Genomic DNA, 265351 nt, shown 5'->3' on the forward strand with positions numbered 1-265351 from the left:
TTTCTCAAAAGAGCAATCTGCTTATGCTTATTAAAAGAATAATTTTGTGTAGAATGAAGACAAAATGATGTGGAAGGCAATGACAGAATGACTCTTCTCTTTAGTTGAAGTTTGATCTGAGAAGAATGATAGTTCCATGAACAGAATTTTCTTTACCACTGTGACCTCATTAAAGATTTGGATTTCCTTGTCTGTGTGATGACTGACTGTTGGAAGAAGCAACAGTCATCAAACATTTTGGGAGACATTCAGATGCCCCAGTCTTAATGTTGGCATAATGCTCCTAATGGGCTATTCCTCCTAATGCTGAAAACTTACTTCTTCCTGTACCTTAATTTCTTCATCCATAAAGACCACCACTAAGGTACAGGCCAAATAACTAACAAAAATGTTACGATGACCTTTGCAGACATTAAGCACTGAGTCAAGGAAACAGAACACTCTTGTGGTAGCTGTCTTTGCTGTTTATTTATTTATCTTTGTGACAGAAACAGAGAGACACAAAGAGAGGGACATATAGGGACAAACAGACAGGAAGGGACAGGGATGAGAAGCATCAATTCTTCATTGCGGCTCCTTAGTTGTTCACTGACTTACTGCTTTCTCATATGTGCCTTGGTGTAGGGGTGAGGAGGGACTACAGCAGAGCTAGTAACCGCTTGCTCAGGCCAGCGATCTTGGACTCAAGCCAGTGACCATGGAATCTTGTCTATGATCCCACACTCAAGCCAGTGACTCGATGCTCAAGCTGGATGAGCCCATGCTCAAGCCCGCGCCCTGGGGGGGGGGGGGGGGGGGCCTTGAATCTGAGTCCTCTGCGTCCCAGTTGGAGGCTCTATCCGCTGCACACCACCTGCTCAGGCAGTCTTTGCTATTGAGGGGCAGTTTTTCATAGCTAGCGACCTAGATATTGCACAATGGTGTGTCACCTCTGACCTGGCACCCACTTATGTATCTACAGATATTCAATTTACTGACCCTAAAACTTTTTTCGCAGCCCGAGAGTCCTTTGGAAAAAAAGATAATGACTAGAAACCCCTTCCTTTCCCAATGTTCTGCCTCGACCTAAAAAAAAAAAAAAAAAAGTTGGAAGAGAGCAGGAGGGTTAAGGGGAGGCAAGGGGTCGAGGGGGGCGGAGTCCAGCTCCAATTTGGGGAAATCCAGCTCGCGTTTTGCTTCTCACTCAGCGGTGCGGGGTCCAGCGGAGGCAGAGCCCCAGCTTCACTCCCTGAGGTCTGTCCTGGGGCGACACTGTAGCTCCGGGGGGCTGACCTGGCGGGGAAGAGCCGCGCAGACCGCTCAGGCGCCGCTTTGTGCGCGTTGCCGCCGGCGTCTCTGCTCCCGGGTCTGCCCCCCGGGACGCTCCCCTGCCCCGCCTCAATCATGCAACTCTACCTGCCTCTCCGCTGTGGACCTTCTTTGGGAAGCAGCCGTCCACCTCGGAGGCTCAAGCCCTAACCGTGCCGGTAGGTGTCCGTCCCGGTCCTGCCCGCGCCCCTCACTCTCTCCGGGGCCCCGGGCACCAAACTTGTGGGGATGAGAACGAGTTGGAAAGTTTGCCCAAGAGCTGGTGCAGGCTTGGAGCTGGGGGCGCGCGCGCTGCCCTGGAGCCTGAGCCGGCCCGCGGTGATTGGGGTCCCGGCCGAGGGCAGGGGCGCGGGGACCCGCACGCAGGGGCCGGAGGGGGTGCAGAGGTGGCGCTCTACTCCTCGGGGCTGGCGCTGGGGCTCCACGTCTGCGGGTCCTCTGGGGCCGCCAGGGTAGCCCGGCTCCCCGCGGCGACCCCTCACCCCGGGCCGCTTGGAGAGCTTTTGTTGAGGGTGGGAAACAATGCCCCCAGCGGGAGGGCGCGACCGTCTGCCCCCGAGCCCCCGCTGCGGGGCGAGCTGGGGGAGGTGGGGACGCCTCGGGCTCTGCTCCGGGGGCAGCTGGAAACCCGGCTGGCGGAGGGAGGGCAGTGTGGCCCCGAGGGGTCCCTGGACTTGCTGACGGTGGAAGAGCCTCTCAGGGCGGTCGCACGTCGGGGCGCCTCCGGGTAAGGAGAGGGAAGAGTTAGGGTAGGTCCTGGGTGGGCAACCCGGGGTGTCTCGCGCTCAAGCATAACCCTGAATAATCCCCCCCTTCTCGTGCTGACACGGGACAGGCTCCTCGGGAAAACGTTTTGGCTCTTGCCTCCCTCGGCGTTTCGGGGATAGGACTTCTGGAACGAAACTTTGTCCAGGGGTTGACCTGGAGTGCTGCGGGTCGGGGAAGAAAGGAATAGGGGATAACATTAGTGTTTTGTTAAAATGGCTTTTTAAAAAAACTCTTTAAGTTCCACCCGGTTGCCCAACGCACTGGCGTTACCTTCGCTTCAGTCCACCCAGGCGTTGTCCCCGAGCGGGCCCCGAGGGTGGGAGGTGCGCGGACTCGGGTGCCGGGGCCAGCCGGGCGGCTCGGGAAGGCCGGTCCCGGTCCCTGTCCCGGTCCGCGAGGGCGGTGCCGCTTCACATCGGGTGGTGTCTTGGATGAGACAGGGCTAGATCCCTTTCTCCCCTTTCCCTTCCTCCCCTCTCCTCCTCACCCCTCTCCTCACCTTCCCTTCGTCTCTCACCCGCCCTCCCACATCGGGTTAGCTTCTGGAGAGGCTGTGTGCGGTCCGTATATATATTTCTACACGAAAAGTGTTCAGGAAGTTGGTGACCGGTCCCTGTAAGCTTTCCACGTGAATGGGTAACCCAAATTGGGCATTAAAAAAAAAAAATGATCGGAGAGGGAGAGGAGGAGAGAGATCGATTTTTTGTTGCACTTACTTATCCATTCATTCGTTAATTCTTGTGTATATCCTGACCGGGTATCAAACCGCAACCTTGGCCTACGGAGACAACGCTCTAACCAACTGTGCTACCCAGCCCGGCCAAATTGGGCCTTTCTGACCCAGTAAAAACGAATGCATCACCAAGGGAACAGATATTGCTTGATCTAGGAATTTCTTTCCTCCTCCCCCTAACTGGTCCTCCCCACGAATTAACAATCTTGTATAGGTCGCAACTGTGCCTCTACCCACTTTCTCCGGTTCTGCTTTGGGAGACAAAATAAGCTGCATAATACATCAGACTATTGATCAGTTAGTGAAGAAATGTTTGAAAAGTGTTTCAAAGATGTTGAGCGAGGAAAAGATGAGGTGCACAAGCCAGTGTCAGCGGGGTTCGCAGCGCGCCGTTCCGGGATTGGCTGAAGGGCGGTGCTCCGGGGCTGCAACCTCAGGCCCGCCCGGAGCCCAAGTGTGCTCGTCCTTTACCCTTCCCCCTCCCAACAATTAAACCGTAGGCCTCAGGATGTTAAAAAGAATATGGAAAAGGTGCTAGTTAAGCAGTTTGGGCAAGTGTTATTTAGGGCATATTAGAAATTTATGACTACAGTTAAATAAGGTGGGGGTACATGCAAATGGATGACTTAATAAAGACATATTGGGAGATTAGTCCTATTATTTCCAAGAACTAAATATTTAGGTAACGTAATTTTGGGTGCTTTTTCTGATTTTATTGGTATTGGCTACACAAGTGAAAAAAATCAAGTCCCATCCCTCCCCAATTAAGGTCGGTCGTCAACCTCTGACAGTGTTTAATTCCATGTGATGATTTCAGTCAAATTTCAGAATCAAGCTATATGGGAGTTACGTACAGGGTACCTTTGTCTTTGAGAGGATGAGTAGCTTGGACTTAAAATTCTGGGTCCACCACTTGAACATTTTAATGTAAGTTAACTATTGCTCTCAGCTCCTGTCTACCAGAATTGATAGGTCGGAGGTTTGGATCACCGTGGTCTCTGCCCTTTGTTCCTTTTCTCTTCCTCCTCCAATCTTCTTTATCTGGTTTGCCTCTCCCCTCCCCCACCCTCTTCTTTGAATCTTTATCTTTCTCTCCCAGCATACTTAAATTTCTCTTTTTCCTCCCTCTGTTTTTCTACCTTTAGTCTTTAGTGATTTAATCCCAGTTGTCTTTATAATATTCTAGCTTCATTACTGTAAATTTATTCCCCTTCTTCTGCCTTTTGCCCCTCCTTTTTAGACACATTTTCTTATGGCTTTTCTCTCTTCTTCCCAGTGTGTTTTATGCTATTCTTGTTTTAAGAAGGCTCATTCTATCACCTTTTTAACTTCTCGCTTCCCTTTTCTGTAGCCCTTGTAGGCCTTTTTTTCTTGCTCTCTGCAGGGCAGCAAGGTTGTTTTACATATGGAAGGAGCCTTTGACTAAATCTGCTGGCATTTTAGTGAGTTTCCTTGAACACCTTTTCCATGTGCAGAAGTCTCTCACACTTCCTGTGGTAGAAAACTATCTAGGAACAGCAAGCAACCCGCCCACCTCCTCTTGCTTTAAGTGTAGGACTTACAGAAGTTACTAGAGGAAACTAAGCCAGGTGGGGTCTTTAAAAAAGGTATGTTTTAAGTCCTGTATTTGTCAGTCAAGTGCAGTAGCCTTTAAATTCCCAAGAGCTGAATGCAGTGACTAAAAACAGTGTTACTTTGCAACTAGCTCTCTGTATGCAAATACCACTCTTTTTTGGCAACTGCTGGTAGTGAGAAGGATTGCAGTATAGTTTTAAATTGACATGTGGGCTGTATGATTACATCAGGTCAGCCACTTCCTGCCTAGGGAACTTTGGGAGATCCCATGGAGAAAGAAATATAGGTGGGAAAGGACTTATTGACATGGTACTGTCAATATTGTCCTTTACAGACAATTGATAAAATTGAGGAAGTCAGCTTTTCATTTTCTAGGCAAGGTGATAACTTCAATAACTGTGAAAAAAGGCTCTGTTTAGTGAAAGACTCTAATTACTTAGTAAGCTCAAATAACATTCAGGCAAAAATCTAATCCTATTTGTTGACCAATTTGGTTAAGGAAATTTAAAGAATGTGTGGCCTGCCTTGGCCAGATTGCTTGGCTCTTAGAGCCTCTGCCCAAAGCACCGGGATTGCAGATTCGATCCCTGGTCAGGGTTCATTACGGAACAGATGGTTCCTGTCTCCCTCTCTCCCTCCGCCTCCCTCCTTCCCTTCATCTCTGGGTAAAATCAATAAATTAAAAAAAAAAAGTTAAAAAGAAAAAAAGGATGTGTGGCCTGACCTGTGGTGGTGCAGTGGATAAAGCACTGACCTAGAACGCTGCGGTATCCAGTTTGAAACCCCAAGGTACAAATGGGAGTTGATGCTTCCTGATCCTCTTCCCTTCTCTTTCTCTCTCTCTCCTAAAAAAATAAATAAATAAAAATCTAAAATAAGGCCTGACCTGTGGTGGCGCAGTGGATAAAGCATCGACCTGGAACACTTGATATCGCTGGTTCAAAACCCTGGGCTTGCCCGGTCAAGGCACATGTGGGAGTTGATGCTTCCTGCTCCTCCCCTTTTCTCTCTCTCTCTCTCTCTCTCTCTCTCTCTCTCTCTCTCCTTTCTAAAATGAATAAATTTTTAAAAATCTAAAATAAAAATTTAAAAAAAATGTGCAGTCTGACCAGGCTGTGGCACAGTGGTAGAACATCGGACTGGGATGCGGAGGACCCAGGTTTGAGACCCTGAGGTCGCCATCTGGTTTGAGAGAGAGAGAAAGGGAGAGTGAGAAAGAAGGTGGAGAAGTGCGAAGCATCTACTTGTAGTATATAGTTGTTTTCTGTCTCTGCCTTGAACCCCGCGGGCTCATCTGATTTGAGCAGAGCTCACCAGCTTGGACCCAAGGTCGCTGGCTTAAACAAGGGGTTACTCGGTCTGCTGTAGCCCCACGATCCAGGCACATATGAAAAAGCAATCAATGAACAACTAAGGTGTCGCAACACGCAACAAAAAACTAATGATTGATGCTTTTCATCTCTCTCCGTTCCTGTCTGTCTGTCCCTATCTATCCCTCTCTCTGACTCTCTGTCTCTGTAAAACAAACAAACAAACAAACAAACAAAAAGTGAATACTGAGTAGATCCTTTCACAAGCCATCTTTACCATGCTCACCCTAGGACAGGGGCCGGAAACCTATGGCTCGCGAGCCAGATGTGGCTCTTTTGATGGCTGCATCTGGCTCGCAGACAAAACTTTATTTAAAAAAAATTTTTTCCCCCCCTCTGAAGCTGGAAACGGGGAGAGACAGTCAGACAGACTCCCGCATGCGCCCGACCGGGATCCACCCGGCACGCCCACCAGGGGCAAGGCTCTGCCCACCAGGGGGCGATGCTCTGCCCCTCCGGGGTGTCGCTCTGCCACGACCAGAGCCACTCTAGCGCCTGGGGCAGAGGCCAAGGAGCCATCCCCAGCGCCCGGGCCATCTCTGCTCCAATGGAGCCTTGGCTGCCGGAGGGGAAGAGAGAGACAGAGAGGAAGGGGGGGGGGTGGAGAAGCAAATGGGCGCTTCTCCTATGTGCCCTGGCCGGGAATCGAACCCGGGTCCCCTGCACGCCAGGCCGACGCTCTACCGCTGAGCCAACCGGCCAGGGCCTACAGACAAAACTTTAATAATAATAAAAAATAACGTTAAAAATATAAAACATTCTCATGTTTCCTACTGCTTATGTTCATGGTTGCGGGTGTCTGGAGCCAATCACAGCTGTCCTCCGGGACAACACCAAGTTTTTATTGGATAAAGTGTAATGTACACAGGTTGTTGTATGGCTCTTACAGAATTACATTATTTTTTTAATTATTTTATTTTATTTTACTTATTCATTTTTAGACAGGAGAGAGAGAGAGACAGAGAGAGGAGAGAGAGAGAGAGAGAGAGAAAGAAGGGGGAAGGAGCTGGAAGCATCAACTCCCATATGTGCCTTGACGAGGCAAGCCCAGGGTTTAGAACCGGCGACCTCAACATTTCCAGGTTGATGCTTTATCCACTGCGCCACCACAGGTCAGGCCAGAATTACATTTTAAAATATGTGGCGTTCATAGCTCTCTCAGCCAAAAAGGTTCCCGACCCCTGCCCTAGGACCTATTCTTGCCACTTCTACAGTCCATCCTTAACATTACGTTCTCTACTTTGGGCTGGCATTGTATCCTTTCATGTTTCAAATAATGAGTTGGCTTCTTACCTCTTGGCATATAATGCTGAGGTTTCATACATTCCAGTCCTGTATCTCAAAAGGACATTTTAAGAAAATAATTTTGCATTATGGGTTAGGGGTCTTGGTGCCTTCTGGTGAAAAGAGTAGTTAAATAATGCATATTTTACACCCCACAGTTTTTATTCTTTCATTTTGTTTTATATTCCAGAAAAAGAACTCTAAGGATGGTGTCAGTTGCATATGATTTCCCCTTGTGGGCCTATTATACATCTTTAATAACAGGGATACCATTCTTTTATTTTCTGCTTTGATCATGTTATCCTGTAGTTATCAGTAGCACTCAGATTCTTGAATATATTCTAGAGTAGAATAAAACAGATTAAGAGAAATAATTGAAGTGTCAGTTTTCATTAGAAGTGAAAAAGGGGCCCTAGTCGGATAGCTCAGTTAGAATGTCATTGGGAAGCACAGAGATTGCTGGGTTTGATCCCTGGTCTGGGCACATACAGGAGCAGATCTATGTTCCTACCTCTCTCTCTGTCTCCCTTCCTCTCATTAAAATCAATCAATAAAAAAATTCTAAAACAATGAAAAATGGAATTAGTATTCAATTGTGAATGTACTTTTTTGTATGACTTAAGTATTCTATAATAAAAGCACCAAAAAAAGGGGTATGAACAATTAATAATGTTTACAAACTATTAAGGAAAATAAATTTAAGGAGATCTGTGGGGATAATTCCATATTTAAATAAGGACCTATTTAATCTAATGGACTACATCTTCCCCCCCAAAAAGAATATTTTTAAAAAAGGCTTACTGCCTCTTTTTTTAGAGTTCAGCTTTGGGGATAACTTGGTTTATCACTAAAGAAGATTGTGTTTCATTAGTGGAGCCAAGAATGATAAAATTAGAATCTTGTGGGAGGCCTTATTTTGTGTCTGATTGTTTCTTTGGCTGGGTGGTACCCAGTGGTTTCTTCCCTGCAGTTGGGTTTTCAGGGGTCATTGGCCTCTTTCAGGATCTCATAAAAAGGCTGTTACCATTTAAAGAGGCCACATTTTCCCAATCCATGTCGCTCAGACCTTTTCCATTTCCTTGTCAGGCTCTTTTTCAGGAGATAAGATTTAAATGGCAAACATCATCTTAATTACAAGTCTGAATTTCTAAGCACTTCAATTTAAAAATATAAAAGAATATATAAGAGACAGGGATTGATTTATAAACTACTTCCAAAAGCTGATCCCATGACACCTTCTGGCATATCCAGATTACTTGCCTTCACAGATGAATTTTTTATTTTTATAGCTAATTATAATACCTAGATTATAGGTTCCTAGTAATTTTTCATCATTGTAATCTTTTTATTTTAGATTTTTTTATTTATTCATTTTTATAGAGAGAGGGCAGAGGGAGAGAGAAAGAGAAAGAGAAAAGAGGGGAGGAGCAGGAAGCATCAACTCTCATATGTGCCTTGACCAGGCAAGCCCAGGGTTTCGAACTGGCAACCTCAGCTTTCCAGGTCGACGCTTTATCCACTGCACCACCACAGGTCAGGCAGGACATCATTGTAATCTTGATACAAAAGATAAAGAAAACTAACGATGATATTGTTTAATTTTTAGGAAATAGAATGGGTTGCTTTTTGTTACCAGAAAAAAAATAAAGGAAAGATTGCTGACATTGCAATTGGAATGGCCTTTGTTTTCTAAAAATGTTAGTATAAAAATCAGTGTTCTTTGGAGGAAATGTCTGAAAAATTTTCACAGCCAAAGAGTTAGCATAAGTGAACACTTTTTTTTTTAAAGGGGAAAACAATAAGTTTAGATGCCAAGAACCCAAGTGAAGTATTCTCTGGCTTAGTGTTTGTATTTGGCACAGATATTTCAGGATGCTTTTCTTTTGTGGTTAATATTATCATTACTGTCTATTTAAAAAGTCTTTCTTACAGGCAAAATGCTTTGACTCTAATGCTGTGCTCTGTGATTTTATACTCTGTGCTCTACAGTGTGTTAGGTGAGAACAGAGAGAAAAGAACCAGATTTTGCTTTGCAGAATATGGCAGACTGTTGTTTAAACTGGGTCTATAATAATAACTATTATTTTCTCTCTCTCTCTTTTTTTTGAGATAGAGAGAGGAAGACAGACAGGAAGGGAGAGAGATGAGAAGCATCAACTCTTATTTGCGGTATCTTAATTGTTCATTGATTGCTTTCTTATATGTGCCTTGATGAGGGTGGGGTGGTTGGGGGTGGGTGGGGCTTTAGCATTTGCTCTATCCATTGCAACACCAGCTGGTCAGGCTAGTCTATTTTCTCTTATTAGTTTTGTTTGTTTGTTTGTTTGTTTTTACAGAGACAGAGAGAGTCAGAGAGGGATAGATAGGGACAGACAGACTGGAATGGAGAAAGATGAGAAGCATCAATCATCAGTTTTTCGTTGTGGCACTTTAATTGTTCATTGATTGCTTCTCATATGTGCCTTGACGGGGGTGGGGGGGCTACAACAGACCAAGTAACCCCTTGCTGGAGCCAGTGATTCTGGGCTCAAGCTGGTGAGCCTTGCTCAAACCAGATGAGCCTGCACTGAAGTGGCGACCTCAGGTCTCAAACATGAGTCCTCTGCATCCCAGTCCGATGCTCTATTCACTGTGCCACCTCCTGGTCAGGTAACTTCCACTTATTAAACACCTATTATATGCCAGCCCTGTGCTAAACCTTAATGCATAACATCTTATTATATTTTCATAGGAGCCCACTGAGGCTGTGGCACTATCTTGCTTCATATCCTATTATACATAAGAAAACTGAGGGTACAGAGAGACAGATGAGTTTCTCAGAATCACGTGGCTAGTAATGTTTCTTAGCTGGAAACTGAAGCCAGGTATGCATACTTCCAAAGGCCTTCTTATACCCTATCATCGCCCCCTTCAACCTCAGACATCAAAAAGATGAAACTAGTACCACTAGGCTTTCCCTGTAGGAGCTCATTGATATCTCGAAACAGCTGCATTTCAGATGCAGAAATCTTGACTCAGTTAAGTGGTTTGCTGAAGGACATAGCTGCTGATCACACGTTAAAAATCAGGCTTTTGTGACACTGGCTTGAACCACTAAATGAAACTGCATCCAAGATTACACTGCATCCCAAGATTACCTGGATCGGGTCAGTACAGCAAAAATAAAAGCAAAATTTGAGAATGATAAAGGGCTGTCAAATTTTTACTTTGTCAAGTTATAACAATTGAAAAAGAAAAAGCCTTCCCTGGCTGGTTTTCTCAGTGGTAGAACATTGGCCTGGTGTGTGGATATACTAGGTTTGATTCCGATCAGGGTACACAGGAGAAGCATCCATCTGCTTCTCCACCCTTCCTATTCCCCCCTATATTTTATATAATATATATATTATAATATATATTTATTATATATATCTCCCTCTCCTGCAGCCATGGCTCGATTGGTTGGCGTTCATCCGGCCCCAGTACTGAGGATGGCTCCGAGGATGGCTTCATATAGCCTCCACCTCAAGCACTAAAAATACTAGGTTGTTTGCAAGCATAATCCTAGATGGGCAGATTATCAGCCCCAGACAGGGGTTGCCAGGTGTATCCCAGTAGGGGCGCATGCAGGAGTCTCTCTGTCTCCCCTTCTCTCACTTGGAAAAAGAAAAAAAAATAATTAAAAATAAAAATACAAGCTTCTCCTCTTTAAAAAAATAAGGCTTATCTCACACGTTTTCACAAAAGAAAGGATTTTTATTACATTTTCTAAGAGATTGTATTATTGCCTGACCAGGTGGTGGCATAAGGGATAAAGCCTGGGGCTGAGACTTTGAGGACTCAGGTTTGAAAACTCCGAAGTTGCCAGCTTGAGTGCAGGCTTGCCAGCTTGAGCATGGGATCATAGATATAGCCCCATGGTCGCTTGCTGAGTCCAAGGTCGCTGGCTTGAGCCTGGGGTCACTTGCTCTTCTGTAGTTCCCCCCACATGTCAAGGCACATATGAGAAAGCAGTAAAATGAACAAGTAGGTGTCGCAACGAAGAATTGATGCTTTTCATCTCTCTCCCTTTCTGTCTGTCTGTCTTGCTAAAAAAAGAGAAAAAAGATAAACAATGTTTTAATTTATTAATTTTCAAAAGAGAGAAGAGGGTGAGGAAGGAGCAGAAAGCATCAATTTTCCAAGTTGATGTTTTATCCACTGCTCCACCACAGTTCCTGCTTTATTACATTTTCTATTTTTTATTTTTGAGAGAGAGAGGAAGGGAGAAGATAGGGTAGAGAGATATGAGAGGCGTCAACTTGTAGTTGTATCTCTTTAGTTTTTAGTTGTTCATTGATTGCTTCTCATGTGTCTTAATGGGGGAGGACTTTCAAGCTGACCCATTGACCCTTTGCTCAAGCTAGCGACCTTGGGATCATGTTGATGATCCCTCACTCAAGCTGGTGAACCTGCTTTCAAGCCAGATAAGCCCACACTCAAGCTGGCGACCTCGGGGTTTAGAACCTTGGACCTCAGCGTCCCAGGTTATGCTGGTCAGGCTATTATTATTATTATTATTTAAAGATTTTATTTATTCATTATAGAGAGGGAAGAGAGAGAGAGAGAGAGAGAGAGAAGGGGGGAAGAGCAGGAAGCATCAACTCCCATATGTGCCTTGACCAGGCAAGCCCAGGGTTTTGAACCTGCAATCTCAGCCTTTCCAGGTTGACGCTTTATCTACTGCGCCACCACAGGTCAGGCTATTATTTTTTTATTTATTTTTTTAATTATTATTTTTTTTTTCTGAATATGGAAACGGGGAGAGACAGTCAGACAGACTCCCGCATGCGCCCGACCGGGATCCACCCGGCACGCCCACCAGGGGGCGACGCTCTGCCCACCAGGGGCGATGCTCTGCCCCTCCGGGGCATTGCTCTGTTGCGACCAGAGCCACTCTAGCGCCTGGGGCAGAGGCCAAGGAGCCATCCCCAGCGTCCAGGCCATCTTTGCTCCAATGGAGCCTTGGCTGCCTTAGGGGAAGAGAGAGACAGAGAGGAAGGAGAGGGGGAGGGGTGGAGAAGCAGATGGGCACTTCTCCTGTGTGCCCTGGCCAGGAATCAAACCCGGGACTTCTGCATGCCAGGCCGACGCTCTACCACTGAGCCAACCGGCCAGGGCTTTTTTTTTTTTTGTATAAAAGACATTTCAGTAACAAAACAGAAAGACATAGTTAAGAATAAAGGAGAGTTTACAGAAATGAAACAATTCAGCTTTTTTTTTTTTTTTTAACAGGCAGAGATAGACAGGGACAGACAGACAGGAACGGAGAGAGATGAGAAGCATCAATCATTAGTTTTTCGTTGTGCGTTGCTACTTCTTTTTTTTTTTTTTTCATTTTTCTGAAGCTGGAAACAGGGAAAGACAGTCAGACAGACTCCCGCATGCGCCCGACCGGGATCCACCCGGCACGCCCACCAGGGGCGAAGCTCTGCCCACCAGGGGGCGATGCTCTGCCCATCCTGGGCATCGCCATGTTGCGACCAGAGCCACTCTAGCGCCTGAGGCAGAGGCCACAGAGCCATCCCCAGCGCCCGGGCCATCTTTGCTTCAATGGAGCCCCGGCTGTGGGAGGGGAAGAGAGAGACAGAGAGGAAAGCGTGGCGGAGGAGTGGAGAAGTTTATGGGCGCTTCTCCTGTGTGCCCTGGCCGGGAATCGAACCGGGTCCTCCGCACGCTAGGCTGACGCTCTACCACTGAGCCAACCGGCCAGGGCTTACTTCTTAGTTGTTCATTGATTGCTTTCTCATATGTGCCTTGACCGTGGGCCTTCAGCAGACTGAGTAACCCCTTGCTGGAGCCAGCGACCTTGGGTCCAAGCTGGTGAGCTTTTTGCTCAAGCCAGATGAGCCCGCGCTCAAGCTGTTGACTTCAGGGTCTTGAACCTGGGTCCTTTCGCATCCCAGTCCGACGCTCTATCCACTGCGCCACCACCTGGTCAGGCGAAACAATTCAGCTTTATAAAAAATTTTATAATTCCTCATTTTTCTACAGACTGTTATCACAGGGTTGCAGGCCAGTTTTTTGTAACTGTAAGAATGAGACAGCACTCGAACTCCAAGTGTGCAGGCTTTATTAGAGGAAAAAGACCTGCCGGGGCACTTTTCAGGGAAGAAGGGCCCCAAAAACAGACTGAGGTAAAACTTTATAGGGTTGGGGATAGCCTTGAGCAAGGGTGTGCTGGTATGTTCGGTTTCTGGAATATTCCTCTTTGGGGTGATTGACCAGCTTCCTGGAATTCCTTTGTCCCAGGGGCGATTGTCAGGTAATTAAGGGTGGGGTCAGGCAGCCAAGCAGAACAGCAAAAGGGCAGTTGTAATTCACGTATCTATCATTTCTCAACTCTGTGGTTACATATAAAAGAAAGGCAGTTATTAATTTTATAATATACGGTGAGGAGTGACGAGGAGAAAAAATTGGGAAATTATTGCTTTTTCTGGAGAGAACTCAAGAAAAGAACCTAGCCAAGCCAAGTCCCCCATCCAGTTCAGGAGGTTGTCAATTTCCGTGCTGTGAGGTCTGAACTAGGCAATGTCTCCGAAAACCTGAGTGAGGAAGTAAAATAATTTTGCAAGGTAATAATTGTTAGTTGCTTGCTGAGAGTGCTGATTGAACAGGGTGACCTGGTGATACATGGTCTCCTGGATGAGCCTCGTGAGACCTGCTGATCTGGTTCCTCTTGAATGGGCGGATATGTGGAGATTTCTAGAGACTGGGAACATATTGGTGTAAGTTTTAGAAGGACGAATATGTGTGGTTTAAAAGGAAGGGGGTTTGGAGAACATTCAGGAGGGAACTTCTCAGGCTTAGGGGTGGCTTCTTCCTGCTGTAATCCCTATCTATTTGATATTTCCCTCGTGAAGTTCTCCTTGGGGTATTGGAGAATAGGAGTGTAAGAGCATTTGATTGTAGGTAATCCTAGCGATTTCTCTCATCCGGGCCTGTAGGAACTTGATAAAGAAGGGGGCAAGTATTTGGATAAGGAGGGTTGTATAGCAGGGGTAAAATTCCTTCCATGGTAAAGTTAGAGAGATATTTTTTCCTGTCAGCTCTGGAGAGAGCAGTTAGCTTGAGCTAAAAGAAATGTTTCATGTCTTTGTAGGCTCTTCTTCAGCCAAGAAGACCCAGCGATCTTGTCCCCTTACTATGTGAGGGGTAAAAAGACTGAGAAGCGTTAAGAGGTGAATGCTATTCATTCTTCTAGTTCCTCAGGGATATGAGAGAGCTTTAGGGTTAGGGGACCTGTAGAGGTTGAAAGATAGGATTTAGGAGGTTTGCTGATATAGGGTTTCAGATTTTTCTGTTTCACAAGAGCAGGTTTCAGGGTTGATGTGTAGGGTTAGTGTAAAGCCAGTAGCCAGGGCCACCATCACAGCCGCCTGGCCCATGCAGGTTCGCATTGGATTCAGACAGTCAGTAAAGAAACAACGAAGCCAAAAACTGGTGGGCCATCATCTTTAATCCTAGCTTGCACCTGGCGGGCAAGGCAAAATCACACACTGGGCTCCAAAACCCACTCACATTCAGTGCTCACAAAGCTACTGATTTATCCGAGTTTCCTAGAATCAAAGGTTTCTAGCTCACCAGACTTATTCACCTCTGTTCCCCATCTCCTTCCTTCTCCCTGCACAAACTCTGCCCAAACTGGCTTCTCGCTCAGCACTCTGCCATCTTGGCTGTTTCTCCTGGCCACATGGCCTCTTTCTGCTCTCTCCTCTAATGATAATCTCAGGAACCAAGAGAGAACAAGCTCCTATTCTGCCCCTATTTTATAGTGTAGAAATCCAAACCTTTAATCCAATATACAAAATAGGAAAGTCTCTAATACAAAGTCACTTATCTGGGGCATGATGGGATTGTACCACCCCACATCAAAAAGGGTGGGACAGGTTTAATCCCAAAACCAAGCCCCAGGCTACAAAGATCTTGCCTGCCCACAGAGACACACATTAATATCACCTGGACAACGGCCTCCACGTGGGCAGCGCCATCTTTAACAAAGTGAGCATAATATATTTTATCTGCCTAACAATCCACCCATAGCTATGCTCACTTTACTATCCACAATTTACATTACCGGCATCCCCATGCAAGGAAATTAGGCACATTACACAAATTACAACATGGCAAATCATATAATTTCAACAACTACAAGGTACATTTCACCAATATCTGAGCACTGTGCAAAATGTCCTCGGCCTTCTTTCTAGCCATAGGAAAAGCTTCCCGGGGCAGGGGAGTGCTTCCAGCAAAGCCACCCCCCACCCCCATCAGGGTATTTCACATTGTCCAAAATCCGTAATCCGTAAGTCCATCCAACAAAGGAGCCAATGCCCACTCCAGTCGTAGTCCAGGAAATCAGTCCACACACATGGGGCCTCAGCCACCCCCCCCCCATCCCTCCCATCCTGGCAGGTCTTACACTGTCCCAAAGAAGAGGACATGGCGTCCAGCCCTATGTCCCCAAATTGCAGACCTACCAGGGCCATAGTAGGTGCTCCTTCCAGCTGCGCTCATTTTATGGAGACTGCGGATTGCAACTCCAGCCCAATTCTCCTCATCCTCCAAAGAGGAACTGAAAACACCAGCTCCCACTGCCGGGCTTGCAGCCCCGGGCCAGGCCTCAGCCCCGGCCTCAGCCCCGGCCTCCTGCCGCTGCTGGCTCTCCACAACATCCAGGGCAATCTGCAACTCACAGACATGTGAATCTTCCTCCAGCAGCTGCTCCATTTCCAGGTGAATCTTGCAAACCTGGTCGGCCTCCTCCTCCAGCGCTTCCCCCAGCTCCAGGGTCAGCATCTGTTTCTCCCACGTTTGCTCCAGCTCCTTCCACTGCTCGGTTGGCAGGTCCCGGGCAGCCTCTTCCACAGAGCTCTCAGTTTCCTCACTGAGAAGGAGGCATTGGCCTGGCGTGCGGGGGACCCGGGTTCGATTCCCAGCAGGGCACATAGAACAAGCTCCTATTCTGCCCCTATTTTATAGTGTAGCCAACCACGCATGGCTATAAAAGTCGGCCAGCCTATGGTCCCCAAAAGGACAGCCATGGGGAACCATAACAGCAGCCAGTCCTCTACTCCACCGCTCAAAGGTGGTGGTTGCTCCATACCGAACTGTATCGAATCCTGCCACAGACTACGCCAAATGTAAAGCCAGTATGCAAGGCTGCCACTATCACAGCCGCCCGGCGGGCAAGTAAAAACACTATGCCCTGGCCGGTTGGCTCAGCGGTAGAGCGTCAGCCTGATGTACGGGGTACCCGGGTTCGATTTCCAGCCAGGGCACATAGGAGAAGCGCCCATTTGCTTCTCCTTCCCCACCTCTTCCTTCCTCTCTGTCTCTCTCTTCCCCTCCCGCAGCCAAGGCTCCATTGGAGCAAAGATGGCCCGGGCACTGGGGATGGCTCCTTGGCCTCTGCCCCAGGTGCTAGAGTAGCTCTGGTCGCGGCAGAGCGATGCCCCGGAGGGGCAGAGCGTCGCCCCTGGTGGGCGTGCCGGGTGGATCCCGGTCGGGCGCATGCGGGAGTCTGTCTGACTGTCTCTCCCCGTTTCCAGCTTCAGGAAAAAAAATAAAAAATAAAAAAAATAAAATAAAAATAAAAACACACACTGGGCTCCAAAGCCCACTCACATTCAGTGCTCACAAAGCTACTGATTTATCCGAGTTTCCTAGAATCAAAGGTTTTAGCTCACCAGACTTATTCACCTCTGTTCCCCATCTCCCTCCTTCTCCCTGCACAAACTCTGTCCAAACTGGCTTCTCACTCAGCACTCTGCCATCTTGGCTGCTTCTCCTGACCACATGGCCTCTTTCTGCTCTCTCCTCTAATGATAATCTCAGGAACCAAGAGAGAACAAGCTCCTATTCTGCCCCTATTTTATAGTGTAGAAATCCAAACCTTTAATCCAATATACAAAATAGGAAAGTCTCTAATACAAAGTCACTTATCTGGGGCATGATGGGATTGTACCACCCCACATCAAAAAGGGTGGGACAGGCTTAATCCTAAAACCAAGCCCCAGGCTACAAAGATCTTGCCTGCCCACAGAGACACACATTAATATCACCTGGACAACGGCCTCCACGTGGGCAGCGCCATCTTTAACAAAGTGAGCATAATATATTTTATCTTCCCAACAGTTAGGTAGATTTTTCCAAATTTCCGATTGGCAAAGGTCTGCATGTGGTTCTGTACGAAACTAGTGAACAAACATAAGAGGCAGGGTCCAAAATTTAGAAAAATAAATAGGAGAGCAAGTGGACTAATGAAAAGAAATAGTCAAGACACCCAGTTTGTGCAAAACTGCTGATTCCATGTATACAAATTTGCTAGGCTTCAGAGAGAGAGAGTAGGAATAAGACAGGGAAGTGGCCAGTCCCCCTGCCCCTAGACCTACTTTTGTAAATATTCCTAAAGCAACAAGAAGAGGAATTACCTCTACAGCTCGTTTGGTCCTTAGATTGATGGGTAGTGTACTAGGAACTGGAAGGGGTTCAGGGGTGGGATCAGATTGATATTTGGGGTGAGATATATTAGGATACAGGTTTCTGTCCAATTAGTAAAGAGACACATATAAGTATTGGTCCCACACAAGTAGAAAGCCCCTGATTGGGTGAGGCAGGCTGAGTGGTGAATAGAGAATAGAAGGACAAGGAGTCGGTTTTGTTTCTGTGTTTCTGAGCTCCAGATGGTCAGGGTGGAGGAAAGAGTCATCCCAATAAGTGGGGAGAGTAAAGGATTGTTAGTTAGGGTGACTAATTAAACATTCTTTGAAAACCCGTTTTCTGATTGTTCAAATTCTTTTTTCTTGGTACAAACCTCCTACAACCTACACAAACTTTGTAAACATTCAACTTTCATAAACTTTCTTATCCAGAAATAACTGACCTTCATAACAACTTGCTTTTCCTTTTTCTTTCAAAAGTATTTCCATACTGTATACATTCTATTATCAAAACCATATAATTCGCCTGACCTGTGGTGGCGCAGTGGATAAAGCGTCGACCTGGAAATGCTGAGGTCGCCGGTTCGAAACCCTGGGCTTGCCTGGTCAAGGCACATATGGGAGTTGATGCTTCCTGCTCCTCCCCCCCTTCTCTCTCCTCTCTCTCTCTCCCCCCCCTCTCCTTTCTAAAAACGAATAAATAAATAAAAATTAAAAAACAAACAAACATATAATTCGCCTGACCAGGCGGTGGCGCAGTGGATAGAGTGTCGGATTGGGATGCGAAGGACCCAGGTTTGAGACCCCAAGGTCGCCAGCTTGAGCGTGCGCTCATCTGATTTGAGCAAAAATTCACCAGCTTGGACCCAAGGTCACAGGCTCGAGCAAGGGGTTGCTCAGTCTGCTGAAGGCCCATGGTCAAGGCACATATGAAAGCAATCAATGAACAACTAAGGTGTCACAATGCGCAACGAAAAACTAAATGATTGATGCTTCTCATGTCTTTGTTCCTGTCTGTCCCTGTCTATCCCTCACTCTGACTCTCTCTGTCTCTGTAAAAAAAAATATATATATATAAAAGAAATAAAAAAAAAACCCATATAATTCTTTTCTAGTCAGAACTCTTGATTTAAAAATCTTTAACCTTTAGTGATAATTAAGTTGACTTTCTTTTTAACCTAGTTTCCCTTTTCCCAAAGCTTGATTAAGAGTCCTTAGTTTTTCATATATTCGCCATATGTAGACCACCCAGCTTTGTGGTTGGAGTAAGCCATGCTGTTTTTCTATTTTAGGAGCAGTGGGAGTTGTCAGGATCACGGTGTGTGGACCTGTCCACGTTAAAGTCCGTTTTTGGGTGTAATGCTGAAAGCGCCTCTTGGACAGTTTTTGAACAGTTTGCTGCATAACCTGTAAATCCTGCAAGTACTTAGGGAAAGGGTGGTTACATTTCTTTTTTTTTTTTTTAAATATTTTTTATTTATTCATTTTAGAGAGGAGAGAGAGACAGACAGACAGACAGACAGAAAGGAGGAGCAGGAAGCATCAACTCCCATATGTGTCTTGAGCAGGCAAGCCCACGGTTTTGAACCGGCGACCTCAGTGTTTCCAGGTTGACACTTTATCCACTGCGCCACCACAGGTCAGGCAGGGTGGTTACATTTCTGCACTTTGCAGTTAGAGTTTAAGTCCTAGTGACCACTGCTTCTAGCTGGAATTAGCAGCAGGTCCCAGCCTAAAATAGGCATGGGACATTGAAACAAGAGGGATAAAGGAGATACTATACATTAAATAAAGCAACAAAATCAAACTGTCAATACCCACAGTAGAGATCTTTGAGGGATAAATAAAACTTAAATAAATTCAGGCAAGGCATAGTAGATGGCCCTTGTGTTTACAAGAAATGAGATCAGATTATCTGCTACTTGGAAGAAATACTTTAGGCTTATGAACAATGTCCTTGGGTCTTCAGTGGCAATTCCTAGCATGCTGGGCAAGGTCAGGTCACAGGTAGCTGGAGCAGTCCTAGAAGAGACTGAGCCCTACTCCATGGAGCAAGTGGGCAGCCCACCTTCTCTTTCCATAGCACAGGTGTGTCCCTTGATGGGGCTGGGAAGCCTGGCAGGCTTCAGTTCAATGACCTTTTTTCCACTCTTTAAGTAGGGCCCTGATAGAATCCTATGAAGCCCTTTAGGGTGCTAGAGCCTTTACATTTTTTTCTTTTTATTCATTTTAGAGAGGGGAGAGAGAGAAGGGGGGGAGGAGCAGGAAGCATCAACTCCCATATGTGCCTTGACCAGAGAAGTGCAGGGTTTTGAACTGGTGACCTCAGCATTCTAGGTCGAAGCTTTATCCACTGCGCCATCACAGGTCAGGCTGGGCGCTAGAACCTTTAAAAGCGTATGCCAAAAGCTGGTATTTCCTGACCTCATGGGCCTTATTTGCCTTTTCTGTTCCTTTCTTGGTCGTTATAGACCTTAAAAGCTATGCTCAGAAGATCTCACTGAGGAGCTTGATTACGAGAGCAAAATTGGGAATTCAGTGTTTAAAGAAGCCTATTAGATTGAGGAGAGAAAGGATTTGATATGTGGTGGTAGGTGGTTGGAAACTGCTGAGGGTCTGAGTTTGATCTAGGGTGAGACTTCAGGTGGTGGGGTTTAAGGCGATGCCCAGATAGACTACGGACTGAGAATGAAGTTGAGCCTTAGCAGAGAAGACACGATATCCCTTTACAGTGAGGAAGTTAAGAAGGGTGGTGGTGTGTCTCCTTGAGGCAGGCAGGGAGGGGCTGCAGAGGAGTAGGTCATCTACATATTGTAAGAGAGTACTAGTTTTGAGATTGCATGCTGCTAAATCCTGAGCTAGTGCCTGCCCAAACAGGTGTGGGCTGTTTTTGATCCCCTTGGGTAAGACAGTCCACGTAAAGATAAACAGAAAGTAAGAGTCAGGGTGTAGAGGAATGGTAAAGAAAGTATTCTTGAGGTCTAGGACTTGTAGAGATTAGGGACTACTGGATGGAGGGGAATGCAGCCTCATTGATTAGATGTAAGGTTTGTACGAGGCAATAAGTCCCTGAAGGTTTTTGAACAGGAAGTATGGAGGTGTTGCAGGGAGAGTCTGTGGGGATGAGTAAGCCTTGATTTAAGAGGTGGGTAATTATTGGTTTAAGGCCTTAGAAACAGACACAGTTACACATTAAACAAAGACTTCACATATTATGAATTAAGAAATTTAAATGAGCGCGCTTTACTTGTTTCAATTAAAATTAATTTTATTTATTTATTTATTTATTTATTTATTTATTTACAGAGACAGAGAGTGAGTCAGAGAGAGGGATATACAGGGACAGGCAGACAGGAACGAAGAGAGGTGAGAAGCATCAATCATTAGTTTTTCATTGCGCGTTGCAACACTTTAGTTGTTCATTGATTGCTTTCTCATATATGCCTTGACTGCGGGCCCTCAGCAGACCGAGTAACCCCTTGCTGGAGCCAGTGACCTTAGGTTGAAGCTGGTGGGCTTTTGCTCAAACCAGATGAGCCTGCACTCAAGCTGGCGACCTCGGGGTCTCAAACCTGGGTCCTCTGCATCCCAGTCCGACGCTCTATCCACTGCGTCACTGCCTGGTCAGGCATTTCAATTAAAATTATACTAGAGATATTTTCTGACAAACAAAGAGACAAGATGGATTACTTACTCACATAGCTTAATATACAATTCTGTTTTTTTAAGTTTTTCGAGATGGCAGGGAGTTGCCAGCATAGAGGGGAGGAAGAAAGAAGGCAGACAGATGGACAGCGTGAATAGCTGTATGGAAAGAAGGAGGGTAAGAATCTGCAGGAGGATGGGGAGGAAGGCATAGCTGTAGTGGAAGCTGGTGGGGAGAGGGAAATGGGTAAAACCCAGCCGAAGCCAGTGGGGAGGGGTTGAAGAAGAGAGACAGGCACAGCAGCCAGAGTCACAGCTTCTAAGGAGGGAGGAGGGATTTAAGAACACAGTGGAGAAGGGAGGGAGTTTTCTGGAGAGAAGAGACTCGAGTGGAAAAGATTTGCAGAGGGACCAGAGAGGGGTCCCGAGAGAAGGGTGCCCTTGGGGGTCAGGCAGGAGGGAGAGAGTTGGGAGTCCTCAGAGAAGGAAAGATTAGGAGCGGAGGTTTTATTTATTTTATTTTATTTTATTTATTTATTTACTTTTTTTGTATGTTTCTGAAGTTGGAAGTGAAGAAGCAGTCAGACAGACTCCTGCATGCGCCCGGCCGGGATCCACCCAGCACGCCCACCAGGGGGCGATGCTCTGCCCATCTGGGGCGTTGCTCTGCTGCAACCAGAGCCATTCTAGCACCTGAGGCAGAGTCCATAGAGCCATCCCCAGCGCCCAGGCCAACTTTGCTCCAATGCAGCCTTGGCTGCGGTAGGGGAAGAGAGAGACAGAGAGGAAGGAGAGGGGGAGGGGTAGAGAAGCAGATGGGCGCTTCTCCTGTGTGCCCTGGCCGGGAATCAAACCCGAGACTCCTGCATGCCAGGCCGATGCTCTACCACTGAGCCTACCGGCCAGGGCCTAGGAGCGGAGGTTTTTGGGTGAGGTTTCTTTGGCCAAAAACTGCCTGTGTGTAGAACAGATGGCACAGAAATTAAAGACAGGAGAGAAGGGAGAAGAAAGGCCTGTGCATAGTGAATCTCTGATGCCCTCCCTGTCCGGTGGCAAAAGTTGTAAGATCTCTTAGGATATTGTAATGGTAGTAGAAAGCAACCTGGCTAGGTGCCTAGACTTTCGAGGAAGTCCATAGAAGCAGGCTGCTCAGAGTAGAAACCTCCCAAACTGTGAACCTCAGAGAGTAGGGTGATTCCTGAAGGAGTAGAGGAGAAGTCTCTGAGGCCTGAGATTGGAGGAGCCCATGTTCAGAGGGGAGTCCGGCTGGACAGTTTGGACTGAGGAGCCCTGTTGGGCAGATAAAATGTATTATGCTCACTTTGTTAAAGAGGCCGTTGCCCAGGTGATATTAATGTGTGTTGGGGTGGGCTAAAGGCAGGCAGAATCCTTGTAGCCTGGGACTTGGTTTTGGGATTAAGCCTTTCCTACCCTTTTTGGTGTAAGGTGGTACAATCCTATCATGCCTCAGAGAAGTGACTTTGTATTAAGAGACTTCCCTATTATGTATATTGGATTAAGGGTTTGGATTTCTATACTATAAAATGGGAACGGAGCGGGAGTTTGGTTCTTGGTTCCTGAGGTTAGCATGAGAGAGCAGAGAGAGTAGAGCCAGCAGCTAAAGGAGGCCACGTGGAGGAGGCCAGGAGAAGCAGCCAAGATGGCAGAGTGCTGAGTGAGATGGGGAACTGAGGAGAAGAAGGCTGGTGAGCTAGAAACCTTTGATTCTAGGAAACTCGGATAAGTCAGTGGCTTTGTGAGCACTGAGTGTGACTGGGTTTTGGAGCCCAGTGTGTATTTTTACTTGCCCGCCGGGTGCAAGCTAGATTAAAGGCTATGGCCCATCAGTTTTTGGCTCCATGGTTTCTTTACCGACTGTCCGAATCCAATGCGAACCTGCATGGGCTGGGCTGCTGTGATAGTGGCCCTGGCCCTGCCTGCTGGCTTTACAAGCCCACAGTAGAGGAGACTGGTGAGAGAAGGGGGCGTCTCCGCCTTCAGTCACAGTTCCAAGAGGAGAAAATCTCCATAGAAAGAGAGTCGCAGACAGGAGGTCGTCACCCCAAGGCTGAGATCTTGGGACGTAGGAGAGGGGCCTGGCTAGATGCACCTAGACTTTCGTAGAAGTTTGTAAAGGAGTAGAGGCAGACCACTTGTAGGTATGGGATTCGAAGTCAAAACCATCCTACCAGGAAGGGGTGTTTTTAGAGAGAAATTTGGAGGCCAACTGGGAAAGGGGAGAAAGAAACTGCTTACCATCCTGGTCTGGCAGGGGTTCAGGACAGGGTTAGACTGCCGGTCACTCAACTGCGCTCACACAGCGTAACAGAAGTTCGGCCGGCAAGGGGATCGTTCAGGCCGCAGGTGCCCTATCCCGGGTTTTGGCACCAGATGTAAGAATGAGATGGTACTCAAACTCCAGGTATGCAGGCTTTATTAGAGGAGAAAGACCTGCAGGGGCACTTCTCAAGGAAGAAGGGCCCCAAAATAGACTGAGGTAAAACTTTATATATAGGGTTGGGGATAGCCTTGAGCAAGGGTATGCTGGTATGTTCAGCTTTCTGGAATACTCCTCTTTGGAGTGATTGACCAGCTTCCTGGAATTCCTTTGTCCCAGGGGCGATTGTCCAGTAATTAAGGGTGGGGTCAGGCAGCCAAGCAGAACAGCAAAAGGGCAGTTTTAATTCATGTATCTATCAGTAACCATTGGCCTATACCAGGGGTCCCCAAACTTTTTACACAGGGGGCCACTTCACTGTCCCTCAGATCATTGGAAGGCCGGACTATAAAAAAAACTATGAGGCCCTGGTCAGTTGGCTCAGTGGTAGAGCGTCGGCCTGGCGTGCAGAAGTCCCGGGTTCGATTCCTGGTCAGGGCACACAGGAGAAGCGCCTATCTGCTTCTCCACCCCCCCCCCCTCCTTCCTCTCTGTCTCTTTCTTCCCCTCCTGCAGCCAAGGCTCCATTGGAGCAAAGATGGCCCGGGCGCTGGGGATGGCTCCTTGGCCTCTGCCCCAGGCACTAGAGTGGCTCTGGTTGCAACAGAGTGACGCCCCGGAGGGGCAGAGCGTTGCCCCCTGGTGGGCGTACCTGGTGGATCCTGGTCGGGTGCATGCGGGAGTCTGTCTGACTGTCTCTCCCCGTTTCCAGCTTCAGAAAAATACAAAAAACAAAAAAAACAACAAAAAAAAAAACAAAAAAAAAACTATGAACAAATCCCTATGCACACTGCATATATCTTATTTTATTTATTTATTTTTTAAAGATTTTTTATTTATTCCTTTTCGAGAGTGGGGACAGAGAGAGAGAAGGGGGAGGAGCAGGAAGAATCAACTTCCACATGTGCCTTGACCAGGCAAACCCAGGGTTTCAAACCGGCAACCTCAGCATTCCAGGTCGACACTTTACCCACTGCACCACTACAGGTCAGGCTGCATATATCTTATTTTAAAGTAAGAAAACAAAACGGGAACAAATACAATATTTAAAATAAAGAACAAGTAAATTTAAATCAACAAACTGACCAGTATTTCAATGGGAACTATGCTCCTCCCACTGACCACCAATGAAAGAGGTGCCCCTTCCAGAAGTGTGGCGGGGGCCGGATAAATGGCCTCAGGGGGCTGCATGCGGCCCGTGGGCTGTAGTTTGGGGACCCCTGGCCTATACCATGCTTTCTCACAAGTCTAACAACCTGTCAACTATGAAAGAATTATTGCCCAGTCTGTTGTCAGAGTATTGATTCTGTGATCTTTGAATAGTCTATTGATATATTTTGTATGGTAACCTTCATTCATGTTCCTAGCTTGGTCTTATTTTGGGTCAGGGTAGGCAATCCAAAGAGATGAAAAGGCAATTGAGCCTGACCAGGCAGTGGCGCAGTGGATAGAGCATCGGACTGGGATGTGGAGGACCCAAGTTCAAGACCCCGAGGTCGCCAGCTTGAGTGCAGGCTCATCTGGTTTGAGCAGGGCTCACCAGCTTGAGCCCAAGGTCACTGGCTCCAGCAAGGGATCACTCAGTCTGCTGTAGCCCCTACTTCAAGGCACATGTGAGAAATCAATCAATGAACAACTAAGGAGCCGCAACGAAAAATCAATGTTTCTCATCTCTCTCCCTTTCTGTCTGTCTGTACCTCTCTGTCCCTCTCTCTGACTCTCTCTTTCTCTGCCACAAAATAAATAAATAAATAAAAATTAAAAGAAAAAAAAAAAGGCAATTGGTGTCTGAGTAGGTGATGGTACACTGACTACAGTGTCAATCTGGACATTGAGGACCCAGGTTTGAAATCAGATTACTAGCTTGAGTGTGGGCTCATCTGTCTTGAGCGCAGGCTCACCAGCTTCAGTGCAGTTTTGCTGGTTTGAGCATAGGATCATTGGCATGATCCTATGGTTGCTGGCTTGAGCCCAAGGTCACTGTCTTGAGCAAGGGATCGCTGGCTCGGCTGGGGTCCCCCACCCTTCCTCAAGGCTTGTATGAAAAGCAATCAATGAGCCATTAAAGTGGTGCAACTATGAATTTTATTTTATTTTTTGCAACTATAAATTGATGTTGTGTTCCCGCCCCTCGCTAAGACAAGAAAAGGTAGTTGGTGATGGCTCTTGGTCAGCCCCTTTCATTTTCTCTTTTTTCCTTGCTTATCTTGCTTGCCTAATATCCTTTGGTGTTTTAATTATTTAATTTTCTCTTTGTTTCCAATTTCCTTGCCTAGGCATTCATCATAAGACTTTTGGTTTCTTGGTAGAAGGGATTTTAGAACCAGCAGTCTTTGGATAAGTCAGGTGAAAGAGAAAAGAGGCACATCATTTCTGGTTGTAGGCAGTGCCCATCACAGTGCCTTCCTCATACATAGTAGGTACTCAACAGATACTTGTTGGATCAGTGAATCTTATTTGTAACTTAATCTGTTAATACTAACTTCTAAGATTTTATGCTATTTTTATGTGCATGTGAAAAGCTCAAAATTTGTTAGTTGGAATGTGGTATGAATAATCTTGGATCTCCAAGAAGTAAAGTTTCTTGGATTGCATAAACTTCTTCCTCTGGCTTTAGAACAGATTTGCTGTCAAATGATACCTCTTCCTGTGGGGTGATATACTGAAAAAAAAAGATTAAGAAACAGTTTTTATGATTTCTTTTCTTTTTATTTGAAAGAGAAAAGACAGAAACAAGGAGGAGATCAATGAGAAGCATTAATTTGTATTTGCTTTACTTTAGCTGTTCATTGATTGCTTCTCATATATGCCTTGACATTACTGCGGAGGTGGGGCTCATGCTGAGCCAGTGACCCCTTGCTCAAACCAGTGAACTTGGGCTTCAAGCCAGGGATCTTGGGATCATTTGTGAAGGTTGGGATTAGACCTTTAAAGTCTATGTAACAACAATAGTGTGATTTCTAATATTAAAAAAACCCTCAGGCTTACCTTATTCAAAGAACTTCATCAGCTAAATCAGTTGTCAACAGATACTTGTTGGACCTAACTAAAGGAGTTTTATTGTGAATCTAGAGTTTAAAGAATACTTTAGAAGTTTTTCTGTCTATTATACTTTTACAGTAAAAGTTGTCAGTTCTTTAATTTTAATTGTTAATTGATAGTAAGTACTCTGTTTCATATGGGAGAATGCATTGGAAAAAGACTCACTTCCAATGTTTTTTTTGTTATTTCAGACCAAAATAAGCTCAACCATGGTGTATCCAGATTCTCCTCAAAAGTGAGACTTTCCAAAGGACCAATGACTCTGTTCCCTGTGCCCTTTTATTTTCTCCTACTCCGTAGCTATGTCTCGATCCCGCCACGCAAGGCCTTCCAAATTAGTCAGGAGGGAAGATCTAAACAAAAAGAAAAACAGTCAACTGAAGAAGACATCCAAAGCAGCCAAGAAAACTGTGGCATCAGTCAAGACAGTGAGCCCTGGGAAACTAAAGCAATTAATTCAAGAAAGAGATGTGAAGAAAAAAACGGAACCCAAACCACCTATGCCAGTCAGAAGCCTTCTGACAAGAGCTGGAGCTGCACGAATGAAACTGGAGAGGACGGAGGTTCTTCTTCAGAACCCGGAGTCCTTAACTTGCAATGGGTTCACAATGGCTCTCCGAAGCACCTCCCTGAGCAGACGACTCTCCCGACCCCCAGTGGTCGTAGCCAAACCCAAGAAAGTTTCACCTCCTAAGAATTTAGAAAAGCAACATGAGTGTGATTATAAGGGACTTAGTCATATGGAAGTAAAACACTCAGAGAATGATTCTGGCCCAACACAAGACCCCCTAACCCCTCCTGATATAGAGAATCTAATTGGCATACAAAATGCATCTTTAATTAAAGGTGAGAGTCAAGGGACAACCCAATCTTTGTCCCAAAGAGTCGAAGATTCCAAAAAAAATTTTTCTAGTCACAGTGGCCCTGCAGCAGAAATCCTTCCTGGGCCATTGGAAGGGACCCATAGTGGTGAAGGACTGTTCCCTAAAGAGACGTTGAATGATGTCATTGATCCCCCCAGATTGTTTGCTCAGGACACTCTGTGTGCTCCTTTGCTCCAAAGAGCATCCCTCGAGGTTATCTCTGAAGGAAACACCAGCATTCAGTTAGAAGATTTGGGTTCACGAGTAGAATCTCTTAAATTATCTGATTCTAACCTGGATCCCTTCAAAAGTGAACATGATTCCTGCGTCACCTCCAGCTTTAATAAGGCTATACCTGATTTGGACCTTAGAAACTATTTGTCTACTGGTGAGTCAATGTATCCTACCACGTTACTAAAATTCCTCTTGGCAGGCTCAGAACAAGGAACCCTTGGTGCTAAACCAGATCATGTAGAGATACTCAAAGCTACCCCAGATCAGCAGGAAGTTCCTGAAAACAACCCTTTGTTAGGACAGGCCTTTAATGCTGTTCCACATCAATGGGAAGTTCCTGGTGCTAATCCAGTTCATGGAGAAGTTCTGGGTAAGACCCCAGGCCCACCAGAGATACCTGGTACTATTTCAGTTCAAGGAGAGCTCTTCGGTGCTGTCCTAAATCAACATATCCTTGGTATGGGTGGTGGTAATGCCTCAGCCCCACCTATATATCTTTCTGCGTCTCTAAACCCAATGGCTACTTGTAATGCTTTTCCAGAATGGTCTCATCCCCAGAGCACTGTTCCATGTGGGCTTGAGGTCCAGGGCACTATGCAGATTTTGTCTTTGGGCTCAGGTCACACTGCTCAACCGTCATCAAACTCAGAGATCAATTCTATACCTCCAGCAATGGTTGTAAACAATATAGAAAACGAGAAGCAAGTTCATATAAGTTTTCCACCAGCTAACACTCAGGGGTTCTCGTTCTCAGCCCTGGAGAAAGGACTCGACAACGCTTCACAAGGCATTGCCCAATACTCCCAGGCTATTCCCAGCACAGCCGAAGGAGGGAGCCCCCAGATCAACACCATAATGGTGTCTAGGCCAGTGTCACTTGCCAGTACCTCCTCTTCTTCCTACACAACTACGCTACCTCCTCAGGAAAAAAAGAAACGAAAGCGATGTGGGGTCTGTGAGCCCTGCCAACAGAAGGACAACTGTGGGGAGTGTACTTACTGCAAGAACAGAAAGCACAGCCACCAGGTCTGTAAGAAGAGGAAATGTGAGGAACTGAAAAAGAAACCACCTGTCTCTGTGCCTTCGAAGGTGAGTAACTACCCAGGAACCTGGGAGGCACCTGGGAGACTGGATAGAATAATCTGTACAGAGACAGTTTGCTTCAGTGTCATAGCCCTATTCTGTGGTGGAAAGTGTTGCTTTAAACTATCCATGAGAATTTGTAGACAGACCTGCAGTATGTCTCTTTTTTTTTAAGATTAAAAAAAATTACTCATTTTAGAGGGGGCGGCGGCAGAAAGCATCAACCCCCCCCTATTGGACTTGACTAGGCAAGCCCAGGGTTTCAAACGGGCGACCTCAGCATTCCAGGTCGACGCTTTATCCACGGAGCCAGCACAAGTCAGGGCAGTGACACAGGAGCTTGTTTTTAGAATCTGTCTCAGAAAACTAGACTACAGTCTTTTTCATTATGGAGTTTGATGGAGACATAAGGGAAATGTATAAAATGTAGTTTTGCAAATATTTCTACTATACCTCATTTTGACTAGGTATGTGTCCTTTTTGGAAGTGATTGATTCAAATAAATCTTAAGAGTAGAACAAATTGATTAACTTCCTTGCAGCCTGAGAAACCAGAGGAATTAAACTTCTTTTGAAACACTAAACTGCATGCTTAATCTTGAAACTTTGTCTTGGAGGTATAACAGTAACACAGCTTTCCTCTCAGTTTTTGGCAGGAGAATTTTTACCTATTCTACATCTCTTACAGGATTGTTGGGATTAAAATGGTAATTAGAAGCTGAGCCTGGCATGGTTGGTGCGCCTGTCGTTTCAGCTTCTCTGGAGGCTGAGGCATGAGGATCTCTTGAGACCAGGAGTATTGGATTATAGTGCCCACACTAAGTTCAGGATCAATATGGTGACTCCCAAGAGTGAGGGACCGCCAGGTTGCCCAAGGAGAGGTGAACCAGCCCAGGGCAGAAATGAGCAGATCAAACCTCTAGTGCTGATCAGTAGTGGGATAGTGACTATGAATAGCCACTGCATGCTAGCTTGGGCAACATGGAGAGATCGTGTCTGCTTTGCCCTTCCCTGGTTTAGGGCATCCTGTATCTCCTATAATAGCCCCTGTGATAGATAAATACAAATTCTCATAATTACATTCCATGAACCTAAAGTAGCAAAAGTATTGGTTGACTGAGACTTTATTTAAAGGATTTTATGGTCCTAGCCAAAGAGCTCACTTGGTTAGGGCATCATCCCGATACCCAAAGGTTGCCGGTTCAATCCCTGGTCAGGGCACATAAAGGAACAGATCAATGTTTCTATCTCTTCCACCCTTTCTCTAAAATCAATCAATAAATAAAAAGTTAAAAAGAAAAGGATTTTATGAAGCTAGGTTAATGCTCAAATGTGCTTTTCAGACCTTGAAAACACCAGTCAATTGTGGTGTTTTATGATTTTCAGCTCACTCACTTTTAGTTAATACTTATTTTGTGTCTGTTATCAATATAGGTATGGTAGAATAGTTGAAAAGTTGAACTTAAATTCAGTCAACCTTTCCTATTTCATTTTAATTTTTTTTTAGAGGGCGGGAAGGGAGAGAGATGGGAAGCATCAACTCGTGGTTGCTACACTTTAGCTGTTCATTGATTGCTTCTCATATGTGCCATGGCGGAGTGGCTCCAGGCGGGCCAGTGACCCTTTGTTCAAGCCAGTGACTTTGGGCTTCAAGCCAGTGACCTTTAGGCTCAAGCCAGCAACCTCTGGGGTTTGAACCTGGAACCCAGCGTCCCAGGTTGATGCTATATCCACTGCACCACTACTGGTCAGGCCCTATCTTATTCATGACTTAAATTATCTGTCCAAAAATACTGACTTCCTATTTGAGCCATTGCAAACAAAAGATCAGACATTTAACCAAACATATTGATCGATGGACATTTAAGGTATTTTGAAAATATTTTGTTATTTCAAACCATCTGCAATGAATAATCTTCCTTTACTCAAGTAACTTTACAATATGAGAATTGATTATAATGTTGCCAGTGCTTAAGAGTTCAGACATACATCTGAAACACTTAGTAGCAATGTTTTTTACCAGCAAGACCTCTCTCTTTTTTTTTTTTTTTTAAATTTTATTTATTTATTTATTTATGTATTTTTTTACAGAGACAGAGAGTGAGTCAGAGAGAGGGATAGACAGGGACAGACAGACAGGAACGGAGAGAGATGAGAAGCATCAATCATTAATTTTTCATTGTGCATTGCAACACCTTAGTTGTTCATTGATTGCTTTCTCATATGTGCCTTGACCATGGGCCTTCAGCAGACTGAGTAACCCCTTGTTGGACCCAGAGACCTTGGGGTCAAGCTGGTGGGCTTTTGCTCAAACCAAATGAGCCTGCGCTGGCGACCTCGGGGTCTCGAACCTGGGTCCTCTGCATCCCAGTCCGATGCTCTATCCACTGCGCCACCGCCTGGTCAGGCAGCAAGACCTCTCTTGTAAGCTCCTGTTTTGTAATAATGCAGAGTGGCATCAATACCAAAGATACTCTATCTCTTCTAACAGGTGTGAATGGATTTGTTCTCTTTTTTCCTAAACTTGCTACTTGCCTTGCATTACATATTTGTTGGTTCAATGGCTTACATATGTAATCTACATGGTCACCCAAAATGAAAAATTTAGCTATCTTTGATGCTAGATTTTCTTATTCTACAAGATCTGAGCACTTTTACCTCTCCAGTGTGAAGTCTTTTTTTTCTTTTCTTTTCTTTCTTTCTTTTTTTTTTAGATTCTATTTATTGAGTTTTGGAAAGAGGAAAGAGAGAAAGAGCGGGAGAGAGAGAAAGAGGGGGAAGAAGTGGGAAGCATCTACTCATAGTAGTTGTTTCCTGTATGTGCCTTGACTGGGCAAGCCCAGGGATTCGAACTGGCGACCTCAGCGTTTCAGGTGGACGCTTTATCCACTGTGCCATCACAGGTCAGGTTACAGTTGAAGTCTTTATTTCTTACTGGAACAATTTTAGTATTCTCTTTATTATCTGTAACTATTGCACTTCTACTCTGGGTTGCCCACTGGGGGTATAGCTATGAGCCAACCAGTTTGCAGGAAGTCAGAATGTTCTTCAGCAAGCTCTCCTTAGTGCAGTTCAAATTTTCTTTCTGAAACCCCGATTTTCCTACTTGAACACATTTAGTTGTCTTTTGCATGTGTGATATCTCTCACAAAACAAAAGAAAATAGAGCAAAACTTTCAGTGCCTTCCAGTTGTAGATGAAGCCTAGATATGTTAAGCATGGAACACAAGACCTTTAAAATCTTGGCACAACTGACCTCCTCTCTCTTGTTTGCGCTCAACTTCTCCTCACATTGTACTTGAAATTTCAGCAGTACCTCCAGGGTCACTCTGTATCTTACTGCCTCAGTGTTGATGCTCATGGCAAGTGGGCTGATGCACTCCAGCCTATCAAGCCTCAGCTGCAGGAGAGGAAATAGAGAAGGGGGAGGAGGGAGGGGTGGAGAAACAGATGGTTGCTTCTCCTGACCAGGAATCTAACCCAGGATATCCACACACTGGGTTGACGCTCTACCACTGAGCTAACCGGTCAGGGTAGCACTACATATATTATTTATGCATGTTTATTTTTAAAATCTATTTTTTATAATTTTTTTTTATTCATTTTTATTTTTTGCGAGAGACAGAGACAGACAGAAACAGACAAGATGGGAAGGGAGAGGGGTGAGAAGCATCAACTCATAGTTGTGGCACCTTAGTTGTACCTTGATTGGGGGGCACTCCAGCTGAGCTAGCAACCTTGAGATAAAGCCAGCAGCCTTGGCTTCAAGCCAGTGACCATGAGGTTATGTCTATGATCCCATACTTAAGCCAGAGACCTCTGGGTTTTAAACCTGGTTTCTCAGTGTTCCAGACGATGCTCTATCCACTGCGCCAGCACCTGGTCAGGCCATTTTATTTTTTTAAAAGACTTTATTGTCTGACCTGTGGTGGTGCAGTGGATAAAGTGTTGACCTGGAATGTTAAGGTGTCCCTAGTTTGAAACCCTGGACTTGCCTGGTCAAGGCACATATGGGAGTTGATGCTTCCTGCTCCTCCCCCTTCTCTCTCTCTCTCTCTGTCTCCTCTTTCTAAAATCAATAAATAGTCTTTTTTTTTTTTTTTTAAAGGACTTGGAACAGGAAGCATCAACTCATAGTAGTTGCTTTTTGTATGTAACTTGATTGGGCAAGCCTGGGGTTTCAAATTGGCAAACTCAGCATTCCAGGTCTATGCTTTATCCACTGCGCCACCACAGGTCAGGCATATATTTTCTTTTTTTTTTTTTAATTTTATTTATTTATTTATTTTTACAGAGACAGAGAGAGGGATAGATAGGGACAGAGAGAGATGAGAAGCATCAATCATTAGTTTTTCATTAGTGTTGTGCGTTGCAACACCTTAGTTGTTCATTGATTGCTTTCTCATATGTGGCTTGACTGCGGGTCTTCAGCAGACCGAGTAACCCCTTGCTGGAGCCAGCAACCTTGGGTTCAAGTTGGTGGGCTTTTTTTTGCTCAAACCAGATGAGCCCGCGCTCAAGCTGGTGACCTCGGGGTCTCGAACCTGGGTCTTCCGCATCCCAGTTTGTCGCTCTATCCACTGTGCCACCGCCTGGTCAGGCTTATTGATTTTAGAGAGAGAGAGAGAGAGAGAGAGAGAGAGAAGGGGGAGGAGCAGGAAGCATCAACTCCCATATGTGCCTTGACCAGGCAAGCCCAAGGTTTCGAACCGGCAACCTCAGTGTTCCAGGTCGAGGCTTTATCCCACTGCTCCACCACAGGTCAGGCCTATATTTTATCTTTTGAAAAATATTTCATTTTGACATTATTCAGATTTGTAGAAAAGTTACATAGAGAAATACAAAGAATTTGGTATGTTTTTCAGGAAAATGTGGTAACTTTTTAATTTAATACTTTATCTCTTTTTTTTATAGAGACAGAGAGAGTCAGAGAGGGATAGATAGGGACAGATAGGGACAGACAGGAATGGAGAGAGATGAGAAGCATCAATCATTAGTTTTTCGTTGCAAAACCTTACTCGGCTACAGCAGACTGAGTAACCCCTTGCTCGAGCCAGCGACCTTGGGTCCTAGCTGGTAAGCTTTGCTCAAACCAGATGAGCCCGCACTCAAGCTGGCGACCTCAAGGTCTTGAACCTGGGTCCTCCGCATCCCAGTCCGATGCTCTGTCCAGTGCGCTACCTCCTGGTCAGGCTTTTTTTTTTTAAGTGTGAAGTGGGGTATAGACAGACTCCACATGTGCTCTGACAGGGATCCACCCATCAACCCCTGTTTGGGGCTGATGATTGAATCAACCAAGCTATATTCAGTACCCGGGCTGACGCTTGAACCAGTTGAGCCACTGGCTGCAGGAGGGAAAGAGAGAGATGAAGGAGAGGGAGGAGAAGAGAAGCAGATGGTCACTTTTCATGTGTGACCTGAATGAGGATTGAACCTGGGACATCTGCACAATGGGCCTATGCTCCATCCACTGAGCCCATTGGCCAGGGCCATTTCATTGGTTTATTTCTACGTACTTGATGTACATTTGATGCTTTTATTAATAATTTTAGGCCCTTTGTTTGGATGCCCTAAGAATATTGGTAAGCCAATATATTTTATACATTTGTTTGTTCTTTACATTAGAATTATTTTACTTATAGAGAGTTGGAATGAGAAAAAAATACATTTATAGTTTTAAACAAAACTGTTTCAATTTTGGGGGGGGTAAAGTATACTTAGACTCTAAAGGCATATGCTATTTTAAAAAATATTAACTACTAATCTCTGGGAGAAGTAAAAATAATTTTTGGGGTTATGGATTCCATTTTTGTCTCTCATAGTAAGGTTGAATATTTCTCTAATTATACAACAAGATGGTTAGGTAGTCTTCCCAGAGATATCATTTGGCCAAGAGATTAAATGTTATTTTTCTGCCAAGCTTATATCAGCATTCTCCACATTCAGAAATACAGATAATTAAAACCACAATGTTTATAACTCATAGTCATCCAGGAATTTGTTCTTGGCTACGGATTCCTTATGTGTGTTTGTCATTTAGCATTTGAGACATATGCATTGCTGTATTTTTTTAACTTAAAAAAAATTTTTTTTTTAGATTTTATTTATTCATTTTTTGAGAGAGACAGTAGAAAGAAAGAGGGGGAGGGAGGAGCAGGAAGCGTCAACTCCCATATGTGCCTTGACCAGGCAAGCCCAGGGTTTTGAACCAGCAACCTCAGCATTCCAGGTCGATGCTTTAGCCACTGCACCACCACAGGTCAGGCCTGCATTACTGTATTTTTTCAATAAAGATAGAAGTAATGCTGGGGTTTGGAGGCTTTAAAAAATTATATTGATTGAATTTAGAGAGAGAGAAAGACAAAAACAGAAACTTCAGTCTGTTCTTGTATGTGCCCCGACTGAGGATTGAATCGACAACCCCTGCTCTTCTGGGAGAGTTACCAAGCTAGGGGGGTGGGAGGGTTTATTTATTTATTTATTTATTTATTTATTTATTTATTTATTTATAAAGGGGACAGGGGAAAAACAGACAGGAAGGGAGAGAGATGAGAAGCATCAACTCATAGTTGCAGCACCTGTGTTATTCATTGGTTATATTCTCATATGTGCCTTGACTGAGGAGCTCCAGCAGAGCCAGTGACCCCTTGCTCAAGACAGTGACTTTGAGTTCAGGCCAGCGACCTCTGGGCTCAGGCCACAGCAACCATGGGGTCATGTCTATGATCTCATGCTCAAGCTGAAGCCAAGGACTTGGTGCTCAAGGTGGTGAGCCCTTGGTAAAGTCGGATGAGCCCATGCTCAAGCAGGTGACCTCAGAGTTTCATACCTGGGTCTTCAGGGTCTTAAGCTCATGATCCATGACTGCACCACCTCCTGATCAGGCAGGGGCCTTTTAAAAGACATAGAGAGTAGGTACTTTGGACAGGGTACACTTTCAAAAATAATTTTCAATATGTAATAATAAGAGCAAATAAAACATAGTTGTTTGTCCTGACTAGGCGGTGGTGCAGTGGATAGAGCATTGAACTGGGATGTGGGGACCTAGGTTCAAGACCTTGAGGTCGCCAGCTTGAGCGTGGGCTCATCTAGTTTGAGCAAAAAGCTCACCAGCCAAGGTTGCTGGCTCGAGCAAGGGGTTACTCGGTCTGCTGTAGTCCCATGGTCAAGGCATATATGAGAAAGCAATCAATGAACAACTAAAGTGTCTAAACGAAAACTGATGATTGATGCTTCTCATCTCTTCGTTCCTGTCTGTCTATCCCTCTCTCTGACTCTCTCTCTGTCTTTGTAAAAAAACAAACAAACAAGAAAAACCCTAAAAACATAGTTGTTTGTATGTATGCTTGTAAGAGTGGAATATTGCATTATATATGTCTTTAGGTAGATGTTTTGGTATAGTATAATTTATGTAGTTAACATTAATTGAATGATTAAATGAGCAGTTTTTTGCTATAGTGAAACAATTTTTCATATACGTATCTCCCCATGTATAAGATGCACCCTGTTTGGAAAAATTTTGGTCTAAAAACTGGGTGCATCTTATACTGTGATTGTGACATTTCAAATGCCATTGATGGAACTGAGGATGAGATAGTATAAGACACAGATGAGGACAAGCTAATCAATGGGAGTTTTGACAGTGATGAGAAGTTGTATGAATTTTATGATGAATAAAACTTGAGTTCAATAACTTTATGTAATACATTTTTTTTCAGATTTCAAGCCCCCAAATTAAGGTTTGTTTTATACATGAGAGCATCTTATACATGAGGGAAATACAGTATTTATTCTAGCTAATTTGGATTTTTTCTCTAGAATATTAAAGGATTATTATATTTTTGGTTAATTTAAATAGCAGTGTATTAGATAACATTGTAAATATGCTATCTTCTTAGCCAGGCGTCCCCAAACTACGGCCCGCGGGCCGCATGCGGCCCCCTGAGGCCATTTATCCGGCCACCCACCGCACTTCCGGAAGGGGCACCTCTTTTATTGGTGGTCAGTGAGAGGAGCACTGTATGTGGTGGCCCTCCAATGGTCTGAGGGACAGTGAACTGGCCCCCTGTGTAAAAAGTTTGGGGACCCCTGTTTAGCTAATGCAAATTCCACCTGGAAAAATATTAATACCTGCTTATGTTGAGCTAAAAGTAATATTTTATATATGACACAGATTGAGCCACTGACTAGCCACTATCTTATGGATAATAACAGTCTAGTTTCAGATGTCATTTAAAAATTGGTTGCCATAGTTTTATTTTATCCATTTAAAGTGAGTGAGGTAATACAAGTCTTTTCTGGCAAATGCTTTTCTTGGTGTTTCAAACAGCTGGCTCTCATTTTGGCATATGTTGTATGTGGCATATGGAACAAATTTTTGCTACCAATTCCTTCAATTGAGGGTAGACATTATATGTCCTTAAATACACCTTTAAGGAATATTTAAGGACATCTTTTTGGATCACTACTGAGACTTCAGTAGCATACCTAACTGCAGAGCTGACCATAAGGGAAAAAGAAGCCTTTGAAGTCTAGGATCCTTGCATGTGTAAATCCCAATTATGTCAACAAAACCATGCTGATCTTGATTTATTGATTTATTGTATTTTTCTGAAGTGAGAAGCGAGGAGGCAGAGAGACAGTCTCCCGCATGCCCACCAGGAAGGCAATGCTCTGCCCATCTGGGGCGTTGCTCCCTAGCAACCGGAGCCATTCTAGCGCCTGAGGTGAAGGCCATGGAGCCATCCTGAGCACTGGGGCCGACTTTGCTCCAGTGGAGTCTTGGCTGCAGGAGGGGAAGAGAGAGATAGAGAGAAGGGAGAGGGGGAAGGGTGGAGAAGCAGATGGGCGCTTCTTTTGTGTGCCCCAATTGGGAATCGAACCTGGGACTTCCACATGCCAGGCCGACGCTCTCCCACTGGCTGAGCCAACCAGCCAGGGTGATTTTTTTTTTTTTTTTTTTTTTTGTGACAGAGACAGAGAGACAGATAGGGGATAGACCAGGGGTAGTCAACCTTTTTATACCTACCGCCCACTATTGTATCTCTGTTAGTAGTAAAATCTTCTAACCGCCCTCCGATTCCACAGTAATGGTGATTTATAAAGTAGGGAGGTAACTTTACTTTATAAAATTTATAAAGCAGCCTGACCAGGCGGTGGCGCAGTGGATAGAGCATTGGACTGGGATGCAGAGGACCCAGGTTTGAGACCCCGAGGTCGCCAGCTTGAGCGTGGGTCATCTGGTTTGAGCAAAAAGCCCACCAGCTTAAACCCAAGGTCGCTGGCTCCCAAGGGGTTACTCGGTCTGCTGAAGGGCCGTGGTCAAGGCACATATGAGAAAGCAATCAATGAACAACTAAGGTGTTGCAATGCGCAATGAAAAACTAATGATTGATGCTTCTCATCTCTCATCGTTCCTGTCTGTCTGTCCCTGTCTATCCCTCTCTCTGACTCACTTTCTGTCTCTGTAAAAAATAAATAAATAAAAATTAAAAAAATAAATAAAATTTATAAAGCAGAGTTACAGCAAGTTAAAGCATATAATAATAATTGCTTACCAAGTACTTTATGTCAGATTTTTGCTAAGTTTGGCAGAATAAATCTTTATAAAACAACTTACTATAGTTAAATCTATGTTTGTATTTATACTTTGGTTGCTTCACTACCGCCCACCATGAAAGCTGGAATGCCCACTAGTGGGTGGTAGAGACCAGGTTGACTACCACTGGGATAGACAGACATGATGGGAGAGAGATGAGAAACATCAATTCTTTGTTGTGGCACTTTTAGTTTCTTAGTGATTGCTTTCTCATATGTGCCTTGACTGGAGGGCTACAACAGACCAAGGGACCCCTTGCTCGAGCCAGTGACTTTGGTTTCAAGCTGGTGAGCCTGTGCTCAAACCAGATGAGCCTGTGTTCAAGCTGGCGACTTAGGGGTTTCAAACCTGGGTTTTCTGCGTCCCAGTCCGACGCTCTATCCACCGCACCACTGCCTGGTCAGGCTGGTCAGGCCTTTTATTTTATTTTTTAAAAGTTTTTATTGGATTCAGAGAGAGAATAGAGAAAGAAATGCAGGGGCAGGAGTGGGATGTATCAACTTGTTGGTTGCTTCTTGTTTATGCCTTGACTAGGCAAGCCCAGGTTTTCTAATTAGTGAACTCAGTATTCCAGGTTGACGCATCCTCCAGTGCACTATCATAGATTGGGCAGATTCAGTCCATTCTCATATACTGATGTCTCTTTTAAAAATTGTATCTCATAGCCTGAGCAGTGCTGGCACAGTCAATAGAGCATTGACTTGGGACACTGAAGTCCCAAGTTCAAAACCCTGAGGTCGCTGTCTTCAGCATGGGCTCACCAGCTTGAGTATGGGACCATTGACATGATCCCATGATTGCTGCCTTGAGTCTAAGGTCACTGGCTCAGCTGGATCACCCACCTCATCAAGGCACATATGAGAATGCAAACAATGAACAACTAAGGTGACACAATGAAGAATTGATGCTTCTCTTCTCTCTACCTTCCTGTCTGTCGCTCTCACTAAAATAAATAAATAAAAATATTTAAAAGCTGCTGCTTATGTTGTTTAAAATTACTGCCATAAAAAAATTACTGCCATATATATTTGTGATTGAGATATTATAAGATGTAAGGTTTGGACAAGTCTGAATTCTAAAGGAAAAGAAGCATGAAAGCTCAAAAGCATGTGTTTTTCTAATTGTAAATGGGATTTAGAAAAACAATTCTAGAAAGATACCTACCAAACCAAAGTATTACAGTGTTTACCTCTGAGGAGTAGATTTTTTTGATGAAGGAGGTGTACCATATTTTCCCATATATAATACTCTCACATGTATAAAACACACCTTAATTTTGGGGTCCAAAATTTGAAAAAAAATATTATATAGTTATTGAACTCCAGTTTTATTCATCATAAAATTCATACAACTTCTGATCACTGTCAAAACTCCCATCCATTAGCTGATCCTCATCTGTGTGTGATGACAAATCACTGTCTTCATATATTGCCTCATCCTCAGTTCCATCTATGACATTGGAAATGCCACAATCACAGTTTAAGACACACCCAGTTTTTGGACCCCAAAGTTTTTGAAAAGGGTACATCTTATACATAGGGAGATATGAGTATATTAGAAATATATGACTGTTTTTTTTCTTAAATTTTTTTCTATAGGGTTTGCAGTTTTATATAATATGCTGGGTTACTTTAAAAAGTAATAAAATATACTGAATCAAAGTAATGTAATTTGCATTTAGAAAGTTTAAAAACAAAAACAAAAAAACTATAATTTTACTACCATGAGGCAGCTGCTATGAATATATGGTATATTTGCTTCTGGTGTTTTTTCTGTACTGAAATAATAAAATAAACCTTGGCTGGTTGGCTGAATGGTAAAGGGTCGAGCTGGTGTGTGGAAGTTCCAGGTTTGATTCCCTGTCAGGGCACACAGGAGAAGCACCATCTGCTTCTCCGCTCCTCCCCCTTCCCCTTCTCTCTTTTTCTCTCTCACTCCTGCAGCCATGCCTCAATTGATTCAGGCATGTTGGCCCTGGGTGCTTAGGATGGCTCAATGGATTTTCTGCCTCAGGTGCTAAGAATAGTTCAGTTGCCAGCATGGTCCCAGATGGGCAGGGCATTGGCTCCGGACAGGGAATGTGGGGTGGATTCCTGTTGGGAAGCATGCAGGGTTCTGTCTCTCTTCTTCCCTCCTCTCACTTAAGTTAAAAAATATATAGAAAAAATAATGACTTTTTCTGGGTAGATAATTTGTTAGAGTATCGTCCCAATATGTGAAAGTTGTGGGTTCGATCCCTGGTCAGGGTGCATACAAGAATCACCCAATGGCCTGACCTGTGGTGGCGCAGTGGATAAAGCGTCGACCTGGAAATGCTGAGGTTGCTGGTTCAAAACCCTGGCTTGCCTGGTCAAGGCACATATGGGAGTTGATGCTTCCAGCTCCTCCCCCCTTCTCTCTCTCTCTGTCTCTCCTTTCTCTCTCTCTCTCTGTCTCTCCCTCTCCTCTCTAAAATGAATAAATAAATTTAAAAAAATTAAAAAAAAAAAAGAATCACCCAATGAATGTATAAGTGGGACAAAGCGATGTTTCTTTCTCTCCCTCCCTCCATTCCTCCTTCCTTTTCTTTTCCTCTTCCAATCCCCTTTCCTTTCTCTATCTCTAATGTCAATAAATATTTAAAAATTTAAAAATAAAGTAGTTGCGCTCTGGGTGGATAGCTTGGTTGGGTAGAGGTTTGTCCAGAAGCACCTAGGTTGCCAGTTTGAGCCCCGTTTGGGGCACATACAGGAACAGGTCTATGTCCTTGTCTCTCCTCTATCGATCAATCTACCTACCTATCAGTTCTTCGTTGCAGCTCCTCAGTTGTTCATTGATTGTTTTTTCAGATGTGCCTTGACCAGGGGGGTTACAGCAGAGCAACTGACCCCTTGCTTAAGCAAGCGACCATGGGGTCATGTCTATGATCTTGTTCTTAAGCCAAATGAACCTGTGCTCAAGCCAGGGACCTCAGAGTTTCAAACCTGCGTCCTCCGTGTCTCAGTCCGATGCTCTATCCATTGTGCCACCGCCTGGTCAGGCTGAACTTTTTTCTGTATATATCTTGGTTCCCATTTCCAATTGTTTGCTGTCACTTGAATCATTAGTCACTTATTTCAAATTTAAAACATTAGCATAACCAAAATTGTTAACATTTTATTTATGTTTTATTTATTTGATTTTTAAGGGAGAGGAGGGGGAGACAGATAGACAGACTCCTGCATCTGCCCCAACTAAGATCCACCTAACAATTCCTGTCTTGGACAGATGCTTGAGTCATCTGAGTTGTGCTCAGTGCCTGTGGCTGACTTGCAGACCAACTGAGCCACTGTGCAAGAGTGGAAGAGGGAGAGAAAGGGGAGAGGGAAGAGGACAGAAGCAGATTGTCACTTCTCATGTGTGTTCTGATTCGGGTGGAACCTAGGATGTCCGCACTGCACGCCAACACTCTATTCACTGAGTGAATCAACCTGGGCAAAACTGTTAGCATTTTAATAATGTGATTGCCTAATGATTGCTAAACTTGTACCACTTTTGGGAACCTGAAGTTTGTGGTACAGGTTTTTTTGTTTGTTTGTTTGTTTTTTAAGTCAGGTCCATTTTCTTCTTCCCAAATTGGAAATTAAAGTTCAACCTGACTGATGGTGGCACAGTGGATAGAGCATCTTCCTGGAAAGCTGAGGTCCCAGGTTTAAAACCCCAAAGTCACTGGATTGAGTGCTACCTTAGTAGCTTGAGGGCAGGTTCATCCACATGATCCCCATGTCGCTGGCTTGAGCACGGGTTTCCTGGGTTGACTTGAGACCCCCAGGTCAAGGCACATATGAGAAGCAATGAATGAACGACTAAGGAGCTGCTATGAAGAACTGATGCCTCTCATCTCTCTCCCTCCCTCTCGCTTTCTGTTTCTCTCTCCCTCTCTCGGTCTCTATCACAAAAAAAAATTTTTAATTCACCATAGCCAATAAGTAATAGATACACTCTTTCCACTATGGGAAAGGAGAATTAAACATTAAAGTTTTTCTTTTAAAAAAGTAATTGAGGCCCTGGCCAGTTTGCTCAGTGGTAGAACGTTGGCCCAACATATGGATGTCCCAGGTTCAATTCCCGGTCAGTGCACACAGGGAAGCTATCGTCTGCTTTTCCATCTCCCCCAGTCCCCTTCTTTCTCTTTCTCTCTCTCTCCCTCCCACTCTTGCAGCCATGGCTGGATTGGTACGAGCTGGGTGCTGAGGATTTCTCTATGGATCCTCTGCCTCAGTCACTGAAAATTGCTTGGTTGTGAGTATAGTTCCAGATGGACAGGATTGCCAGGTGGATCCTGGTTGGGGCACATGCGGGATTCTGTCTCTCTAGCTCCCCTCCTCTCACTTGTAAAAGGGGGTGAAACAATTAAAAAATAAAAAATTGAAATTTAATTCACAAATTATATTTGCTTTTTAAAAATATATAGTTCAGTGTTCTTTAGTATATTCACAATGTTTTACAACTGTTATCACTAATTCTAGAATATTTTCATCACTCCATAAAGAAACTCAGTACATTATGCAGTCTCTCTTTATTGTTCCTCCTACAACTCTTAGCAGCCACTAACCTGCTTTCTGTCTTAGTGGATTTGCATCTTCTAGACATTTCATACAAATGGAATCATTCAATAGTTGGTCTCTTATGCCTGGTTCACGTAGCATAATGTTTTCAAGGTTCATCCATGTCGTAGAATGTATCAGTTCTTCGTTCAAAGATCTGGAGACTGCAACGTCTAAGATGAAGGTTCCAGCAGGGTCAAATTCTAGTGAAGACCCTCTCCCTGATTCATTCCTTGCTCCTTCTCACTGTGTCCTCACTTGATGAAAAAGAGGGTAGTGATCTCTCCGGAGCTTGATTTTCAGGGACCTAATCCCATTCATGTGGGTTCCACTCTCATGACTTGGTAGCACCATGCAAGTACCTTCTAAGAATACCACATTGCATGTTAGGATTTTAACATGAATTTGGGAGGCAGGGTAGAAACACTCAAATCTTAGCAAAGTCTTTTGCTCATTTTTAAAATGGGTTTTTTGTTTTTGTTTTCCAAGTGCTGTTTATATGTTTTGAATATTAGATTTCTATGAGAATATGATTTACAAACATTTTCTCTCTGAGACTTGTCTTTTCACTCTTTTATGTCCTTTGAAACAAAAGTTTTCAGTTTTGATGAGTTCTATTTTATCTATTCTTTCTTTAGTTGCTGTGCTTACTGTTTTTATTTTGTTTTTCTTTTCTTAGGGAGAGAGAGAGGAATAGACAGGAAGGGAGATGAGAAGCATCAACGCATAGTTGCAACACCTTAGTTGTTCATTGATTGCTTCCTCATTTGTGCCTTGACCTGGGGGCTGCAGTCGAGCCAGTGACCCCTTGCTCGTGCCAGTGACCTTGGGCTTTGAGCCAGTGATGTTTCGGCTGAAGCCAGCAACCATTGGATCTTGTCTGTCATCCCACCCTCAAGGCAGCAACCCTGTGCTCATGCTTGTGAGCCAGCGACAATGGGATTTCCAACTTGGGTCCTCAGCATCCCAGGCCGATGCTCTATCCACTGCGCCACCACATGGTTAGAGTATTTTGTTTTTCAAAATTACAAGTGAACTTTACTTTTTACTATGTAGAAAGTTCTCTGGTAGGATTTTTTTCTTGCCCTTCATTTCTCTCCCTAATAGTACCTGGTGTTTGGGACACACCAAACAAATATTGGTTGAATTGAATTATGCTTATCATCGTAGATATGGAACTGGTACTTAGTAAACATTGATAACTGAAAGAATTAATAACAACTATCTTATATTTAATACTTATTATTTACCCAGTACCGTCTTAAGCAATGACATGTTGATTATCTCACTTAGTCTTTTTTTAAACGTGTTATCGTATTGATTTTATTTTTTATTTATTTATTTTTTTGTATTTTTCTGAAGCTGGAAACAGGGAGAGACAGTCAGACTCCTGCATGCGCCCGACCGGGATCCACCCGGCACACCCACTAGGGGCGATGCTCTGCCCACCAGGGGGCGATGCCCACCAGGGGGCGATGCTCTGCTCCGCCACGACCAGAGCCACTCTAGCGCCTGGGGCAGAGGCCAAGGAGCCATCCCCAGAGCCCAGGCCATCTTTGCTCCAATGGAGCCTTGGCTGCGGGAGGGGAGGAGAAAGACAGAGAGGAAGGAGGGGGGGGGGTGGAGAAGCAAATGGGCGCTTCTCCTGTGTGCCCTGGCCGGGAATCGAACCCAGGTCCCCCGCACGCCAGGCCGACGCTCTACCGCTGAGCCAACTGGCCAGGGCCTATTGATTTTAAGGAGAGAGAAAAGAAGGGAGAGAGCAGGGAGAGAGAGACGGGAACATTGATGTACTCCTGTATGTGCCCTGACCAGGACTTGAACCAGCAACCTCTGCACTTTCTCATGACTCTCTACCAATTCAGTTATCTGGCCAAGGCTCACTTGAATCTTTTCAACAATCCTATGACATGTATATTCTTTCCCCTATGTGTAAAGTAAAACACTAAGGCTTAGAGATGCTAAGTAACCAACTAAGATCACACAACTGATCTGAGATTAGAACCCTTAGCTTGGATATGTGCTCATTTTTTTTTTTTTAATTTATTTATTCATTTTTAGAGAGGAGAGAGAGAGAGACAGAGAGAAAGAAGGGGGGAGGAGCTGGAAGCATCAACTCTCATATGTGCCTTGACCAGGCAAGCCCAGGGTTTCGAACCGGCAACCTCAGCATTTCCAGGTCAACGCTTTATCCACTGCGCCACCACAGGTCAGGCGATATGTGCTCATTTTAACCACCATGTCTCTCAAGTGGGGCAGCAGCAAAATATGTGGAACCTGGAGAATGGAGAGGTGTGGGACCAGGAGGGAGACTGGCTGAGGATGGTCATGCTAAGGTTATTGTTGCTATCTTTCAGACATGGAGAACTTGGAAAGAGATGTCTAAGAATTTTATAGGTTCATTTAAAAAATGAATTAAATATTTAAACACTTTTGAGTATGCCAATCTCATTGCTTCTATATTATAATTTCAAGTTTACATTCCTCTTTATCTTTTTAACTTTTCCCCTCCATTTAAAACTTTTACTTAAAACATCTTTACCTCTCTTGAATCCTGGTCTGGTAATTTTTCACTCTCCTAAACCTACCTCCAAGATGTTTTTATATTTTGTGTAGCGTTTCTAATTGTCTTTAGCAGGAGGGTTGTTGCAAATTATTACTTTTATCACTGGAAGTAAAAGTTTTATATTCTTTTTTTTTAAATGAGAGAGTGGGAGAGAGAGGGATAGACAAACAGGAAGGGAAAGAGATGAGAAGCATCAACTTGTAGCACTTTTGTTTTTCACTGATTGCTTTCTTATATTTTCTTGACAGGGGAGGAGGGGGCAGGGGCGGGGTTCTGTTGGAACCCGTGACCCTTTTTGCTAACCAGCAACCTTGGGCTTCAAGCCAGTGACCATGGTGTCATGTCTATGAGCCCGTGCTTGCTCAAGCAAATGAGCCCGCACTCAAGTTGGCGACTTCTGGGTTTCAAACCTGGGTCCTCTGCATCTCAGGTCAATGCTCTATCCACCGCGCCACCGCTTGGTCAGGCCCCCTCCCTTTTTTAAAGTATTAATTTTTAGAGAGAGGAGAGAGAAGACAGAGAAAGAGGAGGGAGAAGCAGGAAGTGTCAACTCAAAGTAATTTCTTCCTGTATGTGCCTTGACCAGGTAAGCCCTGGGTTTCAAACTGGCAACCTCAGCTGTCCAGGTCAATGCTTTATCCACTGTGCCACCACAGGTCAGGCTCTTTTTTTTTTTTTTTTTTTTGCAGAGACAGAGAGAGGGACAAACAGACAGAAACGGAGAGATGAGAAGCATCAATCATTAGTTTTTCATTGCACCTTAGTTGTTCATTGATTGCTTTCTCATATGTGCCTTGACCGTGGGCCTTCAGCAGACCAAGTAACCCCTTGCTCGAGCCAGCAACCTTGGGTCCAAGCTGGTGATCTTTTGGTTAAACCAGATGAGCCCACGCTCAAGCTGGCAACCTCGGGGTCTCGAACCTGGGTCCTCGGCATCCCAGTCCGTCGCTCTATCCACTGCGCCACCGCCTGGTCAGGCAGATCAGGCTCTTTTTAACTAATAAATGTATAATTGTGTTGTGGTATGGTGAAATTATCATGCCCCAACTCAAGCAGAAATCTTGTTAATACTATATTTATCTGGGAGAGGTTTCAGTGTCCTAAAATATTATGTGCTTGAATACCTCCAATTTTTATATTAAATGAGTTTTAATTGCTTACATTGTGTATTTGTACAAAGTTTTCTCAGTTAGTGACAGTGATGATTCTCTGTTGCTGCAATAACTACCCGGAAGTCAGGTGCCATACCACATACTTTTTGAAGTTCTTAGAGAGCATTACGCCCTAATGGCAGCATTGTTCCTCACCAAGTCTGCAGGTGGTTGACTTGCTCAAAGTTCCATAGTTAATAGCATTATTGGCATTTGGATATCACCAGGAACATACTGATCTTGCAGAGATATTTTTATATTATATAATATGTAATGGTGAATAGGCCAGAAGGAAATAATACTTTTTCAAGCATCTAAAGTAATTCATTTTATTTTATCACATGCATAGTTAGTGATTAAGAGAATTGTTGGATATGGTGATGCTTCATCCTCCCAAAACCCACTAATACTTTATGATGATGATTAGCAAAAGTAGCCCTGTAAAATTATGGATATATGTTCATAAAGTTAAAAACTTCATTACAGCCCTGGCCGGTTGGCTCAGTGGTAGAGCGTCGGCCTGGTGTGCAGAAGTCCCGGGTTCGATTCCCGGCCAGGGCACACAGGAGAAGCGCCCATCTGCTTCTCCACCCCTCCCCCTCTCCTTCCTCTCTGTCTCTCTCTTCCCCTCCCGCAGCGAAGCTCCATTGGAGCAAAGATGGCCTGGGCGCTGGGGCTGGCTCCTTGGCCTCTGCCCCAGGCGCTGGAGTGGCTCTGGTCACGACAGAGCGACGCCCCGGAGGGGCAGAGCATCGCCCCCTGGTGGGCGTGCCGGGTGGATCCCGGTCAGACGCACGCGGGAGTCTGTCTGACTGTCTCTCCCCGTTTCCAGCTTCAGAAAAATACAAAAAACAAACAAACAAACAAAAACCAAACCTTAATTACATTGTTAGTGAATGCAGTTTGACTTATTCTAATATGATGTGCTTGAAGGAGCTGATGTGATAGGCAAGGAAAAGGTCAATTCACAATTTATAAATATCTAGTAAAAACAGCAACAACCATTCATTTATTTAATTTTAAACATTGAGCTAATACTCCAGATTTAATAAGTATTTGGAAGTCAAGTAAATCAAACTGATTTGGGGGTTTTCTTTCTTTTTAAGTGAGAGAGAGAGAGAGAAAGACAGACAGACAATAAGGGAGAGAGATGAGAAACATCAGCTCATACTTGAGGCATCTTAGTTGTTCGTTGATTGCTTTCTCATATGTGCCTTGACCTGTGGGCTCCAGCAGAGCCAGTGACCCCTTGCTCAAGCTAGTGACCCCTTGCTCAAGTCAGCAACTTTGGGCTCAAGCCAATGACCTTTGGGTTTAAGCCATCGACCATGGGGTCATGTCTATGATCCCTCACTCAAGTTGGTAACTCTATGCTCAAGCTGGCAACCTCTGGGTTTCAAACCTGGGTCTTCCATGTACCAGGCTAATGCTCTATCCACACTGTGCCACCTCCTGGTCAGGCTTAATGTCATTTTTTTTAAATTGATTTTTAGAGAGGAGAGAGAGAGAGAGAGAGAAAGAGTGAGGGAAGCATCAACTCGTAGTAGTTGCTTACTGTATGTGGCTTGACTGAGCAAGCCGAGGGCTTTGAACTGGGGACCTCAATGTTCCAGATCGACATTTTATCCACTGTGCCACCACACACAGGTCAGGCCATCTTAACAAAAACATCTAATAACATTCGTTCTCAAAATAAGGCTGTCCTCTGAATAGGATATTTAGTTATACAAGAGTGTTTTCTAGCTTGAAAGCAAGAGTTTGAGCCCTACGACAATCTTATCACCTCTCCTTAGTTTTTCTCTTGAAAAGATAGCTGATATTTGTGATGACCAGCTTAGCAGGTGCATCATTGTTGGTTTTGAAGGGATCAATCATGAAAATGAAAGGATGGAAGTAAAGGCTGATTATATGTCTTCATATGCATTCTCAATGAACCAGCCTCATTATCTAGTGGTAACATATCCATTTATATATTTTTCTCCCAGTTGCCTCCTGCACAGCCACACTGGAGTGTGATTTTCAGTAGCCATATGCTCCTAGTGTCCTTGTACATGTTAATTCAGTCTTGGACACATACCTTTCTCTGTCTCTCCAAATATATATATATATATATGTATTATACCAACTCTTTACTTACCCATCTTCAGGTTTCAGTGGAAATAATCACTTTCTCTTGGAAACCACCTCTGTCCAGTGTAGCTTTCTGAGCTCATCTTTGTTCTGTACCACATCATGATTGCTTGTTTCTGTCTATCCTGAGATGGTGGGTTCCAAGGACAGGCCCAGCATTATGTTGGTATGTAGGAGGTGCTCAACATTTATTAAGTTGTTGTAAGGGTTTTGATTATTAAGTGGGGGAAGTTCATTGTAAAGAAATGTATTAACATTTTAAGGGAAACATTTTTGGATGTGGAGTCTTTTAAGGTTTGTCCAATAAGTTTAATTTTGTTAAACTTAGGAGATATCTAGATCTAACTTTCTTAGAAAGAAGTTGTATGGGTCAAATACAGTGCTCACAAAAATTAGGGGATCAGGGAACCTGCAGATACTCCAGGTCTTTCAGCCTTTTGTATAGTGTGTTTTCACCAATGAAATAAAAGTTGGTTTTGCATCTCATTTGCATAATCCAACAACTTCCTTTGACTTGTCATTTGCTTTTCTGGTGTTTTTGTTTAACAAAAAGAAAAATCAAATGTTTCTTTTTTTATTGCTTCACATTCATTTTGAAATATCTCCTAATTTTTCTTTTTCCTTTTTTTTTTTTTTTTTTACAGAGACAGTGAGAGTCAGAGAGAGAGAGATAGATAGGGACAGACAGACAGGATTGGAGAGAAATGAGAAGCATCAATCATCAGTTTTTTGTTGTGACACCTTAGTCAGGGGTCAGGAACCTCTGGCTTGCAAGCCAAATGTGGCTCTTTTGATGGCTGCATCTGGCTCACAGACAAATCTTTGATAAAAAAAATAATAATGTTAAAAATATAAAACGTTCTCATGTATTACAATCCATTCATTTCCTACTGCTCATGTTCATGGTTGCGGGTGGCTGGAGCCAATCACAGCTGTCCTCCAGAACAACACCAAATTTTTATTGGATAATGCCTAACGTACACGGTTGTATGGCTTTCACGGAATTACATTTTAAAATATGCGGCGTTCATGGCTCTCTCAGCCAAAAAGTTTCCTGATCCCTGTTAGTTGTTTGTTGATTGCTTTCTCATATGTGCCTTGACTGTGGGGCTATAGCAGACCGAGTAACTCCTTGCTCGAGCCAGCGACCTTGGGCTCAAGCTGGTGAGCTTTTGCTCAAACCAGATGAGCCCGCGCACAAGCTGGCGACCTCCGGGTCTCAAACCTGGGTCCTCCGCATCCCAGTCCGACACTCTATCCACTGTGCCACTGCCTGGTCAGGCTTGTGAGCAGTATGTTTTGAGCTTCTCAGTTAAACAATACATTTTTATGATGAAATAATTAGATTATCCAAGAGCTGAGGGTACAATCATTATAAAATCTCCTAAGTTTATCTAGCAATATTATAGCATAAATAACAGAGAGAAGTAACTTGAAAATACAGAACTCACTGTAAAAAGAAATATTGATTATAAAATACCAGGACACTCGCCCTGGCCGGTTGGCTCAGTGGTAGAGCATCGGCCTGGCGTGCAGGAGTCCCAGGTTCGATTCCCGGCCAGGGCACACAAGGAGAAGCGCCCATCTGCTTCTCCACCCTTTCCCTCTCCTTCTTCTCTGTCTCTCTCTTCTCCTCCCACAGCCGAGGCTCCATTGGAGCAAAGTTGGTCCCGACGCTGAGGCCTCTGCCTCAGGTGCTAGAATGGCTCTGGTTGCAGCAGAGCAACACCCCAGATGGGCAGAGCATCGCCCCCTGGTGGGCATGCCAGGTGGATCCCGGTCGGGCGCATGCGGGAGTCTGTCTGACTGCCTCCCCATTTCCAACTTCAGAAAAATACCAAAAAAAAAAAAAAATACCAGGACAGACTAGCAATAATAAGAAGCAAACTTCTAATACATCATTCAGAAAAGGGGGGAGGTTCTATATAGCAGCATCCTTTGTAATTTGTTTCTACACAAACCCATAGATGCTGTTACTGGATATCTCAGTCCAAATTAATGGCTCTCTACTCGAATAGAGAGAGTAGGCCTGTCCCTTCAGAGATAAATTTATGAATAATTTCAAAATTCTACTCTTGCTAAGCATAAGCAATTCTCTTTTTTTTAAATGTGTAAGTGTATTTTTATTGATTTATTTATTTTTAACAGAGACAGAGAGAGAGTCAGAGAGAGGGATACATAGAAACAGACAGACAGGAACAGTGAGAGATGAGAAGCATCAGTCATCAGTTTTTCCTGGCCACACTTTAGTTGTTCATTGATTGCTTTCTCATATGTTCCTTGGCCGTGGGCCATCAGCAGACCAAGTAACCCCTTGCTCGAGCCAGCAACCTTGGGTCCAAGCTGGTGAGCTTTTGCTCAAACCAGATGAGCCCGCGCTCAAGCTGGCAACCTCGGGGTCTCCAACCTGGGTCCTTCCGCATCCCAGTCTGACACTCTATCCCAGGGGTCCCCAAACTTTTTACACAGGGGGCCAGTTCACTGTCCCTCAGACTGTTGGAGGGCCGGACTATAAAAAAAACTATGAACAAATCCCTATGCACACTGCACATATCTTATTTTAAAGTAAAAAAACAAAATGGGAACAAATACAATATTTAAAATAAAGAACAAGTAAATTTAAATCAACAAACTGACCAGTATTTCAATGGGAACTATGCTCCTCTCACTGACCACCAAGGAAAGAGGTGCCCCTTCTGGAAGTGCGGCGGGGCCGGATAAATAGCCTCAGGGGGCCGCATGTGGCCCGCGGCCGGTAGTTTGGGGACCCCTGCTCTATCCACTGCTCCACCGTCTAGTCAGGCAAGCATAAGCAATTCTGTACCCACTAGAAACTAGCAATACAAACACTATCGAGAGAGAGTCTTCTAAATTCCATCAGGGAAAAGTGATATTTCAGCCCCAGTAGTCTCTGGCATTGTTTGTGTTTCACCTCATTGTCAGTGATTCTCACTTGGCAAGTGTTGAAGATCATCTTTCAGTTGTTCCTTAATTCTTGCTACTGAAGAGCAGTTATTTTTTTTTACCAGCAGTAAGCGGGACTGCTAGAAGGAATAGGGTGGATATTAATAGTAGACCTGGCCCCTTAGAAGGAAGAAAGGGCTACTGTAGATAAGCCTCAGGGAAGGAAATGGGGGTGGGAAGCCAGAGAAAGGCTGTGAATGGGATCAGCAACATATACCCGGACTATTATTGCTTGACCCAATCACCTAGGAATATCTCCAGTGTTAGTCTTCCAGGTCCCTCTGTCACATAAGAAATAACCCAAATTACCTTTAAGATCTGCATTGGAGTGGTAAAAAGTGTGAGCCATCTTTTCCTTAATTTTATTGATCAGAAATTTATAAAAGATGATACTTTGAATATCTTTATGCATTTATCACTGTAAAACCTATGATCCTTCCCCCAACATTACACTCGAAGAGAAACATAGAAGGATTTCATGGGAAAGTGTGGCTAATATTGAAAGGATTTTGTGCTGTAGAGTTGTCAATTTTGAGGAACTTGAGATGAATTTAGAAGACTCCTCCTAGGTAGTGTTTGTATGGCTAGTTTTTTTGTGGATACGGAATTGCTTGTGCTTAGAAAAAGAAGTCAAATTTAAAAATTATTTATAAATTTATCTCTGAAGGCACAAAGTATATTTTTCAGAAAGCATACCTAATGTAATGTTAATGTTGATTTAAAATGCCTCTCTTAAAAAAAAAAATAAAATAAAATGCCTCTCTTCTAGAAATCTGAACTATTTCAATCCTAGAAATGAAGACATTTCAATTTTTAAAATTAAATTGTGTGTGTGTGTGTGTGTGTGTGTTTGTGTGTATTTTTCTGAAATGAGAAGCGGGGTGGCAGAGAGACAGACTCCCACATGTGCCCACCAGGGGGTGATGCTCTGCCATTTATGGTGTTACTCCACTGCAACCGGAGCCATTCTAGCACCTGAGGCAGAGGCCATGGAGCCATCCTCAACACCCAGGCCAACTTTGCTCCAATGGAGCCTTGGCTGTGGGAGGGGAAAAGAGAAACAGAGAGAAAGAAGAGGGGGAAGAGTGGAGAAGCAGAAGGGCTCTTTTTCTGTGTGCCCTGGCCGGGAGTTGACCCAGGACTTCTACATGCCTGGCCGATGCTCTATCGCTGAGTCAACAGGCCAGGGCCTAAAGTTTTTTTCTTTTTCTCTTTTATTCAGTGAGAGGAGGTGAGACAGAGACAGACTCTCACTTGCGCCACAACTGGGATCCACCCCACAAGCCCACAAGGGAGCAATGCTCTGCTCATCTGGGGCATTGCTCTATTACTCAGCAATTAAGCTCTTCTTAGCACCTAACGCAGAGGCCCTGGAGCCATCCTCAGTGCCTGGGGCCAACTTGTCCAATCTAACCATGGCTGCAAGAGTAGGAGAGAGGAAGAGGGACAGAGAGAGAAGTGAGGTAGGGAGGGGTAGAGAAGCAGATGATTGCTTCTCCTGTATGCCCAGACTGGGAATTGAACCCAGGACATCCACATGCCAGGTGGACACTGTACCACTGTGCAAACCAGCCAGGGCAAAAATTTGTTTGAGTTACAGTTTACATTTAATTTTATTTGTATTAATTTCAGGTCTACAGCATAGTAATTAGACAATCATATACTTTGCAAAGTGTCCCCCTTGAAGACATTTCTTTTAAAATTATTTTGGGATATTTATTTATTTATTTATTTATTTATTTATTTATTTATTTATTTAGTATTTTTCTGAAGCTATTTTGGGATATTTACAAATGTCTACTGTTGGGTATTGAAAATGAAGAGTTGCAGAGAGAGCAGCCTAGATGGTTAGTATTAGGTTCAGGTGAACTTCTAACTTTCTGTGTAGCTCCAGCTACACAAAAATTATCAGTAATTTTACCTCTTTGAACTTAGTTTATCTGTGAAGTAAAGTAGAAGTTAGACTAAATTTTTTTTTTTTCTTTTTTTTTCCCCCTGTATTTTTCTGAAGCTGGAAACCGGGAGAGACAGCCAGACTCCCGCATGCGCCCGACCGGGATCCACCCGGCACGCCCACCAGGGGCGAAGCTGTGCCCAGCAGGGGGCGATGCTCTGCCCCTCCGGGGTGTTGCTCTGCCGCTACCAGAGCCACTCTAGCGCCTGGGGCAGAGGCCAAGGAGCCATCCCCAGTGCCCGGGCCATCTTTGCTCCAATGGAGCCTTGGCTGCGGCAGGGGAAGAGAGAGACAGAGAGGAAGGAGAGGGTGGGGTGGAGAAGCAAATGGGCGTTTCTCCTATGTGCCCTGGCCGGAAATCGAACCCGGGTCCCTCGCACGCCAGGCCGACGCTCTACCGCTGAGCCAACCGGCCAGGGCCTTAGACTAAATTTTTTCTGATTTTTTTTTTTAGTTCTGTTATCGTGTAATTTTTAAGATAAAAGATATAGTTTTATAATACTTTTTTTTTGACAGAGAGAAAGACAGATAGGGATAGAAAGACAGGAAGGGAAAGAGATGGGAAGCAGCAATTCTTTGTTGTGGCACCTTAGTTGTTCATTGACTGCTTTCTCATATGTGTCCAGGGGGTTTCAGCAGAAAGAGTGAGTCCTTGCTCAAACCAACGACCTTGGGCTCAAGCCAGTGACCATGGGGTTATGTGTATGATCCCATACTCAAGCCAGCGACTCATTGCTCAAGTTGGTGAGCCTACACTCAACATGGAGGAGACTGTGCTTAAGCCAGCGACCTCAGGGTTTTGCTCCCGAGTCTTCTGTGTTCCAGTCTGATGCTCTATCTACTGCGCTACCTCCTGGGCAGGCTAATTTTGTAATAATTTAAGAAAACTAATACACTTGTGTTATTGCAAAATTGAATATAAACTCATGCAGTTTAATAACCATCAACATTTATGAAGAAAATAAATAGATTTATGTATGTATGTATGTATGTATTTTTGTGACAGAGACAGAGAGACAGAGAGAGGGCAGACAGACTGTAAGGGAGAGAAATGAGAAGCATAAATTCTTCATTGCAGTACCTTAGTTGTTCATTGATTGCTTTCTCATATGTGCCTTGACCTGGGGGACTACAGCAGACTGAGTAACCCCTTACTGAAGCCAGTGACCTTCAGTTCAAGCTGGTGAGCTATGCTCAAAGCAGATGACCTTGTGCTCAAGTCAGTAACCTTGAGGTTTCGATCCTGGGTCCTCTGCATCCCAGTTCGACGCTCTATTCAATGTAGTACCACCTGGTCAGGCAAAACAAATAGATTTAAAGGAAGAAAATAAGTTCTGAATAAGTAGGAGTATAACACAAGGTTTCTAAGTTTCTCTAATTTGTCTTCCTTGGAAGAGCATCTAGTTGTATGCACTTTACTCAAATAATATGAGAGTGGCTCTCATGACCTTCTGTTTCTCTGCTACTATAATTCTCTCCATCAAAGTACACTGTCATGTAAACCTTGAGCTGAGACTGTCAGATCTTTTTCTTCAATTCCTTTATTTTATTTATTTTATTTTATTTTTTTAATTTAAAAAATATAAATGTGTGTGTGTGTGTGTGTGTGTTTTGGGGGGAGATGATCTGACTTGGGGAATTGAACTTGCAACCTTGGTGTGTCAAGCCTTTAAGTATAAGATTCAGAGTAGATGGTCACAACCAATAGAGGTTACCAATCTGTTCTATGTTCAAACAAGTGCAGCTCTTCTGGTGTATCAGTTGGATATTTGGAGTTAATCTTAACTCTGGTCACTTTCATTAGCCTCATATTTAACTAGGATGAATTTTGGGTTTATTTATTAATTCTTTTTATGGTACACTTCACACAGACCTTCGATGTTTGCTTAGGTTGCTAAGGCCAATGTTGTATGGCTTTATGAGTATTCCATGCAGTGAAAATGATTGTCCAATGGGGTTTTAAAACATGAACTTCTCACCAATGTGAATATCCTTACATCTAACACTCTAAGCCTCGTTTTATTTTATTCTATTGAGGCAAATATATGGGTCATGTAGGCAATAGATTGATTTTAAATTTGTAAGTATATCTTTTTATTTTATTTTTAGCAAAAGTCAGGGACAGAGAGAGAGACAGGCAGAAAGGGAGAGAGATGAGAAGCATCAATTCTTTGTTGCAACACCTTAGTTTTTCATTGATTGCTTTCTCATTGTGTCTTGACCTGGGGGCTCCAGCAGAGCGTCTGACCCCTTGCTCAAGCCAGCAACATTGGGCTCAAGCCAGTGACCTTCGGGGTTATGTCTGATCCCCTGATCAAGCCAGCAACTCTGCACTCAAGCTGGATGAGGCTGCACTAAGCTGTTGGTCTTGGGATTCAAACCTGGGTCCTCTATTTGATGCTCTATCCACTGTACCACTGTTTGGTCAGGTAAATATGTAACTATATCTTAATATATCATGGCCTCTACTAAATGTTGAGCAATGAACCTGTAAAAATGTTGATTCTTCTAAAATGCTATAATATATATATATATTTAAATATTGGAGGGGTAAGCATAATCTGTAATTGAAATGCAAAGCACTTCAAGAAATGCAGGGCTAAACTTTTGTGCATTAGTGATGGGCATGTACAATGATGTAGCTGTTATAGAAAATGGTTTGGCTGTTTCTCAAAAAATTTAAGAAAATTATGATCCAGCAATTCAATTCCCAGAGATATGTCAACTCAAAAGAATTAAAATCATGGACTCAAATAAATACTTGTACACCCATTTTCATAGTAATATTTTACAATAGCTAAAAAGTGTGAACATCTCAAATGTACAACAAAAGAATGGATAAATTCTTTTGACTGACTGGTGGTGGTGCAGTGAATAGAGCATCCACCTGGAATGCAGGAGGTCCCAGGTTCCAAACCACGAGGTCGCTGTCTTGAGTGCAGACTAATCTGGCTTGCGCATGGGTCATTTTCATGATCCCAAGGTCAATGGCTTGAGCCCAAAGTCACTGGCTTGAGCAAGGGGTCACTGTTCTAGCTTGAGCATTCAGTGAATATGCAACGTGAAGCAACTACGAATTATTGCTTCTTACTCTGTCTTCTCTCTTTCTCTCAAAATCAATAAAAAAACCTGACAGGCAGTGGCACAGTGAATAGGACCTTGGCCCGGGATGCTGAGGACCCGGGTCTGAATCCCCATGGTTGCCAGCTTGAGTTGCGCGGTTGTGGGCTTGAGTGTGGGATCATAGACATGACAACATGGTCGCTGGCTTGATCCCAAGGTCTCTTGCTTGAACAAAGGGTCAGTGGCTTGGCTGGGTCCCCCTGGTTAAGGCACATATGAGAAAGCAATCAGTAAACAACTAAGGTGCTGCAAATCGGAGTTGATGCTTCTCATCTCTCTCCTTTCCTGTCTGTCTGTCCCTCTCTCTCTCTCACTAAATAAATAAATAAATAAAAATAAACTAATAAAGATAATTTAGAAAATCAATAATAATAATAATAAAAGAATGATGCACCTGGCCTTCGATGGTGCAATGGATAAAGTGCTGACCTGGAAAGCTGAAGTCACCCATTTGAAACTCTGGCTTGCCCAATCAAGGCACATATGAGAAGCAACTAGAGTTGATGCTTCCCACTCCACACCCCCTCACTCTTCCTTCTCTCTCCTCATTCTAAAATCAATAAATAAAATCTTTAAAGAAAAAGTTCAGACTTTGAAGTGCAGGAGCATGACCAGGCATTGGCATAGTGTATGGAGCGTTTGCCCAGGTGCTGAGAACCCAGGTTCGAAGTAACGAGGTCAACAGCTTGAGTGTGGGCTCACCTGACTTGAGCACAGAACCATAGACATAACTCTATGGTCTCTCTCTGTCTTGAGCCCAAAGGTCACTAGCTAGCTAGAGCAAGAGGTCACTCGCTCTGCTGGAGCCCCTTGGTCAAGGCACATATGAAAAAGTAATCAATGAATAACAAGGTGCCACAATGAAAAATTTATGCTTCTTATCTCTCTCTCTTCCTGTCTGTCTATCCCTCCAACCCCCTCTCTCTCTTTCACTTGCTAAAAAGAGAAAAGAAAAGAGAAAAAGAATGGATAAGTAAAATATTGTATATATACACACAATGTAATTTCATTCAGCCTTGAAAAGGATTTAAATTCTTTTTTTTTGTTTGTTTGTTTGTTTTTGTTTTTGTTTTTTTTTTCATTTTTCTGAAGCTGGAAACAGGGAGAGACAGTCAGACAGACTCCCGCATGCGCCCGACCTGGATCCACCCGGCACGCCCACCATGGGGCGACGCTCTGCCCACCAGGGGGCGATGCTCTGCCCATCCTGGGCGTCACCATGTTGCGACCAGAGCCACTCTAGCGCCTGAGGCAGAGGCCAAGGAGCCATCCCCAGCGCCCGGGCCATCTTTGCTCCAATGGAGCCTTGGCTGCAGGAGGGGAAGAGAGAGACAGAGAGGAAAGCGCGGCGGAGGGGTGGAGAAGCAAATGGGCACTTCTCCTGTGTGCCCTGGCCAGGAATCGAACCCGGGTCCTCCGCATGCTAGGCCGACGCTCTACCGCTGAGCCAACTGGCCAGGGCGAAAAGGATTTAAATTCTGATACATCTTACAGTATGGATGAAACTGCAAAACATTATGCTAAACGAAATAAGCTAGACATAAAAGGATAAATATTGTGTGGTACCCCTTATTTGAGGTACCTAGAACAGGCAGATATTTAGAGATGAAAAGTAGAATATTAGTTATCAATGACTAGGAGAAGAGAAATTAAGAGTTATTGTTTAACAGGCCAGTGTCTGGGATGATGAAAAGGTTCTGTTAATGGAGAGTGGTGGTAGTTGTACAACATTGTGCATGCACTTATGGTACTAAATTGTACACTTAAATATGGTTAAAATGGCAAATTTATGATATTTTGCCACAGATTTTCAAAGAAATATAAGGTGTGCACCTATTTTTAAGAAAATATCTTGCACTCACTGTCTTTTAATCTTTTTTTTTTTTTAGAGAAAGAGTGAAAAAGACAGGAAGGAAGAGGGTGAGAAGCACCAACTGAAGTTGCTTTCACTTTAGTTGTGCATTAGTTGTTTCTCGTAAGTGCCTTGACCGGGGCTGAGCTAGTGTCCCAAGAATGTTCAAGCCGGAGTGTTTTGGAATCCTGTAGACAATCCCCCACTCAGTCCAGCGACCCGGATTGTACCCATTTTCAAAACTTGTGTTGGATCCTGTTTTTCTACCTAGGTCATTGTTGTCTCATTCGCCGCAGAGAACTTCTAAGTGTGGGCTCTGTGTGCTTGAAGTTATTCTGGTAAATGTGGTTAGATCAAAATCCACTGGTTTTGCTTCAAATAAGCTAGCTTCTTTCTTAACATTTTTTAAATGTTTGAATTTTTTCATTAAGTTGAAAGAGAAAGAAGAAGGGAGGGAAAGGAGAGAAGCATCAACTTGCTGTTCTAATTAGTTGATCCATTTAGTTGTGTACTCATTGATTCTCATGTGTGCCCTGACTGGGTGTAGAACCTTCAGCCTCGGTTTGTCAGGATGATGCTTTCTCCTGAGGCATCTTAGCTAGGCCTTCCTCCTTCCATTTGTTGACAATTTTGAGGGTGGGTGTGTGAGAGAAAGATAGTTTAAAATGGAAAAACGGTGCATGTTGGCGTTCTTATTCCAATATGGAAAGCATGATTTTGTGGTAAACCGAAAGGCTAGGAATCAAAGGTGATGAAATACAGGCCTTCTGGCCCTCCAAATTTCTGGTCATAAGAATCTGTTCTGCCTGACCTGTGGTGGCGCAGTGGATGGGGCATCGACCTGGAACGCTGAGGTTGCCGGTTCGGAACCCTGGGCTTGCCTGGTCAAGGCACGTATGGGAGTTGATGCTTCCTGCTCCTCCCCCTTCTCTCTCTCTCTCTGTCTTCCTTCTAAAATGAATAAATAAAATCTTAAAAAAAAAAAAAAGAATCTGTTCTGAATCCAGCTGCAAGTGGAAAACCCATCTTTGGCTGAGCAGCGAAGGAGGCCTTCAGATGCACTGCTGAAAGTCTGGTCCTGTGGGGATGCAGCTGAGGCTGTCTTCCTAAGATCTGTGCAGCTGTCAAGGTGGCTGCTTTGGGACTGTGACTGGCTTCTGCACTCAAGTTTGGCAGTGACCTTGGGACTTCCCGGCTCATAGCAGCTTGACTGATTCTTACTCTACTGCCACTATTGAATGGCCAGATTGCTATGGGGAGAGAGGGGGCTAAACTCCACTGGCTCTGCCATTCTCAGGATGTGCCTAATTCCAACTATGGTGCCCAGTTCTCCCGGCACCTACCACGCACTGGGAATGGGGGCAGTCCAGGTGTGTGAGTGTAGGTTACTGCTTGTTCCACCTCTGGCTCAGGTCTCCGTCCCTGGGAAGTGGGTAGTTCTCTGACCATCAGCCTTTTGTGCAGACAGGCTTCATGTGGGGCTAACCCACTTAGCATCTTTACAGAGGGATGCTCAGTGATAGCTGATGATCATGGGAGGCAGAGGAGCCAAAGGTGTTTCTTTGTCCCAAAGGAATGAGGGAGAATTTTATTTTTCTGGGAAATGAAGGTCACCAGAAATGTCCAGAGCAAGAGAGAGAAAGCTTTTCTCTCCAGCCACACAGAGTGGCAAATGTATTTTGAAAACTCCTCTCCCCTCTCCTTGTCCTCATCCTGTCTTTTTCCTTTTAAGTGGTTTTATTTATTTTTTTAATCTGCCTTTGTCATTGGACATTTATTGACAGAAATCAAATTGCTGTGTTTCTGGGCAAAGCGCCTGCTGCAAAGAGGTGTGGTTCCGGAGGAATGAGACACTCAGCCCAACAGCTGAGCTTACACTGTCCTCACATAACCTCCCTGCCTTCAATATCGCCAATATTTAGCCTTGCCTTATAAAGTAAAAATGCACAATACCTTCCAGAGTTTCAGGAAGCCCCAATGCCCCCGCTCAGCTCAGTTATATCTTCTGTATATTGGAGGCAGGGCCGTGCAGTAACCCCCCCTCCACCACCACTGCAGACCTGCCCTCGGAGCCACCAAGAGGTTACTAATCAGGGAGACTCTGCCACCGATCCAGTGGTGGAGACCTGGGGGATTTGTGTGCATTGTTTTTGCTGAAGCCTCCTGTGAATTCTTCACGACCAGATCCTCTGCCGCGAACTCCATGTCGCAGCTTGTGGCTGCCTGTGTCCTGTGGTGAGAGCAGAGCTGCACAGGAGATCCTTTGTCTAGGAAGGCTAGGCAGAGAAGATCACTTTGGAGTTGCTAAGCTCTGCATTGCCATTGGCTGCACTCTTTGTGGGGCTGTTTTTGCAAAAGGCATGCCCAGCACGTCTACAGTGCTGGCAGGCCAGGGCTGCCTTTAAACACCATGATAATAATACCAAAAAGCAGTTTGCAGAACTGTTCCACTGTAGAGGCTTCCTCTGCAGAAGCAAGCAAGATGGCTACCTCGTGGGCTTCGCTGTGAAGAATGCAGAGGCTAATTAAGACAGACTTTAAGGGGAAAAAAGGGTATTTCCCTACTTCATCTTTATGCAAGGCTTTTTTTTCAGTGACTTTTAAAGTATACATTTTACATAACCTCTTTAGGTTCTGCTTAGCAAACATATGGATGATTTTAAGTGGTATAAGTAGTTTTATAGAAAAATAGCCAAAAAATTTTTGGGGGTGGGAGTTAATTTTTTTTCTTAAACAGGCTCATTTTGCAATTTGATTTTTTTTAGGTTATAAAGGAAAACAAGAGGCCCCCGAGGGAAAAGAAGCCCAAAGTTGTAAAGGTAATCAGCTATTGATTAAATCATATTTAATTTTATCCATTTCATATAGTATTTTTCTGTCACTTAGGGGTAAATTTGGAGTTCAGTGGATGTGAATTTTCCCAGATTTTCAGTGAATGAATTTTCACTTAAATAAAGTATTTTTTTATTATTGATGTGCTGCATAATGTGCATATTAGCATCCTTTATTTTCAAATGCACACAAATCTGTAGAAGGAAAAGTTCATATGGAAAGTGTTGTGAATAAAATTTTTCTTTGTAGCATCTGCATTTGTGGTGTTGCACCAATGTGTAAACTTAAGCTCTTGAGAAAAAAGACACTATTTGAAGTTGACAGCTATGATCCTTTATGATTTTAATAGACTTTCCATTACATACCATTTCAAAATGTGTGGTTTCTCTTTCTGAAGAAAAGATCCTTAGAGATTTTAGTTCAACTTAAAATGTGTAAGCCATTGAGATCTTACAGTCAAATTATTACTGCTTAATCCCAAATTCTCATTATACCATCTTTAATTTTGACATTCATAGAGTTGTAGGAATATGTATATTCTTAATTTTCTGTAGTTTGCTTAATGAATATTTAGTAGTAACCTGATTTGGGTATAAGCTAATAATTTGTGTTATGAGTTTTGTACAGTATTTAAAAGGGTTAATTTAAAAACATATATAGTATTGCTAAAAGTTAGAGACTAGCTTCAGCCTAGCAAATAAATGTTTATGTGTTAAAGGTTTCAAGTGGTATATTGCTATTATAAATGCAAGCAACCTGAGCAAGCAACCTTTTTAATTCAAGAAGACATATTAAGCAATAAAACTGCTGGTCTTTAAAATTACATTGTGTACCTATAATTCAAATTATTTTAACCTAATCATAGCTTTTCTTTTGCAAATAAAGTTTTAACATTAAAAGAGGAACAACATGTTGGACTATGAATGTGGCAAATTTTTATTTCACTTGTTTCCCAGTGTGTATCTTCAAAATGTTATTGACATGGAGAACCAAACCTTGCATTGCTTTCTAATCTGTCTAATTACCTCGAGTTTCTGTTTCCTGTGTGTACACAGCATTGCCATGTACATTTTTCACCAACCAGCAAGTATTTATTTAGTATTTACCACAGTCAACAGTGTGCTAGGCATTATAAATGAATAAAATTGCTTGGCATTAATTTCATTTTGTCTGGACAAATAGAATACTAGTTATTTTTAAAGATAAATTAAAATTTTATTTTTCCCTGCATATTGGTCTACCTAACCCATGTTACCTTTCCCTCCCCTCACAACTATAGAAATATATCATCAAAAACCCTACTTAGGTGTTTTGTCTAAAAAAATCTTTAAGGAGAAGTAGTTTCAGTCTTGCTATTATAAATGACTCAAATTTGTGGGAAGCAGAGATGAGGGCATAAGATGCAGGGATAGACAACATGGACACACTAATAGAGACTAAGCTTGGTAGCTTAAATTATCCGCGTTTGCTAGGAAATAGAATTGGGCTTTGAGGGTACTATTTAATTTTGTGTTTATTTTGTTAGTTTGTGGGTGTCTTGTCACCTGAAATAAATTTCAGAAATAAATATGCTGTGTGTTGCTTTTTTGAATTATGGGAGTGGACTCTGACTTTTTTTAAAAAATAAGTCCCTGTGGGTGGTTGGATTTCACGTGTCACTGAATTCTTGATCACTTTCTTCTATATATATTTATCAGTTGTTGTACAACACAAGAGTGGAGGAATACTATAAAAGGGAAAACATTTTTTCCCCAGATGTTGGCATTTAAAAAGATTTTATGTTTATTTATTTATTTACTTACTTACTTATTTATTTTAGGGAGAAAGACAAACAGAAAGGGAGAAGGATGCGAAGCATCAACTCATAGTTGCGGCACTTTAGTTGTTCATTGATTGCTTTTTCGTACTAGCCTTGACCAAGGGACTCCAGCAGAGCCAGTGAACCCTTACTCAAGCCAGTGACCTTGGACTTCAAGCCTGTAACCTTTTGGCTCAAGCCAGAGACCATGGGGTCATGTCTCTGATCCCACACTCAAGCCAGTGACCTTAGAATTTTGAACCTGGGTCCTCAGCGTCCCAGGCTGATGCTCTATTCACTGCGCCACTGTCTGGTTAGGCTAAAAATATTTTATTTAATATTCTGTTGGGCTTCATATTTTTTATTTTTCTAAGAAAGCTTTGTTTCACCTGACCAGGCGGTGGCACAGTGGATAGAGTGTTGAACTGGGATGTAGAGGACCCAGGTTCGAAACCCCGAGGTTGCTGGCTTGAGCATGGGGTCACTGTGGTAGCCCCGTGGTCAAGGCACATATGAGAAAGCAATCAATGAGCAACTAAGGTGCCGCAACAAAGAACTGATGCTTTTCATCTCTCTCCCTTCCTGTCTGTCTGTCCCTATCTGTCCCTTTTTCTGTCTCTCTCTCTGTGTCTATCACAGAAAAAAGAAAGAAAGAAAGCTTTGTTTCTCTGCTTTATAGAGAAAATACCAAAATACTTTGAGATTTTAACTTGATTGTGTAAAATACAGTTAGAGCAAATATAGAATATTATGTAATCCTGAAGGAGTATGTTGAGCAAACTAATTACACAGTTTGGAAAGGAGAGGGAGAAATGGAACAGTTTTTAGTTTAAAGTTTTGTGGGTAAGGACTTAATAAGCAGCTGGCTGCTGCCCTGGGGGTCAGTGACAGGATCGACAGGTTATGGCTTGGTCTCCTTTTAAAATTTTCTCTTTGCCTTTGGCATTGTACTGGAAAACTAGTCTGCTTCCTTTGACTCTAGCCTCTTAGATTTTCAAATATACTGGGTCCTTTACTCTTTTCAGGGTAGATGCTATAGGTATCTTGACTAACTTTCATCCTAATCATCTATTAGGAAGTAGTTGGATCGATTAGTTATAGAATTGAAGCTTGTCCCATCCAACTCTGAACTTGCTAACTAATAAATATCAAGTCCAGTTGTGGGCTGAACTTGCCTGGTGTGTCTCACACCTTTCATCTTTGAACAATTTATTATCTATATTGATAAGCTCTATTCATTTTACTATAATTCAAAATGTAAAACTATAAATAGTGATTTCAAATTTCTGACTAGAAAGACTGTTTTCCTCTACTAGAAATGACAGTTTCTGGGAATCCAGTGATTAAGGGGTTGAGGTGGCAGGTCAGCATAAACTTCTGTCTCCACTGGTGCTATAGGACCAGGTTCCCACTCCATCCTTATTAATGATCACTAAAGTTATTTTCAGATAAAGATGGCAGCTTGGTAGCTGTGCTATAATTCTTTCCACAACCCTTGAATGAAGTAAAGGTGTGATATAATTTCAGGCCTTGATTCTTGAAATTGGACTTGTGAGTTTGGAACTTCACTTGGTTACTTTATTTGTTGAGGCAGAAGGAAATATTCCTTTAGAGAAAGTCAATTAGAGATAATATCACTGTGGTTAGGTTGTCAGTCTTTGTCCCTAGAGAAAACAAGATTGAACAGTCAATTGGGGGTATTGAGGAAAATAATTTTTTTTCTTATTAAGTGAGAGAAGGGGAGGCAGAGACAGACTCCTGCTGGTGCCCTGACCAGAATCCACCCGGCAAGCCCCCTATGAAGCCATGCTCTGCCTATCTGGGGCTTGCTCCTTTGGTCAGCAATCAAGCTTTTCCTAGTGCCTGAGGCGGAAGCCCTGGAACCTTTCTCAGCACCCGGTGGCCAACTCGCTCCAATCCAGCCATGGTTGCAGCAGGGGAAGAGAGAGAGAGAGAGAGAGAGAGAGAGAGAGAAAGAGAGAGAGAGAGAGAGAGAGAGAGAGAGAGAAAGAGAAATGAGAGAGGGAAGGGGTGGAGAAGTAGTTGGTCCCTTTTCCTGTGTACTCTGATTGGGAATTGAACCCGGGACAGGCACATGGTGGGCCAACGCTGTACCACTGAGACAACCGGCCAGGACCTAGAAGAAAATTTAATAACAGGATTGTTTGAATGATGTGGGCTGACATGGAAAAATGATGGGTCTAATGCTATCAGAGATAAGCACCACTCCTAGGCATGAAGGGTCAAGGGATTGGGAAAGTGAAGCCAAGTAGAAGAGTTGTAGCTGAATAGAGGGAGTAGAGGCTTTTGTTGTGGTCCATTGTTAGATGGATTTTCCTGCAAACTAAAAGTCATAGAGTGGCAGGTATGGAAATCAATACCCTGCCCTCTAGTTTCCTGCTGTTTTCATTGGTTGATCCCAATATGAAATGAAAAGGAAAGGTAGCTCACTGGTGAAATAAACCTTGGTCAGCCTTCTCTGGCGTGTAGAAGGTATAGAAGGTGTAGTGTAGATCCAGGAGGACAAACAACATATTCAGCATCACTTCCTGACCATAGGAGCAGTATGGTAGGGTCAGAAATAGTGCTAGAACCATGCTTATATGAGAAGGTAACATCAGATGAGGCTGGATGAAGTATATGGTACTCTATAGTATTTTTGCAACTAATCTGTAAATCTAAAATCATTTCAAAATAAAAAGTGTGGGCATCCCGGAGAGGAGACCTCTTTCATATATTTTGTAATTAGATCCTCTTCCTAGGCTGGTAAGGGACATTTTCTAGCTTTTTGGTTATATATTACCTTTAAAGTAGTATTTGGAAGACTTACTGAACAAATATAAAGAAATATCAGTAGGTATGAAACCAGGAAACTGTCTACAGATGATTTAGAAAAGAAAAAAAAAAGAAACAAAGTGGTCATCGTGCTGGCTTGTGCACTGGCAGCCCGGCCGCGGGCTCCCTTCCTTCCTGGTGGTGGTGAGACAGGAGAGCAAGGGGTGTTGCAGTGATGGGCGGCGGGAAACGTAAGGTGTACGTTTCACCTAACGAGAACAGACACGGCATACTTATGTGCACTGGTGAGATTCAACAACTTAACTGGTTCTCTGCCCTAATGACCCTTTTAAGTATAAAAAACCCCAATATACTGAAAGGTAGTTTATTGTTTCATGCATTTAATACTTAAATAAGAACAATAAAAGAATTATATAAAACTAGATTACGTGATAAGGCACAATTTAAAAATATTAATGAAAAAATATTAAATAATACCTGACAAAAACCAATAAAATTGTTATTTGAGATAGTTCCATATTGCTTCTTGATTGGTGTTCTCACTTGCAATTTTCTTTGCTTTTAACCAAGTATCATTGGCTGTCTGATTTCCACATTGGGCAGCTGCCCCGGTGCCCACCTTAGAGAGAACCTTGATTACAAGGGCCATTTTTAACAACCAGTTTGCCTAACTCAACCAAAAATTAGGTATCAGTTCTACTGAACCCATGTGAACTGGCTGAATCCCACCACTGCTTATATGTCTTTTTGAAATACATTTTAAAAGGAGAATTGAATCATACAGTGATCATATTCTTACATGGTTCTGGATTTGTATGACATAGTGACTTTCAAAATATTTAGTGCTACCATCATGCCTGGCACATAGTATATGCTTAATAAATGTCATTTCTGTTCATTATTATTTACATTCATTAAATGTATTCTTAGCACATACTAAATACTGGGGCTACAGCCATTTCTGCCTTCAGGGAAACTTAATGATGCTGAAAAAAAAAAAAGGCAAAAAAAATTAAAGACAAGTGGATAAGTTCTTGTTGTTGTCCTGATATGCCAAGGTTACTGTTCGATCCTTGGTCAGGGCACATACAAGGGGCAACCAATGAATGCATAAATAACTGGAACAACAAATTGATCTTTCTCTCTTTCTCCCTTTCCTCTTCCCCTCCTCTCTCTTTAATTTACATCAATTTAAAAAATGGAAAAATTACAAATAGTGGTATGTCTATGCATTGAAAAAAAATAGTGCTAAGAAAGGGAAAACACCATTTAGGGAAATTTACTTGGTATCTTTGAGAATCAGTGCTGATTTAAAAGTACCAAATTAATTACCACTGAGTTACCTTGTATATTTTTAAAACCCATAAAACTAAAAAAAATGGAAAATAACAGTTACTAAAGATTTTTATCTGTACATTTTTTTTGGTGACAGCAACAGAGAGAGAGGGACAGACAGATAGGAAGGGAGGGAGATGAGAAGCATCAGTTCTTTGTTTTGGCACCTCAGCTGTTCATTGATTGCTTTATTATATGTGTCTAGATTGGGAGGGGGCTACAGTAGATCAAGTGAAGCCAGCGACCTTGGGCTCAAGCTGGTGATCTTTGCTCAAACCAGATAAGCCCATGCTCAAGCCGGAAACCTCGGGGTTTCTAACCTGGGTCCTCTGCGGCCCCAGTTTGACACTCTATCCACTGCACCACAGCCTGGTCAGGCTCTCTGCACATTTATCTACAACTTTGTCTGAAGTAGTATAAGAAATCATTGGTAAAATTTCTGAATCCTGGTTATAATGGAACATTCCATGATTTACAACAGGGGTCCCCAAACTACGGCCTGCGGGCTGCCGCCCCCTGAGGCCATTTATCTGGCCCCTGCCGCACTTCCGGAAGGGGCACCTCTTTCTTTCTTTTTTTTTAAATTTTCTTTTTTTTTTAACTTTTTTTTTAAATTTTATTTATTTATTCATTTTAGAGAGGAGAGGGAGAGACAGAGAGAGAGAGAGAGAGAGAGAGGAGAGACAGAGAGAGAGAAGGGGGGAGGAGCTGGAAGCATCAACTCCCATATGTGCCTTGACCAGGCAAGCCCAGGGTTTCGAACTGGCGACCTCAGCATTTCCAGGTCGTCACTTTATCCACTGCGCCACCACAGGTCAGGCGGGGGCACCTCTTTCATTGGTGGTCAGTGAGAGGAACACAGGATGCATCTGGTGATGCGGGATGCACACGTCATGGCTCCAGAAGCGCGTCATATCACTTGTTATGGCTAGCAGTGACAAATATGGAACTGGACATTGACCATCTCATTAGCCAAAAGCAGGCCCATAGTTCCCATTGAAATACTGGTCAGTTTGATGATTTCAATTTACTTGTTCTTTATTTTAAATATTGTATTTGTTCCCATTTTGTTTTTTTACTTTAAAATAAGATATGTGCAGTGTGCATAGGAATTTGTTCATAGTTTTATTTATAGTCCGGCCCTCCAATGGTCTGAGGGACAGTGAACTGGCCCCCTGTGTAAAAAGTTTGGGGACCCCTGATTTACAACAACATGTTGCATGTTTAAGTGATAGGTCAAATACCGAGCTTGATCATTATTCAGGAAATAAAACTTGCCATTTTGATAGAGTCTTTCACAGTCCTATGCAACAAATTTTATACTTCTGAATATAACAGATTAGTGGGCGAAGAAAATTCAGAATAGGTGGTGACAGTATCTACAACCAGATATCAGCTTATTATATATAAATTGGAAGAAGATAATCTCTATAGAAGATTCTCATATAAATTTAATAATTTAGAGTTATGATTCAACACATGGTCCTTATTTTCCTCATTATGTCACAAGCTGGCAAAAACTGTCAAAGCTGTGTGTTCATCCATCAGTGTTTATTCACATGATCAAAGACACACATGGGCCTTCTGGTTTGCATATTCAGAAACTATAACATAGCATTTTTCCCAGAGATGATCAGACTGATTCCAAGGCTGGGTTGTCACTAATCCAGCTCACACACAGGAAAATCCTTTATTTATCTTTGGAGTATGTACATTTCCAGTGACTCAAGACTCCTTTCTCTAATTTCTAGGAATGATCCCAAACACAGAATCAGAGTGAATGAAGCCAAGTGCGGTGAATGGGCTTGAGGAAAATTTCATTTAGGCCATAAAAAAGTCTGTTGAATTCTTTCTAGCACAGAAAAGAACATATATCTTGAATCTTGACTACTGCTCATCTGATACTGTGTTTGTGTTTTGATAGTACTGGATTCATATTGCTTTCTAAGGTCTACGTTTTCTTTTTTCTTTCTTTTTTTTTTTTTAGCCAGAGAGAGACAGACAGAAAGGGAGAATGATAAGAAGCATCAACTCATAGTTGCAGCACTTTAGTTATTTATTGATTGCTGTTGTAGGCTCCAGCTGAGCAGTGACCTTTGGGCTCAAGCCCGCCACCATGAAGTCCTGTCTATCATTCCACCCATGAGCAAGCCAGCGACCTAGGGTTTCAAACCTGGGTCCTCAGCGTCCCAGGCGACTCTATTCACCGTGCAACCTCTTGTTCAGGCCGAACTTAGTTTTAAATATTTTAAGTATTATGTTGTGTGTGTGATTTTTTGTTTAAAAAAATTTTTTTTTGTGTGTTAAATTTTAAATATACTGTATGCATACACACACCCACATAAGATAATAAGTCTGTTGGGGAGTTATATGCATTTAATATTATATGTAAAATGCTAGAGACAGTAATATCTCTTTTTTCTTTTAGGCTTTTAAAATTTATTTATTTTAGAGAGGAGAGAGATAGAGAGAGAGAAGAGAGAAAGAGAAGGGAGGGAAGTGCAGGAAGCATCAACTTCGAATAGTGCCTTGATCAGACAAGCCCAAGGTTTCAAACCAGCAAACTCAACATTCCAGATCGAGGCTTTATCCACTGAGCCACCACAGGTCAGGCCAGTAATATCTCAATTAGTGATATTGTTATGATAATTAAAGGTGAAATATGTTACTAAAAATATTAAGGGAACATTTCTGAAAACGTTTATTTTCTTAGCCGTATGTTTAAAAAGGACTGGAATATTATCAGTGTGAAAAAGAATTCCCAGTTGATGGTTTGTTTGAATTATTATTATTATTATTATTTTTTGTATTTTTCTGAAGCTGGAAACTGGGGAGAGACAGTCAGACAGACTTCCGCATGCGCCCGTCCGGGATCCACCCGGCACGCCCACCAAGGGGCGATGCTCTGCCCATCCGGGGCATCGCTCTGCCCCTCCAGGGCGTCGCTCTGCCGCGACCAGAGCCATTCTAGCGCCTGGGGCAGAGGCCAAGGAGCCATCCCCAGCGCCTGGGCCATCTTTGCTCCAATGGAGCCTTGGCTGCTGGAGGGGAAGAGAGAGACAGAGGGGAAGGAGAGGGGGAGGGGTGGAGAAGCAGATGGGCGCTTCTCCTGTGTGCCCTGGCCGGGAATCAAACCCGGACTTCTGCACGTCAGGCCGACGCTCTACCACTGAGCCAACCGGCCAGGGCCAGTTTGTTTGAATTATAAAACTCAGTTATAAAGATAAAGGTAGATTGGGATGAACACATTTGAAATAGGACACAAGTTACAGCAGTATTTATATACCTTAAGCATGATTTCTTCCAGAAAAAAAATCACGTAAGAAAACTCGCTAAATTATCAAAAAAGATTGTTAAGTATCTGACAGTGTCTTTTTCTATCTTAGAAATGTTTTCACTAAATATCCTTAATATTTTGTGTATTCATTCTACTTTAGAAAAGGAAAATAGCCTGATTAGGCGGTGATGCAGTGGATAGAGCGTCGGACTGGGATGCAGAGGACCGAAGTTCGAGACCCTGAGGTCGCCAGCTTGAGCGTGGGCTCATCTGGTTTGAGCAAAAGCTCACCAGTTTGGACCCAAAGTCGCTGGCTCGAGCAAGGGGTTACTCAGTCTGCTGAAGGCCCACGGTCAAGGCACATATGAGAAAGCAATCAATGAACAACTAAGGCGTCACAACGAAAAACTAATGATTGATGCTTCTCATCTCTCCGTTCCTCTCTGTCTGTCCCTGTCTATCCCTCTCTCTGACTCTCTCTCTGTCTCTGTAAAAAAAAGAAAAGAAAAAAAGAAGGAAAATAATTTAACAACGGAGTATTCCAGTTCTTTTTAAAAATACATTGATTTTAGAGAATCTGCCATTTGCTATTCCACTTATTCATGTATTTATTGGTTGATTCTTTTTTTGTGACAGAGACAGAGAGAGGGACAGATAGGGGCAGACAAACAGGAATGATAAAGGTTACAAGCATCCATTCTTCATTGTGGCACCATCGTTATTGATTGACTGCTTTCTCATATGTGCCTTGACCAGGGGTCTAAAGCAGAGCAAATGACCCCTTACTCAACCCAGGGACCATGTAATCATGTCTATTATCCTACACTCAATCCAGTAACCCTGTGCTCAAGCTGGTGAGCCTGCCCTCAAGCCGGATGAGCCCGCCCTCAAATTGGCCAGCTTAGGGTTTCGAACCTGGGTCCTCTGCATCCCATTCCAATGCTCTACACACTGTGCAACTGCTTGGTCAGACTCATTGGTTGATTCTTGTATGTGCCCTGACCAGGGATCAAACCTGCAACCTTTGTGTATTTGCACAATGGTCTATTCTATTAAATTAGCTACCTTGCCTGGGTCCTTCAATTTTTAAAAAACAATTTTTTTTAAGATTTTATTTATTCGTTTTTTAGAGAGAGGAGAGAGAGGGTGGGGGAGGAGTAGGAAGCATCAACTACCATATGTGCCTTGATCAGGCAAGCCCAGGATTTTGAACCAGCAACCTGAGGATTCCAGGTTGATACTTTATCCACTGCACCACCATAGGTCAGGCAGCCCTTCAATTCTTGAAATAAGTTTAAAGTAATTTTATATACAATTTCCCTCTGAAAAAATATATCTGTAAATTTCTGAACATTTAAATTTTTATATCACAGTGCTTTTCATTATTTTCATTTAAAAACTTGACTGAGAGTGTACTTATGATATCAGCAGTACCCAGATGAAAGTGTATGACCTTTAATGTCACACAGTTCTGGATTTAAGCCTATCTTCTTCTTTTGACTGTGACCTAGGAAATTTAAACTTTCTGTAACATATTTTTATTATCTGTATTAGAGAAACAATAATTAATCCACAAGGTGTTTGGTAGATTACATAATTTATAAGTTACTGAATTTGTTTATTTATACTAGATGTTCAATAAATGATAGCTATCATCATTATTTTTATTCTATTATTAATATAAAATTCTTTATAGAATAGCAATGTGTTTATAGATATTAAGTTGTTTTTATTATTATTATTATTATTATTAGAGAAAGAGAGGGAGGGAGGGACAGAGAGACAGGAAGGGAGAGATGAAAGCATCAACTCATAGTTGGCGGTACCTTAGTTGTACATTAATTGCTTTCTCATATGAGCCTTTACAGTGGGGGGCTCCTGCCGAGCCGTTGACTTTTTCCTCAAGCCAGTGATCATGGGATCACATCAGTGATCCCACTCTCAAGCCAGATGAGCATGCAGTCAAGCTGGCGACCTAGGGGTTTCGAACCTGTGTCCTCAGCATCCCAAGCCAATGCTCTATCCACTGTGCCATGCCTAATCAGGCTAATTATTCTTTAAACTATATTTTAAACCTTTTTAGTTTGTTAACAGCATTTAACTTTGTGATCTACACAGTGTCTTTAATGTAATGTTTCTTGCCTATAACTCAATAATTGTCAGCTTAATGACTAGTTAAATTAATAGATGTCATTGCTTAAGTTTAGTCAGTTAGGTCTGAATTGTAGAAGTTAATATGGTGATATTTGGGTGTATAAGGGAAACTACACTTTCTCAAATCATCAGGCAATCCTTGAATTGTCTCTATAATAAACTGTTATGGAAATTAGGACACATTTAATTTGATTAATTTTTCTTTTTCTCTTTTTAAAAAATTTATTGATTCATTTAAGAAAGGGGAAATGGGGCCTGACCAGGCAGTGGCGCAGTGGATAGAACGCGGGCTCATCTGGTTTGAGCAAAAGCTCACCAGCTTGGACCCAACGTCACTGGCTTGAGCAAGGGGTTACTTGGTCAGCTGAAGGCCCGTGGTCAAGGCCCATAAGAGAAAGCAATCAATAAACAACTAAAGTGTTGCAATGCACAACAAAAAAAGAAAGGGGGGGAGAATGGGGATGAGAAAAGCAGGAAGCATCAACTAACATATATGCCTTCACCAGGCAAGCCCGGGGTTTTGAACTGGCAACCTCAGCGTTCCAAGTTGATGCTTTATCCACTGTACAATCATAGGTCAGGCTTTTTTCTTTCTTTAATTGGAAAATAAGACCCATAGAAAAGTTGAAAGAATGAAACAGTAAACATTTATACTCTTTTTATATATATACATATTTTCTATTTTGCTGGACCATGTGACATTTTAACTTATAAATACTTCAACCTACCCTTCCTGAGAAAACAATACAATAAGCACAATACAATTATCACACTGAAGGAATCTTATAGTGATTCAGTCTAATCTAATCTAAGATATTATTCTTTAAAAATCTTTTTAATTGCTTAACCCCTCCCCCCAAAAGAAAACCTTTCTAACTCGTTTCTGTTTTTCTTGTTTGTTTGTTTTTTTAAAGATTTTATTTATTCATTTGAAAGAGGAGAGAGAGAAAGAGATATAGGGAGAGAATAGGGAGACCCAAGGGGGAGGAGCAGGAAGCATCAACTCCCATATGCGCCTTGACCAGGTAAGCCCAGGGTTTTGAACCGGAGACCTCAGCATTCCAGGTTGACACTTTATCCACTGCGCCACCACAGGTCCGCTAACTCTTTTCTTCTTGATCTAGCATCTAGTCCAATCTTAGATCATGGCTTGCATTTGGTCATGTGTATTTGGTCTCCTTTCCCCTGGTCTTTTCTTTTTTTTTTTTTTTTTTTTTTTTTTATTTTATTTATTCATTTTTAGAGAGGAGAGAGACAGAGGAGAGAGAGACAGAGAAAGAGAAGGGGGGAGGAGCTGGAAGCATCAACTCCCATATGTGCCTTGACCAGGCAAGCCCAGGGTTTTGAACCGGCGACCTCAGCATTTCCAGGTCGACGCTTTATTCACTGCGCCACCACAGGTCAGGCTCCCCTGGTCTTTTCACATGCGTGTGAGTGTGTTTTGACTGATAATTTTAAACACAACTTGTCTTTTATTATTACATTTTTATAAAAACCTTTTGATTTGAAGGTCAAGAAATCTAGGTAACAGTAAAATTTTAGTTTTTAGGTAGATTGTCCAATCCACATTTAGCAGTTGTGGTCTTTTTAGAGACTGTCCAGGGCTTCATGGATTGGATCCTAAATCAGAATTGGAGATTAGTAGATTAAAAAAACAGCCTGACCAGTCGATGGCGTTGTGGATAGAGCATAGGACTGGGACGTGGAGGGCCCAGATTCAAAACCCTGAGGTCGCTGGTTTGAGTGCGTGCTTATCCGGCTTCAGCATGGGCTCACTGGCTTGAGCACGGGGTTGCTGGCTTGATCGTGGGATGACATGGTCACTGGCTTGAGCCCAAAGGTTGCTGAAGCCCAAGGTCACTGACTTGAGCCCAAAGTCACTGGCTTGAGCAAGGGGTCACTTGCTCTGCTATAGTCCACCGGTCAAGGCACGTATGAGAAAGCAATCAGTGAACAACTAAGGAGCCACAACAAAGAATTTGTGCTTCTCATTTCTCTCCCTTTCTGTCTGTCTGTCCTTATCTGTTCCTCTCTGTGACTCTCTCTTTGTCTCTGTCAAAAAAAATAAAATAAATGTAGTAATATAGACTTTGAAATGAAACTAATCTGATATATGTACCCCATTTGGTACCAGGGAATGGAAGAAAATGAGATGTCTTTCTTAATTATTGGCTTGCTGAAATAAGAAAATGAAAAAAATGTTGTAGTGCTATTTACAGAGTCATGGGGAAACACAAAAGTATTATTAGCTTGATGTAAGGATTTGATGATCCTTATAAAAATCTGAAGGTTATTTTCTAATTAAAATGATTAGAACCTGTTTCAGATATAATTTTGTCATTCCACCCATGAAATACAGTTTATGCCCTCACTTAATGGATGGTGTAAAATACCTTGCTGTACTGCAGGTTCGAACAGTTCATTGGAAATTTAATCCAGCTCTCCAGGGTTTATTTAAAGCCTCTGATATTTGAGCACTTTGCTAAAACAAGTTTTAGACCATTACCTGGGCTATATTTCCTAAGATGCTTTGCATTATGACACGTGATACAGCTGTGTAAGGCCTGACAGGCTGGCTTCTGCTTCATATAATATCTACCGAAAGTTTTAATTTAAAAATTAAGTATTTTATATATGTGAAGATTAATTTATGTGCTGTCCATGGTCAGAATGAAAAAGAAAAATATAAACTGTGTTTTTCTATTTTGAGTTTTTAGTAAGAAATCTTAACCCAATTTATTGGCCAAGCAGTGTCATGTACTGAACTCTGAAATAGAAAAATATCTTATATTTATACTTATTTCTTAGGGACTTCATTAAAATAATAATTGAAAAAAACACCATAATTTTAATGAGAAAAGCTCAGTAAAGGTAGTACAAAGTAGCCTGACCAGGCAGTGGCGTAGTGGATATAGAGTGTTGCCCTGGAACACTGAGGACCCAGTTTCAAAACTCTGAGGTCACCGTCCTGATCGCAGCCTCACTAGCCTGAGCATGAGATCATAAACATGACTCCATGTGCACAGGCTTGAGCCCAAAGGTCACTGCTTGAAGCCCAAGGTCACTGCCTTTTGCAAGGGATCCCTGGCTCAGCTGGAGCCCCCTCTCCATTCCCCTTGCAAGGCACATATGAGAAAATCATTGGACAACTAAGGTGCTGCAATGAATTGATGCTTCTCATTCTCTCTCTCTATTCCTGCCTTTCTGTCACTCCCTTCTTCTCTCCCTCCTTCTCCCTTACTCTCTTGCTAAAAAAAAAAGAGTGGCCCTGCCCGGTTAGCTTAGTGGTAGAGCGTCGGCCTGGCGTGCAGGCGTCCCGGGTTCGATTTTCGGCCAGGGCACACAGGAGAGGCACCCCTCTGCTTCTTCACCCCTCCCCCCTCCTTCCTCTCTCTCTCTCTCTCTCTCTCTCTCTCTCTCTCTTCTCCTCCCGCAGCCAAGGCTCCACTGGAGCAAAGTTTGCCAGGGCGCTGAGGATGGCTCTGTGGCCTCTGCCCCAGGCACTAGAGTGGCTCTGGCCGCAACAGAGCAACGCCCCCTGGTGGGCAGAGCATCGCCCCCTGGTGGGCGTGCCGGGTGGATCCCGGTTGGGCGCATGGGGGAGTCTGTCTGATTGCCTCCCCGTTTCCGGCTTCAGAAAAATACAAAAAAAAAAAAAAAAGAGTAGTACTAAATATTTTCATATATCACTCTTAGTTTACCCAAATGTTAACATTTTTTAATTGATAGAGACAGGAAGGAAGAGAAATGAGATGCATCAACTCGTTGTGTCACTTTAGTTGTTCATTTGTTCTGATACATGCATTGACTCTTATCCCTAAATATTAAAGTGTATATTTTTTAGTAACAAGGACTTTCTCTTACATAACTATAGTGCAATGATTAAATAAGGAAATTAACATTGACCCCATGCTATTGTTATCTAGTGTAGTGATCAGATTTTACCAATTGTTCTTAATAATGTAGTTTATAGCAAAAAATAATCTTAGATTATGCATGCCATTGTCATGTCTTTAAGTCTTGTCAATCTGATGTTTTCCAAGAAAAAGATTAGCTGTTTTTTGTATACTGTTCCTTTGTTTGGGTTTTTTCAGTGATTGCCTATTTATTTTTTCCCTTTTTCTTTTTCTTTTTCTTCTCTGTCTAAGTGAGAGTAGGGAAGACAGAGAGACAGACTTCCACATGAGCCCAGACCACGATCCACCCGGAAACCCCCATCTGGGACCAATGCTCAAATCAACTGAGCTCTGCTCAGTGCCTGGGACTTACTCTCGAACCAATAAAGCCACTGGCTGTGAGACAGAAAGAGAGAGAAAAGGGGGAGAGGGATGAGAAGAGAAGCAGATGGTCACTTCTTTTGAATGCCCTGACCAGGGATTGAACCCTTGATGTCTGCATGCCAGATTGGTACTCTGTCCTTTAAGCTAACCACCCAAGACCAACGGACTCCCTTTTTTTTTTTAAATACTTATTGGGTTTTTAGTTTTTTTTTGTTTTTTTTTGTGACAGTGAGAGAGAGACAGAGAGAGATAGGTACAGACAGGAGAGAGATGAGAAGCATCAATTTTTTTTGTTGCGGTTCCTTAGTCTCCTTAGTTGTTCATTAATTGCTTTCTCACATGTGCCTTGACCAGGGTACTGCAGCAAATCGAGTGACCTCTTGCTCAAGCCAGTGACCTTGGGCTCAAACCAGCAATCTTGGGCTTCAAGCAGCGACCTTTTGGTCTCAAGATAGTGACCCCGCACTCAAGCTATATATTGATTTTTACAGAGAGAGAATTGAATGACAAGGTGGGAAGATAGAGGTGAAGTATCAACTCATAGTTGCTTCACTCTAGATGTTCATTGATTGATTGTCATATGTGTATTGACTGAGCAAGCCCAGGGTTTCAAACCAGCAATCTCGGTGTTTCAGGTTGGTGCTCTATCCACTGCACTGCCACAGGCCAGGCTATGATAGACTCCATTTTATTTATTTATTTGTATTTTCATATTTTTAGGGGGAGAGAAAGAGAGAGAAGATCACACAGGGACAGATAAACATGAATGGAGAGAAATGAGAAGCATTACCTCATAATTCAAGCACCTTAGTTGTTCATTGATTGCTTCTCATATGTGCCTTGACTGGAGGGCTCAAGAAGAGTGAGTGACCCCTTGCTTAAGCCAGCAACTTTGTGCTTCAGGCCAGTGATCTTGGGCCTCAAGCCAATGACCTTTGGACTCAGGCCAGCAATCATGGGTAATATCTATGATCCCATGCTTAAGTAGGCAAACCCGTGCTTAAGATTGTGAGGCCATGCTCAAGCTGATTGAGCCCATTATGAAACCAGCAACCTCGAGGTTTCTAACCAGGGTCCTCAGCATCACAGGCCAATGCTCTATCCAGTGTGCCCCCACTTTATCAGGCAAGATTCCTGTTTTTTCCACATGAATTTGGAAAGGGAAAAGAATAAGGTTAGTAAATATGGAAAATTTGAGTTAAAACGAGATAGTCTTAGGTACTTTGAAAAAATAAGTTGGTACTCTATTTTTGGAGAACAGTTTGGATAGAGTCTTGAAAGTGTGTATGCCTTCTACAGTCTATAAAAAGGAAGAGAACCCTGGTCAGATAGCTCGGTTGATTAGAATATGATCCCAAGCTTGGAGTTTGCCAGTTCTGTCCCCAATCATGGCACTATGGGAACGGGTATATGTTGCTGACTCTCTCTCTCTCTCTCTCTCTCTCTCTCAAGTCAATTAAAAAAGTAATGAAAGGCCCTGGCCGGTTGGCTCAGTGGTAGAGCGTCGGCCTGGCGTGCAGGAGTTCCGGGTTCGATTCCCGGCCAGGGCACACAGGAGAAGCGCCCATCTGCTTCTCCACCCCTCCCCCTCTCCTTCCTCTCTGTCTCTCTCTTCCCCTCCCGCAGCCGAGGCTCCACTGGAGCAAGGATGGCCCGGGCACTGGGGATGGCTCCTTGGCCTCTGCCCCAGGCGCTAGAGTGGCTCTGGTCGCAACAGAGTGATGCCCCGGAGGGGCAGAGCGTCGCCCCCTGGTGGGCGTGTGGGGTGGATCCCAGTCTGGTGCATGCGGGAGTCTGTCTCTCCCCGTTTCCGGCTTTAGAAAAATACAGAAAAAAAAAAAAAAAGTAATGAAAGCAAGAGAGATTTGACAATGTATTTTTAAAGTGATTAAAATGGATTACAACATGACATATGGCATAGATCTCATTTTGTTTTAAAATTAAAATGTACCAGTCTGACCTGTGGTGGCACAGTGGATAAAGCATTGATTTGGAATGCTGAGGGCACCAATTCAAAACCCTAGACTTGCCTGGTCAAGGCACATATGGGAGGTGATGTTTCTTTTTTTTTTTTATTTTTTATTTTTTTATTTTTCCATTTTTTCTGAAGCTGGAAACAGGGCAAGACAGTCAGACAGACTCCCGCATGCGCCCGACCGGGATCCACCCGGCACGCCCACCAAGGGGCGACGCTCTGCCCACCAGGGGGCGATGCTCTGCCCATCCTGGGCGTCGCCATGTTGCGACCAGAGCCACTCTAGCGCCTGAGGCAGAGGCCACAGAGCCATCCCCAGCGCCCGGGCCATCTTTGCTCCAATGGAGCCTCGGCTGCGGGAGGGGAAGAGAGAGACAGAGAGGAAAGTGCGGCAGAGGGGTGGAGAAGCAAATGGGCGCCTCTCCTGTGTGCCCTGGCCGGGAATCGAACCCGGGTCCTCCGCACGCCAGGCCGACGCTCTACCGCTGAGCCAACCGGCCAGGGCCAGGAGGTGATGTTTCTTATTCCTCCCCCCTTCTCTCTCTCTTTCCTCCCTCTAAAAATGAATAAATAAAATCTCTCAAAAATAAAATAAAATGTACCCAAAAATTATAGTGCAGCCCTGGCCGGTTGGCTCAGCGGTAGAGCGTCGGCCTGGCATGCGGGGGACCCGGGTTCGATTCCTGGCCAGGGCACATAGGAGAAGCGCCCATTTGCTTCTCCACTCCCACCCCTTCCTTCCTCTCTGTCTCTCTCTTCCCCTCCCGCAGCCGAGGCTCCATTGGAGCAAAGATGGCCCGGGCGCTGGGGATGGCTCCTTGGCCTCTGCCCCAGGCACTAGAGTGGCTCTGGTCGCGGCAGAGCATCGCCCCCTGGTGGGCAGACCGTCGCCCTGGTGGGCGTACCGGGTGGATCCCGGTCGGGCGCATGCGGGAGTCTGTCTGACTGTCTCTCCCCGTTTCCAGCTTCAGGAAAAAATAAAAATAAAAAAACAATTACAGTGTACCTGCTTTACCAGTGGTGACGTCATGGGTAGAGTGTTGGTCTGGGACCCTGTTGTCCCAGGTTAAAACCCTGTGGTCACTGGCTATATAGCACAGGGTCGCTGTCTTGAGTGCGGGATCATCTATATGATTCCAAGGTCACTGGTTGAACTTAAGGTCTCTGTCTTGAGCAAGGGGTCACTGGCTCTGCTCGTACCTTCCTTCCCTTCCCAGTCAAGAGATGTATGAGAAGCAATCAGTGAACAACTATAGTGAGGCAACTAGGAGTTGATGTTTCTCATATCTCTCCCACCCCTTCCTGTCTCTCTATATCTAATGAAATGTGTGTGTGTGTGTGTGTGTGTGTGTGTATCAAATCTACAGCGCTGGCATGTCAGGAAATTGCTCTAATCAGCTCATCTACTGGGCAAGGGCTTGGTCAGATATTTGTAGAAGTTCTCTCAAGTTGAGATTGTTTGATCATTATTGAATTTAAAATGTGCATATTGGGCAAGAATCTACAGAAGCAAGCATGCCTTCTCAGTGTGTCTTATCAGGTCTCATGTTTGAGTTACCTTTGAACACTTGTCTTTAAGTGTCTGCTGGAATTCTTCTCTATAAAATTACTGTTCTCTTTTGTGATATACTAGTACCTTGTAGAGAGAGATTTGGACACTGCAAATGTCCTGTTTTCCATATTTTTACCTACCAATTTTAGCATACATAGATAAATTTTACTTTTAATGATTTTTAAAAAGATTTTATTTATTGATTTAAAGAAAGGAAAGAGGCCCTTCCTGGTTGGTTGGCTCAGTAGTAGAGCATTGGCCCAGCGTGTGGAAGTCCTGGGTTCGATTGCCAGACAGGGCACACAGGAGATGCAACCATCTGCTTCTCCACCCTTCTCCCTCAAACCCCGTCCCAGAGCCATGGCTCAATTGGAGCAAGTTGACCCTGGGCACTGAGGATGGCTCCATGACCTCCTCCTCAGGTCATAAAAATAGCTCGGTTGCTGAGCTACAGAACAATGCCCCAGATGGGGAGAGTCTCCCTGTGGGGGACTTGCTGGGTGGATCCCAGATGGGGCATATGCAAGAATCTATCTCTGCTTCTCCTCCTCTCACTTAATAAATTAAAGAAGAGAGAGAGAGGAGAGAGAGAAAGGTAGGGGGGAGCGAGATGCTGGAAGCATCAACTTGCAGTGGCTTCTCAACTGTTGTTTTAACTGGGAAAGCCTGGGGTCTTGAACCAGGGACCTCAGCATTCCAGGTTGACAGCTTATCCTCTGCACCAAGATAGGTCAGGCTCAAATAAATTTTTTTTTCCTTCTCGTAATTATGAATGTGGTGGTGCTTACTAAAGGATCATTTTCTACTTCTACCATTTCCATCTATTTATGGAAATTCTATGTAAGGAGGCACTGCCCTTCTCCTCTCACTCTTAATTATTTATTATAACAATGGACTTAAAACTGTTTATATTATTTTGCGAGCTATAATCCATCACTGGTAGATAATTGTAGGGTTGAGGAAGATTTGTCATGTCCATTTCCAAAGATAAAAGTATGAGCGACGGATGAAGGGTAGGAAGAAACAGCATACTAGAATGTTAGATTTGTGTTATTTTGGCAACTCAGCAAATGTTGATGAATCACTTTTTTTAAAATTTAATTTGAGAAAAAGAGAGGGAAGCATCCATTTGTTGTTCCAACTTAGTTGTCCATTTAGTGGTTGCTTTACACTCGTGCCCTCACTGGTGATGGAACACACAACTTTGTTGTTTGGGACTGCACAATGCCCTAATCAGCTGGGCCAATCGACCAGGTGCAATGAATCACTTTTAATAAATGCAGAAACGGTAGTACATGACGTGCCGCGGTAGGTGGACTCCATGTTGTTGAAGGTCTCTTTAAACTTGAGATCCTCTCAGCGGCTTAAGCAGAAAACACAGATGGCCACTTCATAACTTACTTAACTGCTAAGCTTGGGTAGTAAGGGTTTTATATCAGAGCATGTGTAGCTTCTAGTGTATCTGTCATAGTAGTAAAACCCAGCCTGTTACCCCAGGCAAAATGTAAAATGTATGAAATTGAAATGCAAATAATCTAAAAATGTTAGACAGATTTCATCACTGCCTTGTAGCTGGATTCTCACTTCTTAGAACTAAATATAACAATGTGTAAGTGTCGCTCTAGGTGACTTTCTTGAGATGTACAAAGGACATCATTGCATTTTCTGACATAGTAATTGTGTTGCATTCTAGTACCAAGTACATTGCATTACGATGTTTTGAGTATTGCCACTTCAATTCCTTTTTACTTATTTTTCCTTAGAATTTTAACCTTGGTTTATTCTCCCCTAGACATTTCCTATTTAAAAAATTTTATTTTATACTTGGATTTACTCCATAGTTTTTTGAAATTTTTCCAATGAAGCAATATAATAGTTTTAATAAATTTATTTTGTTTTATTTTATGTTCTTTTATTATTTTAGTATACCCAAAATATTAAACTTTATGTTTATTGAAACATTTTGAAAACTTACTTTTCACTAGCTTTATTGAGATATTATTGATATACACCATCCCATTGTGGAAGTTTAGGGTGTACAATATTGACAGTTTGAAATATATACATATTGTGAAATACTACATATTTATATTTTATAATGTCACTGAGATTTTTTTCCCTTTTAGTATCTTGTAGTGTTATTCTCATTTATTACTGGTCAAAATCTTTCTCATTTCTGTGTTTTTCAATTAATTGCTAGAGTTGGTAGGTCTGTGATATTATTTGAATCTTTGCTACCGAGATAATACTCACCTCTGCATTTGTTTACTGTATTTAATCCAGCTTTTAGTCCCTCTGATTAAATCAGTTTTGCAAGTATGTCAGGAGGCTTCATTATTAATGTCCAAATCTATAACACCTATTGAGCCTTCTTTTTTTTTTTTTAAGATTTTATTTATTGCCCTGGCCGGTTGGCTCAGTGGTAGAGCGTCGGCCTGGCGTACAGAAGTCCTGGGTTCGATTCCCGGCCAGGGCACACAGGAGAAGCGCCCATCTGCTTCTCCACCCTTCCCCCTCTTCTTCCTCTCTGTCTCTCTCTTCCCCTCCAGCAGCCAAGGTTCCATTGGAGCAAAGATGGCCCGGGTGCTGGGGATGGCTCCTTGGCCTCTGCCCCAGGCGCTAGAGTGGCTCTGGTCACGACAGAGCATTGCCCCCTGGTGGGCAGAGCGTCGCCCCCTGGTGGGCAGAGCGTGGCCCCCTGGTGGGCGTGCCGGGTGGATCCCGGTTGGACGAATGCGGGAGACTGTCTGACTGTCTCTCCCTGTTTCCAGCTTCAGAAAAAAAAAAAAAAAAAAAATTTATTTCTTGATTATGGAGAGAGAGAGAGAGAGAGAGAAGGGGGGAGGAGCAGTAAGCATCAACTTCCATATGTGCCTTGACCAGGAAAGCCCAGGGTTTTGAACTGGCAACCTCAGTGTTCCCAGGTTGATGCTTTATTCACTGTGCCACCACAGGTCAGGCTGATGAGCCTTCTTTATGCCTGGAGCCTTGTGTTCTCAAAACTCCAATTTCACGGCAGTCATCTCATTTGTTAGCAACCCTCAAAATGGCAGGCCACAGGAATCCTGGGGGTTTTCCAGAGAGGTGTAGAATAGAGGTGTTTCAGAGTCAGGTTGTAACATTGTAATTCATTAAAAAGAGGTGATATTCAGCCATAGCAGAAAACCATCAGTGTTAACAGACTGGGAAACCATTTTTTAGGTGTTATTTTTGTTGATTTTGATTAAAAACCTAACAACTACGTCAGTCTTTTCCATCCAGTTTTATAATAATAAAATTTGGTAATTTTTTTTGTTTTATTGTGTGACAACAATCTTTTGGGAACTGGAATTCAGAATCTTTTTCCTTCTTTCTGATTTGTTTTTATTCCTGTCTACCTTTGCCTTCATTTGATTTATATCCCATAATATTTAAGATGTTTATGAGGAATTAAAAATATAGTCCCAGATTTGAATTTGTCTTTTTATATTAGTCAGAGACATCCATAAGAGAAAGGGTGAAAGTGCAGTGCCCTCTTCTGTACTTTGTAATGACTTATAACTTTAATAGATTTTTAAAAAATAATGCTTTTATTGCCTGACCAAGGGTGGCACTGTGGATAGAGTGTTGGACTGGGATGCAGAAGACCCAGGTTCGAAACCCCGAGGTCGCCAGCTTGAGTCCGGGCTCACTAGCTAGAGTACAGGCTCCCCAGCTTGAGCTTGGGATTATAGACATGACCCAATGGTCACTGGCTTCAGCAAGAGGTCACTCGGTCTGTGGTAGCTCCCTGGGTCAAGGCACATAGGAGAAAGCAGTCAATGAAAAACTTAAGGCGCCACAACGAAGAATTGATGCTTCTCATCTCTTTTCCTTCCTGTCTGTCCCTATCTGTCCCTCTCTGTTTCTATCTCTGTCACTGTCACAAAATTTTTTTAAAAAATAAATAAATTACTATCAGGCAATCACCAGAGTAATTTGATTCAGGCAAGAGCTATCATTGTACTGTAAGAAATAGGATATTCATTTTTCCCTCGCCCCAAATTATTGAATGTTTCTTTTTGGCAATAAGTAAATAAGATATTCACAAAACTTCAAATAATCTCCCCACAGGTTAGTTCTTTATTACAAAGGGGAAAATAGTAACTTTAAAGCCTGACACGGTGATGGCACAGTGGATAGAGCAGGGGTTGGAAACCTATTCTCGTGAGCCAGATGTGGCTCTTTTGATGGCTGCATCTGGCTCGCAGACAAATCTTTAATTAAAAAAAATAATAACATTAAAAATATAAAACATTCTCACGTATTACAATCATTCATTTCCTACCGCTCATGTTCATGGTATCAGGTGTCTGGTGCCAATCACAGCTGTCCTCCCACACAACCACAAAATTTTTATTGGATATTGCATTACGTACACCGGACTTTGTATGGCTCTCACGGAATTACATTTTAAAATATGTGGCATTCATGGCTCTCTCAGCCAAAAAAAGTTCCCGACCCCTAGGATAGAGCATCGACCTGGGGAAACTTCAAAACCCCAAGTTCACTGGCTTGAATGTGGGATTCATTGGCTTGAGACCAAAGGTCGCTGGCCTGAGGAAGAAGTTACTGGTTCAGTTGAAGTCCCCTCCCCCCATCAAGGCATGTGTGAGAAGCAATCGATGAACAACCTAAGTGCTGCAACTACGAGTTGATGCTTCTCATCTCTCTCTGTCTCTTTCCACTTAAAAAAAAAGTAACTTTATAGAAGGGAAACTTGAAGGACTTCTCCCAAGAGTATGTGATCCAAGTTAACATCACCAATATGATGTTATGAGTCACAATCACCTGCAACCTGACAGAATCACCTGAAGAACACAGTGTCACTTCTGGGGTGTTCCTACCACTTATGCATAACCTGAATCTAATAAAGTATCACAGAAACCCAAATAGAGTGGCGTTCTACAAATAATTGGACCCATCTCTTCAAAATATCAAATTTGAGATGAAAAGAAAGATAGACTGACCGAAATGAAGGCTAAAGAGACCTGACAACTGAAATGCAACACCTGATCTTGAACTGAAGGCTGTGCCCGAAACATTCTTACTACACAGGACAAGTAGGACAATGGGTGAATAAAGTGTGTGGGTTGAGGTTAAGAAATTAAATTATTAAGTATGTCTATGGAAGTAGTAAAACTTTATATAGAAGAACAAGGAAATAATTATCATAACTTGAGGAAAGAAATTTCCTCCTGGGGGTTGGGAGGACGATGAGGTGGTACAGGGACATACACAGGTGGTTACATATTGGCAATGTGCTATTTTCTAACCTTTTTGTAACTAAGAGTGTTCTTCTTGCACTAATTCTGAACTACACAAATGACTTGTAAAAAACTTTTATTATTTTTAAAATTTACTTATTATAGAGAATGAGTAAGGGAAGGAAAGAGAAAGAAACATTGATCTGTTCTGTTATGTGCCCTGACAGGGATCGAACTTGCAACCTTTGCACTTTAGGACGAAGATCTAACCAACTGAGCTATCTGGCCAGTGCTAAAAACTTTTGTATTTATATTTTAGAATTTTAAATAAATTTAAAGTATATAACAAAACAGTATATAGTATACCATTTTGCATATATACTTATATTATCCAAGTAAAAAAGTCTGAAAGAATATAAAACAACTGGCCTGACCTGTGGTGGCGCAGTGGATAAAGAGTCGACCTGGAAATGCTGAGGTTGCCCGTTCGAAACCCTGGGCTTGCCTGGTCAAGGCACATATGGGAGTTGATGCTTCCAGCTCCTCCCCCCTTCTCTCTCTCTGTCTCTCCTCTCTGTCTGTCTGTCTCTCCCTCTCCTCTCTAAAAATAATAATAAAAATAAAATAACCTTTAAAAATTTTTTTATAAAAATTAAAAAAAAATAATATAAAACAACTATATATTAATACTAAGTCCATCTGGGTGAGTGAGGGGAGGTAAAATATTCACTACAAATAAAATTTACAGTTAAAGAAAGAGGTGATAACAAGTGTCTAAAGCCCTGGTCAAGTAACTCAGCTGGTTAGAGCATTGTCCGGATACGCCCAGGTTGCAGGTGCAAAGCAATCCCCAGTCAGGGCACATACAAGAAGCAACCCATGAATGCATAAATAAGTGCAACAACAAATTGATTTTCTTTTCCCCTCTCTCTTTGTAAAATAAATTTTTATAAATAATTTTAAATAATAACGGTCTAGAATGTCATCTGGTGTACTCACACATCATTTGAAATAAAACACCAACCCATGTTTTGCTATTATCGTTTCATGCACTTCCTAGAGCAAATAAAATGCTAGGTAAAAATAAAAGCATTGTTTTATTTTATTTTATTTTTGTGGGGTTTCGAACCTGGGTCCTCTGCGTCCCAGTCCGATGCTCTATACTTCAGTCGATATAGATCCATAGATTATGATTTTATTCAGGGGATTATTATCCATTACTATTACTACTTACTTTGCTGCTCAGATTGTTACAGATTTGGCCAGTGCGACCTCCTGCAAGCTGGCTTCCATGCCCGTCATTCTTTGGGCAGGAGATGATCCCGGCTCACTATCCCAGCCCCAGCTCTGGACTTAGCCATTTTGCTAAGGACCCTGGTTCTTTTTTTTTTTTTTTTATTTTTTATTTATTTATTTATTTTTAGAGAGGACAGAAAGACAGAGAGGGAGAGAGAGGAGGGAGAGAAGGGGGAGGAGCTGGAAGCATCAACTCCCATATGTGCCTTGACCAGGCAAGCCCAGGGTTTCGAACTGGTGACCTCAGCATTTCCAGGTCGATGCTTTATCCACTGCGCCACCACAGGTCAGGCCAGGACCTTGGTTCTTTCTTGTAGAGAATGATACAGAACGCAACATCTGGAAGCTATGTATGCTTACTTTTACAGAGGTATCAGAGTTCCTTTCTTCTCATCAGCGGACAGACCGGGGAAAACGGCCATTCCACATCGTTCTGGCCTTTCATCATTTTGTATTTGTAACTCCTTTCTTTCTCCTCAAGAAGGCTGGTTCCCAAGAAAATCAGTACCCATTAGTTTGTCTCAGAATTGTTATACCCACACTATTATTAACAATAAACCTACTAACCTCTTAAACCAAATTTAAGGTTTGTTTTTTTTAATAGTTCTTTTTGTCCTCTTATCCTCAGACTGAGAAGAGTGAAAGTACTATAGCTAAAAGTTACTGGGCTTCTTTATTTTCCACTTTTCCTTAATAAAGTTGTTACCCATTTGATGTCTAGTTAAGTTGATTTGTTTCTGTTTGTTTCCAACCTAGAAGTTAAAAAAAAATTTTTCTTGTTGATTGAACCTTTGGCATTTTAATTATGACGTGTCTTGGTGCGGGCCTGTTTGGGTTCATTGTGTTTGGGGCTGTCTGCACTTTCTATACCTGGATGTTTGTTCCTTCACTAGTGTGGAACTTTTGAACTATTTCTTCTTTTTTTAAAAAAAAATATTTGTTTATTTATTTATTCAATTTTAGACAAAGGAGAGAAAGAGAGAGAGAGAGAAGGGGGGAGGAGTAGGAAGTCTCAACTCCCATATGTGCCTTGACCAGGCAAGCCCAGGGTTTCGAACCAGCGACCTCAGAGTTCCAGGTCGACGCTTTATCCACTGTGCCACCACAGGTCACACACTTTATTTTATTATTATTTTTTTAATAAAAAAGAAATGTTGCGACTTCCTAATTGTTCATTGATTGCCCTCTCACACGTGCCTTGACCGCGGGCCTTCAGCAGACTGAGTAACCCCCCCCGCTGGAGCCAGCTACCCTGGGTCCAAGCCGGTGAGCTCTTCGCTCAAGCCAGATGGCGACCTCGGGGTCTAGAACCTGGGTCCTTCCGCATCCCAGTCCGACGCTCCATCCACTGCGCCACCACCTGGCCAGGCGACACACTTAATTTTAAAAAATTTATTGGGGCCTGACCTGTGGTGGCGTAGTGGATAAAGAGTCGACCTGGAAATGCTGAGGTCGCCGGTTCAAAACCCTGGGCTTGCCTGGTCAAGGCACATATGGGAGTTGATGCTTCCAGCTCCTCCCCCTCTTCTATCTCTCTTATCTCTCCTCTCTCTCTCTCTGTCTCTCCCTCTCCTCTCTAAAATGAATAAATAAATAAATAAAATAAAATAAAATTTATTGGGCAGAGGTAGTGAAAACAGAATCCAGTATCCAGATGATGTATTCTAGAATTGTAAACCTGAAACTTACATCAATAAATATTTTTTAAGTTTATTGGGGTGACACTGGTTAACAAAATTACACAGGTTTCAAGTGCACAGTTCTATAACACATCATCTGTACAATGTATTGTGTGTTCAGCACCCAAATCAAGTCTCCATCTATCAGCATTTAGCTCTCTGTACCCTCCTCAACTTAACGAAACCCAAGCCGTTATTTCTTTAAATAGGTTTTTTTGTCCCTTTCTCTCTCTCTCTCTCTCTCTCTCTCTCTCTCTCTTCCTCTCTCCCTATCTCCCTATCTCCCTATCTCCCTCTCTCCCTATCTCCCTCTCTCTCTCCCTCTCCTCCTTTCGGGGCCCCTAGTATTCAAATGTTTGTATTCTTGTCATTGTTCTAGAGGTCCTTAAATTATCCTTATTTTAAGTAATTCCTTTTTCTGCCTGATTACTTGTGGTACACTGAATTGAGCATTGGCCCAGGACACCAAATGCCAAGTTCGAAACCCCAAGGAAATCGGCTAGAGTGTGGAGTTTCCTGCTTGAGCTCAGGATCATCGACATGATCACAAAGTCTCTGACTTGAGCAACAGAGTCATTGGTTGGCTTGAACCAAACTGGTGTTCAATCACTGAACAACTAAAGTGAAGCAATTACAAGTTGATGTTTCTCATCTCTCTCCCCCTCCCTTTCCTGTCTCTTCTTTCTCTAAAAAATATTTCTTTTATTTTTGCTGTTTCATTTGGGTGTTTCTGCTACCTTATCTTTCAAATCACTAATTGGATTCTTTTGTTTCATCTAATATGATGTTTATTCTTTCTTCTTCATGTATTGTATTCATCATATCTGACTTGTTCTTTATGTTTCTGTGTCCTTTGTTTCCTATGTTTTTGTTGAAGTTCTCATTGAGATCAATGAGCATCCTTATAACCAGTGTTTTGAACTCTCTATCTGATAGATGTCTGTTTCATTTAGTTCTTTTGCTGGGTCCTGGTCTTTTGTTTGGAACTTATTTCTCTATGTCCTCATTTTGGTTGTCTCTCTGTGTTTGTTTTATGAATTAGGTGAAACAGCAACCTCTCCTGGTCTTGAAGGAGTGACTGTGTAGTAGCTTCCCCTTTGTGGACTGTGTGTTCTGGATGTCTTTGGTAGGTCAGTAGTAGCTCCATTGTGTGTGTGGGCACAGGGAGTGGGAAGGGGCAAGTCTTTCTGGGCCTACTAGCTGGCATGGGGATTGGGCACACTGGTATCTGGAGCTGAAGTTGCAGTGGGTTTGAGGTAAGCCATGGGACTGCAGCTGAAGTAGGTGTGGTCTTCAGGAAGTCCTGGGGACAATCCACACCTGTGTAGGAGCTGTAGCTAGGTCTTTGCAAGTAGAGGGGTGTCCTGAGGGGAATCCAGGAGCAGGCTGCAGGGAAACCTGTTTCTGTGGATGCTCTCTTCCTTTCTGAGTTTGGTTGGATAGGAGCTTATTAGTCAGCTGTCAGTTCTTGTTAAGGAGAAATGGCAGTCTGTAGGTGTAAATTTGATGCATTCCTGGGAGGAAGTGAGTTCAGGGTCTTACTATGCTCCATCTTGGACCAGAGCCATAATATACCATAGTTCCCAAGGATAAATTTCTACAGAATAAATTCCTAAGAGAAAGATTCCAGTGAATGGCATGTAGTTAAAACATTTTATTCATTTGCATAAAAACAGTTTTTCTGATTACAAAAATAATCATGTTTATTATAAAACTATTTGTGCTCATCTAAATTAAACATTACAAAAATATATGATGCTAAAAGTAAAAGTAACTAGTGCAATACCAAGCAACATATGTTGGTTTATGTTCATATGACTATACTAACATTTATTATTATTTTATAAAAATTAGTTTCTGCTAGATTACTTTTTTGCTTCTTTTCATATTAATTTATTATGTATTTCTTGTTGCATCAGTATATGTGATTCTTTGTTTTAACTGAGAAAAACGGATTTAAGTATACTATTTAAAGACATAAAGGAAATCAATAGTAAATGAATACTACTTAAACCCATAGAGGAACTCAGTAGTAAATTCAAAATAGTAGACCTGATTGGGCAGTGGCATAGTGGATGGAGCATCGGACTGGGACGTGGAGGGACCCAGGTTCAAGGCCCTGGAGTCGCTTGAGTGCGGGCTCATCTGGTTTGAACAAGGCTCACCAGCTTGTGCCCAAGGTTGCTGGCTTGAGCAAGGGGTTATTCAGTCTGCTATGCCCCCCCCCCCCCGAATCAGGGCACATATGAAAAGGCAATCAGTGAACAGCTAGGGTGCTGCAAGGAAGAATTGATGCTTCTCATCTCTCTCCCTTCCTGTCTGTCTGTTCCTGTCTCTGTCACAAAAAAAAAAAAAAAAAAAAAATAGCACATGTTTTTCAAATTAATTGAATAAGAGAATGAAAAAGAGAAAACCCATTTTAGCAGAAAACCCACCAGCACCAAACATTTATTGTTATAAATGTCTATGTAGTATAATCACCATCTAGCCTGACCAGGCGGTGGCGCAGTGGATAGAGTGTTGGACTGGGAAGCGGAGGACCCAGGTTCGAGACCCCGAGGTTGCCAGCTTGAGCGCAGGCTCATCTGGTTTGAGCAAAAGTTCACCAGCTTGGACCCAAGGTCGCTGGCTCGCGCAATGGGTTACTCGGTCTGCTGAAGGCCCTTGGTCAAGGCACATATGAGAAAGCAATCAATGAACAACTAAGATCTCGCAACGAAAAACTGATTGATGCTTCCATCTCTCTCCGTTCCTGTCTGTCTGTCCCTAATTATCCCTCTCTCTGACTCTCTCTGTCCCTGTTAAAAATATATATATAATCACCATCTAAAAGAAATACTTCAGATTGTATAAATAAAATCTAAATTAAGTGATACATTGTGCAGAAGGGACACTCCTAAAGCAAAGGAAATTGAAATGCAAAGAGTGGACAGGCCCTGGCCAGTTGATTTAGCGGTAGAACACTGGCCCAGTGTATAGAAGTCCCGGGTTTGATTTCCTGACCAGGGCACACAGGAGAAGCAACCATCTGCTTCTCCACCCCTCCCCTTCTCCCTTTTCTCTCTGTCTCTCTGTCTCTCTCTTCTCCTCCTGTAGCCATGGCTCAAATGGATCAAGTGAATTGACCCCAGGTGCTGAGGATGGCTCTATGGCCTCGCATCAGGTGCTAAAATAGCTCAGTTGCTTAGTAACGGAGCAGCAGCCCCAGATGGGCAGAGTATTGACTGGTAGGAGCTTGCTGGTGGATCCCTGTTAGGGTGCGTGTGAGAGTCTGTCTTTCTGTCTCCCTGTCTCTCACTGAATAAGAACAAAAAGTGGGAAAAAATATTCCAGAGATAAATAAACAACAATAGAATTTAGTTATAGGTATATCATGTTAAATTTTGATAATTATTGCCTTCTGTAAATTTAAACTTGAACCAGTCATTGCTTTTTTTGTGTTTTTAGCAAGTAAGAGCGAGATAGACGGGCAGAGAAGAAGGGAGAAAGATAAGAAGCACCAACTTGTGGCATTTTAGGTGTTCATTGATTGCTTTCCTGTATGTACCTTGACCAGGAACTCTAGCTGAGCCAGTAACACCTTGCTCAATGAAGCAACCTTTGGGCTCAAGCTAGCTGCTATGAGGTCATGTCTTTGAGCCCACGCTCGAGCCAGCACCCTTGGATTTTGTACCTGGGTCCTCAGTGTCCCAGATTGACAGTCTATCCACTGTGCCACTGCCTGGTCAGGCCATTGTGATGATTTTATTTATTTATTTATTTTACAGAGAGAAAGAGTGAGAGAGAGGGACAGATATGGAGAGACAGACAGGAAGGGAGAGAGATGAGAAACATCAATTCTTTGTTGCGGCTCCTCAGTTGTTTATTGATTGCTTTCTCATATGTGTCTTGCTGGGGGGTGGGAGGGAGCTCCAATAGAGCGACTGACCCCGTGCTCAAACCAAGCAACCTTGGGCTTTAAGCCAGTGACCTTTGGGCTCAAGCCAGCGACCATAGGGTAACGTCTACGATCCCATGCTCAAACCAGTTACCCTGCCCTCAAGCTGGCAACCGCAGGTTTTGAACTTCGGTCCTCTGCTTTCCAGATGGACACGCTATCCACTGCACCACTCCCTGGTCAGGCAGGCCATTGTGGTTTTAATTTGCATATACTTAATGATTAATTAGCACCTTTTCATGTACCTGTTGGTCATTTGTTTTGTTCGGAATATATTTTTCCAAATATTCCTAAATGTAAATACAAGTCTGTATTGTTTGTTCTTCTTCAGGTGTTTTTTCATGTTTTAGACTCTGCCATTTCAGTGCATAATATTTTAATGGCTACTTAGAATTTCATTGTACAGACACAACATACTTTAGTCACATATTTCTGTATAATTTTGAAATATTTTCTGTTACAACTCAACTCAAACTTTTCATAAACATTTTTGTATATGTATTTTATTCCATTTTTATTTATAAATTATAAATTGCCTGATCTGTGGTGGCATAGTAGATAAAGCGTCAACCTGAAATACAGAGGTTACTGGTTCAAAACCCTGGGCTTGCCTGGTCACTTCACAGATGGAGTTGACACTTCCTCCTCCCCCTTCTTCTTTCTCTCTCTCCTCACTAAAAAAAAACAAACAAAAAAAAACAAAAAAAACTTTAAATCTAGAAATATTTTGAAGTTATTTTATTAAATAGAGAAAAATGAGGAAAAATTTCCATCATTGCAGTTATCTCTGGAAATAATGGAGTTACAAAGAATCAAATCCATCACAGTTTTGAATTGGTATATAGTATGTAATAACTTCATGACTCTGCCTGTCAATTGCTTATCTCGGTTTCTCTTCCTGAATTGCCAAGATTGAGTCATGTGTAAAAGGAGTTAGATTAAAAAAATAAATTAATAAACAAAGAAACCAAAGCTGTTTTTAAGGATGTTGTGGTGGGTGACACAGAGCCAGTAATACACGAGATCCTGCAGACTGTTTTGTATGAGATAAGAAAGTATAAGTACAGCCTGAGCACGCGGTGGCGCAGTGGATAGAGCATCAGCCTGGGATGCAGGGACCCAGGTTCGAAACCCCAAGGCCTCCAGCTTGAATGCGGGTTCACCAATTTGAGTACGGGATCATGGGCTTAAGTGTAGGATCATAGGCATGACCCCATGGTTGCTAGCTTGAACCCAAAAGTCACTCACTTGATGCCCAAGGTCGCTGGCCTGAGCAAGGGGTCACTGTCTTGGTTGTGGCTCTCTCCCACCCCACTGTCAGGTAACATGAGAAAGCAATCAATGAACAACTAAGGAGCCACAACTGAGAATTGATGCTTCTCATCTCTCCCTTCCTGTCTGTCTGTCCCTGTTTCTCTTGCTAAAAAAAAAAAAAATTAAAAAAATAATATATATGAAGTATCTGGTTCCTCTTGGGCCATCTTCTGAAAACAAGGATTGGAAAAATTGACATTTAGACAGGAGAAACTTTATTTTATCCTTTTATTTTAAAATAATATTTACAAATTGGTACAACAGAGTTGGAAAATCTCTCCAGGTCAATTTACCATATAAGGCCTGTGTTTCTTTTTAAAAAATGCATTCATTTTTTATTCTTTTTTTTAATTTTTATTTTTTTGAAGTTGGAAACTGACTCCCGCATGTGCCCTACCGGGATCCACCCGGCATGCCCACCAGGAGGCGATGCTCTGCCCATCTGGGGCGTTGCTCTGTTGCAACCAGAGCCGTTCTAGCGCCTCAGGCAGAGGCCACAGAGCCATCCTCAGCGCCCGGGCCAACTTTGCTCCAATCCTTGGCTGCAGGAGGTGAAGAGAGAGACAGAGAGGAAGGAGGGGGGAAGGGTGGATAAGCAGATGGGCACCCCTCCTGCATGCCCTGGCCGGGAATCGAACCTGGGACTCCTGCACGCCAGGCCGACGCTCTACGTCTGAGTCAAAGTCAACGGGCCAGGGCCTCATTTTTTATTCTTTTTTTTTTTTCTCTTTTTTTTTACAGAGGCAGAGATAGACAGGGACAGACAGACAGGAATGGAGAGAGATGAGAAGCATCAATCATCAGTTTCTCGTTGCACATTGCGACTTCTTAGTTGTTCATTGATTGCTTTCTCACATGTGCCTTGACCGTGGGCCTTCAGCAGACCGAGTAACCCCCTGCTGGAGCCAGTGACCTTGGGTCCAAGCTGGTGAGCTCTTTGCTCAAACCAGATGAGCCCGCGCTCAAGCTGGCGACCTCGGGGTCTCGAACCTGGGTCCTTCCACATCCCAGTCCGGCACTCTATCCACTGCGCCACCACCTGGTCAGGCTCATTTTTTATTCTTAAGGTAAACATTCAGCCTTTTTTATTTTAGATTTTATTTATTCATTTTCGAGAGAGCAGAGAAAGCGAAAGCAGGGCAATGGTGTAGGAAGCAGAAAGCATCAACTCATAGTTGCTTCTCATACGTACCTTGACTAGGCAAGTCTGCAAGGCTGGGTTTTCTAAACGGTGACCTCCGCATCTCAGGTCGGTGCTCTATCTATCCACTGCTCCACCATGAGTCATGCTATTTCCAACTTTTTAAGAAAAATTTCTATCATAAAACAAGGTGAAAATAATGCAATGAGTATCACTTTACCTATAATATTAATTCAATAGTTGTCTTTTTGAAAACTGTATGAAGTCTTGGAAAGTTGTAGGTATCATAATTACAGTTAAGTTTCTTCGGACTAATTTTCAAAGTCATGATACTATTATTAGAATTTACTAATATTATCTAATATCTAGTCTATACTAGATTTATTTGCTCATTTTTCCTCAAAGTAAAAGACACACTTCAAGCCTAGAGGACAACCACCAATATGAAAGTCCAGGATGAGGAGACAGCATTGCGAACAAAATGCAGTTAGTTGATATGATAACTATCTCTGCAGAGGTAGTAAAGGAAGGAATGTTCACTTTTCTCTGACTCAGGCTGGGGGGTACAGTACTTATTTCAACCACCTGGGTAATTGTTATGAAATATTTGATTTCAGAGATCACCTTTCTTCTAGTTTTGGGGGCTAATTGGAGAAGGACAGTTAATTGACTAAAGGCCATGCTATATTGAAGTTGCTACTTGAGACAAGACAGGCAGGCTGCCTAAGGCAGCCTAGGGTGAGCCAGGCTGAGGGCTGGGGCTGGTGGGAATACTATTGGTGGGTGCAAGAGACCTTCTGTAGAAATGGGCAAAGGTTAGGAACTGGAGGTCCTGCTTGGTAGACTGGAAAGGATGAATTTTGCTCTGGAGATTAGTGCTTCCCAGGTATATTCACCAGCTGCTTTTTGTTTTTGTTTGTTGGTTTTTCCAAGCTGCTCTTTAAATCTTCATAGAATTTTTACCTTCAGACCTAAAGAAATCTTGTAGGGATTAGTATAGAATCTTTATTTCCCAAAACCCTTTAGGGTGATGTTGATCTTCAGCCAGGTGCAATATGGAATACATCCTAAAGCAATGAGATCTGCGTTTGAGAAAGCGCCCCTTAAATAACCACATTGCCTTATACTTGAAATTTTGAAATTGCAACCAGGAAACTGACTCTATGATTTCATTTAAATTAATTTAAAATTTAAAACTGAAGTGAAGAAAAATATTTTTCTATTAAATTTAACTTTGTTTTGGTATCACTCACTCCCTTTTATATTGTAACTGTTGAAAATTTAACTTGAGGCCCTGGCCGGTTGGCTGGTTTGCTCAGTGGTGGAGCGTCGGCCTGACGTGCTGGAGTCCTGGGTTTGATTCCTGGCCAGGGCATGCAGGAGGGGCGCCCATCTGCTTCTCCACCCCTGCTCCTCTCCTTCCTCTCTCTTTCTCTCTTCCCTTTCCGCAGCCAAGGCTCCATTGGAGCAAAATTGGCCCAGGCTCTGAGGATGGCTCCATGGCCTCTGCCTCAGACGCTAGAATGGCTCTGGTTTCAGTAGAGCAGCGCCTCCTGGTGGGCATGCCAGGTGAATCCCGGTCAGGCGCATGCGGGAGTCTGTTTGCCTGCCTCCTGTTTTCAGCTTCGGAAAAATACAAAAAAAAAAAAAAGAATAGAAAATTTAACTTGAACTGAGATTTATTACATTTTTATAGATTTCAAATCAAAAAGTAAAATATCTCAGATACTTTTTTTTATTAGTTACTTGTCGGTCAAATAAGTTTGTAAATATGATATATATGTTTGCTTGCTTATAGATTTTTATTGGGTGTGGGAGACAGGCTGTAAGCCCAGAAAGTCATTATAGCCTAAGGCTTAGTTTTAAGACTAAGCCTTTCCCTCCCTTTTAATACTAAGATCTCTTTAAAACTATGCTTTTCCCCACACCCTTGACTGTTACGTGATGTGGGGTGGTGCACTCTTATGAGGAATTCCATTTATGCCTCAGATAAGCGACTTTGTATCAGATACTTCCTTATTTGTATATTGGCTTAAAGGTTTTGATTTCTGCACTATAAAATGGGGCAGATGGGGGGGGGGCTCTCTCTCTCTCTTGGGTCCTACTATTAGCAGAGGAGAAGCAGCCAAGATGGCGGAGTCCTGAAGGAGAAGCCAGTTTGTGCAGAGAGAAGGAGATGGAGAACAGAGGTGAATAAGGCTGGTAAAGTGGAAACCTTTGATTCTAGGAATACTTGGGTAAGTCAATGGCTTTGGGAGCCGTGAATGGAAAGGGAAGTGTCTTCCCACTGTATGTATTACTTGCCCACCGGGTACAAGCTAGGATTAAAGGTAATGGCCCACCAGTTCTTGGCTCTGTTGTTTAATTACCGTCTGTCCGAATCAAATGCGAATCTGTATGAGCCAGATGGCTGTGATGGTGGCTGCGGCTACTGGCCTTACACTTGTTATAATATTTTTGTCATGGTGGCTTAAATATAAATATATTAAAATTTATTTCACCTGTTTTATTGTTAGTTTTGTTTTAACAACTATTTGAAAGTGGTTTCCACCCTGGACAGATAGCTCCCAATATGCAAAGATTGTTGGTTTAATTCCTGGTCAAAGCATATAAAAGGGACAAATTGGTTTCTCTCTCTCCCTCCCTCTGTCCTTTCCTCTCCCTCTAAAATAAATACATTTTCAAAAAGAACCAAGATACTTTCAAAAATAATAATAATAAATTAAAATGCAATAATCTCCATAAGAGCTGGTACCTTTTCTGTCCTGTTTACCATGCCTAACTCATGTTATGATGCTCTATAAATATTTGTTGAATGAAAGCACTGTGGAGGAATCCATAGGAATGGAGAATGCAGGATGAATGGAAGAGGTTTTAAGGACGACTCTGCTGAAGTCAGATGCTGAATTCAGTTCTTGACTATAGAAGGCTCCTCAGAAGACTTAGGGATTATTAGGTGGGCTTGAGGGTTAAAGCAAGTTTTGTAAAGTAGTAACTATTTAATTTATAGACCTTGGTGAATTTTAATTTCCTACTGAAGATGTCTAGTTGGTGAATGACTGAGTTTGAAATTTAGGAGAAAGATCTTGACTTGTAAGAGTCATCAGCAAATATGTATAGGCTGAAGTAAAGTATGTAGCCTGTGGGGAAGGAGATGGAAGGGAAAGATGGCCAGATCTTGAAACTTTATCTTTAGAACGGTCTGTTTATATTAGGAATGAGTAAATATTCCTGTGTATGTCACCGCCAGCTAAGTGTTGAATAAATACTCAGTATACTTGGAGCTTATGTGTTAAGAAAGCCTCATCAGAAATAGATATTATTTTTTTTCTTCAAGTGGGGTGATTGGAAGAATAGGCTAGAGACCTAAGGCCATGTGTGCAATATGAAAAGAACTGAGCCAAAACTTTTATTAGTGTCATGGAGGAGTTATCTATTGCCTACTACATGGAGCTAGGTGAGGCAAATTCCTTGAATATTATCTTTCATCTTGATGCGGGAGCATTCTAGGCATGTTGACTTATGGGGATTTGTTATGGGACAAATCTTCTGAAATCTTGAGCATTTAAATGTCATTAAGAAAAAAACCAAACAAACAGGTATTTGGAGCCTGTCCTCTCTCCTGAGCCTTGATGTATAAGTGCGTATAAACCACATATGTAAAACTAGTATAATGGAATCTTGTCTGATTGAATTAGATAATCTACAATTTGTTTTTTCCTCTAATTGTTTTGAAATTAGTGTGGCAATTGATACCGGGATATTATTTAATGCTAATAAGTATTCACTAAGTGTTAATCTCTTAATTATATGAAACTGAATGTTTTGAAGTAAAAGGTTAGAAAAAAGGTAAAACATATCAGGGCTATCCAGAAATAAAGATTGAATAGTCCAAGGAATATTTATAAGAAAAATGGACACTGACCTTTGACCACATCTTCAAGAAGTAGACTTTTTGCCTAACCTATGGAGGCACAGTGGATAGAACATCAACCTGAAATGATGTGGTCGCCTGTTTGAAACCCTGGCTTGCCTAGTCAAGGCACATATGAGAGCCAACTACTATGAGTTGATGCTTCCCACTCTTCCCCCCTTCCCTCTATCTTTCTCCCTCTCTGTCATTCTCTCTCTCCTGTCTTTCTCTCTCTGTCTCTTTTCTGAAAAAAAAAAAAGTTAAAAAATTTAGATTAGCCTGACCAGGTGGTGGCGCAATGGATAGAGTGTCGGACTGGGATGCAGAGGACCCAGGTTTGAAACCCTGAGGTTGCCAGCTTGAGCACGGGCTCTTCTGGTTTGAGCAGGCTCAGCAGCTTGAGCAAGCGGTCACTTCGTTTGCTGTAGCCTCCTGGTCAAGGAACATATGAGAAAGGAATCAATTAGCAACTAAGGTGCCCCAACAAAGAATTGATGCTTCTCATCTCTCTCCCTTCCTCTCCTGCTGTCCCTATCTGTCCCTCTCTGTCTCTGTCACACACACAAAAACTAGGTTACTAATTGGATTTTAATTTTTACCCACTTTCCTTGATAACTTTGTGTGAATCTAGTGTGCATATACTGAGTTTGGACAAAAGTTTCCTATCCTGTGGTAGCACAATGGATAAAGCATCAACCTGAAATGCTGTGGTTGCCTGTTCAAAAATCTAGGCTAGCCTGGTAAAGGCACATAAAATAATGAATTAATGAACAATTAAAGTGAAACAACTATAAGTTGATACATCTTACTCCACCAACCCTTCTCTTCTCTCTTTGTAAAATCAATAAATAAAATATAAAACAAAAAAAAAGGAAAGAAAAAAAAATTGGACATAAAAGGAAAATATTTTTTTTTGTTTTGTTTTGTTTGTATTTTTTCTGAAGCTGGAAACGGGGAGAGACAGTCAGACAGACTCCCTTATGCGCCCGACCGGGATCCACCCGGCTCGCCCACCAGGGGACGATGCTCTGTGGCGACGAGAGCCACTCTAGCACCTGGGGCAGAGGCCAAGGATCCATCCCCAGCACCCGGGCCATCTTTGCTCCAATGGAGCCTCAGCTGTGGGAGGGGAAGAGAGAGACAGAGAGGAAGGAAAGGGGGAGGGGTGGAGAAGCAGATGGGCGCCTCTCCTGTGTGCCCTGGTTGGGAATTGAACCCAGGACCTCTGCACGCCAGGCCGACGCTCTACCACTGAGCCAACTGGCCAGGGCCAAAGGAAAATATTTTTCCTTTTTTCCTTTTTTTCTTAAGCAAGAGAGACAGAGAGAGACAAAATGAAAATATTTTGAATAGCAATTCTATGCTGCTACAACTCATAAACATGTAATTAAATGTACACCACTGGGTTTACAAAGACAATAATTCCCACAGTCAGAAAAAAGAAAAAACTACCGTAGAATTTGTGTTGTTCTATTTTTTTATCGTTTTCTTTCTTTTTTTCTTTTTTTCTTGTATTGATTTTATAGAGAGAGGGAGAAAGAGAGAGAGAGAGACAGGAACACCTATCTGCTTCTGTATGTGACTTGATAGTATGGTGACCAATCGACCTCCTTTAGGAAAGAGAGTCCTTCATTTGTAAGTCCTCCCTCGAAAAGTGTCCTTCTACATGTCCTCCTTTTTTATATTGGGAGAGTAATGTGTAAATGTCCGTATTTGATTGATGCAGAGTTGATCCTTTGCGTATGATGTGACATATTTGTATCTAAATGAGTCCTTTTTTCTTACAATTATTATTAAAAATTAATAGGCATGTAAGCATAATTACAATATAAAATGTTACAAATGTTTTTATTATGCTCTAAAGCCGGTATCCACTTCCACCATCACAGCCGCCTGGCCCACACAGGTTCTAGATTCGGACAGACGATAATGAAACAACAGAGCCACGAACTGGTGGGCCATTAGCTTTAATCCTAGCTTGCACCCGGCGGGCAAGTAAAAACACACACTGGGCTCCAAAACCCACTCACATTCAGTGCTCACAAAGCTACTGACTTATCCGAGTTTCCTAGAATCAAAGGTTTCTAGCTCACTAGCCTCATTCTCCTTTGCTCTCCATCTCTTTCTCTCCACACAAACTGCACTAACTGGCTTCTCTTTCAGCACTCCGCCATCTTGGCTGCCTCTGCTCTCCTCCATGTGGCCTTACTGTGCTCTCCAACTGGCTCTTTGCTCTAATGCTAATCTCAGGAACTGACAGAGAGCACGCTCCTGGTCTGTCCCCATTTTATAGTGTAGAAATCAAAACCCCTAATCCAATATACAAATAAGGAAGTCTCTGATACAAAGTCACTTATCTGAGGCATATTCGAATTCCTCATGAGAGTGCACCACCCCACATCAAAAAGGGTGGGAAAGAGTCCTAAAACCAAGCCCCAGGCTACAAGGATCCTGCCTGCGCACAGCCCCGCTCCAACACACATTAATATAATCAAACCCATTCCAAGCAAGAAGGGGAACTAATATCACCTGGGCAACGGGCTTCCATGTGAGCAGTACCATCTTTAACAAAGTGAGCATAATATATTTTATCTGCCCAACATATGCATTTATCATTATAGTGTATTACTGTTGCAATGAATAAAATGTTTCTTTTATTTACAAAACTGTTTTCTTCAATTTATTTTTGTCCTCCTTTTCATTGTAAAAATTTTGGTCAGCAGCCCTGGCTGGTTTGCTCAGTAGTAGAGCGTCGGCCTGGCGTGCAGGAGTCCCGGGTTCGATTCCCGGCCAGGGCACACAGGAGAAGCGCCCATCTGCTTCTCCACCCCTACCCCTCTCCTTCCTCTCTATCTCTCTCTTCCCCTCCCACAGCCAAGGCTCCATTGGAGCAAAATTTGGCCCGGGCGCTGACGATGGCTCTGTGGCCTCTGCCTCAGGGGCTAGAATGGCTCTGGTTGCAACAGAGCAATGCCCCAGATGAGCAGAGCATCGCCCCCTGGTTGGCATGCAGGGTAGATCCCAGTCGGGTGCATGCGGGAGTCTGTCTGACTGCCTCCCCGTTTCCAACTTCAGAAAAATACAAAAAAATTTTTTTTATTTTGGTCAGCTTATTGATGTTGAATTGAGCCAGCATCCTCTGTGCTTCAGGACTATGCTTTTACCAACTGAACTATCTATATCAACTCATTGTTGCTTCACTTTGGTTGTTCATTGATTGCTTCTCGAATGTGTCTCAACGGGGAAAGCCCAGGGTTTTGAAACGGCAACCTTAGCATTCAAGTTCAATGCTTCTTATCCTCTGTGCCACCAGAGGCCTGACTACCTTATGGTTCTTTTCTACGTATAATAAGTTCTAATAATATATTTAAATACGTGGTTTCATTTAATCATCACAGTAATCCTGTTCAGTAAGTACTCTTACTAAATCCTGATTTATTTAAGGGAAACTGGCTCCAGAAGACTTCACAGAGTAAGGACTTGCCCTAGGCCACATGGTTGGTAAGATAAAAAACTGGGAGAGTAGCCAATTTTGTCTGCTTCCAGTAAATCCCACATTTTAAAAAATAACACGAAACAATTAAGGTGTACTAAAAGTTGAAGAAATTATACACTGAATACCAGAGTTGGTTATTAATTTAAAGCATGGATGGGATAGTTCTTGAAAAGGCAGTGGGTTTTAATTTAGAATCAGTAAAGGAATAGGCTCCTGGCAAAACGACGGTCAAGGGAGAGGGATGAGGACCTGTGAAATTGATGCTCCAAGGCTCACTTAGATCACAGAGATGCAGTTGAAAATCTCCTTAATGTTTTATAAAAGAGCAGGTTAAATCTATGGTATTTAAGGAATGATTGGATTTGGCAACTGAGAGCTCTGAACCTTGGAGGTAACCATTTAAAATAGCTGAATGAGGCGGCAATTTCATAGGATGATAGTTTGAGCAGAGGGGTCTGAATGAGGTTTGTCTTTTTCGCTGAGCATACTATGTACTGTTTCATAACTGCAGAGACAGGACGCCTGTGACTAGAGGGGTTTTGCTGTGAGGTCAGTCATGTTTTGGGCACAGTTGGACCAATCTGTAATTTATCTGTTTGATTAATTAGAAGTAGTTTCTCTCTTTGTTACCTTGTGTCCCCTCCTCTTTTGCCCCACCCCCAAGTTAAAAGATTTACATTGGATTACAAAACCCTGTGGCCAAATGAGGGTGGAGTTTTTGTTCAGGATAAGAGTTTAAAAATTAGAATGGAAAGGTTTGAATCTGGCGTGGAGAAATGAGGAACTTCTGAAATCTCTGTCATGGCTTCTATTCCTCCCAGGTGGGACAAAGAATACCAGGTAGGCAAGTGGGAACCTGTTGACCCAGTCTATTAAGATACCCCCCCACCCCCCACCCCCATTCCCAATTCAGGCCAAACTGGTCCTGCCTTTCTGTGGCCTCTGAACCTCTCCTTAGGTGGCCGTAGGCAAATTGAAGAAACAGAAATCTAGGTAAAACTCAAAAAAATATCATGGCTACAAAACTTGGTAGACTGGGTACCTTCTTTTTACGTCTAAGAAAGGAGAAAGAACTTAGTGACTAATATTCTGGTGTAGACACTTGGTCGGAAAACAAGGTCGCTGTTCTGCAGGTCCCTTTGGAAGGAGGAATTTTTGTGTGTTAAAACTTATTTTAGGACCTCTCTGGGTGGGTCTTTGGTGAGTAAGTAGCTGGTTTATCTTTCCTTCTGATTTAAATTTGCTTTTGTTAGCAAGCGGCTGTGGTGAGCAGTGCACAGTGGTTGTTTGCAAAAGGGCTTTCCTCCATGCTTTTTACTATGGAATGTGGGGTGGAGTATACTACTGGGCATGGCTATGTCATCTCAAAGCCAGCGTTAATGGAGGCACCAGGGGTTCTACCTTAGTTTTTCTCAAAACACTCAATTTTCAGGTTGAGAAGATAGATCCAGTGGGTGTCACTTCTGAGTAGGCATAAATACTTCTGGGTTTCTCCTTGTACATCAGTGTTTTTTAACCTACTGCCAGTTGCCAGAAATTTCATGCGAATCAGCAATAAAATTAACCACCCTGATATTGTATGAAGATTATAGACCCAATGATCTTAGTCAAATTTGCTTATGCTCAGGGTAATTTTTGCCTTTGCCTCCCTGAAATAATTCTCCTATTTTTACCAGTCTCCAAGTGTAAAAAGGTTGAAAACCAGTGTTCTTTCTACATGTTACTTTTTAAAATGACTTTTTCTTTAACTACGTAAAAATTGGTTCTTGGTGGAGTGTGTAAAACAAAACTCATTTATTACAAAGGGGCCCTAGTACTTAAGCAGATATTATATCTGTGCAATTAAAGTTTCATGGAAAGAACTACTAGAGGGGGACTTTTTTAGGAGGTGAGGAGAGAGGAAATAGTGAGACCTACTCCCCATGGGCCCTGACCTAGATCCACCAGGCAGCTCCTCTGGGGCCTTGCTGGAGTACCAAGCTATTTTTAGTACCTGTGGCAGGCTCTTTGACCAACTAAGTTATCCTCAGTGCCTGGGGCCATGATCAGACCAAACCAATCAATTCACTGCCTTCGGGAGGGGAAGGGGGAGGGTAAGGGGAGAGAAGCAAATGGTTCCTTCTCCTGTGTGCCCTGACTGGAAATTGAACCTGGGATGCCCATATGACAGGCCACTGAGCCACCAGCCAGGGCCCAAAAAAGTTTTAAAGGACTTCTGGGGTGGTGGTTACACAAGCAGGTTGAGAGACACTGAGTACCTATAGTAAAGGTCACAGTCTTGGATCATGTCTGTGAACGTGGTTTGAAAGGCTTTATTTTTCCCTGTGATCTGAGCACCAATTGCTTGAGACAGGAAATACAGCATATGTGGAGCGTGCATGTGTGTTGTGAGGGGCTACAATCAATTCTGTCCAAAGGACAAAATCATTTCAGAGGAAAATTCCTGTTTGATGCCATTTGAGCTCTGTCAAGAGTAATATAAGACAGAGGGAGAAGGTCTGAGAGGATGGGATTAGAGAAGGGAAGGAGATTGGTGAAATGATATACACGTAACACAGCATTATAGAGATCAGAAAAGCAAATCCTGGAGGGGAGTGGGGAGGGCATTGGGGCGAGGGGTGCAAGGGGGATGTTGAGGGGAACACGGAGGAGGGGTGAAATTTGGGGGGGAGTTGGGCAGATAAAATATATTAATTACGCTCACTTTGTTAAAGATGGCGCTGCCCACAAGGAGGCCGTTGCCCAGGTGATATTAATGTGTGTAGGGGACTGGGTGTGGGCAAGCAGAATCCTTGTAGCCTGGGGCTTGGTTTTGGAATTAAGCCTTTCCCACCCTTTTTGATGTGGGGTGGTACAATCCTATTATGCCTCAGAGAAGTGACTTTGTATTAGAGACTTCCCTATTTTGTATATTGGATTAAAAGTTTGGATTTCTACACTATAAAATAGGGGCAGAACGGGAGCTTGCTCTCTTGGTTCCTAAGATTAATATTAGAGGAGAGAGCTGAGAGCAGAGAGGCCACGTGGAGGAGGCCAGGAGAGAGGCAGTCACTCTTCGAATAGTCTGAAAACACTTTACTTCCTTCAGAGAAATAGCTTCTCTCTCTCTCTCTCTCTTTTTTTGACAGTCAAAAAAGAGGGACAGATAGGGACAGACAGACAAAGGGAGAGAGATGAGAAACATCAATTCTTTGTTGTGGCTTCTTAGTTCTTCAATGATTGCTTTCTCATGTGTGCCTTGTGGGCGGGAGCTACAGCAGAGCGAGAGACCTCTTGCTGAAGCCAGTGACCATTGGGTCATGTCTATGATTCCAATCTCAAGCTGGTTAGCCTGTGTTCAAGCTGGTGAGCCTGTGTTCAAGCTGAATGAGCCTGTGCTCATGCTGGGTTGCGAAACTGGTTCCTCCTCCATGTCCTAGTCTGACACTGTATCCACTGTGGCACCACCTGTAGCTTCTCTTTAGAGATACTAGATGCTAAATATTTTGAGGCTCAGGATGGATGTAAAAAAAAAATCATAATGTGGAGCTTTATCAAGTAGTAATTTGAATTCCGGGTCACTGATTATGCACATTTCTTCCCAACTCTTGCTCAGGTAGCCACATTGATAGTTTACAGCTTACCTTGGTGGATATATTTATACCACAAAAATTGAGCAACACTACAAAACAGTGCTTATGTTCTCCCTACCATCCACCAACACAGTTCCCATGCTGATTGTCAAACATTGACCAGCATACCACTGGGTACCTTATCTTTAAGACAAATGTTGACAGTTGTGCATAGCCTTCCTGAAAGATTTTAAACAAATGCTAGCAAATGGAAATATATACATATTTATACACACACACGCACTGGACCTTTCTCCTTATGCTCTACTTTGTTTGTAATTAGATACTACATAAACTATTCCACATTTAGGTTTTGTGGGGGGGGGGGGGTTAAGTTATTTTTTTTTTGATATTTGGAGAGAGAAGGGAGGGAGAGTAGGAAGCATTAACAAATAGTAGTTGCTTCCTGTATGTTCCTTGAGCCTCCAGTAGGGTTTCTTACCAGAAACTCAGTGTTCCAGGTAAACGCTTTATCTACTGTGCCACCACAGGTCAAGCTAGTTTTTCTTCACTTAATAATACCCTAGAAATCCCCCAGAGAGAGCTTAATCAATTTTGGTTTAATGTTAAAGGAAATATATTAAAATATCAAAACTATTTAATCAGATTTAAGTCTAATGGTCTCCAGGCTCTTTCTGTTTTCTCATTGTTAAGTATTGCTTTTAACTACTTCCTACTCACCATTTGTATTACTTTCTTTTGTATACTGTCTGAGTTGCTTTGTTACAGATATGAATATATATAATTTTCCTATACTTTTTTTCTGTGTGTGACGGAGACAGAGGGACAGGCAGACAGGAAAGGAGAGCATTGAGAAGAATCAACTCTGTTGCACCTCCCCAGCTGCTCCTATCCTTTTTATACAAAAACAAGCATTCCATATGCAGGTTCTACATCCTTTTTAAAAAATTCTTTTTACAATATATCCTGAATATTTTGCCTATTAGCAATGGAACTTTATTTGTTTGTTTGTTTATTTGACACAGAGAGAGAAATAGATAGGGACAGACAGACAGGAAGGGAGAGAGATGAGAAGCATCAATTCTTTGTTGCAGCACCTTAGTTGTTCATTGATTGCTTTCTCGTATGTGCCTTGCCAGGGGTGGTGGAGCAACAGCAGAGCGAGTGACCCCTTGCTCAAGCCAGTGACCTTGGGCTCAAGCCAGCAACTATAGGGTCATGTCTATGATCCCATGCTCAAGCAGGCGACCCCGCACTCAAGCCAATGAGCCCGCGCTCAAGCCAAGCCTGAGACTAATGCAGGGGTCTCAAACTCAACTCAGCATGTGGGCCGCAGAGCAAGATCACAGCCTTCGGCGGGCCGCACTAGGTCTACAAAAGGCAACTGTTACGCAACACTTTTCTCACTGCAGTTGAAAACAAAAAAAAATCAGTACAACAAGCACAATCGTACATGCAGTTTACTCAGTGTCACAAAACGACCAGAAACTGTAGTTCGCATCACAACTGCTGTTAACTAAGCTAATATCTAGCTAGGATGCTAGAGAAATGAAAAATACAAGTAGGCCCCTAGGCTTACTTAATTTTATCCAAAATATTTTGAACTCTGTGGATTAGTCTGCGGGCCGCACAAAATTGTTCGGCGGGCCGTGAGTTTGAGACCCCTGGATTAATGGATTTAGAACCCGGGTCTTCTGCATCCCCGTTTTAGGCTCTGTCCGCTGTTCCACCATCTGATCACGCTTTTTTTTTTTTTTTTTCATTCTTATAGCTGCAAGGTATTAAGCAGCTGTTATCACAACTGAATTAGTCTAATACAGATGGGCATTTGAATGTCTTCAGTTATCTATTAAAGCATACAAAGCTGCCTGGCCTGTGTTGGTGCAGTGGATAGACCTTCGGCCTGGAATGCCGAGGTTGCCAGTTCGAGGCCCTGGGCTTCCCTGGTCAAGGCACATACAGCAAGCAAGCAATGAACAACTAACATGAAGCAACTATGTTGTTACTTCCCATTCCATGCTCCCCTCTCTCTCCTTTCTCTTTAAAATCAATAAAGTATTAAAAAAAAAACATACAAAGTTGTCAAAACATATGTAATTATGGACAGGTATAACTAGAATACATTCCCAAAAGTAAAATTGCTGTATGAAAGGATTGGTTGTATTTAAGATTTTATTTATTGTTTGATTTTATAGAGTGGAGAGAGAGAGAAAGGCAAGAGCAGGGAGGAACAAGGAGGAGTGGGAAACATCAACTCTCAGTTGCTTCTTGGATGTGCCTTGACCAGGCAAGCACAGGGTTTCCAGTGGCGACATCAGCATTTCAGGTTAATGCTTATCCACTGAGCCACCATAGATCAAGCAAGGATGAATTGCATTGGTAATTTTGGTAATTATTACCATATTGCCCTCCTTAGAGGTTGTACTATTTTTCATTCCATCCATTGTTACATGAGACTATAATACCCAGAGACTCCTCAGGTGGTCATACTTTTGATGTTTGCTAATTCTGGTAAGTGTAAAATATTATCTTAGTTTCATTTTAATTTGCATTTTTCTTAAAGCCCTCAGGGTTGTAGTGAGGAGTAAATATGGGTGTAGTATAATCAGCTAACATTCTTTGTATTGTTAAGTTGCCAGATGCCTGTGCAGGCAGTGGCACAGTGGATGGAGCGTCAGACTGGGATGTGAAGTACCCAGGTTCGAGACCCCAAGGTCGCTGGCTTGAGCAAGGGGTTACTTGGTCTGCTGTAGCCCCACGGTCAAGGCACATATGAGAAAGCAATCAATGAACAACTAAGGTGTCGCAACGAAAAACTAATGATTGATGCTTCTCATCTCTCTCCGTTCCAGTCTGTCCCTATCTGTCCCTCTCTCTATCTGTCTCTGTAAGGAAAAAAAAAAAAGTTGCCAGACCTCATTTTAGTCCTGTTATCTCATCTAATTCACATCACAATCTTTATGATCCTTTATAAAAAGGAGTATCTCTTGCATGACATAATTCCTCAGTGACTTAATGTCTCAGAATTGTTCTTTCTCTTCCTCATCTTAGTATTCAAGATTTTTCTCTTTTTTTTTTTTATATTTTATTTATTTATTTTAGAGAGGAGAGGGAGACAGAGAGAGAGAGAGAGAGAGAGAGAAGGGGGGAGGAGCTGGAAGCATCAACTCCCATATGTGCCTTGACCAGGCAAGCCCAGGGTTTTGAACCGGCGACCTCAGCTCAAGATTTTTCTGTGTGTGTGACAAAGACAGACTGGAAGGGAGAGAGATGAGAAGCATCAATTCTTCATTGAGTTACCTTTCATTGTTCATTGAATGCTTTCTCATATGTGCCTTGGTGGGAAGAGGAGAGGGGGGCTATAGCCGAGCAAGTGACCCCAGCATCCCCCAAACTCAAGCTGGATGAGCCCATGTTCAATGGCGACCTCAGTTTCGAACCTGGATTCTCCACATTCCAGTCTGTCGCTCTATCCATTGAACCACCACCTGGTCAGGCTTAGTGTTCAAGGTTAATCCTTAATATCATTTATGTACTTGGTTTCTTTTCAACACTTTTACTGGAAAATAAATATGTTCATACATTATATAGATGTTTTCGGGGTTTTTTTTTTTTGTAATTTTCTGAAGTTGGAAACGGGGAGGCAGTCAAACAGACTCCCGCATGCACCCGACCGGGATCCACCCAGCATGCCCACCAGGGGGCGATGCTCTGCCCATCTGGGGCGTTGCTCTGTCGCAACCAGAGCCACTCTAGCGCCTAGGGCCAACTTTGCTCCAATGGAGCCTTGGCTTTTGGAGGGTACGAGAGAGACAGAGAGGAAGGAGAGGGGGAGGGGTGGAGAAGCAGATGGGTGCTACTCCTGTGTGCCCTGGCCGGGAATCGAACCCGGGATTCCTGTACGCCAGGCTCATGCTCTACCAATGAGCCAGCAGGCCAGGGCCACATTATTTAGATGTATTTTAAAATAAGATTATGTTATATATATATTTTTTACAAATACAATCAAAAGTATTTAAAACGTCAGAGGGTTAGAAGAGTAATCTATGGAGAAAGTGAGCCATAGGCTGGGTAGGCTCAAGAAACAAGTTATACAAAGGCAAAGGAAGGGCCTTTGGAGCTTATGAGAAAGAAAGCAGAGAGACCCGCCTAGAGGAGGAGGTTGTGGGGTGGATGGGGAGAGAGCAGAGTTGGGTCCTCTGTCCTAAAGGCTTGTTACATACAGTGTGTCCATAAATTCATGGTGCACTTTTGACCGGTTACAGGAAAGCAACAAAAGGCGATAGAAATGTGAAATCTGCACCAAATAAAAGGAAAACCCTCCCTTCTTTAGGATGATGTGACAGTATATGCGCATGCGCAGATGATGATGTAACACCATGTATACAGTGGAGCAGCCCACGGCCATGCCAGTTGAGATGTGGATGGAACAGAGGAAAGTTCAGTGTGTTCTGTGGCTTGCTAAATTCAAATCTGTTACCAAAGTGCAACGTGAGTATCGGCACGTTTATAACGAAGCGCCACCACATAGGAATAACATTACTTGGAGGGATAAGCAGTTGAAGGAAACCGGCACTTTGGTGGAGAAACCCTGTTCTGGTAGGCCATCAGTCAGTGACGAGTCTGTAGAGGCTATACAGGATAGCTACCTAAGGAGCCCTAAAAAATCTGTGCATGAGCCCACATCGAACTACACTGAATGGGTATGAAACTGGGAGAGTTTTCCTTTTATTTGGTGCAGATTTCACATTTCTATCGTCTTTTGTTGCTTTCCTGTGACCGTCCAAAAGTGCACCATGACTTTATGGACACACTGTGTTTTAACAATTGCTTTTTCACTCATTGGGGTTGATTCACTTTTTTCTTCTTGGTAACAACTTTATTAAGATATATTTTACATACCATACAATTTATGTTATACCAATTCATTTTTGACAGAATCAGAACTTGGATTTTTTGCCTCCAGTAGTGGTAAATCTGTTTACTCTGGCCACTTGGTTTCACTCTGAATGGCAAGTTTCACTATGAACACTTGAACACTCAGTCTCACTGTGAGCAGCAGGAATAAGAGGAACCATTTTCATAGTGTGTACACACAATCACTTTAATTAATGTGACTGACTTTTTTTTTTTGATGAAAAAAGGACAAATAAATTGAAGAAACAATATTATAAATAAAAGAAACATTTTATTCAGTGCAACAATAATACACTATAATATGATAAGTGCATAATGAAAACATTTGTAATATTTTATATTGTAATTATGCTTACATGCCTATTAATTTTTAATAATTTTAAGAAAAAAGCACTCATTTCAATACTGATTCTTGACGAATCATCATGTCAGATACAAATACATCACATCACACGCAGTGGATCAACTCTGCATAGATCGGACGATGAAACTTAAAAAAGAAGGACTGTCCTCCCTAAAGGAGGACGAGTGGTCACCTTATTTTAATAGAAAGTGTTTGAAAGAGTTCTTGGGTGATTTCTAATGGAACAGAATATAGAAAAACTTATTATCCCCTACTAAAATGTAATCTGTTAAATTGCATTCCAGGTTTAGTAGTTGGCAGTGTCTAGAGCAGGCATGGCCAACATACGGCCCACGTAATGAGTTTATGCAGCCTGCGATGACATCTTTATTATATGTGGCTTAAGTGTCTGTCGCCGATAGCTTATTGGTTGCTTGCGTAACTGTATTAGCCAATGGGGTGAAGTTGCCACGGGCTGAACACAAATTGAGCGGGACAGGTGGAAGGTGAACATTTGTTTGCATTGGCAATCATCTGTTTTACATAAAAACTACGTCTTAACGTAATTTCTTTTAAGAATGCCTCATAGAAAATACAGCACTGAAGAGGAGAAAAAAGAAGCTAAAGCTGCACAAAAACGGCTTTCTCGACAAGAGAAACCACTGAGCAAAGACAAGGCTTGCTTCAGTAGCAGAGCAAATGCGTCTTTCTCGGCAAAATGAGACTGATGAGCATAGAGAAACAAGGCTTGCCTCAGATGCAAGACAAAAAAGCCTGTCTCGACAAAATGAGTCCCTTGAACAAAGGCAGGAGAGAAATGTCCTTGCTGCCTGCCCTGGGTAATTCAGTTTGAATTACCAGACACCTTTGCACAAATCATTTTAATTACAATTTATAATATCTAGAATAGCGGTCATTTCGTATGACCGCCGGGCTTTCTAGTTTTTAATATTCCCCGCTACTTTAAAATCTCAGCTACTCAGAAGCGGAAGCATCTTTTATTATTGGAAATCGAGACATTGAAGAAGATAGTGATACGCAGAAAAGAATTCCACGTGTGACTAATCTAGGGCTGACTTTCAATAATTGGTCGAATGGAATTGCGATACTTCTTTATATTTAAGAAAATTCCATTATAAAGATTTACAACTTTTTTTTTTTTGCATTTTTCTGAAGCTGGAAACAGGGAGAGACAGTCAGACAGAATCTCGCATGCGCCCGACCGGGATCCACCCGGCACGCCCACCATGGGGCGATGCTCTGCCCACCAGGGGGCGATGCTCTGCCCATCCTGGGCGTCACCATGTTGGGACCAGAGCCACTCTAGAGCCTGAGGCAGAGGCCACAGAGCCATCCCCAGCGCCCGGGCCATCTTTGCTCCAATGGAGCCTTGGCTGCGGGAGGGGAAGAGAGAAACAGAGGGGAAGGCGCAGCGGAGGGGTGGAGAAGCAAATGGGCGCTTCTCCTGTGTGCCCTGGCCGGGAATCGAACCTGGGTCCTCCGCACGCTAGGCCGACCCTCTACCGCTGAGCCAACCGGCCAGGGCAAGATTTACAACTTTTGTACTCGTCTGTACTCGATATGAACTGTTTGATGATTAGCAGTGATGTGAAACCCACATTCTTTTAGGCGGAGTTTGCCAGTGCACACCCAAGGTCAAACAATTCATTATTTTGTGGTCAACTGTGCTGAATCAAGTGGCATTGTAGCTTAGACAATATCTGCAGTTGATAACTGAAAATGTGTCCAGGCTGTTTGTAAATGGAAATAATTGTTTTACTTGCAATATAACCCCTTCAAGCTCATTCTATTAATAACTATTGTTTCGATTGTTTGCGATAGTTTGTATATTTATACGGTATGTAATTATATTTTCATTAAAATACTATATATTAAATTTTTTTCACTCACATTTATTCATAAACAAATTACATAATAAAATTTTGTTTACTTAAACGAATCGTTTTTGTATTTAACATTTTTTAATTTTAATATTTTGTCCATCCCATGAAAAAAGTTTTCTTTCTAATCTGGCCCAGGGGCAAAAACTGTTGGCTACGCCTGATCTAAAGGACTTTTTCATGTAATTGCAAACTTGTAACATCTAGTGTTTTTATATTTATTTATTTTTATTGATTTTTAGATTAAGAAAAATAAATAAAAAGGTGACCCTGGCCGGTTGGCTCAGCGGTAGAGCGTCGGCCTAGCGTGCGGAGGACCCGGGTTCGATTCCCGGCCAGGGCACACAGGAGAAGCGCCCATTTGCTTCTCCACCCCTCCGCCGCGCTCCTCTCTGTCTCTCTCTTCCCCTCCCGCAGCCGAGGCTCCATTGGAGCAAAGATGGCCCGGGCGCTGGGGATGGCTCTGTGGCCTCTGCCTCAGGCGCTAGAGTGGCTCTGGTCGCAACATGGTGACGCCCAGGATGGGCAGAGCATCGCCCCCTGGTGGGCAGAGTGTCGCCCCATGGTGGGCGTGCCGGGTGGATCCCGGTCGGGCGCATGCGGGAGTCTGTCTGACTGTCTCTCCCTGTTTCCAGCTTCAGAAAAATGAAAAAAAAAGAAGAAGAAAAAAAATAAAAAGAGACACGGGGTTCAAACCACACAACCTTGGGGATATTGGGACAAGGCTTTAATCAGCTGAGCTAACCAGCCAGGGCTGAAGCAACTCAGTTTTCTAAAAAAGCCATATGAAATATAATTAAATAATAAAGATTAGTTATCTTTAGTTAAGCTTATTAATTAATAAGAATGTCTTGTGCTTTGACCCATAAATCTTAAAAGTATCAAAAGATTTTTTTCTGTAGAGGAATGTATACATTGAAGTTCCATTGTACCTGGATATTCATATATATAAAGTTTAAGCATCAAAAAATAAGACCTTGCCTGGCCAGTTGTGGCGCAGAGGATAAAGTATGGATCTGGAATACTGAGGTTGCTGTTTCAAGGCACATATGGGAGTTGATGGTTTCTGCTTCTCCCTCTTTTCTCTCTCTCTCTCTCTCTCTCTCCTCTAAAATGAATAAATAAAATCTTTAAAACCCTCTCGTTTTCCTCGCGTCTATTTTGTATTGGTAAGTGCTATTAACACTGTAGATTTATCCTAACAGCTTTTTGTAATGCTGCCAAAATTTGTGTGTTTAAATGAAAAGGAATGATAATACCATCACAACTGTGGTTTATTTATTTGGGTTGAGGTATTATGGACATTTTGCCATGAAATCACTAGATTGATAAATAGAGTAATGGCTGCACATTATTTCACAATGTGAATATACAAAGAATTTGTTCATACTTTATGTAAATGTCATGTTGCATTATAATTTGCTTACATATATTTTTGGTTCTTGTCCTTTTTTTTCCTTTTGGATGAATGGATGAAAAAGTTGTTTATTTTTATTTGCTTGTGTTCTAGTTAAGTCAGATATGTTTTGATCCTTTCAGTTTCCACTTAAGTGAGTTGTATTTTCTCATTCATTATTCACTATTTTATTGATTAATTTTTCTTTTTAATTTGTTGGAGCTCTTGTACATTAAAAATAGAACCTTTTTTTTTTAGGTTTTACTTATTGATTTTTGGAAAAAGTGGAGAGATAGGAAGAGAGGGAGAGGGAGAAATAGGGTGAAGAAACAAGATGCATATACTCATAGTAGTTGCTTCCTATACTGCCTTGACCGAGCAAGCCCAGGGATTCAAACCGGCAATCTCAGCATTCCAGGTCGACATTATCCACTGCGCCACACAGGTCGGCAAGAATAGAAACTCTAAAATTGACTAGAAAGAGCATGAGGTAAACTTTTGGGTAATGCGAAGGTTTGTTATTTTGATTGTGCTAGTGGTTACAGAAATGTGTGCATTTGTTAAAAATTATAAAACCACACCTGACTAGTGGTAGCACAGTGGATAGTGTCAACCTGAGATGCTGGGGACCCAGGTTTGAAACCTCGAAGTCATTAGCTTGAGTGTAGGATCATAGACATGATCCCATGGTCACTGACTTGAGCCCAAAGGTCACTGACTCGAGCAAGGAGTCACTGGCTTATTTAGCTTTTCCCAGCCAAGGCACTTATGAGAAAGCCATCAGTGAACAATTAAAAATGACATAACTGAATTGATGCTTCTCGTCTCCTTCCCTTTCTGTCTGCCTTTGTCTCTCAGTTAAAAAAAATCATAGAACTGTGCTCAGATACAATGATTTTGTTGTATATAAATTACAATCTAATAAACCTGACTAAAATTTTTTATACATGTAAATAATAGCGCTACTATGTATTGTGAATATTTTCAATCTCATTTGACTTGAATTTTTATTTTTTAGAGAGAGTGAGAAAAATGAGAAACATCAATTCCTAGTTCCATCACTTTAATTGTTCACTGATTGCTTTTCATAGTGCCTTGACAGGGGGTGGGGGGACCCAGTAAAAGCTGATGCCTTGGGATTTTTAACCTGGGACCTCAGCATCTCCGTTCAATGCTTTATCCGTTGCATCACAACCAGTCAGGCAAAATGCCATCATATTAATAATAAGTCATTTAAAATAGTTCTGGGATTAGTCGGTTAATTTATCTATCCTCTACGTTAAAAAAATTATTGTTTTTTTTAATATTAAAAATTCTTGTATATGATTGCTGTATGTTTTTTAAACTAGGCCATTTGCAATTTATTTTTTTAAAGTTATTGAAATGTAATATACATAGATAAAAAGTGTAGATGATAACTGTTTTGGGGGTTTTTTTTTGACAGTGAGGGACAGATAGAGACAGACAGACAGGAAGGGAGAGAGATGAGAAGCATCAATTCTTTGTTGCGGCTCCTTTGTTGCTCATTGACTGCTTTCTCATATGTGCCTTGATGGAGGCGGTGATACAGTAAACCCAGTGATCCCTTGCTCAAGCCAGTGACCTTGGGCTCAAGCTGGTGAGCCTTGCTCAAACCAGATGAGGCCGCGCTCAAGCTGGCTACCTCAGCGTTTTGAACCTGGGTCCTCTGCATCCCAGATCAACACTCTATCCACTGTGCCACTGCCTGGTCAGGCGATAGCTGTATATTTTGACAAACTAAATATAACTGTGTAACTTGTACCCTATATCAAGAATCTAGATTAGTTTATTTTTATTAAGATTGTTACATACTTACATATTTTATATTCTGAATGTAACTATGGCCCTTGTAAATTTTGATATGTTCTTTTCATCAATATTCTTGGGGTTTTGGGGGTTTTTTTTGTTGGTGTGTGTTTTTTTTTTTTTTTTTTTTTTACAGAGACAGAGAGAGAGTCAGAGAGATTAGTTTTTCATTGTGCGTGGCAACACCTTAGTTGTTCATTGATTGCTTTCTCATATGTGCCTTGACCGCGGGCCTTCAGCAGACCGAGTAACCCCTTGCTGGAGCCAGCGACCTTGCGTTCAAGTTGGTGGGCTTTTTCCTCAATCCAGATGAGCCCACACTCAAGCTGGTGACCTCGGGGTCCCGAACCCGGGTCCTCTGCATCCCAGTCCGATGCTCTATCTATCCACTGCGCCACCGCCTGGTCAGGCAATATTCTTGGTTTTTCTATGGAGTCAGTTATATCATCTTGATTCAAAAAGAAGTCTTCTGATTTCTGATATTTATAATTTTTTCTCTGGCATCGGCCAGAACATACAGTGCCATGTTTAAATGTTAGTAGTATAAAAGTTATTTTTATATTTGCTCCTGATATCAGTGAAAATACCTTATTGTTTTAATTCTTGTATAATTTTGGCTGAGCTATTTTAAGGTTTCAAAAAATAAGGATGACTGTTTGAAGTAGAGAGTGGTTAGTTAATGGGTACAAGGTTTCTCTTAGGATGATGAAAATGTTCTTGAATTAGAGTCAGTTTTTGCACAACATGTGAGTATGTAAAGAAACCACTGAAATGTACAATTTTAAATGATAACATTAAATTTTACTTTATGGGAATTTGATTTCTAACAAATTTTTTCATGGCATTATATTGCTATCCACTTGCCAGAATGACCAAAGTTGAAAATACTAACTTTAATAAAAATGTAGAACAATTAGAGATCTCATAATTATCACTGGAAGTGTATATTAATAACCACTTTAGAAAATTTTTGCCCTATGTATTGAAGTTGAAAATATACAGACCTTCACACCCATATTTTTACTCCACTCAAAGAATATGTGTCTATGTGCACCAAAAATAACAGTAATAAAAGTATGCTTGTAATAACCAGAAACTAGAAATCATGTAAATGTCCATCTACAGTGGAATAATTAAATACAGCAAAGTATATTCGGTGGATTACTATTAATGAATTATAGATATACTTAACAACATGGATGAATCTCAGGAAATCAGGTATATCAAATTTGAAAATAAGCAAAAGAAATCTATGATGGATGTCAAAGCACTGGTTGCTCTTGGGTGATCCAGTAAAAACTGAATGGAAGTTTCTTGGTTGGAATCTGGGCACATGGACGTTCATTTTGTGAAAATTTCTCAAGCTATATATACACTGATGATTTGTACATTTTCTTTACTATATCTGTATACTTTGGATTAAAATAATTGATATTGCTCGTTGAATGATACCAATTTAAAATTACTTTTGAAACTTATTTGGAAAAACATAAATATACCAAATTATTAGCTAACATGCATGAGATTATGATAGTTTCTATTTTTTTTCTTTCTCTCTACACAAATCTTACTGGTGTTTTATGACTTTGGAACATTTGAAAGGAAGAAATATTTTCTCTAGGACTTCACATTTAGTGTGTCTTAAATTTGAAATTTCTATTTAGATATTTAAATGAATAATATATATATTTGCTTTGTTTGTTTAACAGGCAAATTTGAACAACAAATCAGTAAATGGCCTCAAGTCAGAATCCATGGAATACAGTAGATGTGGTCATGGGGAAGAAAAAAGATTGGAATTGAACCCCCACCCCCTTGAAAATGTAACTAAAAATGAAGAAAGTATGACTGGTATTGAATTGGAGAAGTGGACGCCAAATAAGAAATCTCATTTAACTGATCAAGTCAAAGGAGAGGTTAAGGCAATTGTGACAGAAGGTGGAAAGTTGAAAAACTCTGAAGATGACAGGAGAAAGGTTCTGCTTACTGAACTCCTTGAACCTCAAAAATTGTTTGCACAAACTGTAAGAAACGGCATTAAAAATGTACACTATTTACCATCTGAAACAAATGTGTCTTTTAAAAAAGTCAATACTGAAGAATTTGGAAAGACATTTGAAAACAATTCCTATAACCTCCTGAAAAACACTTCAAACAATAACAATGCCATGAGCTCCACCACTACTAATGCAAGCTGTGAGCATCTTAAGGGGAGAAGTAATGTTTCAGTCTTCCAGCAGCCTGGTTCTAACTGCAAGTCTTTCCCAGATCCTGCAAATTTTAACATAAATAGTCATACTAACACACCCAATGGAAGTGATCAACCAAAATCTCTCGAAAAGATAACAAATAAAGAACCAAAACATGGATCTCCAGTTCAACCAAGTCTTCTAACCCTTATGAAAGACAGGAGATTAACGCTGGAGCAAGTAGTTGCTATAGAAGCTTTGACTCAGCTTTCAGAAGCCCCTTCAGAAAATTCCTCACCATCAAAATCAGAGAAGGATGAAGAAACAGAGCAGAGGACAGCTAGTTTGCTTAATAACTGTAAAGCTATCCTCTATTCTGTAAGAAAAGACCTCCAAGAACCACATTTACAAGGGGAGCCTCAAAGCCTTCATCACTGTCCATCTTCAGAAAAGCAAAGTTCAGGCAACACAGTAGTGTTCAATGGCCAAAATACCATTTCCAAGTCACACAACTGCTCAGCTACTAACCAAGCATCCACAAAGTCACAGGAATATTCCAAAGTCAAAAATTCAGTATCTCCTTTTACACCACATTCAAGTTCATCTAAAATTGACACCAATAAAAGTGTTGTTCAAAGTATAGTTAATCTTGATAGTTGTTCCAAAAATTTGCATCAGTTGCCATCAATTAGTCATGAATCAGGGTATTGCAACCAGTCACTGGACAACGGTAAAAAGTTAGATTCAAAGGATGATCCATCTTGTCAAGATACAGTTCACAGTCAAATAGAAGAAGATGTTGCAACACAGTTAACACAACTTGCATCTATAATTAAATTCAATAATATAAAACCAAGTAAAACAAATAATGAAAGTACACCAACCAACCATGTATCGAATAATGTACAACAAAAATACAGTCAGGAGAAGGGCACAATACAGCAGAAACCACCTTCCAGTATACAAAATAATCATAGCTCATCATTAACAAAGCAAAAGAACAGAACTCAGAAAAAGACAAAATCTACTCCATCAAGAGATCGGCGGAAAAAGAAGCCTACAGTCATAAGTTGTCAAGAAAATGACCAGAAAAAGCAGGAACAGTTGTCACATGAGTATAGTAAGTTACATGACATTTGGATAGCATCTAAATTTCAAAGATTTGGTCAATTTGCTCCACATGATTTTCCTATTCTGTTGGGAAAAATTCCTCCTGTAACCAAAGTATTGAAACCACTGACTCATAGAAGTTCAGCATTAGAACATAAAAAGTTATTTCCTCCACTCACTCAGATAAAATTTGAGCGATATTATCCTGAATTAGCACAGGAAAAAATGATGAAGGTTAATCCGTTGGATTCTCTTCCCATATCCCAGTTACAAACAGAATTCAACGGGCAGGCGTTTACAGAAAATGTTGATAATTCTCAGGTACAGCCAACAGTGAATGTCAGTCAGAAAGCTCATCCTTCACTCCAACCCTCCTCTCCAACTAATCAGTGTGCTAATTTGATGGCTGACAATGACCAAACACAGTTCCAGGAGGATGTTAAAGACCAACTCATGCGTCAGAGACTGCCAACATTGCCTGGGATCTCTCACGAGACCCCTTTATCGAACCCAGCACAAGTTCTCAGGAATGTAAATGTAGTATGTTCAGGTGGAATTAAAGTGGTTTCTACCAAAAGTGAAGAGGACGTCTGTTTACCTAGTTTTGGAGCATCAGAATTTTCCCCAGTAGACAATGCACAGAAAAGTTTTAGTGATTATGCCATGAACTTTTTCACTAATTCCACAAAAAACCTGTTGTCCACAACAAAAGGTTCTGAAGTACCAGCCTGCAACTGCCTTGGTAAGTGCATGTGTATGGTGTGTGTTTTTCTTCGTTTATCTGCGTTAATTTCCTCAAGTCATAACTTAATCAAGTTTCGGTATATATACGTGGCATTTTTGCCCCATTCATATTCTAACTAGGATGGACTTAATAATTCTATTTTCTGGGGGGACCTTTATTGATTCTGCTTAGATAAATTCCAAATTTAACTCAAAGAATTTTCTCAAATGAAAAATTGCTGACTTTTGTCAAGGCAAAATGTCTCTCAGATCAATTATTTTGTATATCATAAGAATGAATTCCCTTAATACTTTATTACCATTTATTCTTCCTATATTCAAAAGAACTTCAACCTGTAAGTATTTTGCTTAAAAATATTTTTGTGAGATATAACGTGCAGATAGAGACTGTGACATATATGTACAACTTAACAAATAAACATACAAAGTATATGTGTAATTGCTACCCCATACAAAAACTGGAGCTAGTTTATTTCTTTTTTATTGCTTAATGCCTTTAGGGTCTGCGATATAAAGAGTGTGCCTATATATGAAAAAAATTTATTTATAATCTTGGCTAGTTGATTTCCTATTTTAAACAACAACAATAAGTTAAGTTGGTGCAAGTACCTGGTCGTGGACCAATTTCTAACTAATGTATTTGTATATTTTGTGCATTAGTAGTCACTGAAAGAGGTAATTCAAAAACTAACAATTAGAAGTTTTATCTGTGTTTTAATAGCTGTGAGAAAATCTTGCTGCTGGAGTACAGATTCTCAGGCAGTGCATGAGAAATTTCTTCAATATTTGAATCATATGAAAGCTAATTTGAAGCATGTAATGATTTGTCAGTGCCTATGGTCAAATTTCATGTAAGTGCTCAAATATGAGAAGAAATTTATTTACTCAAATACAGTATATAGTAGGGAGATTAAATACATAAATTATGTCATCAGAGTTTGTTAGGCTTCTTGAAGGCCATTGTTTCAGCTTTTATACAAGTTTTGATAGGGCAGAATTTCTAAAATAACCTGTTTTGAACCCAAATAGATTTAATTATTAAAGCAGTTTTTTCTTAAAATATGCTCCAAATCCCAGACTTGGTCTTTTTACTAGAAGCAGTCTTTTTTTTTCTTTTTTTAAGGTTTAGGTTTTAAACAATTTTTATTTATTCATTTTAGAGAGGAGAGTGAGAGAGAGAAAGGGAGGAGGAGTAGTAAGCACCAACTACCATATGTAACCGGACTAGACAAGTAGAGGGTTTCGAACTGGCGACTTCAACGTTCCAGGTCGACACTTTATCCACTGCGCCACCACAAGTCAGGCCTAGAAGCAGTCTTTTCACTAGAAGCAGGTATTTTATTCTAGAATATGTAGTTAAAGGATTGTTTGGAAGGATAGATTACAGTGGTACCTCGAGATACAAATTTAATTCGTTCTGTAACTGAGCTCGTAAGTCAGCCAACTCGTGCAACAACGCGCCAACTAGTGGCAGATTCCCGAATCACGACTTGTATCTCGGAATTTTGCTTTGATCTCGAGCAAAAATACGGACCTAGTTGCAGCTTGTATCTTTAAAAATTCGTATGTTGGTCCGTTTGTATCTCAAAGTACCACTGTATATTATTATGACATTTTGTAACCACTATAGAAAAAAATAGTGAAGTATAGCAATCACTAGTTCTTGATTATCCAAAGTATATATATGCACCTGAAACCTGTATAATTTTGTTAACCAATGTCACCCAAATAAATTCAATGAGAAGGAAAGAAAGAAATAAAAAACAAAGTATACTTGATATTCTGAAATTAATCCTTCTGCCTCTATGCTCATCATTCAACACACAGTTTGTTAGCCAGGCATCAAGGTTTGCTCCTCTGAGAAGGATCCCACAATTTGGAAAGGTGTGACAGTATTTCTCAGGAGGATTGAAGTAGGAGAGTGACAGGTTTCGGGACAAGGACAGAGGAGTATAATAACGATAATGGCACCTTTTACAAATCTTTTATTGCAAGGCTGATAGTGTGCCATGCTCTTGATTTGTATTCATAACCTTACAAAGAAAAGGTTTATTATCCCCATTTCAGAAATGAGAAAACTGAGTCACAGAGATGTTTACAGTAGTAAATGAATAAGCTGGAATTCAGAGACAGGCAGTCCCATCTCCAGAGACTGTGTTTATAACCTTCTCCATCTGCTGCTTTAAAAATCTGAAGTAAAAGATTAAAAATGAAAAAAATGACAAAATCAGAAATAATGACAACCAAAAATTAATTATGATTTTCTTAATATCATTAGGAATGAAAAAAGATCTCTAGTTTATTTATTTTTTATTTTTCCTTCTGCATTCCTCCGAAACTGGAAACGGGGAGAGACAGGCAGACAGACTCTCGCATGCGCCCGACCGGGATCCACCGAGCACGCCCACCAGGGGCTTCGCTCTGCCCACCAGGGGGCGATGCTCTGCCCCTCTGGGGCGTCGCTCTGCCGCGACCAGAGCCACTCCAGCGCCTGGGGCAGAGGCCAAGGAGCCATCCCCAGCGCCCGGGCCATCCTTGCTCCAATGGAGCCTCCGCTGCGGGAGGGGAAGAAAGAGACAGAGAGGAAGGAGGGGGGGGGGGGGAGAAGCAAATGGGCGCCTCTCCTTTGTGCCCTGGCGGGGAATCGAACCCGGGTCCCGCGCACGCTAGGCCGACGCTCTACCGCTGAGCCAACCGGCCAGGGCCAAAAAGATCTCTAGTTTAAAATGCCATTAAAAATTCTGTACCTGAGCCAGTTTGATTATACTCTGCATAGTTTCAGCAGGATGATTGTCTAGTTTCAAGACCCTTTCCTTACACACAGTAACTAGTCACAGGAGTTTTGACAGCCAGGTGTTCAAGGTTTATTGAGTATCTGCAGTGGACATGGAATGATCTTATACAGTCACTTAGGTGTTTTCCTGTAATTATAACATGTGAGGTTATTGTGCTCATTCTATAGAAACAGGAATTTAAAGAAGAGAAACAAAAAAGCAGACTCACTCAGAAATCATCCTAAGTGGGACCATCATGTTTAAGGGTAAGGGATTTCCATGCTCTAGCAAAATAAGGGTAATGAACCTCTAGATCAGGGCTTCTCATATTTGCCATTATTGCCATTTTATTTTATTTTATTTTTTGGTATTTTTCTGAAGTTGGAAACGGGGAGGCAGTCAGACAGACAGACTCCCGCATGCGCCCGACCGGGATCCACCCGGCATGCCCACCAGGGGGTGATGCTCTGCCGCAACCAGAGCCATTCTAGCGCCTGAGGCAGAGGCCATAGAACCATCCCAGAGCCCGGGCCAACTTTGCTCCATGCTCCAATGGAGCCTAGGCTGCAGGAGGGGAAGAGAGAGATAGAGAGGAAGGAGAGGGGGAGGGGTGGAGAAGCAGATGGGTGCTTCTCCTGTGTGCCCTGGCCGGGAATCAAATCCCAGACTCCTGCACGCCAGGCCGATACTCTACCACTGAGCCAACCGGCCAGGGCACTATTGACATTTTAGATGGAATAATTCTTTGTTGTAGGGAGACTTACACAGTATAGACTGTTTAGTGGCATCCCTGGCCTCTACATACACACACATGGCCAGTTGTCAAAACCAAAAATATCAAATGTCCCCTCAGGAAAAGTCACACTGGTTAAGGACCACTGTTCTAGATCACCAGTAATAAGTTGAAATTTATCTAATATATCTTGCTTAAGAAGCCACAGAACTTACTACCAAGTTGTATTTGATACCCAATCAAAATGGTTCAATAATGACCTTTTGGTGAAGGTTGGTATGCCAGGACCAGAAATGCATTCCACATGATTCTAAGACCAAGTTAAAGATACTGTTTTCTAAGAATTATGTAATTCATATTCACCAAAATCCAAATGATATAGAAATATAATGCAAATATCTTAGTCTTATTCTCTAAAGATAAAACCTATTATATATATTCACATAGTTTTTCTATATGAATTAAGATTATCCTGATTTTTGCAGTTTGCTTTTTTACCTTAAGAATTCTTAGATTATTTTAGTATAATTGAGGCTAATACAAAATAATATTAAATGTAAAAACTGTAACTGAAAATATTAAAAATTTTAAAATGCTAAAAAATTTCTTAGATTTTTTCAGTGTTTGTAAATATTGTTTTAATAGCTTATTGTTTTTGATTATGTAAACATCTAATTTATTTAACATGTCACTTATTTACAGTTATGAGTATTTTACTTTTTTTGCTATTATAAATAATTATAATTAGGAACATTCTTGTGCACATTTTCATTATAACTACATAATTGTGCAAGTGTAGAACAGAATGAATTTTTAGCAGTGCAATTGTTGATATCAACTACTAGGATTCTGAGGCCATGCTTTTAAAATATATTGCTTTTGGATAAATTTTAATTGTGCGCCTCAGTTATTTTTTTTCTTTTTTCTCTTTTTTTGTGTGTGACAGAGACAGAGAGAGGGACAGATAGGGACAGACAGACAGGAAGGGAGATAAGAAGCATCAATTCTTCGTTGGGGCATCTTAGTTGTTCATTGATTGCTTCTCATATGTGCCTTGACCGGGGGGCTACAGCAGAGTAAGTGATCCCTTGCTGAAACCAGCGACCTTGGGCTTCAAGCCAGTGACCATGGGGTCATGTCTATGATCCCACACTCAATTCAGTAACCCCATGCTCAGGCTGGGGAGCCCTAGCTCAAGCTGGCAACCTCTGGCGAACCTTGGGCCTCCATGTCCTAGTCCGTTGCTTTATCCACTGCGCCACTGCCTGGTAAGGTGTGCACTTCAATTTTTAATAGATTTTTAAAAACAGGAGATAAAAGAATAAATATGACCCACATCTTAACATTTTTCCCCTTCTGATTCTCAGAGGAAGAATGAATTAGGAGCATAAAGGAACAAGTTAAATTCTAGAGCCTATTTCCCTGAACTTTAATTATTAAAGCCGATCAAAACCTTGTCAAGATTCATTGTTCTGAACTGGGGGGGAAAAAAAGTAAAAATAGCTTTTCTTTGCCCCTACGCAGTTCTCTAAAACTTTGGGTCTAATAATCTTATTCCTTCCACAGATCGAGTTACACAAAAAGAAAAAGGCCCATATTATACACACCTTGGGGCAGGACCAAGTGTTGCTGCTGTCAGGGAAATCATGGAGAATAGGTGAGGAAATATGCTTCCCTATTGAAGTCATTAATTATTGTGGACCAGGCTCAACGCACAGAAATGATCTCTGGGAACACCAAGCATGAGGTGAATGGAAAACCTTCAGGAGTGTGAGCTGGATGTTTCTTAGGGCCCAGGAAAAGAAGAGTTTCCTGGTGTCCTGGGATGAGTCATTGGGCAATCAGCAAGACACTCACAAAACAAGGCTTTCTTTGTTAAATTCAGAAATATTCCATTTTATACTATTGTATAATAATGGTAGAAATAGTGCAAATTACCTCTGTCAACACTATTCATAATCTTTTTGTCTGTCTTGTAGCCAGGACATTTTTTTAAGAGTGATCTTTGAAGATAAGTAAACAACTGGATAACAAAATATCTGTCTCCCAAAATAAATTTTTAACAATAGTAAATTATAAGGAGTATTTGATTTCTGTACTTCTATAAATCTATATCTTACGCATATTAAGATGTTAAAAATGTATACTGCATTATTTTCTTTTCACTGTGTTTTGTACTCAGGTATGGGCAAAAAGGAAAAGCAATAAGGATAGAAAAAGTAGTGTACACCGGGAAAGAAGGGAAAAGCTCTCATGGGTGTCCAGTCGCTAAGTGGGTAAGTATTTTGTATTTATACATTTTTTAAAATGGATTTTTCCACATATAAAATAATTTTTTATTTATACATACCTTATTTATAAAATTACTTTCCCATGAAATTATGGACTAGAAAAATATCCACTTCTATTATTCTCAGAGAAATGATAAGAAAGCTATATGTCTCAGCCATTTATGGTTTGTTTGTTTTTTTGTTTTTTACATGGACAGAGACAGTCAGATAGAGGGATAGATAGGGACAGGCAGGCAGGAATGGAGAGAGATGAAAAGCATCAATCATTAGTTTTTTTCGTTGCGACGTCTTAGTTGTTCATTGACTGCTTTCTCATATGTGCCTTGACCGTGGGCTTTCAGCAGACCAAGTAACCCCTTGCTCAAGCCAATGACCTTGGGTCCATGCTGATGAGCTTTTTGCTCAAGCCAGATGAGCCGGCGATCAAGCTGGCAACCTCAGGGCCTCAAACCTGGGTCTTTCCACATCCCAGGCCCACGCTCTATCCACTGCTCCACCACCCGGTCAGGCCATTTATGTTTTATGAACAAAAGGCTATATAGCCCTTCTTAATTGTTATCCAGTTATCTTCTTTATCTTCCCATTGTCACTTCTTTTAACCAATTTCTTAAGTACTTTTGGAAATCTATCAATGCATTTATAATTAGATAACATAAATAAGTGTACTAAGCCATACATACTACTTTATATGTTTTGTTTTTTTTTAGCAATAGAGAGAGAGAATAAGAGAGAGACGAGAAGCATCAATTCTTTGTTGCAGCACCTTAGTTGTTCACTGATTGCTTTCTCATGTGCCTTGAGGGAGGGGGCGCTCCAGCCGAACCAGTGACCCCTTGTTTAAGTTGGCGATCTCGGGGTTTCACACCTGGGCCCTCTGCTGCGCCACTGCCTGGTTAGGCTATATCTTACTTTTATCAGTTATTATATTTTGAAATTCTTTCCAATTTAGTTAGTATTCAAGGACTACTTTAATGAAGATCATATAATATTGAAAGCAAATCCAAAAATTTTACAACACATTCCCAATATTGTGCCTATGACTACTTTGAGTTTTGTGAAAATGAAGAGTTATAAGTAGTAAAAACTGGATTCAACTTCTTCAGGAAGATCTCAGTTGAAAAACGTGTCATGGCCTGACCTGTGGTGGCACAGTGGGATAGAGCTTCGACCTGGAACACTGGGGTCGCCGGTTAGAAGCCTTGGGCTTGCCTGGTCAGGGCACATATGGGAGTTGATGCTTCCTGCTCCTCCCCCTTCTCTCTCTCACTCCTCTCTCTCTAAAAAAAAATCAATAAATAAAATATTAAAAAAAAAAAAAAAAAACCCTGTCATGGCCAAATCTTTATTCCCAGTAGGTTATTCACATCCATAAGGATATTAAACAATTTATTTAGTTTTGGGGGGGTTTTTTAGGGTTTTTTTGCTTTGAGAGAGAAAGAGAAATATCAACTCGTTGTTCCACTTAGTTGTTTCATCTAGTTTTTGCAAACATTGGATACTTCCAGGTATCAGACCAGCAACCTCAGTGTGCTGGGACAATAATCTATGTGCTGAGCCACCTGGCCAGGGCCCAGTTGGAATTCTTGATCATAAAATCATTTGAGATCCTTGTGCTGTCATTTGTTCATGAAGATTATTACCCTGACCTGTGTTGGTGCAATGGATAGAGCATCAACCTGGAAAGCTGAGGTTAGCGGTTCAAAACTCTGGGCTTTCCTGATCAAAGCACATATGGGAGTTGATGTTTCATACTACTCCCCTCCCCTTTCTCTCTCTCTCTCTCTCTCTCTCTCTCTCAAAATGAAAAAAAAAATTTTTAAACGAAGATTATTATAATAGTGATAATAAGAAATAATAAAAGTGCCCTGGCCAGTTGGTTCAGTGGTAGAGCATTTGCCTGGTGTGCAGGAGTTCCGGGTTCGATTCCTGGCCAGGGCACACAGGAGAAGTGCCCATCTGTTTCTCCACCCCTCCCCCTCTCCTCTGTCTCTCTCTTCCCCTCCTGCAGCCAGGGCCCCATTGGAGCCAAGTTTGCCCGGGCGCTGAGGATGGCTCCATGGCCTCTGCCTCAGGTGCTAGAGTGGCTCTGGGTCGCGACAGAGCGACACCCCAGATGGGCAGAGCATCGCCCCCTGGTGGGCATGCCAGGTGGATCCCAGTCGGGCGCATGTGGGAGTCTATTTGACTGCCTCCCCGTTTCTGGGTTCGGAAAAATCCCCACCCCCCAAAAAAAGATAATAAAAATAACTACTACCTTGTATAACACATTAGGCACTATGTTAAGAACATAACATATCGCCTCCTAAGGCCTCACTGAGGGACTTTGTCTTGACTGTGGAAAGGGTAAAAGCCTTTTTTATACTCCTTTCAGAGAGGAGCATTAAATGCAAAATGGAGATAGGGTTTGAACCCAGGTAATCCTAAAATAAGTTTTATTTCTTAACTTGTTAAAAACTGGTTATTTGTGGGTTTTAAAATTAAATCACAATTGGAATGCTTGCCTTCAGTTTGTTACAATGTGGGTAGTTTTGGAAAAAGAAAGAACCAATTTAAGAATAAAATAAGTGAAGAAACTTAGCTGTGGAGGACTTGCTGTTGCCAGACTCTGGCCTGGCTCCCGGGGACCCCGATTTGAATCCAGTTCCACCAGCCGTCCCACCTTGTACATGGGAAGAAACTGCGCAGTCGCAGCAGCCATCACAAACCCTTTTTGAGACAAGGCTTGGTGACCAAAGTTCAGAGTTTTCTCTAATGACACAAAGGTTTGCTGGGTCATTGTGCCTTTCAAGAATGCTGTTCTACAAGTCTAAAACTTCCGTATAATTTTTGTGAGTGGTTGGGGTGGGGCTCAGGGATGTGGGCTATGAATTATTTCCTTATATCACTGATAGACTTTTTGGCCTACTATGCACTGATTTTCACACATTTCAACTCAGATATGAAAGGTAATTTGCCTTCTTAATTTCCACAAAACACTCAGACAAGTCATCCTCCACAAGTAAGGGTTTTGGTGAAGCTATATCTAAACAGTAGCTAAAGTGATTTTCTTTTTTAACCTTTTGAGTAGTGAGGTTTTTTTTATGCTCGCTCACCCCCTGCGAATGATTTTTTTTTTTTAAATCAAATTAGTTACAGTTAAAGTTTTATTTACTTATTTATTTTTATTTTTTATTTTCTCAGAGACAGAGAGAGGGATACATAAGGACAGACAGACAGGAACAGAGAGAGATGAGAAGCATCAACCATCAGTTTTTCGTTGCGACACTTTAGTTGTTCATTGATTGCTTTCTCATATGTGCCTTGACTGCGGGCCTTCAGCAGACTGAGTAACCCCTTGCTCAAGCCAGCGACCTTGGGCTCAAGCTGGTGAGCTTTTGCTCAAACCAGACAAGCCCGCGCTCAAGCTGGCGACCTCTGGGCCTCAAACCTGGATCCTCCGCATCTCAGTCCAAAGCTCTATCCACTGTTCTACCGCCTGGTTAGGCTAACTGATTGTGTTTTTAAAAGAGCATTCTAAAAAGTTAATTGATAAAATCTGTATTAGTTATCTATTGCCACTTAACAAATTACTCCAAAATTTAGTAGCTTTGTACTAGAAACATCTATTATCTCAGAAATTTTATGGGTCAGGAATTTGCGGGTAGCTTAGCAGGGTGTTGCTGGAAGATCTGTCAAGTACATAGTTCTAGTCCTTTGAAGATTTGACTGGGAACTGTGGATTGGGGTCTGGAGGGTCCACTTAGTCATTTGTGGGATCATTTAGTTACTTGATGACTGTTTGCTTGAGGCCTCACTTCCTGAAAAGACTTTTTAAAGTGCTTTCTCGTGTCGTGGCAATTTGGTTCCCCAAGAGTAAGTCATTGAAAAAATAAGATGGAGGTAGCTGCAATGTCTTTTGTGACATCAGACTTGGAAGTATCTACATAAAGTAAGCCCTATTTAATTCATGGGAGGGGTCTATGCAAGGGTGTACACATCAGGTGGTGGTGATCATTAGGGACATCCTACAGACTGGCTGTGTCTTCTTCACTAAATATCAACATGTTAAGGATGTTACATTTGCTTAGTAAAATATATCTATCTTGGCCCTATCCAATATATCTTCTACCTACTATATCTAATATATCTACCATTGCCCTGTCTACTCTAAAGCAAAAGGCATTGAATTTATGAAACTTCATTTACAAAATAATGCTATTAAGCATTATCATTGTTCATTATAGAGTATACCACCAGAAAAGTTCACAAAATATAAATATATGCTTTAACTATAATTATGAAATGAACACTCATGACACAACTACCCAGGTCAAAACTAGAAAAACACTGGATTCCCAGTAGACCCAGGAACGTTCTGTCCTGACATTTGTGGTAATAATTTTCTGACTTTCCTACCACTTATGTATTTTTCAACAGTACAGTTTTAGTTTGCTTTGTTCTTATGATTCTTGTTTTCACATAGTACCTTGCACATTTGTTGAATTAAGTGGCAGGTTTTCATTCTCAATATTTCACACTGAGTTGACATAAGTTCAATATCCAAATCTGTTCATTATTTCTGAATCCTTTACTTACTTATCCATTAAGTAACAAACAATAGCCTGACCAGAGAGTGGCACAGTGGATAGAGCATCGACCTGGGACACAGAGTACCCAAGTTCAAAACCCCAAGGTCGCCGTATAAAGCATGCACTCATGCAACTTGAGCATGGAATCATGGACATGACCCTATCGTCGCTGGCTTGATCTCAAAGGTCACTGGCTTGAGCAAGGGGTCACTGATTCAGCTAGAGCAGCCCTTGGTCAAGGCATGTATGGTAAACAATCAATGAACAACTGAAGTGTCTCAACTATGAGTTGCTGCTTTTCATCTCTTTCCCTTTCTCTCTGTTTCTTGCATGCTCTCTCTCTCTCTCTCTCTCTCTCTCTCTCTCTCTCTCTGTTTCTTACAATAAAAGAACAATTAAGGAGAGATACAGAGATAAACTTACATATGCACCCCAACCGCGATCCAACCAGCAGCATCATCTGTAACCACTGGCAACTGAGCTATTTTTAGCACCTGAGGTTCATGGAGCCATCCTCAGCTCCTAAGTGCTTGGAGCCAATGTACTTGAACCAATAAAGCCATGGCTGCATGAGAGGAAATGAGAAAAAAAGAAATAGAGAGGGTAAAGGGGAGAAGCAGATAGATGATCTCTCCTGTGTGCCTTGACTGGATTGAAATCTAGGACTTCCACACGCCAGGTTGACGCTCTTCCACTGAGCCAACCGGACAGGGCCAAAAGTATAGTCTTTTTTAATGTTTATTTTATTGATTATAAAGAGAGAAAGAGACAGGGACATCACTCTGTTCCCATATGTGACCTGACCAGGGATCAAACTGGCAGCCTCTGTGCTTCCAGTGATGCTAACCAACTGAGCTCTCTGGCCAGGGTGCAAAAGTATAGTCTTTTTTTTTTTTTTACACTGGCAGAGATAGACACGGACAGACAGACAGGAACGGAGAGAGATGAGAAGAATCAATCATTAGTTTCTCATTGCGCATTGCGACTTCTTAATTGTTCATTGATTGCTTTCTCATATGTGCCTTGACTGCGGGCCTTAGCAGACCAAGTAACCCCTTGCTGGAGCCAGCGACCTTGGGTCCAAGCTGGTGAGCTTTTTGCTCAAACCAGATGAGCCCGCGCTCAAGCTGGTGACCTTGGGGTCTCGAACCTGGATCCTTCCGCATCCCAGTCCGATGCTCTATTCACTGCACCACCTCCTGGTCAGGTCAAAAGTATAGTCTTGATGACAAAACCAAGAATTTTCTGTTTGTGAAAAAGAATAAATTGGATCTCAAATCATTATCTATCTTAGGGAAATCATGTTAATCAAACTTTACTTTGTGCAAACTTTCCAATTTATCTTATTTTAAATATTCATAATATGCATTGTTTGTTGCTGGAGCAATGCCCAGCACATAGTCTACACTCAGCATCTCTGTGCAGACTTACACATATTAATAGTGTTTGAATTCTTTTCTATTTTTATTGTGCTATACTTGTTTCCATTATTGAATGAGAGATTTATTATTTCTCTTCTTAAATGGTCACACACAAAAATCCTATTTATTTTTTTTAAACAGGGACAGAGAGAGTCAGAGAGAGGGATAGACAGAGATAGACAGACAAGAATGGAGAGAGATGAGAAGCATCAATCATCAGTTTTTTGTTGCGAGACCTTAGTTGTTCATTGATTGCTCTCTCATATGTGCCTTGACTGTGGGGCTACAGTAAACTGAGTAACCCCTTGCCCAAGCCAGCGACTTTGGGTCCAAGCTGGTGAGCTTTGCTCAAACCAGATGAACCCGCGCTTAAGCTGGCAACCATGGGGTCTCAAACCTGGGTCCTCCACATCCCAGTCCGATGCTCCATCCACTGCACCACCACCTAGTCAGGCTCCTTGCTCTCTTAAATCAATAAAATAATCATTTAAAAAGAAAAGAAGTAAATCATTTCTTTTTAAGGATGAAGATTATTTTAGTGTGTGTGTGTGTGTGTGTATGTAATCTTAACAGGTGAGTGTTATTTTTTTGCCATTGATTTGAGAAAGAGAAAGGAGGGAAAGGTGAGAGAGAGAGAGAGAGAGAGAGTAGCATCAACTCATTGCTCCACTTAGTTTTTCCATTTAGTTGTGCACTCATTGGTTGTTTCTCATATATGCCCTGATAGGGTGTCTAACTTGAGACCTTAGTACACTGGGCAAACTATCCACTGAATTACCTGGCTAGGGCTATGTTTTCTTTTTGTTTTGTTTTTTTGTATTTTATTGTTGTTGGCCACCATCCCTTTGTGTTGAAAATTTAACTCTACTTTGTCTTTCACATGATTATTGGTAAACTCAAAAGTGATTTCTTTCATATTATAGCCCGCATATGATATTACTGTTGCTCCTTGCTATGATTTTTAACCTAGTCCTTCTGTGGGACCCAGATCTTTTACACTCTTGATACAGAACCCTATTTACCTTGACATTTTTATTTTAATTTAATTTACTTATTTGTGACAGAGACCAAAAGAGGCACAAATAGGGACAGACAGGCAGGAAGGGAAAGAGATGAGAAGTATCAATTCCTCGTTGCTGCTCCTTAGTCTAATTAGTTCATTGCTCGCTTTCTCATATGTGCCTTGATGGGGATTGGAGGGGAGGCTATAGCATGAGAGAGTGACCCCTTGCTAAAGGCAGTGACCTTAGGCTCAAGCCAGCAACCCTGCGCTCTAGCTTGTAAACCCCCGCTCAAGCTGGATGAGCCTGTGCTCTAGGTGGTGACCGCGGGTTTCCAACCTGGTTCCTCCTCGGCTTAGTCTGTCGCTCTATCCACTATGCCACCGCCTGGTCAGGCTACCTTGGAATTTTTACAACTAAGATTGTTTTACAATTAGTCTTTTATTTGCTTTTTAAAAATGTTATGTGGTTTATATAATTATTGCATTTATGTTTTTATTTGATTTAACTTTAAATAAAAGTAAGTGGTAGGATCTGGCTGGTTAAGTAAGTTGTTTAGAGCGTCATCCGCATAGCAAGGGTTGCGAGTTTGATTCCTGGTCAGGACACTACAAGAATCAACCCGTGCACTCATAAATAAGTGAAACAATAAATTGATGTTTCTCTGTTTCTCTTTCTCTTCTTCCTGTCTTTCTAAACATCATTAATTAAATTTTTGTTTTAATTTTAAATAGTGATAAAATAAAAATAAGCTCAAAATGACAATATCTAAGCTAAATTTTAAAGTTCTATATTAAACTAAAATTAAAATTTTTAAATTTATTACTTTCCAAAAATATTGATATTTTCAAATGTATAAAAATTCATCAAATGTATAAATCCATTTAAAATTTATCTTCTGATATAATACTTAGTAATTTGGGGTTTACCCAAACTAAGAGTATATTAGAATTTCTAATAAAAAATGATGAACAACTGCTGACTAATGTTGCGCAGAAAAATAACACGGTCAGTATTGTAGTAAAACGGATTATTCTGTACCTTTTTAAATTTCCAGAAAGTTTGCCTAAACATCAAATTATTTTGGAGCAGAATCTATTAAAGCTTTCTGTTCCTCCTTCCATACTGAAATGGAATGTATATTTCACTATTCGTTGACATTATGATTTTTATATATATGTATATACACACTTAGGATTTTCTCATTTTTGGAAGTGAGAGAATTAGAATGCTGTTTAAATACCTTTATTTTCTGTTGCCCATATGAATATACTATGACTTTCGGTACCCTAAGAATATGAAAATATTTTTACCTACAGTTGCCTCCTTAGAAATTGCAAAGTAATCTTGTTTTTCAGAGCAGTCTTCTCACTCCACCTGTTTTTATATACTTAGTATTAAATGGCACTAAAACCCACTGAACTCCTAAAGGTTATTTATAATGTCCCAGGTTATCGCTGTTGATCCTGGTTTAAACCTGGCTTAAGAACTCGAGGGGAATTTAAATAGGTTTTCCCATCCAGAACATGTTATCACAGGTAGTTTAAAATATACTTTTTAGAGTTATTCATATATATACTGTTAAAGCAGAATAATTTGTAACCCAGGTTAAGGGGACTCCATCATAGAAATGCTATGAAATGTTTTCTTAATGCATCTTCTGTCTCCATCCCTTCTCTGAAAGTGCTATTTCAAGAGTCACCAATACCTTAACTGCCAAAGAATTTTCAGGGTCTTCGTAATCTTCCTTCAACAATTAAAAGTATCAGTATATACTCTCTCCTGGGAAGCTCATTCTTTGATTGTCTCCAGTAACACAGCATTCCTTCATCATGCCTGTGCTCTTCAGTCACAATTCTATAATGTGCTCCTGCCTGACCAGGCGGTGGTGCAGTGGAAAGAGCATTGGACTAGGTTGTGGAGTACCTAGGATCGAGATCCTGAGGTTGCCAGCTTGAACGTGGGCTCATTTGGTTTGAGCAAGGCTTTTGCCCAAGGTCACTGGCTTGAGCAAGCAAGGGAAACTCTAGTCAAGCCTATGACTGCTTACTCAAGCCAGCAACCTTTGGGCTCAAACCAGGAACCATGGGGTCATATCTGTGATACCACACCGAAGCCGACAACCTCACGGTCAAGGCGGATGAGCTCACGCTCAAGCCAGCAACCTTGGGAGTTTTGAACCTGGGACTTCAGCATCCTAGGTAAATGTTCTATCCAATGCATCACCACTAGTTAGGCTCCATTTAATATTTTTAGACTATACTTGGCCACAGGTAATTGAACCTGGAAAACAAATATGTGGATTAGATTGGGAGAGTTACTACTGTATTCCCTCCAACAATACTACAATAGAAAACTACATGGTTAATATTTCCTCATTAGTGCTTTTTTTTTTTTTTTTACAGAGACAGAAAGTGAGTCAGAGAGAGGGATAGACAGGGACAGACAGACAGGAATGGAGAAAGATGAGAAGCATCAGTCATTAGTTTTTCATTGCACATTGCAACACCTTAGTTGTTCATTGATTGCTTTCTCATACGTGCCTTGACCGCGGGCCTTCAGCAGACCGAGTAACCCCTTGCTGGAGCCAGTGACCTTGGGTTCAAGCTGGTGAGCTTTTGCTCAAACCAGATGAGCCCATGCTCAAGCTGGAGACCTCGGGGTCTCGAACCTGGGTCCTCTGCATCCCAGTCCGAAGCTCTATCCATTGCGCCACCGCCTGGTCAGGCAGTGCTAATTTTTTCAATTTGCATTTGTATCATTTCACTTACATTGTTATTTTATTCGCTTCCCAGATACTTATAATTAGACAAAATGACATCTTCCTAATCTTGTTAGTATTTTGGTGTTGACCACTAATTGCTTTGTCTAATTTCATCCACTTACTAATTAACATTAATTTACTTAAGATGTTGTCTGAACCTTAATTACATTGAATATTCATTGTTACACAGATTTAGGTTCACTGAAAAAGAGATATTTTCTTTTACAAAAAGTTCCTCTTGTTCATCCTCAGGTTATGTAAAGGCTTCCTCTTTCCTCTTCTTGCATCATTTCTGATAGAGGTCTGTTCTTCAAATCACAGGCTGGTACTTTTCATCGAGACATCTGCCTGGAGCTTGTCTCTTGAGCTATGTGTGATCCCACTGATCGTGTCTCTCTCCTGGAGCTTATCTTCCATTACTGAGGGTCATGAATTCCAAGCTTGTATTGTGAATAAAATATTTAACGTCTTGAAACTTTGGCCACCACTGCAGAAATATTTTATTAATTAATTAATTATTATTTTTTTTTATTTAGTGACAGGGACAGTAGACTAAAGAGATGAGAGGCATCAGTTTGTAGTTGTGTCACTTTAGTTGTTCATTAATTGCTTCTCATATGTGCCTTGACTGTGCTGTCAGGATAGGATACTCCAGCCAAACCAGTAACCCCTCGCTGAAACCAGTGATCTTGGAGTTTCAAACCTGGGACTTCAGCTTCCCAAGTCTATGCTCTGTCCATTGCACTACCACTGGTCAGGCAGAAATAGTTTTTAATTTTTTATTTTTAAAAAATATTTTTAAAGTTTTTATTTTGAAATAATTTCAGACTTAATCAAAAGTTGCAGGAATAGTGCAGATATTTATTTATTTATTTATTTATTTATTTAAGCAAGAGAGAGATAGGTTCACAAAGGCAGGACTGGAGAGAGTTAAGAAACATCAGTTCTTTTTTGTGGCACCTTAGTTGTTCATTGATTCCTTTCTTATATGTGCCTTGACAGGGGTGGGGGGGCTCCCACCGAGCCAGTTTCCCCTTGCTCAAGCAAGCTACAATGTGGTCATGTCTATGACCCCAGGTTCAAGCCAGTGACCCCGCACTCAAGTTGGCAACCTCAGGGTTTTGAACTTGGGTCTTCTGTGTCCTAGGCTGACTCTCTCTCCACTGTGTCACCGCCTGACACCTCTTGATCACGCAGTACAGACAATTTCTAATATTCTTCATTGACATTTTCCATATATACTGTAACTGATTACCACATTTGCTTTGCTATATCTTTCTCTTTCTTTCTCTCTTCTTTTCCCATCCTCTATTTATTCTGACTATTCTAATAATAGTAAACATATTGCCCTTAACCCCTGAATACATTGATTTATTTTATAAAACAAGGACATTACATAACCACAATACGTTGTCTTTCATAACTAATTATGATTATTAAAATCTTAACGTCAGGACAATTATCAATCCTAATACAATATTATCTAATCTTTATGTTTTATGTCCAATAATATCCTATATGGAAGGTAAAACAAATTTTTGTCCTGACTCAGAATCAAATCCAGTATCACTATTCTACATTTTTTTGTTGTTTATCACAGTTATAAAATTCAAACTTTACAGTGAAATACATTGTCATGATATGCCTTAAAGACTTGTCATTCAGTGAACAAAGTTTAGGTAGTCAATTATGTTTTCTTTCTCAGTTGGATCATCTTGATTAATGGAAGTGTCATTTGCTAACACTGATGGGTTCTTAGGCTTTTTTTTTTTTTTTTTTGTATTTGATTGATACATACCTCATTTTAAGGTTCATTGTAACTCAAAACTTGTTTTATTCCAAGCCTGTAGAACAGTTATTACCTATGAATTTTAGAAGTTATCTTCTGCATAGAATAAAAGACTTTTGTATAGACAGATATATTGTTACTCTTCAAATTGGAGCTATTCTAAAACTTTATTCTTTAATTATCAGCTACTTATCAAAGTTAAGAGTATAAGATCTTCATTTCTGGCCTAACCTATGGTGATGCAGTGGATAAAGCAATGACTTGGAATGCTCAGGTCGCCAGTTTGAAACCCTGGGCTTACCTGGTCAAGGCACATGACATGTGGGAGTTGATGCTTCCTGCTCTTACCCACCCCCCTTTCTTTCTCTAAAAGGAATAATTTTTTTTTACAAATCTTCATTTCTCTTTGTAGCCATATTTTTTCTCCTGATGTTTGTTTCTGCTCTTTATGTCTCTAAAAATTGACAGGAGGGAGATAATATTAGACACCCCAATGATATGTACTGAGAACTCTCTTACTCAAATAATTTTTAAGATAAGAGTGAACAGAGCAGATGCAGGATTTCAACATAATGCGGAAGTGCAGAAATATTAAAAGTGATAGCAATGCAATGGGTTTTTTTTGTATTTTTCTGAAGCTGGAAACAGGGAGAGACAGACAGACAGACTTCTGCATGTGCCCGACCGGGATCCACCCGGCACGCCCACCAGGGGGCGACGCTCTGCTCACCAGGGGGCGATGCTCTGCTGCGACCAGAGCCACTCCAGCGCCTGGGGCAGAGGCCAAAGAGCCATCCCCAGCGCCCGGGCCATCCTTGCTCCAATGGAGCCTCACTGCAGGAGGGGAAGAGAGAGACAGGGAGGAAAGAGAGGGGGAGGGGGGGAGAAGCAGATGGGCGCTTTTCCTGTGTGCCCTGGCCGGGAATTGAACCCAGGACTTCTGCACGCCAGGCCAACGCTCTACCACTGAGCCAACCGTGCAATGGATTTTTAATTTGAAATTTTAATCAGAAAGTGTAGTTTAGTAGTTTTATGTATATTCACATTATTTTCAAAGAGATCTCCAGAACATTCTTCTTGCCAATATGAAACTATAACTTTTATATAATCCCTCATTTTTCATTATCCCAGCCCCTGGTAACTACCATTCCCCTTTCTGTTTCTATGATTTTGATTACTTTATACAACTCGTAGAAGTGAGTCATACAATATTTGTCTTTTTGTGACTGACTTACTTCACTGAACATATGTCCTCAAGGTTCATCCATGTTGTAACATGTAACAGGATTTTCTTTTTAATTCTGAATAATATTCCACTTGTATATACAGGTAAACCTATTTTCTATATCTAGTCACCTATGAATGACATTTGGGTTGTTTCCACCTTTCGGCATTTGTGATTATTATTGAGGCTATGAACATGGCTATGCAGATATCTGTTCAATACCCTCCTTTTGCCTGACCAGTGGTTGTGTAGTGGATAAAGTACCAACCTGGGATGCTGAGGTCCCAGGTTTGAATCCCCAAAGTCACCGGCTCAAGAACAGGCTCAACTGGTTTAAGAGCAGGCTCTCCAGCTTAAGCATGGGGTAACTGCTTTAGTGTAGGATCATAAACATGATTCCATAGTCACTGGTTTAAGCCCCTGGATTAAGGCATGTAGGAGAAGCAATTAGTAACAACTAACATGATGCAACTACGAGTTGGTGCTTGTCTCTTTCCCTTACTCTATCAAAAAAAAACAACAAAAAAAAACACAAGAAAAAAGAAACCCTGCATTTAAATCTTTTGGATGTACACTCAGATGTTTATTTTTAAATTTTTAACAACTTTCCCAGTTTCTGTAGTGGTTGCTCCATTTTATTATCCCACCGATATATGTAGTGCTTTTAAATTGTTTTTACTTTTCTAGACGATTAATAATGTTGATCATATTTCCATATGCTCACTATCTGTTTGGATATTCTCTTGTTTTGAACCTATTCTATTGTGTTTTTATTACTCATTTGGAGAAATTTCTTATACATTTTGGGTAAGAATATTTTAACAATTATATATATTGTAAATATTTTTCCCTACTATATTGCTTGTTTGCCTTAATCTCTTGCTGATTAATGTTTTTAATGAATAGAAGTTCTTAATTTTAATATCTACTGGTTTTCAACTTTTTACACCTGGGTACTGGTGAAAGTAGTAGAATTATTTTGGGTATTGCTAACGCGGAAATCATCCTGAGAATAAGCGAATTCAACCAAAATCATTGGGTATATAATCTTCATACAACATCAGGTTGGTTAACACTTTCACAGACCAGCATGAAAATTCTGGCGGACTTGTTTGCGGACCATCCATTGTAATACACTGATATAACCCAATTTAACGTTTTCTGTTATAATTATTAAAGCTGGTCATGTATTTTTAAATATTTTGCCTGCTCCAAGGTCAAGAATATGCTTTCTTCTAAAAACTTATTGTTTTATCTTTCATCTTGAAATCTACAATATAATTCAAGTTACTCACATAAAGTTAGTGGTTTCAAGATTCATTTCTTTCCCATATGGGTATCTACACAGTACCATTTATTGAAAAAACTGCATTGTTAACTTTATCACAAGTCATGTGATCATTTTTGTACAGATTTCCTGACTTTTTTTATTCCATTACTCTCTTTCTCACGTTTTATTGATTTTAGAGAGAGAAAGGAAAGGAAGAGAGAGTGGGGAGAGAGGGAAAAACATTTGTTTTCCTGCTTATGATTCATTCATTGGTAGACTATTGTATGTATCCTGACCCATGATCGAGCCTACAACTTTGGTATATAACAGGGGTCCCCAAACTTTTTACACAAGGGGCTAGTTCACTGTCCCTCAGACCGTTGGAGGGCCGGACTATAAAAAAAAACTATGAACAAATCCCTATGCACACTGCACATCTTTTTTTTTTTTTAATTTTTTTATTTTTTTGTATTTTTCTGAAGCTGGAAACGGGGAGAGACAGTCAGACAGACTCCCGCATGCGCCCGACCGGTATCCACCCAGCACGCCCACCAGGGGCGACGCTCTGCCCACCAGGGGCGATGCTCTCTAGCGCCTGGGGCAGAGGCCAAGGAGCCATCCCCAGCGCCCGGGCCATCTTTGCTCTAACGGAGCCTTGGCTGCGGGAGGGGAAGAGAGAGACAGAGAGGAAGGTGGGGGGGTATGGAGAAGCAAATGGGCGCTTCTCCTATGTGCCCTGGCCGGGAATCGGACCCGGGTCCCCCACACGCCAGGCTTACGCTCTACCGCTGAGCCAACCGGCCAGGGCCTGAACTTATCTTATTATTATTTTTTTTTTTTATTCATTTTAGAGAGGAGAGGGAGAGACAGAGAGAGAGAAGGGGGGGAGGAGCTGGAAACATCAACTCCCATATGTGCCTTGACCAGGCAAGCCCAGGGTTTCGAACCGGCGACTCAGCATTTCCAGTTTGACACATTATCCACTGCACCACCATAGGTCAGGCTGCACATATCTTATTTTAAAGTAAAAAAACAAAACAGGAACAAATCCAATATTTAAAATAAAGAACAAGTAAATTTAAATCAACAAACTGACCAGTATTTCAATGAGAACTATGCTCCTCACTGACCACCAATGAAAGAGGTGCCCCTTCCGGAAGTGCGGCGGGGGCCGGATAAATGGCCTTAGGGGGCCGCAGTTTGGGGACCCCTGGTATATAAGGACAACTCTCTAACCAACTGAGCTCTCCAGCCAAGGCTCCATTAATCTCTTTATCTCCCATTGCACCGATTTGAAACTCAATTATTATTGCTTTAGAATAGATCTTGGTATCTGGTTAATTGTTTTCTCCATCTTTTTCATTTTTTTGACTCTTTGTTCTTTGCATTTATATAGAAACAAGTTTCTTGATTTTCACCAAAATTAAAACACACTCATAGGATTTTGATTGGGAATGCATCAAATCTAGAAATCAATTTTGGCAGTTTGACATCATAATAATGATTATTCCGTGAACATGGTATCTCTGTTCATTTAATTAGGTTTTCTTTCATCTCTTTCAGTAATTTACTTATATTTTTCAGAGGTCTTTTACAGGTGTATTACTCAGGTTAAACTGCTATGAAAAAAAGTGCAACAACAAAAATTTATCACAGTTGTGAGGCTTTCTTTACTTTGTGTCTTCACATGGGTAAAGTGGCTAGGAAACTCTATAAAATTTCCTTTTAAATATTTTTTTTATTGATTGACTTTAGCCAGAAAGAGAGAGGGAGAGAGAAGAACATGGAGCTGTTCTTGCACATGCCCTGACAGGTACCTAACTGGTATCCCCTGTGCTTCATGACATGCTCCAACCAACCGAGTCATCCAGCCAGGGCTATAAGGTCTCTTTTTATAAGAACATTAATCCCACTCTTGAAAGCTTTCTATCTATGACCTAATCACTTCCCAAAAGTCCCATCTCTTAATATAATCAGATTGAAATTTAGTATTTGATATGTAAATTTTGGGTAGACAGGAATATCCATGTTATAGTAATACTTAGGCAAATTATTAAACTTAGATCTGAATTTAGAGACTCAAATATGCTTAACTTTCTATTGTTCTCTAAAGAAAATTTGAAAAAATTCTTGCAGAAGCACAAATACCATTAATAAATAACATTTTAGCATTTTCCATATAAAGAATGGATCACTATAAATTTGTTGTAGTCTTGACAATTTGAAAATTATTTGGTATACGTTTGTTTGATACAATATATATTATTTTGTATTTAAGCTTTTAAGAAAGCAAATGTATTCTTATTTGGCTGTAAAGGACATATAGAAAAAATTTTAATATAAATAATTGTGTTTAGGGGGAAGGTCCTAAAACCAACTCTACTCAAGGGATGCCTTGGTAGCAATGATTGTTAACCATCTGGAGTGACAGAACAAAGTGATATTGGGTAACTAACATCTTAAGAAGTTTCATCTCAAGTTTATGTAATATTATTATAGCAACAAAAATGGAATATTATGCTATTGGTTGCTCCATTTTGGTCCCAGGGGTGGGCAGTTTTACCAGTTACTGATTATATACTGATTGATGTGGTCAGTCTCTGCTTTGTAAATTTGTAATACATGGGAGGGAGCTTTAGAGAGAGTTGGATGATATTATGTTGTGCCAACATTTTTATGTAATCTCTTTTGAGAACATTAGGACCACTGAGCAGTATTTTAGATACTTTTGAAGCCTTTTTAGCATCTTATACTTATGGTTTAATGTAACTTAAATGGAGTCATAATTGATGTGTTTTACATTCATCATGTGAGGTAGACACTTTAATCTTAAAATGAGTTTTATAAATCCCAGTGATGGCGTGGAAAAAAAATCACAGGAATTACAGGAACATTGCTTTTTAATATTTATTTTATTTAGTAAACCATGCGCTCAAGGAAAAGATCTATAACTTTCCTCAGATGCTAAATTCGATCGCTCAAGTTTAATTTTTAATGGTGGAAGTCTGTTTTTTTTTACCTAGGTAGATTTGTCCTGGTGTGACATTTGTGTAAGACCAGTTAGTTAGGCTCTTTTCCGTAGAATCCAGTTACCTCTTTTTTGAAACTATATCAACAGTGAAATAAACACAGACCACTTTGGTTTTTTACAAATAACAACCACATACCAGAGATTTCTTTTCTGCCTGTTGTTAGTCAAGTAACCTGGTATACTTTGTGATGAGCTTTGTGGAGAAAGCTAATTTGACAGCTGAAGGCCCTATAGGCTTCAACCCTTTGAGAAATAGTAATTTAAAAAAATACAATGCAATATTACAGAGTTTTAAAAGCAATATACATTGTACTTGACTTTAGGTTTCTTTTTTTCCATAAATGAATGCATTCTGCTTCTGCAGGTTTTAAGAAGGAGCAGCGATGAAGAGAAAGTTCTTTGTTTGGTTCGGGAGCGTCCAGGCCACCACTGTCAAACAGCTGTGATCGTGGTGCTCATCATGGTATGGGATGGCATTCCTCTTCCCATGGCAGACAGATTGTATACGGAGCTTACCGAAAACCTAAAGTCATACAATGGTCATCCCACAGACCGAAGATGCACTCTCAATGAAAAGTAATCATACCTGTTTTGTACTGTTTTGACATTCAGACCTCTTTTATGTAATGATAAATTGTTAATTACCAACTATATATATGGGAGGACAAGATTCTAAATATTGTGCAACTAAAAAGAATGAATATTTTAAAAATTTTTAAAAATATTTATTAATTTTCATAAGAGAGATGGGGGTGTAAGGAGAGAGGGAGATAGAGGCAGGAACATCAATCTGTTCCTGTATGTGCCTTGACGGGGGATCAAACTTGGCAACCTTTGTACCTTGGGATGACGCTCTTAACTAACTGAGCTCTCTAGCCAGGCAGAATGACCAGTTCTTTAAAGAAAGACTCAATCTCATAGTTAAGATCATTTTAGGATAAGTCTCCACTGGAATATTCTTTCATTGCTTCTTTCTTTGATACTTGATCCCACTCATCCCAACAATTTGGAGCAGAATACTTTTTTTTCTACAGTTTTGCCAATAAATATGTTATCAAGCTTATTTGCCCATTTAATAGGTGATAAATAACATCAGTTTACTTTGGATTTTTCATTTTTCATATCATTTGTGGAAGAATTTTTTCTTATACTTAAGAGCTAATTGCATTTTTTTTTTTTTTTTTTTTGGTCAACTTGATAATTATTTCAGCCCATATTTATAATGGATTTCTCCCTTTACAGAAATCTACTTTTACATATTGGGACTATAAACACTTTGTGATATGACTTCTCAATGCTTTTGACAGTTTGCTACTTGTCTCTTTGCTTTTGCTCTGTCATCTTTTTCTTTTGTTTGCTTTAATTTATTGATTTTAGTGAGATAGGAAGGGAGAGAGAAGAATATCAATATGTTCCTGTATTTTTGCTGACCAAGGATTGAACCAGCAACCTCTGTGCTTCAGGTTAATGCTCTAACCAACTGAGCCATCTGGCCAGGGCCAGATTTCTTAAATTATAGAGACTTTATATTTTAATATTTGGTAGGGCTAGCTTGCCATTCTTACTCTTTTTCATGGCTTTATTTGTTATTCTTATTCTTTTGTCTGTGCTTCTAAATAAACTTTAAAATCACTTGTGTACTTTTAAGATAAATCTAATATTTTTCATGGAATGGCATTAAATTATAATAAATGAACATCTTTATGATATTGAATCTTCTAATCCCATAACATGGCTTATTTTTCTTTCATTTGTTGAAGTTCACTTGTATGTCCTTCATTGTTTTATGTAGTTTTCCTCAAAGAGGTCTCTCTTTTTTGTTTTCTAAGAAACGTCATTTTATAAAATACAACAGAAATATACAGTTGTCCCTCACCATATCATGGCTCACTTTTCACAGTCTTAATGAATGGCGGATTTTAAAATTGTATTGCGGATTTTTTGCTATATCACGGGATTTTGTGGTATATAGGTATTTTTATATACTTATTATTTTAATTATTTTTGCTGCCAAATAACTGGGAAAGGTTTATAAAAGTGTGGAGAAGGTTTATATAGACTTACAATATATATAAATGATAAAATAAATATAAGGTTGCTACTTTGCGGATTTTCGCCTGTCGCAGGGTGGGTGGTGGTGTTCTGGAATCTAACCCCCGCGGTAGATGAGGGACCAGTGTATATTGTTCCCTCTAATCCACACCGAATTAATGTGTACTCCTCCCAGAGGAGGTATATCCCTTATGACTTACTTTTTTTCAATGGCAACAAGTATGTGTACATCATTTTTAATGTCTATTTTGTTATGTAGATGCAGAATAATAACTTTTTGTGTGAGTGTGTGTGTGAGAGAGAGACAAAGGCAGAGATAATGACAGATCAGGAAAGACAGACAGGAAGGGAGACAGATGAGAAGCATCAACTCATCTTTGTTGTTCATTGATTGCTTTCTTACATGTGCCTTCACCTGAGGAACCAGTGACCCCTTGCTCAAGCCAGCGACCTTGGGTCTCAAGCCAGCAACGAATGGGCATAAGCCAGCAACCATGGGATCATGTCTATGATCCTACGCTCAAACCTGATGAGCCTGAGCCTGCGCTCAAGCCAGCGACCTCGGGTTCTTGAACTTGGGTCCTCTGCATCCCAGGCTGATCATTGCTCTATCCACTGTGCTACTGCCTGGTCAGGCAATAATCACTTCTTATATGAAGACATTACTCTAATCTGACCAGGTTATGGCATAGTGAATAGAGATTTAGTACTGGGACTGTGAGGACCCAGGTTTGAAATCCCAAAGTTGCCGGCTTAAGCACGGCACCAGCTTGTGCATGGGATCATAGACATGACCCCATGGTTCCTGGCTTAAGCAAAGGATCACTGGCTGGGCTGGAGCAACACCCTCCACCCCCCAGCAAGGCATGTATGAGAAAGTAATCAATGAACAACTAAAGTGATGCAACTATGAGTTGATACTTCTTGCTCCCCCCACCTCTTCTCTCTCTGTAAATGAATAAATAAAATCTTTAAAATAAAATAAAATAAAAATAGATAAAATGATCTAATCTACAATTTAATCTCAGTTCTTTGTCTTTCATCACATTGACATTCTTAAAGGGAATCAGCTTAATTTTGTAGATTGTTGCTCAGTCTTGGTTTGTTTGATTGTTCCTGCTCGAATAAATTCAGTTCAGGAATTATTGTCAGGAATACTATATTCAGTCCATAATAATAGGAACTATAAGTCAATTTGTCCTATTTCAGTGGTCTTGACTGTTTAAGATATTCTGCAAAAGCTCCTTTAGGACTTATAACCTTTCTCATTTTCTATGTGGTTAATTTTTAATTAACTGTCAGTAGTACAACTGTATTTTTCTGTTTCCCGTGTATTATTTAAATGACATAAGTTATTTTTTCTGTTTGGTAACTTTAATTTCCTATGCAATTTCAAATTAACTCTTTTGATCTTATTTTACTTCCTTACCAAGTAATTGTAAAATTTTGCCCCTTTAAAACATACCTTCCACCTGACCTGCGGTAGCGCAGTGGATAAAGCATGGACCTGAAGTGCTGAGGTTGCCATTTTGAAACCCCCGGCTTGCCTGGTCAAGGCACATACGGGAGATTTGATGCTTACTGCACCTCCCTGCCCCCACTTTCACTCTATCTCTCTATCTCTCTCTGTCATCTCTCAAAAACGAAAAATAAAATAAAATTAAGATATCCATTTCATCTTTGTACAAAGATTTAGAGGAAGTTAGAATATTTGAACTATTCTTCCTCTCTCTCTTTGCCCTTCACAGTATCGTTTTCTATGCTCTCTTTGTATTCATTATTATCTTATATCAGGCTTTTTCTTGATTTGTTCACAATTATTTTTAAAAACAGTTTTCATCTCTAAAATGTTATATTTCTCTTATATTTATTTTATTGAATTTTAGAAAGAGAAAGGGAGAAAGAGAGACAGGAACATCAATCTGTTCCTGTATGTGTCCTGACCAAGGATTGAATTGACAACCTCTTTGGTTTCAGACAATGCTCTAACTCAGGGGTAGTCAACCCTTTTATACCTACCGCCCACTTTTGTATCTCTGTTAGTAGTAAAAATTTCTAACCACCCACCAGTTCCACAGTAATGGTGATTTATAAAGTAGGGAAGTAACTACTTTATAAAATTTATAAAGCTGAGTTACAGCAAGTTAAAGCATATAATAATAATTACTTACCAAGTACTTTATGTCGAATTTTCCCTAAGTTTGGCAGAATAAATCTTTATAAAACTTATTATAGTTTAATCTATCTTTTTATTTATACTTTGGTTGCTCTGCTACCGCCCACCATGAAAGCTGAACGCCCACTAGTGGGCAGTAAGGACCAGGTTGACTACCAAGGCTCTAACTAAACGAACTATCCAGCCATGGCTAAAATTTTATATTCTTTTCATTTACTGTTTTTTACATGTGGTGGGTTTTTTTTAATTGTCATCATTATTTTTTTATTGAGGTAACATTGGCTAATAACATAAATTTCAGGTGTAGAACATTATAATTTCATATCTGTAATACTCCTTTGAGTGCTCACCTCCAAATGTCTAGTTTCCATATTGTTTGTATTTTAAGTCATTACCTAAGTACTTCATTTATATGCTACCGCTAGTTTTAAGCATTATATAACTAAGAACTACAGAGTATATGTTACTTTTTGGGGGGTTTTTTTGTTTTTGTTTTTTTGTGGGGGAGACAGAGAGTCAGAGAGAGGGACAGACAGACCGGAAGGGAGAGAGATGAGAAACATCAATTTTTTGTTGCTATTCCTTAGTTGTTCATTGATAGGTTTTTCATATGTGCCTTGACAGGGGGCTAGAGCAGACTGAGTGACCCCTTGCTCGAGCCAGTGACATTGGGCTTAAGCTGGTGAGCCTTGCTCAAACCAGATGAGCCCACACTCAAGCTGGCGACCTCAAGGTCTCGAACCTGGGTCCTCTGCATCCCAGTCCGACACTCTATCCACTGTACTAGTGCCTGGTCAGGCTGGTTTCATATTTTAATATTTGTATTTTAATATTGTCATCCTTACTAGAGTATATTTTAGGGCTTCAGAAGTGCCTGAAAGTGATAAAATAACCAAGTTAACAAATGGAACAGACTTTCTGCTCAATCTTTTTTCTTTTGATATACATAAATGTTTTGTTTAAAATTGACCAATGTATTTCACATACGATATATGCTGTCCTCTGCCGTTCTCAGAGGACTTTATTGATGTCATGTTATACCAGGAGGGGCTCAGGTCCAAAGAGGTCACGAGGTGCTTTAGTTTCCCTTCTGATAAGGAACAGATGTAGGATATAAAATCCAAGGCCTTTATATTTCCTCCTCAGACCATCTCCAAATCAAACAACGTTCTGGGTATTTCAGATCTATAGAATTGATTACCATTTATTTGAATTTACAATCTTAAATAAACATTTTAGTTAAAAATTTAGTTATATTTTTGTATAGTTAATTTTATGTTAACTGTATAAAGAGTAATAAAAGAAGTGTGTTAAAATCAGTTTATTATCCATTTGTACTTCTAAAATTATATGAACCTGAAATGTTTTGTCTGAAGTATTGTCCTGCTTTATCAGTTCATTGCCTTGCAATTACCATCTTACAGTCGTACCTGCACATGTCAAGGAATTGATCCAGAGACTTGTGGAGCATCGTTCTCTTTTGGTTGTTCATGGAGTATGTATTTCAATGGCTGCAAATTTGGTAGAAGCCCAAGCCCTAGAAGATTTAGAATTGATCCAAGCTCTCCCTTACATGTAAGTATCCTTTTTAACTTTTAAATTACACAATGAATATAAAAGTACATTTCTCTAAAATGTTTTTAAATAATAAAAAAAATTAAATAGAAAGTAAAGACAAAACAGTAAAAATATATTTATGTAAATAGATTAAAATTATAAATAAATTAGGTAAAGTCTTTAAGTATTCAACCCAAATTCCAATTGTCCCTGGTTCCCTCCTCCTTCTCCCCTAACCCCAGAGAGAATTATTGTTAAAAGAACTTAGAATTTTATACCCAGTCAAACTAGGAAGAATAAATAAAGCCATTTTCCAACATTTCAAAGACTCAGAAAGTTTACTACCCACAGAGCTACTATGAAAGAATTACTAAAGGACGTAATCCAGAAAGAAGATATATGAAACCGGAAGCAATCTGTCCGGGACACGAGGCCATGGTGAGCAAAGAAAATAGTCAACCTTACTATTAAGTTTAAATAAGTTGAGTACTTACATTTTTTAATTAAAAATAACAACCTATAATTCCATTCTCTTAACAACTCGGGTGGGTAGGCAGTGGGAGGGGTTGGGGCACCTATACGAACTAAGTGTGGTGATGTTTTATTCTTTGCTTGGGGTGGGAAGGATTTAGATAATGATTAACTCTAAGGTCAGTGTTTTTCAAACTTTGAGGTGTGACCAAAAGTAAAAAACAATTTATATTACAATCCACTATATGGATAGATACATACAAGTAAATAACTAAAATTATCAGAAAAGAATACTTAACTTTATTATATGTAACAAAGAAAATATTTGAAAAATTAAAAATTAATTTCCAATATAGCTGTTGCTAAGGATCTCTATGATGAAGTATATATACTTTCTTTTAAATAATATTTCATTTCTTTAAATTTTAGTTGTGACCTACAAAACTGATTTTATGGCTTACTAATTAGTCATGACCCACAGCTTGGAAAACACTGCTCTCAATGTCAGGAAAACATATTTGGAAAAGTGCATGTTTAAAATATTTTTAGATAAATAGAAATAGAATTTATAGCTTTGGGATAGTTTTGAGCAAAAAATTTTAAAAAGCAAACAATCTATTTGTATGTCAACAAAGGTAGTTTACAAAATCTTTGGGGTACAGAATAAATAGAAAAGAAAACAGTAGAAATTAAGCCAACTATATCCGTAATACAATTAATATATCTTTCAAAAGAGTTTAGACTTAAATAAATAATGGTACCTCTAAAGAGGTCATTTATATTTTTAAGCATTTTGTTGATTTCCCATCTGTTGTTGCAATAAAACAAAGAAAGACCCAAGAAAGAGAAGCAACCTTTCATTTAAAGTACCATAGCAGTCTAACAAAAAGTATGTTAGACCTTAGGGAGCAAACTATAAAAAGTTAGTAAAGGATGATATATAAAAAAACTGATAATGAAAAGTTACTTTGTTCAAAGATCAAAACACTTGATAATGTGATGTTAGTTCTCCCTGAGTTTTTTTCCCAAATATTGTATGGTGAAACCATTATCATGTGAATATTAGTAATATTGACATGACTTAAATTTTTATTTTATAAAAATACTGTTATATTTATAAATAAATGTGAGATCAGCCTGACCTGTGGTGGCACAGTAGATAAAGCGTCAACCTGGAACGCTGAGGTCGCTGGTTTGAAACCCTGGGCTTGCCTGGTCAGGGCACATATGGGAGTTGATGCTTCCTGCTCCTCCCCGCTTTCTCTCTAAAAATGAATAAATAAAATCTTTAAAAATAAATAAATATATATATATAAATAAATAAATGTGAGATCAGTTCTTGCTTGTGATTTTTTTTTTTATACTGAGCAATGTTTATATAGTGTTTATAATCCAGGTTGAAGCATTGCTCATTCCAGGAACTGAGAGAAGGCCAGCATGAAGCTCAGCAGGCAAGGGAGAGTAAGGTATCTGCAACGTCCTTATAAGCAGTGTCAATATTTTGGAAGATCATTGGAGGGTTTTATGGAGGACAGTAATACAATTACACTTGTCTTTTAAAAAGTTCTCAATGTCCTCTCTTTGAATAATGCACTATAGTTGTAGTGTAATGCAAGAGTGAGTTTAGCAAAATGAGCTAGCTTTGAGACTAGTCCAAGGAAGGGATAATACTGGCTTGGATTATGGTTGTGACAGATGAAGTGGTGAGCAATAATTGGTCTGGAAAGATTTTTAAAGTTAAGATGGTGGTGCTATTTTTTGACAAAAGGATATGCTGAAATAGTACCAAGTTGGTGAAGAACAAATTATGGATTCACTTTGGTACAATAGGTTGAAGATTCCTTAAGGGAATTCCAAGTGGGAATTCTTAAGTTTGCAATAACAAAAATCCAAAGCTCCAGGGGTAATTCTGTGGACCAGGTGGTAAGTGTAGCCATGGATGTGGATTTCGTGGTCCTAAAGATCAGATATAGGGTGAGAAGAGTGGGCAACTGTTAGCATGAGCTCCGATAGGTAAAGATTTGATAAGTAAAAACCTTTATAACTAAAACACTTTTTTTGTGTGTGATAGAGAGAGAGACAAAGACAGAGAGGGACAGATAGGGACAGTTAGGGACAAACGGCAGGAAGGGAGAAAGATGAGAAGCATCAATTCTTTGTTCTGGTTCTTTAGTTGTTCATTGATTGCTTTCTTATACGTGCCTTAACTGGGGGCTACAGCAGAGCAAGTGACCCCTTGCACAAGCCAGTGCCCATTGAGTCATGTCTATGATCCCACACTCAAGCCAGTGACCCTGCCAGATGAGCCCATGCTCAAGCCAGAGACCTCGGGGTTCTGAACCTGGGTCCTCTGCGTCCCAGTCCGATGTTCTATCCACTGTGCCACTGCCTGGTCAGGCTGATTTTTAGATATTTCATAAGATGACAAGTCTGACATGTGACACTGGATAGTTCATAATAATCCACTGGCAGTAAAACACAATTTACCTACCGCAACCAATATTTCAAGTGTTAGAAAACAGTCAAAATATTTTAATAGGTATTTAAATCATAATTGTAAAATTTTGCCAAATAAATAAAATACTTAATGTATCTGTAGACCTGAGGTGTTTTTAAAATGGCATCCTAACTTTCCTGACTGTATTTATTAAGCTACATTAAATAATAGATAATTAAGTAGACAGACTAATGGACCAGAATGATAGAACCTCTATACATAAATTTCTCTTTCAATAAAAGCATCGACATAAATAAGTAGGAAATCAAAAGGGTTATCACCTATGCTCTACAGTTGCCAAGATACAGGCTCAGTAAAAGAACTCAAGAATTAACTTCATATGTCTACATTACTTTGTGGCTTTGCTTTTCTTTTAAATTTTTTAAAGATTTTATTTATTAATTTTACAGAGAAGAGAAATAGAGATAGAGAAAGGCGGAGGTGGGGAGAGGAGAGGGATTTGATTCTTCTGTGTGCCTAGACCAGACAAGCCTGGGGATTTGAACTAGTGACCTCAGCATTTAAGTTGACGCTTTGTCCACTGAACCATCAGAGTTTAGGCAGGCTTTGGCTTTTATAACAATCTTTCCATTCTCCTTCAGTTGTCTTCCTGAGATATGACTAATCCATTTTTACCAAGTACCTGACTTGATTTAGAATATAATTATCTCTGAAAAATTTTCACAGTGGTCTTTTCAACTATTATTTTCAAAGTCTTCCTTCTCTACCTCATACCTCATACTCTCACAAGTCACTTTTTTTTTTTAAGAAAGACAGGCAGGAAGGGAGAGAGATGAGAAGTATCAACTCGTAGGTGCAGCACTTTAGCTATTCATTGATTGCTTCTCATATGTGCCTTGATTGATGGGGGGTTCAGGCAGAGCCACTGATCATGGGATCATGTCGATGATCCCATGCTCAAGCTGGTCACCTCCAGGTTTCGAACTTGAGACCTCAGCATCCCAGATTGACTGTATTTATTCACTGTGCTACCACTGGTCAGGCATCAGTGACATTTTAAATAGACTTCTGTAATGACACTTTTTCTTTGAAAAGACTTATGTGTTTCTATTAGTAGCAATCCAGATTCTTTTTTTTTTTTTTTTTTTTTTAGTATTTTTCTGAAGCTAGAAACCGGGAGACAGTCAGACAGACTCCCGCATGCGCCCGACCAGGATCCACCCGGCACGCCTACCAGGGGGCGACGCTTTGCCCACCAGGGGGCGATGCTCTGCCCCTCCGGGGCGTTGCTCTGCCGGAACCAGAGCCACTCTAGCACTTGGGGCAGAGGCCAAGGAGCCATCCCCAGCGCCCGGGCCATCTTTGCTCCAATGGAGCCTTGGCTGCGGGAGGGGAAGAGAGAGACAGAGAGGAAGGAGAGGGGGAGGGGTGGAGAAGCAGATGGGCGCTTCTCCTGTGTGCTCTGGCTGGGAATCGAACCCGGGACTTCTACACGCAGGGCCGACGCTCTACCACTGAGCCAACCGGCCAGGGCCAATCCAGATTCTTTATAATGGTGTTAAGGTTCCTCACAGTCCCATTAAAACTTCATCGAATTGTAGCCTTTATAGTGTAGAAAAGAAAACACTGGCGTTAGACCAGTTTCCCGCTTATTAGAGTTGAAGCACAGGGCCTGATATTCGGTATGCACCTTCTGTGTGTTGCTCTCCCATCTCTGTTATATAGAACATGGCTGTACTGTGTCAGAATTCTTAGCGTAAACATCTTCCTTTGCCAGCAGCAACTTTGTCTTTATTTATTTGAAGTGCCTAGTTCCATTGAATATAAAATACAGTTATTTTTAGCAACATGAGCATTTCTGCAACTTACCTCTAACCGTTTAGATTTCTAATTGACTTATAACATAGAATTTTAGTTTTAAAACACTAAATTAAAGCATAACAATCACTAATAGTATACATTTTAAAAAATAATCCATGTTATTTTCTATGGTATGTCTTTCATCAGGGTAAGTATGAATTGTGCATCAACTACATACCATTTTCATAACCTTAAACTCTCCTTACATGTGTTTTGTGAAACAACCTTTATGGAACTGTCTTTTCCTATAGGAAAAAAACCTTGAAGACAATTTACAGAGTTTGGCCACACAGTTAGCTCCAGTTTATAAGCAGTATGCTCCGGTTGCTTATCAGAACCAGGTATGTTTTGGGACCTTATATGGTACTCTTAAACATGGTTGAAATTTCTATATAAACAAAATTACTGTTAACAGAAAACCTTTCCAACTAACTTTGATGTATATTTATTTTTATTGAAGAGCTGTAAAATTACATATATTAGTTTGTTAAAAGTATTATTGTGGGCCCTGTTTGGTTGGCTCAGCGGTAGAGCATCAGTCTGGTGTGTGGAAGTCCCGGGTTCGATTCCTGGGCAGGGCACAGAGGAGATGCGCCCATCTGCTTCTCCACCCTTCCCCCTCTTCCTCTCTATCTCTCTCTTCCCCTCCTGCAGCCAAGGCTCCATTGGAGCAAAGTTGGCCTCGGGTGCTGAGGATGGCTCCATGGCCTCTGCCTCAAGCGCTAGAATGGCTCTGGTTGCAATGGAGCAACACCCCCTAGTCGGCATGCCAGATGGATCTCGGTTAGGCGCATGAGGGAGTCTGTCTGCCTCCCCGCTTCTAACTTTGGAAAAATACAAAAAAAAGAAAGTATTATTATGGTAATTTAAAACTCATGATATAAGTAAGAGTATTTCAAAAAGTAATATATAATTGGTTCAACACATGAAAATTAATTAGTGTAATATATTGTATTAATAGAACAAAGGACAAGTCTCATGGTACCTCTGTAGATGTATAAAAGGCAGTGAGTAATGCTACTTTCTTTCATAATAAAAACACTCAACAAATAACAGTAGAAGGGAATTGCTTCAACTTGATAAAGGACATCTATGAAAAACTCAGGACTAACATCATAATTAATGATAAAAGACTAAAAGCTTTTCTCCTAATATCTGGAACAAGATAAGAAAATAAAATCTCACCACTTCTATTAAATATATTATTGGAGATTCCAGTCGGGGAAAATAGGCAATAAAAAAAAAATCAGATTGAAAAAATAAAGCAGAGACAAAACTCTAGTTGCAGTGGTATGATCCCATACATAGGAAATACTGAAGCTTTCACACACACACTATTAGAATAATAAGTGAGTTCAGCAAGGTTTCTGGATAGTAAATCAATATGCAAAAAATTTAAGAGAGGAGAGAGAGAGAGAGACAGAGAGGGAGAGAAAAGAGAGAGACAGAGATAGAGAAGGGGGAGGAGCTAGAAGCATCAACTGCCATATGTGCCTTGACCAGGCAAGCCCAGGGTTTCCAACAGCGACCTCAGCATTTTCAGGTCGACGCTTTATCCACTGCGCCACCACAGGTCAGGCTAATGTATTTTTATATACTAGCAATAGACCATTTAAAAATGAAATTTAAAAAAACATCGTTAAAGCCCTGGCCGGTTGGCTCAGCGGTAGAGCGTCGGCTTGGCGTGCGGGGGACCCGGGTTCGATTCCCGGCCAGGGCACATAGGAGAAGCGCCCATTGCTTCTCCATCTCCCCCTCTCCTTCCTCTCTGTCTCTCTCTTCCCCTCCCGCAGCCGAGGCTCCATTGGAGCAAAGATGGCCTGGGCGCTGGGGATGGCTCCTTGGCCTCTGCCTCAGGCGCTAGAGTGGCTTTGGTCGTGGCAGAGCGATTCCCCGGAGGGGCAGAGCGTTGCCCCTGTTGGGCGTGCCGGGTGGATCCCGGTCGGGCGCATGCAGGAGTCTGTCTCTCCCCGTTTCTAGCTTCGGAAAAATACAAAAAAAAAAACACCAAAAACAAACAAACAACAACAAAAAAAAACGCCCAGCTATACAATACATAAAGTTGGCCTGGCTGGGTAGCAACATTGTTTAGAATGTAGTCCCAATAACTCAAAGTTACAGGTTTAATCCTGGGTCTGGGCACATACAAGAATCAACCAATGAATGCATAAAAAAGAGGAGCAACAATTCAGTGGTTTTCTCAATCTTCCTCCATTCTTTTCTCTATCTCTGTAAAATCATTAAGTAAACTTTTTATAAAATTTATATAAATTTATTTTATATCCTCATTCATGAGTTTGTATGTATATTTATTGTTTATACACATTGAAAATTGATACATGATTAATGCCCTATATCAGTCTCTCTTCCTAATGAAGTGATTTAGGATAATTTAGGATACTTTACTAATTGATCCATCATGAGGAGGTATCAGTGTCCTCACCTTGCCTTCGGTCATACTAGTTGTGATTTTACCCATGTATTCTCAAACTCTTTATCCTGAATGTTACTAAACTACACATTCAATGCAATAATACACTGTTTTAGAAACCTCTGAAATTACAAACTGTAATTAATTTAAGAATTTACTCTTTACTGAAAGTGATTTTTTCTGTTTTCTAAATTGTGTGTTATTTATATTCTTTCAAGGTGGAATATGAACATGTTGCCCGAGAATGTCGGCTTGGCAGCAAAGAAGGGCGTCCTTTTTCTGGGGTCACTGCTTGCCTAGACTTCTGTGCCCATCCGCACAGGGACATTCACAACATGAATAACGGAAGCACTGTGGTATGTACCTGTTGGCTTTTGAATCTAAAAGCTCCCTTGAAGACTGAGGTGTTTAGATGTGATTTGTAACAAATCATATTGTATGTTCTGTTTCATACTGTATATATATTAGTAGTAGTATTTTCTTATTGAAGTACTTCCCAAAAAGTTACAGAATTAACTTTCAACATATATTTTGTTGAATCTCTTCAATTATATATTTAATTGTGGTATTTTTTCTGGGAGGTAGGAGTTGCACAATTATTCCAAAGCAACAATTCAGTACTATCAAACTATGAGATTTGAAGTTAAAGCAAGTTAATATTTTTATTTTTCCCATCTATACTTTAGGGTTTCTGTGAGAGAACTTTGCCAAATTTATCATCCTTTGAACGCATATAGGTTCTTTTTGTTTGTTTGATTGTTTTTGTGACAAAGATAGAGAAAGGGACAGACAAGCAGGAAAGGAGAGAGATGAGAAGCATCAGTTCTTCATTGTGGCTACTTAGTTGTTCATTGATTGCTTTCTCATTTGTGCCTTGCGGGGGGGGGGGGTGCTATAGCAGAGGGAGTGACTCTTCAAGCCAGTGATCATGGAGTCATGTCTATGATCCCACACTCAAGCCTTTGACCTTGTGGTTTCAAAGCTAGGTCCTCTGTGTCCCAGTCCACGGATCTATGCACTGCGCTATCGCCTGGTCAGGCTGCGTATTTGTTCTTTTTTTTTTTTTTAATGTGAAACAGTGAGGCGGAAAAACAGACTTCCACATGCGCCCCACCAGGATCCACCCGGCATTCTCACTAGGGGGTGGTGCTCTACCCATCTGAGGCATTGCTCTGTTGCAACCAGAGCCATTCTAGCACCTGAGGCGGAGGCTGTAAAGCCATCCTCAGCACCCAGCCCAACTTTGCTCCAATGGAGCACTGGCTGTTGGAGGGGAATAGAGAGATAGAGAGAAAGGAGAGGGGGAAGAGTGGAGAAGCAGATGGTCGCTTCTCCTGTGTGCCCTGGGTGGAAATCAAACCTAGTACTTTCACATACTGAGCCAACACTCTACCACTTAGCCAGCTGGTCAGGGCCTCAGGCAAGAAGGAGAATTTTGTATTTTAAGTCTTGCTCTTAAATGTGACTGTAGATAGATAAGATTAAGACTTAAAACATTTAGCCTACCATACCTGACCAGGTGGTGGTGCAGTGGATAGACCGTCGGACTGGGATGTGGAAGACCCAGGTTTGAGACCCCGAGGTCCCCAGCTTGAGCACAGGCTCATCTGGTATGAGCAACAGCCCACCAGCTTGAACCCAAGGTCACTGGCCCCCGCAAGGGGTTACTTAGTCTGCTGAAGGCCTATGGTCAAGGCACATATGAGAAAGCAATCAATGAACGACTAAGGTGTTGCAACGCTCAACGAAAAACTAATGATTAGTGCTTCTCATCTCTCTCTGTTCCTGTCTGTCTGTTCCTGACTATCCCTCTCTCTGACTCACTGTCTCTCTAAAAAAATTAATTAATTTTTTTTTTTTTTTTTTTTTTCATTTTCATTTTTCTGAAGCTGGAAACAGGGAGAGACAGTCTGACAGACTCCCGCATGCGCCCGACCGGGATCCACCCGGCACGCCCACCAGGGGCGATGCTCTGCCCACCAGGGGGCGATGCTCTGCCCATCCTGGGCGTCGCCATGTTGCGACCAGAGCCACTGTAGCGCCTGAGGCAGAGGCCACAGAGCCATCCCCAGCGCCCGGGCCATTTTTGCTCCAATGGAGCCTTGGCTGCGGGAGGGGAAGAGAGAGACAGAGAGGAAAGCGCGGCGGAGGGGTGGAGAAGCAAATGGGCGCTTCTCCTGTGTGCCCTGGCCGGAATCGAACCCGGGTCCTCCGCACGCTAGGCCGACGCTCTACCGCTGAGCCAACCGGCCAGGGCAAAATTAATTAATTTTAAAAATTGTTAAGAAAAAAACAAAAAGCTTTTAGCCTACCTGACTTTACTATTTGTGTCCAGCCAATTGTATCAACTTTGGGAGTCAAATCTGGCAATTTAATTTATTTCCAGTCTTGTAACATCTCTGCTGTCTTAGAACTTTTAGCTCTAAGAAAATGTTTTCAATGAAAAATAAGGAAACCATTGGATATGCTTTGAATGGATCTTGAATGACACTTGAATATTATCATTAAGGATAGTTTTTTATGAAGAATATTATTGGGTATCAAAGGTCAGGAATATTCTGTATCTTGTTTTGCATTTTCATTTCTCTACAATGGACAAAAATAAAGTAAGGATGAGGACTGAGAGGTAGGTTATATTCAAGACAGAATTTTTTTTCTGATGTCTTATTTCACATCCAAAACAAAGTTAGTCAAGCTTATTAATATACTCCTAACTATAATAGAAGGAGAATGAAACAAAGAAAATATATCAAGATAAAATATTGTAATTATTTTTTTAAGACACATAGAATATAAGTCCTGTTAGAAAAGAAAATCTGTTGTGCTTTTGTTTCATTAATATATGTCAATTTAGTTAGTGGTGCAAAAAATCACCCTGATAGAGAAAAAATATATATCTATAAAGTCCATTTACAGATAGAAGTGGAAAAATTCTAGAGTAAAACAGGAAAGTAGAAAATTCATCATAATTAAGCTTCCTTTACTCCAAGGAATTGACATTACTTATGTTACACAGAGAGAAAGATAGAGAGAGAGAGAAATAAATAAGTAAATAAATCAGGTCATGTATAGGCTAAAATAATATCTTCTTGATGGTTAATACTTAATATGAGGGCAGTGAACAGTTCACTAACTATTCCTTAACTTAGGCAATTGAGATAGAATGCAATGTAAAGAATGCTTAATATTTAAAATATTATAAACAGATTACAATATACACTTAGAAAATCAACTCAAGCCAGATCTGTCATGGTGCAGTGGATAAAAGCATCAACCTGAATCACTTAAGTCTCCAGTTCAAATCCCTGGGCTTGCCTGGTCAAGGGACATATGTCAGTTGATGTTTCCTGTTCAAAAAAGTTTGAGGAACCTTTCTCTCTCTTTTTTTTTTCTCTCTTCTCTCTAAAATGAATAATAAAATCTTCAAAAAATAAAATCAACTCAAAATTATGATGGTCTGCTTACAGACAATTGATAAGTTAGTATAATTGATTAGTGTTGGGTAGCTGGATATCTCATATAAGACATTTATCCAAAATTACTAGTAGTGACCAACTGAAAACAAAGTGAGAATGCAGATCTTACAATATGGCAGCAATTAGAAGGTAGAAATAACTGATAAATGTGAAAGACCTGTATTTTCCATTTCATGTTTTCTTCCTGTCAGGTGTGTACTTTAACACGAGAAGATAACCGCTCATTGGGTGTTATTCCCGAAGATGAGCAGCTGCATGTGCTCCCACTTTATAGACTTGCAGACACAGATGAGTTTGGCTCAAGGGAAGGAATGGAAGCCAAGATAAAATCTGGGGCCATTCAGGTCCTCACACCCTGCCGCAAAAAAAGAACATGTTTTACTCAGCCAATTCCTCGTTCTGGGAAGAAAAGAGCAGCAATGATGACAGAGGTCCTCGCACATAAGATAAGGATTGTGGAGAAGAAATTCATTCCTCGAATCAAGCGGAAGAATAACTCAATGACAAACAACAGTAAGGCTTCATCACTGTCGCTTTTAGGTGAGTCCTGTGGACCGTGCTGACTCTGTGCACAGCTTTCATTGGCAGAAGCTTGGAGGTTCCTTGGCACTCTGCTCTTCTCTGTCTTGACTACTCTCTTAAGAATGTGGCATTTTAGAAAGAAAGCCTTTATGTCAGATATCAATTAAGTTAGCTAATTTTTCTTATATCTCATTTGTTTTTAATACAGCTTGGTTAAAGTTCAAACCATATATAAGACACCAAATATATTTCTCCTACTGTATTTTTTAGTAATTTTTTCTGTTTATACTTTTTAAAAAATACATGTTCTACTTTTTGTTTCCAGTCTGTTTTGAAGTTCTCTTCCTTCGTGGCATACTTGGAATGGCATCACTTCTTGAAGTCTTCCTTGGTCACCATTAGCAGCAATTTAAGTTTCCTTAGTCAACAAATATTACTGAACACCACTTGATATATTCTAGGTATTGGAAAAATAGCCGTGATAAAAGAGGAGAGATAGGGCTATAAAAGAATTTCCTTTAAAAAATAATGTCAGAAGGATTTGCTAAAAGTGAGGCATTTGTGGAAGTCCTGAAGGAAATGAGAATTTTCAGTATTCTTATTTGGAGGACTAGCATTCCAGGCAGAGTAAATGGAAAATGCAAAAGTCAAGAGGCAGGAATTTCCCTTGAATACTTGCTGTACGCAAGGAGGTCCGTGTGGCTGGAGCGGGTGTGGAATGAGAATAGTTGGAGATGAGATCAGTGAGGGAAGAGGGGATCTTAGCAGCTTCTATCAGGTTTTGTAGATTGCTATAAAGACTTTGGTCTTTATTGTCAGTGAGAGAAGGTTTTTGTTTGTTTGTTTGTTTTTTCAAATATAAGGAATTTGTTTTATTCACCTTTTTGTCTCCAGCACCTAGCATAGTATCCAACACAAAATTAGTGGTTTCTAAGTAGCTATTTAGTCAGCTATCTATACTCAAGAGATATAAATACTTGGTTTACTTTAAAAATTCAAAGGAGTAAAAAAAAACACCACTTTTTTATCATGTTAACTTATACCAAAAATTGTTCAATAGATTTAGAAATCGGGGTGTAAAACATAGATATTACTACCTTGGGATATAGAAGAGGATGTGGAGATAAACAAGTCAGGTCACCTTAGTTCCATAGAGTGGTCAAAGCTAGGCCCAGTGAATGAGAATCTAGCCTAGCTGAACATCTGTAGCTTCTAACAATTTGCACCCCCAGGACAACACAGTTCTAGCAGGCTGTAGTCATATCTCTAAGCCTAAGAGTGAGAGCCTGTTAGGGAAACTCCTACTATGGCCACTGTGAAACATAAATGCCTTGGGTGGAGACTTCACTTGAAGCACAAACAAATGGGGACACCGAATGACCGATCTCTGTATCACTACCTCTGCTTCAAGAAAGGCACACCAGACTCCCTTCCAAAGTACATACATCACTTCATTGCACCATCATGGAAGGAATGGAAGAGTAGGATGGGGTGGGCTGGCTGAAGTCACATCTTGCAGAAGCTGGCCAGGTTGGCAATGCCACAAGCGTTCTTATTCCAACCATGAGGATATATAGCCTTTGTTTCCCCAGTTTTCTCCGCAGCTGTTTTTAATTATCCAGTGCTGCTTTCCCTCTGGATCCCATTACCCACTGCCAGAACCGCGTGGTTCAGGTTATCGCTATTACAATTTTCATCATAATACACACCTTTGCTGTAAAACTGAAAGGAGGTCAGGCTGGCACCAATGGCTACAGCGATGGGTCCCACTTGGGCCACTGCCCTCTTCAGGGCTTTCTCGTTCCCCTCAAGGATCTCTTTGTACCCTCTGCACTTAGCTGCCTTGCCTGTTGGGTTGTAATACAACTTTCATACTGATTTTCGACAGAAGTAACATATCCCTTCTTTCGATAATCAATGGAATCTGAAGCTTTGCCTTCGCAGTCTGAGATATAGAGGGTGTCATTACCATGGGAATGAGATGGGGGCACTTTGAGTCCAGTCATCTTCTGAACCACCTCTTCACTGGTCATGCCCCTCAACTGTTTCCTGGCCAATTCATATGTATAGACACCAAGAGAGGCCTCAAGATTATGGATGGAAATATGCTTCAGGTTTTTTCCCCAAATTAAACGCCAAAATATTTCATCCACCTTGCTGTTTTACTGCTTCTTGAAGGTCTTCTTCCATAGCTCCTCCTGGGTGTCCAGTATCTTTGCAGGGTACAGAGCAAAGCTCATCATGGGCAGCAAAAGCAGAACCTTGAGCCCCCACATCCTGGGCAAGGGGGTAATCAGGGAGGAGGAAATACTTGGAGCCATATTCCCAGACTGGTGGTTCTTAACCTGATGGTGGGCAACTATTCTCTGGGCTCATTTCCTCAGGGAAGTGTGGATAATGTAGAGACGAGTTTAATGGAGATTTCAGAATAGGAAAGGGCTATGATTTGACTCAAACCCAATTATTCTGGTTAGTTGGTTAAAACTAGAGTAAAGTGAGGCAGAAAATAGAAACATAGGGTAATAATAAAGAGGCTATCCTAACAATTCAGTAGGGAAATGATGAGGCTTGGACTAGAGTGGCTGATAAGGACACGAGAAATGTCTGATTCTGGATATGGTTTGAAGGTAGAGTCAACAGGTTATCTGATAGATTAAATTTGGAGTGTGAACCAAAAGAAGGGTTTATCCCGCTGTTACTGGTCTGTAGAAACTACAAGGGTAGAGAAACCACCAACATGTCATGAGGACTGGGAAGAGGAGAACAGAATTGGAAAGATGGAGGGAGATCAGAAGATCACTTCTGTCAGACATTCTAGTCTAGATGTTAGGTGAGCAGTTGAATAGATGGGTAGTTCTGAGAAAAGGTTCACACTGGAGATACAATTTAGAGGTCAATTTTTATCAAGGACAAATATTGAGAATTCTCCATTTATAAAGGCTTCAGAGATAAGGAAGAACCAGCTAGAGACTCAGTAAGTCTGGTGAGGTATTAGTGAAACCACAAGAGTACTGTATTCAATGAGGAAGAGATAAACCACATCAAATACTGCTGTTCCTGTATCAAGTAAGATGAAGACAGAGTTTTCACCATTAGATTTGCAGGCTATTAGAGGTCCTGCCAGAGCAAATTCATTTTAGTATAGTGATTGATGGTGAGAATGAATAAAGTGAATTTATTGGAAAATGGGAGGAATTCTTGTGGTTGTCTATAATGGGAATGAATCGAATGGAGTAAAGATTATATAGTTGAGGTTATTTTCTTAAATGGAAAAAATTTTTTAATGTACAATGTGAGTGAATTATATAATGAACCCTATGTCTTTCATATGCTCCCAATATAAAATTTTTTCAATACATAGCCATTCTTATTTCATCTATACCCTAACCCAGGCCCCAACCTTTAATTATTTTTTATAACAAATTGCAGAAGTTGTATCCCATTAACCGTTGATTCAATAGAATAGGTCACAAAAAGATAAGGAAGTTTTACAACAACAATGCCTAAAACAAACGGAATCTAAAAAGCCTTATTACCATTCAATGTTCAAATTGTTTCATTGGTCTCCTAGTTTTTATTTTTTACATTCAGTTAGTTTAAATCAGTATCCAAACAAGGTCACACATTATATTTAGTTGATATGTCTTCTATATCTTTTTATTTTTTTAATTTAAAGCTTGTTTTTTCCTTCTTTTTCTCTTTTTTTCTTTTATCATTTTAGCAAAAACCATTGTCCTGTAGAGACAAATTCAGCTTCGATTTAAAAAAAGTAGTATGTCCAGAACACCATCTGTGATTCTTAAATTTATGTTTTGTCACATTAGGATAAACATAGTATATGATGGTGTATCTTTTTGTGATGAACCTCATTCATGGGTCAAGTGTTGTCTACCTAATTCACTGATTAAATTGTTCCCTATCATCTTTTTACCTAGTGACTTTAAATACATTCATACTCTATATTGTTTATTTCATTAATAACAAGGTCTGTCATTTTATTCCCATTTGTTAGTTATCTTTGAAAAAGAAATATTGTCCTTATCAATAATTTGTTAATTCTGAATTATGGGTCATTCAGGGAAATTGGAATAAATGATTAGCTATTTGTTTTTATTCACTAGTTTTCAGAATGCAGGTTAGTTCCCAAGCATCTTTTAATGTGGTCAATTTTTTTAAAATTTAGTATCATTTAGATCTCATGGGTTTTTTGTGTTTTCATTTTAAGGTTTTATTTATTCATTTTACAGAGAGAGGAGAGAGTGGGGTAGGGGAGCGAGAAGTATCAACTCATAGCTGCTTCCCTTTGTTGTTCAGCGATTGCTTGTCATATGTGCCTTGACCAGGAAAGCCCAGGGCTTTAAACTGGTGACCTCAGCATTTCAGGTTGACACTTTAACCACTGTGCCACCACAGACCAGGCTAATCTCGTTTTTTGTTTTTTTTTTAAACATAGTTTATATTTCAACTTCATGTAAAATATTTAAACTAAATTTAAAAAAAGAAATGAAAAAGAATCCTTAAATTGTCCATCTTTAGTTGGTAGAAACTCCTCAAGCTGGCTTCTGAATTTTTTTTCATGATCCCAATTGTCTTGGATAGCTTCTGTTCTGATATGTTCCAGGCTCATCTTATATAATCCTGCCCCATATCTAAAATCAGCAATTTCTCCAAAGAACCAGGAAAAAAAAAATACCACACATACACACACCATGAATTTATACTGACATTAAAACTTAGAGTTAGAGGGTATTCCTTAAATTCTTTGGTCTTTATATTTGTAGGAAAAGTTTTTTATTTGCTTTTTTAAGATGAGAGAAATGACAGTGGAGACATTAATATAATACTGGGGAAGATTCAATAAAGGGTTAATGAAGAGGAAAGGAAGAGAGAAGTATCATTCCTTTCTGCCTATAGTTCCATTTTACAGATTTTAATTGTTTATTTTAAGATTCACATAACTGGTTACATACTGCTTGTGAAGAACAATCATCATTTTCATCTTTGTGTCATTTCCCAATAGATGATATTTTTACATGCTATTTTTAAAAATAATATATACCTTATTAATATCCATATATACAGTATTTGATTCATAACCTCTTGACCTCTTTGTATCTTACCCATAAAATCTTTCTTTTTTAGTTTTATTCAGCTCAATGAAAGATTCATCACTATTTTAATCTTTCTTTCCCATGATTTATACTTGTTGTCAACTAAACCTCTATAGTAATAGATGCAGCCATAGACAAGGCGTTGCATTGATGTGCCATGCCATGGGTCCTCTGTATAAGATGTCTTTAGAAATGAGAACCAATATATCTCTAGGTTGTCTTGTCTACGGGAAAATGGCAGATTTCCTGAATTAGATGTTTGCTATTATATTGTTAATTATTTTTAAGAATGATCACTTTACTATTTCTTGGCCCTACAATTCACTGTTTTTGCATTTCCAAAAATGTTTAAAAACTTTGAAACAAGGAAAATGTCCTCAACAAGAATATTTATGTTAGTGTATCAGAGCTGTTATTCACATGTGCCAGTGTGATAATAATTATCTACCCTACTCAGTGAGAAACAAACTTAGATGCATGTTTTTAAGGGTTACAAATGGCTTGTTTTCAACTAACATTTTTTATGTGACTTCCCTTTGCTAATAATTAACTTTGCCAGTTATGCTTTCATTGCCCAGAAATATTTATACACTATTACTTATTTTTACTTTTTAAATAATGAGATTATGCAATGCCTAAAATCCATATAAATATGTCTTTGGTGCAGTTAGGTACTGCTCTATATCATCATATTATCACCTGCATTATTTTCCAATTTATGGTTTCAATAGATACTTAATAGCTGATTAGGTCATTTCTGATATTTTACTATTTTACACAGTAGACATTCTTTTGGTTAACTATCTGTACTTACTTATGATTATTTTGAAAGTGAAGAATTATTGTGGGGGGGGTGGGGGGAAAAAGAATTGTGTGAAAAAGCTAGCAAAACAACAAATCGTGTATATTTGACTTAAAGTAAATGCAACAGAACTGTCCAACATTGCCATCATCAGTTTTGTTATATTATTCTTTTTACAGTACTCTTTAAAGACAACTACCAAAAGTAGTTTGTACTTATCATCACATTTGGTGTCCTTTTCTCTGTTTAGGGAATAAAACTGAGACCTTGCAACCTGAAATTAAAAGTGAAAATGAACCCAATTTTATCTTCAAAGGTTCGGACAACACTAAAACCTACTCACTGACCCCATCCATTCCTCACCCAGTGAAAGAGGCAAACTTACCTCCAGGCTTCTCCTGGTCCCCCAAGAATGCTTCGACCACAATACCTTTTAAGAACAATGCGTCAGTTTCTTACGGGTTTTCAGAAAGAAGTAGCAATCCCCACTGCACAATGCCTTCTGCGAGACACAGCGGTGCTAATGCTGCTGCTGGGGAATGCGCTGGAATTGCACAGCCTGGTGAAGTGAGCCCTCTTTCCACCTTGTCTACTCCCATGTCAGATTCCCTGGTTTATTCTGAGCCTCCCACTGGTCCATCTGAGCAGCTAACTTCTAATCAGCCAAACCAGCAGCCCCTACTCATCACCTCTCCTCCTGAACTTGCTTCCTCTCTGGTGGAAGAAGATGAGCACCATTCTGAAGCAGATGAGCCTCTATCAGATGACCCCCTATCAGATGACCCCCTGTCACCTGCTGAGGAGAAATTGCCCCACATTGATGAGTATTGGTCAGACAGTGAGCACATCTTCTTGGATGCCAATATCGGTGGGGTGGCAATAGCTCCTGCTCATGGCTCTATTTTGATTGAGTGTGCCCGGCGAGAGCTTCATGCTACGACTCCTGTCAAAGAACCAAACCGGAATCATCCAACACGCCTCTCCCTTGTCTTCTACCAGCACAAAAACCTAAATAAGCCCCAACATGGTTTTGAATTAAACAGGATTAAGTTTGAGGCTAAAGAAGCTAAGAATAGGAAAATTAAGGCATTAGAGCAGAAAGATCAGGCAGCTAATGAGGGTTCGAATCTGTCCCCTGAAGTTAATGAATTGAACCAAATTCCTTCTCATAAAGCATTAACATTAACCCATGACAATGTTGTCACTGTGTCCCCTTATGCTCTCACACATGTTGCAGGGCCCTATAACCACTGGGTCTGAAAGCTTTTCTCCCCTTCTTAATGCCTTTGCTAGTGCAGTGTATTTTTTCAAGGTGCTGTTAAAAGAAAGTCATGTTGTCGTTTACTATATCTTCATCTCACCCATTTGAAGGCTGAAGTAAAAAAAAAATAGGGTGGGAATTTCTTAACTGTGACTATATTTTGACAATTGGTAGAAGGTGCACATTTTAAGCAAAAATAAAAGTTTTATAGTTTTAAATACACAAAGAAATGTTTTGGTTAGGTGTTAACCTTGATAGAATTACTCAGTTTGGTGCTTTAAATTAAGTCTGTTTACTATGAAACAAGAGTCATTTTTAGAGGATTTTAACAGGTAATGTGCTATGATGTAGAATCAAGATACACAGTGTTAACTCTACACAGCTCCTGGTGCTTAACCACATCGACACAGTTAAACATAAGCTGAATTATTGTTTCATGGTGCCATTGTTCCAACATCTTCCAATCATTGCTAGAAAATAGGCATATTCCTTTGAAATAAACCAATGAAGTGTTTTCTCTCTTCAAGTATCTCTCCTGTATAAAATAATTCATTATTGTTAGTAATGGTTGGAGGCTGTTCATAAATTGTAAATATATATTTTAAAAGCACTTTCTATTTTTAAAAGTAACTTGAAATAGCATAGTATAAGAATTCTATTGTCTATTGTTTGTGCATATTTGCATACAAAAGAAATCATTTATTCTTGCTGTGTAGAGTTCCATCCTATTAACTGCAATATGTATTCTAATCATGTATATGGTTTGTGTTTTTTTAATGTGTTCTTTCTCATTCAAATATTTAGCTACTTATATAAAAGTTAGATCATGCAAAAATTGTTAATTATCTCTAAAATTGAAATTTGAAAGCTTATCACCAATACTGATTAACATTTTCTTAGGAACTAAGTAACAGTGGTCTCTTGATTTATTGAGCAACATGGGCCACAATTTACGTTCAGTGTAGCTTTCTCAATATAATCCATTAAAGATGTTTTCAAAAGGAGATAGGACGTAATAGAATTCAGAAGAGTCAAATGCTTCCAAAGTTTCAAGGTAATAAAGTACAAAAACTAAGTAGTGAGAACCCTACCCATCCCAAATTGCCTTATTTGTTCTGAATGTGGTTCTGGTACAGAATAAGAATTAAATTTCTATAAAAATGTTTTGAAAACAAATTCCTTATTATCACACATCCCAAACAGTAGGAATGGTATTATAAAATATAGTTCTACCCATTAAGAACTAATCCAAAGTATTTTAAGCATATTAGTTTGGAAAATGATAACTCATCTCCTAAGATAATTGCCTATGTTCTGGATAACAAGAAAATCGGCATTTCATTTATTTTGGTCCTCCCATTATTTTTTGTATTATTTTATTGATTCACAGCAAAACAAAAGGGATTCCCCAAAACAAATCTTTAGAACAAGAAAAAACTTCAATGAAATACTTGATTCTGTTAAAATGCAGAGGTGCTATAACATTCAGTCTCAGATTCCTTGGGAGTATGGAAAACCAAATGGTGCTTCTCCCCTGGAAATGCCATCAGAAGCCCATAACAGCTAACACTCACAATTTTGGTGCAAAAGCAAACAGTTCCAGTAAGCTCTCTAAAGAAAAACTCATTATAACATATTAAAATAATATATGGTGCAAAGTATCAGTTTCAAGCTTTTGACTAATCAGAGTAAAGGAATATGAAGGGATTGTAAATAACACAATGTCCATTGGTATACACACCATCATCTTGTACAAGTAGATTTCTGTTTTTGAATATGTAAAAAGGGTAATTCATTGACTTGTTTTAGTATTTTGTGTGCCTTAGATTTCTGTTTTAAAACATGTATATTTTTGTGAGCCCAAGGTTTCTTATACATATAAGTATATAAATAAGTGTTCATTGTTTCAGTTGCTCAAATAAGATATTTACTAGTATTAGACTATCAGGAATACACCCTTGTGATACTTTCTTTTAGGTTTTAAGCTTTAGCTCCCACTAAAAATTATTTTCTCACCAGATTTAATGGATAAAGCTTTAAGATCCTTTACCTACCCATCCATCCATTCTTCCATTCAACACCTATTGAATGTCTGCAGAATTTAAGTATTATATTTTGTTTTTTATTTTAGTCACTACCCATGACAGTAAACTTGAAGAATTAAAATCCTAGAAGATACTCTCACACATATTTTTCAAAGAAATAGCACATTTCCTTCAAAACAATCCATTGTGATATATCTGCAGCAATTCAGACGTATCAACTGATTTTAAATAACTTCCTTTAACAAGCTAAACTTGAAGCACCAATGTTGATTTAGTGGAATATTGAAATTTTTCAAGTTAGTTGCAGTTTACCAAAACAAGTACATGAAAATATACAGTTTCAACTAAAAACTATCTCCATTCTGTTATAAATAACACCATGACTGGCCTGCTCAACTGATAACCCCTTGATGGAAACCACACACAATTTCTGCATTGTTGTACTCTTTTATAAGTTTAACCGTTTACCATCCATGTGTGCCCTGTAAAATTTTTTAAAAGTTCATGCTTATTTAATGTTCTGCAGCATTGTGATTGTATGCTGGCTACACTGCTGTTAGAATGCTCTTTTCATGAAGCAAGGAAATAAATTTGTTTGAAATGACATTTTTACTCAGAAAACTGGTCATCTAATATTATTTCTACACTTCTGTTATATTTTACTGTAATGATCACTTGTTTCACCTGTTTTGTAGTATTCAAATTGGGTTTTCAATCTTCTTCCTTTGCTCATGGTATACAAATTGAACTCACTGATACATGACTCCCAAATTATGTATGATGGGAGAATAACTCCTGCCTATTTTAGACTCTTACAAAATATGCTGCCCTTCAAAATCCCATTTCTAATGGCTCCTAGACTACTATTGAATTTTTTTCTCTTGTCAGCCACACCTACATTGTCTTTCCAATTCATCCACAAAATACCAAATATATCATGTCATAAACTTAATTGAAATATACCAGTGATTTTCAAACGGTTTAATGAATTTTGTAAACATGCCATACCTGATTTTTTAGTCAGATGCACTGACCTCTTTTCCCTTAGATTGTCAAATTAAAAATAGGCAACAGCCAACACAAAATTACATGAGTCAAAATTACACTAATTTTTTGGTCAGAAAACTGTGTTTTGGCCCTGGCCAGTTGGCTCAGCAGAAGTGTTGGCCAGCCGGGTGGATGTCCCGGGCTCAATTCCCCGCCAGGACATAACAGAATCATCAACCATCTGCTTTTCCACCCCTTCCCGCTCTCCCTTCTATCTCTGTATCTTTTTCTCTCCTAGAGCCATAACTGTTGGCCCCAGGTGCTGAGGATGGCTCGGTGGCCTTGTCTCAGGCACTAAGTCAGCTTGGCTGCTGAACAATGAAGCAACACCCCAGATGGGCGAGCATCGCTCCATAGGGGGCTTGCCAGGTGGATCTCATTTAGGGCACATGCCGGAGTTTGTCTCTGCCTCCCTGCTACTCACTTATGAAAAAATTTTAAAAATAAATAAAAAAAGCCTGACCTGTGGTGGCGCAGCGAATAAAGCGTTCACCTGGAAATGCTGAGGTCGCCGGTTCGAAATCCTGGGCATGCCTAGTCAAGGCACATGTGGGAGTTGATGCTTCCAGCTCCTCCCCCACTTCTCTCTCTCTGTCTCTCCCTCTCCTCTCTAAAATGAATAAATTTTAAAAAAAATAATAAATAAATAAAAACATTTTTTGTTGTGCCATGAGAGGAAAAATGTTGAAAATCACTGAAATACATTATTGGAAAGTGAGCCTAACTGAAAATGTACAGTTGTAGGTTAATTTTTGCAACACATTAATAAGATGTTTGCATCTTAAATAACTTTCCAACATCTTGATGCAATCTGCATGTGGATGAAATAATTTCATTTGTTAAATGTAGAATTTTACTAGTTTAGAACCATAAGCAATTTACTTAGGACATAACCCCAATACATGCTTAATTGAATGCATATCCTTGTATAAATGAAATAGTGACAATTCACATGAAGTAACTTTCTACTTTCTGATGTTATTCCATGGATTCCTGCTGATTATCATTTATTTCATGAAAGCATGTATGAAATAACCCCAAACGATTCAAGTTTAGTCTTTTTAAAATATTATATTGAAAGTTTTATCTGGGACAAAGTTTTGACATTGCATGACAAATTCCACCAATAGTTGGTACAGCATTTCTTTTGAATGTGCCAAGTAAATTGGTAGCTATTGTCCTTCAGTAATATATATAGCTACCTTCTATTTCACAACTTTTTAATGCATGGAAATCTTTTTCTGTCTAGGTTTAGTACAATTGTGAGTTTTGATCTTTTGTAGAAATTTATGACGAGATTTGTGAAATAAGGTAACATGGTAGGGGTCTCACTGCAGTGGTAGACACTGTAGAAGTCATTGCAATCACAGGGGCCCAGAGAGCAGATTTTCATGTCACTGTGTAATTATTTTTTCTAATTAGAATTTAAAGAGTCAAATGAAGGCCCCTTGGTAGTAAGGATAACTCAGAAAATGATTTCATCATCCATAAGGTATTTATTACCTCAATTTGGTACAAGTCAAAAATAAAATGGCTTTGGTGTTTTTTTCTGAAAAGTTCAAGGAAAGAAATGAAGTGGAATCAAGATTTCCCTGCCTTCAGAGCTTCTTGGACCTTGCATGGGAAATTTAGTTGACTTACCTAGTAAGCTAGCCTATTAACACCTATATAGTGTAGCAATAGTAATTATTACTGTCTCAATAAACATCAAGTACTTACACAGTACTGGCTTATACTTCTCCCTGGAACAAGTGTTAGGCAAATATAAAGAGTTGCAAAAGATTGAATGGAAAAGAATAAAAAAGAATGAATGGCTGAAATAATTGGGGAAAGTATAATTCCACTGTATATACTACCCAACCATAGTTGTACACTTTGTCCACATGTCTTGCCTGGTTGGCCTCATGATTAAATCCCAGCATAGTTTCTTTTGATGTAGCTGTCTACATATTAGAACACTGTCTTGTTCACTACTAAACTTGCCCATAAGTGTATTGAACTTGTCATTTCAATGTCAGTAATATTGCATCCTTAACCAAGTGATGTAATCAATGCCCTGGTTCATAAAAGAGTCTGAATTTATTCAAATCAAATTATGCTCTATGTTGAGTTTTCATGTAACAGATTTAGGAAATTATGTCATCCATGGCTCTGGAATGCAATTTAGAAAGAATCCCTATGTCCTTTATCAGAAACTAAATATGTGGGAGTTTTTTATAATATATTGAAATTAACTGGTATCTTTTTGCTTTTCTCTTAGGTGTAAAATAAAGACTTAGTTCTGTTAATTCTGGAGATGATGAAACTAGTTTATATCCAGGACATTTCTCTTTTTGTCCACATTGAACTCAACAAACTTTGATTCTCTATATTCCAGTTCTGGATAAGTTTTCCTCAGTCCCTGCTTCCTATGGGTACCCATTCAAATATAGTTGCTTCAAAAGGCATGTATTTTATTCCCTCAGGTAATCCAAAAGTATTCCTTATTTTGTTACTCCTAATTTTCACTTCTTTAAAGGCCCCACCATGTGTTTCTCTTGTGGTAGTCTGCAATTTTAAGTATTTCTAGCTTTAAAAGTCCAACTCTAATCTTTCCTTTGTTGACTGTACTCCTTTCCCACCTTTACTCCGATAGCCATGATCCTGCCTGGATTACAAGTTTTCTTCTAGTTTGTTTAGCCATGGGTGTCCCCCAGATTAAAGCAAAATTTAGCCTCTAAGGTAGGAATGTTAACATATCAGCTGATTTAACCCATCCATGTTTTAGTACAACTTTGGAAACTCAACAACATAAACCTAGTTTTTCTAACAAGAGAAAATGTGTCCCTATGTTCTGTTGTGAAAGGCCTTCTCTCTTGTCTTACTCATCAGAACAAAATCTTGCAGCTGTCAGAAACATTTGCTTTCTTGGAGAAACAATATTGGGAAGTAATTTCCATGTGACTAGATATAAATTTATAGTCTGAACAGAAACTGCTTGTTACTTTTTTCTCATTTTACTGAAAGTACAGTGTCACTAAGTGTAGTTTAATACTTTGTCTTTTCCTGTCTTTAAATCATGTTTTCAAATCTATTTTGGAATAATACCAAAAGGAATCAAGAGTTTTTATTCAGTCCTTTTCAAGGCAAATAGTTTTTAGAAATAGATGTGATTATACAAGGCTACAGGTTAGCGAATGTTCTCTTTACCCATCCCAACAATGTTTGACTCTAGACTCATTTACTAGTGTTTGAATGTTTTACAAAAAAATTGAATCAGTTAAATATTGCCTGACCAGGCCCTGGCCGGTTGGCTCAGTGGCAGAGCGTCGGCCTGGCGTGCAGGAGTCCCGGGTTCGATTCCGGCCAGGGCACACAGGAGAAGCGCCCATCTGCTTCTCCACCCCTCCCCCTCTCCTTCCTCTCTGTCTCTCTCTTCCCCTCCCGCAGCCAGGGCTCCATTGGTGCAGAGGTTTGCCCAGGCGCTGGGGATGGCTTTGTGGTCTCTGCCTCAGGCACTAGGATAGCTCTGATTGTGGCAGAGCGACACCCCCTGGTGGGCATGCCGGGTGGATCCCAGTCAGGCGCATGCGGGAGTCTGTCTGATTGCCTCCCCGTTTCCAACTTCAGAAAAATGAAAAAATATATATATATATATTGCCTGACCAGGTGGTGGCACAGTGGATACAGCACTGGACTGGGAGGCGGAGGACCCAGGTTTGAAACCCCGAGGTTGCCAGTTTGATTGCGGGCTCACTGGCTTGAATGTGGGGTCAAAGACGTGACCCCATGGTCGCTAGGTTGAACCCAAGGTCGCTGGCTTGAGCAAGGGGTCACTCAGTCTGCTGTAGCCCCCTGGCCAAGACACTTATGAGAAAGCAATCAGTGAACAACTAAGGTGCCGCAAGGATATGCTTCTCATATCTCCTTGTCTGTCTGTCTCTATCTGCCCCTCTCTGACTCTGTCTCAGTCCAAAAGTTAAATATTGTACCACTACTTATGTGGCTTTTCAAATTTTTGTATAATGCATTGTACTAATTGTCGGATCAGTGACTTTCTTAGTGATGGATCTGATTACAGAAGAGACAGTATTTTTTGCACGATTTTCTCCTTATCTCTAAGCTGAAATTTGTGTCTAGTATCAACTTTCTAATGTCATTTTACCCCTTTGGGATTTGGTTGTTGGCCATAATAGGAACTATTCTATAATCTGGGTCAGAAAGGGTAAAAATTAACAAAGTAATTTGATGAGTTACTTATTTTTTATTTTTTTACATTTCTATTGAATTTATTGGGGTAACATTGGTTAATAATTGAAGAGTTCTTAAAGATGAGAAAAGTCAGTAATCAGAAGCTCTTTCAAGTGCAACAAGGGAAGTTAAGGGACAGAAATAAGGGAGAATTTTTTCCTAACAACAACCTGAAGATTTACTCTACCAGCTCAACACCAAGAAATACTTATTTTTTAAAGATTTTATTTATTGATGTTAGAGAAAGAGAGATCAGAGAGAGAGAGAGAGAGAGAGAGATCATAGTTGCTTCAGTCTAGATGTTTGTTGCTTGCTTGTATATGTCTTGAATGGGCAAGCCCAGGGCTTCCAATTGGAGACCTCAGCATTCTAGGTTGAGGCTCTATCCACTGCGCCACCACAGGTCAATCAACAACCAAGAAATACTTTTAATGTTTCTTCTCTTTATACCAGTTTTCTCTGAAAAAATAGCAGTTCAAGATGAGGAACCATTTTGAAAGCAAATATGATAGTAAGAAAAATTATAATTAATCTTTGTACTTTATAATGTTTTAGGTTTATCAACTGCTTTATTATGTGCTACTTTTTTTTCTCCAACACAAAAAATTTAACAAAGTGTTTCTATTTTACTGGTGAGAAAAATAAATTGGCAAGAATAGCATCTGCAGTCTATTAAATGTATTTCTGCACTATAAACTATGACTTAGAGAATGTTATTAATAAGAAATTTTGGCCCTAGCTGGTGGACAGAGCATCAGCCCAGCAAATGAAGGTGCCAGTTCAATTCCCAGTTAGGGTACACAGGAGAAGTGGCCTTCTGCTTCTCCACCCCTCCCCTTTCTCTCTCTCTTCCCCTCCTGTAGCTAGTGGCTGAATTGGTTTGAGCATGGCCCCAGCACTGAGGATACCTTGGTTGAAGTACGTCAGCCTTAGGTGCTAAAAATAGCTCAGTACTCGAGCATTGGCCCCAGATGGGTTTGAGGAGTGGATCCCAGTTAGGGTACATATGGGAGTCTGCCTTGCTATCTCCCCTCCTCTCACCTAAAAGAAAGAAAAATTTTGTCAAACGTGATCAAAAAATAATATAAAACCAACTTTTTGTATGCAAAATATGCTTCCTAAGTACTCTGTTTCCACTACATATTTTTTGTAAGTAATCACATCCTTAGTATTTGTAAAAAAAAAATAATAACCTCAAATACAAATAGTCCTGAAATAAAAATAATGTAGGCAGACTTTTTCAAGGATGTATTATTTTTAATGTTCTATAATCTTTAACAACTTTTATTGTAGCCTGGCCAGATATATCAGTGGCTGGAGCATTGTCCCATTATGCCAAGGTTGTGTTTCAATCCCCAGTCAGGTCAGGGCACATAAAAGAATAAATAAATACATAAATAAGTGGGACAACAAATAATGTTTCTCCCTCTCTCTCTAAATTCAAAACATTTTTAAAAATTAAAATATAACTTTTATTGTAAAAATTCAAACTAAAAGGAAAACTAGAAATTTCTACATCTTTCACAGAAGGTTGTCAGTATTCTTTTTAGTTATTGTTATTATTTTGCCTAAAGAAGTAAGCTAATATACTTTTGGAAGTTTCATCAACTAGTGAACTTCATCGTGGTCTGCACTTTGTCTTTCACCCCATGAAAATACTATTTCAAAGCAGTGTTACCTGCCCATGGAGAATTTAAACAGGAGTTGTCATCATTTTCTTCCAGGCTCTTGAGTTCATCCTGTCTTCTGTGATAATACAGCATCACAGAAAATGCTGCTGCTCCTTACATCTAATAATAGTTTATCTGGCTGGAGCTCCTTGTTCCCTTCGCTTAATCTTGACTATTGTTTTTTTGTTTTTTCTTCTGATTCCTACTCACATAGTCTGAAAGCTTCTTTGTTCTTGACTCCTTGGCAGCCCACCACAGTTGTGCTACTGACCCCTCAGGGACATTGCATCCAGCCTGAGTTCCCAACGCCTTCTTCATTTTCAAATTCTATCCTGATGGGATCATGCCTCATGGTAAAGTGCAAGCCCATGGGATAAACTATCATCACTGCTCCTCAGAGCTAGTCAAGGGCATCTTTCACTATCTCCATGGTAAAACAAACATTGGTTTGCACTTGCTTCTCAGATATTATTGCTTTGGTTTTAGAGTCTAAAACTTGCTTTATTTTTTCATTTGGAGCATGCCCATTTCTTTGTTCCATGTCCTCCTTTTTAAACTGCACCGCCACTGGGAGCACACTTTTCACCCCATTCATCCCTTAATCTCAGTTCTTCAATCTGGTCATCGGTCAGTCCTTGCATATTAGGAGGGAGAAATATACACATGTTGTGCTGACTCTTCCATTTCTGAGCAGATGTGCTGCACCTTGATCTGCGCGAGGCAGACCCGGATCACCTGCACCGTGAGCTCTTCAGCTCTGTGTTCTGCAAGGCCTGCAGCACTAACTGGCTCTAGTCCCACAGCTTCTGGGGCAGCTGAATCATGACGGCTTGAGGAGTCCTCAGGAGGAGTCGGCGGGGACACCTCAACTCTTTATTCAGCCAGCTATTTTCTTGTGCATACTTAAGGAGGTCTCTCCAGCCTGACCAGGTGGTGGCGCAGTGGATAGAACGTCTGACTGGGACACATAGGACCCAGGTTCAAAACCCTGAGATTGCCAGCTTGAACTCGGGCTCATCTGGTTTGAGCAAGGCTCACCAGCTTGAGCCCAAGGTCGCTGGCTTGAGCATGGGGTCACTCAGTCTGCTGTAGCCCCACGGTCAAGGCACATATGAGAAAGCAATCAATGAACAACTAAGGTGCCGCAACAAAGAATAGATGCTTCTCCTCTCTCTCTCTTACAGTCTGTCTGTCTCTATCTGTGTCTCTGTCACACAAAAAAGAGAAAGTCTCCCAGATTCCTAGGACTTTTGCTTTAGTGCTTCAATTAAGTTTTATATTTTCCAGTAGAGACACTTTTTTTTTAACATAAAGACTTTATACCACTAAATAGAAGGAAACCTCCTAAGTAATTATTGCTTTAAATATATTTTTCAAGCTTGACCAGGCAGTGGTGCAGTGGATAGACTGTCGGACTGAAACGCAGAGGACCCAGGTTTAAATCCCCAAAGTTGCCAGCTAGAGCATGGGCTCATCGAACTTGAGCCTAGGCTCACCAGATTGAGCATGGGATTGCTGGCTTGAGTGTGGAATCATAGACATGACACCATGGTCGCTGGCTTGAGCCCAAGGTTGCTGGCTTGAGCCCAAAGTCACTGGCTTGAGCAAGGGGTCACTGGCTCTGCTGTAACCCCCTGGTCAAGGCACATATGAGAAAGCAATTAATGAATAGCTAAGAAACTGCAATGAAGAATTGATGTTTCTGATCTCTCTCATTTCCTGCCTGTCTCTATCTATCCCTTTCTTTTTCTTTCTCTCCCTGTTTCTCTCACTAAAAATATATATATATGTGTGTGTGTATTATTTTTTCAAAAGACTAAAGTCAACAACTCATAATCAAAATTTAAGGTATTTGTTATATTGAAATGCAGGTTTCCTGAAGGAATGAGCTTGGTAAACTGACTATTCTAGTTCCTAGGCTTCATCGTAAAAATCTTGACTAGAGTCTTTTGTGGGGGTTTTTCTTCTCATTTCTGCCCACATAGTCTGAAAGTTTCTTTGTTCTTGACTCCTTGGCAGCCCACCACAGTTGTGCTACTGACCCCTCAGTGACATTGTGTCCAGCCTGAGTTCCCAACGCCTTCTTCATTTTCAAATTCTATCCTGATAGGAGCGTACCCCATGGAAAAGCACAAGTCCATGGGATAAACTATCATCACTGCTCCTCAGAGCTAGGCCTCATCATAAGAATGTCAAGGTGGCCTGACCGGTGGTGGTGCAGTGGATAAAGTGTCAACCTAGAACGCTGAGGTCACGGGTTCAAAATCCAGGGCTTGCCTGGCCCCCTTTCTCTCTCTCTCTTCCTCCTCTTCTCTCTAAATTAATAAATAATTTTTAAAGATTTTTTTAATTTATTCATTTTAGAGAGGAGAGAGAGAAGGGGGGGGAGCAGGAAGCATCAACTCTCATATGTTCCTTGATCAGGCAAGCCTGGGTTTTTGTTCCAGTGACCTCAGCATTCCAGGTCATCACTTTATCCACTGCTCCTCCACAGGTCAGGCAACAAGTAAATAAAATCTTTTTTTTAAAAAAAATTTTTTTTTATAATGTAAAACTGTCAGCATCTGTAAGAGATAGTAAGTACACCATTAGATTGTAACACCATTTTATAGATCAGGTTGGAAGCTTAATTATTTGAATTTGTTTTGTCTTTTTGTTCCACTTTGTTTCCAGCTGAATATAACCTCTAGGTCAAAGGTTAAACATACCTTTGCCCAGAGAGTTAAGAAAACTGAAATGTATTTGCAAAAATTTCAGTAAAGTTCTTGATAGGTACAAACAGGTAAGATATTTTGGCTATTCTATCAATGCATTATGTGTTACCAATGAAAAAACCAGGTGAAACTGCCCTAAATAGTGAAATTCCACTTTTGGTGACTCAGTTCAATAACTGCCTACCCCAATAAATGCCTGGTTTGTGATTTACAAAATGGTTGACTACATAAGACTTTACAAAAACAACTCTTGAGAAAAAACAAAGATTAAATGTTTTTTATCGCTACATACGGTCATATTTTTTTTTATAAGATAACAATGTGATAGGTGCTTCAAAAGTGATATTTTTTCAGACATGGTTTTATAGTAAAAATAAAGGGTGGCATTGCAACATATGTGGGGATGGTCATCTTTGGGTCATTAAGAAGCTATGATGTGTTCCCTAAAGAGAAACTCCTAAAACTACTTAAAACAACGAAAAGTGTTCATTTCCAGTTTCTTCATTCTTTTCTTATGCTATATGGGACCTACCAGTAGATTCATGTGCATGTCAATAACTTGGTTCAAAGGAGAAGACTAAGTACTTAACATTAGAGGGAGTAAAATATTCACAGATCTTTCTCCCTGGAAAAATAGAGTAGTACTGAATGCCCAATAGAGAAATACCAATTTCACAAGTTAATACTCCTGTCTGTAGATGAGTTTTTCTTTTTGAAGTGTATTTACTACATATTTATTTTGTACCTTTAATTTTTTGGTTTGGCAGACTTATTTTTCACCTACTTCCATCCTACTGTATTAATTATCCCATACAATGAAATAGTAAGGAAAAGATTTTAAAACTCCACAAATAACCATTTTTGGTTCTTAATATATGGGAAACCATTTAAAGAAAAAGCACTTCACCATGTAGAACAGAAAAAGATAATTGATAATCTTGATTATTTCAATTCAGGATCAACATATAGTACTCTGCATACAAGGGAACACTTACTAACGGTACTTGAAGACTTGTGAGTTGAAATTGCATGTTACTTGAAAGATCGAATTAAGCTAAATTTTGGTGCACAGCAGTTGTACATGATTTCATGTTTATGTAGCAAAATGCGTTGAAATGTACTAGTATTGAAACATACATGTAAAGATAGTTGTGGAAATTGTCTATTATATTTTCTTTGTGTCTCATTTATTTAGAACATAAAGTTTTTTTTAATTGTTCTAAAGGGTAAGGCTAAATGAATACTGTAATTGAAATTATATTTTAAATCTTTGTCATGAGTTTTTAAAAAAAAACTATTGCAAATTGTATCATTCCTGATTATACAAAACTTTGTGGGTGGTTTTAAATAAATTTTATACTTCTATTTTGCACCTGGTAGTCTAATTTTTCTTTCCTCTACAAAATAATAACTTTAAACATTAATATCCAAGTATCCACACACTTTTAACTACAAGGGACTACACGAATTTAACATTTGAAGATGACCAAACATATAGATTTTGTTCACAAAATCAAGATGGCTACATTAATGGAAGCCTTATTATGTCCCAGAAACCTTGCATTTTATCTTATTTAATTCTCACAGTGAGCCTGACTAGGTGGTGGTGCAGTAGACAGAGCGTCAGACTAGGAGCAGAGGACCCAGGTTTGAAACCCTGAGGTTGCCAGCTTGAGCGTGGGCTCATCTGGTTTGAGCACAGCTAACCATCTTGAACCCAAGGTCGCTGGCTTGAGCAAGGGGTCACTTGCCCCCTGGTCAAGGCCCATATGAGAAAGCAATCATTAAACAACTAAGGAGCCACAAGTGAAGAATTGATGCTTCTCATCTCTCTCCCTTCCTGTCTATCTGTCCCTATCTGTCCCTCTCTTTGTTTCTCTATATCTGTCACACACACAAAAAAAAATTCTCACAGTGATGCTATTAAATAAGGGCTCTTTGTAACACCATTTTATAGATCAGGTTGGAAGCTTAATTAGTTATGTTTACATCCCTAGTAATTGGATCTGGATTGACTCATGTCTTCTCTTGCATTTATCATTATTTTAATAAACTTAATCTTGAACACAGTATGCTAAAGCATTTATTAAGCCTGAAGGGAAAAAATATTGACACTAACCAACTAACTGAGAGACAGATAGGGTATAGATCAGGAGTAGTGAACCTTTTTATACCTACCGCCCACTTTTGTATCTCTGTCAGTAGTAAAATTTTCTAACTGCCCACCGGTTCCACAGTAATGGTGATTTATAAAGTAGGGAAGTAACTTTACTTTATAAAATTTGTAAAGCAGAGTTACAGCAAGTTAAAGCATATAATAATAATTACTTACCAAGTACTTTATGTCGATTTTCGCTAAGTTTAGCATAATAAATCTTTATAAAACAACTTACTATAGTTAAATCTATCTTTTTATTTATACTTTGGTTGCTCTGCTACCGCTACCATGAAAGCTGGAACACCCACTAGTAGGCGGTAGGGACCAGGTTGACTACCACTGCTCTAGACTTCAGGGCCATGCTCTCACCAACCAAGCTATTTGGCCAGGGCATAAAAATCTTAAAAAAAAAAAAAAAAAAAAAAAAAAAATTTAATCCCCAATCAAGGCACATATAAAAATCAACCAATGAATGCATGAATAGTGGAAAAACAACTGTTCTTAGTGCTTCCCTATAAACCTTTGCATGTTTAATAGTGATGTAATTCTCAATCAGTAAATAGGCACAGAAAACCTTAAGTAGCAAGCTCAGTATTAGCACAGCTATTAAGAATGGGAGCCAAAAAAAAAAAAAAAGAATGGGAGCCATTCCTGACCAGGCGGTTGCCCAGTGGATAGAGCGTCGGGCTGGGATGCGGAGGACCCAGGTTCGAGACCCCAAGGTTGCCAGTTTGAGCACAGGCTCATCTGGCTTGAGCAAAAAGCTCGTCAGCTTGGACCCAAGGTCACTGGCTCGAGCAAGGGGTTACTCGGTCTGCTGAAGGCCCGCGGACAAGGCACATATGAGAAAGCAATCAATGAACAACTAAGGTGTCACAACAAAAAACTGATGATTGATGCTTCTCATCTCTCTCCATTCCTGTCTGTCTGTCTCTGTCTGTCCCTCTCTCTGTCCCTGGAAAAAAAAAAAAAAGAATAGGAACCAAAAAAAAAAAAATGAGAGCCAACCTGACCAGTGGTGGTGCAGTGGATAGAGCATTGACCTGAGATACTGAGAACCCAGGTTCAAAACCCCAAGGTCACCTGACCTGTGGTGGCGCAGCAGATAAAACATTGAGCTGAAATACTGAGATCGCTGGTTCGAATCCCTGGGCTTGCCCAGTCAAGGCACATACAAGAAGCAACTACTGCTATGAGTTGATGCGTCTGGCTCTTTCCCTCCCCCTTTCTCTTCCTTTTCTCTAAAATTAATAAAGTCTTAAAAAAAAAAAAGGCCTGGTGTGTGGTGGCTCAGTGGATAAACCTTTGGCCTGGAATGCCAAGGTTGCTGGTTCGAAACCCTGGGCTTCTCTAGTCAAGGCACATACAACAAGCAAGCAATGAACAACTAACATGAAGCAACTATGAGTTGATACTTCCCATTCCACGCTCCCCTCTCTCTCCTGTCTCTGTAAAATCAATCAATAGAATAAAAAGAAAACCCAAAGTCACCAGCTTGAGCATTGGAATCATCAATATGAACTCATGGTTTCTGACTAAGTCCAAAGGTCACTGGCTTGAGCAAGGGATCACTGGCTTGTCTGGGGCCTCCTCCCAATCCGTCAAGGCATGTATGAGAAGCAATCAATGAACGATAAAAATGATGCAACTAAAAGTTGATACTCCTCAGCTCTCTCTCTCTCTCTCCCTGTCTCTCCTTCTCACACACACACACAAAAAAATAGAGTGGGAGTTGAGCATCATCCAGAGCTGGCTGTTTCAATCTCAGGTCAGGGCCCAGACAGGAATAGATTGATATTCCTGTCTGTTTCCTCCTGCCTCTCTAATATCAATAAAATAAACATTAAAAAAAGAAAGTAGGCCCTGACCAGATAGATCAGTTGGTTGGAGTGTCATCCCAAAGTGCAGGGGTTGCCAGTTCAATCCCTGGTCAGGGCATATATGGAAGCACATTGTCTCTCCCTTTCTCCCTCTATCTCCAAAATTAATACAATAAACATTAAAAAAAAAAATGAGTGGGGCCTGACCTGTGGTGGCGTAGTAAAGTGTCGACCTGGAATGCTGAGGTCACCGGTTCGAAACTCTGTGCTTGCCTGGTCAAGGCACATATGGGAGTTGATGCTTTCTGCTCCCCGCCCCTTCTCTCTCTATCTTTCTCTCTCTCCTCACTAACATAAATAAATAAAAGTTTTAAAAAATTAGTGGGAACCAGAATATGAACCTACGTAGTCTGGCTTTATAGTTCATGCTTTTAACCTCTATGTCCCTCTACCCATCCCTGTCCCATCTCAAATGATCCCTTGTTCACTACCTCTCCACTTCATTATGGCCTCCCCTTATTAGGCCCAGGACTGATAACGAATGGTGAATTTCTCTATTCTTTTTTTTTATTTTTTATTTTTTAAGAGAAAGACACAGGAACTTTGAGCTTCTCCTATATGTGCCCTGACCAGGGATCGAATTGTCAACTTCTGTGCTTCAAGACAATGCTCCACAGCAGAGCTATCTGGCCATGGCTTGAAATTTCTCTATGTAACAGAGTAATACAAAGTAGTGAGCATGTCAAAATTTTCATATAAAGCCTGAGGAATGTGATATATTGTAGGACTTCCATTCAGCTAGATTTTTAGGTGGTTCTGAAGTTTAGTTGTAATTTTGATGTGGTTGTGGAAGGATTCAAGTACCATATTTACCTATACTGCCATCTTTTTCAGACATCCTAGAAACAACTTATGATTCCATATGTTCATAGGTGAAGTCACATGGCATATGATCAAGAAGCCTTTTTATTTTTTATTTATTTTTTATTTATTTATTTATTTTTTATTTATTTATTTATTTATTTATTTATTTATTTATTTATTTTTTGTATTTTTCTGAAGCTGGAAACCGGGAGAGACAGTCAGACTCCCGCATGTGCCCTACCGGGATCCACCCGGCACGCCCACCAGGGGGCGATGCTCTGCCCCTCCAGGGCGTCGCTCTGTTGCTACCAGTGCCACTCTAGCGCCTGGGGCAGAGGCCAAGGAGCCATCCCCAGCGCCCGGGCCATCTTTGCTCCAATGGAGCCTCAGCTGCGGGAGAGGAGAGAGAGACAGATAGGAAGGAGAGGGGGAGGGGTGGAGAAGCAGATGGGCGCTTCTCCTGTGTGCCCTGGCTAGGAATAGAACCTGGGACTTCTGCACGCCAGGCCGACGCTCTACCACTGAGCCAACCGGCCAGGGCCTATTTTATTTTATTTTATTAATTTTTTTTTTTTTCTGAAGCTGGAAACGGGGAGAGACAGTCAGACAGACTCCCGCATGCGCCCGACCGGGATCCACCCGGCACGCCCACCAGGGGCGACGCTCTGCCCACCAGGGGGCAATGCTCTGCCCCTCCGGGGCGTCGCTCTGCCGCTACCAGAGCCACTCTAGCGCCTGGGGCAGAGGCCAAGGAGCCATCCCCAGCGCCCAGGCCATCTTTGCTCCAATGGAGCCTTGGCTGCGGGAGGGGAAGAGAGAGACATAGAGGAAGGAGGGGATGGGGGTGGAGAAGCAAATGGGCGCTTCTCCTATGTGCCCTGGCCTGGAATTGAACCCGGGTCCCCCGCACGCCAGGCCGACGCTCTACCGCTGAGCCAACCAGCCAGGGCTTGTTTTATTTTTTTAAATGATTTTATTTATTGATTTTACAGAGAGAAGGGGGGAGGGAACGAGAAGCATCAACTCATAGTTGCTCTACTTTAGTTATCCATTGTTTGCTTGTCATATATTCCTTGACCAGGCAAGCCCTGGATTTCAAATAGGCAATCTCAGCATTCCAGGTTGATGCTCTATCCACTGTGCTACCACAGGTCAGGCAAGAAGCCTTTCTATTTACTGAGGTTGAATTATCTTATCCCCTGGCTAGATGTCAAAATCCTAAGTCTCATAGTCACATAGTCACAGTTACTGTTATCCACAGGGTAACACTGTTTTTCTTTTTTTCTTTTTAAAAAAAATTTTTTTATTTTATTTAATCATTTTTAGAGAGGAGAGAGAAAGAGACAGAGAGGGAGAGAGAGGAGAGATAGAGAGAGAGAGAGAAGGGGGGGAGGAGCTGGAAGCATCAACTCCCATATGTGCCTTGACCAGGCAAGCCCAGGGTTTCGAACCGGCGACCTCAGCATTTCCAGGTTGACGCTTTATCCACTGCGCCACCACAGGTCAGGCAACACAGTTTTTCTAATCCATCCAGTCTGTGTATATCTTTGAACCCTAATCTCAGATGTTGACTGCCTTTTCTTTTTTTTTCAGAGAAGTAGAAACCAGAGACTGAAAATCCTCTCCTTTTCCCATCTGTACCTTATAAATCTACCTCCATCTGTACTCATCCTCTGCTTCCCATTACAAGGAAAGAGATATCCTTCCTCCAATCAAAGGCTGATCTCTCCGTGTGTCCTTTCTGGCTTCTATTCAGCTAGTCTCCTCAGGCTTCATTTCTTCAGGAGAAAGTCATTTCTTCTTTCTCCTGTAACTTCAGTTTCAACACTGTATCCTCCCTACCAGTATTTGAAAACAGTCTGGTTTCTGGCATTATAAAACAAACAAAAAACTGCCCTTCAACTCACATCCCTCACTTAACCATTTCTCTTTCTAGCCATAGTCATTTTGAAAATGGTTATTTACATACGCTCCTTTCATTTTCTTAATGAAAGGGTCACATCTAGGCACCTATAACTTATGAGCTTTACACAGATCTATGGAAGTATTAAAAGCTAAATAACCTAATTTCCTTCTTGGAAAAGTGATAAACCAGGGCGATTAAAATCGCAGATTTCTCAATGTTAACAACACTTTTTTTCTGATTTAATAAATGTTCATAATGACCAAAAAAAAAAAATGCTGAACAGAACCATGACAAGTAAAATTTTGAATCAGTAATCAAAATACTATCAACCTTGCCTGACCTGTGGTGGCGCAGTGGATAAAGCGTCAACCTGGAAACACTGAGGTTGCTGGTTCAAAACCCTGGCTTGCCTGGTCAAGGCACATATGAGAGTTGATGCTTCCTGCTCCTCCCCCTTCTCTCTCTCTCTCTCTTTCTCTCTCTCTCCCCCCCTAAAATGAATAAAAAAAAAATACTATCAACCTAGAAAAAAAGTCCAGGAAAAGGTAGATTTCTTGATGAATTTCATATATATAAGGTCTATCGGAAAGTTCTGTCCGTTTTTGGAATAAAACAAAATACAAATTTTTCTTACCGTCAATAACTTTATTAAATAATATAATTGCCATTATTATTAATGATTTCTTGCCAGCGTGAGGGAAATTTGTATATCCCATTTTTGAAAAATGTTTTATCTTTTGATGCGAAAAATTGAACCAGTGCTTGTTTGATATCTTCTTCATTTTTGAATTTTTTTTTTTTTTTTTTTTTTCACTTTTCTGAAGCTGGAAACAGGGAGAGACAGTCAGACAGACTCCCGCATGCGCCCGACCGGGATCCACCCGGCACGCCCACCATGGGCAACGCTCTGCCCACCAGGGGGCGATGCTCTGCCCATCCTGGGCGTCGCCATGTTGCAACCAGAGCCACTCTAGCGCCTGAGGCAGAGGCCACAGAGCCATCCCCAGCGCCCGGGCCATCTTTGCTCCAATGGAGCCTTGGCTGCGGGAGGGGAAGAGAGAGACAGAGAGGAAAGCGCGGCAGAGGGGTGGAGAAGCAAATGGGCGCTTCTCCTGTGTGCCCTGGCCGGGAATCGAACCCGGGTCCTCCGCACGCTAGGCTGACGCTCTACCGCTGAGCCAACCGGCCAGGGCCCATTTTTGAATTTTTTGCCCTTCAAAAAAAATTTTTTTTTAATTTTTATTTATTTATTTATTTATTTTACAGAGACAGAGAGTGAGTCAGAGAGAGAGATAAACAGGGACAGACAGACAGGAACGGAGAGAGATGAGAAGCATCAATCATTAGTTTTTCATTGCGCGTTGCAACACCTTAGTTGTTCATTGATTGCTTTCTCATATGTGCTTTGACCGTGGGCCTCCAGCAGACCGAGTAACCCCTTGCTGGAGCCAGCGACCTTGGGTTCAAGCTGGTGAGCTCTTGCTCAAACCAGATGAGCCCGCACTCAAGCTGGTGATCTCGGGGTCTCGAACCTGGGTCCTCTGCATCCCAGTCTGACGCTCTATCCACTGCGCAACCGCCTGGTCAGGCCCTTCAAAAAATTTTGTAAGGACAGAAACAAGTGATAGTCGGAGGGTGCTAAATCCGGGGAATATGGTGGATGCTACAGACATACTTCTGTAGCATTTCTTCCTTTTTGAAATTTGTAAAAATTACAGTGGCGTAAATGAACTTTATCAGTAGCCATGGGTATACTATTGCTTCACACATAAGACTAATGTGAATCAACTTTGTTTTAGTTAATTTGCTACGTCAGTATGTATACATTAAGTGATAAAAATAGAGAGGCACACATGCGCCAAATAAACATGTGCTTACGTGTCGAAACTTGTTGTGATAGAAACGGACAGAACTTTCCGGTAGGCCATATATATATATATATATATATATATATATATATATATATATATATATTTTTTTTTTTTTTTTTTTTTTTTTTTTTTAAGTGAGAGGAGGGGACATAGTTAGACAGATTCCTGCATGCGCACTGACCGGGATCCACCTAGCAACTCCCATCTGTAGCCAATGCTCAATGCTCAAACCAACTGAGCTATCCTCAGCACTCAGGGCCAATGCTTAAACCAATTGAGCCACTGACTGTGAGAGAGAGTAGAGGAAGAGGGAGGGGAAGAGAAGCAGATGGTCATTTTTCATGTTTGCCCGACTGGGGATCAAATCCAGGATGCCTGCATGCCAGGCCAACGCTCTATCCACTTAACCAACTGACCAGGGCCACATCAATTCTTTTTCTTTTCTTTTTTGAGTGAGAGAGAGAGACAGAGAGAGAGACACACTGAGCTATCCTCAGTGCCCTGGGCCAATGCTCAAACCAATCAAGCCACTGGCTGTGAGAGGGAAAGAGAGACAGGAAGAGAAATAGATGGTTGCTTCTCATATGTACCCTGACTGGGGATCAAACCAGGGACGTCCTCATGCCAGGCCACACTCTGTCTATGGAGCCAACTATCCAGGGCCTTCCATCAAATATTTTAATAGAAAATGCCTGACCTGTGGTGGTGCAGTGGATGAAGCGTCAACCTAGAATGCTGAGGTTGCCAGTCTGAAACCTCAGGCTTGCCCGGTCAAAGCACATATGATTACCAACTACTATGGGTTGACACTTCCCACTCCTATCCCCCTTTCTCTATCTCTCCTTTCTCTAAAATAAGTCAATAGATAAAATCTAAAAACAAAAAAAGAGCTGGGCTTGTGGTGGCACAGTGGATAAAGCGTTGACTTGGAGTGCTGAGGTCACTCGTTCAAGATCCTGGGTTTTCCCAGTCAAGACACATATGACAAGCAATCAATGAACAACTAAAGTGAAGCAACTATGAGTTGATACTTCCTGCTCCAACCCCCCCCCCATTCTCTCTCTCTTTTCTCTGTAAAATGAATAAATAAAAATTTTGAAAAATGCTTATTTTATTGATTTGAGAGAGAGAGAAATGGAAGGAAAGAGAGAGGGAAACAGAAACATCAATCTGTTCCTTTATGTACCCTGATGGGGGATCAAACCTGTAACCTCTGCTTTTCCAGACAATGCTCTAACTAACTGAGCTATCCAGCCATGGCAATAAATAAAATCTTTAAAAAAAATAAAATTAACACCAATTCTTCTCAGACACTTTTAAAAGAGGCGAAAGGAATGCTTACTAACTTAATCTTTGAGCCAGGTATTACTCTTATACGAAAGCCAGCCAAAGACATCACAAAGCCCCTGGCCGGTTGGCTTAGCGGTAGAGTGTTGGTCCGGTGTGTGGAAGTCCCGGGTTCAATTCCCAGTCAGAGCACACAGGAGAAGCTCTCATCTACTTCTCCACCCTTTCCCCTCTCCTTTTTCTCTGTCTCTCTCTTCCTCTCTTGCAGCCAAGGTTCCATTGGAGCAAAGGTGGCTTGGGCGCTGAGGATGGCTCCATGGCCTCCCTGCCTCAGGTGCTGGAATGGCTCCAGGCACAATGGAGCAGCGCCCCAGATGGACAAAGCATTGCCCCCTGGTGGGCATACCAGGTGGATCCCGGTCGAGCACATATGGGAGTCTGTCTGCCTCCCTGCTTTTAACTTTGGAATAAAAAAAAAAAAAAAAAAAAGACATCACAAAAAAGCTACTGACCCATATTAAATATATACATATATATGTACAAAAATTGTATACAAAATACTAGCAAATGAAATGCAGCAGCATATTGAAAGGATTATACTGTATTCCAAAGTGGGATTTATCCCAGGAATGCCAGGAAAAATAAATATAAAATCTTAATCAACTTAATATACCATTTTAATACAATGAAGGAAAATCCACATAATAATCTCAATTGATGGAGTAAAACCACTTGACAAAATCCAAACCCTTTCATGATGAAAACAGTCAATAAACTAAAAATAGAAGAGAAACTTCTCAATCTAGTAAGGAGCACCTCTGAAAAATCCACAGCTCTCTCAAAACTCAAAAACATTGGTACATAAAGAAACATGCATCCCCATGTTCATCGCAGCATTACTCACAGTGGCCAATACATGGAAACGACCAAAGTGCCCCTTGATAGAGGACTGGATTAAGAAGATGTGGTACATATATATGATGGAATACTACTCAGTCATAAGAAATGAGAACAGTGACATTTACGACAACATGGATGGACCTTGAGAACATTATACTGAGTGAAATGAGTAAATCAGAAAAAGTTAAGAACTGTATGATTTCGTACATAGGTGGGATATAAAACTGAGACTCATAGACATAGGTGAAAGTGAAGTGGTTACGGGTGGGAGGGGCATGGAGATGAGGATAGGGAGGGGTGGGGAGAAGGCTGTAAAGAGGGACAAAGAAAACGTGACAGAAAATGATTTGACTTTGGTGATGGGTATAAAATACAATCAACAGTTCAAATGCTATAGAAATGTTTACCTGAAACCTATGTATTCTTATTACTCAATGTCACTGTGTTAAAGTTAATTTTCTAAATAAAATTTAAAAATTAAAAAAAGAAAAAGAAAAACCCACAGCTAAAATCATACTTAATAGTGAGAGACTAAAACTTTCTAGTCAACACTGTACTGGATGCAGTAGCCAGAGGAATTATAAAAAAAAAAAGGACTAACAAAACATTCAAGCCTGACCTGTGGTGGGGCAGTGTAAGGAGCTGTGATGGCGAACCTTTTTATAAAAACCACCTACTTTTGCAGTGTTCGTCAACCTGGTCCCTCCTGCCCACTAGTGGACATTCCAGCTTACATGGTGGGCACTAGCGGAGCAACCAAACGGCACTGAGATTGGCCCACCCTGCAAGCTAGAACGCCCACTAGTGGGCGGGAGGGACCAGGTTGACCAGCACTGCAAAAGTGGGTGGTTTTTTTTGTTTTGTTGTTTTTTTGTATTTTTCTGAAGCTGGAAACGGGGATAGCCAGTCAGACAGACTCCCGCATGCGCCCGACTGGGATCCACCCGGCACGCCCACCAGGGGGCGATGCTCTGCCCCTCCGGGGCGATGCTCTGCCCCTCTGGGGCGTCACTCTGTGGTGACCAGAGCCACTCCAGCGCTTAGGGCAGAGGCCAAGGAGCCATCCCCAGCGCCCGGGCCATCTTTGCTCCAATGGAGCCTCAGCTGCGGGAGAGGAGAGACAGATAGGAAGGAGAGGGGGAGGGGTGGAGAAGCAGATGGGCGTTTCTCCTGTGTGCCCTGGCCGGGAATCGAACCCGGGACTTCTGCACGCCAGGCCGACGCTCTACCACTGAGCCAACCAGCCAGGGCCAAAAGTGGGTGGTTTTTATTTTTATTTTATTTATTTATTTTTTTATTTTTTTCATTTTTCTGAAGCTGGAAACAGGGAGAGACAGTCAGACAGACTCCCGCATGCGCCCGACCGGGATCCACCCGGCACACCCACCATGGGCAACGCTCTGCCCACCAGGGGGCGATGCTCTGCCCATCCTGGGCGTCGCCATGTTGCGACCAGAGCCACTCTAGCGCCTGAGGCAGAGGCCACAGAGCCATCCCCAGCGTCTGGGCCATCTTTGCTCCAATGGAGCCTTGGCTGCGGGAGGGGAAGAGAGAGACAGAGAGGAAAGCGCGGCGGAGGGGTGGAGAAGCAAATGGGCGCTTCTCCTGTGTGCCCTGGCCGGGAATTGAACCTGGGTCCTCCGCACGCTAGGCCGACGCTCTACCGCTGAGCCAACTGGCCAGGGCGGGTGGTTTTTATAAAAAGGTTTGCCATCACGGTTATAGAGCATGGGCCTGAAATGTTGAAGTTGTGTGTTCAAAATCCTGGGCTTGCATGGTCAAGGCACATACAAATGCTACTTGCTCCTTCTTTCTCTCTCCTCACCCTTGCTAAAATCAATAAAATAAAATCTTTAAAAAATAATAATAGCCTGATCAGGCGGTGGTGCAGTGGATAGAGCGTCGGATTGGGATGCCGAGGACCCAGGTTCGAGACCTTGAGGTCGCCAGCTTGAGCGCGGGCTCATTTGGTTTAAGCAAAAAACTCACCAGCTTGGATCCAAGGTCGCTGGCTCCAGCAAGGGGTTACTCGGTCTGCTGAAGGCCCGCGGTCAAGGCACATATGAGAAAGCAATCAATGAACAACTAAGGTGTCACAATGCGCAATGAGAAACTGATGATTGATGCTTCTCATCTCTCCGTTCCTGTCTGTCTGTCTCTGTCTATCCCTCTCTCTCTATGTAAAAAAATAAAAATAAATAAATAAAAAGCATTCAAATTGGAAAGAGGCAAAACTATCTCAATTAATAATGACATGATATATGTAGAAAATCCTAAAGAATACACAGACACACAATTAAAGCTAATAAACTAATCATCAAAGTTACAAAAAGATCAACAGACTAAAATCAATTGTATTCCTTTACACTAGTAATAAAAAAAACAAAAATGATTTTAAGAAAAGAGTTCCAACCCTGGCCAAATAACTTAGTTGGTTGGAGCGTTTTCCTGATGTGCAAAGAGTTCCATTTACAACAACATCAAAAAGAATATAAAGTACTTGGAAAATAAATTTATCCAAGGAGATACAACAATAGAACTCTGAAATCTATAGAACATGTTGAAAGAAATGAAAGAAGATCTAAATAAATAGAAAGACATCCCACACTCATCGAATAGAAACTTAATATTGTTAAAATGGCAATACACCTGCCTGACCAGGTAGTGGTGTAATGGATAGAGCATTAGACTGGGACACAGAGGACCCAAGTTCAAAACCCTGAGGTCGCCAGCTTGAGTGCAGGCTCATCTGGTTTGAGCAAGGCTCACCAGCTTGAGCCCAAGGTCACTGGCTTGAGCAAGGGGTTACTTGCTCTCCTGTAGCCTACTGGTCAAGGCACATATGAGAAAGCAATCAATGAACAACTAAGGTGCTGCAACAAAGAATTGATCCTTCTAATCTCTCTCACTTCCTGTCTGTCCCTGTCACTCTCTCTCACTAAAAGAAAAAAGAAGATGGCAATATTTCCCAAATTGATCTCTAGATTCAGAGCAATCCCTACTAAAATTCTAACTGCCATTTTTGCAGAACTGGACAATATTAAATTCTATATGAATCCTAAAATTCATACAACTGCAAGAAACCCTGAAAAGCCAAAACAATCTTGAAAAAGAACAAATTTGGAGGACACTCACTTCTCAAGACTTTCAATAAAGCTACAGAAATCATAAGACCGTGGTACTGGCATAAGGACAGACAAATTGATGGAATATAGTTTGTTTGTTTATTTATTTATTATTTTCTTTTAGCGAGCAAGAGAGACACAGAAACACGGAAAGGAAGAGAGATGAGAAGCATCAACTCATAGTTGTAGCACTATTTTAGTTGTGTATTGATTGCTTCTTCTATGTCCCTTGATGAGGGGCCTCCAGGTGAGCCAGTGACCCCTTGCTCAAGCCAATGACCACAGGGTCATTTCTATGATCCTGCACTCCAGCTGGTGAGTCTGTGCTCAAGCTGGATGAGCCCGTGCTTAAGCAAGTAATCTCGAGGTTTTGAAACTGGTTCCTCCGCATCCCAGTTGACATTTTTTTTTTCTCTTTTCATACCAGTTGACTCTTTAGCCACTGCAGCACCATCTAGCCAGGCTGGAATAGAATTTAGAGGCCAGAAATAAACTTATTTATATATGGACAATTGATTTTTTACAAAGATGTTGAGATCATTCAATTGCAAAGAATAGACTTTTCAACAACTGGTTCTGAGGTAACTGGATATTCACATGCAAAAGAATGCATACCATATGCAAAAATTAATTTAAAATGGATCAAAATGTAAAGCAAAATCATACAACTCTTAGAAGAAAACACATAATTAAATCTTTATGACCTTATATTTGATTTGGTGATTGGTTCTTAGGTATGACACCAAAAGGAGAAGCAACATAAGAATAAGTAAGTTCAACTACAAGAAAAATCAGCCTGATCGGGCGGTGGCGCAGTGGATAAGAGCATAGGATTGGGATGAGGAAGACCCAGGTTTGAGACCCTAAGGTCGCCAGCTTGAGCAAGGGCTCATCTGGTTTGAGCAAAAAGCTTGAGCCCAAGGTCACTGACTCTAGCAAGGGGTTAGTGGGTCTGCTGAAGGAACCATGGTCAAGGCACGTATGAGAAAGCAGTCAATGAACAATTAAGGTATTGCAATGCGCAAAGAAAAACTAATGATTGATGCTTCTCATATCTTTGTTCCTGTCTATCTGTCCCTGACGATCCGTCTCTCTGACTCTGTCTCTGTAAAAAAAAAAAAGAAAAAGAAAAATCAGTAAATTAAAAAAAAAAATTATTTACTAATTTTAGAGAGAGGAAGGGAGAGTTCCTGTGTTTGCCCTAACCAGGGATCGAACCAGCAACCTTGGCACGTCAGGATGATGCTCTAATCCAGTGGTTGGCAAACTCATTAGTCAACAGAGCCAAATATCAACAGTGCAACAATTGAAATTTCTTTTGAGAGCCAAATTTTTTAAACTTAAACTATATAGGTAAGTACATTCCTTATCAAGGTAGCACCCACATGTGATATTGTGTGGAAGAGCCACACTCAAGGGGCCAAAGAGCCACATGTGGCTCATGAGCTGCAGTTTGCCGATCAGGGCTCTAACCAACCAAGATATTCGGGAAAGAAAAATCAGTAAGTTAAAAAAACAAAAATCAGCCTGACTAGGCGGTGGCGCAGTGGATTGGACTGGGATGTAGAGGACCCAGGTTCGAGACCCTGAGGTCGCCATATTGAGCACGGGCTCATCTGGTTTGAGCAAAAAGCCCACCAGCTTGAACCCAAGGTCGCTGGCTCCAGCAAGGGGTTACTCGGTCTGCTGAAGGCCTGTGGTCAAGGCACATATGAGAAAGCAATCAATGAACAACTAAGGTGTTGCAACGCGCAATGAAAAACTAATGATTGATGCTTCTCATCTCTCTCCGTTCCTGTCTGCCTGTCCCTGTCTATCCCTCTCTCTCTCTGTGGGAAAAAAAAAAAAAATCAGTAAATTTTGTGCATGCACATATGGGAGTTGATGCTTCCTGTTCCTCCCCGCTTCTCTCTCTCTTTATCTCTCTCTTCTCTGTAAAATGAATAAATAAAATCTTTAAAAGAAAAAAGACACTGTTAATAGGGGCAGAGGGTGCATGATGTGGTAGATAGATGGTGTTTTGTTGAATTATGCTCTTGAAACCTGTATGGTTTAGCAAACCAATATTATTCCAATAAATTCAGTTAAAAAATATTCTAAAAAGCTAAAAACCAAGAGGCAGTCCGACAGACTCCTGTATGCGCCCGACCGGGATCCACCCAGCATGCCCACCAGGGGGTGATGCTCTGCCCATCTGGGGCATTGCTCTGCTGCAACCAGAGCCATTCTAGTGCCTGAGGCAGAGGCCATGGAGCCATCCTCAGCGCACGGGGCCAACCTTGCTCCAATGGAGCCCGGGCTGTGGGAGGGGAAGAGAGAAACAGGGAGGAAGGAGGGGGGGAGGGAAAGAGAGAAACAGGGAGGAAGGAGAGGGGGAGGGGAAGAGAGAAACAGGGAGGAAGGAGAGGGGGAGGGGTAGAGAAGCAGATGGGCACCTCTCCTGTGTGCCTTGGCCGGAAATCGAACCCGGGACTCCTGCACGTCAGGCTTTCTCATATGTGCCAGAATTCCTCTCTTTTTGCTCTTAATTGTGTTGAATGCAGAAAACCCCCACCATACATATCATCTTAACTTTACACCAAACAAAGGATAGAAGAAACTTGCCTCCAGTCTTTCTGGGGAACATGGGGGTAGTGTAAACAATCCAGCAACACAGCTTAACAGCCTTTTGCAACCTAATCAGGCAAGTTAGGTGGGGGGTTGGGCAGACCGTCAGCTTACAGCCAATTCCTCACACCTCTGTCCCCCCAAAATCTAAACTCCAAAAACCCTGTTGGTTTTTTGGTCCCCAACAGGGACATATTTCTCTGGAATACCATAGGGTGCACCTGGAAATCTTCTAGGGTGCACCAGTGCATCCTGGCACACACTTTGAGAACCACTTGGTTTAGAGCATCATCCTGAAATGCAGAGGTTGCCAGTTCAATCCCTGGTCAGAGCACATACAGGAACAGATCAATGTTCCTGTCTCTCTCTCTCTCTCTCTCCCACACCACCTCCCTTCCTCTCTCACTAAAATCAATACATAAGAATTTTTTTTAAGCCTGAGCAGGATAGAGTATCACCCTGGGCCCTGGCCTGTTGGCTCAGCGGTAGAGCGTCGGCCTAGCGTGCGGAGGACCCGGGTTCGATTCCCGGCCAGGGCACATAGGAGAAGCGCCCATTTGCTTCTCCACCCCTCCGCCGCGCTTTCCTCTCTGCCTCTCTCTTCCCCTCCCGCAGCCAAGGCTCCATTGGAGCAAAGATGGCCCGGGCGCTGGGCATGGCTCTGTGGCCTCTGCCTCAGGCGCTAGAGTGGCTCTGGTCGCAATATGGCGACGCCCAGGATGGGCAGAGCATCGCCCCCTGGGGGGCAGAGCACCGCCCCTGGTGGGCGTGCCGGGTGGATCCCGGTCGGGCGCATGCGGGAGTCTGTCTGACTGTCTATCCCCGTTTCCAGCTTCAGAAAAATGAAAAAAAAAAAAAAAAAAGAGTATCACCCTGGGATGCTGAGAACCCAGGTTTGAAACCCCAATGTCACCAGCTTGAGCGTGGCCTCACAAGCTTGAGTGAGGTGTCACCAGCTTGAGCATGGGATCACAGACAAAACCCCCCATGGTCACTCGCTTGAGCCCAAAGATGGCTGGCTTGAAGCCATGATCCTTGGCTTGAGCAAAGGCTTACTGGCTCATCTGAAGCCCCCCAATCAAGGAACGTATGAGAAAAGTAGTCGTTGAACAACTAAAGTGCTGCAACGAAGAGTTGATGCTTCTCATCTCTCTCCCTTTCCATCAGTCTGTCCCTGTCTTTCTGTCCCTCGCTTAAAAAAAATTAAAACAATGAATGCTTTTTGTAAATAAGTGAAACAACAAAATTAATATTTTTCTCTTTCTCTCCCCCTTCCTCTCTAAGAAATTAACCATCTGACCTGTGGTGGCATTGACCTGCAATGCTGAGGTTGCTGGTTTGAATCCTTGGGCTTGCCTGGTCTAGGCACATATAGGAATCAGTTAATATGAGTAGATGCTTCCTGCTTCTCCCTCCCCCCCCCTTTCTCACACCCACTTTTTTTTCTCTACCCTCTCTCCAAAATTCAATCAAAAAAATTAAAAGTAATCATCAGAGGTGATGGTTATACAACACTGTGAATATACGGGGACCTGGAACATTGAGGTCATCAGTTCGAAACTTCGGGCTTGTCAGGTCAAGGCACACAGACGAGAAACAACTATGAGTTGATGCTTCACCCTCCCTGTCACCTCCCACCCCTGCCTGCCTTTCTCTCTTCTCTCTAAAATCAATAAATAAAATTAAAAAAAAATTTTTTTCCAAAAAAGTGGGGGAGGGGGGATCAAAGAAATTGAAGAGACATTTCTCCAAGGAAGATATATCAGTGGCCCAAAGGATTCTTAACATTATTAGTCATTAGGGGAGTACTAATTCAAATCATTTCATATACATGAGGATAATGATAATAATTTTTAAAAAGGCCAATAACAACAGTTAAGGAGGATGTGCTAAATTGTTTGTGGAAATAAAAAGGGGTGTAACCCCTATGGATGATAAAAGGGGTTCTGTGGAAGGGAACCTTACAGAGGGATTCGATCATAAATTCCTAACTGGGCAGGTCATGATGGGTAGCCATGCCCCAGGCCTATAACTTCTTTAGTGAAAAGTTTTAAGGCAAGTTTGCCAATTTGTCCGTCCTTCCTCCCTTCCTTTCTTCCTTCGTTCTTTCAAGAGACAGAGAGAGACAAAAGGAAAGGAAGGGAGAGAGATGAGACACAATAACGTGCAGATGCATCACTTTAGGTGTTCATTGATTGCTTCTCACATGTGCCTTGATGGGGGAGGGGGGGCAGCAACACTAGCTCAAGCCACCAACCATGGGATCATTTCGATGAACCCGTGCTCAAGCTGGTAACCTAGGGATTTTGAACCTGGGACCTCAGTGTCCCAGGGCAATGCTCTATCCACTGCACCACCACAAGTCAGGCACCAGTTGTTCTTGTGTATCATTAAAAAAACAGAAGTAGGCCCTGGCCGTTTGGCTCAGTGGTAGAGCGTCGGCCTGGCATGGGGAAGTCCCGGGTTCGATTCCCGGCCAGGACACACAGGAGAGGTGCCCATCTGCTTCTCCACCCTTCCCCCTCTCCTTCCTCTCTGTCTCTCTCTTCCCCTCCCGCAGCCAAGGCTCCATTGGAGCAAAAGATGGCCCGGGCTCTGGGGATGGCTCCTTGGCCTCTGCCTCAGGCGCTAGAGTGGCTCTGGTCGCAACAGAGCGATGCTCGGGATGGACAGAACATCGCCCCCTGTTGGGCATGCTGGGTGGATCCCGGTCGGGCGCATGTGGGAGTCTGTCTGACTGCCTCCCCAGCAGTCAGAAAAATACAAAAAACAAACAAACAAACAAAAAAACCCAGAAGTAATACCCCTAGAAAAGGATAATAACCCTCAAGAGAGCACAGAATCTTAACTATCCTGTAATCCAATTCTCACTTTGCTTTTTCCCACCTCCATATATATTCCCTCCTTATTTTCTCCTCCCCCCTTTTTTTATTTTATTTATTTATTTTTTTCATTTTTCTGAAGCTGGAAACGGGGAAGCAGTCAGACTCCCGCATGCGCCCGACCGGGATCCACCCGGCATGCCCACCAGGGGGCGATGCTTTGCCCCTCTGGGGCGTCGCTCTGTTGCATCCAGAGCCATTCTAGCACCTGAGGCAGAGGCCACAGAGCCATCCCCAGTGCCCGGGTCATCTTTGCTCCAATGGAGCCTTGGCTGCGGGAGGGGAAGAGAGAGACAGAGAGGAAGGAGAGGGGAAGGGGTGGAGAAGCAGATGGGTGCCTCTCCTGTGTGCCCTGGCCGGGAATTGAACCCGGGACTCCTGCACGCCAGGCCGACGCTCTACCGCTGAGCCAACCGGCCAGGGCCCCCCCCCCCCCTTTTTTTTGTGAAAGCGACAGAGACATAGAGAGGGACAGACAGACAGGAAAGGAGAGAAATGAGAAGTATCAACTCACAGTTGAGTCACTTTAGTTCTTCATTGATTACTTTCTCATACATGTCTTGATGGGAGTGCAGGGTCTCTAGCTGAGCCAGTGACTCCTTGCTCAAGCCAGCGAACCTGGGCTCAAGCCAGTGACCATGGGGTCGTCTATGATCCCACACTCAAGCCAGATGAGCCCTTGCTCAAGCCAGCAACCTCAGGGCTATGTACCTGGCTCCTCAGTATTCCAGGTTGATGCTCCATCCACTGCGCCACCATCTGGTCAGGCTTCCTCTTTATTTTCAAATGCATAACAGAAGCTGCAAACCTTATTCTCCAGATCATTTGAGAAGTTGCTCACCAGCGTATATAGTTTGCCTCAAATAAACTCTTAAAAAAGTTCTCTATCGGTTCAGATGTTTCTTACATTAACACTACTGTGAAAACACATCGGAAGAGTCTCAAAAAGTTTATAGAATTATCATATGACTCAAAATTTCACTCCTAAGTATATACCTAAGAGAACCGAAAACAAGAGTTCAAAGAAAAACTTGAATGTGAATGTTCATAGCATCATTATTTATAATAGCTCCAAAGTGGAGACAATGCAACGATCAATCAACAAACTGATACACAATATTTGGTTTTGTGGTAGGCAGTTAGAAATAAACAGAGAGAGCAAGGACGATGGGTCAGGTACAGAAGATCAGCAGCAGTGTCTGACCTGTGGTGGCGCAGTGGATAATGCGTCGGCCTGGAAATGCTGAGGTCGCCGGTTCGAAACCCTGGGCTTGCCTGGTCAAGGCACATATGGGAGTTGATGCTTCCAGCTCCTCCCCCCTTCTCTCTCTCTGTGTCTCTCTCCTCTCTCTCTCTCTTCTCTAAAATGAAAAAAGAAAAAAAAAAAAGATCAGCAGCATGGAAAGCACTGGGTATCTAGCAACAGGCAAAACTGGGAAAGCAAGGACCTTGCCCCCAGGGTGACCTTGCCCCCAGGGTAACCTTTCCTCCCCTAGCATACCGCTAGTCATGCAGTTTAGACCCCCTGACCTTTCATGTTGCTGGTCATGCAGTTCAGAACTTCCCCTGACCTGTCCTCCTCTAGTCATGCAGATTAGATCCCCCTTAAAGGGGAATGAACAAGCGGGCCTTGTTTGAGAATATCCCTGAAGCATTAAGCTCCCAAAACAATGAGCTTCTGACCTTCATCAAATATACCCAGGTCTCAGTTGTGTTTTAGCTCCTGGCCCAGAAAAAGGAGCAAAACCAGACAAAAAAACCCTCAGGACTAGCTGCACTAACGACCCCCTACCCGGGTGCAACCAATCAGCAGAGACCTCGATATGAAAGGACACACCTGGAATGATGAATAGTCTATTAAGATCCTCCCCTGGGACTTCTTCTAAACTCTTACCGAAAGGGACCAGCACTCTCCCTCTAGGAAACATACCAGTGCCTTTCCAGAACTCTTTTCCCTCTAGACATGTTGCCTTTACCCTTCTCTCTCCTAAGCTCCACGGGCTCTTCTTTGACCTCTGGAACTTACATCCTGAGCCCATTCATGTTACAGCTCACTTGTACCTCTGTGACTTTCTATTTTTTTTATTTTTAAATTTTTTGTATTTTTCTGAAGTTGGAAACCGGAGGCAGTCAGACAAACTCCCGCATGCGCCCAACAGGGATCTCCCCCTCCCACCCACCCCCCAGCACGCCCACCAGGGGGCGATGCTCTACCACTGAGCCAGCCGGCCAGGACTCTGGGACTTTCTACATAAATTGTCTTATAGTTTTGAGTCTTGGCTCTGAATCTCTCTTAGCCAGAACTCAAGAACAGAGGTTGCAGAGCCCAGATAGGGCCTGGCTCACTGAGCTAACACCTGGTGCTGTTTTCTCAACCCCATCCCTTAATATGTTTAGCATAAAGATGGAACGAAGTACTGACACATGCTACAATATAAACCTTGAAAATATGGCTTTATAGAGGCCAGACCCAAAAGGCCATGTATTATATAACAGCATTAATATGAACCATATAGGACAGGCATATCCAAAGAGACTGAAAATTGTAAGTGGTTGTTAGGAGTTGGAAGGAGCAGGGAATAAGGAGTGACAGCTTAAAGGGTGGGGGTTTCTTTTAAGGAGGAACAGGATAATGTTTGTTACAACCTTCTGAATATACTAAAAGCTACTGAATTGTATAATATAAAATATTTAAATGTATTGTGGTATTGTGCACCTAAATCTTGTATAACTTGTTTTAGGTTAGAGGAAGGGAGATAGTGAAGGCAGACTCCTACATACACCGGGACCAGGGTCCACCCAGCAGAACCCTGTATAGTTTTATTAACGAATGCTGCCCAATAAATTCAAGAAAAATATTAAATAAAAAAATAAAACAATGAATTACATGTTAAATGAATTTTATCCCAATTTTAAAAAAAGTTAGGGAGGTCTCTGCCGGTTGGCTGGATTGGGTAAGAACCTTGCCCTAAAATGCCAAGGTTGAGGGTTTGATCCCCCACGGGGCACATAGGGGAGGCAACCAACAGGGTGCACCACTAGGTTGAACAACAAATGAACGCTTACGTCTCTTCCTCCCTAAAAATCAGTTGATTAAAAAAATAAGAGGGAGAGAGATGCTACAGTATACATCCTTTCTTCCAAGTATTATACTTCCCCCTAGAAAAGAAAAGGGGGGGGGGGGGAGAAAAATACAAAATGGCGGGCTCACACAGTCACGTGACCGCCAATCTCTTCCTTCCCACCCTTAGGAAAGCCTTTCCCACAGAGCTGGCGCAAAGACACAGGCCAGTTCATTATTAGGCGAAAACAAGGTAACCTTTTCTAGGCACACTCTAGTTCCAGACGCGTACCGACCGGGGTGAGCGTTACGGAAGGCGAGCTGGGGGGCGCGCACGCACTACGTAGAGCCGTAGGCGCCGCTCCTCGGAGAGATGGGTAGGAGGGGAGAGGAGTGGAGGCACAGGGGGAAGTTGGCGCATGCGCCTCAGGCTGACGGGTTTGAAATGGCTTCGGTGTTAGCCGGGACCCGATTCAGGTGAAGGTCTGGTCCTCTGGCTTGGAGCGGCGGCAGAGCTGGGGTTCTTAACGTCCTTTTGATTCGCGAAAGGACCGGGAGCGACCGTTTTGGTAGTACGGCATCCGTAGGCTGGCGACGGTGGGGGTTCTCGTGGGACTGGGGCGGGAGGGACACGGTCCCTTTTGTGCGGGTCGGAGCAGGCCCCGCGCTGCCGGCCCCTCCCCCACTCCTCGCTGCTCCCCGCGGCCCCGAGATGCCGCCCCAGTGCCCCTCACCGCCGTCTGGTGGACTCGGGGGGATTGCGGGCGGCCGCCCCTCGCTCCCGAGTCGCTGCGGTGTTAGCGTCCTGCTCCCCGGGCCGGAGGCATGGGGTCCACTCGGGGCACCTTGGGGTTGGGGAGATGTAGGTTTTCTTCGTCCGGCCGAGGGTTTCAAGGGACGAGGGCCCGCAGTATTTATTCCTCTGCTGGCCCTTCGCCCAGTCTCGTGGGACGGAGGATTTCGCCGTCCCTGGTCTGAGGACCGCGAGGAGCTGGGGTTGGAGGAAGATGGATGGCAGAGCTCCGGACCCTCCTGTCGTGGGGGAAGGGGGTGGGGTGCGCGGGCTGAGATCTTAGCTTGTATTTGGGGGGGAGGGTTAAAAGACATCCGTTATTTCAACTGTCTTTCCCCTCGAGGGAGGGGAGAGAAAAGGGACCCCCAGTTTCCTCCCTATTTGAGAAAGTATGTAGATGTTTGTTATTTAAATAATATTCTTAAATACCTTTACTCGATGTCTTCTAATTTTCGTTATTGGTTTCACCACTTTGAATCTCCAACTCATTGCCAAAAGAAACATGCAGGCCGTGTTCCTTTGAACATAAAGCTGTGTACTTATTAATTTAAGAATTGGGTAGATAACAGCAAATGGTCTTCTGTGTAAATCTGACAGTTTGTAGTCGCAGAAAGAAATGCCTTTATTGTAAGTCTGCTCCTTATGTCATACATTAAAGTCATTAAAGTTGGATACTTTGGATGAACTACCTTTGTAAAAGTTTTTTTGCTGCATATGGGACATTCATGTGCCCTTTGTTATTTATACTTAAATCTATGAAGGTGTCCTTGACAAACATTTATTTTGTGATATCTGTTATTCGGTTGAATTTTAAAATGTGGATCCTTTCTTAATAGATCGCTGCTATAGAAGACAAACAAGGGAAAGTTTCCCCCCCCTGCTTTCATCATGGCTCAGTTTGGAGGACAGAAGAACCCACCGTGGGCTACTCAGTTTACAGCCACTGCAGTATCTCAGCCAGGTTAGGCTACTGAACACATGTACTGTAAATAGGGGTGGACGGCATGCTGGAACTGTGAATTAAGCTGAGCATAATACTGTAAAATGTTCGCAAATGATATATCTTTTAATTTTGTCTGTGAAGCTCCTTTTAAAAATTCATGGGCCAAGGAGCAAAATAAACTATACAGCAGTTTGGAAGTTTTCTAGTTTTTCAAATGTTAAATTGATTGACTTTTAATAGATTTAATTATGTTAGAGGTTAGCAGCCACTTTTTCGTTTACCAAAATCATTTGACTTAAGGTATCGGTATTCAGAAGTTAAACAGTTGATTCTTTATTTTTTATTTTTTGACAGACAGAGTCAGAGAGAGGGACAGACAGACAAGAAAGGAGAGGGATGAGAAGCATCAATTCTTTGTTGTGGCTCCTTAGTTGACCACTGATTGCTTTCACATATGTGCCTTGATGTGGGGGCTACGGCAGAGAGAGTGACCCCTTGCTCAAGCCAGTGACCTTTGGCTTCAAGCCAGTGACCATGGGGTCACGTGTATAATTCCATGCTCAAACTGGAGACCTTGGGGTTTCAAACTTGGGTCCTCCATGGCCCAGTCCGAGCTCTATCCACTGTGTCACTGCCTGGTCAGGCTAAGCAGTTGACTCTTGAGCAAGGGAGTAATAACACGCATCCCCAGTGGAAAATCCCCATACTACTTTTTACTTTTGACTCCTCCAAATCTTAAACTTCACTAATAGCCTGCTGTTGACTGGAAGCCTTAGTAATAACACAAACAGTTGATTAACATGTTTTGTTTCTTATATGTATTACATACAGTATTCTTACATTAAGCTATAGAAAAGAAAATGTTATTGAAAGCACAGGGAAGAGAAAACATGCTTATAGTGTTGTACATATTTATTGAAAAAAATCCATTTATAAGTGGACTCCAGTTCATACTTCTGTTTAAACCTCAACTGTATTTAAAAATAAATATCAAAAATTTATACTTTATAAAAATTATGCATGACTCTTTCTCAGTTGGTTGAATTTAAAGTAGAAAAGCTAACTCTAAAGAATTTATCAAGCAAAGAAAAAAGATTTAAAAGGAGCAAGTGAATATTTACATTTTCAAAATAAAGTCAACAGTAATGTCATTGAAAATGTCTGTTTTGCCTTGGTCCAGATGCACAGTTGATTGGAGCATTGTACCAATGCAAGAGGGTGGCAGGTTTAATCCTGGGTTAGGGCACATAGAAGAAACTGCCTATGAGTGCATGGATGGGTGGAGTAACACATCGATGTCTGTGTACCTCTCTCCCTCTCTCTTTCTCTCTGCTCTCTGCTTTCTCTCTCTTTCTCTCCCCCTCCCTGAGGTCGCTGGTTCGAAACCGTGGTCTTGCTTGGTCAAGGCACATAAAGGAAGCAACTACTATGAGTTGATACTTCCTGTCCCCCCCACCTCTCTAAAAATCAATAAATAAAATTTAAAAAAATTACTACATAAATTAAAAATAAAGAAATGTTTGTTTTAATAAGGTTCTTCCCATTGCCCTTAGTAGTAATTTCTTGACTTATGGTTTGAATCTTAAATAAGATTCTACATAATGAAAATTTGAGTTTCTTTGAGTACCCAGAAAAGTTATAGCTTATTCTGTTAATTTGATATATCTGGTACATCGCTGCGTTTCACTTACTAAAGGTATTTATTTTGTAATGTGATCTAACTTGGGTATTTCAAAATTTGATGGACATGACTAGTTATGTAGGTGACCTTTCTCTTTAAAAAAATGGGCTTTTATTTTAATTTCTCTTGATTGGGGGGGTTAAATGATCAATAGTTACTTATGTAGGGAACTGAAAATAATATGAAATATATAGATTATATTTTAGATCCAAGTATTTCTTGTCTATATTAAAGAATGGTATCGAATCGACTTAGTTTTTGTGAAATAAGAATTGTTTGCAGCTATTCTTGTCTAGAAGCAAGTGCTATGTACTGGTATTTTGGTAAACTGAGCATATTTTATTTGGCTTTTTAACATATAATTTGTTTTAAATTTATGTCTGTATTGTCCAGTACAATAATTCTTACAGTGGAATTCCACTGTCTATAGTTAGTTCTTAACATTTGTATTGGAATTACTTAAAAAAGAACTTATGTTCTTTTATTTTTAAGCTCGAGCAAAGGAGACACCAAAGGTTTATAAAATTTGTCAAAAATCAGTAAATATAGGTCTCTCTTTTTATATTTGGCTATAATGGGATTTATGCTGTAGGAAATTACAGATTTTCTTAGACCTATCATTAATCAGTTTTTCTTTTTTTTTTTTTTTTTTTTTTTTTTTTTTTTACAGGGACAAAGAGAGAGAGTCAGAGAGAGGGATAGATAGGGGCAGACAGATAGGAACGGAGAGAGTTGAGAAACATCAATCATCAGTTTTTCGTTGCGACACCTTAGTTGTTCATTGATTGCTTTCTCACATGTGCCTTGATTGCGGGCCTTCAGCAGACCGAGGAACCCCTTGCTGGAGCCAGCGACCTTAAGTCCAAGCTGGTGAGCTTTTGCTCAAACCAGATGAGCCCACGCTCAAGCTGGCGACCTTGGGGTCTCGATCCTGGGTCCTTTCACATCCCAGTCCGATGCTCTATCCACTGCGCCTCCGCCTGGTCAGGCAGTTTTTCTTTTTTTTTTTTTATTAAGTGAAAAGCAGGGAAGCAGAGAGACAAATTCCTGCATGCATCCCAACTGGGATCAACCCGGCAAAGCCCCCTACCTGCCCATCCAGGGCCATTGCTCTGATGCTCAACAACCGAGCTATTTTAGTGCCTAAGGCGAGGCCATGGAGCCATCCTCAGCACCCAGGGCCAACTTGCTCCAACAGAGCCATAGTTGCAAGAGGGGAAGAGAGAGATATACATAGAGAGGAGGGGTGAGGTGGAGAAGCAGATAGGCGCTTCCCCTCTGTGCCCTGGCTTGGGATCGAACCCGGACTTCCGAACCCAAACAGGACTTCTACATGCCAGCCTGACACTACCACTGAGCCAGCCGGCTAGTTGTCTTACTTTTGTTGGTTTTTTAATTTTAAGTAAAATGGATTTTTTTCCCCCCGATTTTTATAGGATTTATTTATTATTTTTTATTTAGATAAATTTGGCCTTTGTTGGTTGACTCAGTGGTAGCATGTTGGCCTGATGTGTGGATGTCCCGGGTTTAATTTCTGGTCAGGGATCATAGGAGAAGCTAGTGTCTGCGTCTCTATTCCTACTCTTCCCTCAGACCCCAGCCATAGCTTAATTGGTTCCAGTCTACGGCCATACCACCCTGAACGCGCCCGATCTCGTCTAATTGGTTCCAGTGCATCAGCCTGGGCACTGAGTATAGCTCGATGGAGTCTCTGCCTCAGGTGCTGAAAAGGGCTTGGTTGCGAGCATGGCCCCAGATGGGGGTCTCCGGGTGGATCCTAGTGGGGGCGCATGTGGGCGTCTGTCTCTCTATCTTCCCTCCTCTCATTTGGAAAAGAAGGAAAGAGAGAGAGAGAAAAAGAAAGTCAAATTTAACAGGGTGATATTGATCAGTAAGAATACATAGGTTTCAGGTAAACATTTCTATATCATTTGAACTTGATTGTGTTGAATGCACATCACCCAAAGTCAAATCATTTTCCATTGCTGTGTATTTGTCCCTTTTTAATCTAGACTCTTAAACAACTGATTGATAAAAATGTCACACTTCTAAAGATTTTCTGGTATGTTTTAGACCAGGTGCTTCACCTAGTTCATTAGTGTTCTCTAATCTGTTCCTGTAAATCACAATGTTCTTTCTATGTAGTTATTAACTGTAACTATAGAGTAGCAATTTTTCAAGTTATTCTTGGACACAAGAAAGATGTATTGTAAAAAGTAGTGTTACATGAGCTAATACTGCTTTTATGGTAACCTCTTTGAGATTCGTAATGCTTAGTGACATTAAAGCTTCTGAGAAATCCTAAAGTAAAAATATGTGTTTAGTTCACAGTTGCTTAACTTTATTTTTTATTTTATTTTATTTTTGTAACAGAGACAGAGAGAGGAACAGATAGGGACAGGCAGGGAGGGAGAGAGATGAGAAGCATCAATTCTTCATTGCAGCACCTTAGTTGTTTTTTTTTCTTTTTTAAATTTGTAATTTTAAAATTATTTATTTATTTATTTATTTATTTATTTTACAGAGACAGAGCGTGAGTCAGAGAGAGGGATAGACAGAAAGGAACGGAGAGAGATGAGAAGCATCAATCATGAGTTTTTCATTGCACGTTGCAACACCTTAGTTGTTCATTGATTGCTTTCTCATATGTGCCTTGACCATGGGCCTTCAGCAGACCGAGGAACCCCTTGCTGGAGCCAGCGATCTTGAGTTCAAGCTGGTGGGCTTTTTGCTCAAACCAGATGAGCCCGCGCTCAAGCTGGTGACCTCGAGGTCTCAAACCTGGGTCCTCTGCATCCCAGTTCGACGCTCTATCCACTGCGCCACCGCCTGGTCAGGCCCTTAGTTCATTGATTGCTTTCTCATATGTGCCTTGACTGTGGGGCTACAGCAGAGCCAGTGACCCCTTGCTTAAGCCAGTGACCTTTGGGCTCAAGTCAGTGACCACGGGGTCATGTCTATGATCCCACACTCAAGCCAGCAACCCCACACTTAAACTGGTGAGCCCATACTCAATCAAGCCAGATGAGCCCATGCTCAAGTTGGCGATTTTGGGATTTCGAACCTGAGTCCTCTGCATCTCAGTCCAACATTCTGTTCACTATGCTACCACCTGGTCAGGCTCTTAAATTTTTTTAAAACTTGTACCACTTTTTTGTTTTTTTCAAACTTTAATGCCCTGGGAGCCAGTCATTGTTATCCAGTGGTGAAGTACAGTGCTAGACTGCAAGTTCTTTTTGCTTTGTTCTGTGTTTTTTTTGCAAGAGAGGGAGAGAGATGAGAAGCATTAATTTTTGGTTGCAGCACTTTAGTTTTTAATTGATTGCTTTCTCATAAATGCCTTGACTGGGGGACTCCAGCTGAGCTAATGACCCCTTGCTTAAGCCTAAACCAGAGACCATGGGATTATGTCAATGATCCCACGCTCAATCCATCGACCCACACGCAAGCTGAAGACCATGAGGTTTCAAACCTGGGACCTCAGTGTCCCACGTGGATGCTCTATCCGCTATGCCACTACTGATCAGGCAAACAGTGGAGTTTTTCATTGCTTTTTTACATTTAATGGAATTGCAAAAAAGCTTCAGGTAAAATCTTTCTTGTATTCTCTTCAACTTTTAGCCCTGTCTAGGTATACATTAAACACTGTGTACCCAAACCTGTCATTCTGAGCCTTTACCCCAACTATATATTTGGCTTATGCAAATAATCATTTTAAGTCACTGTGTAGTTAATTTTATCTTTCATTACTCAGTACCGTAGTGCACTAAAATTTAAAAGTTTTTGTACTTTTAAAGTGTTGCTTTTCTCTGTTCCCTACTTTTACAGTTTTTAAATGCAAAGTGGAAGTATGGTACATGAAAATTCTGTGCAGTAGGAAGTTTTTTTTTTTGTTTTTTTTTAAAGGGTTGTGGGTTTTTGTTTTTTTGTTTGTTTGTTTTTTTTAAAGACTTTATTAATTTTAGACAGGGGAGAGAGAAAGAGAGAGAGAGAATGAGAGAGAGAAGGGAGGAGCAGGAAGCATCAACTCCCATATGTGCCTTGACCAGGCAAGCCCAGGGTTTTGAACCAGCGACCTCAGCATTCCAGGTCGACGCTTTATCCACTGCGCCACCACAGGTCAGGCGCAGTAGGAAGTTTTAAGGGTGAGGATCACTTCAGCAACAGTGCCATTAATATACTGCTCACAAAAATTAGGAAGCATTCATATGAAGCAATAAAATATCTTACTTTTTGTGAGCAATATATATGATTCTCATGTCCTTGAAGATAAACAGTGATTTTATAGTAAAATAATTTGTTTTTTGTTCTTCCTAAAAATAGTAGTCTTTATTTATCACAAAGTATGGTTTTTGTTTTTTCTAAAAATACTACTTGAAGGTACTTCAACCTTTAGCTTTATGTGTAAGGTTAGTTAGGTTCATTCTGTAGTTTAATTTTATAGATTAATGTTTTCTTATATCTGTCATGGCTTGATCATTTAATATAAAGCCATTGGAATTGTTGGTGGGATATTAACCAGTTGAATTCAACAAGCATTACTGAAAGTTCTCTTTAGGTTTTACTAAACTATGGCAGACCATAATGCATAAGTAAGTTCTCCTTGAAAATACCTGGAAAGGATCCAAATAATCCTTATTTCTTTTTTTCCTCCTTTTTAATCTCCATTTTAGCTGCATTGGGTGTTCAGCAGCCATCACTCCTTGGAGCATCTCCTACCATTTATACACAGCAAACTGCTTTGGCGGCAGCAGGCCTTACCACGCAAACCCCAGCAAACTATCAGTTAACTCAAACTGCAGCATTGCAGCAACAAGCCGCAGCTGCAGCAGCTGCATTGCAACAGGTGAATCTTCAATAGGTTTTGATATGTGACATAGAAAACTATCAAATTTTTGTAGAAAGGGTAGGCACCTTCACTTTTTTTGTTTCCAACCTTTTGTATTGTTACACCTTCATTTTGTAAAGAATGAATAATTTTCAGTGTTTTGGGGGGAGGGTTTCTGAAATGAGAAGTGGCGGGGTGGCAGGCAGGCAGGCAGGCAGACAGACAGACTTCCCGCATGTGCCCGACCGAGATCCACCTGGCATGCCCGCCAGGGGGCGATGTTCAGCCCCTCTGGGGCTTTGCTCCACTGCAATCAGCCTTTCTAGCGCCTGAGGCAGAGGCCATGAAGCCATCCTCAGCACCGGGGCCAACTTTGCTTCAGTGGAGCCTTGGCTGCGGGAGAGGAAGAAAGAGAGACAGAGAGGAAGGAAAAGGGGATGGGTGGAGAAGCAGATGGGTACTTCTCCTATGTGCACTGGCTGGGAATCAAACCCAGGACTTTCACATGCTGGGCCGATGCTCTACCATGAGCCAACTGGCCAGGGCAATTTTCACTTTTTAAAGAATGAATAGTTGTGGGTTTTTATTGTGCCTGATTTTATGTGGAGATAAAAATTATATATTCCCAGGATACATAGAAGAGTCTAGTTACATAGTCAAACTCTTAAATTGGGCGATTCTTATACCTTAATTATTTGAACAAAATTTAGGACTTGGCGGATCCTGGAGTATAATCACTATTTTTATTTAGTTTGGTTGACATTGAGCTGTTTCAGAAAATTTCTTTTTAGTGTAGTTCTGGTTACATATTTGTATGTTTATATTTATATTGCTTTTTGAGAATAAATAAAACTAATTACTTTTTTTGAAAAAAATTTTTTTCCCAGCAATATTCACAACCTCAGCAGACCTTGTATAGTGTGCAACAACAGGTTAGTTTACATCTTCCGTGTTAAAAACTGAGTTTTAAGAAACAATTTGTTTCAGATTTAATTCTTATACAATTTATTTCCCTTAATTTTCCCTTAATTTCCTTCAGCTCCCTTAATGTGTGATTTCAATTCTTTGGGGTGGAGGAAATGAGGTAGGTAAAAAAGGAATGTCTTCAAGGAAATGGAAGATGGCAGACAGGTCCTGAAAACCCAGATCAGTTGTTCAACTAGCAGCCAGTGTTTGCCACACGTTTTTAAGAAAGCATTCTAAGGATAATCTAGAACGAATCACTCTATTTCTGAGTCTTTGGCCCAGTACTCATTTTGGAACCCTCTAGTCCTGCTGTGCTATACCAAACTGTATGTGGAAATGGAAGGCTTTTTCCCATGGGAAACCTACACCCTAGCTAGACCATTTGCTTTCAGCCTTTATGCTTTAACCCTTTGAGTAGTACGAACGTTCATGTATGTCCTTGTGCCTCCTGACCAGAGTGCGATTGTACAAAAATTTTTATTTTAAAAATGTGTAAGGCAATATTTTAAAAAGGCAAATGTATGTTCTTGTTTCCATAAATTGCTTATCAAACAAACATTTTAAGTTAATAAAACTAACTGGAATTAATTTTTTTCTTTTTTCTTTTTTTTAATTAATTTTAATGGGGTGACATTGATAAATCAGGGTACATATGTTCAGAGAAAACATCTCTATTTTTTGAAAAAAAAACTCACTCCCGGGCATAAGCAAGCATGAAAATAACTCATTACTCAAAGGGTTAGGCAGTATAACTCCCCCCTCTTTTAAATATTTTTTTATTGATTTCAGAAAGAGGGCAAGGGTGGGAGAGAGACAGACAGACAGACATAAATATTAACCTGCTTCAGTATGTGCCCTGATCAGGGGTTGAATTGGCAACCTTTGCGTATCAGGGCAATGCTCTAATCAACTGAGCTATCTGACCAGGGCAATTCTTCCTCTTTTCTCCTAATGATATTGTAACCCAGTAATACAAAATACTAAAATAGTGCTGTTGAAAATGGAAGGAAACCTACCCTTGTAGTTCCCATCCTATACCCAATTTAAAAACTCCAGACTTTATTGTATAAATTTTTTGCCTTTTAAAAATTCCAGACTTTGACTAAGCAAGTTTCTTTGGTCCCTTTTCTCTGGGCTCATACTCGGATCATATTCCTCAAGGTCTTATATCTCTGGTTATAGGAAGAGGTAAAAAAACAAAACTAAACTAAACCTAAGGAGAAGCTTGTTACGGAAGAGCATTTTCCTTGCAGAAGTCTAGATAGGTTATAGCTTAAGCATCCATTCTAGGCTTTTCCAGGGTTCAGAGGTAATCGTCTTCTCAGTGCCTTTCGGAAGCTTCAGGAAAGCATAGCAGTCAGGAGGGAATGGGGAAACGAGAGAGCCCAGATACTTGCATCCAAAGATACTGGACAAACGGGCTTCTCAATTCATGCTCCAATTTCCTCCCTGGTTTAAGTCCTTTGAGGTTTCACAAGCATTACATCTTCCCTAAAGATTGCCATATCCCACTAATAATTGCTTTAAACTTCTCAAAATTGATAAGAGATTGGTATTAAAGTTGGTTGACTTGTTTCCAAAATATCCATAGACTTATTTCACTACTATTATGAAATTCGTTCTTAAAGATTGTGTTAGGTTGAACCATTGTGTCAATACTCAAAATTACCTTGCCTTTAAAATAATTGATTACTCCTACCATTTTTTTAATAAAAAGAAAAATTTTGTTTTGTCCAGATGACTGAATTTAAAACCAAATTTTCTTCACTTAGAAGCCTATAAACAAGATCTCTGGACCTCTAATAAGCCAGTAAAGTTACTGTTTTACTCTGATACTTTGTGGAAAGCTCTTGCAATCATCTGAAATGCTTTATTTTAAAAAAGAACTATTTCTGCCTGACCTGTGGTTAGATAAAGCATTGACCTGGGATGCTGAGGTCACCAGTTCCAAACCCCGAGTTTGCTGGCTCAAGTGCGAGCTCATCTGGCTCGAGTACAGGCTCACCAGGTAGAGCGCGGGATTATCGACCTGATCCCAAGGTCACTGGTTTGAGCCCAAAGGTAGCTAGCTGGCTTAAAGCAAGGGGTCACTGGCTTGGCTTGAGCACCCTCCCATCCCAGTCAAGGCACATATGAGAAGCAATCAATGAACAACTAAGGTGAAGTTACTTAGTTGATATTCTTCTCATCTCTCTCCCTTCCTCTTTGTCTTTCACAAAAAAAATGAACTATTCAGAGACTCATAGAAAGGATTATGACAGTCACTCTGGAGTACACACATCTAATGACATTGTTTAAATAACTGTAAGATTATACCACTGGACTAAGGATTTCTAGAACTAATGGAAAGCTGATGAGTTCATAAAAGCACCAACCCAAGATCAAACAGAATAAGAATTAATTACATGGGACTGAATGAACTGATGAAAAACTATTAAGATTTTATAGCCTTTTTTTTAGAAAACGAGACTCTCAGACTCTTTAATATTTTACCTTTGTAAACAAAAATGAAACCTTTATCTTTTCTCTCTGATCCCTAAAAAATTAAAGCGCTTTTACTGAGTATTCTTAAAAAGTTCTGCTTTTCTTACAAAAGAATAGTAATAATATTTGTTTTTGACTTATAGGAAAATAGTAAGTTGATAGATTTAACCTCTAAGATATGGTGACTGCTCATAAACTGAGTATTTTTAATTAGAACTTTATATAGCTTCTTTTAGCTTAGGTTAAGTCAAGTTTCTTTTTTTCTTTTCTTTTTTTAAGGTGAGAGGAAGAGAGTTAGTGAGGCAGACTCCTGCATGTGTCCTGACTGGGATTCACCCCGCAATCCTATCTGGGGCCAATGCTCCAGTACCAAGCTATTAGTGCCTGAGGCTGGTGGCTCCTTCAGAGCTGTCCTCAGTATCCAGGGCTACACTGAAACCATTTGAGCTCCACTGGCTGTGGGAGGGGAAGAAGAGGAGGAGGAGAAGCAGAAATCGAACCTAGGATGTCCATAAACTGGGCCAACGCTTTGTCCACTGTGCCACTGGCCAGGGTCAAGTGTCTGCTCCAGAGTTTTTAAATTTCCCTCTTTATACCAATTCCTTTTACTTTCTAGTGATGTTACACTTAGCTATTGCTGGGAAAATTATATATCAAAGTGTGTGGTCCTTTATCATCTCCATGCAGTTTAGGGGCATATGTATGAGTTGGATAACCAGTTATATTTTTGATACAAGTAGTATATTGGTGATACCAGTCATTTCTGTAGCATGGAAATGAAAAGGTGACAGAACTAGAAATCTTCCCTACTGGAGACTTGACTTGTGGGGGTTTTTCCTATAAAATAACAAAAAGATCAATTTCTTCATTGTTATTGAATAAGTTATGTATCAGGTCTGCAGTTAGAAATAGCTGCGTATAGGAAACCTTATACCTAATGATCCATTACTTTTCATGTATATCTTAACTAGAAGTACCCCCTTTATAGGAATTTTTCCTTGTGTAAAGAAAGCAAAAATGAAACAATTCTGATTGACCATTTCTTTTTTCTTTCCTGTTTTTGTTTGTGTTTTCTATTTTCAGTTACAGCAACCTCAGCAGACCCTTTTAACACAGGTTAGTTTGACTTTCTTTTGGATATCTGACTGAAGAGTAGGTCAAAGTTGGGTTTTTTTGTTTTTGATTCACATACTAGTAGTTCAGCAATATGAAAAGTAAAAGTGAAAAGCATGTGTTTTTTTTATAGTTTTTGATAGGCAATGGAGCTGTAATCTAGTTTGAATAACAATGAGATCTTATTTTAAACTTAATAGTTATTTTGGCTTTTACATTTTTTTGAACTGATACATTTAGGAATTTTTTTGTGCCTGCTTTATATCTTTTTTAGGTTGACATTAGGTGTAGTAACTATTACACTATTAGCTTAATTTTTAGCAACATTAAAAAGTTTTTGAACTTTTTACATATAGCGCTACTTTAGGCTTTGTGGGCCACTTAGAGTGTCTGTTGCATTTTTTTTTCTTTTTTACAATCCTTAAAAAGTGTAAAAACTACCCTTGGCTTATTTGCTATACAAAAATCATAAACGGCATGCTGAATTTGGCCCATGGGCCATCGTTCACTGACCCCTTTTCTGTACTTAGAGTGAAATACTATGCAACTGTTCAAAAGAGAGCAGAATCTCTAATGCATATTGCCCTATGGTTAGGGGACTGAGTAGCTGAGGAACAGGAGTAAGAGCAGGTTTTCCCTGTATGACCTTTCATACCTATTTTGTTTTGAATATGTTAGTTACTTTTTTAAAAATACTCTTCAAATGAGAAATTAAAGAACTAATTTATTAAAGAACTAAAATAGACTAACATCTATTTCATATTTTAAGTTTCTAATAGAATTTCCAAATTAAGTAAAAAAAGTTGTCAAAGTTGGTCTTTTCTTAGAATAGAATTTCCCAAAGTGTGCCCATAAACTAATAGTGTTAGGATATTAAAGAAATTTCATGTATAATTTTGTGATCATTCTTAAGAAAAGCTGAGTTCCTTTACATATATAGTACTTGTCTTTTATATTTTTAATTGTAGAACTTGGAGATTTGCTTTATTGAGCAGGTATAAAATAAATTCCATGGTTTGACTTGAAGGATCAGATGATTCTTTTTTCTTGATTTTATTTGTATTTATATATACAAGTTTTATTTAATAATGTGTTATCTGTGGTTGATTATGCCAGAAAAGACCAATGAAAGTGTTTACATTACCACCCCAGTTTTATTAAGATATAATTGACATATGACATTGTGTTTGTTTAAAGGTACCAATGTAATGATATGATGTGTATATATTTTTAAATGGTTGTTATTATATTAAGTTAAATATGTGACCTCACATATTACAAATTTTTTTTCTTCAGTATAAATTTAAATATCTCTCTTAGCAACTTTGAAATATATAGTATAGTATTAACTATAGTCATCATGCTGTCCATTATATCCGAGAATTTACTTATCTTGTAACTGGAAGTTTGTACTTTTTGACCATCTTCACCGATTTCCCCCACTCTCTTACATGCCTTCTCTGGCAGCCACCATTTGGTTGTTTATTTGAGTTCTTTGGTTTAGATTCCACATAGGTGAGATCATGCATATTGGTCTTCCTCTGTGTGACTTTCATAGGCCTTCTCTGAGTCTTGAGTATTGCCACTATGGATTTTGAATTTCTAAGAGAGAGCTAAATCATATGCACTGTTCTTTAAGCTCATTGTACTCTAGTGTCTTTTTTCTGAAGAAAACCTATGGAAATGTTGATCTTAGGGAACTTGATGAAATAGATGAAAAAAAATTTCTTTACTTGATTCTTATCTTAAAGGTGTACATGTATATTTTCTAACTTCAAATAAATTACTTTTAGTATTTTTGAGTTTGTTTTTAGTAGTTGTTTTTTTAATTTCTGGACTATTTCAAATCATTACCTTAAGATACTGATTTTGTTTTATAGCCAGCCGTTGCACTGCCTACAAGTCTTAGCCTGTCTACTCCTCAACCTGCAGCACAGATAACTGTATCATATCCAACACCAAGGTCCAGTCAGCAACAAACCCAACCTCAGAAACAGCGTGTTTTTACAGGGGTGGTTACAAAACTACACGATACATTTGGATTTGTGGATGAAGATGTATTCTTTCAGCTTAGGTAAACTTCCATCAAGTGTTGGCATATGTCTTGTTATATTTGACATTAAGTATATTGATAAAGCACCTGGTTAACTGGTATAGGATTGTGGTTTAGCTGTAATTTTGTTTTTTAATCATTCAGCTTGTTATATTTGTACCTGTAACCTTTTTTGATGGAACATGTGACTGAAGGTTATTGAACAAATTAGTTATGGTGAATTTGTTATGAATCTTTTAGAGGAGTGAGTTATTTCTAATTTTTTAAGATTTTACTTATTGGCCCTGGCGGTTGGCTCAGTGGTAGAGCGTCGGCCTGGTGTGCAGGAGTCCCGGGTTTGATTCCCGGCTAGGGCACACAGGAGAAGCGCCCATCTGCTTCTCTACCCCTCCCCCTCTCCTTCCTCTCTGTCTCTCTCTTCCCCTCCCGCAGCCAAGGCTCCATTGGAGCAAAGTTGGCCCGGGCGCTGAGGATGGCTCTGTGGCCTCTGCCTCAGGCACTAGAATGGCTCTTGTTGCAACAGAGTAACACCCCAGATGGGCAGAGCATCGCCCCCTGGTTGGCGTGCCAGGTGGATCCCGGTCGGGTGCATGTGGGAGTCTGTCTGCCTCCCTGTTTCCAACTTCAGAAAAGATTTTACTTATTAATTTTAGAGGAAAGAGAGAAAGGGTGCGGGAGGGGGGGGGAGTGGAAAGTATCAGCTTGTAGTAGTTGCTTGTCGTATGTGCCTTGGCCTGAGAAGCCCAGGGTTTTGTACCCTTGATCTTAGCCTTTCAGGTTGACCTTTTATCCACTGTGCCACCACAGGTCAGGCAATTATTTCTAATTTTCCATGATCAGACATAACAGTGAAGTTAGGGATTGAAATAGTCATATGTCGCCTGACCAGGCAGTGGTACAGTGGATAGAACATCAGACTGGGACGTGGAGGACCCAGGTTCGAAACCCCAAGGTTGCCAGCTTGAGCACGGGCTCATCTGGTTTGAGCAAGGCTCACCAGCTTGAGCCCAAGGTAACTGGCTTGAGCAAGGGGTCACTCGGTCTGCTGGAGCCCCCCCGGTCAAGGTACATATGAGAAAGCAATCAGTGAACAACTAAGGTGCCGCAACAAAGAATTGATGCTTCTCATCTCTCTCCTTTCCTGTCTGTCTGTCCCTCTCTCTGTCTCTGTCACACACACACAAACACAAAATTAGTCATATGCCACATAACCTGTGATGGCACAGTGGATAAAGTGTTGATCTGGAATGCTGCGGTCGCTGGTTTGAAACCCTGGGCTTGCATAATCTAGACACATTTGAGAAGAAACTGTTATAAGTTCATGCTTCCCGTTCCTTCCCCTGCCTTTCTCCCTGCATTGTCTCAAAAATCAGTAAATAAAATCTTAAATAGTCATATGCCTTTTAAAATTTATCTTCTGGCCCTGGCCGGTTGGCTCAGCAGTAGAGCGTCGGCCTAGCGTGCGGAAGACCCGGGTTCGATTCCCAGCCAGGGCACACAGGAGAAGCGCCCATTTGCTTCTCCACCCCTCCGCCGCGCTTTTCTGTCTCTTTCTTCCCCTCCCGCAGCCAAGGCTCCATTGGAGCAAAGATGGCCCAGGCGCTGGGGATGGCTCCTTGGCCTCTGCCTCAGGCGCTAGAGTGGCTCTGGTTGCAACATGGTGTCGCCCAGGATGGGCAGAGTGTCGCCCCCTGGTGGGCGTGCCGGGTGGATCCCGGTCAGGCGCATGCGGGAGTCTGTCTGACTGTCTCTCCCTGTTTCCAGCTTCAGAAAAATGGAAAAAAAAAAAAATTATCTTCTGTTTGACATATCGTTACTGTATATACTAAAATTAGTTTTAAATAGAAAAATTAATAAATAGGATTGAATGATTCATGAACTAACCTCAAAATAGTATTTTGTTAATGTGAAGTTTGCAAGAAATGTGAATTTGCTTAGATATTTCAAACAAATATATGTATTTTTATTTTAGTTAAAGACAGACAAGAAGAGAGAAAGATGAGAAGCATCAACTTTTAGTTCATTGATTGCTTCTCATACGTGTCTTGATGGGGGGGTGGGGCTCCAGCCAAACCAGTAACTCCTTGCTCAAGCCAGTGATCACAGGATTATGTCAGTGATTCTGTGCTCAAGCCAGATGAGCCTGCGCTCAAGCTGGCAACCTCAGGTTTCAAACCTGGGACCTCAGCATCCCAGATTGACACTCTATCCACTGTACCACCACTGGTCCGGCAAGTTTTAGGTACTTCTCTAAAGAGTTTTTTTAGGCTTTCAAATCAGGTATAGTTTATTTTTTTGTTGAATTTATTGGGTTTTGATATAATTTACTTTAAAGTACCAAGTAGGCCTTGGCTGGGTGGCTCAGTGGATTAAATCTTGACCTGGAGTGCCAGAGATCACTGCTTTGATCCCATCAGGGCTGGTATGAGAAGCAGTCAGTGAGTAAAAACAACTAAATTGAACTACTGAGTGAAACAAGAAGTTGATGGTTCTCTCTCCCCTCTCCCCTCTCCCTCTCTCTCACCCTCTCTCACCCTCTTTCCCGACCCCCCACCTCTCCCCCTCCTCCCCTCTCAAATCAAAGTGGAAAAAAATACCAAGTATATAAATCATTTTTGAGGAATATCTTTTAAATGTGTTTATATTTCACTTAATTTTTTTTTCCAGTGCTGTCAAAGGGAAAACCCCCCAAGTGGGTGACAGAGTATTGGTTGAAGCTACATATAATCCCAATATGCCTTTTAAATGGAATGCACAGAGAATTCAAACACTACCAAATCAGGTATATAAAATGTCAAATTAGGTATTATAGAAACTTGGTAACTGAGTTATCTAATTTACAAAGATTATTCTTTTTAAAATTTTTATTTTTTTATTTTTGTTAAGAATCAGTCCCAAACCCAGCCTTTACTGAAGACTCCTCCTGCTGTACTGCAGCCAATCGCACCACAGACCACCTTTGGTGTTCAGGCTCAGCCCCAGCCCCAGTCCCTGTTGCAGGCACAGATTTCAGCAGCTTCTATTACTCCGCTATTGCAGACTCAGCCACAGCCCTTACTGCAGCAGCCACAGCAGAAAGGTATTATGTGCAACGTATTTTTGCTTTTCATGTTTCAGACTAATATATAACTATTTCATTGTTATAATGAAAGTTTGCTTTTAATTATTAAAAGGCAGGGACTTACAGAATACTTGAAAGAAAGGTTAAATATTTTGTGTAGACTGCTTCTACTTTTATAGCTATTTGCAAATATTTGTATTTTATTGCTCTTAGTCAAAGATATGCTCTTTGTTACACTATTTTTTCTTACCTGTAATGCAGGGGTCAGGAACCTATGGCTTGCGAGCCAGATGTGGCTTTTTTTTTTCTAATTTTTTAATTATTTACTTTTTTAGATTTTATTTATTCATTTTTATTAGAGGGGGGGGAGAGAGAGAGAGAGAGAGAGAGAGAACAGGGGGAGGAGCAGGAAGCATCAACTCCCATATGTGCCTTGACCAGGCAAGCCCAGGGTTTTGAACCGGCGACCTCAGCATTCCAGGTCGACGCTTTATTCACTGCGCCACCACAGGTCAGGCTTTTTGATGGCTGCATCTGGCTCGCAGACAAATCTTTAATAAAAAAAGTAATAACATTAAAAATATAAAACATTCTCATGTATTACAATCCATTCATTTCCTACTGCTCATGTTGATGGTTACAGGTGGCTGGAGCCAATCACAGCTGTCCTCCGGGATAACACCAAATTTTTATGGGATAATGCGTAACATACACAGGTTGTTGTATGGCTCTCTTGGAATTACATTTTAAAATATGTGGCGTTAATGGCTCTCAGCCAAAAAGGTTCCTGACCCCTGCTGTAATGGAAGACAATGTTTTTGAGACTTATTTCTTATAACATTTTATATGCATGTAGAGTTTGATGATAGCATTATAATTTTCATATTGAACAACAATGCATCAAATAAATGAGCTGTGTTTTAAATTTTCCTTTGTAAAATGAATGTTTGAAAGTCAGTATTTTCTCATCAAAACTTTGTTCAAAATGATAACCTTGGCTTAATAGAAGCCTGCCTAATTGGTTTTTTAAAATAATGTAATTGTAGCACTTTCTCTTTTATTGTAAATTATGACATTGACATGCTTAGAACAAAGTGATAAAACAGATTACAGTATAATTAGTAATTAGTGAACATCTGTGTAATCACTAGGGTTAAAAAAATACAACATTGCTAGTTTACGTTTTAATAGTTTTACCCTCTAAATATACAGACTCATAATACAGTTTAGTTTTGTTTTCGCATTTTAAATAATCTTTGATCCATTTAGATAATCTTTTGTATAAGATTGCTTTTGTTTAACATTATGTTTTAAAATTTTTCATACTATTTATAACGTGGCTCTGGTTTCTGCATTTTCCTTATTGCATAATATTCCATTGTATGCATATTGTACAATTTATCTGTTCTTTGGTAAGCATTTGGGTTTTTTCTAGTGTTTGGTTTCTGAAGCTGTTGCTATGAATGTTCTTGTTTATGTATCTGGGGCAATGTGCACAGGTTTCCCTGGGGCACTTAACCTTCTGGTAGAATGATAATGCCAAACTGTTTCCAGACTACTTGTTTCTTCCATGTATTTGACCTTTAGTTCTCTGATTTCTCAATTATTTTTTCTCTTCTTTTTTTTCTGAGAATATTTCTTTTCAATTGTGAATACAGACTTGAATACCATTTTTTTCCCCTGCCACTCTCTAGAAGAGATTCGGCTTCTGTGGGAGGGCTTCTGGTGGTGTGTCCCATGAGTTTGGTAGGTGATTGACAGATGCAGTAAGAGTAGGATAGAAAAAAGAAAGAGAAGGATTAGTGGAATATGCTAAGGTTCGCTTGGCGAAAGGTAAGAACACATCTTCATTGGTAGCTAGGATTCCTTCAGTGATAACCAGCCCATTAATCTTTAGCTGGTATAGTATAGTATTACCTAAAATAAGAAATATTCATAAGTTAACTGTTTTTTGTTTTTCCTCCCCAAATTCTTCAGCTTTTTCTGTCTATAAAATTTAACCATGTAATGCTTTTAAACATTGTTGAAATAAGTTAAAATTTTTTTTTTCTGTATCTTTAAAGCTGGTTTATTGCAGCCTCCTGTTCGTATAGTTTCACAGCCACAACCAGCACGAAGATTAGATCCACCATCCAGATTTTCAGGAAGGAATGACAGAGGGGATCAAGTGCCTAACAGAAAAGATGACCGAAGGTATGTTTTTAAAAGTATACTTGAGGCCCTGGCCGGTTGGTTCAGTGGTAAAGCATCGGCCCAGCGTATGGAAGTCCTGGGTTCGATTCCAGGCCAGGGCACACAGGAGAAGCGCCCATCTGTTTCTCTACCCCTCTCCCTCTCCTTCCTCTCTGTCTCTCTCTTCCCCTCCTGCAGCCAAGGCTCCATTGGAGCAAAGTTGGCCTGGGCGCTCAGGAAGGGTCCATGGTCTCAGCCTCAGGTGCTAGAATGGCTCTGATTACAGTGGAGCAACGCCCCAGATGGGCAGAGCATCACCTCCTGGTGGGCATGCTGGGTGGACCCCGGTCAGGCATATGTGGGAGTCTGTCTGTTTGCCCTCCCTTCTCAGTTTGGAAAAATTTTAAAGAAAAGTATGCTTGAGGTGGTATTGGTTGCACAATGTGATGCACTTAATGCCACTTAAAAATGATTAAAACAGTAAGTTTATGTTAGGTATATTTTACCACAGTTTTTAAAAGTGTGCTGTGGAATCTTGCTTTTATTACCTATTATTATTTCATGAAAGAACTCTTGGATAATGCCAGAAAAATGAGTAATTTTAGAAAAATTTGCTTTAAGTCGTGAAAGGGAGAGAGAGAGACGGAGATCAAGAGAAAGATCTCCTCAGAGGAAACGTTCCCGGGAGAGATCTCCTCGGAGGGAGAGAGAACGGTCACCTCGGAGAGTCCGGCGTGTTGTTCCGCGTTACACAGTTCAGTTTTCCAAGTTTTCTTTAGATTGGTAAGTTTTTTCCCCCGTTATGTTATTAAATGTTTATTTTGTAATTTTTCCTACTTTGTTTATATACAGATACTTCTTTTGCAACTTTCCTTTCCTGACATTTAGTGCTCTTAATTTATGTATGAGCAGAAATGCAATTTGAAGTAGCAGTTCTTTGCAAGGGTTACATTGTTTTTATACCCTCATTAAAGATACCCACTATTAAAAAAACAAAAAAAAAACAAAACAAACAAACAAACAAAAAAGATATCCAGTATTGAAAAAGGCAGCTCCTCTGTGACATATTATGCCTTAAAGTTAGAATCATTTAGGGTCTAGATTTATTGATAACTTTTATTTTAAGTTTTTTTTATTTTTATTGTTTTTACAGAGATAGGAGGATGAGGAGAGTAAGAAATATGAACTCATAGTTGCTTCACTTTAGTTGTTCATTGCTTGCTTATCTTATGAGCCTTGATCAGGCAAGCCCAGGGTTTCCAGTGGGCTACCTCAGCATTCCAGGTGGGCCCTCTATCCCTGCGCCACCACAGGCCAGGCTTATTGATAACTTTAAGTTCATGCATAGTCCATTGTATATGCTATAATAATAGTACAGTAGTGGGTTAAATATTTCAAGTAAGCTATGGTAGTGGAGTATAACAGAAACATACACACGTGTGTATTATACATAAATACATTTTTCAGCCTTTGAAATTAGTAAGTTGGGCTAGTTACCAAGAATCACTTGCGCTTTGCCTGCACGTGGAAATTATATCAACTAGTAGAATTATTATGAGATTGAATTCATGTATCTAAAGCAAAAGTGTATGTATGGTATTTGTAGATACTTAGTAAAAGCTGCAAAGTTGTAATTTGTACAAAGGCAAATTGGTAAATGCCTGATTTCCTCAAAGGGAAAGGAGGAATTATCTAAAAAGGTCTCGGGACCGGCAATTGTGTATAAGAAAAATTAACAGAGCCTGACCAGGCAGTGGTGCAGTGGATAGAGCATCAGACTGGGATGCAGAAGAACCCAGGTTCGAGACCCCAAGGTTGCCAGCTTGAGCGTGGGTTCATCTGACTTGAGCAAAAAGCTCACCAGCTTGGACCCAAGGTCGCTGGCTCTAGCGAGGGGTTACTTGGTCTGCTGAAGGCCCATGGTCAAGGCTCATATGAGAAAGCAATCAATGAACAACTAAGGCAGCGGTTCGCTGAACTAAGGTGTCACAACAAAAAACTGATGATTGATGCTTCTCATCTCTCTCCGTTCCTGTCTGTCTGTCCCTATCTATGCCTCTCTCTGACTCACTCTCTCTAAAAAAAAAAGAAAAAAAATTAACAGAAAAAACAAATTAACAATAAATAAATCATTAAAAACAGCATTTAAAGCTGTTTAACATAGGAGTAAATAACTATGCAGTGCAGTGTCCTGAGATGGTATTGCTGCATTTCAACAAAGTGTGATAATATTCATGATATTGGGACTATCAAAAGTTAAAATTTTTATATATTCAGTTCTATGTTGAGTAAACCAGTATATTTTATTTTGCTACTCAATGCCAAAAAAATCTTGCTTGGTGACTTTGCTTAATTTATACTAGTTCTCTTATTCCTGTTTATTTGTTACTTAAAAATATCTAGTCTATATATTTGAGAAAAAACTTTCTGGAACCCAAACCACTTCTCTAGCCCCAAAGGTATTAAATAGAGCAGCTCTGCTTTAAACTCATCTGTTCTCAATCTAGAATGCTGTTGATGCATAGAATGTATGTTGAATGGCTATCTCCTTTCAAGTTATACCTTCACAATTTCATTTCACCACTTTTAAGTAAATTCCCAGAATGTCAAATGAACCTATTACAAATAAAAATAATTTTAAAGTTTTCATACCTCTTCTTTTTTTAAAAAGGTTTTATTGATTTGAGAGAGAGCGAGGGAGAAAAAGGGGGAAAGAGCGGGAAACCTCAACTCTTAGTAGTTGCTTCTCATATGTGCCTTGACCAGGCAAGCCCAGGGTTTCAAACCAGTGACCTCAGTGTTCCTGGTTGATGCTCTATCCACTGCGCCACCACAGGTCAGGCTTCACACCTCTTCTTATAGTTCAGGGAAATCAAGACTTTTCTTATAGTAATACGAGTATAAGAGACTATGCCAAGAAATGATTTATTTGTATTTCTTATTTCTTGTTTTATTATGCATTTTATCCCAATGAGCAATTAGGAAACAATACATATACTTGCTGTTTGGAGCACTTCTTTAAAGAACAAAAACTTCAAGTATCTGTTTTTCATATTTTCATTATTTTGACAGTAGACTTTTATCCAAATAAAGTATAATTATATTGGTAATCATAACTGGCAAATTTATCATTCTGTATTATTTTTTCTTTTTTTCCATATTTCTTATTTTTAGGATTCAAATAAAAAGATATCCCTGTAAATATATTTGTTCACAGTTTGTACCCTTGATTTTAGTTGTCTTTTGAAAGATAGTATAATTACCTTTTCATTTGACAAATTGTATTTTCTACTTTTCATTATACTTTTAACAGAAATATCTTGACTTTTTACCAGACTGATTTACCTTTGAGTTTCTTTCCTTGAATAGCTCTGCTTCTTAGGAAAAAGGAAATGATCCTTTAAAAAAATCATTATGCCAGATTCAAAAGGCAATAATCTCATCCTCTCTTTACATAATAAACAATCAGGTATGAATCTTAATCATTAACTTTGAGAGGTATGGAAGTGTGGATGATCTCCCAGAAATTGGATTTTGCTTTCATGTGAATTTTATTTAATTTAGAATGTAAATATTCTTGACCTAGGATCTTACCATAGAATAAAAGTTGTATTTTTTTCTACACTGTATAAAGCTGATTGAGAAGCACTCATACTAATTTGGTACCGTTCTTATCCAGTCTTTCTATTCATTCAAACCATGATTATCTCAAAAAGTGCAGTTTCAACTAAGGCAGAACTGCTTTTGTTCAGATCTTCTCTGGAGCTGGGGTTGAAGTTTTTCAGAGGGTCTTCTCTAATGAATTGTAAGCTACACATAAAAAGTAAAGAAATAAAGGTAACATTTAGAAACGTTATTTATTCAAAGATGTAAGTAAACAATTTGAAATGAAATTTTCATATGCTTTTGTGTACATCTGTAGCTCATTAGTAATTGACCATTTGCAGCTGCTTTTTAGCCGTGTCAGATTCTATATTTCGTTTCAGAATTTAGTGAATGTTTACATAATCTCTGGTATTATGGCTATTTATTCACTGTTTCTGTCTGTTTTTCAGTCCTAGTTGTGACATGATGGAACTAAGGCGCCGTTATCAGAATTTATATATACCTAGTGACTTTTTTGATGCTCAGTTCACATGGGTGGATGCTTTCCCTTTGTCAAGACCATTTCAGCTGGGAAATTACTGCAATTTCTATGTAATGCACAGAGAAGTAGAGTCCTTAGAAAAAAATATGGCCATTCTTGATCCACCAGATGCTGACCACTTATACAGTGCAAAGGTTTGTATTATACTGTGATGCACAACTAAAATTTCTGAGCAGTTAATCATTAAGAGTATATGTGGAGTTAATCTGCAAAAATTGGTTTAAGGCCTGAATTACCGGTTTTCTTGTCTTCCTAATTTTGTTTTGGTTATTTATTTATTTTAACCTCTCTTGCCTTACCTCTTAAACTGTAAAATTATGGTGACTTTTTTAACACTTGAACCTCATACAAATGTGAAGATGAAGCTGATGTAATGAGCTTTATGGAATGTTGTGACTTCAGCTAGGCTCAGATAAAACCTGATGGTGGGTAAATGTACTATATGTTAGTCTGCAGGGTAACTTTTAGTATATTACTATGGTCAGTAGTTTTCTGCTTTTTTAAAATGTCAAAGAGCATTCCTTGAAAAGTTAAAACTGTATAAATTATATCTAATACCATTTCTGCTGTAGCATTTTACTTTCCATTTTTATAAAAAATTTCAGGTATCTAATGTATAAGGATAATTAGTAGTGCTTCTCATTTTTTTACATTAGACTTTTGACAGGATTGAATTATTTGACTATAATAGGTAATGCTGATGGCTAGCCCTAGTATGGAGGATTTGTATCATAAGTCATGTGCTCTAGCTGAAGACCCACAAGAACTCCGAGATGGGTTTCAACATCCTGCTAGACTTGTTAAGGTAAAATGAAACAATTTTAGGTGTATATTTGCTTTGCTTGGTTCTAACTGTATATTAAAGTTAAAAACACTACCTTTTTTTATCTTGTTGATTAGTTTAATGCTAATTTTAGTGTTAAGGCTTTGAGAATTTAATGATGTAGATTTTTCACTGCAGATTATGGCTATATCTTCCTTGTATGTCACTAGTTTAACTGCCATTTTGATTTTTTATATTTGTAATATAGAAAAATTTTAGTGATAATAGATTTAGTGTATCTTTGGATGCTGTTAAAGTATGAATTGTAGCTTGTTTCTTTAAAAGAAATTTATCTGAAGAAACATTTTTAGAAGGATGAGTTATGATGTGTAAATCCTATTCCATTGCTGAAATGCAGTGTGGAACTCGATGAACTGAACTCTTCCTTGACTGACAGATACCAGAGGTAGTAAAAATGATACTGGAAAGGTTTGTACCTTTCCTTTTCAAGTATTTTTATGTGTAATTTGATAAGTTGCATAAATATGTAAATGATTCTTTGTTTTGAATTAGTTTTTAGTGGGCATGAAAGGCAAGGATGAAGCCATGGCCATAGGAGGCCACTGGTCTCCTTCGTTGGATGGACCAGACCCAGAAAAAGACCCCTCTGTGTTGATTAAGACTGCTATTCGTTGTTGTAAGGCTCTGACAGGCATTGATCTAAGTGTATGCACACAATGGTAAGTACCAATTCATTTCTTGATTAGATATGTTTTTCTAATAGTTTATGTAGATGGTCTTGTATATCAGCCTCCAAGACCCCCAGCCCCCTTATTTTAGCGACCTTGATCATGCAGGTAATCTCAAAGGAAAAATCCCCATTTGTAGCAAAAGTTGATTTGGTGCCAAAAATGTTTGGGAGAAAAAGGATTAAGAACTAATCAAAAACTGAAAATTTTAATGTTTTGTTATGTTGTACTTCCGAAGTTGGATGTATGTTGAAAATATTTTTCATTTCATGCATAGCTGGAGAAGATCGTCAAGAGAGAACTTCATTTCATTATAATTCTTTTGTTAATAAAATGATGTAGTTGCTGATTATTTTTGTTCAGCCATATTTTCTCTTGAGGCTTATTTGTCCTGTGTATTTTACTTTATTTCTTGTGACTTAATTAAGAATTTTTTTTTTAGCACATGAAATCTGAACAGCTATCCAGCTTCTTCAGGTATTCTCTAAATTATGGGTAGCTCTGTAATCAAACTTGAAAATGTCTTGGGAAACATATTCTTTTAACTGTAAATATTGTACAAATGTACCAAAAGAGGAACTATGGCTTCTATAATTTTTTTTTCTTTAGACCAACCTCAAGTTCTTGCAGCAAAGTTTCTTTACTTGATGTGCTACAAGTGAACTAGGGTCTTTAAATGTATTTTAGAATTTTTTTTCCAACATGCTTCTTCCCTTGCAACAGGTACCGTTTTGCAGAGATTCGCTACCATCGCCCTGAGGAGACCCACAAGGGGCGTACAGTTCCAGCTCATGTGGAGACAGTGGTTTTATTTTTCCCGGATGTTTGGCATTGCCTTCCCACCCGCTCAGAGTGGGAAACCCTCTCCCGAGGATACAAGCAGCAGCTGGTCGAGAAGCTTCAGGGTGAACGCAAGGAGGCTGATGGAGAACAGGCACTGAACGCTAATCCCTTTTTCTATTTCCGCTTCTCACAGGCACAGGAACACAGGCACAAATGCACACCACACACTACATAACAAACACACATGGAGGAACATAACTGGTAACAGCGACTGGTAATCCAGCTTTCAGCAGTATAGTTGTATGTTCTTTTCTCTTTTAAAAATATCTGTCTATTATGCTAACTTTAAGAATGCTGAGACCTCAAAGGAAAATAAGTTGTGCTTAAATTGCACAGAATTTTGTTTTTATCATAGGTCTAGTTGCTGGAATCTGGGACCAGTTGTTGAGCAAGATTCAGTATTAAGCCATTTTAAACATTTTGCCATTTTCTAAAATTGAAAAAATTTTCTCTTTCACGGTCATCAGTTCTAGTCATGGATATTTGAAATTGGACAACCACAAGTCTGAGAGATTTGAAATTTCAGGCTATGTGGCATCGTCTTTGGTACATTTGAAAGGTCTGACTAAATCAGTCTTAACTCTGGGTGGCTTGAAAATTGGGGCAAGATCACACACTGTGTGGTTAGTGGAGACCGGCAGTGTTTGTGCATCCCTGATATCCTTTGTGTTGTAATTTATCACCCTTTTGTGTTTCACAGATCTGGCTTTGATTGGCTGATGAGTGTCTTTGTGATCAATTAAAAGTGGTAGAATGTATGTACGTGGACTTGCCTAAATAACTTTAGGAGAAGACAATCTGAAACATTTGTGACCTTGCACAGAACAGCAACAGACTTTTAAAAATAAATTACCTATATTTTAAGGTTTCAGAATCGTAATTAGGTTCTTAACTTTGTATATCAGGATGAAGAAGAGAAGGATGATGGTGAAACTAAAGAAATTTCTACTCCTACCCACTGGTCTAAACTTGATCCAAAGACAATGAAGGTAACTTTGAAAGAGGTAGTGTTTAGTTAAAATATCTGAGCGGAATAGAGAACGGGAAGTGTGTTGTTACTGCGGGTTTTTCCTAGATAAAAGCCATTGAAAATGAAATCCACTGATTTTATATATTCTATATTGTATTATTTGAGTATAAAAATTAAGTAAATGGAGACTTTGTATATCAATTCAGCCAGTGATTGTTGAATGCAGTATGCAAGTGCCTATGGTGTGAGCAACAGTGTTTTTCTAATTTGAGAACTGATGTAGAAGGCAGAATTTCTGCACGTAAGTAACTTTAAGGAGAAGGGAGGAAACAGAAAAATCCAATTGTTAAAATTTAGAAGTAAAAATTTGATTGATATGCAAGGTGCTGCAAAAGCAGGTTTACAGTTGTTTGTATGGAAATTAATGCAATAGCCTGACCTGTGGTGGCACAATGGATAAAGTGTCGACCTGGAATGCTGAGGTCGCTGGTTTGAAACCCCAGGCTTGCCTGGTTAAGGCGCATATTGGAGTTGATGCTTTGTGCTCTTACCTCTTTCTTTTTCTTTTTTTCTTTCCTTTTCTTTCTTTCTCCTTCCTTCCTTTCTTTCTTTCTCTCTCTCTCTCTCTCTCTCTCTCTCTCTCTAATCCCTAAAATGAATAAATCTTAAGAAAAAAAAGAAAATAATACAATAATTAAAAAATAATACAGGAATAGCCTGACAAGGCAGTAGCATAGTGTATAGAGCATTGGCCTGAGATGCAGGGCATCCAAGTTCAAAACCCCAAGACGGGCAGCTTGAGCTCAGGGTTACTGGTTTGAGAGTGAATCATAGACATGACCCCATGGTCATTTGCTTGAGCACAGAGGTTGCAGGATTGAAGCCCAAGGTTGCTGGCTTAATCAAGGGGTCACTGGCTCGACTCAAGTCAAGGCATGTATGAGAACCAGTCAGTGAACAACCTAAGATGCTACAACTATAAATTGATACTTCTCACCTCTCTTCCTTCCTGTCTGTCCTAGTGTCTCTCTTTTGCTAAAATAATAATACAATAATAAATTTTGTGTTTCACTTACAGCTATAAACCTACTTTTGCCCCACCCTGTACATATGAACAGGGAAGGATATAATTTAAGAGCCTCTTTTGAAAATATTTAGGTAACCTGTACTACCTGTAGTATTTTTTTGTTTGTTTTTCTGTTTTTTCCCTCCCCAAGGTCTCTGTCTTGCAGTTTTGCATAGATCAGAAGATTAGAAGCTGATTATTATTTTATTTTGGAGCTTGTTACTTAACACATAAAAACTGCTTGCTTCTGTTCTCAGCAAAAAACAAACAAACCCCAAAACATATTTCTTCTGTTATGAAACTGTTTAACTCATATTGCTTTTTTAATTAATAGAGAATATATATCATAAGAATATTATTCTGCTTGAATCTATCACACAAACACAACCACTCCTAAAATTTTTTTTTTTTTTTTTAGAGACAGGGACAGACAGGAAGGGAGAGAGATGAGAAGCATCAACTCATGTTTGTGTCACTCTAGTTCGTTGATTTGCTTTGTCATATGTGCCTTGATGGGGTTGAGTCAGTCACCCTTTGATCAAACCAGCAACCTTTGGACTTGAGCCAGCAACCATGGGCTCATGTCTATGATCCCACGCTCAAGTCAGCACCCCACGCTCAAGTTGGTGAGCCCACACTCAAGCTGGCAACTGTGGAGTTTCAAACCTGGGTCTTCAGCATCCCAGGTCGATGCTCTATCCACTGCGCCAGCACTTGGTCAGGCCACACTTAAAATTTTTATGTATTTTCTTCCATTCTTTTTTTCTGGGTATAACTTTGTAATTGACTGGTTCGTTGCTTCTAATTTTGTATAAAAAGTTGCTGTCTCATTCTTTCCAGTTAATATCAGTGTTTCCCATGTAATTATTTTTAAATGTTGTATACCGGTCCATTGGTTGATATACTGTTTCTTCTTAGTATAACTCTTAGATATTTAGATTCTTTACTTTTTTGGAGGGAGGGAATATTAAAAGGAATATGTAAGGGGTATTTTTTTTGTTTTTTGGTTGTTTTGAATTATTAGGTTATTTCATTAGGGTAAATTCCCAGAAATTAGAATTACTGGCTCAGAGAGCAATAACTAATTGTAAGCATCTTAAAACATCTTGTAAATTATTTTTCATAAATGTTCTTATAATTTTTCATTTTTAAAACATCTCATGAGCTCTATAAGTATCCCTTTCAGCAAAGTTTTTAAAAATTAGAAGATATAGATACACAGTTTGTCTATTTCAATATTCCATTTTATTTTCCTGTGTTTTTATACTTTGTATATTTAGGTAAATGATCTCCGAAAAGAATTAGAAAGTCGAGCCCTTAGTTCCAAAGGATTAAAATCCCAGTTAATAGCCCGATTGACAAAACAGCTTAAAGTAGAAGAGCAGAAAGAAGAACAGAAGGAATTAGAGAAATCTGAAAAAGAAGACGAAGAGGAGGATGATAGGAAATCTGAAGATGATAAAGAGGTATATACTAAATCATTTAAATACAAATACACTTCTTACCTTACTCTACTTTGGATTGACTCTCCACTGATGTGGTTTTCTCTCTCTAAAATCAGTGTGTGTGTGTGTATTTTTTGCGAGAGAGACAAAAAGGGAGACAGATGAGAAGCATCTCTCCACTGATGTGGTTTTCTCTCTCTAAAATCAGTGTGTGTGTGTGTGTGTGTGTGTGTGTGTGTGTGTGTGTGTGTATTTTTTGCGAGAGAAAGAGACAAAAAGGGAGACAGATGAGAAGCATCAACTCATAGTTATGGCACCTTAGTTCATTAATTGCTTCTCATATATGCCTTGACTGGGTGGCTCCAGAGAAGCCAGTGACCCTGTGCTCACGCCAGCAACCTTGGGGTTTCGAACCTGGGTCCTCAGCATCCCAGGCTGACACTATCCATTGCGCCACTGCCTGGTCAGGCAATAAAAATATATTTTGAGCCCTGGCCAGTTGGCTCAGTGGTAGAGCGTTGGCCTGGCGTACAGGAGTCCCAGGTTCGATTCCTGGGCAGGGCACACAGGAGAAGTGCCCATCTGCTTTTCCTCCTTCCTCTGTCTCCCCCTCTTCTTCCTCTCTGTCTGTCTCTTCCCCTCCCGCAGCCAAGGCTCCATTGGAGCAAAGTTGGCCCGGGCGCTGAGGATGGCTCTATGGCCTCTGCCTCAGGCACTAGAATGGCTCTGGTTGCAACAGAGCAATGCCCCAGATGGGCGGAGCATCGCCCCCTGGAGGGCATGCTGGGTGGATCCCGGTCGGGCACATGCGGGAGTCTATCTGACTGCCTCCCCATTTCCAACTTCAGAAAAATACAAAAAAAAAAAAAAAAAGAAAAAGGAAAAATAAAATATATTTTGAAACTAAAATAGTCCCTGGCCAGTTTGCTCAGTGGTAGAGTGTTAGCCCAGTGTGTGGAAGTCCTGAGTTCAATTCCTGGTCAGGGCACATAGGAGAAGCAACCATCTACTTCTCTCCTCTCTTTCCCTTCTTTCTCTCTCTCTCTTCTCCTCTTGCAGCAATGGCTTGATTGATTAGAGCACGTTAGCTCCGGGCACTGAGTATGGCTCCGTGGAGCCTCTACCTCAGGTGCTAAAAATAGCTCGGTTGCGAGTATCAGCCCCAGATGTGCAGAGTATCGGCCTTAGATGGGGGTTGCTGGTTGGATCCCAGTCTGGGTGCATGCGGGAGTCTGTTTCTCTATCTCCCTTACTTTCATTTAAGTTAAAAATAAAAAATAAAAAAATTAGTAAATTAGTAGGTTTTAATTTGTTTTTTGTTTTTTAAAGCGAAGGAGAAAGAGAGAGACCTATCAATAGGAAGGGAGAGAGATGAGAAGCATCAACTTATAGTTGTGACACCTCAGTTGTTCATTGATTGCTTTTTTAATATGTGCTTTGACAAAGGGTCTCCAGCTGAGCCAGTTTCCCCTTGCTTAAGCTAGCGACATTGGGCTCAAGCCAGTAACCATGGGGTCATGTCTGCGATCCCATGCTCAAGCCAGCAACCCTGCACTCAAGCTAGTGAGCCCTTGCTCAAGCCTGATGAGCCCGCGCTCAAGCCGGTGACCTTGGGGTTTCAAACCTGGATCCTCAGTGTCCCAGGCCAATGCTCTAACCACTGTGTCACCGCCTGGTCAGGGTATCACTTATTTTCAATTTATTCATTGATTTTAGAGACAGAGGAAAGGTAGTAGAGAGAGAGAGAGAAGCATTCCTTTATTATTCCACTTAGTTATATGTACATTCATTGGTCACTTAGGTGTGCCCTGACCAGGGATGGAACCTTCAACCTTGTGTTTTGTGCTGATGCTCTGACTGAGCTACCTGGCCAGGACCTCTTGTCACCTTTTATCTGAATCTTCCGTGTCTCTGTTGTCCCTATCTTCACTGTTGATTCTACTCCCAGAAGTTTCTCCTCAATGTGTGGCCCTGTGCTAGAAAGATGTCCTGCTAAATCATCTTTGCAAGTTTGTAGGGCTAGAATGTTCTAGACTCTTTCTGATCTTAACATGGACCCCATGTACTCAGTGTTGTTGGAGATAAAACCTTGCTTAGTTTAAGCTGCTTTAAAAAAAAATTATTGACTTTATATTTTATTTTATTTATTTTATTGATTTTAGAGAGAGAGGAAGGGAAAGAGGGAAAGATAGAGGGAGGAATATTAAACTGTTCTGTATGTGCCCTGACAAGGAATCGAACCGGCAATCTGTGTGCTTTGGGACAAAGCTCTAAGCAACTGAGCCATCCAGCCAGGTCTTAGTTTATTGATTTTAGAGTGAGATAGAAAGGAAGGGAGAGGTGAGGATGGATAGAAAGTGAGAAGCATCAACTCATAGTTGCTTCACTTTACTTGTTTATTAGTTTCTTATATGTGCCTTGACTGAGGGTGTAGGTGAAATCAAGCCAGTGACCTTGGGATTATGTTGATGATCCCGCACTTAAGCCAGCAATCCTGCACTTAAGCTGCAGAACCCACGTTCAAGTCAGCGACCTCAGTGGTTTGAACTGGGGACTTCAGTGTTCTGGGTTTTTGCTCTATCCATACTGTGCTACCACCAGTCAGCCTCAGTTGCTGTTCCCTTTTTTTGAAGGTCATGTTTGTTTGTTTTTATATTTTTAAAAAATTCATTTTAGAGAGAAGCGAGAGAGAGGGATATGGAGAGAGAGAGAAGGGGGGAGGAGGAAGCATCAACTCCCATATGTGCCTTTACCAGGTAGGCCCAGGGTTTCGAATTGGTGACCTCAGTGTTTCCAGGTTGTCTCCCTATCTACTGCACCACCACAGGTCAAGCTCAGCTTTTCTTTTTTTGTGTGTGTGTTTTTTTCTGAAGCTGGAAACGGGGAGAGACAGTCAGACAGACTCCCGCATGCACCCGACCGGGATCCACCCAGCATGCCCACCAAGGGGCGATGCTCTGCCCCTCCGGGGCGTCGCTCTGTTGCGACCAGAGCCACTCTAGCACCTGGGGCAGAGGCCAAGGAGCCATCCCCAGCGCCCGGGCCATCTTTGCTCCAATGGAGCCTTGGCTGCGGGAGGGGAAGAGAGATACAGAGAGGAAGGAGAGGGGGAGGGGTGGAGAAGCAGATGGGTGCTTCTCCTGTGTGCCCTGGCCGGGAATCAAACCCGGGACTTCTGCATGCCAGGCCGACGCTCTACCACTGAGCCAACTGGCCAGGGCCTCAGCTGCTGTTCTTAATTGACATGCTGTGCTTTCCAGTGAATATCTATTGACTAATTTTTTTTTTCCTGTTGGCTTTTTTGTGGTTTTTCTGTTCTTAGATCCATTGGACAACTCCATTCCTTCTTCCTGCTTTCCACCCACATAGTCCCCAGTCACAGATCTTTTGGAACTTGTGACTTTCCCCCACTCACTTGTACATTGGGTTGTGTGGAGATACTTTGTTACTTTGTTTTGTTGTGAATGTGCATGGATTTTGGCTTTGATATCTAGATCATTCTGTCTCTTTAATATGGAGATTCAGGAAGACCCAGAAACTATGCTACCACCAGTGTTTTGCCAGAATCCCCTAATATATATAGCATTAATATAGGTATTTTTCCCCTCTTTTTTCATAACTCTCTTTTTTAAATTATTTTTTTTGGCAGAGAGTGTGTCAGATAGAGACCAATAGAAAGGGAGAGAGATGAGAAGCATCAATTCTTCATTGTAGCTTCTTAGTTGTTCATTGATTGCTTTCTCCTATGTGCCTTGACTGAGGGTCTACAGCAGAGTGAGTGACCCCTGTTCAAGCCAGAGACCTTGGGCTCAAGCCAGCGACCTTTGGACTCAAGTCAGTGACCATGGGGTCATGTCTATGAGCCCACACTCAAGCCAGCAACCCCAAGCTCAAACTGATGAGCCGGCGAGCTTGGGATTTTCGAAACTGGGTCTTCCACGTCCCAGTCTGACGCTCTATCCACTGTGCCACCACCTGTTCAGGCTCCCTTTTTTTTTTTTTTTTTTTTTTCTTTATTTTTCTGAAGCTGGAAATGGGGAGAGACAGTCAGACAGACTCCCGCATGCGCCCGACCGGGATCCACCCGGCATGCCCACCAGGGGCGACGCTCCGCCCACCAGGAGGCGATGCTCTGCCCCTCCGGGGGGTCGCTCTGCCACGACCAGAGCCACTCTAGTGCCTGGGGCAGAGGCCAAGGAGCCATCCCCAGCTCCCGGGCCATCTTTGCTCCAATGGAGCCTTGGCTGCGGGAGGGGAAGAGAGAGACAGAGAGGAGGGAGGGGGTGGGGGTGGAGAAGCAAATGGGCTTCTCCTATGTGCCCTGGCCGGGAATCGAACCCGGGTCCCCCGCACGCCAGGCCGATGCTCTACCGCTGAGCCAGCCGGCCAGGGCCTCCCTTTTTTTTTTAAAGGAAGTTTCTTATGTTGGGAAATTCAAAGAAAGAATTAGGAGCCATACAAATGGCTGTCTGTAGTAAATTTGAATTTTTCTTCCTCCTCAAGCCCTTATTGTTTGTATAATCATCATAATCAGGGCATTTTTTTTCATGTGATATACATTTGATTACAATTGACCCTTGAACAACTCTAGGCCTGAGGACAACCCCTTCTCAAAAATCTGTGTACAACTTTTGATTCCCCAAGAACTCATTACCCTTGATACCTGTGGGGGATTAGTTCCAGGAACCACTGTAGATACCAAAATCAGTGGGTACCCAACTCTCCTAAATAAAATGTTTAGATCAATGCATACTGTATTGACCCTCCACACCTGCAGATTCCCAGCCATGGATCAGAAACATTACAGGTATTTATTGAAAAAGATTTATTTATGAGTGGACCTGTGCAGTTCAAACCATGTTGTTCAAAGGTCAACTCTATATATTGTACATGAAAGTATAACCTATACTTAAAATTTCAAATACATAGGAAGAAGAAAGAAAACGTCAGGAGGAAATGGAACGTCAGCGCCGGGAAAGAAGATATATTTTGCCTGATGAACCAGCCATTATTGTACATCCAAATTGGGCTGCAAAAAGTGGCAAGTTTGATTGTAGCATCATGTCTTTGAGCGTATTATTGGACTACAGATTAGAAGATAATAAAGAACATTCGTTTGAGGTACTGTCTTAAGTTCGAATTGGGATCCAAATAAGGGCCACACAATTGGGTGATGTATCTCTTAAATATTGAGGGCCCCTTTTTTGCTGCTTTTTGGGGATTTTTTTTCCCTTGCAATTTATTGTTGGGGGGGGGGGGCGACATGATTTTTTTACAGAGCCACTTTTGCTGCTTGCAGTCCTGTAGTATGGTTTAAGTGTTCCTCTGGCCTTTGTGTTTTCCTATAAATTGATAATTGGATCTTAAGTCTCAGGTATAGTTTCAGCTATTTTTTTTCCTAAGACTACTTCATAGATAACAGTATGTTCTTTCACCAGGATATCAGGAGATAACATGATACATAATGTCTAATTGCCTCTTTTGGAAATGAGGTAGTGCTTTATTATTACTCTAGAATTAACATATAAATTACTGGAATTGAAAATTTAACTTGTGATTAAGGTGTAAGATAAAATAATGTTCATCTTTTCAACATGAATCTATTTTTCTTTTTTTAGTGAGAGAGGAAGACAGAGACAGGAAGGGAGAGAGATGAGAAGCATCAATTTTGTTGCAGCACCTTATCTGTTGTTCATTGATTACTTTCTAATATGTGCCTTCACTGGGGGCTGCAGCCAAGTTAGTGATCCTTTGCTTAAGCCAGTGACCATGGGGTCAGGTTTGTGATCCCACTCAAGCCAGCAACCCCATGCTCAAGCTGGTGAGGCTATTCTCAAGCTGCACATGAGCCCATGCTCAAGCCAGTGACCTTGGTGTTTTAAACCTGGGTCCTCAGTGTCCCAGGTCGATGCTTTGTCTACTGTGCCACCACCTGGTTGGGCTAAATTTGTTTATACCATTATTTTAGAGCAGCTTTACAACATACAGTTTATGTCATTTTTCAAAACAATTGAAAACATGTAATTCCAAATAAAGGATTGCTTCATCCTTTGAATAAAACAATATAAAGTATCCCAAAATACTAATTTTATAATAGCCTGTACAAAATTATTATTGTGCTAAGTTATTTATCTTACAAACATATCTCACAATGTTTTAGTTTATAAGTTATATTGGAAAAGTCAGTCATACTTATTTACCTCAAGATGTAGGTCATTGTAACCCAAATGATAAGATGAACATTTGCAAACCCATAATAGAGTGTTAACTGAGGCAGTTAGAAAACACAAAATGTATGTATATTCTTGATATAAAATGTTATAGATATAAAAATAGTTACAAACTTTTGATACCCTAATAATTCCAGTAAGCCAGTATTCTCAAACATTGTGTACTATTTATTTTATTTTTTATCACCAGTTGCCATCAATGTAGCTCATAGTAGTATCTATCATGTAGTTGTCATTCAAGAAATTAGGAAAACGTCTATGGTGCCTTAATGGGAGGTTCCCACTGAGCCATGACCTCTTGCTCAAGCCAGTGACCTTTGGACTTGAACCAGTGTCCTTAGAGTCATACATATGATCCCATGCTGAAGCTGGTGAGCCTTTGCTCAAGCTAGTAAGCCCATGCTTGAGCCAGTGACCCTAGACTTTGAACCTAGGTCCTCAGGGTCTCAGGCCAATGCTCTAGCCACTGCACCACCACCTGATCAGGCTAATTATTGCTTTTTATTTTTAGATAATTGAAAACTCTTAAGGAGATGTGCTTCTTGCTATTTACTTACCTAAAGTATGATTTTCTTTTTAGTTTACATTAATGATGAGAGCATTAATGGTTAAGAGAAAGTGGGGTTTTCAACATCTTTAATGGTTATTTTACTGATAATATAGTTTTTTAAATTTAAAATGTGTAAAGACTGAGCATTTAAAGGAAATAGATTATAAGAGCAATTATAATTTGAGTACATTGTATTATCTTTTATAATCAGGAAACAGTCTGATTATACTGAACAGATAGATTGACCAAGATTACACATTTAACATTTCAAATTACTCCGTTGAAGGCAGTTAATTTTAGCAATATTTACATTGGAAATTTAGCATATAATTTTAATGTGTTAAAAAGTATGTTATAGTATGTTTAAAGGTCATTATGCATGGAAGCTCAAATAGTGATAATGCATACTTCCTACTCAACATTTTGCATTGGTTTCCCCTGCCTGAGAAGCTTTTCTATCTATATGTGGCACTACCCTACCACCACCTTCAAGTCACATTTAAAAATGTCATATGATTAGAGAGGCCTTTTTTGATTATAGTCTTGTTATTCTAGTTTCATCCTTCTCTTTTTCTTATAAATTGAGGCTGATTTGATTATTTTGTACTTTTCTCCATTATACTGTTAGTGCATATGTGCTGGTATTCTTATCCACTTTCTTCATGCTATATCGCCATTGCCTAGAACAGTCTCTGGTAGACAGTAGGCATTTCAGAAAGACTTGTTGAATAAATGAATAAAGTACATTTATCATAGAGATTAATTGTTTAAGGTAGTAGAAATCCTTGACTCATTTTTTGTAGTATGGTTTTTATTTTATAATATTTGACCAAAACGATATTCAACGTAGTATTTATGTCTGCAGAAGGGTTTTGAGGAGCTTGAGGCTTCTTGACATCAATGATGATTACTGTTGTCAGTGCACATTGTTAGACATTACAAGTTATTTGATAAATTACTGACTGTGCTGGAGTTTTTTCAATATTTCTATTAAAGTTATCAGGGTTACTCTTGGTATCCTTTTTTTATACGTTTGGTATCCTTTTTTTTATAGGTTTCATTATTTGCAGAACTTTTCAATGAAATGCTTCAAAGAGATTTTGGTGTCAGAATATACAAATCATTACTATTTCTTCCCGAGAAAGAGGACAAAAAAGAAAAAGAAAAGAAAAGCAAAAAAGATGAGAGAAAAGATAAAAAAGAAGAAAGAGATGATGAAATTGATGAGCCAAAACCCAAGCTGAGGAAATCAGGCGATGATAAAGAGAAAAAAGAAGATAGAGATGAAAGGAAGGTCCGTAATCATTTCCATGACCAGCAACCCGATGTAGTTTTCAGTTAGTCTTCTAGAGTGTAACAAATGATGATGAATTCCATCAGAATAGTGAAACATAAAGGCGAAACTAAAAGGTTTTAGTGTATTAGAAATTTAAGTCTTTGAATTAAGCCTATATAAACATCTTTAACTAGTTTTTATAGTAATTTATTCTTTTTGTTTCAGCTGCACAGGATAGAGGTTTGATTATATTGTGAGCGGCAGTTTATTTTTTTTTAGTTTGTTGTTTTTTTTGTTTATTGATTTCAGTGAGAGAGGGGGTGGAGAGAGAGAGAGAGAGAGAGAGAGAGACTGGAACATCAAGCTGTTCCTGTATGTGCCCTGACCGGGGATTGATCCAACGACTGTGCTTCAAGACGATGCCCTAACCAACCGAGCTATTCAGTCAGGGCGGCAGTTTATTCTTAAGTCAATGTTTGTTGCGGTGTCTTGCTTATTCATTTTAAGTTATTTTAAATTATAGAAAGAAGATAAAAGAAAAGATGATTCTAAAGATGAAGATGAAACTGAAGAAGATAATAATCAAGATGAGTATGATCCAATGGAAGCAGAAGAAGCTGAGGATGAAGAAGATGGTTTGATTCAAATTTATTTATTTATTCTTAGGATAAAAAATAATTTTTTTGTTTAGTGACTTCATCATTGAAAACTATAAAGTTAATATGTTTTTATTTTTTGAATAGAAACACTTTTTTTTAACGAGAGAGACAGAGAGGGACATACAGACAGGAAGGAAGGGAGATGAGAAGCATCAATTCTTTGTTGTGGCGCCATAGTTGTTTATTGATTGCTTTCTCATATGTGTATTGACTGGAGTGCTCCTGGCGAGCCAGTAACCCCTAGTTCAAGCCAGTGAACCTTGGGCTTAGATCAGCAACCATGGAGTCCTGTCTGTAATCTCATGCTCAAGCCTGCAACCTTGGGATTTCAAATCTGAGTCCTCTGCATCCCAGGCTGACACTCTATCCAATGCACTACTGCCTGGTCAGGCAAAACACTATTCTTTAGTGAAAAATCTGTTTTAAGTATTATAAGTATCTGTTAAGTATTATTTTTAGGTGAGAGAATTAAGATATTTTTGATTATCAAGTTATACTACTCAACTTGAGGAAAGAAATTTTCCTGAGCACGCTTAAACTGAGTTATAAAACGTAATAGGTTCTTTCGTTTCATAGAATATATTCTTTAGAAACTGATTTTTGTATTTTATAAAGACTATTATATGTGTAAAATATGCATATAACATAGGTAGAGTTCAGACTAATAGTAAACACCTGTGTATATCTATCACCTAAGCTTTTTTTTTTTAATCTAAATTGTTTATTTGGTAAGAATTTTACAAACATTATATGGGTGGTAACAGTGGAGCTAGATAATATTGTGCCTTCTCTGAGCCGCACAGCAAGGACCACCAGCACTGTGGTGGGACTTGCTCTTGAGGCCTGCAGATGTCAGCCCTTGCGTCTCCCTGTGCTTTTGGACTCGCATAGTGATCCATCGGGGGTCAGCATTCCCACTGATGGCTTACGGAATGATCAGCGAGGATAACCTCAAAGAATTTGTACGCTGAATCCTCACCAACCCAGTGAGAAGTCAGGACTCTCAGAGCCCCACAGTGACATCAGCCTGCTACTCGGCATTAGACTGAGGGACTCCGGCAAACACAGCTGGTTAACTCACAAGGGACAGACTGGCTGTAGGTCGCGCCCTAAGGAACTGGGTGTTTGCAGCCACCACCGCACACACAAATCTCATACATGATATAACCTTGCTTGGCCTGTATCCCAGCCTGTGTGCTTCACTGGGCCAAGTTTGGTTGGGCGACTAGAGCGCAGAGAGTTGGCGGAACTGCCAGCAGCGCACCCTGAGGAGAAAGCACATCACATCAGAGCGCTTCTTCCTCCGTAGCTCCTGGATGTCCTAATTAGCAGCTTACCTGATGTTTGCAGAAGGACCGAAAGATATCACCCAAGTTTGTTGTTGTTTTAGCGAGCAAGAGACAGGTATAGACAGACAAGAAGGGGGAAATATGAGGAGCATCAACTGGTAGTTTCAGCACCTTAAATTGTTCATTGATTGCTTTCTCATGTGCCTTGACTGGGAACTTTAGATGAGCCAGTGACCTCTTGCTCAAACCAGCAACCATGGGGTCATGCCTGTGATCCCACATTCAAACTGATGACCTCTGGGTTTCAAACCTGGGTCCTCAGAGTCACAGGTTGATGCTCTATTCACTTTGCCACCACTTGGTCAGGCCACCCAAGTTTTAAATCATAGATTTACCAATAGAAATGATACTCAGAATACTTGACAATAGATCAGTGGTATTCAACCTGGTCCCTACCGCCCACTAGTGGGCGTTCCAGCTTTCGTGGTGGGCAGTAGCGGAGCAACCAAAGTATAAATAAAAAGATAGATTTAACTATAGTAAGTTGTTTACAAAGATTTATTCTGCCAAACTTAGCGAAAATCTGACATAATGTACTTGGTAAGTAATTATTATTATGTGCTTTAACTTGCTGTAACTCTGCTTTATAAATTTTACAAAGTAAAGTTACTTCCTTACTTTATAAATCACCATTACTGTGGAACCAGTGGGTGGTTAGAAAATTTTACTACTAACAGATACAAAAGTGGGCAGTAGGTATAAAAAGGTTGACTACCCCTGCAATAGATGATCTAATCAGTCATAGATATCAGCCGTAAAGTTTTACTGAATGCTTCTCAAAGTTCTGGATTTTATATAACAGTTTGAGATTGCCAGTACACACCACAAAACACACATTTGAAGTATACAATTTAATTTTAGTAACTATATAATTGTGAAACCATCACCACAGTTAAGCTTTATATTTGTGTCTTTTCTTTTTTGTTTGTTTTGTTTTTTATTTATTTTTGTATTTTTCTGAACTGAGAAGTAGGGAGGCAGAGAGACAGACTCCCGCATGTGCCTGACCAGGATCCATCTGGCATGCCCACCAGGGGGCAATGCTCTGCCCATCTGAGGCGATGCTCTGTTGCAACCAGAGCCATTCTAGTACCTGAAGCAGAGGCCATGGAACTGTCCTCAGCGCCCGGGCCAGCTTTGCTCCAATGGAGCCTTGGCTGTGGGAGGGGAAGATAGAGAGAGAGAAAGGAAAGGGGGAAGGGTGGATAAGCAGATGGGCACTTCTGTGTGCCCTGGCCAGGAATCAAACCCGGGACTTCCACAGACAGGACCGAAGCTCTACCACTGAGTGAACCGTCCTGACCGCGTATTTTCTTTTTTTTAACAAAAGCTTTATTGAGATAATTTACATACCATACAAATGCAGCCCCCCCCCCCTTTTTTTGTAATTTTCTGAAGTGAGAAGCTGGGGGAGGCAGACAGACAGTCTGCCTCATGCACCTCACTGGGATCCACCCGGCATGCCCACTAGAGGGCAATGTTTGGCCCATCTGGGCTGTTGCTCTGCTGTAATTGGAACCATCCTAGCACCTGAGGCAGAGGCTATGGAGCCTTCCTCAGCACTCAGGCCAACTTTACCCCAATGGAGCCTTAGCTGTGGGAGGGGAAGAGAGAGATAGAGAGAAAGGAGAGGGGGAAGGGTGGAGAAGCAGATGGGTACTTCTCCTGTGTGCCCTGGCTGGGAATCAAACCCAGGACTTCCACACGCCAGTCCAATACTCTACTGCTGAGCCAACCGGCCAGGGCCTCAATGCAGCTATTTAAAAGTATACAGCTTACTGGTTTTTAATATTCACACAACTGTACAACCATCACTAGAGCCAATTTTGTAACTTTTTTTTTTTTTTTTGGTATTTTTCTGAAGTTGGAAACGGGGAGGCAGTCAGACAGACTCCCGCATGCGCCCGACTGGGATCCACCTGGCACACCCACCAGGGGGTGATGCTCTGCCCATCTGGGGTGTTGCTCTGTTGCAACCAGAGCCATTCTAGCACCTGAGGCAGAGGCCACAGAGCCATCCTCAGCGCCTGGGCCAACTTTGCTCCAATGGAGCCTTGGCTGCAGGAGGGGAAGAGAGAGACAGAGAGGAAGGAGAGGGGAAGGGGTGGAGAAGCAGATGGGCGCTTCTCCTGTGGGGAATCGAACCCGGGACTCCTGCACGCCAGGCCGACGCTCTACCACTGAGCAAACCGGCCAGGGCTATAACATTTTTATTACCTCTGAAAGAAGCCTCCTACTCATTAATAGTCTCATTTCCCCACAACCTTTTCAGCCCTAGGCTTTCTGTGGCTCTCATTCTGGACATTAAATATAAAGAGAACCATACAATATGTGATTTTTTTTTTTGGTTACTGGCTTCAATTTATTTATCATAATGTTATCAAGGTTCATGTATGTTTTAAGCACAGGGTTCGGAAACCTATGGCTCGTGAGCCAGATGTGGCTCTTGTGATGGCTGTATCTGGCTCACAGACAAATCTTTAATTAAAAAAATAATAACGTTAAAAATATAAAACATTCTCATGTATTACAATCCATTCATTTCCTACCGCTCATGTTCATGGTTGCGGGTGGCTGGAGCCAATCACAGCTGTTCTCCAGAACAACACCAAATTTTTATTGGATAATGCATAACGTACATGTGTCATTGTATGGCTCTCACGGAATTACATTTTAAAATATGTGGCGTTCGTGGCTCTCTCAGCCAAAAAGTTTCCCAACCCCTGTTTTAGCATGTATATTCTCTTTAATATGAAGTTTTTTCTATATTGTTACTGTTCAAATACAACTTCTTACCTAAAGCAGTCTTTCCCAGAGTGTCTAGATATTAACAGATATTAAGCTTAAAAAAACATTGGAATCAAATAAATTTGGGAGACCTGTGTTAAGCAAAGGACTGCTTGTTTTACCACAATTTCTTGTTTTTAAATTTATGGATTGATTTTAGAGAGAGGAAGGGAGGAAAAAGTAAAAGAAAGAGGAAAGCATTGATTTTTTGTTCCACTTAGTTGTGCATTCATTGGTTGCTTGCCATAGGTGCCCTGACCAGAGAGTAAACCCACAGCCTTGGTGTTTCAGGAGAGACAACTGTCTGAGTTAACTGGCCATGGCCACCACAGAATTTCTTAGCTCTTATGTATGTTGTGGATGTCCAGGAAAGAAATGTAGTGTGAAATACTTATGAATATATATTCTTTTTCTTTATGGTTTCTATTGATTTTAATTTGTTGTGTTTATATAGTTACAAGTGTACCCCCAAATATATCTTCCTCTCTCCCCCGTGTTTTCCTTGATACCCCCTTTGAATATATATTCTTTATAGCATCTCGAGGACTATTTAACTAATAGTGTTTACTATATTTCATGATATATCTTACCGACAAACCATTGTTACTCTACTCTTTTTGATGGAGAGCCATTTGAGAAAGCCAAGAAGCTTCTAGGACCAAATTTTTTTTTTAATTTTTTCACTTTTAAGTTCAATTTTTAAAAAAATTTTTAGAGATGAGAGAGAGAGAGAGAAAGAGAAAAGGGGGGAGGAGCAGGAAGCATCAACTCCCATATGTGCCTTGACCAGGCAAACCCAGGGTTTTGAACTGATGACCTCAGTGTTCTAGGACGATGCTTTATCTACTGCACCACCACTGGTCAAGAACCAAAATTTCTTATTTAAATTTTCCAACAGATCATTAAATAACTCCAAAATAGCTCTTTAATATTTGCATATAGTTCATAAAAGGATGATGTATTAGTTTACTAGGGCTACTGTCAAAAATACCTCCGACTGGGTGGCTTAAACAATAGAAATTTATTGTGTCACTTCTGTTGGATAAAAGTCTAAGATCAGGCCGTGGTTAATGTGTCATCCTAATATACCAAGGTTGTGGGTTCATTTCCCAGTCAGGGCACATACAAGAATCAACCAATGAATACATAAATAAGTGGAACAACAAATTGATATTTCTTTCTCAAAAAAAATTAAAAAAAGAGTCTGAGATCAAAGAGTCACTAGGGTTGGTTCCTTCTGAGGGCTGTCAGGATAGGATCTGTTGTTCCAGGAAGTTCTTGGGTTGTAGGTGAACATCTTTTCCTTATGTCTTCACAGCATCTTCTGTCTGTACATGTCTGTGTCCAAATTTTCCCTTTCTGTAAAGACACCAGTCATTGGGTTAGAGCCCATTCTGACTTCCTTTTAATTTGGTTACTTGTTGTAAACCGTTTCTCCAAGTGAGGCAACATTCTGAGAGTACTCAGGGTTAGGACGTTAACATAAGAATTTTAGCCTGACCAGGCAGTGGCACAGTGGATAGAGTAGCAGACTGGGATGCTAAGGACCCAGGTTTGAAACCCCAAAATTGCCAGCTTGAGCAAGGGTTCACCAGCTTGAGCACAGGGTCCCTGGCTTAAGCATGGTATCAGACATTACCCCATGGTAGCTGGCTTGAGCCCAAAGGTTACTGGCTTGAAACCCAAGGTTGCTGGCTTGAGCAAGGGGTCACTTGCTCTTCTGTAGCCCCCTAGTCAAGGCACTTATGAGAAAGCAGTAAAATGCAACTAAGTTCCGCAAGAAGAATTGATGCCTCTTACCTCTCTCCCTTCCTGTCTCTCTGTCCCTCTCTCTGCCTCTGTAAAAAAAACAAACAGAAAACCCCATAAATTTTGGTAGCTATAATTCAACCCTCAGCAGATTGTTTCTTAGTATTAGTCCTATAACAGACTGTTAGTGGTGGTTGACATGAGGGTGATGGCTGAGAACTGGGTAGCTTACAGATATATGTTTACTTTTTGCCAGTTGCTTTTTGTGTATTTTTTAAAGGGTATTTCTGATTATTTTCAGAAGCAGTCTACTTTTTAAATTTATTTTAGTCAGAGAAAGGGAGGAGAAAGAAAGAAATATTGTCTTGCTCCACTTAATTACACATTCATTGGCTGATTTTTGTATGAGCCCTGACCGGCTACCTTGGCATATTGGGACAATGCTCTAACCAACTGAGTTATCTGACCAGGGCTGATTTTGTGTATTTTGAATTTAGCACAACTTGCTTTATATATATTGCTTTAGATATATATATTTATATATGTATATATTAATAACAAAAGATAATCTAATCTAGAAAATAAATTTTATATCATACCTTGTCTAAACCACTCAAGTATACTTTTTACTTTTTATCAAGAGAGACAGACAGGAAGGGAGAGAGATGAGAAGCATCAGTTTGTAGTTGTTGCTCTTTTAGTTGTTCATTGACTGCTTTTTCATATGTGCTTTGACTGGGGGGCTACAGCAGAGCAAGTGACCCCTTGCTCAAGTCAGTGACCTTTGGGCTCAAGCCAGTGACCTCAGGGTTTTGAACCTGGGTCCTCAGCATCCCAGGTTGATGCTCTGTCTACTGCACCACGACCTGGTCAGGGTCAAGTATACTTTTTGATATTTAAATTTTATTAAGACTATTTACTAGAGTACAGAAGTCAAGTCATAATCTTCCAGTTACAAATTGAAATTACTTGCTTTTTTTTTTTTTAAGAGGGAGAGGGACAGACAGACAGGAAGGGAGAGAGATGAGAAGCATCAGTATGTAGTTGTGGCATTTTTAGTTGTTCATTGATTGCTTTCTCATATGTGCCTTGCCCAGGGGACACTAGCTAAGCCAGTGACCCTTTGCTCAAGCCAATAATTTGGGCTTCCAAGCCAGCTACCTTTGGTCTCAAGCCAGCAAATTTGGGGTCATGTCTATGGTCCCACACTCAAGCAGGTGAGCCCACACTCAAGCTGGCAAACTTATTTTTTCAAACCTGGGTCCTCATAGTCCTAGGCAACACTCTATGCACTGTGCCACCACCTGGTCAGTCTAGTACTTTTTTTTTTTTTTTAGAGACAGAGTCAGAGAGAGGGATAGATAGGGACAAACAGACAGGAACGGAGAGAGATGAGAAGCATCAATCATCAGTTTTTCGTTGCGACACCTTAGTTGTTCATTGATTGCTTTCTCATATGTGCCTTGACCGTGGGCCTTCAGCAGACCAAGTAACCCCTTGCTCAAGCCAGCGACCTTGGGTCCAAGCTGGTGAGCTTTGCTCAAACCAGATGAGTCCGCGCTCAAGCTGGCGACCTTGGGGTCTCGAACCTGGGTCCTCTGCATTCCAGTTCGATACTCTATCTACTGTGCCACCGCCTGGTCAGGCTGAGTTTTTTTGTTTGTTTTTTAAGAATAATTTATCCAAGTTTCCATCTTTTATCATGGAAACATGTTAGCATTAGTACATCTGGAACCTAGAACATCTGGGTATTAACACTGTCAGACCTTAATTGTCTTAAGAACAATGCCTGAACTGTGGTGGCTCAGTGTGTGAAGCTTGACTGTGGAATGCTGGGGTCTCCAGTTCAAAACTGTTCTTTCCATGCCAAGGTGCATAAAATAAGCAAACCATAACAGCTAAAGTGAAGCAACTATAAGGTGATACTTCTTGCCCCCCTTTCCTATAAAATCAATAAAATCTTTTTTTTTTAAATCTTAATTTCTTGTGTGTAGTGTTACTTTGCAATAATTTATCTCTGGTCAGTTTTACTACATTGGCTGTTTTTCCTTTTATTTTCTTTTTTGAATTGTGTCATCCAGATATTTATAGAATTAAATTCTTCTGTTTGATTCTTTCTTCTAGCTAGTCTTGGTAAAGTTCTTCCTCTTCTCATTCTTTATAATTATTCCTTACAAAATCCAAACTTTGGGTTTTTTTGAAGTTGGAAATGGGGAGGCAGTCAGACAGACTCCCGCATGCGCCTGACCGGGATCCACCCGGCACGCCCACCAGGGGGCGATGCTCTGCCCATCTGGGGCGTCACTCTGTTGCAACCAGAGCCATTCTAGTGCCTGCGGCAGAGGCCACAGAGCTATCCTCAGTGCCCAGGCCAATTTTGCTCCAGTGGAGCCTCGGCTGCGGGAGGGGAAGAGAGACAGAGAGGAAGGAGAGGGGGAGGGGTGGAGAAGCAGTTGGATGCTTCTCCTGTATGCCCTGGCCAGGAATCGAACCAGGGACTCCTGCAAGCCAGGCCAATGCTCAACTACTGAGCCAACTGGCCAGGGTCCAAACTTTTTAATCATATATTTCTTTGCTAATGTATCTTTTTTTTTAATTGAATTTATTAGGGTGCCATTGGTTAATATAATTATAGGGTTCAGGGATACAGTTCCATAATGCATCACCTGTATATTGTGTGTTCCTCACCCCATTTACTAATGTGTGTTTTGGAAAATGATCAGTAACAGAAAAGTATTTTTAGGCTCTCTTGTAGTTGAAAATATGTATTAATAAGTTCTGCTTTTGTATTTATAGATCGCGATGAGGAAGAAGTAAACAAACGAGATGACAAAAGAGATATCAACAGATACTGCAAGGAGAGGCCCTCTAAAGATAAGGTACTATTGCTTGCTCTATTCTTTTCTTTTTATTTTTAGATGAGAGGAGGGGAGATAGTGAGGCAGACTCCTGCATGTGCCCTGACCAGGATCCACCCAGCAACCCTGTCTAGGACCAATGCTTGATTCAACCAAGCTATTTTTAGCATCTGACTCTGATTCACTCGGACCAACCGAGCCATCCTCAGCGCCCAGGGCCAGACACTTTAACCAACAAGCTACTGGCTGCAGGAAGGAAAGAGGGAGAGAAGGGGCGAAGGAGGTGGGAAGAAGCAGATGGTCACTTCCTGTGTGCTCTGACTGGGAATTGACCAGGGCACTGCTCTATCCACTGAGCCACCGGCCAGTGCCATTTGCTCTATTCTTTATAATGTGATAATTCCATTTCTTACATAAACCAGATTTATTACTATATGTAACAGTTATAAAGTTTATTGGTCCTTATATATCTATATATAACCATTCAGAGCAAAATTGTGATATTTTGATATTTGTGGTTATGTCAGATAACCAGTATGTCTTAATGTTTTCTCCCATACACATAAACCAAATCAATTTATTTGAGCTTGGAGGCGGTAAAGGTCTTTACCAATTTTTTCTGTTACAGTATATGAACATAGTCTTAATTTCTCACTTTTCTGGGGTAAAATTTTATACTGTATGCTTTACATTTTCTTTAGGAAAAAGAGAAGACTCAGATGATCACAGTTAACAGGGATCTATTAATGGCATTTGTTTATTTTGATCAAAGCCATTGTGGTTATCTTCTTGAAAAGGATTTGGAAGAAATACTTTATACTCTTGGATTACACCTTTCTCGGGCTCAGGTATTCCTATGAATATTTAAAATGAAAAGCATTTTTAAGCAACTATCTTTAATCTTTTTGACTTTCTGAAATATAAAAGCAATACAATATATATGTATTAAATATAATAGTAGTACAGTCCAGGAGTCCTGAAATGTATAAAGTTAAAAGTCCCTCCCCTTCTAGTTTCCATCCAGTATGCATGAAATTATTCTATATGTTTTGATAGAAAATGTTTTTCTTTTTGTTTTTCTTTTTTTTTTTTTTTAAAGAGAGAAAGACAGGGACAGATGGCAAGGGAGAGAGATGAGAGCATCAGTTCTTTGTTGCGGCTCCTTAGTTGTTTATTGAGTGCTTTCTCATATGTGCCTTGACCAGGGGGCTCCAGCTAAGCCAGTGACCTCTTGCTCAAGCCTGCGGCCTTGGAGCCAGTGACCTTGGGATTTCAAACCTGGGTCCTCTGCGTCCCAGGCCGATGCTGTATCCACTGTGCCACTGCCTAGTCAGGCTGAAAACATTTTTCATTGAAAAATCTATCATGGGTATTCTGTAAAAATAGAAACCAACTTCATCCTTGTTATGACTGCTTAGTATTATGTGGTATAAAATGTACCTGATTGACCTAACTAGTCCCAGGTGCTGGCTTTTTCCCATTTTTTAGAATTGCTAATTATGCTGTAATAGATATCCTTATTATACAAACCTCTATAGTAAACGTGTTTGTATGTATACTTTGTGTTAGTGTTTCTATCAGTATTAGCCTTGTTTAAGAAGTTTTTTCAGCCTGACCAGGCGGTGGTGCAGTGGATAGAGCATTGGACTGGGACGTGAAGGACCCAGTTCAAAACCTCGAGGTCGCCAGCTTGAGCATGGAATCATAGATATTGCCTCATGGTCACTGGCTTGAGCCTAAGGTTGCTAGCTTGAGCAAGGGGTCACTTGGTCTACTGTAGCTCCCACCCCAGTCAAGGCACATGAGAAAGCAAGCAATGAACCACTAAGGTGCTGCAACGAAGAATTGATGCTTCTCATCTCTTTCTTGTCTGTCTGTCCCTATCTCTGTCTCTAAAAAAAAGTTTTTTCAAATAAGAATTGCGATTTTAGGTTCATTTAACCTTTGAAAACAGTTCAAAGGTTAAATGCTCTAATTGAGTGGGGGTAGATACCTGGGGAAACAGATGCCATTGATGTTCATTATATGTTAAAATTAAAACACAGTTTTTCTTCAAGGAAAGTCAAAAACTTATTTGCATCTTTTTATTTGTTTTCTTGTATAACAGGTAAAGAAGCTTCTTAATAAAGTAGTACTCCGTGAATCTTGCTTTTACCGGAAATTGACAGATACCTCAAAAGATGAAGAAAACCACGAGGAGTCTGAAGCACTGCAGGAAGATATGCTAGGTTTGAGTATATCCTTTTAAGATTGTGCTGTTACATAACTACTAATTCAATAAAAAATAAAATATTTTTTTTATATTATAGGAAATAGGTTGTTACTTCCAACACCCACAGTAAAACAAGAATCGAAGGATGTGGAAGAAAATGTTGGCCTTATTGTATACAATGGTGCAATGGTAGATGTCGGAAGCCTGCTGCAAAAATTGGAAAAGAGTGAAAAAGTGAGAGCTGAAGTAGAGCAGAAGCTGCAGTTACTAGAAGAAAAAACAGGTGAGGAACAGAATGGGATATGTCAGTACTTCTACCAGCCTATTGGGAGATATATATATATATATATATATATATATATATATTTTTTTTTTTTTTTTTTTTGTATTTTTCTAAAGCTGGAAACGACGCTCTGCCCCTCCGGGGCGTCGCTCTGCCGCAACCAGAGCCACTCTAGTGCCTGGGGCAGAGGCCAAGGAGCCATCCCCAGCGCCCGGGCCATCTTTGCTCCAGTGGAGCCTTGGCTGCGGGAGGGGAAGAGAGAGACAGAGAGGAAGGAGGGGGTGGGGGTGGAGAGGCAAATGGGCGCCTCTCCCATGTGCCCTGGCCGGGAATCGAACCCGGGTCCCCCGCACGCCAGGCTGACGCTCTACCGCTGAGCCAACCGGCCAGGGCCCCTATTGGGATATATATTTGTGTGCATACATACATGCATGCATGTTTTAGTCTAGACCACATAATATAACTTTACTTTTTTTATTATTATTTTTATTGATTAAGAAAGAGAGAAAAGGAGGAAGAAAGAGAATCATTCATTTGTTCCACTTACTTATGCTTTCATTGGTTGCTTCCTGTATGTCCCCTGACTGGGGCTTGAACCTGCAACCTTAGTGTTTTGGGCTGAGGTTCTAACCAACTGAGCTAACCAGCTAGAGTTTAACTTCACTTTGACCATTTCTGTTAAAGGTTAGAAATTGCTCGGCTTGGCCTGACCTGTGGTGGCACAGTGGATAAAGCATTGACCTGGGATGCTGAGGTCACAGGTTCAATACCCTCGGCTTGGCCAGTCAAGGCACATAACGAAAAACAACAAGTTGATGCCTCCCACTCTTTCCGGTCCCCTTTTTCTTTAAAAAAAAGAAAAGAAATTGCTTATCTTTATAAGAATCTTATATCTTTATGTATATTCTTAGATTTGTTTATTGTTTTGTTGCATCCTCTTAGTTTTGACCACTTTCTGTTACTTGATCTAGTCTAAACAATCATCTGCAAATGGAATCTGGGGTCTGACTGATGGTGGGGCAGTGGTTAAAGCGTCGACCTGGAACACTGAGGTCCCCGGTTCAAAAGCCTGCGTTTGCCTGGTCAACGCACATATGGGAGTTGATGCTTCCTGCTTCTCCCCCCTTCCCCCCCTCTTTCTCTCTCTCTCTCTCCCTCTCCCTCCTCTCTAAAAAGTAAATAAACTTAAAATTTTTTAAATAAATAAATAAAATGGAACCTAAATTTAGAAGTTAATACTTAGATAAAAGTTAAGTGAATATTGCAGTGTGCTTTGTACTATTGGAAGTGACATTTGTGGCTATTTTAAGGAATTATATGTGCTTCTTTTTAACAGATGAAGATGAAAAAACTATATTAAATTTGGAGAATTCCAACAAAAGCCTCTCTGGTGAACTTAGAGAAGTTAAAAAGGACCTTAGTCAATTACAAGAAAACTTAAAGACTTCAGAAAACATGAATTTGCAATTTGAAAACCAACTGAATAAGACAATCAGAAACTTATCTACAGTAATGGATGAAATACACATTGTTCTCAAAAAGGTTAGCAGTTTTGTACTTTCAACATTTTCATAATTTGTTTGAATTTTTAAAACTATCTGGCAATTTTAATATTATTAAGCTCTTAATGGTCTTTTAGGAGCAAATAATGATAGTGTTCTTTTGTCAGATTGTTCAAAAGCAATTCCCAAAATACTGTATTTTTCTAGAATTTAATTGGGAGGTCACAAGGTTTATGTACAGATTTCTTAAAGCAATTTTTTTTTTTAACAGAAACAGAGAGACAGAGAGAAGGATAGACAGGGACAGACAGACAAGAACGGAGAGATGAGAAGCATCAATCATTAGTTTTTCGTTGCGCATTGCGACACCTTAGTTATTCATTGATTGCTTTCTCATATGTGCCTTGACCGCGGGCCTTCAGCAGACCGAGTAACCCCTTGCTTGAGCCAGCGACCTTGAGTCCAAGCTGGTGAGCTTTGCTCAAGCCAGATGAGCCCGTGCTCAAGCTGGCGAGCTCGGGGTCTCGAACCTGGGTCCTTCCGCATCCCAGTTCGACATTCTGTCCACTGTGCCACCGCCTGGTCAGGCTAAAGCCATTTTCTGTTGAGCAGAGTTGAGAAATTCTTTGGCAGTATCAAAATTAATATACTCATATTCTTTGTTATTAAAAAAAATCTAGTACATCATTGCCATTGTAAACTAATCTCAATAATTGAGAGATTTTCCACAATCTTGATTGTTTAAGAACAAGAAGAAAAAAATCTACACTGCAAGGAATTCACTACGTTATTCTTAAGAACCTCTAATTAGGGCTTAGATAGATGGCTTTCTCAAATACTGTAAAAAAGCCATTCTGCATAGAATTGAAAGATGTCTTTCATAGTTGCCCCTAGGGTCAATTTTCTATAGATAGTAAAATTGAGTATCTCTGTTTACTAATATTTATTATATTTTAAAGTTACACTTAAGTGAATCTAATAAAATATACTTTTTCCGTGTCTATTGTTTTATAGGACAATGTGAAGAGTGACGATAAAGATCAGAAATCCAAGGAAAATGGTGCAAGTGTATGATAACATGTGTCGTGATGAAGAATGGTGTTAAATAATGTAATATAAAAAATCATGATACAAGAATGTTTGAAAGTGATGCATGTTTGATTTTAGTAGTATAAATATCTGTTAGTTCAAATGATGTATAAAGTTTTATGAATGTGAGTCTTTGCTTTTGAAAATTGCTTGTAATTCCTGGCATTCAAATTATTAAACACTCCTTGAGTGAAACAATTTTGCATTGCAAAATGTTTTACGATGAACTTTGTTATAGTTTTAACCCCAGTAAAGTTCATCAGTTTAGTTGACAGTAGTAATTACCAAATGTCTTTTATTAAAATACCTAGAAAATTATAGTAATTTCATTTATAGAATTATTTTTAACGTTTTTTTAGAAGTATTTTGGTACTTAAGATTTTTGTTATAAATCATAAAATAGCATGCTGCTTTTGCAAGTATTTTCACCCAGACTTTTTTTACTTGTCATAAAAAGTTTTTATTCTAGTTGTCAGTCTCTAAAATCATTTATTAAAAATTTTTAAAAATTTTTTATTCATTTTAGAGAAGGGAGAGAGAGAGAGAAAGGGAGGAGGAACAGGAAGCATCAACTCCCATATGTGCCTTGACCAGGCAAGCCTAGGGTTTCAAATCAGCAACCTCTGCATTCCAGGTCAATATTTATCCACTGCACCGCCATAAGTCAGGCTCATTAAAAAATTTAACTCATTCAAAGGACAATACATCAAAAACTAAGAAAGCAATTGACAGTTACCATTGATATTAAATATGTAAGGATTTATATTAAACTAATAGTGCTGATGTTAATATTACTGCTTTCAATGAATTATTCTACTTTGTAAGACTAGCACCTTTATCACTTAAAATTTTGAGGTGTGTTTTGCAGTATATATGAAGTGTACAATTTAGTACTTAGCCAGTTGATGTCAGTGTGATGCTTTAAGTTAAGCTTTGTGTAATTAAAAATAATATTTGTTTTGTTAGTCTGTGTACTTCTTCAGAATTTCAGTGGGTACATAAGAGTTCATTAGCTGTTGAGTGAAAAGGGTAGGAAATGTGATAATACTGTTAAACAGTGGTTCTCAACAGGTAGTGAATTTGTCCCCAAAGAACATTTACCAATGTCTCAAGACATATCTACTTATTACAACCAGGTAAGTGCTACTGGCATCTAGTTGGTATAGGCCAAGTAGGTTGCTAAGCATTTTACATTGCATAGGACAGCCCTTCACAAAAAAGAATTATAGCCTGACCTATGGTGATGCAGTGGATAAAGTGTCGATCCGGAATGCTGAGGTCGCCGGTTCAAAACCCCAGGCTTGCCCAGTCAAGGCAAGTATAAGAAGTAACTACTACAAGGTGATGCCTCCCCCTCATCCCCTTTCTCTTTCTCTCTCTCATTTCTCTATAAAAAAAATAAAGAATTCTATCCAGCCCAAACTATCAATATTACCCAGGTTGAGAAACTCATGATTTAAAGTAATTTAGGGTTAAGTGATATATCTTTAAGTTTTTGCTTCTGGTCTTAGGGTTTATTGAACTTCTCTGAAGTCAGATTACATATTGATGCATATTTATATAATTATTTTCTTCCTCTTTAAGATGAAACATTATAGAGTAGTTAGAAATTGTTTTTTCTTAAGGGAAAATCTTCAAGATAAACTTTTAACTAAAAGACAAAAAATATAGTTCTGGCCTGACCAGGCGGTGACGCAGTGGATAGAGCATTGGACTGGGATGCTGAGGACCCAGGTTCGAGACCCCGAGGTTGCCAGCTTGAGCACGGGCTCATCTGGTTTGAGCAAAAGCTCACCAGTTTGGACCAAGGTCGCTGGCTCGAGCAAGGGGTTACTTGGTCTGCTGAAGGCCCGTGGTCAAGGCACATATGAGAAAGCAATCAATGAACAAATAAGATGTCACAATGCACAACGAAAAACTAATGATTGATGCTTTTCATCTCTCCGTTCCTGTCTGTCCCCGTCTATCCCTCTCTCTGACTCTGTCTCTGTAAAAGAAAAAATATATATATATATATATTTCTGTAATAGTTTTTTTAAATTTGTTGTGTTTACCAAGTTACAAGTGTTCCCTCAAATATATATCTCCCTCTCTCCCCCCATGTTCTCCTTGATACCCCCTTTGCCCCTCCCCCCACCTTCCCCGCTTCCTTCCATGATTTACTATCCTGCCCTCTATCTCTCTGTGTTATGTGTATATACTTTCCCTAATGTCTTTCCTTTCTTTGATCCCCTCCTCTCATCCCCTTTCCCTCTGACCGCTTTCCCCTGGACTCTTTAACCCCTTTTCTGCCTCTATTCCATTCCTCAGTTCACATTGTTCATTGGATTCCTCATATGAGCGAGGTCATATGATATTTTTCTTTCTCTGCCTGGCTTATTTCTCTTAGCATAATAGACTCTAGGTCCATCCATGTTGTCGCAAAGGATAAGATTTCCTTTTTTTTTCACAGCCACATAGTATTCCACTGTGTGTATGTACCACAGCTTTTTAATTCGCTCATCCACTGATGTACACTTGGGCTGTTTCCAGATCTTGGCTATTGTAAATAAGGCTGCAATAAACATGAGGGTGCATTTCTTCTTTTGAATTAGTGACTTGGTATTCTTAGGATAAATTCCTAAAAGTGGGATAGCTGGGCCAAAAGGCAGTTTGATTTTTAATTTTTTGAGGAATCTCCATACTGTTTTCCACAGTGGCTGCACCAGTCTGCATTCCCACCAGCAGTGCAGAAGGGTTCCCTTTTCTCCACGCCCTTGCCAGCACTTGTGTTGTTAATGAGCACCATTCTTACAGGTGTGAGGTGGTAACTCATTGTGGTTTTAATTTTCATTTCTCTAATGATTAGTGATCTTGGACATTTTTTCATATGCCCATTGGCCATCTGTATGTCCTCCTTGGAGAAGTGTCTTCAGTTCTTTTGCCCAATTTTTGATTGGATTGTTTACTTCCCTGGTGTTCAGTTTTACAAGTTCTTTATAAATTTTGGTTATTATACCCTTTTTGGACGTGTTGGCAAATATGTTCTCTCATTGTGTGAGTTGTCTTTTTATTTTTTTCATGGTGTATTTTGCCATGTAAAAGCTTTTTAGTTTCATATAGTCCCATTTGTTCATCCTGTTCTTTATTTCACTTGCCTGTGGAGTTAAATCAGCAAATATATTGCTGCGAGAGATGTTGGAGAGCTTACTGCCTGTTTTCTTCCAAGATGATCATGGTTGCACAACTTACATTCAAGTCTCTTATCCATTTTGTTTATTTTTGTATATGGTGTAAATTGGTGGTCTAGTTTCATTTTTTTTACATGTATTTGTCCAATTTTCCCAGCACCATTTGTTAAAGAGACTGTATTTACTCAATTGTATGCTCTTACCTCCTTTGTCGAATACCAGTTGTCCATAAAGGTGTGGGTTTATTTCTGGGTTTTCAGTTCTGTTCCATAGATCTATATGCCTGTTCTTATGCCAGTACCAAGCTGATTTGAGTACCATGGCCTTGTAGTATAACTTGATATCAGGAAACGTGATACCTCCCCCTTTATTCTTCTTTTTCAAAATTGCTGAGGCTCTTTGTGTTCTTTTTTGGTTCCGTATAAATTTTTGGACTATTTGTTCTGTATCTTTGTAGTATGACATTGGTATTTTAATCAGTATTGCATTGAGTTTATATATTGCTTCGGGTAGTATAGACATTTTTATGGTATTTATTCTTCCTATCAATGAACACGGTATATATGTCTTCTTGTTTGTATCTTCCTTGATTTCTTTTATCAATGTTTTATAATTTTCCAAGTACAAATTTTTAACCTCCTTGGTTAAATTTACTCCTAGGTACTTTTATTTTTTTGGTTGCAATAGTGAAGGTGATTGTTTCCTTAATTTCTCTTTTAGACTGTTCATTGTTGGTGTAAAAAAAATGCCTCTGAATTCTGAATATTGATTTATATCCTGTCACCTTGCTGAATTCATTTATCAGTTAAGTGGTTTTTTTTTTTTTTTTTTTTTTTTTTTTTCCTTTTCATTTTTCTGAAGCTGGAAACAGGGAGAGACAGTCTGACAGACTCCCGCATGCGCCCGACCGGGATCCACCCGGCACGCCCACCAGGGGGCGATGCTCTGCCCATCCTGGGCGTCGCCATGTTGCGACCAGAGCCACTCAAGCGCCTGAGGCAGAGGCCACAGAGCCATCCCCAGCGCCCGGGCCATTTTTGCTCCAATGGAGCCTTGGCTGCGGGAGGGGAAGAGAGAGACAGAGAGGAAAGCGCGGCAGAGGGGTGGAGAAGCAAATGGGCGCTTCTCCTGTGTGCCCTGGCCGGAATCGAACCCGGGTCCTCCGCACGCTAGGCCGACGCTCTACCGCTGAGCCAACCGGCCAGGGCAGTTCAGTGGTTTTTTGATGAGACTTTAGGGTTTTCTTCTCTTCCAATTTGGATGTCTTTTATTTCTTCTTGTCTGATTGCTATAACTAGGACTTCCAGAACTATGTTGAATAAGAGTGGTGAAAAGGGGCACCCCTGCCTTGTTCCTGTTCTTAAAGGGATTGCTTTTAATTTTTGTGCAATGAATATGATGTTGGCTTTGCACATTGGGTTTGTCATAGGTGGTCTTTATCATGTTGAGGTATGTTTCCTGTATTCCCACTTTGCTGAGAGTTTTGATCATAAATGGGTGCTGGATTTTATCAAAAATTTTTTTGCATCTATTGATATTTTCATGTGGTTTTTCTCCTTCCTTTTATTTATGTATCACTGATTGATTTGTAATTATTGTACCAGCCTTGTCTCCCCAGAATAAATCCTACTTGATCATGATGTATGATTTTTTTTCATGTATTGCTGGATCCCGTTTGCTAATACTATGTTGAGAATTTTAGCATCTTAAGTTTATCAGGGATATTGGCCTATAGTTTTTTCTTTTTTTTTTTTTAAGACTTTATTTATTCATTTTAGAGAGGAGAGAGAGAGAGAAGGGGGAGGAGCAGGAAGCACCAACTCCCACACGTGCCTTCACCAGGCAAGCCCAGGGTCTCGAACTGGCAACCGCAGCATTCCAGGTCAAATGCTCTATCCTGTGCCACCACAGGTCAGGCAATTTTCTTTCTTTGTAATGTCTTTGCCTGGTATTGGAATGAGGATTATGCTCGTCTCCTAAAAGGAGTTTGGAAATTTTCCCTTCTCTTGAATTTTTTGAAATAGTTTGAGAAGGATAGGAGTTAGGAAGGATAGGAAGGATTGAGTTGAATATTTGGTAAAATTCACCTGTGAAGCCATCAGGCCCAGGATTTTTCTTTGTTAAGAGTTTTTGGATAACTGTTTCAATCTCTTTTGTTGTAATCATTCTGTTTAGGTTTTCTGATTCTCCCAGATTGATTTTTGAATGATTATATTTTTCAAGGAATTTATTACTACTTTTTTTAGCGATTTATCTTGTCCATTTCATCTAGTTTGTCCCATTTTGGGGCATACAGTTTTTCATAGTATTGTCTTACAATCCTTTCAATTTCTGCTCTGTCAGTTGTTACTTCTCTGCTCTCATTTCTAATTTTATTTATTTGAGTCCTCTCTAAATTTTTCTTGGTGAGTCTGGTTAAAGGTTTGTCAATTTTGTTTACCTTTTCAAAGAACCAGCTTCTGGTTTTATTGATCTTCTGTATTTTTTTTTTTTTTTTTTTTTTTTTGCCTCTGTGTCATTTATTTCTGCTCTGATCTTTATTATTTCCTTCCTTCTACTTCCTTTAGGCTTTACTTGCTGTTCTTTTTCTATTTATTTTAGCTGCAGGGGCCCTGGCCGGTTGGCTCAGCGGTAGAGCGTCGGCCTAGCGTGCGGAGGACCCGGGTTCGATTCCCGGCCAGGGCACACAGGAGAAGCGCCCATTTGCTTCTCCACCCCTCCGCCGCGCTTTCCTCTCTGTCTCTCTCTTCCCCTCCCGCAGCCAGGGCTCCATTGGAGCAAAGATGGCCCGGGCGCTGGGGATGGCTCTGTGGCCTCTGCCTCAGGCGCTAGAGTGGCTCTGGTCGCAACATGGCGACGCCCAGGATGGGCAGAGCATCGCCCCCTGGTGGGCAGAGCGTCGCCCCATGGTGGGCGTGCCGGGTGGATCCCGGTCGGGCGCATGCGGGAGTCTGTCTGACTGTCTCTCCCCATTTCCAGCTTCAGAAAAATGAGAAAAAAAAAAAAAAAATATTTTAGCTGCAGGATTAAGTTGTTAATTTGAGCTTTTTCTTGCTTCTTAAGTTATGCCTGTAATGCAATGAACTTCCCTCTCAGACTGCTTTTGCTGTATCCCATAAATTTTGAGTTGTATATGTTCATTTTCGTTTGTTTCAAGGAAGTTTTTTGTTTGTTTGTTTGTTTGTTTTGTTGTTTTTTTACAGGGACAGAGTGAGATAGATAGGGACAGACAGACAGGAACGGAGAGAGATGAGAAGCATCAATCATCAGTTTTTCGTTGCCACACCTTAGTTGTTCATTGATTGCTTTCTCATATGTGCCTTGACCACGGGCCTTCAGCAGACCGAGTAACCCCTTGCTTGAGCCCACAATGTTGGGTCCAAGCTGGTGAGCTTTTTGCTCAAGCCAGATCAACCTGTGCTCAAGCTGGCAACCTTGGGGTCTCAAACCTGGGTCCTCCGCATTCCAGTCCGACGCTCTATCCACTGCGCCACCGCCTGGTCAGGCTCAAAGAAGTTTTTGATTTCTTCCTTGATCTCATTGTTAACCCATTCATTATTTAATAGCGTGCTATTTAGTCTCCAAGTGTTTGAATGTTTTTCAGTTTTTCTATTGTAGTTGATTTCTAGTTTCATGCCGTTGTCATCAGAGAAGTTCTTGATATGATTTCAATCTTCTTAAATTTATTAAGACTTGTTTTGTGTCCTAACATGTGGTCTATCCTAGAGAATATACCATGAGCACTTGAAAGAATGTATATTCTGCTACTTTGGGGTGAAAGGTTCTGAAGATATCTATTAAATTCAGTTCATCTAGTGTGTCACTTAAGGCCGCTGTTCCTTTGTTAATTTTCTGTCTTGAGGTTCTATCCATTGATGGTAGTGGGGTATTAAAATTCACTACTATTACAGTATTGCTGTTGACCTCATCCTTTTTGACCATCAAAATCTGTTTTATATATTTTTTTTCTGTTTTTTTTTTCTGTTTTATATATTTAGGTGCTCCTCTATTAGGCGCATACATATTTATAATAGTTATATCTTCCTGTTATAATGCTTCTTTTATCATTATGTAGTGACCCTTTTAATCTTTTTCTTTTGTTTTAAAGTTTATTTTGTCAGATATTAGTATTGCTACCCCAGCTTTTTTTCTTTCCATTTTATGAAATACAATGTGTCCATAAAGTCATGGTGCACTTTTGACCAGTTACAGGAAAGCTACAAAAGATGATAGAAATGTGAAATCTGCACCAAATAAAAGGAAAACCCTCCCCAGTTTCTGTAGGATGATGTGGCAGCATGTGCGCATGTGCAGATGATGACGTAACACCGTGTATACAGTGGAGCAGCCCACGGCCATGCCAGTCGAGATGTGGACAGTACAGAGGAAAGTTCAGTGTGTTCTGTGGCTCGCTAAATTCGAATCTGTGACCAAAGTGCAATGTGAATATCGGCGTGGTTATAACGAAGCACCACCACATAGGAATAACATTACTCGGTGGGATAAGCAGTTGAAGGAAACCGGCAGTTTGGTAGAGAAACCTCGTTCTGGTAGGCCATCAGTCAGTGACGAGTCTGTAGAGGATATACGGGATAGCTACCTAAGGAGTCCTAAAAAATCTGTGCGTGAGCCCACATCAAACTGCACTAAATAGGTATGAAATTGGGAGAGTTTTCCTTTTATTTGGTGCAGATTTCACATTTCTATCGTCTTTTGTTGCTTTCCTGTGACTGGTCAAAAGTGTACCATGACTTTATGGACACACTGTATTTTTTCCATCCCTTTACTCAGTCCATGTGTATCTTTTGTTCTGAGGTGGGTCTCTTGTAGACAGCATATGTATGGGTCTGTTTTCTTATTTATGCAGCTACCCTGTCTTTTGATTGGGGCATTTAATTCATTTACATTTAAGGTTATTATTGATATGTAGTTGTTTATTGCCATTTTATTCTTTAAATCTATAATCTTTTTTTCTCTATTTTTTTCTTTGCTCTTTTTAGAGCAAGCCCCTTAACATTTCCTGTAGTACTGGTTTGGTTGTACTGAATTCCTTGAGTTGGTTTTGTTGTTTTGTTTTTTTGTCTGAGAAACTTTTTGTTTCTCCTTCAATTTTAAACAATAGCCTTGCTGGATAAAGAAGTCTTGGTTGTAGGCTCTTGTTCTGCATTACTTTGAATATTTCTTGCCATTCCCTTCTGGTCTCAAGTGTTTCTGTTGAAAAGTTGGATGTCGTTCTTATAAGGGCTCCTCTGTAGGTAATTGACTTCTTTTCTCTTGCTGCTTTTAGTATTTTTTATCTCTTAACTTTGGTATTTTAATTATGATGTATCTTGATATAGACCTCATTGAGTTTTTTTTTACCAGGACTCTCTGTGCTTCTTGAACTTGTGTGACATTTTCATTCATCAATTTAGGAGGAAAGTTTTCAGCTATGATTTCTTCAAACAGATTCTCTATCCCTTGTTCTTTCTCTTCACCTTCAGAAATCCTATTTGTGGATGTTATTTCTCTTCATATTGTCACAGAGTTCTCTTAAAGTTTCCTCAGACTTTTTGAACCTCTTTTCTTTTTGCTGCTTTGTTTCTGTTTGTATTTATCTTGTCCTCTAAGTTGCTAATTTGATCCTCTGCTTCATCCAGCCTGCTGTTGATTCCTTCTAGTGTAGTCTTCATTTCTGATATTGTAATTGTCATTTCTCATTGATTCTTTTTTGTGATTTCAGTGTCCTTTTTGATGCCTGCAGTTTAGGTGCTCATTAAGTCCATCCATTGTAGCTCTGAGATCCTTAAGTATCCTAACAATCATTATTTTAAACTCTGCATCTGGTAATTTGATTACTTCCATCTTATTCAGTTCTTTTTCTAGCGATTTCTCTTGTTGATTCACATAGATTACATTTCTCTGTCTTCCCATTTTATCTGTGTGTGGATTGCAAGCTTGTCAGGGTTGTGGGTCTGAGGTTGGTATATGAAATGCAGTTTCTCATCCAGGTCTTTATTCCTCATCCTCTGCTTGTTTGGTTGCTCGGTTGTTTATTCTCCTTAATTAGTAGAGCACCTTAAAAGTCTTACTTTCCCTGTTCATTGTTTGCTGAGCCCAATAGAGAACTTCTGTGTTTAGGATGGGGGTAGAGGGTTATCTTGCTCTTTGGCCCCAGTTGAAACTCGATCCAGGAATGCGGTGTGTGACCTCTGAGAACCAGAAGGTGGTGTCTGCCCAGTTACTCTCCAGGGGCAGGGCCTGTTCTCTGTATCAGAAGGGGGAGGTGTAGCTCAGGTCTCCTGGGGAATCTGTGACTCTGCCCCTCCTCTTTACTTCTTCCTTTCTGAATGGCCTTTCGTGCTGGTTGGAGCTGGAGAGCTTTTTAAATTTTTTTTAAAATTTTATTTTATTTTATTGGTGACAGAGAGCATCAGAGAGAGAGACATATAGTGGGACAGAGAGGAAGGGACAAAGATGAGAAGCATCAATTCTTCATTGCGGCACCTTAGTTTCTCATCGATTGCTTTCTCATATGTGCCTTGACCAGGGGGCTACAGCAGACCAAGTGACCCCCTTGCTCAAGCCAGCGACCTTGGGCTCAGGCTGGTGAGCCTTGCTTCAAACCAAATGAGACTGCGCTCAAGCTGGCGACCTTGGGGTTTCAAACCTGGGTTTTCTGTGTCCCAGTCCAACGCTCTCTCCACCTTGCCACCACCTGGTCAGGTGAAGCTGGAGAGCTTTTTGGAGGTGGGTCACCTGGCTCCACACTAGGCTTGTGTTGGATGGGAGGAGTGACCCTCCCCCCAGCTATGGCTGCCTCAGCACTGGAGAATGACTCAGCTCAGGTATTCTTCTCCCCTCACCATTTGTGTCCCTGTGCCTCGATCTCCCCACTCTCCTCATGCAACACCAGTCCTTTCAGTCCTTCTCGCCCTCGGAGCCCTAGGCAAGTGGCTGTGAGCGATATTTTCTGCACTGGCCCTTTAAAGCTGCAACTTCTTTGCCAGCCGTTTCTCACAGACAGAAATCCCACTATTCTCCCCACTCAATGCTGTCAGGCTGTCTCCTCCAATCTCTGGGTTTCTAGGCTGGGGCTCTGGTCCTGGGACTAAGGACCCTGGCTCTCAGGTTCTCTAACCCTGCAATGAGAATTCCTCTGGATCCTCAGCTGCCCCTCGCTCCTGGGAGCGGGGCAACCCCCACCATATCCCCACACTTCCTACCAGGCTCGTTGTTTCTTCTGTGCTCCTTGGTTTTCGAGTCCTGTTCTTTTAGTCCAAAGTTGGTTTTTCATGATGATTGTTCTTAAATTAATTTGTAATCCAGTTTGGTCCCATGATGTGGCAGTTTGTATGTCTGCCTACTCTGCTGCCATCTTGGAATCTGAGAGTGGGTTTTTTTTGTTGTTTTTTTTTTTATTTTTCTGAAGCTGGAAACAGGGAAAGACAGTCAGACAGACTCCTGCATGCGCCTGACCAGGATCCACCCGGCACGCCCACCAGGGGCGACGCTCTGCCTACGAGGGGGCCTTGCTCTGCCCCTCTGGGGCGTCGCTATGCTGCGACCAGAGCCACTCTAGCGCCTGAGGCAGAGGCCAAGGAGCCATCCCCAGCGCCCGGGCCATCTTTGCTCCAATGGAGCCTT

General features: G+C 40.9%; 2 protein-coding genes, 1 long non-coding RNA gene, 1 other non-coding gene and 2 pseudogenes across 12 annotated transcripts; 3 read left to right on the forward strand and 3 right to left on the reverse strand.

Moving 5' to 3' along the window:
* Window positions 1-1418: 1418 nt before the first annotated feature.
* On the forward strand, window positions 1419-170777 carry TET1 (tet methylcytosine dioxygenase 1). 3 transcript variants are annotated; one of them, XM_066348947.1, is made up of 13 exons: window positions 1419-1466; window positions 26814-28808; window positions 61470-61523; window positions 118370-120701; window positions 125777-125867; window positions 126393-126486; window positions 143935-144146; window positions 149223-149373; window positions 149707-149793; window positions 154396-154485; window positions 156794-156931; window positions 160243-160591; window positions 166737-170777. In XM_066348947.1, exons 2-13 carry the CDS (start codon window positions 26925-26927, stop codon window positions 167744-167746), a joined length of 6492 nt encoding a protein of 2163 aa, XP_066205044.1. In that variant the 5' UTR covers window positions 1419-1466; window positions 26814-26924; the 3' UTR covers window positions 167747-170777. The 3 variants fall into 3 exon arrangements, with proteins under 3 accessions (XP_066205044.1, XP_066205045.1, XP_066205046.1); XM_066348948.1 differs by lacking the exon at window positions 149707-149793; XM_066348949.1 differs by lacking the exons at window positions 1419-1466; window positions 26814-28808 and adding an exon at window positions 60833-60939.
* Window positions 170778-174628: 3851 nt separating this feature from the next.
* LOC136380812 (cilia- and flagella-associated protein 298 pseudogene) lies at window positions 174629-180693 on the reverse strand (annotated as a pseudogene).
* A 12781-nt stretch (window positions 180694-193474) lies between these two features.
* On the reverse strand, window positions 193475-202266 carry LOC136380813 (uncharacterized). The gene is made up of 3 exons (XR_010746988.1): window positions 202193-202266; window positions 200078-200234; window positions 193475-194489 (listed from the first exon to the last, which is right to left on the reverse strand). It is a non-coding gene; the product is annotated as an uncharacterized lncRNA (long non-coding RNA).
* On the forward strand, window positions 202166-254998 carry CCAR1 (cell division cycle and apoptosis regulator 1). Of its 7 annotated transcripts, none has more exons than XM_066348957.1 (25): window positions 202166-202187; window positions 203564-203688; window positions 210025-210197; window positions 211067-211111; window positions 214713-214745; window positions 216623-216816; window positions 219463-219577; window positions 219682-219874; window positions 221920-222049; window positions 222650-222811; window positions 226084-226309; window positions 226867-226980; window positions 227512-227678; window positions 228411-228621; window positions 229436-229519; window positions 231847-232032; window positions 236941-237132; window positions 239846-240085; window positions 240591-240702; window positions 249408-249490; window positions 250171-250317; window positions 251577-251697; window positions 251779-251964; window positions 253301-253506; window positions 254481-254998. In XM_066348957.1, exons 2-25 carry the CDS (start codon window positions 203616-203618, stop codon window positions 254538-254540), a joined length of 3453 nt encoding a protein of 1150 aa, XP_066205054.1. In that variant the 5' UTR covers window positions 202166-202187; window positions 203564-203615; the 3' UTR covers window positions 254541-254998. The 7 variants fall into 7 exon arrangements, with proteins under 7 accessions (XP_066205054.1, XP_066205051.1, XP_066205053.1 ...); XM_066348954.1 differs by lacking the exon at window positions 202166-202187 and adding an exon at window positions 202294-202411; XM_066348956.1 differs by lacking the exon at window positions 202166-202187 and adding an exon at window positions 202323-202417.
* On the forward strand, window positions 227316-227380 carry LOC136381678 (small nucleolar RNA SNORD98). Its single transcript, XR_010747154.1, has one exon. It is a non-coding gene; the product is annotated as a small nucleolar RNA SNORD98 (small nucleolar RNA).
* On the reverse strand, window positions 241448-247880 carry LOC136381079 (large ribosomal subunit protein eL15-like; annotated as a pseudogene).
* Window positions 254999-265351: the final 10353 nt, after the last annotated feature.

Source organism: Saccopteryx leptura, chromosome 9 (assembly GCF_036850995.1).
Source record: "Saccopteryx leptura isolate mSacLep1 chromosome 9, mSacLep1_pri_phased_curated, whole genome shotgun sequence".
In the NCBI taxonomy this organism is placed as follows: Eukaryota; Metazoa; Chordata; class Mammalia; order Chiroptera; family Emballonuridae; genus Saccopteryx; species Saccopteryx leptura.

What these genes read in the sequence shown, in the direction of transcription:
- TET1 (XM_066348947.1), top strand. Translation starts at nt 26,925, where the DNA reads ATGTCTCGATCCCGCCACGCAAGGCCTTCCAAATTAGTCAGGAGGGAA. An exon ending in AGAAGCCCAAAGTTGTAAAG is followed by an intron (nt 61,524 to 118,369) that starts GTAATCAGCTAT and finishes TTTGTTTAACAG; the next exon opens with GCAAATTTGAACAACAAATC. An exon ending in TGAATAACGGAAGCACTGTG is followed by an intron (nt 156,932 to 160,242) that starts GTATGTACCTGT and finishes TCTTCCTGTCAG; the next exon opens with GTGTGTACTTTAACACGAGA.
- CCAR1 (XM_066348957.1), top strand. Translation starts at nt 203,616, where the DNA reads ATGGCTCAGTTTGGAGGACAGAAGAACCCACCGTGGGCTACTCAGTTT. An exon ending in CACTGCAGTATCTCAGCCAG is followed by an intron (nt 203,689 to 210,024) that starts GTTAGGCTACTG and finishes TCTCCATTTTAG; the next exon opens with CTGCATTGGGTGTTCAGCAG. An exon ending in GCAGCAGCCACAGCAGAAAG is followed by an intron (nt 219,875 to 221,919) that starts GTATTATGTGCA and finishes GTATCTTTAAAG; the next exon opens with CTGGTTTATTGCAGCCTCCT.